Source organism: Mirounga angustirostris, unplaced genomic scaffold (genome assembly GCF_029215605.1).
Source record: "Mirounga angustirostris isolate CCGP_5_RB_7025 unplaced genomic scaffold, mMirAng1.0.hap1 SCAF_16, whole genome shotgun sequence".
NCBI lineage: Eukaryota > Metazoa > Chordata > Mammalia > Carnivora > Phocidae > Mirounga > Mirounga angustirostris.
The window spans coordinates 51,613,637-51,891,672 of record NW_026991724.1 but is presented as its reverse complement, the minus strand read 5'-3'; the positions used below and the strand labels follow the sequence as shown (position 1 = coordinate 51,891,672).

General features: G+C 52.8%; 10 protein-coding genes and 1 long non-coding RNA gene across 40 annotated transcripts; 5 read left to right on the top strand and 6 right to left on the bottom strand.

The window, feature by feature from the left end:
* Positions 1-40,242: 40,242 nt before the first annotated feature.
* Positions 40,243-73,941, top strand: ZNF541 (zinc finger protein 541). Its single transcript, XM_045890413.3, has 15 exons — positions 40,243-40,549; positions 44,148-44,391; positions 45,999-47,838; positions 49,567-49,625; positions 49,914-50,073; positions 50,322-50,489; positions 51,405-51,729; positions 60,502-60,565; positions 61,205-61,347; positions 61,746-61,849; positions 63,462-63,537; positions 64,112-64,200; positions 72,619-72,759; positions 72,923-73,104; positions 73,218-73,941. Exons 1-15 carry the CDS (start codon positions 40,243-40,245, stop codon positions 73,384-73,386), a joined length of 4,071 nt encoding a protein of 1,356 aa, XP_045746369.1. The 3' UTR covers positions 73,387-73,941.
* A 3,995-nt stretch (positions 73,942-77,936) lies between these two features.
* NAPA (NSF attachment protein alpha) lies at positions 77,937-100,449 on the top strand. Of its 2 annotated transcripts, XM_045891843.2 has the most exons (11): positions 77,939-78,178; positions 86,892-86,971; positions 89,481-89,597; positions 94,270-94,316; positions 95,400-95,477; positions 95,717-95,772; positions 95,868-95,952; positions 96,779-96,883; positions 97,963-98,031; positions 98,686-98,736; positions 99,671-100,449. In XM_045891843.2, the coding sequence occupies exons 1-11, from the start codon at positions 78,081-78,083 to the stop codon at positions 99,770-99,772; spliced, it is 888 nt and encodes a 295-aa protein (XP_045747799.1). In that variant the 5' UTR covers positions 77,939-78,080; the 3' UTR covers positions 99,773-100,449. The 2 variants fall into 2 exon arrangements, with proteins under 2 accessions (XP_064437354.1, XP_045747799.1); XM_064581284.1 differs by lacking the exons at positions 95,717-95,772; positions 95,868-95,952 and having other exon boundaries at positions 77,937-78,178.
* Positions 100,042-103,283, bottom strand: LOC129046311 (uncharacterized). Its single transcript, XR_008507354.2, has 3 exons — positions 102,973-103,283; positions 102,268-102,324; positions 100,042-101,874 (listed from the first exon to the last, which is right to left on the bottom strand). It is a non-coding gene; the product is annotated as an uncharacterized LOC129046311 (long non-coding RNA).
* Positions 103,284-103,288: 5 nt separating this feature from the next.
* KPTN (kaptin, actin binding protein) lies at positions 103,289-109,097 on the top strand. Of its 3 annotated transcripts, none has more exons than XM_064581282.1 (12): positions 103,292-103,591; positions 103,939-104,021; positions 104,140-104,224; positions 104,318-104,372; positions 105,393-105,468; positions 105,563-105,636; positions 105,995-106,104; positions 106,176-106,253; positions 106,831-106,999; positions 107,697-107,832; positions 107,939-108,121; positions 108,657-109,096. In XM_064581282.1, exons 1-12 carry the CDS (start codon positions 103,369-103,371, stop codon positions 108,783-108,785), a joined length of 1,401 nt encoding a protein of 466 aa, XP_064437352.1. In that variant the 5' UTR covers positions 103,292-103,368; the 3' UTR covers positions 108,786-109,096. The 3 variants fall into 3 exon arrangements, with proteins under 3 accessions (XP_064437353.1, XP_064437352.1, XP_045747797.1); XM_045891841.3 differs by having other exon boundaries at positions 103,295-103,591; positions 106,924-106,999; positions 108,657-109,094; XM_064581283.1 differs by lacking the exons at positions 105,393-105,468; positions 105,563-105,636 and having other exon boundaries at positions 103,289-103,591; positions 108,657-109,097.
* Positions 109,098-109,274: 177 nt separating this feature from the next.
* SLC8A2 (solute carrier family 8 member A2) lies at positions 109,275-141,419 on the top strand. 5 transcript variants are annotated; one of them, XM_045891839.3, is made up of 10 exons: positions 109,275-111,492; positions 115,985-116,674; positions 120,898-121,562; positions 127,985-128,407; positions 132,624-132,727; positions 132,878-132,895; positions 134,346-134,470; positions 134,768-134,867; positions 138,568-138,846; positions 140,269-141,418. In XM_045891839.3, exons 2-10 carry the CDS (start codon positions 116,000-116,002, stop codon positions 140,643-140,645), a joined length of 2,766 nt encoding a protein of 921 aa, XP_045747795.1. In that variant the 5' UTR covers positions 109,275-111,492; positions 115,985-115,999; the 3' UTR covers positions 140,646-141,418. The 5 variants fall into 5 exon arrangements, with proteins under 5 accessions (XP_045747795.1, XP_064437350.1, XP_064437349.1 ...); XM_064581279.1 differs by lacking the exon at positions 109,275-111,492 and adding an exon at positions 111,529-115,310; XM_064581278.1 differs by lacking the exon at positions 109,275-111,492 and having other exon boundaries at positions 111,529-116,674.
* Positions 141,420-156,752: 15,333 nt separating this feature from the next.
* MEIS3 (Meis homeobox 3) lies at positions 156,753-169,171 on the top strand. 6 transcript variants are annotated; one of them, XM_064582033.1, is made up of 13 exons: positions 156,753-157,363; positions 159,078-159,259; positions 159,450-159,609; positions 159,705-159,755; positions 160,741-160,791; positions 161,023-161,121; positions 163,368-163,479; positions 163,666-163,814; positions 164,570-164,703; positions 164,921-164,979; positions 165,087-165,170; positions 165,776-165,838; positions 167,673-169,169. In XM_064582033.1, the coding sequence occupies exons 1-12, from the start codon at positions 157,352-157,354 to the stop codon at positions 165,823-165,825; spliced, it is 1,143 nt and encodes a 380-aa protein (XP_064438103.1). In that variant the 5' UTR covers positions 156,753-157,351; the 3' UTR covers positions 165,826-165,838; positions 167,673-169,169. The 6 variants fall into 6 exon arrangements, with proteins under 6 accessions (XP_064438103.1, XP_064438105.1, XP_064438104.1 ...); XM_064582032.1 differs by having other exon boundaries at positions 156,754-157,363; positions 160,972-161,121; positions 167,673-169,168; XM_045891838.3 differs by having other exon boundaries at positions 156,757-157,363; positions 164,627-164,703; positions 167,673-168,161.
* Positions 169,172-176,659: 7,488 nt separating this feature from the next.
* Positions 176,660-204,465, bottom strand: DHX34 (DExH-box helicase 34). 9 transcript variants are annotated; one of them, XR_010408208.1, is made up of 18 exons: positions 204,308-204,465; positions 199,221-200,157; positions 196,337-196,648; positions 194,274-194,528; positions 191,855-191,957; positions 190,534-190,751; positions 188,013-188,187; positions 185,959-186,152; positions 184,796-184,897; positions 183,805-184,029; positions 183,467-183,640; positions 182,848-182,965; positions 181,637-181,743; positions 179,412-179,696; positions 178,528-178,704; positions 178,207-178,345; positions 177,467-177,710; positions 176,660-177,257 (listed from the first exon to the last, which is right to left on the bottom strand). XR_010408208.1 is itself a non-coding variant. In XM_045891831.2 (17 exons), exons 2-17 carry the CDS (start codon positions 199,920-199,922, stop codon positions 177,577-177,579), a joined length of 3,420 nt encoding a protein of 1,139 aa, XP_045747787.1. In that variant the 5' UTR covers positions 199,923-200,157; positions 204,308-204,465; the 3' UTR covers positions 176,660-177,576. The 9 variants fall into 9 exon arrangements, 7 of the variants coding, with proteins under 7 accessions (XP_045747787.1, XP_045747789.1, XP_054367456.1 ...); XR_010408209.1 differs by having other exon boundaries at positions 176,660-177,117; XM_045891831.2 differs by having other exon boundaries at positions 176,660-177,710.
* Positions 204,466-207,230: 2,765 nt separating this feature from the next.
* Positions 207,231-218,932, bottom strand: C5AR2 (complement C5a receptor 2). Its single transcript, XM_045891829.3, has 2 exons — positions 217,854-218,932; positions 207,231-212,457 (listed from the first exon to the last, which is right to left on the bottom strand). Exons 1-2 carry the CDS (start codon positions 217,875-217,877, stop codon positions 211,429-211,431), a joined length of 1,053 nt encoding a protein of 350 aa, XP_045747785.1. The 5' UTR covers positions 217,878-218,932; the 3' UTR covers positions 207,231-211,428.
* A 6,776-nt stretch (positions 218,933-225,708) lies between these two features.
* C5AR1 (complement C5a receptor 1) lies at positions 225,709-262,060 on the bottom strand. Of its 3 annotated transcripts, XM_064580850.1 has the most exons (5): positions 260,959-262,060; positions 255,533-255,745; positions 252,287-252,379; positions 244,079-244,224; positions 225,709-228,111 (listed from the first exon to the last, which is right to left on the bottom strand). In XM_064580850.1, exon 5 carries the CDS (start codon positions 228,046-228,048, stop codon positions 227,056-227,058), a length of 993 nt encoding a protein of 330 aa, XP_064436920.1. In that variant the 5' UTR covers positions 228,049-228,111; positions 244,079-244,224; positions 252,287-252,379; positions 255,533-255,745; positions 260,959-262,060; the 3' UTR covers positions 225,709-227,055. The 3 variants fall into 3 exon arrangements, with proteins under 3 accessions (XP_064436920.1, XP_054367453.1, XP_045747784.1); XM_054511478.2 differs by lacking the exon at positions 252,287-252,379; XM_045891828.3 differs by lacking the exons at positions 244,079-244,224; positions 252,287-252,379; positions 255,533-255,745; positions 260,959-262,060 and adding an exon at positions 238,007-238,530.
* A 145-nt stretch (positions 262,061-262,205) lies between these two features.
* Positions 262,206-263,270, bottom strand: INAFM1 (InaF motif containing 1). Its single transcript, XM_064580853.1, has one exon. It carries the CDS (start codon positions 262,971-262,973, stop codon positions 262,545-262,547), a length of 429 nt encoding a protein of 142 aa, XP_064436923.1. The 5' UTR covers positions 262,974-263,270; the 3' UTR covers positions 262,206-262,544.
* Positions 263,271-263,463: 193 nt separating this feature from the next.
* Positions 263,464-277,462, bottom strand: CCDC9 (coiled-coil domain containing 9). Of its 8 annotated transcripts, none has more exons than XM_064580846.1 (15): positions 277,314-277,462; positions 275,563-275,636; positions 275,314-275,418; positions 273,592-273,693; positions 273,148-273,396; positions 271,400-271,483; positions 271,129-271,302; positions 270,102-270,283; positions 267,346-267,392; positions 267,096-267,228; positions 266,552-266,642; positions 266,225-266,465; positions 265,604-265,696; positions 264,612-264,661; positions 263,464-264,043 (listed from the first exon to the last, which is right to left on the bottom strand). In XM_064580846.1, exons 2-15 carry the CDS (start codon positions 275,563-275,565, stop codon positions 264,026-264,028), a joined length of 1,572 nt encoding a protein of 523 aa, XP_064436916.1. In that variant the 5' UTR covers positions 275,566-275,636; positions 277,314-277,462; the 3' UTR covers positions 263,464-264,025. The 8 variants fall into 8 exon arrangements, with proteins under 8 accessions (XP_064436916.1, XP_064436915.1, XP_064436918.1 ...); XM_064580845.1 differs by having other exon boundaries at positions 263,519-264,043; positions 265,621-265,696; XM_064580848.1 differs by lacking the exon at positions 265,604-265,696 and having other exon boundaries at positions 263,519-264,043.
* Positions 277,463-278,036: the final 574 nt, after the last annotated feature.

Sequence of the window (278,036 nt, the reverse complement as noted above, 5' to 3'; positions counted from 1 at the left end):
GGTGAAAAAAAAATACAAGCTTTTGCTTGTTAAATGCACAGAATATCTTCGAAAGCAGAAACAAACTGGTAGCAGCATTTGCCTGTGGAGTGGAAGACAGGGTGGGTGGAGGGTGGATCTTTCTGTACTTTTGTAAGGTTCGATCTTTGTATCACCCATTCAAAGAAATACATAAAGTAAACAAAAATACTGGGTTCTGAGAACTCTCCCTTTGCACCCTCCCATCTTTCCCTTTGTACCCTCCCATCTTGCCCCTACTGCCCCTAGGAAAACTCTTGACTTGGCTATAGAGGCCATGGATCCCCGACCTGTGCCCCCTGTACCCCCAACCTTGGGGGTTGGGGAGAGCCTGGCTCAGAATGAGTGTCCTCAATGACTCCTGTACCACGGGATAGCCAGACCCAAGGAAGAGAGTGGCTTTGTTGCTTTTAGTGATTTGGTGATAACCAGGGATTTAACATCCTAAGGGGCTGCCTTAACCATTCTTGGGGGAGGCTGAGGAGAAACAAGCCTAACCAAGCCCTTTTAGGAAAGAAGCGTAAGACAAAACTAGGTCAGGCCCCTTTAAGAAGGGAAGTTGGCCTCGTTGATAAACCTTGTGAAGTTGTGAGGTCCACGGAGTGCATGGGCAGAGGGAGAGTTGTCCCGGGTTTGGATTTACATTAATACTCATGTGTTCTGGGAGATGGATTTTTTTTTTTCAAGTATTTTATTTATTTGTCAGAGAGAGATAGAGAGCGAGAGAGAGAGCAGAAGCAGGAGAAAGGGCAGGCAGAGGGAGAAGCAGGCTCCCCACTGAGCAAGGAGCCCGATGCGGGACTCCATCCCAGGACCCTGGGATCATGACCAGAGTTGAAGGCAGACGCCCAACCGACTGAGCCACCCAGGCGTCCCTGTTCTGGGAGATCTAGAGAAGAGGATGAGAACAGCTGCCTGCAACTAATGAGTTTGGGACTGTTGGGGTTCTTACTTGCAAAGATTTCCTCTGTATAAATTCGATGATCCGGGGTTTGTGAAACATTTAGTTTGCCATGAAAGTCACCCAAGCCTAGAGTGAAAATTGCCCCCCTACAAGATGTAGTTGTAAGTAAAGCTTGAGTGGCTCCGCCAGCCCTGGTATATAAAGTCAATGAATGCCCAATCAATTCCTAGCAGATCGGACGTTCTAATATCATCCCTGGTTTACAGATGTGGAAACTGAGTCACAGAGAGGTTACAGAATTGCCAAGATCAGGCCTCGCGGGGACTTGAACCCAGGCAGCCCTGCTCCAAAGCTCATACTTTTTTTTTTTTAAGATTTTATTTATTTATTTGAGACAGAGAGAATGAGAGAGACAGAGAGCACATGAGAGGGGGGAGGGTCAGAGGGAGAAGCAGGCTCCCTGCCGAGCAGGGAGCCCAATGCGGGACTCGATCCCGGGACTCCAGGATCATGACCTGAGCCGAAGGCAGTCGCTTAACCAACTGAGCCACCCAGGCGCCCAAAGCTCATACTTTTAACTGCTTTATTACACTTGCCCCTAAAAACTGTTCTGTCCTCATGGAGGTGAACTATTTTGCATCCACCTTCTGCAGTAGAGAGTTTTTTGGGTTTTGTTTTTAAAGGTTTATTTATTTGAGAGAGAGAGAGAGAGCACGGGGGGAGGGACAGAGGGAGAGGGAGAAAGAATCTCAAGAAGACTCCTTGCTGAGTGCTGGGCCCATCATCGCCATCATGGGGGCCCAGTCCCATGACCGTGAAATCATGACCTGAGCCAAAATCAAGAGTTGGATGCTTAACCGACTGAGCCACCCAGGCACTTCTGTTTTGTTTTTAATAAAAGAATTTCAGGTGGTTCTTTCTAAAATTCTACACAGGGCAAACTTTTAAATTTAAAAAAAAAATTTTTTTTTTAAGATTTTATTTATTTATTTGACAGAGAGACACAGCGAGAGAGGGAACACAAGCAGGGGGAGTGGGAGAGGGAGAAGCAGGCTCCCCGCAGAGCAGGGAGCCTGATGTGGGACTCGATCCCAGGACCCTGGGATCATGACCTGAGCCGAAGGCAGTTGCTTAACCAACTGAGCCACCCAGGCGCCCTAAACTTTTAAATTTTTTTAAGTACCATTCACAGAGGAAACGTTTTGCCCTTGGCCCTTTTACCCCTCGCTCCATTAAACATTTATCTGATGCTTACTGTGTGCCAGGCACACTTCTAAGCCTTTCCTATACATCAGCTCATTGAAGCATTGCAACAACCCAGAAGTCAAAACTGTTACCATTCTCATTTCATAGATGAAGAAATTGAGGTACAGAGAAGTTAAATAAACTGGCCCACAGTCCCGCATCTCCCTCCAGAAAAAAGAAAAGGAAGAGCAAGAAGAATGCGCAGGACGTGGCTGGAGAGAGGAAGGTGTCCAAAGTTGCTAGGAGAGAGGAAAGAATGGGAGCTGACAGGTCGTGATCTCACAGGTCCTGGGATTGAGCCCCACGTTGGGCTCCATGCTCAGCAGGGTGTCTGCTTTGAGATTCTCTCCCTCTGCCCCTCCCCCTCTCAAATCAATAAATAAATCTTAGAAAAAAAGAGTGCGAGCTGAGATAAACCTTTGGATTGGTGAACGTGGAGAAAATGGCTTTTAGGGAGGTTGGTGGGGGCTGTGGGTAGTTCGCAAAAGGTGCCCAAAGTCAGCAGTCACCAGGGAGATGCAAATGAAAACCGCAGTGAGGCACTCATTCACGCTCACTAGAATGACCATAATAAAAAAAAGGGGACAAGAACAAGTGTTGGCAAGGATATGGTGAAATCAGAACCGTCATGCACCACTGGTCGGTAAAATGGTGTAGCCAACCTGGAAACCAGTTTGCTGTTTCCTCAGTAATTTGCACACAGAATCACCATAGACCCACTTTCAGGTATACACCCCCAAATAATTGAAAACACGTGTTCAAACAATAACTTGTGCAAGAATGTTCATAGCAGCACTATTCACCATAGCCGAAAGGTGAAAATAACCCATACATCCATCAACTGATAAATGAATAAACAACATGGGGTGTATCCATACAACGGAGTAGTATTCGGCCCCCAGAAAGGAACCAAGTACTGACATGGCTGCAACGTGAATGAACGTTGAAAATATCGTGCTGGGTGCCTGGGAGGCTCAGTCGGTTAAGCATCTGACTTAGGCTTGGGTCATGATCTCAGGGTCCTGGGATGGAGCCCTGCATCAGGCTCCTTTTTCAACGAGGAGTCTGCTTCTCCCTCTCCCTCTGCCTCTCCACCTCTTGTTCTCTCACTCGCTGTCTCTCTCACAAATAAATAAAGTTTTTAAAAACAACAACAACAAAAGAAAACATCATGCTAAGTGTAAGAAGCCAGACACGGAAGGCCACCTATTGTAGGATTCTATTTGTGTGAAATGTTCAGAATAGTCAAATCCATAGAGACAGAAGGTAGATCAGTGGTTGCCAGGGGCTGGGGGAGGGGGGTAGGAGGGAGGAAGGGAGAGTGATTGCTAAGTGGGTATGGGTTTTCCTCTTTGGGGTGATGAAAATGTTCTGGAATTAGTTGTGAAAGCTGTACAAAATTGTGAATGTACATCATTGTCCCGCAGCGTACACTTTCAAATGGTTAAAATGGTAAATTTCAGGATGGAAATTGTTTAAAATTAAAAGGTTAAAAATTGTAAGATGCAGGTAAGAAGGAAAGCAGTGGTGTTGAACACAGGCAACTTTAAAAGTAATGCACATGGGGCGCCTGGGTGGCTCAGTGGTTAAGCATCTGCCTTCAGCTCAGGTCATGATCCCAGGGTCCTGGGACCGAGCCCCGCATCGGGCTCCCTGCTCAGCGGGAAGCCTGCTTCTCCCTCTCCCACTCCCCCTGCTTGTGTTCCCTCTCTCGCTGTGTCTCTCTCTGTCAATAAATAAATAAATAAATAAAAATCTTTAAAAAATAATACAATAAAAAATAATAAAAGTAATGCACATGAAAGTGTATACAAGGAGAGGAGCCAGATATAGCTGGAGAGGGGCCAGGTGGAGGGAAAGAAGGGGGACATCGGGGGAGGTGGTAGGGGAGTGAGATTCAGTCAGTGCACCTGCTCTGGAGGGATTACAGAGAGCCCAGGGCAGACCTCATGAAGCTCTCCCAGGTCTATGGAGGATACAGACCTATCCCTAAGGTCGTCAGGGCTGGGATGGGAGATGGCAGGGGGCTATGGGAGCCCGGAGCAGCTGGCTGCCCCAGCCTGGGGTTCAGAAAGTCTCCCTGGCAGAGGAGAATTGATAAAGAGGTGTTTGATAGGAAAAGGTAGTGCGGGGAGGAGTGTTGATTTTCTGGGGCCAGAGTAGAGAGAGAGCCCAGTGTTCCTAAAACACAGATGAACCTTGACATTCCTGATTGAAACCGTGCTAGGGCTCCCTAGTGCCCTTGGTGGAAAGGCCACACACCCTGAGGCAGCTTGGCGTCTGTTCTTTCAACACACATTCCCTGAACGCCTACTCTGTGCCCCACCCTGTGCAAGGTGATGCTGGGGACCCTGGTGACAGGGACAGCCCAGCCCTGCCCCACCCCAGTGGGAGGAGACAGACATAAAGCAAGTCGTTCCCCAAGTGACCACTATTAGCCTGGTGGCTGCTATGGGAGGTCAGGCAGAGTTAACCCAGCCCCCAGGGGCTTCTCAACTTCTGGGATTCCCAAAGGACCATTTCACAATTTGTGCAGAGTACTGCGTTTACTGTTTATCTTTTTAATTTGTTCTTTCAACCAACTTGGTTTTTTTCTTCATTACATGGGTTCCCATGGGGCTACCTTAGGCTCATCCTAAGCACCAATAGTCATGAAATCACAGGTGTGATGGGCTGGTTCCTTTTTTTCTCCCCACAGCATGCATTAAAATAAATGCATGATCATGAAAATAAGTCACCTGGAAATGATCTCAGATTCTACTTTGGGAGCCTAGGACCTGGTCTCTGGGGATTAGGGGTGACCTTCCTGCAGGAAGTCAGTTGTAAGCTAAAACTCCAAGGTGAATAGAGCTTGTCCAACAAGGGCAGAAGGGAAGAGCAGGTGCAAAGGCCCAGAGAGAGAAGTGGCCGGGCAAGAAGGCAGGCCAGGCTGCTGGAGTGTCAGGAGCTTGGCTGAGAGAGGCCGAGGGACTGGACAGCTTTGTGGGTATACCATGGATTTGGGATCTGATCCCAAAGATGATACACAGTCATTGAAAGACTTGCTGTCAGCATCGTCACTTTTAGTCACTATGCAATTCACATACCATAAAACTCACTCGTTTTTAGGTGTACATACAATTCAGTTGTTTTCCGTACATTCCCGAGGCTGGGCAACCATCACCCTTATCTAGTTCCAGAACATTCCATCACCCAACAAGAAACCCTATACTCAGTAGCAGTCACTCCCCATTTCCCTTCCCCACCAATCTTAGGCAACCACCAATCTGCTTTCTGTCTCTATGGATCTGTCTGTCGTAGACATTCCACATAAATAGAATCATACGAAGGTGGCCTCGTGTGTCTGGCTTCTGTTACTTAGCATAATGTTTTCCAAGTTTACCCATGTAGCAGGGATCAGTACTTCATTCCTTTTTATGGCTAAGTAATATTCCGCTGACTTGGATACACCACATCTGGTTCACCCGTTCAGGTGATGGACATCTGGGCTGTTTCCACTTTTTGGGTATTGGGAATAATGCTGCTTTGAACATCCATGTACCAGTTTTTGTGAAAAGATAGGTTTTCATTTCTCTTGGGTATCGACCAAGGAGCGGGATGAACGGTTTGTTTTTGTTGTCTTGTTTTTTGTTTTTATTTATTTACTTATGTGTTGTTGTTGGCTTTTCTTAGATTTTATTTATTTATCTGAGAGACAGAGAGAGCACGAGCAGGAGGGGAGGAGCAGAAGGAGAGGGAGAAAAAGACTCCCTGCTGAGTGCGGAGCCCAACCTGGGGCTCAATCCCAGCCCTGAGATCATGACCTGAGCCAAAGTCAGACACTTAACTGACTGAGCCACCCAGGCTCCCCTATATGGTGTTTTGTTTTGTTTTGTTTTGTTTTGTTTTGTTTTGTTTTGTTTTGTTTTGTTTTGTTTTAAGTAGGCTCCATGCTGGGCTCGGGGCTCAAACTCACAACCCTGAGATCAAGACCTGAGCTGAGACCAGGAGTCCGGCACTTAATCAACTGAGCAACCCAGGTGCCCCTGTTGTCTTGTTTTTCACCTGAAAGAAGATCAAATTACAGAAAACTAGCAGGAAGGATAAAGAGAACCCCCCTTCCCTCGATTCATTAGTCAATCACATTTTGCCGCAGTTGTTTTATGTCATGCCTTTCTGAACATTTGAGGTGATATTGTGTCCCTCGATCCCCATAAACACTTTGGCATGGAGCTACAGAACAAAGAGATTCTCTTCAGAAACCCCAGGACCATTATCGACATCAGGAAGTATAACATTGCTGCACTAATACCACTGTTTAATCCACAAATTCACATCTTTCCATTCTCCTCCACAAGGTCCCATACAGCAATGTGCTCCCCGGTGCAGGATCTCGCCCCGGATCACGCACTGTCCTGAGTCGCATCTCTGAAGGGTCTTAGGAAAGGGGGAGCTTTGATCAGCTTTACCCCTTCAGTGCATCCCTTTGTCATGGGGAGAGGAGAGGAAGCAGGGAGACCAGTGAGAAGGTGGTGCTCTCAGTCAGAAAGAGAAATTTGGGAACCAGATGGATCTCTGTTCAAATTGCGGCCCAGTGATTCAGTAACTGTGACCTTGGCCAGGTGATGGAAACTCAGGTGTCTCATCAGAAAAATGGGACCAACCCCTAGCCTCGCTGTGAGAGCAGAGCCCCGGCACCTTGGAGGGAACCAGTCCCCCACACATCCTGTCATCCCCACTTATTCCCACCAATTCCCGGGGCCCAGAACAGTCCCAGGTGCTCCCGATCTTCAGAAGTCCTTTTTTGGCTCCTCACAAAAAAAACCACGTTAGAAGCAGGTGTTACCATCATCCCTGCTTTATAGAGGAGACGTGTTTGTTCTTTCTGGCCGCTCTAAGAGAACACCCCAAACTGGGTGGCTTCTACCCAACAGGAGTCTCTTCCTCATGGTTCTGGAGGCTGGTGAGTCCAAGATTGAGGCACAGGCAGATTCAGCGTCCGGTGAGGACCCACTTCCTGCTTCATAGACAGCCAGCTTCTTCCTGTGTCCTCCCTTGGAGGAAGTGGTGTGGGGGCCTCTCTGGGGTCTCTTGTATAGGGGCACTAATTTCATTCAGCAGAGCTCCACCCTTATGACCTAACTGCCCCCCAAAGGCCCGGCCTGCAAATACCATCATATGGGGGGTAGGTTTCACCATATGGAGTTTGGGGGGGACACACACAAACATTCGGTCTACAGCAAGATGAAACTGAGGCACAGAGAGACCACCCAACTAGTCAGCAGCAGAACCAGGATTAACACGCAAACCCTGGCCCGCCACCCATATGTATGGTTGTTGCCGGTCTAGGCAAGAGATGATGGGGGCCTGGCCCAGGGCGGAGACGTGGGGATGGAAACAGAGGACTGGCCCCCAGGAAGGGAAAACAGTGACTGACTGGGGAGGGGGCTGAGAAAGCAGAAGTCCAGGCCAAACTCCTCCAGAGCACTTGAGGAGAAATACTTTCTTGCAGATGGAAGGAATAAGAACAGCCTGGAAAACCGGAAGAAGCCCAATGCTGAAGTATGTCGGGGTGGTGGGGGGTGGTCTTCAGCCTCCCGGGATGGGTGGAGGTGAGGTTGGAGGCTTGGGGAGTGAGGAATGAGATAGAGAGTCCCCAAAGGATACCCAAGGGACTCACAGGACAAATTGGAGAACAGAGTGAAGCCAGAAAATGAGGAGCGCTGGGCAGACAAAGCAACTGTGGCAAATGGGACTCGGGCCTTGGCCAGCTCAGGAGAAAGGAAGCCGAAGTCTGAAAGAGCAAGCATCCCTCTCCTCTGCCGGCAGGCCACCCTTATCCGCCCTTCCCAGAGTACAAGCCCTTTGCTATGGGACTTTGTGGCTCCTCCCACAAGAGGTGGGGTCTATCTCTCCATCCCCTGACTTGGAACCCGCACCTTGCTCTGGCCCGCAGAATGTCCGTGGACTCAAGATGTCTGAGTGCTTCTCTTCTCTCTCTTTCTCCTCTGCCTTTGCCCCGAGAGCGTGCCTGGGCTAGCTAGCATGCTGGACGGTTGTGAGGGAGAGGGAGAGAAGAACTGAGTCATCCCAGCTGAAGTCATTCCAAACCAGCCAGCCTCTAGCTCACCTGCCAGAGGATGGCAGAGTCAGGAGTGAGCCCCGCCCAGCTCAGCCGAGCCTGGACCAGATTAGCAGCACTGTCCAGATGACCCAAATACACGTGAGAAAAAAAATAATAAACGGTCGTTGTTTTAAGCCACTCCGTTTCGAGATGGCTCGTTAGGCAGCGGTAGCTGACTGAAGCAAGGGAACAGACTAAGAGCTAAGATAAAGGTGTGGGCATCCCCCATACCCAGTACTTTACGATTTATTGAATGCCAAAGGAAATCCAAAATCCTCTCTTTCCTTCAAACTTCCCCTTCAAACTCTTATTCCAAAATGCAGATTCCTCTTGCTGCTAAAAATACAATACATCCCCCTTGTAGGAATGCTGGATTAACACTTTAAGAAAGAGACCGTGGTCAGAGCATGATGGCTTGGGAGCTTGTGCTGTTTATGAGCTGGGAGCGATCACGACCACTTAAGTAAAGGAACAATGGTCTTAATTTCAAAGGGACGGGTGATCTTGCTGAATTTCGGGAAATGAACTGATAGGTCCAGATGGAAGGCAGAGCAGCACCAAACTCAGTTACCGTGTCACCGGTTCGAAGATGGCTTCGACCCACGTCTCCTTGGAGGCGTCCTTTCTTCTTTTCTGGATCGCTCACAAGGAAACCACGAGGACTTGGGTAAGGAAGGGAGGGTATCTGTGAACCTGGATCCTTCTGTTAGGAAAAGGAATGTTCTCGGTGTCCTCAGAGACAGGATTCGCTCCGATTTTGTGCTCCCCAAGGAAGGAGCTGTACTTTGGAATCATTGAGCGTGTGCCTTAAACAGACATAATGTATCAGAGCATGGGCCCATCTGCCAGGTCTGGGCTGGTGCTGCTTGTACTTAGAAAAGGTCATTCTGGGGGCGCCTGGGTGGCTCAGTCGGTTAAGCATCTACCTTAGGCTCAGGTCGTGATCCTGGAGTCCTGGGATGGAGCCCCGCGTGGCGCTCCCTGCTCAGTGGGGAGTCTGCTTCTCCCTCTCCCTCTCAAATAAATAAAATCTTTAAAAAAAAAAAAAGTCATTCTGCAAGGAATCCGATGACATTGACCATCACTGAACGAAACAGAAAACAGAGCGGAAGGAGAGAGAGCGGAAATGACCCACAACACGTCAACACATCCCCCCCACCTCCCGACACACACACCATTAATCAAAGATATTTATGGTGGCTTCTTTCTGAGGCCAGTCTTGTGTGAAGAGGGCAGGCTCTGGAAGGAGGCCTCTGGCTTTGTTTCCCACCTCCGCCACCTACTGGCTATGTGCCTTGGGTAAGTCACCCACCGCTCTGTGCCTCAGTCTCCCCATCTGTAACAATCCTCCTCTCAGGACGGAGCGGATGTGAAGGGCTTGGGACAGTACCTGGAGCTTTGTTGTCATTATTATACTGAAAGCCCCATCAGGTAGGGGACACAGGGACCAAGACAAGCCTGGGTCCTGTCCTCACGGAACAAGCAGAGGAGACACATGTTTAGTACGTTGTTACACGGTGAGTGATTTAATTACAGTTAAAACTGGAATCTGAGCACCTCTCCCCATCACTGTCCCTACTAACTGAGTGCAGGCTGCTGATACTTCCGACATGGCCAATTGCCATGTTGTTCCAGCAGAGGCTCATTCAGCAGCTGATGCTAAAATCACTGGGGAGAGGTTGGTGGGGAGCAGGGTGCTCACATAGTCTCAAAGCCTCCCCTCCCGACGGCCGGCCGGCTGCAGAGAAGAGGCTCCTTCACACTGGAGACCGCTAGCGGTTACCGCCTGTGGTAGCTGAACTCTGTCCTCGATTTTCCTGGCCCCTCTTCTGAGCAGGATGGAGAGGTTCCCGTTTGCTTTTCAGAAAGGACTGCAGCAGGTGGAGGTGGGGCCAGACTGTCCAGGGAGGTGAGGGTGAGGGAGAAAGACAAGGAGAAGATGGAGAAGCTGAAGTCATAAAGGGAGAGAGGTGGGGGTGCCTGGGGGGCTCAGTCGGTTAAGCGGCTGCCTTCAGCTCAGATCATGATCCTGGAGTCCGGGGATCCAGCCCCAAATTGGGCTCCCTGCTTTGCGGGAGGCCTGCTTCTCCCTCTGCCACTCTCCCTGCTTGTGTTCCCTCTCTTGCTGTGTCTCTCTGTGTCAAATAAATAAATAAAAATCTTAAAAAAAAAAAAAAGAGAGAGAGAGGTGGAAGGAAAGGGAAGGGAAGAGGAGGGGAGGAAGAATGGGGATAACCTTGATCCCAAGAAAGGGGAGGGAAGCCAGGGGTTGGTGGGTTGAAAGGGAGGGGGCATAGAAGGGGCAGAAGAAAAGGGGCTTGTGCCCTGGGGATGGGCAACAAGGGGATCTGGTCTGGTGACTTCAGTTTGCGCAGGGAAGTGTGGGACTGGGTCCTCAGCTGGACGGCAGGTGGGGGGCGGTGGGGGTGGCCTGCAAGGACACCTTTCTTCTTTTGAGCAAGCAGGTACCAGAGCCTATGGAGAGAATGCCCTGTGCCTGTGTGAGGTCTGTGATTTCTCTGGTTCAGGTAAAACCCGTTGGGCTGGCTGGCTGGTTTCTTCCTGCTGCGTTCAGCTGGGGGAGAAAACAGATGGCTGGGGTTTGGCCAGGTGTGTACCTCCGAGAATGAGGGGGCGAGGAGTGTGGAGGTGCTCGAAGGAAGTGAGTCAAAAATGAAACAAGGAGAGAAGAGCTGAGCCAAGCAAAGAGGTGAAGAAAGGGTGGTATAGAGGAGAAACTAGTGGTCAGGGTGGACCCCTCAATCCTTCTGGAGAGCATCTTCTTCCTCGGCTTCCCTGGGGCTTCCTTTTGCATGGGTTTCCTTCTACTTCTCTGCTTCCCCCTTTTCAGGGTCCTCACTGATTGACTCCTTGAATGCTTACACTTTTCCAAGTTCAGATTGGCCACCCACCACTCGCCTCCCCTTTACTGTGCCTTCCAAGGGCTCGGTGACCACAGATAACATTGATCCCAGTGTGAGAAGCACTGTCCCAACCTGTTGCAAAGAGGAGGTGGTCTGCAGGCAGGTGGGGAGTGGTGGGAGGCAAAAGGACCATGGGGGCAGGCCTGTCCACTAATACCCCAGAGAGAGTGTGGGGAGGGTCTGACTCCTGAGACGGGCAGGTTTCCTGTGGTCATTGCAGTGACTCCCAAACCTGCTACACACCAGGGTTACCTGGAGAGCTTTAAAACAAAAAATGCTGGGACGCCTGGGTGGCTCAGTCGGTTAAGCGTCTGCCTTCGGCTCGGGTCATGATCTTGGGGTCCTAGGATTGAGTCCCGGATCGGGCTCCCTGCTCAGCGGGGAGTCTGCTTCTCCCTCTGCCTGCCGTTCCCCCTGATTGAGCTCTCTCTCTCTTGCGTGCGTGTGCATGTTCTGTCTCTCAAATAAACAAGAAATCTTAAAAAACAAGACAAAACAATGCCCAGGTCCACGCCTGCTCAATTCATTCACCATCTCCAGGCCTGAGACTGGGCTGGCCCTCAGTGCACTTGCCTCCTTCGCCGTTCCGTTTGGGGTTGGTTGTGCAAAATTTGGTCACACCAGGAGAGAAGCTATTGGAAGATGGTGATTTTACCTCCCCTCCCACTTTCTCCTCTGCAATTATGTATAATCAACCTTGGGACAGCTCTCATCATCACCCAGCATGTTATTAATATTTATTAAAAATTATTTATTTACTTATTTTAGTGGGGGCAGAGGGAGAGGGAGAGAGAGAATTCCAATCAGACTCTGTGCTGAGCGCGGAACCCAACGTGGGGCTTGATCCCACGACCCCGAGACCATGACCTGAGCCGAAATCAAGAGTCGGACATCCAACCGACTGAGCCACCCAGGGTCCCTTAATATTAATATTTTTAAGGTGAGATATTTGGAGGACAATTGAGGCAATCTGAATGTGGACAATATGTTAGATAAAAATCACCGAGTGAGTCTTCATGTGCACATTTCTCTTCTGGCCAAGCCTAACCCAGAACCACACATGGAAGGAAATTCTGAGAAACGTGGTTCCATGGGCGCCTGGGTGGCTCAGATGGTTGGGCGTCTGCCTTCGGCTCAGGTCATGATCCCAGGGTCCTGGGATCGAGTCCTGCATCGGGCTCTCTGCTCCTTGGGAGCCTGCTTCTCCCTCTGCCTCTCTCTCTCTCTCTGTCTCTCATGAATAAATAAATAAAATTAAAAAAAAAAAAAAGAAACGTGGTTCCAACAGAGCTAAGTTGTCACAGTATGAACCCACAGCAGACCCAGAGGGACATTTTTGTAAATGTCAATCAGATCGTGCCCCACCCCCCATGTGGCCCTTCCATGGATGGCATAAGCTATCCAAATCCCTTCCCAGGGCCCACCAGGGGCTGTCACCTGCCTCCCTAACCTCAGCCAGTACCCCTGACCTGCTTGCCCGAACCGCCCCAGTCCCCATGGAACTCCTCAGACCTCTACCTGGTGCCATGACCTTTGGACTTGAAGTTCCCTTTGCTTGGAATTTGTGCTCTGCGCGCTGCATGACTCTTTCAATCTTTAGGTCTCAATTCACATGCCACCTCCTCTGAGAAGCCTTCATGGGCCATGCTATCTAAGGCAGTGTTTCTCAACCTTCAAGGTGCACACGAATCCCATGGGAATCTTTCTAAAATAAAATGCAAGGCCTCCTAATTCAGGAGGTCTGGGATAGGGCCTGAACTTGTGTCTTTCTAGCAAGCGGCCAGTGCTGCTGGTCTGTGGACCACGGTTTGAGTAGCAAAGGGTCTAAAGCACCCAGGGCTGGTCTGTTACACATCACCATCATGTTTCTTCCTTTTATAGCTCTCATCGCACTTTGGAGTTAACTTGCTACTTTTCTTGTTGATTTATGCCTATGACACAAGAACTTAAACCCAGGAGGCCAGGGACATTGTCTGCTTGTTCACGGCGGCATCTTGGCACAGAGCAGGTGCTCTGTATTTGTTAAATGCCTGACTGCAGGGGACTCAGTGGTAAAAAGAGAAGGTCCTGGACCAGAGGATACTGAAGGGCAAACTCACACTTATAATGAGATAATGGAGGTGTCGCAGAGTATGGTGAAGGCTTAGCTAGACTTAGTTATTTTTTTTCTTAATTTTTTTTTTTAAGTAAATCTCTACACCCAACATGGGGCTTGAACTCAGGACCCCGAGATCAAGAGTCACGTGTTCCACCGACTGAGCCAGCCAGGCACCCCGAGGTGGGTTATTTTTAAAGAAGGCTAATCCTAACCTTAATACTTATTATTTATTATTTTATGTGTCCCTCTCTCTTTTTTAAAGATTTTATTTATTTATTTATTTGAGAGAGAGAGAGAGCATGAGCAGGGGGAGGGGCAGAGGGAGAGGGAGAAGCAGACTCCCTGCTGAGCGGGGAGCCTGATGCAGGGCTCAATCCCAGGACCCTGGGATCATGACCCGAGCTGAAGGCAGATGCCCAACCGACTGAGCCACCCAGGCGCCCCTGTGTGTCTCTCTTTCTGTCTACAGTCTCTCAATCCTAAAGTCGGTAAGGGTGTGTCTTAGTCCGTTTGGGCTGCCATAGCAAAAAATATCATAAACCAGGTAGCTTACAAACCAGAAACATGTATTTCTCATAGTTCTGGAGGCTGGGAAGTCCAAGGTCATGGTGCAGGCAGATTTGGTAGTTTTTCCACTATTACCTCACGTGGCAGAAAGGGTAAGGAACTCTCTGGTGTCTCTTAAAAGGGCCCTAATCTCATTGGTGAAGGCTCCACCCTCCTGATCTAATCATGTCCCAAGGTCCCACCTCCTAATGCCAGCAACTGGGGTAGGTTTCAACATAGGAATTTGAGGGAGGACACAAACACTCAGACCATAGCAGGATGGGTCTTTTTCTCTCATCTCCTATGGTGCTAAACACATTACACTTAGTAAATATGTGCTTGAATCATGTTTATTCATTACAATGGCTGAATGTCAAACTTGAAAAAAATTTAATAGCGCAGTGGTGGTTGAGCATCGTCAAGGCGAATACCGCCTAATCCTCCTTTAGTGCAACATGGCTGGTAGCCCCCTCTCCCCTGCCCTCAACCGTCCAGTTCGTACAAACTCCCAGATGCCCCCATACACAAATCCCGGGGGGAGAGGGAAAAGCATTAGGTCCAGAAGTCAGGATAGCTGCATCTGGCTCTGTTTCTGCACGGACTTGCTGTGTGACTTGGGGCAAGTCCCTTGCCCTCTCTGGGCCTCAGCTTCCAGATCTGTGCACATTGAAAGGGTTGGACCAGATGGCCGCTCTGCTCCTTTCCAGTTCTGTGTCCTGTTCCATTTTCCTAAACTGAGGTAAGTTTTCTCTGGCAGTTTTAGGGGAATTCTGAGGCTGTGCCTGGGATAACAGGACATGTCCTCAGGGTGGGAAGCCCTGACCCAAAGAGCTGACCCCCCAGAGTCATGCTGCCAGCCAGAGGAGTGCCTTGCTCTATGGCCCCCAAGCTGTGGTACATTCACTAAGCACCAGAAGGAAAAGGCTGTTCCAGGAGGCATCCAGGATTTAGGGCACAGACACACCTCACTTTCCATCTCCTAGGCAACTTCCAGCACAGTGATACTGGCTTGACCTCCACAGTGAGGCCTCAGTGCCTTTGCTCATGCCTTTCTCCCGGCCGGGACTGCCAGCCTCCCTCCCCGCTGCCTGATCATTGACATACGTTCAACTGTTCATGATTCACTGAGGGCTTTCTACACAGTCTTCCCGTTTTCCCTGAGCCCTCCCACTCGGATGGGTCACTGTCCTCAATCTCTGGGGCAGAAACTGAGCTTTGCCTGAGGCCATTTAACCTGTGGGTTGGGGCCTGGGTTCAAATCCAGATCTTTGGATCCTGACTCCTCCATTTACTAAGTTAATCTTTCTGGGCCTCAGTTTACTCATCTGGGAAATGGGGGTAATATTAGTAACTGCTTCAGCAGACATTTATAAGGATTCAATGAGTTAATATACGAAAAGCACTTCAGGGCGCCTGGGTGGCTCAGTTGGCTAAGCGACTGCCTTTGGCTCAGGTCATGATCCTGGAGTCCCAGGATCGAGTCCTGCATCGGGCTCCCTGCTCGGCAGGGAGTCTGCTTCTCCCTCTCCTGCTCCCCCCTCTTGTGCTCTTTCTCTCTCTCACTCTCTCAAATAAATAAATAAAATCTTTAAAAATATATATATACGTAAAGCACTTCAAAAACACAGCATGGGTGACCCCAGATCTCACGCTCCTTCCACCAAGCATTCAGTCTCTGGTGGGAGGTTGCTCTTCCCCTACCCTCTGAGCCTGAGCTCAGTCCTACCTCCTAACTCACCCATCTGAGCACCCCCTGTGCACCAGGCACTGCGTTTGGTATCTCCCCATACATGCTGCAAGAATTCTTTCGATTATAGGATGGTAATTGTGGAAGACAATCACTGGAAGATGTTATTTCCTTTAATACTTTAAAATTTCATTTGAACTTAACTTTTTAATTTTTGTATTTACTACATTTTAATTTAAATATCAATAAGGTTTAATCCAATTGCTAAATGTTAAGTTCAATTTCGTGAGCACATTTTAATTTAATTACAATCAATAATTCCAATTTAATTTTAATCAATGCACTTAAATTAATATGCTTTAATTTAATTTTGAGAGTACAATTTAATGTAATTGTAATTAATAACTTTTCATTTATTCGTAGGTTTTTGCTTAATTAATAAGTGTTAATGTAATTTTAGTATGTTTTAATCATAATTCATATATTTTAGTGTAATTAATACATTTTAGTTTCATTAGTACATTTTATTTAAAATTTTAAAATTTTGTAGAAAATTGAAATCCTTACTGATTATGCTGACGTTCTCCTCGGTCCGTCTCCCATCCCAGTCCCCTTGCCAGAAGGAACCACCATCATTTCTGGGTCCTCTGACAGCCTTGTATACATTCGCGTGCATCTAGCCCCCCCCCACCCTCTACCAGAGCAAAAACAGTATCTTCAGTTGTAGTGGGGACAGATACTGCTGGCTGCCCACCCCGGGCCATACCCCCCTTGTCTTTGCTTACAGAACCTCAGTTTTGTTTGGGGCAGTAATCCCAGGGCATTGATCATGATTGGCCCAAGCCAATCAGCTCCATCCCATTCCTCTTGCTTTCTCAGACTCCATGCAGTTGTGTTTGGATATGTGACCCCTCTCCCATCCCCCCGCACCCTCTCACCCCCCACCACCTCCCTGCCCTGTCCAAGATCGCTTGGAGGATTTCTGAAAAACGTGATCAGTTATCTACTGCCACCATAATACTGCGTGAAAAACCACCACCAAACCTCAATGGAATATAATACTAAGCATTGATTGCTTATGCATCTGGAGTCAGCTGGGAATAAGCTAGGTGGTTCTACTGATCATGGCGGGGCCCATGCGCATGTGGTCAGTGGCTGTTGAGTGATGGAGGCTGGCTCAGGCAACTAGAGCAACATGCCTCTCCCTCTCATCTTCTAGCAAGCTAGCCTGGGCATGTTCTCAGGGTGATGGCAGACGCTCCGGAGTGAGTGAGCCCAATCTCACACGCCCAATTCAAACTTCTGTTGGTGTCACATCTGCTAATATCCCATTGGCCAGGGCAAGTTCCATGGTGAAGGCCAGAGTGGGAGGGCACACCAAAGTCCAAGGCAAGCACACAGGAAGAGGAGAATAGGGCAGCTGTTGCAATCTGCCACAGCAAATCTGTCCAGATAAAAATATTGAGTGTCTTAAGAAGACAGCCTTTTGCTATTGCTCTTTGTCCTTCCTACTTGAGATGATGGAGTGAATATGTGACATGCAGTGCTACAGCAGCCACCTTGTGACCATGAGGCAACAACAAGGAGGATCAAAAATAACAGTACTCTGAGGACAGCCCACAGCAGAAAGATACACAAATCTGTGATGATGTGCCCAAGCTGTGGAACCAGCCCCAGGTCACCTACATCCAGTCACTGGTAATTGAATATTCTTTCTTCTTACAGATGAACTCATCCTAATGGATATAGTTTGATTCCAGAGCTGCTAAGCATACCTCTTATCAAGAAAAGCCTACCTCTACCCCAGCCTCTACCTCAACACTTGACATTTGTGTTTTCCAAATATAACCGCAACACCGTCTACCATCCCACATGCTCTTACAATGTGACTTTGGCTTGTCTCCTATTAAGAGTTGGGTTTGTATGTTCCTTCCCTTTGAATCTGGGCAGGTTTGAGACTATAACAGAAGTGATTTGTTATTCGTTGAATTGCGTCCCCTCCCAAATTTCTGCATTGAAGTCCCAACCCCCAACACCTCAGAACGTAACCGTACTTGGAAATAGGGTTGTTGTGGTTGTTAGTTAGGATGAGGTTATACTGGAGGAGGGTGCGCCTCTAATCCAACATGACTGGTGTCCTTATAAAGAGGAGATATTTGGACACAGACACACACAAAGGGAGGATACTATGTGAAGGTGAAGGCAGAGGTCAGGGTGATGAAGTAGAAGCAAGGAACACCAAGGATGTCAGCAAACTCCCAGAAGCTGGGAGACAGCCAGGAACAGGTTTTCCCTTCCTCCTGAGGGTTACTCTACCAACACCTTGGTCTATCCTATCAACACTTTGATCTTGGACTTCGAGCCTCCAGAATTTATAAGTAAGACAATAAATACAGTTTTGTGGCTTAGGCCACACTGTTTGTAGTACTTCCTTACACCAGCCCTAGCAAACGAATACGGGGCTCTGTGGGACTTTTGGGGAATGGTCATAAAAAGGCAGTATATTTGTTTAGCTCTCTTAGGATGTGGTCTTTGCAGCCCTGAGCTGCCATGTAAGAGGTCCCAGTGCCCTGGGGCCGCCATGTTGGGAAGACGCCAGACCACATGGAGAGGAGATGTTGGTGTTCTAGGCCAACAGCCCCAGCTGAGGTTCTGTTCAACGCCAGCGTCGAACACCAGATAGCGAATGAATAAGCCTCGGAGACAACTCCAGCCCACCCAGATGTGACTGTAACTGCATGAGAGGCCCCAAGCCTGAATCCAGCCAACCCGCACCCTTCGCCCCAGACTTGTGAACAAAATAAATGATCGTCATTATTTAAGCCACTGTTTTAGGGCAGTTTTGTTATGCAATAATAGATAATCAGGAAGAAAAAAAAAATCAGAACGTTAGTTAACTCCTATTCATCCTTTAAATGTCAACTCAAATACCCCTGGCTAAGCAACCCTTTCCTGACCCTCCAGGCCTGACCAGATTCTCAAAGCACACCCTCTCCCTCTCATGGGCCCCCAGTTTCTCCTTCATAGTGCTTGTCACCATCGTGATAGCTGCATGATTATTTGTTTAATGTCCGTCGTGTCTCCCCTGTGGGCTGCATGGGCAGAGTCTGACAGACTCAGTTATATACCACTCCAGGACCTGGCTCATGGGGTCCAAACATGTCCAAAACTGAGCTCATGGCTGTCCCCCACTCTGCCATCTGTCCCCCACCTCCTGCTAGTGTTCCCATCTTTGTGGCTGGCACTGCCACTCAGTCACCCAATTGCTTGGCTCGAAAATTCTGGAATCAGCTTTGCCTCATCTCATTCTCTCTCCTCAGCAAATCCTCTACCTTCGAAACTAATTCTCCCCTAGAAGTTAAACACAGAACTAACTGCCATACGACCCGGCAATTCCACTCCTAGGTGTATGCCCGAGAGAATGAATACAGGTGTTCAAACAAAAAACTTGTACATGAATGTTCACAGGAGGAGATGATGGATCTTGAAAGAATTTCCGGTGGTGGGCACCATAGCTGGTCATCTTTGAAATTCCAGGTCCTGGCACCGCGGTGACTAGGGGGACTCCGTGTATGATGGTGGAGAGCACTGAAGTCCAGAGAGGGGTGCGTGAGCCTGTAAATGACTTCAGAACCTTAGAATATTCACGTATCAGAACTCCTTCTGGGAGCCGAGCATCTCACAGGCTGCCCCGGGAGCACTGAGCTAATCTGGTACCACCACAGCTGTCGAGGCTGGTGGACAAGGAATGGAGGTTTGCGTTGCTGCTGTGGGTTCAAATGCTACTTTGGAAATTACTTCTATTCACACAGGCAGGGGACCGGAGAGGGTCTTAGAAGACCGGAAAACTGGGCTCCGAACCTTGTTCTGTTCTTGTACGGCATAGACTTAACTCAGTAGGCCTGGGGCATCTGCACCCTGTACATCGCAAAGGGAGATTTAGCCCTTGTCCCTGGCTCCTAGGAGGTAAAACCTTTAAGCCCTTGGTCTGTCTGGCCTCAACAAGAGTGTTTTTGTTTACCTAGGGTCTTGGCCCACCCAGTGGCAGCTTGACCTCTGGAGGGGCTGGAGACTAAGGTCAGGCACACGATAACGCTGGACGCTGAATCTCAGGTGAGCTTTCCTGGTTGGCAACAGCTCATGCATGTTGTCCCACATCGTGCCTGGGAGAAATAAGCCCTTTCTTACTTGGAAGCTTGTGCCTGGTGTCACTTGGACTCTGCCCCGTGCACCTTTTACCTTTTATCTCTTCCTTTTTTTTTTTTTTTTTTAAGATTTTATTTATTTATTTGACAGAGAGAGACACAGCGAGAGAGGGAACACAAGCAGGGGGAGTGGGGGAGGGAGAAGCAGGCTTCCCACCGAGCAGGGAGCCCGATGCGGGGCTCGATCCCAGGACCCTGGGAGCATGACAGGAGACGAAGGTAGATGCTTAACCGACTGAGCCACCCAGGCGCCCCTTACCTCTTCCTTCTACTGTAACATGGTAACCATGGGTACAACAACCTTGCTGGGTTCTGGGCATCCTTCCAGCCAATCATTAAGCCTGAGGGTAGTCTTGGGGACCCCTAGAGTTCAGTCCAGTCCTTAACAAGCTGTGTCATCCCTTCCCAGTCATGCCTGCCCACCCCACCACCTCCCTATCCCCAAGCCCTGTGAGAAAGCCCAGTGCCCTCGGACATCTCATCTCTCCTTCTCCCCCAGGTAGAAGGAAAAAAAAAATACAAAAATACAAAAATGCATTGCTGCTCAGGATTCAACTCTGATTCTCATTTTAAAAGCTTGGAGCTGGTATGGCAGAAAGCTGGAGTATTGAGCAAGTGACAAATGAAGGGTGGGCCGTAGAGCCTGCAATCCCAGTATCTAGGCCCATGTTTCAGACTTGTCATTCTGGGATCTCAGAGAAATCATTCCAGACCCAGCTAGGTATCCCTCCACTGTTCAAAAAACCACCAGTGCAATGGCTCTCAGCCGGGAGTGATTTTTTTCCCCCTTGGAGGACACTTGGCAAGGTCTGGAGGCATTTTGCTTGTCATGCTGTGGGGAGAAGGTGTTCCTGGCCTCTAGCAGGTGAAGGCTGGGGATGCGGCCAAACATGCTACCATGCACAGGACAGCCCCCCAAAACCAAGAAGGACCTGACCCCCCAAATGATTGAGATTGAACATTCTGCTCAGGGGACTCCCTGTGGCCCACGGAACACAGTCTGCAACTCCTCCCCCTATCGCTTTCCATTCAAAGTCTCCCCTTCCATGAAATGAGGTGAGTCATAGTACCTACATCGTGGGCTTGTTGGGAGGATGAAGTGAGATTTGCATATAGAATGTTGAGAGGAAGGCTTGGTACATGATAGTCACTGTTGAAATGTTTCCTCTTGTTATTGCTGCTATTATTACTATTTATTATTATTATTATTATTATTATTATTATTATTATTATTATTCCATTGGTCTTGGAGTTTGCTGCCACCAGATCGAAGTCTGGCCAGTCTTTGAATTTCCCAGCCTCACTTTCCCTTTTATACCCTTTGTGCAGGGAGATTCTCCCTCCTCCCCCAACCACACATCCTTCGTGGATACGTTTCAGCCAAGTGTCGGGTACATGGGAAGCCACTGATCGCTACTGGGCCCACTGATGCCATAATCCACTGGTCCTTTAAGATGCAGATTAGGCCTGAGACCTTTTTTCAATCGGCTTCAGTCCTCATAACCTTTTCCTTCCTCCTACAGCCCGTGGAAGCTAAGCTCCTCTGTTAGCAGTTAAGCAAACCCTGCTGGTGTTCTTTGAACATCCTGAGCTGTGCGATTTCACATTGGTTTACGACAGATGGACAGACGTGCCCAGCCCTGCAAGGTTACAGAGATACAAAGATGAGTAAGAGTGTCTGACCTCTTCAGCTAGATTTTATGGTCAAATACGAAGGTCCTAAGGATTCTCGATTTACTCATTCAATTGACAGATATTTACTAAACACCCGTGGTGGTAAAAAGGATGGGTTTATTCCTGAGTCTGCCTCTTCCTGGCTGTGTACACTCGAGAAAATTAATTAACCTCTCTGAGCCCATTTCCTCATCTGGAAAATAGGGATGATACTAATATTCCCATGTTGTGAGGAGTGAGTTAATACAAGTAGAGCTTGATAAATGCTTTCTATTTATATCATTCATTATAATTAGGGGGACCAACAGTCAAGCAAATTCCAATTTGCTTGGAATTAAGGAGTTTCCAGGGACATGGGGTTTTCAGGGCTAAAATCAGGAAAGTTCTGGGCACACTGGGATGAGTTGGTCATCCTGATATAATTCTATATTATTAATAATAGTATTATTATAGACGATAGTATCTGCTGAGTGAGGCCAGACCACACTTTCTTTTATTTATTTATTTATTTATTTATTTATTTATTTATTTTAAGATTTTATTTATTTATTCATGAGAGACAGAGAGAGAGACAGGCAGAGGGAGAAGCAGGCTCCCCGCGGAGCAGGGAGCCCGATGTGGGACTCGATCCCAGGACCCTGGGATCATGACCTGAGTCGAAGGCAGACGCTTAACCGACTGAGCCACCCAGGCGTCCCAGACCACACTTTCAAGGAGCATATATAGTCTGGTAGGAGAAGCAGAAGAATTACAAAAATAACAAAAAATATTTAGCAACACATGAAATAGTTAGAAAGATTATTCCAATATAAATACCTACCCTAGGAGGCGCCCCAAAGAGTGTTTTGCTTGAGCAGACAGTCGAAAGGCATTCATTCGTTGAATGACTTGCAAGATGATCTAGCACAAATGGAATAATGCTGCAGGAGGGCTCAATATTTATCCGGGCAGGGAAGCTGTTCTATTTCCTTTTTTTTTTTTAAGCCAGAGGAATGGTGTTCTACTTCCGTAGACTCGGATTTCCATGGCTAAATATTAAGAAGCAGGGCTGCTTGCTTGCTTGCTTGCTCCCCCCCCCCCCCTTGGCATTAGGGTTGTTCAAGTCCTCATTTCAACCAGAAACATCTCACCAGTGTCCCCAGATACTGGGTTTCAGGGTAGGGGAAAGCCAGTCATTTTGATCCTGCCACAGTCACCCCGCTGATTCATTCGTCCCACAAAGGTGAACGTGTGCTGTGTTCAGAGCATGGCGCTGAGTCGGTGGGGGGACTGCCACCCTACCCGTGAAAGTGTCTAATGGAGCACCCCCCAACGTTAGTAGATTCTTGGTGCAAAATAGTAATTCTCCAAGTGTGGCCTCCCACCCAGTAGCAGCCACATCACCACCGGAGAAATGCACATTCTTTGGTCCCACCCACACCAGACCTGAGTCAGCCCTCCAGGCTCACTTTTGAGAAACACTGAGCTAGACAGAGGAAGCCCAAGGAAATCTCCCGTAAAAGAGATGTAGGGGTGCTTTTTTACTTTCAAAAGCTTAAAGATACTGAGAGGGGTTTTTTTAAAGGACTTTTTTGTTGAAATGAAACTCACATCACATGAGGTTTACCATTTTAAAGTATACGACTCAGTGGTGCTTCATATGTTCGTGATGCTGAGCTGCCGCCTTCTCTATGGAGGTCCAGAACATTCTCAGCATCTCAAAAGGAAACCCTGTAGTCGCTAAATAGTCACTCCCCATTCCCTGATCCCCCACTGCTGGGCACCCACCAGTCTGCTTTCCGTCTCTATGGATTTGCCTCCTCTGGATATTTTGGCGTCCTGTTTTCAGGGTTTACCTATGTAATAGCACATAGCAGGGCTCCAGTCTTCTTCTTCTTCTTCTTTTTTAAGTCACCACATTTAATTAAATTCAGTTAAACAAAAATTCAGAGTGCCAGGCCCTGAAGACACATGTCATTGTATCGTAAGAGAGTGGTTAGTACCAATGGGCTTGGACACCATCCGGTACTGGTTAGAGTCCTGCTTCTACCACAGCCGGGTCCACCTGTTTCGGGGTTTTTATTTGTTTGTTTGTTTAAAGATTTTATTTCTTTATTTTAGAGAGAGCGCGCTCGAGAGAGAGCATGAGCAGGGGAGAGGGGCAGAGGGAGAGGGAGAAGCAGGGAGCCCGATGTGGGACTCGATCCCAGGACTCTAGGATCATGACCTGAGCCAAAGGCAGACGCTTAACTGACTGAGCCACCGAGGCGCCCCAGTGTGTTTACCTGTTTTGATGCTGAACCTATTTCTGATGAACGAAATAAGTCATGGGGATATAACGTTAAGTGCTTCACTTCCTTTATGGCTGGATAATATTCCAGTGTCTGGATCTACCACGTTTAGTTTATCCATTCATCGGTAGATGGACATTTGGTCGTTTCCACCTTTTGGCTATCTTGATGAGTGCCGAGGGGCTTTTTAAGGCATTTTTATCTGGAAGGGCCATCTTGTTGGGAAATGCCCTTCCACACACAAACCTTAAACATAAGTCTCCACTTGAAAGTGGGGGCAAAAGGTCATTTGCACAGATGCCAGCCTCTCTTCCAGACAGAGACAAGACACCCATTCTGAGGCCGGCTCTAATGACCTTCCTCCTGCAGGTATCCTCAGAGATTGGCGATGCCGGGCCCTCGTGAGGCTGTAAGCTCTCCCTTAGCCTACTCTGGGCCCACAGCAAGCTCTTAGTCAACCAGTATGTGATCGTGAAGCAAGGACCCGAATCCTTCTCTGTGACTTCTCAGCTTTTACTAGGCTCCTTGCATTTTCTTCTTCCTTGCCAGCATAGACTCTGAGCAGAAGACAGACAGGCTCTCAGTATTTCTTAACGTCTATTAATTAAAGGCAAGAATCCTTGTGATTTCACTCCTCGAGTTTCAGTCCCCTCTGGCTAAGTGGACTGTCATCTCCCTCGTCCAGGGCCCCCTCCTTCCTGAGTCTCTTGGCCTCCTATGAGTCCCTTCATAGAAAAGCTGATCACTGAGTAGAGCATAAAGCAGACGCTCAAAAGTGCTGCTTAAGGGAAGAAGGAATGGCTTGTTCTTGGATCATTTCAGCAGTTAAGTGCTACTTCCTGTAAGTAGATTCTCAACTGCCAGGACCCCGTGTCCTTATCTGCTTGACTGCCCGGCTCAGGTGTCGTGCAAGTGACACAGCCTTGGTATTTCTTCATGTTTACTAAATGATGAAAAGAACAATGCTTTAAAAACTGTTCCTGCCTAACTGGACCCCCATTGCCTGTGACCAGTGGACCCTCTTCATTTTGTATCCTCCTCAGAGAACAGCACTCAGAAGGCTCTCAATGTTTGAGAAGAGATAGAAGGAAGTACTTGAATTGTTTCAAGTCCATGGTCTTGCTTCTCCAGCTTAACTCTTATTTCTTTTAAAATTTCTTTTTGTTTTTAACTTAAGTATGGAGTAGGTGCTTAAAGATCAAATACACACATATATAATGTAAATATATAATATAAACATATATGCATGCATAAAATATAAAGAATAAGAACGAAATGAGCAGCCATGGTCCCACCACCCAATTTAAGAAAGAAAACATTCCATTTCCTCTGAAGTTTCCTTGTGGGCCCTCCTCCTTCTCATTCCCTTCTGTCACCCCTCAGAGGTAACTACTTTGCTAAACTTTGTGTTTATCTTATCTTTGTGTTATCTTATCGTTAAAAAAATAATCCACAGGGGTGCCTGGGTGGCTCAGTTAGTTAAGCGTCTGACTCTTGATCTCAGCTCAGGTCTTGATCTCAGGGTCATGAGTTTAAGCCCCACATTGGGCTCCTTGCTGGGCATGGAGCCTACATAAAAAAATAATCATCATCTGCAGGGACATCTTTGTGTCCCTAACTCTATATTGTTTGGTTCTGCCTCTTTTGAAACTTTGTAAGTAAATGAAAACACAGCTGTACTGTTGTGACTGAAATTGACTAATTTTCACAGCTGTATAATATTCCATTGAGTAAATGCATCATAATTTTTCCAGTATCCTATAGATAAAAATCTTAGATTTATAGGAAAGTTGGAAAGATGTACACCTCCATATACCCTTCACCCGGTTTCCTCTGATGTCAGCCTCTTACATCATCATAGTATAATTTTCAAAACCAGGAAATCAACATTGATACATTACTGACTTCCAGTCTTTGTTGAGATTCCAGTAGTTTTTCCACTAACGTCCTTTTTCTGTTCTAGGATCATCCAATCCAGGCTTATGGGGGGCTGTGAAAGCATTGCTGCTTATGATTACTCCTGTACACATCTCCTAATGTATATGAGTCAAGTTTCTCTACAATGAACCCCTGGGCTTGCTGGGGCATGGGATACATTACATCTTTAATTGTATTCAATAAGTCGAATTTGTTCTCCAATGTGACTGTCCCAATTTTACCCATTATGAGTACTGTATGAGTTCTCCTTGCTCTACCTGATAGAAAAATTTAAAAATTTGCCATGCTGGTGGACATGACATGATACCTCCTGTTTTAACTTGCATTTCTTGTTACTGTGGTTCGGCCGCTTTTCATAGGTTTCCTCTGGGATGAAGCGTCTCTTCATATCTTTTTTTTTTTTTTTTAGATTTTTTATTTATTTATTTGAGAGAGAGAGAATGAGAGAGAGCACATGAGAGGGGGGAGGGTCAGAGGGAGAAGCAGACTCCCTGCTGAGCAGGGAGCCCGATGCGGGACTCGATCCAGGGACTCCAGGATCATGACCCGAGCCGAAGGCAGTCGCTCAACCAACTGAGCCACCCAGGCGCCCATATCTTTTTTTTTTCTTTCTTTAATTTGGCTGTTGCTTTAATTTGCAGTCTTTTAAAATAATTTCTGAATGCTAATTCTTTGTGTTACATGTTGCAAGTGTCTTCTTTGTCCATAAAGTGTTCAGTGTTTGTCAGAGGACGGGAAGATATCAATTTATTTCAGGAGTTTAAGTCCTGTTCTTTAAACTCTCATGCACCTTGTGACCAGGGTTCCTATTTCCATTAAGGGGATAGATCACACTGCTGAAACTCTATTTTTAAATGTTTGCTAAATAAATGAAACATCTCTCCTCAATTGAAAGCAGGTGTTTAATTCCCATCTTTGCGTAACTTATGGAGGCCTATATGATCTGTCCCTAGTGTACTCTTTACTCACATAGATCTAGTCAAACTGGTCTCTGCTGTTCTTTAAATGGATCCACATCCTCCTGTCTCAGGGCCTTTGCACTTGCTCTTCCCCCAGATATTTTATAGATTCCTTTCCTCATTTCCTTCAGGTCTTTGCTCAGTGTAACTTCACCAGAAAGACCTTCACTGACCTGTATCAAACAGTATCCTCGGGCGCCTGGGTGGCTCAGTTGGTTAAGCGACTGCCTTCGGCTCAGGTCATGATCCCAGGGTCCTGGGATCGAGCCCCGCATCGGGCTCCCTGCTCAGCGGGGGGCCTGCTTCTCCCTCTCCCACTCCCCCTGCTTGTGTTCCCCCTCTCGCTGTGTCTCTCTCTGTCAAATAAATAGATAAAATCTTTAAAAAAAAACCAGTATCCTCTGACGAGCTCCATCCTCTTTCCTTATTTTTTCTTTCCACATTGCATTCTAAATGTATTTGCCTGTCCCCACTAGAGGTATGCTGTTCCGTACCAGAGCCAGTAGCTACCTACCTGTGACTACCCTTGAAATGTGACAGGTCTGGATTGAGATGTCCAGACTTCCAAAAAAAAAAAAAGTTAACATTAAAAATTTTGTTTTGGTTACATCTTGAAATAACATTTTGGGTTAAGTTGTATTATTAAAGTTAATTTCACGTTTTTGTATTGTTTCATGCGACAGCGCTACCCCAGAACATAAGCTAGAGCAGGGATGTTGGTCTGACTCAGACGCTGCTCTATCTCAGAAAGAAGCTCAATAAATACTTGCTCAACAAAGGAATCCAAAAGTAGAACGCCGGTCTTTTTCTTCTCCTCTCTGTTCTGTCTACCCCAGCGATCCATTTCTGAAATCAACTAAACTTTACTGCGGTATAATTTACATAAAAGTCACCCGCTTTAAGTGTACAATCCAAGGATTTCTGGTAAACCCACCACGTTGCACACCATCGCCGTAACTCACTTCTAGAATCTTTCCATCGCCCCAGTGAGACCCCCTCGTGCTCAGGTATGGATCCCCATTCCCACCCTCAGGCAACCGCAAAGCTACTTCGTGTCCAGAGCTGTTCGCGTTCCCTTTCTAGGGAATGAACTCCCCGTCTCAGCTGTGCCAGGGTTCAAACTCCTTGACCAGCCAGCGCCCTCCGTCCACTGCGCACCCCGTTTCCACCCCTCCCTCAACACGGCTCAGCACGGAGCTGGACCCACAGACGGCTTGGCGCCGGCACAGCAAAGCGGGGCAGCCCCGCCTCTTCCCAACCCACTCCAGGGCAGGACTCCGTGGCGCCCGCTCGCGCCGCGGCTGCCTCGGGAACACGCGGGGCCGCCTCGCTGGGCCCCACGACCCGGCCAGGGCGGCCCCCGCCCTCGCAGCCCCCAGCGCGGGCCACCGCAGCTCTGAGCAGCCGCACGGAGCCCGAGTGCCCCGCCGCTGCGTTCTAACGCCGCCCTCCAGGAACAATGGCCAGGGCCGCCGGACTCTCGGCCTCCGTGTGCGAGCGGGTGTTGGGGGGCCGGCCCCTCCCCGCCGCCCCCGCAGCCCCTTCCCGGGCCCCGCCTTGACACTCTCCCGCCCTCAACGGCCCTCCCCGCAAAATGGCCACCAACCGCCTCCTTTCCCGCCCGCCGCTGGTCACCTGATCGCGTCAAAGCCCCGCCCCTCGCGTGGCCCCGCCCCTCGGCGGAGGCCCAATAGCTGCGGAGACTTCGCCGCCGGGCGGCACGCGCCGGGAGCCCGGGCGGCGCGAGGGGCGCGCGAGGCCGTCCTGGGCGTCGTGGAGCGACCCTCGGCCATGCACGCGCGCCCACGCCGCGGGTGAGCGGGCCGCTCCGGGGGCGGGCCGGGCTGCGCGTGCGCGCCCGGCCGGCGGGCGGCGCGAGGGAGGCAGGGGGCCGCTGGGAGGCCCGCCGGGCGCGAGGCTCAAGGCCGGCGCGCGAGCCCCCGGGGCGGGTAAAACCCGGTTGCTGCTGCCCCTGCCCCCTCCCTTTCCTCCCTACCCCCCCTTCCCCGCCCCTCCTCACTTTTCAACCCCTCCCCCCCTTAAAATCTAATTCGTCTATATATTTGTTTTTTAGGGGGCCCATCTCCTTTTCGAGGAGCGCAGCAGGCGCGGCGGGCGCCCCTCACCCCGCGTCACGCACGCACCTTCTGCACCCCAACAGCTCCGGGTCCTGCTGCACCCCCGCAGCCCTTCCCCGCTTGGAGAAGACTCTCCTCAGGGGCCCCTGGTCCGCTGCATCCCCTTTATCTTTCCTCCCCCCACCCCGCAGGCCCCAACTGCCCCCTCACAGCACCCCAGCTCGCGCCTCGGGGCCCTACCGACCTCCGCGCTTTCTGCACCGCGGCCTTGCATTCGCCCTAGCTTCCAGGCCTTCTGCTAAAAATCCCCTTTCTTCTGAATAGGGGACCCAGATTTGTTTCTTTTTAGGATCTTCCAGCAAAAACAAAAATCTCTCCTCTCTTCTTTGATTATACCCCTCGCCCTCCTTTTAGGAACTTACTCTAGCAAAAAAAAAATATATATATATATACATATAGAAATATATATATTTTTTCTTTTCCAGATTCTTTCTCCATTCAGGATCACTTTCCAGCAAAAATTGTTTCTTCTCACCAAGAGTCCCCGTTTTTGTAGTATCTTTCCACTGATAACAGACCAACTCAGTTCTTCCAGTTTCTCATGTAGTATTTGTTTTTCCAACCCTCTTCCCTGCCTCTTCAGCAAAAATTCCTTTTCATCACCAGTCCCACCCCAGTTAGGCTTTCCCCAGCAAAACCCTCCAGGTCCCTTCCCAAGGAAGGAAAAAAAAGAAGAAAAAAATAACTTTCCCGTAACAACAAAACCCCTTTTCCCATCTAGATCTCCCCAATTTAGTATTGCTTTCTTCCTTCTTCCAAAAATTGCCCCTTTCCCAGTTTCACACCTGTGTGCTTGCTTCTTTGGGGACCCAAGTTCTGAATGCCTCTTCCTTTCCACCACCTGCTTTCAGGGCAAAAGAAGTTGGATGAGTGTCCTGAATTTACTACCCAGAGTTCCAGGAGGAAATAGCCAGTGGTCTGACGATCACCTGAATCCCCTCCCTGTGGGGCCTAACCTGGGCCCTCCAGTTCCCCGGAGATACACTCATTTGCTCTTCTCCTGGTGAGTTTTCTCCCTTTGCCCGTGTCCAAAGATACCTTTTTTTGTCCGATGGATTCCTTTCTTTCTCAAAAGGGTTTCTAATTGATCTAAGAGTCTCTGTACGAATGGTGAAACCATTACCAGTTGCTGCTTTGGGGAAGTCAGATAAGGGAAAGGTTATTTATAGAGCATGTTGACTTCTCTGGAAGAATGCAGACATTTATTAAATTGATGTATGTTTCATCGTTGGTTGCAAAAATGCTTCCCCACCCCACCCCTCTGGCTTAGGGTAGCAACTTAGATACCTCCAGGTACAGGCAGTTAAAGGCCTGCAGTGTGGTGAACCAAAGATCGTGTTTCCCATCTAAGTGGTACCTACCAGTCTGTGGAAATGGCCGAGTGGAAATGCCAGGACAGTGTTGCCAGAACTTAATTTTTTTTTTTTTTTTTGAGAAGGGACCAGAACACTGTCTTTATGTGAAACCTTTTGATCTTTAAATGGTGACAATGACTTTAAAAGGCATTTAAAGACTGTGAAGCCCTTACAAAAACATGTCGGCTGGCCACCACTTTGGAATATTTGGTTTAGGGTTTCTTCCAGTGTGTGTACATGCAGGACTTTTCCTCTTGGGAGCCGCAGTTCTCAAACTTTTGATCTTAGGACCCCCTTATACTTAAAAATCATTGAAGACCCCAGAGAGTTTGTGCATGCGAACTATATATGCTGATATTTGGTGTATTGGAAGTTTAATAAGTTTTAAAACTATTTATTCATATAAAAATAACAGTAACAAACATATATTAACAAAATTGACTAATTTTTAAATTTTTTTAAAAAGACTATTTCAGAACACAAAAAATTTAGTGAGAATAGTGGCCTTGTCTTACGCTTTTATAGTCCTCTGGACTCTCATTTCTGCTTTTGCATTCAGCCTTTTGAGGTATTCCCTGTAGCTTCTGGAAAGTTTCACTGAGAGTAAAAAAGGCAGATAATGTCTGAATATTATTATGAAAATAGTTTTGACCTTGAAGACTCCCCTGAAAGACTCTTGAGGACCCCAGGGTTCTCCACCCCCATCCACCTCCCTTTGAAAACTGCTGTTCTAGATTTTAATGCTTATTTGCATTTTATGCTAGGATCAGCTTTTGGAATGAGAAGCTTTAAGGTCTCTTTTCCTCCCTTAGTTAATTCTGTGTAAAAAATTTTCCTGGAAAGCATAGTCCTAGCCATCTGATTCCCCCATATCTTCTTTCTCTTTCCTGATGTAAGGTATAAATCTCCTCTTTATCAGAGGAGATGAGTTAACCTTCTGGTTAAAGTTATATTGGTTCCATGGCTGGGGGAGGGAGTGTCCTTTGGTTGTTCAGCTTAAGAAAGTAGGTGCAGAGTGTGGGGCAGGAGTCCCAGGCTCAGGTGCGGAATCCTAGCATAGAGAGTGGTTACATGTGAGGGCTTTGACGTCAGACTACCCGGGGTTGAATCCTAACCTTGATTTTGGGCAAGTTACTTACCTTCTCTGGACTTTATTTACCTCATCTGTAAAATAGGGTTAAGAACAGAGGATGTGCCTCGGGCGCCTGGGTGGCTCAGATGGTTGGGCGTCTGCCTTCGGCTCAGGTCATGATCCCAGGGTCCTGGGATCGAGTCCCGCATCAGGCTCTCTGCTCCTTGGGAGCCTGCTTCTCCCTCTGCCTCTCTCTCTCTCTGTCTCTCATGAATAAATAAATAAAAATCTTTAAAAAAAAAAAAAAAGAACAGAGGATGTGCCTCAAAGGGATGTTGTGGGAATCTGATGATCCATAAGTGATTCTAGGAGTGCCTGGCACATGACAAAGCCTTGAGAAGTATTTGCTGCTATTGTTGATATTTATAACGATGATGATTATAGGGGTCAGGGAGGAAGAAAGTGAGGACTGTGGGAACATCTCTTCGGAGATGGCAATTGTCCCTCACCTCTCTCCTACTGATAACTATCAGGAAATGCAAAATCTAACAATTTTCAAGAGAAGCCAGAAATTAATACATTTAGTTGAAATCTTCCCGTTAAAAAAAAATGTTGGTGACGAACGCAATCGCAGAAAGACACCGCATAGGCCAAACAAAACAGGCCTATAGTTGCAATAATGTTTGGAGTGGGAAAACAAGGAAAGAATTTGCATAGTTGGGGTAGAAGCTGCAAGTCTCTCTTATTTCCCAGCTTCCAGCAGTCTGATCTTACTCGGACGTGATCACTTTCTCCCTGGTAACACTGACGCAGAGAGGGAAAGGAGAAGATGGTGCTTGGAGAAAAGAAAAAAAAAAAAGAAAGAAAAGCAGACAGAAGAGTAGGTTGGGGCTTTTCAAAGAGGAAAGGAGGTGGCACAGTGGGATTTTGTCACACATCTGCAAAAGGAATGCAGAAAGCTTTCTTTGATCGGAGTTAGTTCTGTGCCAGACAAGAGGCTGTGAGGAATATGGACACGTAGGCAGAGGCACAGGCATCCTAGAGCTTGTAGTCTGGGGAAAACCAGAAGAACTTGAGAGATCATGAGATTCCAAAACCATTTGGGGTAAGTGTGACGTGGCCTGCCTGACAGGTGCTTATGGAGTTCCGAAGGAGGGAGAGGTAGTCTCAGACTTGGTATGTTGGGAGGGGCCCCTTAGGCCTGCAGTTGAAGGGTTTCATTCAGTAAATCTAAGTAGAGAGAGGTTGGTCAAGGGAAACTGCACAAATCAGGGTCCTAAGGGAAGAGGTCTCCGGGGGGGCCTGGCAGGGCATATAAATGAGTGAGGCGGGAGGGGGTGAGAGATTAGGCGTTGGTGGGGGCTCTGGCAAACCGGAGAGTGCCTGCTCTGTCCAAAGCACCTGCACTTCTCAGCTCCAGCCCATGACTTCCCTTGTGATCGCAAGGCTTCTCTTGAAAATTGTTATTGCGGGCACCTGGGTGGCTCAGTTGGTTAAGCGACTGCCTTCGGCTCAGGTCATGATCCTGGAGTCCCGGGATCGAGTCCCGCATCGGGCTCCCTGCTCGGCGGGGAGTCTGCTTCTCCCTCTGCCCCTCCCCCTCTCATGTGCTCTCTCTCATTCTCGCTCTCTCAAATAAATAAATAAATCTTAAAAAAAAAATTGTTATTGCAGTTGATAGAGCCTCAGATTTTTTTTTTTAATATTAGGACTTATTTATTTATAGTAGACTCTATGCCCAACATGGGGCTTAAAACTGGTGGCCAGGAGATCAAGAGTCACATCCTCCACAAACTGAGCCAGCCAGGCACCCCTTTTCCAAGATTTTGAAATAGAAGTTGGAAAGCCTTACTTCAGTGAGAAATCTCTAGGTCTGCCGTGAGTGTCCAGTGTGGGAACTGCCAGACACTTGTAGTTAGGTACATTTACATTCAGTGAAACTTCAGTAAAATACATAGTGTAGCTGCTCAGTTGTATCTCCTGCATTTCTAAGCGCTCATCAGCTGCTCATGGCTGGCGGCTATCCTCGGACTGTGCAGACTTAGACCGTTTCCATCAGCACACAAAGTTCTTTTGGACAGCGTTGCTCTGTCCAAAAGAAGTCGGACAGATTTTTCGACTTGATAACCAATAGAAAAATATTCAGATTAACTGTGGTGAAATAAAACCTCTTTATGGAGGCGGTAAGTGTTTAGATTGTTGCCTCCTTTCCATCCAAACAACGGCTCGGTAAGTGTTATTTACCGGATTGTGTGCCTATTGTTGCAGGCTAGAACGTATGGAAGACTAATTTCCCAAGAGGCCATGGCATTTCACAGGAGAATCCCTGCCTACCTCCTGCTCCCACCAGTCATAGAATGGCAGACCTTTAAAAAAAAAAAAAAAAAAACACATTAAAATTGCTTCGAATCCCTAGCGTTGGCTGAAATTGTTTTTTAAACTATTAAACAAGACATAAATGATGATAAAACAAGGCATATGTTCCTAAAGTTTACAGTTCTTGTGGCCCCATAAAGCCAAAATCAATTTGCAAATTAAATGTAAAACAAAGCAACCAAACCAATGTAATTCAAATTATAAACATCAGTTTAGTGGGAAGGGCGCTATTTTGCTGAGTTTAGTGGGAGGGGTGCTATTTTGCTGAGACTGAACAGCTTTCTTGAAACAAACATCTTGCCCAAGGCCGACCCTGTGATGTCCTCCCGTCTCCTGTCCTTTTTCCTCAGTTCCAACCGCAGCAAGACCTCCATTTGTACCATGATGTCTGTTGGCTTTAGGTGACCCCGAAGGCATTATTATGAACTAAATCCACCTCTGTCCTCTTCTCATTAGCCTGTGGCAATTAAAATCATCCTTTTTGGCATTTGTGCAATTAAAACATACCCCAGGCACTGAAACCAAATGGTAGTACTGGGTTATAAGGTAGTAAATCAATAATCTGCATAGACTGATTTTCTTCTCTTAGGTGGTTCTCCAAGTGAAAGCACAAAATTATAAAATTCTTGGAAAGAATTGGGAATGTCTGCAAGGTTCCAGGGGACCCCAAACCCCGCCCCACAGGGATTAGTGGGGAGCCCTGTACATAGAAGGTGCTAAAACTTGTTGAATTGAATTTATCTGTTGACAGAACAAGAACAAGTTCAATATTGGCTGAAGAGGGGGTTTGCTTTACTAACTGAAAAAGGATGTAAATATCAAAACATGGTCTTTGGACTTTGGGCGTGCCTGCCCCAAGTGGTAATGAGACCAGTTTGTTCTGTGGACTATGGGAGTATGCTGGAAAGCAGGTGATTTGGCCTGTGGGGAATTCTGCCCCTATCCAGAACCTTTTGTGCTTTCTAGATTAATTGGTGTAGCGCAGTGTAAATTTTTTTTTTTTTTTTTTGAGAGAGAGCACAAGAGGGGGGAGCGGGAGAGGGAGAAGCAGACCCCCGCTGAACAGGTAGCCCGATGCAGGACTCGATCCTGGGACTCCAGGATCATGACCTGAGCCGAAGGCAGTTGCCCAACCAACTGAGCCACCCAGGCGCCCAGCACAGTGTAAATTTATTTATGGTGAATTAGTATTGTGTAGTGGGTAAGAACACAAGCTGTAAAGTCAGAATATCTAGGTTTAAGGTCTGGCTCCACTCCTTGTTAGACAAGTGACTTTGGACAAATTACTTATCATCTCAGAGTCAGTCAGTCCCTTTCCTTCTCTGTAAAACAGAAGTAATACAGCACCGACCTCTGGGTTGTAGAGAGAAGGGAGTGAATCCATGCATGGAAAGCTCTTAGTGCGATGCCTGAGAAGGAGAAAATGCTTCATATTTTATTTTATTAAATATTGCTTCATGTTTATTTTGAACAATGCTTTCTATTTTATTTTATTAGCTTGTTTTTATTATTGGAATATGAAGAAAGAGATGGCTTCTTTCCTCTTTGGAGTGCTAAAGAGAGCTTATTGCAACACTGTGCAAGGAACTTCAGAATTGGCAGAGAAATTCTTTTTGCCTCAATATAAATTTCAATGGTCCCCACTCCCTTTTCTGCAATTTAAAAACCCAAAAAACTCGGACAATGCCATGGTGTCACAGACCTCATTTGGTGGGCAAACCAGAACTCACATGTTATTCTTTATAGTATTTATTCCATTTACTCTGAGTCGTCACAAGTCTCGATGCAGAAATAGTGATTTGGTTGCCAGACCCACTGAAGGTTACTTAAAATACAGTGTTTTTCATTGATTTACCCCATATTCTGAATTCTAGAACTCACTTGGGTCTCAGAGTTGTACTGTTGTGGGCCTGTATTCACCTTCTGAGTTTCCCCCAATAGGCTCCACACAGACATGCAGGTAGATGCATGACGTGAAATGCAGATGTTGTGGGCACAGCTTTTCTATTACATTTCAACATGGAAAGTTTAAAAACAGTAGAAACCAATAGCCTAGGAATCTAGACCCAAACTTCAGTTACTCTAGGATCCACCAGATTTGTTACCAGTGAGTCATCAGGCGTTTACTAAATGTTTAGGTGAGGACAGAATTATCCATAATAGCCTAAAATGGAAACAGCCCAAATACCCATCAACAGATGAATGGTTGAAGGAAATGTGCTATCTGCAGATGGTGGAGTATTGTCCGTTGATAAAAAGTAATGAAGTAGTGATGCATGCCGCAATGTGGATTAACCTTGAAAATGCTATTCTTCATGAAAGCAGCCAGACATAAAAGGCTGATATTGTTTGAGTCTATCATTTGTATGACATGGTGGGCCCTCTCATTGAGCCATACTTTGTGTGCCTGCCTTGTAATTATTTTTGTTGAGAAAGTGGGCATTTGGGATATTATAATGTGGTGGTGACTCTTGGAATCAGATTCTCCTTTCCCCTACCCCAGGGTTTGTTGCTACTGCTGCTTATGGATTGTAATGTTAGGTTAGTAACTTTTGCAGACTCTTTTTGCAGACTGTATTCTTTGTCGTGTGTGGTGAGCAAAGTCTCTGCTCTGTTAGTCTGTGCCCAGCTATGATTTGGCAGAGATTTCCTTAAGTGCCTGGAGTCCAATAAAGTCCCGGTCTTTGTGGTTGTGCTCTGTGTGAGTGTTGGGACACACCTTCAGCGCTCAGCGGGAGTTTGCACCTCTGCCTTCACCTTCACTTCCTGCTTACACAAACCGACGAGCAGCCAGAAGTGAGAGCTTAGAGCCTTCACAAGTGTTTTCTGAGCATGTGCCTGCCCTGGGCACATGGCATTCTTGAGTCGTTGAAATACGTGGACGGTTTTTATTTTTAAAATTTATTTTATTCTTAGTTAACTAGAGTCCATTGTTTACATTAGGATTCACTCTGTGTGTTGTGTAGTTCTGTGGGTTTTGGCTAATGTATAATGTCATGTACCTACTATTACATGAATCACACAGAGTAGTTTCACTCCCCTCAAAGTCCCTCCTGTGCTTTACCTCTTTATCCCTCCTCCCTCCCCTCGAACCCTGGCAACCACCAGTCTTTTAGTGTCTCCATAGTTTTGCCTTTTTCAGAATGCCATATGGTTAGAATCATATAATATGTAGTCTTTTCAGATCAGCTTTTTTCACTTAGCCACATGCATTTAAGGTTCCTCCATGTCTTTTTGTGGCTTGATAGCTCCTTGCCTTTTTTTTTTTTTTTTTTTAAGATTTTATTTATTTGAGACAGAGAGCAAGCACAAGCTGGGGGGAGGAGGAGGAGAAGGACAGAGGGAGAGAAGCAGGCTCCCCACCAAGCAGGGAGCCCAATGCTGGGCTCAATCCCAGGACCCCAGAATCATGACCCAAGCCAAAGGCAGATGTTTAACCAACTGAGCCACCCAGAAGCTGCTAGCTCCTTGCTTTTTATTGCTGAATAACATTCCATTGTACATATGTGCCATTCAGGATCACTTTTGTTTGGTTATCCATTCTCCTATTGAGAGACATCTTGGTTGCTTCTAGTTGTTTGCAGTTATGAATAAAGCTCCTGTAAACATTTGTGTGCAGGTTTTGTGTTGACATACGTTTCCGGCTCACTGGGGTAGATACCAAGGAGTGTGATGGCTGGATTGTATGGTGAGACCGTGTTTAGCTTTGTAAGAAACTGCCAGCATGGAAGCTTTTCAAAGCCCTTAGGCTTCAAAGTCTCTCACTGTTCACTCTTCCTCCTGGCTTTCAGTGGCATATCTGCTGTTGGCCCTGCTTCATTGCTTTTATTTTTTAATTTTTGAGCGTTTTTAGTTGAAGTATAATTCATATACGCTTATATTAATTTTGGGTGTACAATATTGCCTTTAATGTTTTCAACAAGTGCCATCCCCGTGACTGTTCTCTGCTGAGAAAGTTCCAAGTTAGGCAAAATCAAGGCAAGACCTCCATGTTAGCCCCTCAGGAACCCTCTGACAGGTCAGGACAGACAAGCTCAGCTGTGTGAGAACAAGATCGTCTCTGCTCCCTTCTGCACTAGGAGCCCACACCAGAACGTGGCTTCTGCCTTCAAAACCACTGCTGGGGGGGTGGGGGGGGATTGGGGGATGAGATAGGAGTAAGTTAAAATGCCACAGGACCATGTTTCATCCACCTTTGTCTTGCTAAGGGTCGTTTGTTTGCAGTAAACCTTTGACTATTTTCCAGAGTTCCAATAAAGTTGATTTTTTCATTGTTTCTGTGGTGGCATGGGTGGGAAGTTTTAAAGTTACTAACTCAGTCTTTTTCCTTCTCACAGGGCTATGTAGATAGTCTGTTTCCTCTTGAGTCAGTTTGGTAATTGGTCTCTTTTTACGAATTTGTCCATTTTTCTCAAAGTTAACCTAATTTGTTAGCATGCAGTTGTTTATAGTCATCTTTTATAATCCTTTCTGGTTTTGTTTCTGCTTTAATTTCTAATTTGAGTCATTTGAGTCTTTTTTCTCTTTTTGGGGGCGGGATAAATTCTACTAGTTCAGATGTTACATAGTTTATTCCTTTTCTTCCGGTAGTTACCCCTGGATTCTTTTAGCATAGGTAAAGTACAAAGTTAATCATTGTCTTTTCTTTTCCAAATGGTTCAAAACCTATATTAGCCTTTGAGCCAAGGTTTATGGGCAACCTCTTATGCCTTGTCTGAAAAAGTCTTTGTTGCACCCTCTTGATACTAGTTTCCCTGCACATTGAGTTCTGTGCCGGCTCTTGCCCTTCTGCTGGCGGTGTTATTCCTTGTCTCCTAGCCTCCGCTCTTCTGAGATGTTTGCCATCAAGCTAGTCCTCATCCCTTTGTAGACTGTTTGCCTCTTCTTTCTGGTCTTTTGTAGGGTTTTCTGTCTGTCTTTCATGGTCAGCAGTTCTACTATTGTGTGTTGAGGAATGAATTCATTTTTACTCATCCTGCTCTGCCTTGCAGTGCTTGGTCATTAACCATGTACCTTCAGGAATTATGAGCTTTAAGCCTGGTGTCCCTGCAATTCTGGAAATTCCTCCACCAATATCTCTTGAAGATGTTGTGTCTCCTGGAGTGCCTGGCTGGCTCAGTCAGTGGAGCCTGCAACTCTCGATCTTGGAGTCGTGAGTTCGAGCCCCACCCTGGGTGCAGAGATTACTTAAATATAAAATCTTAAAAAAAAGATGTGTCTTCTGTATTCTCTCCTCTTTTAGGGGGAAACCCCTATTGGACGGTGTTAGTCTTTTGCATTTACTTCTCCATTTGTACTGTCTCAGCTTCATATTTTCCATTCCTTTCTCTCTCTCTCTGCTGAATTCTGGGGAGATTTCCTCAGATTGCTCTGCCAGTTCATTATTTCTCTCTTCAGCACTGTTTCTTCTGCTGCTTAGCCCTTCCACGTGAGCTTTTAATTTAAATGTCTTCATGCAAGTTTCACTTGTTTGTTTGTTCTTGCCCTGAGCTGACTTACTCTTTTTTCATGCTAGGTTTTGTTGTCTCTCATTGCCCTGTTTTCTTCCTAACTCTTGGGGTACTTCTTGTGCGCAGAGTTTTTCCTCTTTTCTTTTTTAAGATTTTATTTATTTGAGAGGGAGAAACAGACTCCACGCTGAGCAGAGTGCCTGATACAGAGCTCGATCCCAGGACCCTGGGATCATGACCTGAGCTGAAAGCAGACACTTAACCCGCTGAGCCACCTGGGCACCCCGTGTGCAGTTTTTTCTTTTTGATTGTTTAGTTTTCCCATGGATGGCCTGGCTCTTCCAAGGTCCCAGATCTCCACTTCCTGCAAGCTCAGGGCCCTGTTTCCTTTTCTCCCAGGTCTGTTATGACCTTGGGTCCCAGCCTCCAGGGTAATGCTCTTTAATAGGAATATAATATGAACCATATATACATAATTTAAAGTTTTTTAGGAGCCACCTTGAAAAACTAAAAAGAGGAAGATGAAATTCATTTTAATCACATATTTCACCCACTGTATCCAAAATATTATCATTTCAACATGTAATAATATAAAAACATACTAAAGTTACTCTTTTTTTTTTTTTTTGGTACTAAGTCTTCCAAAATCAGTGTGCAGGTTAGACTTATGGCATGTCTCAGTTTGGGCCGGTCATGTGTCAAGTGCTTCACAGGCCCGTATGGCTAGTTGCCACCGTGTTGGACAACAGGCTCAGTATCTGAGTCTGACTTTCCCCTCTGGCCGACTTGAGCCAATGCCTTGCAGTTGCCTTTGTGTTTTCGCATTGTTGCTGGCACATGGGGTTTTGCCTGTCTCCTGAGCTCGGCTGTGTATTAAAAATTATCTTTTGTCATATTTCTCTGTGTTTATAGCTGGAGAAAGAGGTCAGTTCTGTCCACCACGTTGCCGGAATTCCTTTCATTTATTCCTTACAACAACCTTATGATGGAGGTACTTTTATGCCCAGTTTACAGATGAGGAAACTGGGGCTCGTGGAGCTTAAGTGACTTGCCCAAGTTCACATGGCTGTTAAGTGGCAGAGAACAGACCCAAACACAGGTCTGTTTGAATTCCAAGTCCACGCTACATCCATCACGCCATATTGCCATCTCATAATTTTGATTCCTCCTCATTCATTTTCAGGAATTAGACAGCACCAAGAGCTTTTCCTCCCTGACTCCTTACACGGCCTTGCTTGTCTGGAGAGTAGCTCTTGGCCAAGACCTGGCAGTGGAGAGCCATGGACCAGTACAGCCTCGGGGATGAGGGTGCCCTCCCTCCAGAGATGCATCTCCCTTCATTTTCCGAGAGCCAGGGACTCAATTGCAGCGACACCCTCAACCGGGATCTGGGTCCCAGCACACGAGACCTGCTCTACGCTGGCCTGAGTGGTTTGGACCTAGACCCCAGCCTCCCAACGCCCGACATGGCCAGCGAGGCACTGGAGGACAACTTAGACACACTGTCCCTGTACTCAGGGAAGGACAGTGACTCCGTGAAGCTGCTGGAGGAGTACGTAGACCCGGAATCCCAGGCTTCCTTACAAGGTGAGGCTGTCCACCTGGGTCCGAGGGCCCAGAGGGCTGTGTGAAGCTCCTGTGGCCGGCTTGGGGATTGGATAGGAAAATTTTTATCTTCCACAGGTGAATAGGGAACAGGGGACACTTTCTTTTTTAACTTGGGAATTGTTTCCAACTTCCTAGTCAAGGAAACAGAACACTGGTCCTAAGGAATAATGTTGAGAAACTGGGCCATTTGTGGATGTCCTGATCTTGTGTGTGGTGTGGGCAGACCTTTGAGTTCACAGGAGATTTTCCTACTGATTACATCTCAGAGGCCCTTTTCATGTTTGCAGAGTGACCTGGGACCCTGTCTGTCACTTGGTTGGCTAACTTTCCCCAGCCTCGCTGTCTTTATCCGTGAAGTGGGGGGATGAGAGTGCTCACTCTGCTTCCCCCCAGAGTAACAGCAGTAAGAAGCAAGAGAAGAGAGGAATGTAAAAGCATCACATGGACTGCAGAGCACAGGACAGATAGTGCTTATTTCCATCAGAATCGGTGGGGTTCATCCCAGACCGTCCATCAATTCAGTTCTAAGTCTCTCTCTCCAACAGTGGAGGAGCAAAAGGAGGACTGATGGGATAGTTAAAGGCCTTGGTGCAATTTTCATTTGGTTTGCTTTCAGGCTTCCCCTACAAGATAAATCCCGATTTTTAAAATTGTTTAAAAGATTTATTTATTTATTTGAGGGGGGGAGGGGCAGAGGGAGAGAGAGAATCTCAAGCAGACTCCCCACTGGGGCACAGAGCCCAACTCAGGGCTCGATTTCAGGACCCCAAGATCATGACCCGAGTGCAAATCAAGAGTTGGACGCTCAACCGACTGAGCCACCCAGGCGCCCCAAATTCAATTTTTGCTAACTCTTTTCATGGATAAGTTGTTTAGTTGGGTTAACTGAGCTAGAGCTCTTTGATAGTTATGTTCACACCACCTGCACGGAAGGCCACGTCCACGATGGCTCTGCAGAGCAGGTGTTAATGTCAGTTGGGATAAGCAGCTCAGGAAATGTCCTGAAGACTTGCTACAATGAGAAACTCCTGAAGCCCTCTCTCCATACAAGATGCAGTAGACAAGGGCTCAGCCTTGTTACCGTGTTGGAACGATGGCTGATATGAAATCTTAGAATCGTGGGACATGTGCAGTGTTGTAGGCATGGGGCCAGGCCTGTGGGAGGTACAAGAATTAGGGTCCTCAACCCCGGCCACAGAAACCACCTGAAGAATGCTGGTAGTGCAAATATGTGCGCATTTTGCTGGGCAAAGAAACTGTAGCTTTTGCCAGGTTTTCATGGGGGTCTGTGTCCCTCCCTGCAAAATGTGTTACAGTTCAGCTTTCCCTGGTGTGTTTTAAACTTGAATTCTTTTTTTACCTTATAAAGAGTCCACTGTACGTTATCAAGTTCTAACTCCTTATACTTCTCCGACTTAAGTTCAGGTTGATATAAATGCATACACTTGTATTCATTTTAATTAGGAAAGTAATACACGGTTATTAAAGAAAACTTAGCAAACAGAGAAAAGTCACATTAGGAAAACTCCCCAGCCTGACTCCTGCACGTAGATTTTGGAAAACACGAGTTAAGACACTCAGAAAAACAGGTGCATTAAGTGTGTGATGTGGTTTGAGGTTTTTCAAATGAGCATATTTGCTTTCTTATGTGAGGTATTCCCTTGTCATCATAAACTACTCCATCCTCCATCATGCTGTTTGACCATATTCCTGCTCGTTAGAGTGTTCGTGTTTCTGTGAACAACTTTTTACATGTCGAGCTTCCTTTCAGATGAGTTCTTTGAACGTATGCCTCCAAGTAGGTTTGCCTGGGGCGCCTGGGTGGCTCAGTCGTTAAGCGTCTGCCTTCGGCTCAGGTCATGATCCCAGGGTCCTGGGATCGAGCCCCACATCTGGCTCCCAGCTCATCGGGGAGCCTGCTTCTCCCTCTCCCACTCCCCCTGCTTATGTTCCCTCTCTCGCTGACTCTCTCTCTGTCAAATAAATAAATAAAATCTTAAGGAAAAAAAAAACAAAACAAGTAGGTTTGCCTGTCAGAGAACGTACACCGTTTTATAACACTCTCCTAACACTGCGTTCTGTGAAGATCCGGCAGCTTCCTTGGCCGGTGACCCTGCCTGATTTTCAGTGTCCTTGCCAATTTTTTGGAACAACGTTTTGTTTTCCGGTTTAATAGTTGCTTTAATGAGCATTTTTAAAGTAGCTTAGCAGGACTGAGGACTTCTCCGACGGGAGTCCTCTTATTCCGCATTTAAACTGTTGGGGTCAGTCGATCACTTGTCACAGTAATTTCGTACATGAAGAGGAGAGCAGGCACATTGAGAGACAGACGGCCCACGGCCGGACAGAGTTGGGAGACTCCAGTCCAGGCTCCTTCCTGCAGTGTCTCTCACGCTGCACCTGCTGTGCTCACTCCTGCCTCCCCACCCCCCGCCCCCCCCGCAGCACCCAAGAGAAGTGGCAGTTTCTAAACTTGCCATCTCATGAGGTGGTCCCAACCATCTTGAAGACCAATCTAAAGAGCAGGAATATTTCCACAGTTGGTCTGTCCACCAGACGATTGTGGAGTGACCACGAGTGCCCGGAGGGAATTCCAGGCGCTGGGGACAGCAGGAGCCCGCAGCGTCCTTGCATCCATGGGCCCTATGTGTCCAGTGATTTGAAATCTGCTTCTCTTTAGTCGGATGAAACCAAACCTAATCTCTGTCCCTTGGAGCAAGACAGAAGCGGGCGGTATCCTCCCCACACACTGGCCCTTGAGATGCTTGATGACCCTGCTCCTCTCCCGCCTGAGCATTCCCTGTCCCTTCCCCGGGTCCCCAGGTGAATGGTTTGTAACATACCTTTTATCATTTTACCCCAAGGGATACAGAAAACACGGAAACACATTCAAATACACGAGAAGAGGAAAATAGAAGTGGCCCATAATCCTCCCAGTCTATGCCATTTTCTCAGCTTGTTTTCTATTCAAATTGTTTTGTCTTTTTCTGTTTTGTAACAGATTGTTGTTTTCTCACTGAGTAGCGTGGCGTGAATATCCGTTCATGTCGTCAGATATTTTCCCACAGTTTTATCTTAAATGCTGTGCCCTAGACCATTGAAAGCGTCCTGTGGTCCCCCGCGTGCCCTTTTGTCAGATGCTAGGTTGTTTCTAACAGGAAACACAGTGCTACTGTTAACTGCTTTACCGGCTACCTCTTTGTACAAATCTATATTTATTCCTTTAACAACCCAGAAGTGGAGTTGGCTGCAAGGAAGGATTTGTACTTTGCTAAGGTCTTGGATTCTATTTTTCTGGCTTGGCCTTCTGAGAGCGCCATGGATGGTCTAACCATAAAGCCTGGCCCACAGTGGTCACCTTGTCCCAGACCGTCCCTCCAAGGGCCATCCCAGGGGGCTGGCCTGACTGGGGTCCCTTCTCCCCCTCCCCCTTTGTGCGCAAAGCTGCTGGAGTTGGAGGGCGTGGACCTGGCCCCTCTGCCCCAGCGGGCTGTAGCCCTGAGACCCTCTGAGTGCTTCGGCCATGCCCTCTGATGTCCCCACATGGCCCTAACCTGTGCTCTCTCCCTCTGTTTAGACCTGGGGCTCGGCGCCCTCAAGGTACCTAAGGAGGCTGACGAAGGAGGCAGGGCCACCTGTGGGAGTGCCAGGAAAGGAAAGCGGCAGCATGCTTCCCCCCAGAACCCACTTCTGGACTGCAGCCTCTGTGGGAAGGTGTTCAGCAGCGCCAGCTCCCTTAGCAAGCACTACCTGACACACAGCCAGGAGAGGAAGCACGTCTGCAAGATCTGCAGCAAGGCCTTCAAGCGCCAGGACCACCTGTATGTAGGAGTGTGGTTAGGGGGCTGGTGGGGAATGGGCGCGCTGCTCCTGGATCTCCCTCACACCCCTGCCAGGCCACCAGGCCCGCCCTCGGCAGGGGTCCCCTCCTCCCCAGATGGCTGTGAGCTATGCGCGGAAGCCCCCTCCGTTCTTCTCACAGTGCCAGCCCTCCGAGCCGTGGGGCTCGCTCTGCCGGGGACAGGTCCCCTCTGCCCGGCCCCCACGTTCACACCAGGGAGGAAACCGCTGCTTCGATTGCAGGCAGGACCCTTGAGGGTTTCAAGACACACAAGGGCTCACTCCCAAGGCAATTTTGTCATGCAGGGAATTGGGCTAACTTTATAGAGAAATGTTCGGAGTCCCCGGCAGGTGTCCGAGGAGGACGGATCTGCATCTCATGAGGAGTGTGTGTGGGAATAACTCAGGGGGCCTGAGAGATTCTGAAATGCCTGGCATTGGAGCATTAACGTATTTTTTAAACTCCTTTTTTTAAAAACAAAACAAAACTCTTGATTTAAAAAAATAAAGCCTATTGTAAGAGTTAGGAGCCAGAATTCCCTTTGTTCTCAGTATCTTGGAAATGATGAGCTTTTCTTGCTAGTGAGGCTGGAAAGGCAGACTTTTTTTCAAACCCAGACTCTTGCCAGTGGGAGATGGCAAGACCTTGCATTTTTATGATGCTCCTAACTAGAAACTGGGTCTCCCGACTCGTCCTCTGCAGCTCCCCTCAGAAGGGCTTTGGGGGGAGGGCTGTATTATTTACTGGAGATAACCCCATGTGCCATGGGGATTAGACTGGCCAGGGTAGGACTGTTGGGAACCTTAGAGCGGGATTTACTCATTTGTTTATGCCTACGATATGTTAACATAGCTGGAAGTATGACGTAAGCGTAGTACATATTCGTATTCGTTTATAATTGCAGAAATTACAGGAGGCACATTTGGCTGTTTGCTAGAAAGTTTTTACTGATGGGGCATCTGTAAATTTTTTTTCCCCAGGGGTAGGTTCCAGGTAGGTGTGTCCTTAGAGGAGTGCTATGGGAAGGCAAAGACTCTTTGGCTAAGGGAAGGGTCGTGCTCCATCCAGTAAGTATCTCCTCGAGTGTATCCTGCAGAACGTTGGTCCTCAGGGATGCTAAAAAGGGCTATTTGAATAGATGGTTCTGCGGGCAAGTAAGTTTGAGAGACATGGGAGGTGAGAGAGACGTCTGTGTCCTGTGTGGCTCTTAAATTTGCTACTCTGAACCTCCAAGGAGCAAAGAGTGTTTTTTTCAAAACTTCCTTGCCAGCTGAGCCCATGTCCTCAGGGAGCAACTCTGGAGGACTGGTGTTCCTTGGGAACTCACTTTGGGGAACGCCAGTCTGCCTTTCTTTGATTTTTTTCCCCCCCCTCCAATAAGGGGTTTGCTGAAAGGTTGGGGAGAGGAGAACCCTTTGTGTTGCCCTGGCCATCGGAGGGGCCGCTTGGGTCTTTGCTCATGGGGGGGCGAGTGTAGCTTCTGACTGGTGACATGGATGCACCACTGCCCCTTGGGGACCCACTTGGGGTCCCGCGGCGAGCAGCGGCCCAGGTACCTGCTGACTTGCTCCTCCCGTGTGGCTCCAGGACCGGGCACATGCTCACCCACCAGAAGACCAAGCCGTTCGTGTGCATCGAACAGGGCTGCAGCAAGAGCTACTGCGACTACCGCTCCCTGCGCCGCCACTACGAGGTGCAGCACGGCCTGTGCATCCTGAAGGAGGCCCCCCCGGACGAGGAGGCCTGCGGGGACTCCCCTCACGCTCACGAGGCGGCCGGCCAGCCCACAGCCGCTGGCCCGCGATCCCTGGCGCCCCCGGAAGCCAGGTCCCCGGGCTCCCTCTTGCCCAACCGAGACCTCCTGCGCTGCATCGTGAGCAGCATCGTCCACCAGAAGATTCCTTCCCCCGTCCCAGCAGCCACAGGGCCCTCAGACGGCGGGGAGGGGAGGAACGCGGCCTGTCCCTGCGCACCCTCTTCCGGGCCCTCCTCCTGCACCCCGGCAGGCATCCCGACGGCCCCCGGAAACCTGGGCACGGACGTTCCCGAGGAGCCTCGTCCCCCCAGGAAGGAGCCTGCCGCTGCCATGTTCACAGCCGTCCACTCGAGAGCTGTGGAGAACGGCAGCACCGACTCAGCCGAGTCCGAGCCCCCTGTGCTCCCGCTGCCGCCCACCCTGGAGGGCTGGCCTGAGGGTGGCCCCCTGCCTGCCTGCCTGCCTCTGTTCCGAGGCCAGACAGTGCCTGCCAGTTCCCAGCCAGCCAGCCACAACTTCCAGTGGCTCCGGAACCTGCCCAGCTGCCCCAAGAGCAAAGGGAACAACATGTTCATGGTCCACAAGGCCCCGTCAGTGCCGTCCCAGGAGGGCTGCGAGTCAGGCCCGGGGCCCAGCAGCACGTCCCCCGCAGGAGAGCCCCCGCCCAGCTCGGGTACCACCAGTCTGGAGGACACGTTGCCCTTCCCTGCCACGCTCCTGAAGGCACCTGGGGAGGCCTCCGGTGACTCCCGATATGCCGGCGGGGAAGACGTCTCCTGGGTTTCCAAGAAAAGCAAGTTTGACTGCGACTCTTTCTCATGGCAAAACCCTGGGGAGCCGGGCCTCCAGGATGCCCAAAAGCCGAGCGGGCTCCCGTCGGATGCCACGCCGCTCTTCCGGCAGCTCTTCCTGAAGTCCCAGGAGTCTCTGGTGAGCCATGAGCAGATGCAGGTGTTCCAGATGATCGCCAAGTCCCAGCGGATCTTCTCCCAGCTCCCCGGGCCTGAGGGCAAGCAGGCCGCCCTGAAGCCACTGCCGGGGCCATGGCCACAGCAGCCCCCGCCGCCGGCACCCCCTGTCGACTCGCTCCATGCTGGCCCCAGAAACCTGGAGCCAGAGGGGTCCCCAGCCCGCAGGAGGAAAATCACGCCCGCTTTCCCCCGGGAGGCCTCCCCAGCCAGCACCAGACGGGACTCGAAGGGAGGACCCAAAGTGGCCACTGCTCCGCCGTCCCTCACGGCCTCATCGTTGGACCCTCCCGGCAATCCAGACATCTCCTCTCTGGCCAAGCAGCTGAGATCCACAAAAGGGACCTTGGACCTGGGGGACATCTTCTCCCCCGGGGGCCCACGGCAGACCCAGTTAGGTGGGGAGGAGCCCCTCGGAGCCCAGCTCCCAGGGAAGCAGGCCCAGGCAGAGAATGACACAGCATTGGGGGCCACAAAAGGTGAAAAGAGCCAGGCCTGCGCCCGGGGCGGAGGCTACAGGCTCTTCTCAGGCAACCTCAGGTCCCAGCGCTTCTCGGGCTTCCGGAAGGAGAAGGTGAAAATGGATATGTGCTGCACGGCCTCCCCAAGCCAGGTAGCCATGGCCTCCTTCTCGTCGGCCGGGCCTCCGGCAGAGCCTCCCCAGGACTCCAAGTCCAAGCTGACCATATTCAACAGAATCCAGGTACCTGGGCTCTCCCTCACAAGACCCGACACCTGCTGGTGCTCTGGGCCGGAGTCTCATTCGTGACTTGCTCCTGCCTTTATTGGTTGGGCAGGCATTGTGTTTCATCTTAGGGGCTCCTCTGGGACAGGTTTAGATAGGCCGAAAGGAAGGTTCGTAGAGATTGTGGTTCCTCCTGTCACCCCCACCCCCCGAAAGAGCTGAGAATGAGGTCTTTAGAGTTGTCAGAGACGTTTTCTCCCCGAAGCTTTTCCAGCTTGCTTGCTTTTTGCCTTTCACTTCCTTTTGGATTGGCCTCCTTAAATTCTTCAGAGGATATAAAGGTAGAGATCTCGCCTCGGAAATATTTCTGCGTGTGATGCTGTCTCTCACCTGGTGGGAGTCACGGTCCCTTCGCCGGCCGGCACCTGCCGAGTGGTAGTAGCTCAGTCCTTGCGGTTGGCACCGGGTCTGGGCGCTCTTCCTTACCACGGCCCGAGGTCCAGCATCCTTCCCCTCACCCCACAGCTGCCTCTTTTTTTTTCTTAACAGCACGTATCATTTAATTCACCATTTTAAAGTGTACCCTCCAGTGGCGTTCAGTATATTCACAAGGTTGTGCATCTGTTACCACTCTTTGCCAGAACATTTTCATCACCCCAAAAAAGAAGTCCCACACCCTTAGTTGTCGGCCCCAATCTCTCCAGCCCTCCCGGCCCCCGGCAACCATGAATCTACCTTCTGTGTCGATGGATTTGCCCTTTCTGGACATTCCATATAATTGAAATCATACACCACGTGGCGTTCTGTAGTCTGGCTTCTTACACTTAGTGTGGTGTTTTCAAGGTTTGTCCACATTGTGGCGCCTGTCAGTGCTTTGTTCCTTTTTATGGCTGAGCAATGTTCCACTGTATGGTAGTGTCACATTTTGTTAATCTGTTCATGAGTTGATGGGCATTTGAGTTGTTCTCACTTCTCAGCCAGTGTGAATAGTACTGCTGTGAATGTTCGTGTACAAGGTTCTGTGTGGACATAGGTTTCCATTTCTCTTGGGAAATACCGGAGTGGGGCATTCCTGGGTCATATGGCAACTCTATGTTTAACCATCTGAGGGACTGTGAGACTTTTCCAAAGCAGCCACACCATTTAACGTCCCCACCCACAATACAGGAGGGCTCCAGCTTCTCCAAATCCTCACCAACACTGCTTGCTCTCTAGGCTTGTTATCCCAGCCACCTTCATGGGTGTGATGTGGTATCACATCGCTGTGCTTTGATTTGCATTACATCACCGTGCTTTGATTTGCATTGCCCTGGTGGCTGATGGTGCTGAGCATCTTTTCATGTGCTTAGTGGTCATTTGTAAATCCTCTTGAGTTAAGTGCCTTTCAGATCCTTTGCCCGTTTTTAAATTGGCTGATTGGACTTTTTATTACTGAGCTGTATAGGAGTTCTTTATGTATTATGAATACAACTCCCTTGTCAGGTATGTGACTTGTAGTGATTTTCTCCCATTCCGGGGGTCATCTTCTCACTTTCTTGATGGTGTCCTTTAAAGCACAGCAGTTCTGAGTTTTAATGAAGTCAAATTTGTCAGTTCTGTCTTTTCGTTTCAGTGTCATCCAAGGCCCCAGTGCCTCCTCCAAGGTCACGAAGAATTACACCTATGCTTTCTTCTCAGAGTCTTACAGTTGTAGCTCTTGCATGCCTCCTTTCCAATATGTTGGCTCAGATGTATTTTCATCTTCAGGGTGGAAATATCTACCGGCTCCCCCATCCGCTGAAGGAGGAGAACGTGGCAGGTGGATGGTAAGTTCAGAAGCCATACCCTGCCCAGCCCGGGGACGCTCAGCCCCTCTGATTCCTCTGGTGGCTTTCATGTGCTGGGCCTGGGTCACCGAGTTCTGGATGCTTCAGTCCTGAAGAGGTATGCACCCGGCCATGAAGAATTGGGGTATTCTCTCTCCACTTCTTAGGGTTCATCAAGAGTTGTCAGTGGATCAGACTTAAAAACAAACAAACAAAAACAAAGAGAAATTAGTGATGGGGACAAAGTTCCATTCTCCCGTTCTTCCCTCCTGCCATGTTTCCCCACAGTAACCAGCAAAATGGGGGCCCTGCAGACTGGGCAGAGCCAAGGAGCACTTATGTCTGCAAGAATTGCAGCCAGATGTTTTATACAGAGAAAGGGCTGAGCAGTCACATGTGTTTCCACAGTGACCAGTGGCCGTCACCTCGAGGGAAGCAGGAGCAGCAGGTGAAGGGGCGCGTGCAGTCGGCTCTGTGCTTGCAGGGTTTCTGGCAGGCTTTCAGGGATTAGGTGACGGGATGTCATTTATCTCAGGACGGAGATGTCCCGCTGGGGGAAGTGTGGGCAAGGGGCCAGGAGTCAGGGCTATGCTGCTCCCGGGGGTGGGGGCGGGGGGCCGGTACTGCAGGCTGGAGCAGCTCTTCCCCTCTGGCCCGCCCGTTAGTCTTAAAAAGCCATCGATTCTCTGCATTTAGGTGTTTGGCACGGAGTTTTGCAAGCCATTGAGACAGGTGTTGAGGCCAGAGGGGGACGGGCAGAGTCCCCCAGGAGCTAAGAAGTCCTTGGACAACCCGGCTGCAGCCTCTTTGGGGATCCCTGTGCCTGTAGTTCCAGGGAACCGACCCGCTGGGAGCTCCGCCAAGGTGGGTGCGGGTCAGGCTGCTTCCTTCCTGCTGCTTCCCCCACCTGCTGGCGGAAGCTGCGGGGGGCGGGGGGAGCCCAGACCAAACGTCAGAAAAATAGCTGAGTCTCGGGGAGCGCGCTCATTCAGTCGTTAACACGCTCGGAGCGTCCTCGGAGCCTGTCTGTGGTGGCGGCGCTGCGGACCCTGGTGACTGCGCCCCCGCGCCTGCCGGTCCAGTGGTCAGTAGACTTGTCCCCAGACAGTGGTGCCCCAGTGTGCGCCGGGCTGTGAGGGGGAGCAGAGAGAGCTGAGGGCATTCTGAGGGGCACCAGGGACTCCGCCTGAAGAGATCAGGGGTGTCTTCCTGGAGGAGACGGTGTGGGAGCTGAGACCTGGAGGAGAGGAGGAGAGACTGGCAGAGAGGAGGGGCGATTGCATGGAGGTGAGAGAGTTGCAAGTTCAAGTGACCAGTCCCTTCAGGCCGTACCAGAGGATCTCGCTGGACAAGCCTGTGCTGGACTCGGGGACGAGGTGCATGGATGCCTTTGCTCGTCTCAGGACCTGTCGCTGGTTCTCCTTTGGTCGTGCTGTGGTGGTGTCTGGCCCCCACTCTCTCGGGACCAGGCAGTTTAACAGCTGAAACTGGCCTCACCTGTTCCCACCTTTCCCTGAGTCAAGGCCTCTCCTTGAGGGCACGGGTGCATGGGAGGGCTCCAGCGGTTTACTTAGGATCTGGGGTCCAGCTCGGGCACGGGGGCCCTGCTCAGCTCCCTCTTCTGAGGGCCCCAGGCACGGATGTGCCGGGTTGCAGTCGTGTGTCCCTCTGTCTCCGGAGTCCGTCCTCTTTTCCCACTCTCCTGCTATCCTGAAGACTGAGCTGTGTGGTGGGTGGCCTCAGGTGATCCCCTGAGTCCTGAACTCTTTTCTTTCCCAGGGACAAGAGAAAGACGGGGAAGAGAGAGATAGCAAGGAGAGCAGCCAGCATAGGAAGCGGAAGAAGCGCCCCCAGCCCAAGGCATTGCTCGCCCCTCCTCCACCCTCTTCATCTGGGGAGCCGGGCCTGGGAGGATGCCACCAGAGCTGTCTGCGGTCTCCAGTGTTCCTCGTGGACCGCCTCCTCAAGGGATTGTTCCAGTGCTCTCCTTATACGCCGCCCCCGATGCTCAGCCCCATCCGGGAGGGCTCGGGACTGTACTTCAACACGCTCTGTTCCACCTCTGCTCATGCCGGTCCCGACAGACTCATCAGCAACATGCTCGGTGAGTGACGCTGGGCATCATTATGGTCTCTGCTCCGCGTGTGGCAGGCCTGCTGGGGGCCAGATCCACTCTCTCCTGCCGCACGGGGGCCAGACAGGCTCTCTGGCCCGTGGCTGTGCCTGGGGTGTGAGTCCTGCTGCTGTTGGGAGGTATCCCAGCACCCTCTGGGACCGGCAGCCGGCCAGGTGCTTGGAGTTTTACAGCCAGAAAGAAAATGCAGAGACCGTCCAGCCTGCCCACCCTTCTGCCTGCCTTTTGAGTAATTTTTAACAGTTTCGCCGGAATAGAATTCATAAACCACATGAATCACCCATTTAAAGTACACGGTATTTCTTTAGTATATTCACAGGGTTGCGCGCCCATCACACCATCTAATTTTAGGCCTTTTTTTTTTTTTTAAAGATTTTATTGATTTATTTGACAGAGAGAGACACAGCGAGAGAGGGAACACAAGCAGGGGAGTGGGAGAGGGAGAAGCAGGCTTCCCACCGAGCAGGGAGCCCAACGCAGGGCTCGATCCCAGGACCCTGGGATCACGACCCGAGCCGAAGGCAGACGCTTAACGACCGAGCCACCCAGGCACCCCTAATTTTAGGCCATTTTTGTCACCCCCGGAGGAAGCACTGTATCCATGCAGTTACGCACACCCCATTGCCCCCATCTCCCCAGCCCTGAGCAACCGCTAATCTGCTTTTTCTTTTTTCTTTTTTTTTTTTTTAAGATTTTATTTATTTATTTGCGAGAGAGAGGATGAGAGACAGAGAGCACGAGAGGGAAGAGGGCAGAGGGAGAAACAGACCCCCTGCTGAGCAGGGAGCCCGATGTGGGACTCGATCCCGGGACTCCAGGATCATGACCTGAGCCGAAGGCAGTCGCTCAACCAACTGAGCCACCCAGGCGCCCTAATCTGCTTTTTCTATGGATCTGCCCATTCCTAGTCATTTTGTATAATTGGAATCCTACAGTGGGTGACGTTTTGTGTTTAGTTTATTCACTTAGCATCCATGTTCACCACGTGATAGTATATGCCACGGCTTCATGCCTCTTTATGGCCCAATAATATCTCATGGTCTGGACATAGCACATTTTATCTGTCCATGCATCAGTTGGTGAGCATTTGGGTCATTTCTGTCTTTTGGCTACTGTGAATAATGCTGCTCATGAACATCCGTGTACGGATTTTTGTTGGACATATGTTTTCATTTCTCTCGCGTATATTCCCAGGAGGGCAATTGCTGGGTCATAGGGTAGCTCTATGTTTAACCACTTAAAGAGCTACCGGACCATTTCCAAAGTGATGGACCCATTTTAAATTCCCACCGGTGTCGTATGAAAGTTTCAGCTTCTCCACATCCCTGTCAACACTTGTGATCTTTCTTCTCACATAACCATCCTAGTATGTGTACAGTGGTTTCAATCTGCATTTCCCTGATGGCTGTTGAGACTGAGCATCTTTCTGTGTACTTACTGTCCATTTGTAATCTTTTCAGATCCTTCTCCCATTTTTTTAATTGAGTTGTTATCTTTTTATTACTCAGTTGTAAAAGTTTCTTATATATTCTGGAATTAAGCCCTTTATCAGATACACAGTTTGCAAATTCTCTCCCGTTTTGGGCAGGGTCTTTTCATTTTATTTGTGGTCTTGTTTGCAGGACTAAAGTTTTTAATTTCGATGAAATCCAATTCATTTTTTGTCACTTGTGCTTTTGGTGTTGTATCTAAGGTTTTGCCTGGGCGGAAGTCATGAAGATGTACGTCTGTGTTTTCTTGTAAGAGTTGTATCACTTTAAGTCTTAAATTCATGTCTGATCCATTTTAACGTTTATATATTGTGTAGGGTGGGAGTCCAAATTCATTCTTTTGCATGTGGATATCCACTGTTCCCGCACCATTTATTGAAAATACTGTTCCTTTCCTTTTGAATTGGCCTGGCACCCTGTGGAAAGCCAATTGACCATAAATGATTTGAGATTTTTCTTCCTTTTTTTTTTAAGATTTTATTTATTTGACAGGGACACAGCAAGAAAGGGAACACAAGCAGGGGGAGTGGGAGAGGGAGAAGCAGGATTCCCGCGGAGCAGGGAGCCCGATGCGGGGCTCGATCCCAGGACCCTGGGATCATGACCTGAGCCGAAGGCAGACGCTCAACGACTGAGCCACCCAGGCGCCCTTTCTTCTTTTTTAATACAGACGTTTACAGCTATAGATTTCTCTCAGGGCACCCCTTTAGCTGCATTTTACAAGTTTCAATATGTTATATTCTTATTTTCATTTATCTCAGAGTATGTTCTGATTTCTTTGTTCTTTTTTTTTTTTTTTTTTTTTAAAGATTTTATTTATTTATTTGACAGAGAGAGACACAGCGAGAGCAGGAACACAAGCAGGGGGAGTGGGAGAGGGAGAAGCAGGCCTCCCGCCAGGCAGGGAGCCCGATGCAGGGCTCGGTCCCAGGACCCTGGGACCATGACCCGAGCCGAAGGCAGACGCTTAACGACGGAGCCACCCGGGCGCCCCTGTTCTTTCTTTTTTTTAAAGATTTTATTTATTTGAGAGAGAGTGAGCGAGCACGAGTGGGGGTGGGGAGGGGCAGAGGGAGAGGGAGAAGCAGTCTCACTGCTGAGCAGGGAGCCCGATTCGGGGTTCGATCCCACATCACTGAGATAATGACCTGAGCCGAAGGCAGACGCTTAATCAACTGACCCAGCTAGGTGCCCTGATTTCTTTTTTGATACAGTGATTATTAAGGAGTGTGTCGTTTAATTTCCACATATTTGTGAATTTTCCAAATTGCCTTTTTTAAAATGATTTTTAATTTAATTCTATTTTAGCCAGAGAACATACTTTTTATTAGTTCCGTGCTTTTACATTTTTTGAAGCATATTTATGGGCTAGAATATGTTCTGTCCTGGAGAATGTTCCATGTGTAATTGAGAAGAATGTATTCTCCTGATGGTGGATGGACTATACTGTAGATATCTGCTATGTGTAGTTAGTTCAAGTATTATACTTCCTGTTGATCTTCTGCCTAGTTGTCCTATGCATTATTGAAAGTATTTAAATTTCCAAGTATTTTTTTTTTAAAGATTTGTTTATTTGAGAGAGAGAGTGCGCACATGCATGCATGGAGGGGGCAGAAGGAGAGGGAGAGTCCCAAGCACACTCCACATCGAGCATGGAGGCCAACTCAGGGCTTGACCCCACAGCCCCAAGATCACCACCTGAGCCAAAACCAAGAGTCATTCGCTCAATGGACTGTGCCACCCAAGCGCCCCTCCAACTATTATTTCTTAATTGTTCATTTTATCCTTCTGTCATTTGTTGCTTTATGTATTTAGGGACTCTGTTTTAGGTGCATTATGTTTATATAATTGCCATATTTTCTTGATGGCTTGACCTTTTACCATTATGGTATGATATCATTTATCATTATTACAATAATTTTGTCATTTTCTTGAGTAATATTTTTTGTTTTAAAGCCTAATTTGCAGGGGCACCTGGGTGGCTCAGTCAGTTAAGCATCCAACTCTTGATTTCAGCTCAGGTCATGATCTCAGGGTCACGAGATCTCCCGGCGTTGGGCTCCACACTCAGATGTCTGCTGGAGATTCTCTCTCTCCCTCTCCCCCTCCTCCCACTCTCTTTCTCTCTCTCTCTCTCTAGAATAAATAAATCTTTTTAAAAAAATGGTCTAATTTGCCTGACATTAGTATAGCTATTTCATGTCTTTTATGGTTGTTGTTTGCTTGGTGTGGTTTTTCCTGTTCTTTTACCTTCACCCTGTTTGTATCTTTGAAAATAAAGCAGGTCTCCTACAGGCAGCGTCAATTGGGTCATATTTTTTTATCCAGTCTGACAAACTGCCTTTTGATTGGTTTGTTTAAGCATTCTCTTTTAATGTTCCAGTGACACAGTTGCATTTGTATCTGCCATTTTGCTTTTTATTTTCTATATGTCTCATGGCATTTTCTCCTTCTGTTCCTCCTTTTCTGCTTTCTTTTGTATTAAGTGAGTATTTTCTTGTACAACACATCCCTTCCTTTAATTTTTCACTTTCTCTTAGTCATTTCTTAGGAGTTGCTCTAGGACTTAAAACATACATCTTCATTTATCAGAGTGTACTCAGTTGTGTATTAACTTAATAAAATATAGGAACATTGCTATCTAATTCCGTTTCTTCTAATCCTTTTGCTATTACTGTTACATATATGTATATAACAATGTTATATATGTATGTAGATAGTAGAAACCCGGAAGTACACTGTCATAATTATTACTTTATATAATTTTATGTTATATGAAAAAAGAGAATAAAGGAAAACAGGCATTATTTATAGAGTTTGTTGTATTACCCTTCTCATTAACCATTACTGATAACTTCATTTATTCCTGTGGATTCAAGTTACTGTCTGGGCTATTATTTCTTTACTCTAATGCAACCCCTTTGTGCTATTATTGCCACATATAGTGTATTTCTATATTTTATAGGCCCGCAATACATACTGTTTTATACAATTGTTTTTTAAGTCAATAAGAGAAGAAATATATGATTATAATTTTATAACTACCCATATAGTTACCTTTACCAGCACCCTTTGTTTTTTTGTTTTGATTCCCATTACTGTCTCGTGTCATTTGCTTTCAGTCTAAAGAACTTTCTTAGTTGTCTGTTACCGGTATGGAGATATAATTTACATAAAACTTATCCCTTTAAAGCATGTAATACAGTGGGTTTTATTACATTCACAGAACTGGGCAACCATTGCTCCCATCAAGTTTCAGACATTGTCATCACCCCCAAAAGAAGCCCCACCCTCATTCGCAGCCACTCCTGTCCCTGTCCCCCAACCCCAGCCATAGGTAACCTCTAGTTTACTCTCTGTCTCTATAGATTTGGCTAATCTGGACATTCCATATACATGTATTCCTGCAATATGTGGTCTTTTGTGACTGTCTCCTAGCATGATGTTTTTAGGTTTCACCTATGTTGCAGGATGTGTCCATATTCCATTCCTTTTTATGACTGACTGATATTCCACCTTTACTTTTTCTTTTTTTTTAAAGATTTATTTATTTTAAAGAGAGAGAGTGGGGGGGAGGGGCAAAAGGAGAGGGAGAGAGAATCTCAAGCAGACTCCCCACTGAATATGGAGCCTGACGCGGGGCTCGATACCACGACCCTGAGATCATGACCTGAGCTGAAACCAAGAATCAGACACTCAACTGACTGAGCCACCCGGGTGCCTTTCCACCTTTACTGTTTCTTATAAGACAGATCTAATAGCAACAAATCTCAATTTTTATTTATCTGAGAATGACTTTATTTCACAGGTTTTTTTTTAAAGATTTTATTTATTTATTTGAGAGAGAGAGAATGAGAGAGAGCACATGAGAGGGGGGAGGGTCAGAGGGAGAAGCAGACTCCCTGCCGTGCAGGGAGCCCGATGCAGGACTTGATCCAGGGACTCCAGGATCACGACCTGAGCCGAAGGCAGTCGCTTAACCAACTGAGCTACCCAGGCGCCCTCACAGTTATTTTTGAAAAGTAATTTGCTGGATATGATTCCTGGTTGACAGTTTTTTACTTTCAACAACTTGAATATGTTATCCTTCTGCCTTGTGACCTCCATTGTTTCCGACAAGAAGTCGGCTGTTAATCTTACTGGGGCACTCTTGCATGAAACAAGTTGTTTTTCTCTTTTTACTTACAAGATCTTCATCTTTGCCTTTCAACATTTTGCCTGTGATGGATGTGCCTAGATGTAGAGCTCTTCGTGTTTGTTCTCTTTGGAGTTTATAGAGTTTCCTGGATTATATCTTTTTTGTTTGTTTTACCAAATTTGGGAGGATTTCAGCTGTTGTATCAATGCCATGATACTTTACATGTTTTTTCGTCCCTTTCTTCTCTCTTTCTGGTACTCCATTGATCTATCTTCAGATTTGCTGATCATTTCTCCTGCCAACTGAAATCTGCTGTTGAGCCTCATCTCGGTTATTGTGATATATATTTTTTTTATTTGACAGAGAGAGACACAGCAAGAGAGGGAACACAAGCAGGGGGAGTGGGAGAGGGAGAAGCAGGCTTCCCGCTGAGCAGGGAGCCCGATGCGGGCCTCCATCCCAGGACCCTGGGATCATGACCTGAGCCGAAGGCAGACACATAACAACTTAGCCACCCAGGGGCCCCTATTGTGATTTTTTTGAAGATTTATTTCTTTTGTGGGGGGAGGGTCAGAGGGAGAGAGACAGTCTCAAGCAGACTCCCCACTGAGCACAGAGCCCCATGCAGGGCTCAATCTCATGACCTTGAGATCATGATCTGAGCTGAAATCAAGAGTCGGACTCTTAACTGACTGAACCACCCAGGTGCCCTGGTTATTGTACTTTCTTTTAACCCCAGAATTTCCATTTGGTTCTTTTTAAAAATCTTCTGTCTCTTACTGGTATTCTGTCTTTGATGAGAAATCATCATACCTCCCTTTAATTCTTTAAACATGGATACTACAGGGAGAGGGGGTCCATCTCCTTGGATGCACCTGCCTAGAGTAGGGCACTCCAGGTAGAGCTTCTGTTACATGGAGCTGGGGGTTGGGTGGCAGACAGATGCCACAGACTCTCACTGTTCTTACCAATATTTGGTCATTTTCTTAAATGATTATTTCCTTTTTTTTTAAGATTTTTTATTTATTTATTAGACAGAGATACAGCAAGAGAGGGAACACAAGCCGGGGGAGTGGGAGAGGGAGAAGCAGGCTTCCCGCTGAGCAGGGAGCCCGATGCGGGGCTCGATCCCAGGACCCTGGGACCATGACCTGAGCTGAAGGCAGACGCTTAACAACTGAGCCACCCAGGCATCCCTTAAATAGTATTTTCTAAAATGCTGTATGCCTTTAGGACAACTTCCAGAGACTTTAACTTTCTGTTTTTAAAAATAATTTTTATCAGTTAATTTGTTGTCTTGCTGAGTTCCTTATTCTGCTTTTTAGAAGTTCAATCCCTCCATGAAATCTTTTTTTTTTTTAAAGATTTTATTTATTTATTTGAGAGAGAGAATGAGAGAGAGCACGTGAGAGGGGGGAGGGCCAGAGGGAGGAGCAGACTCCCTGCCGAGCAGGGAGCCCGATGCGGGACTCGATCCCGGGACCCCAGGATCATGACCTGAGCCGAAGGCAGTCGCTTAACCAACTGAGCCACCCAGGCGCCCTCTTTTTTTTTTTTTTAATTGTGTGTTATCAGGGCACCTGGGTGGTACGGTCAGTTGAGTGACCACCTCTTGGTTTCAGCTCAGGTCATGATTTCAGGGTTGTGAGATCAGGCCCCACATGAGGCTCCATGCTCAGCACCAAGTCTGCTTAGGTTACTCTCTCTCCATCTCCCTCTGCCCCTCTCCCCTGCCTCTCTCTCTCAAATAAATCTTTTTAAATAAAATTGTGTTTTATCATGATAAGTTAACATGAGTCCCCCTTAAATGAGTAAGTATGCAGTACATCATTGTTGATTACAGGTACCACATTGTACAGTGGAGCTCTAGAGCTTATTCATCTGGCTTAACTGACACTTTATGCTCATTAATTAGTAAATACACGGGGCGCCTGGGTAGCTCAGAATGTTAAGCGTCTGCCTTCGGCTCAGGTCATGATCCCAGGGTCCTGGGATCAAGCCCCACGTCGGGCTCCTGGCTCAGCAGGGAGCCTGCTTCTCCCTCTCCCTCTGTCTCCCCTCCTGCTCATGCTCTCTCTCTCTGTGTCTCAAATGAATAAATAAAATCTTAAAAAAAAGAAAAAAGAAAAAAAATTAGTAAATACGCACGTCCCACTACCCCAGCCCTTGGCAACCACCATTCCACTTTTGATTATGTGAATTGGACTATTAAGATTTTTATTTATTTTGAGAGCGAGAGAGGGAGCATGCATGCAGGTGGGGGGAAGGGGCAGAGAGAGAAGGAGAGGGAGAGAATCTCCAGCAGGCCCCGTGCCGAGTGCAGAACCTGATGTGGGGCTTGATCCCAGGACCCCAAGATCATGACCCAAGCCAAAACCAAGAGTCGGACACAAACAACTGAGCCACACACGCGCCCCTGGAGTGGACTATTCTAGATACTTACATAAGCGGAGTCACGTAGTATTTCCTTCTCTGTGACTGGCTTGTTCCACTTGGCGTGATGTTCTCAAGGTTTATTCATGTTGTTGCATATTGAAGGTTCCTTTAAAAAAAAAAAAAGGTTAGCTAGTATTCCATTGTATGTAAATACCATTTTCCTTACCCACTCCTCTGCTGATGGACATTAGGTTGTTTCCACTTGGCTGTTGTGAATAATGCTCAGTAAATATGGAAGTGTAGATATCCCTGAGAGATTGATTTCAGTTCTTTTGTATAAATACCCAGAAGTGGGGGGGCACCTGGGTGGCTCAGTTGGTTAAGCGTCTGCCTTTGACTCAGGTCATGACCCCAGGGTCCTGGGATCGAGCCCCACTTGGGGCTCCCTGCTCAGTGGGGAACCTGCTTCTCCCTCTCCCTCTGCTATTCCCCCTGCTTTTGCTATCTGGCTCTATCTCTCTGTCAAAAGAAACAAATAAAATCTTTAAAAAAAAAAATACCCAGAAGTGGGATTGCTGGATCTTATGGTAGTTCTACTTCTAATTTTTTGAGTAATCTCCCTACCATGTGGTTTTAAAGAACCTGCTTTTAGCTGCTCTGCAAAGGCAGGCAGAAGGGGCCCCCCAGATCACTTACGGTCAGTCTTCTTGAGACTTTTTGTTGTTGTATGTTTTTTAGATCAAGTGGATGGCTCTTTCGGCATTTGCATGGTAAAGGATGACACCAAGATCAGCATCGAACCGTGAGTTGGAACAGATTTAGCACCTGAGGGTGGGTCCTTCCAAAGTGGGGGTGCTTTTACCCTCCCTGTGGGCCAGTGTCCGTTTTTCCCAGGGGCACCTTCATCATAGGGGATCTGGTCTAGCTACGGAGCCTCCCTAAGAGAGAAGTGGCGCACTTCTACGTGTGTATGTGGGAAACTCCCTCAGTATTCTTTCTGTCCAGAGATACCATAGCTGGGTCCAGGGGGACAGAATGCCCAGGACCCTGGGGTCCTAGGTAGAAGTGGTGGTGGTACCACCATGTGAGACTTTTGAGTGTCTGTGGAATGTGGCTAGATCGGTATGGCCGTGGGTGTAGAAGCATGCCGGCTGTAAGCGTATACCTCCCCTGCCCTAGACCCAAAGCGACTCCTGAGGCCAGAGGTACGGCAATAAGGAAAATGAGAGGAAGTAAGGAAATCCCCCCCTTGAGAGGTTTCTGGAATGCCTGCACATATCTCTCAGGGATGATGGACGCTGAACACGTCTGGCAGTGGCAGAGGGTTTGCACTGGGCAGGGCTGCAGCCGGAGAGCAGGGCACACCACCCGTCTCTGTTCCATTTCCCGTCTTGGTCACATGTGTATGTCTCACGTGTCTGTGTGTGTGGCCTTGTTTCAGACACATCAACATAGGAAGCCGGTTCCAGGCTGAGATCCCAGAGCTCCAGGAGAGATCGCTGACTGGAGTTGATGAGCACATAGCTTCTCTGGTCTGGAAGCCATGGGGAGATGTGATGACCAACCAAGAAACGCAGGACAGAGGTGGCTGAGACTTTGGGGCCAAATTCCCGAGGGCCCTGCCGCCACCCCCCACCCCCCACCCCGTACTCCCCTCGGCTGAGAAGCAGTACCCTGGGGTGAGGGGGTGGGGAAGGCTCGCCCTTGGTGCTGTGTGGCTTCTCTTGAGCTGCACTCCCCTACCCCCAGCTGCCTTCTCACACAAGCCCGGCCACGCTGTTCAGAGCAAGTGCCAGGAGCAGGGTTTGCGCCCTTTCTCCTTGTCTCTCCCTTCTCTCATCCCGCTTTCAGCTGAGACGTGAGAAGGCCGGTGACAAGGAGCCCCCTCTCAGTGCTGTCAGGGAAGTCTCCTCCCTGGAGCTCGCTGACTCCTTGTGTCTCCTCTCTCCCCCTGTGCTGGGACGTCTTGCTGCCGGAAACAGTGACTGAGCTCTGCAACGTGGCCTGCTCCAGCGTGATACCGGGAGGGGGCACCAACCTGGAGCTCGCGCTGCACTGCCTGCACGAAGCCCAGGGCAACGTTCAGGTGAAGTGGAGGCAGGGTTAGGGCAAGGGGGCATCTGCGGAAGCCCCCTCCCCTCCTGGGGCCGGGACCGGCAGGTGCATGCCGTGTGCAGTCTGCTTGGGGGTTTGCGGCTCACGAAAAGTGAAGGCGGGCCACTGTCCTTCGACCCAGTGGCTTTGGGATTGGTGTGGTCCTTGTGAGCCGCAGCTGTGGGCTCAGTGAGTCAGCTGTCTGGGTGGTGCAACAATACCCTGGGGTCCTCGGAGACATCTCGGGGGCACTGGCCAGTCAGCGCCCCAGAGACCCATCAGCTTGGGTCCTGTGCTAATTGGGTTTACTTATTGAGCTTTCTCTCTTCGATTAAAAACCCGTGTATGGGGCGCCTGGGTGGCTCAGTTGGTTAAGCGACTGCCTTCGGCTCAGATCATGATCCTGGAGTCCCTGGATCGAGTCCCGCATCGGGCTCCCTGCTCAGCGGGGAGTCAGCTTCTCCCTCTGACTCTCCCCCCTCTCATGCTCTCTGTCTCTCATTCTCTCTGTCTCAAATAAATAAATAAAATCTTTAAAAAAAATAAAAATAAAAACCCATGTATGAAAACCTCTGATGCAGTAGAATGGCCTCTGCCTCCTCCAGGGACCCTCTTCACAGTCTTGAGTAGTGGGAGAGGAAAAGTCCCATCACCTGAGGTTGGTCCCCAAGAATCAGTGCCACGGTCATGCTTTTTCTTGAGCCGAGAGGCAGCGGCCGGCACGTAGTAGGTGCTCAGCAGAGTGATCAACACATCTTTATGGGGTTCAACTGAGTGCTTGGTAATGTGGTGGCGCTGGGGCCAGGGCCGGCTTGGGGGCCCCAGCCTTGGTTTCGTGCTCTGCTGCTGCCATCTTGAAATTCTTAATAAGTTTTGAACAAGGGCCCACGTTTTCATTTTGTGCTGGGTCCCACAGATCCCCTGGCGGGACCTGACTGTGGTTCCTCAGGGGAGCAGGACAAAATCCCTCTCTTTGTGGGCTTACATTTTAGAAGAGTCAAAACAGGGGGCGCCTGGGTGACTCAGTTGGTTAAGCGACTGCCTTCCGCTCAGGTCATGATCCTGGAGTCCCGGGATCGAGTCCCGCGTCGGGCTCCCTGCTCAGCGGGGGGTCTGCTTCTCCCTCTGACCCTCCTCCCTCTCGTGCTCTCTGTCTCTCATTCTCTCTCTCTCTCAAATAAATAAAATCTTTAAAAAAAAAAAAAAGTCAAAACAGGAAGTACGTTTTAGAAGATTGCTGGATAGTGGTTAGTGCTATGAAGGAAATAAAGGAGGGCAGTGGGCAAGGGCAGTGCTATTCCAAATGCTGGTCCTTGATGGTAAGGAGTGTGCACCAGAATAAATCCATACACTGTCTCCTGCATCAGGAGCACCTTGCCGTGAGAAACCTACGTCAGCTGCACTCAGCAGTCTGCTTAGTGGTGTGGTCCGCGGGGCCACAAGTGGTTTACAGGTGGTGGCTGGTCCGTGGACCAACCACACACCGGGTAGTAGGGCTAGGGAAGGCCTTAGGGAGAGCTAGAAGTGTCTTTGGAAGGAAGGAATGGAGGGAGACTCTTCATTCCCTCCCTGTGTAAAGTAGCCCACAACTCCTCTTGTTCCAGATTGCCCTGGAGACCCTCTTACTCCGAGGACCCCAGAAGCCGCAGACTCACCCGCTGGCCGACTACCGCTACACAGGTGACTGGACGAGGCTGTGGGTGTGGTTTTTGCCAGGCAAGACCTGTGAACAGTCAGTCCCAACAGCAAGCTTTGCCTGTGCCTTTTGGGAGTTCTCTTGGGGTCTTCATCTGTCTTTCCAGAAAGGCCTCTCCTCTCCCAGGGGGGTGGGGGTGGGGTGGGGTACTCTGGCATGTTTCCTTCTAGTTGCGTCCTACCATCCCCTTTCCGGTGGTTCCCTCGTGGGCTGTGCCCAACCTGGAAGGGGATGCCCCTGACCAGGGAGAGGCGTAGGCAGGCTGAGCTTCAGCAGTGGGGCGCGCCAGCCCTGGAGTCAGGCAGTCTGGGGCCCTCCCCCAGCCTCAGCAAGTCTCTCAACCAGTGCAAGCCGTGGCTGCCTCCGTAAAGGGCAGATCTTAACGGGCCCTACCTGCTAAGGTTTTTGTCAGGATTGTAGGAGATAAAGGAACTAAGGGGCTTAGCAGAATGTTTGACACATAACTGTGCTTAGTGATGGCAGCTTTAAAAGGAGGGTGGTCTGCACGTCAGCCCTGTCCTCCCCTCCCCGCCCCCCGTGCTTGGCTTTCTCTAATAGGTTCAGACATCTGGACCCCCATGGAGAAGAGGCTTTTTAAGAAGGCATTCTGTGCCCACAAGAAGGACTTCTACTTGATACACAAGACGGTAAGGTGAATGTGGGTGCGCTGGTGTAGACAGGGCCTCGCCTCACACAGCTGAGCCGAACTAGAGCAGAAGGGCCTGTCGGGGGTGATGCTCTGCTTGTCTCAGAAACGGTTCATAATTTTAAAACGCCATTGTTGTGAACACCTCCAAACAGCCCAGAAATGCATCAAGGCTCAGTGCTCAAATAAATGAACGCTCCCATCCTCAGCTTGAGAAGTGCTCCGGTAAAGGCCTCCTTCTGGTGGCTAACGTCGGCCTGTTTGCTCGTGCGCCTCAGCTTTGCGCTCCCCGTGCACGTCTCACACGCATACGTGCGCGTGCTTATGAAAGGCTGAGATCCTACCACACTGGATATCCTGCTGGGTTTTTGTTCTTTTGTTAATCTGATGTACACAAAACCGCACATAATCAAAGTGTAACATTTGATGTTTTTGTGTATTTACACACCTACAAGGCCATTCACACGGTCAAGATCACAGATACATCCGTCACCCCCACACATTTCCGCCTGCCCCTCGGTCCTCTTTCCTGCCACCTCTGTCCCTAGTCCACTCCTTGCCTCCTTTCTGTCACTGTAAATTAGTTTGCGTTTTCCAGAGTTTTCTATGAATGGAATCGTCATACGACATGTGCTCTGCTTACACCTAGCATCAGTGAGATCCATCCGTGTTGCTGAGTACCAGTCGTTCACCCCTTTTCATTGCCGGGGAATGTTTCATTGCGTGGGTGTACCACCATCTATTTAATCTTTCACCTGTTGCCATCTGGGTGGTTTCCAGATATCAGCAATTATAGATACAGCTGCCGTGAACACTCATTCACATACAGGGCTCTCAAGGACCAGCACTGTTTTTCTTCGGGGTAAATACCTAGCCGGGGGAATGAGTACATCATATGGTGAGTGTCATGTTTCACTTTGAAGAAACCGCCAAATGGTTATCCAAGGCGGTAGGTCGTAGCACTTGACGTGCCCACGGGCAGCGCTCACAAGAGTTCCCGGTGCTGCGCGCCCTCCCCAGCACGCCCCGCGGTCAGGCTTCTTTTTGCCATTCTGATGAGCACACAGCGTTCTCTCACTGCGCTTCCCGAAAGACAAACGATGCTGAGCATCTTTCCACCTGCTTGTTCGCTTTCGTTGTGCCTCGTGGTAAGGTGTCTGCTCCCAATCCTTTGCCTATGTTTTTTGGGGGGGTGTTTGTGTTTTTATTAAACTGTGGGGGTTCTTTATTCGTTCCGAACACAAACTCTTCATCCAGATACCTGCTTTGCAGATATTTGTTCCCGGTCTCTGACTTCACAGTTTCGGTTCAACAGTGTCTTTTGAGGAAAAATTTTAGACTTTGAGTAAGCTCAATTTATTAATTTTTCTCTTATGGATCATGCTTCTGGTGGCGTCTCTAAGAAACCTTTGCCTACCCAAAGTCATCAAGATTTTCCCCTATGTTTTCTTCTAGAAGTGTTATGGTTTTCAGTTTTAGGTTTAGATTTATGACCTGTTCTGGATTGATATGCAAGGTATGGATTGGAGTTCATTTTTTGCATATGAATATTTAATTGTTCCAATACCTTTTGTTGAAGAAACTACGTTTTCTCCACTCAACGGTCTTTGTGCCTCAGCCAAATATCAGTTGGCCATATACGTATGTGTTTATTTCTGGGCTATCCGTTTTGTTCAGTTGATCTATTTGTCTACTTTTTTTTTTTTTAAAGATTTTATTTATTTATTTGACAGAGAGACACAGTGAGAGAGGGAACACAAGCAGGGGGAGCGGGGGAGGGAGAAGCAGGCTTCCCGCAGAGCAGGGAGCCCGATGCGGGACTTGATTCCAGGACCCTGGGACCATGACCTGAGCCGAAGGCAGATGCTTAACGACTGAGCCACCCAGGCGCCCCCTGTTGGCCTACTATTAAGCTGTTAGCATGCTCTTTATTACTGTTGATTTATATAATAAGTCATGAAATCAGAAAACGTTAGTTCTTCAACTCTGTTACTCTTTTTCAAAGTGTTTTCTATCCTAGGTCCTTTGCATTTCCATGTGAATTATAGAATTAGCTTGTCAATTTCTTTAAAAAAACTGACAGGATCTTGTTTGGTACATTGACTCTCTAGGTCAATTGCAGAGAATCGATACCTTAGTAGTATCTGATCTTCTGACCAGTGAACGAAGTATATTTATTTACTTAAGTCTTTAATTTCCGTCCATGGTGTTTTGAGGGAAGTTTTACTGTGTAGGTGTTGCACATCTGACCTCCAGCTTATTCCTAAGTAGTTCTACTTTTTCTGCTGTTATGGAAGGTTCTTTTTAATTCTGATTTCAGTGGCTTCTTGTTAAATACATAGAAATAAGATTGAAATAATATTGATCTTGTGTTCTACAGTCTTGCTAAGCTCATTTATTAGTTTTTATAGCTTTTTTGCAGATTCTGTTGGGTTCTCTACATAGGCCATCATATCATCTGCAGATAAAGACAGTTTCATTTCTTCCTTTCCAGTCTGGATGCCTTTGATTTTTTTCTTGCCTCACTGCACTGTAGAACGTCCAGTACCTTGTTAGTAGAAATGGTGAGAGTGGACCTTCTGGACTTGTTCATGATCTTAGAGGGAAGCCAGCCCCTATTTTCCCTCTTAAGTATGACATTAGCTGTGGGGTCTTTGTAGATGTTGCTGATCAGGTTGAAGAAATTCCTCTTATTCCCAGTTTGCTGAGAGTTTGTTCAGTAAAGGATATGGGGTTGTATTGATAGTGCTTTTTCTGCATCTGTTGAGATGCTCATATGGTTATTCTTTTTTATTTTAGTATGGCCAATTATATTGATTTTTTATTGTTAAATCAACCTCACATTTCTGGGATGAGCTCCACTTGGTCCCGAAGTCTTGTCCTTTGTATATATATTGTTGGATTCTATTTATTAACACTTGGTTTAGAAGTTTTCATCTGTGTTTGTGAGGGATATTAGTCTGTAGCTTTCTTTTCCTTGTAATATCTTTGTCTGTCTTTCATATCAGGGTAATGCTGACCTTATTGAATGAGCTGGGAAGTATTCCCTCCTCTTCAATTTTTTGGAAGAATTTGTTTAGAATCAGCTTTATTTATTACTTAAATATTTGGTGGTGAAGCCACCTCAGCCTGGAGTTTTCTTTGTGGGAAGGTTTTGAAGTGCAGATTCAGGTTATTTCATAGATGTAGGGCGATTCACATTATCATGTCTTCTTGGTGGTTTTTCTTTCGAGAAATTTGTTCGTTTCTTCTAAGTTGTCTGATATATTAGCTAAAATTGTTCATAATAGTCTCATATTGTGCTTTTTATATTCATTGACTATAGGGATGTCACCTCTCTCATTCTTGATATCAGTAACTGGTCTTTTTTTTCCTGACCAGTCTGGCTAGAGATTTATCAATTTTACTGATTTTCTCAAAAAAACCAGCTTTGGCTTGTTGATTTTTTTTTCTATTTAATTGATTTCTGCTCTGCTGTTTATTATTTCTTTTTTTTTAAGATTTTATTTTATTTATTTGATAGAGAGATGGAGAGCAGGAACACAAGCAGGGGGGGTGGGAGAGGGAGAAGCAGGCTTGCCGCAGAGCAGAGAGCCCGATGCGGGGCTCGATCCCAGGACCTTGGGATAATGACCTGAGCTGAAGGCAGACACTTAACGACTGAGCCACCCAGGCACCCCTGCTGTTTATTATTTCATTTCTTCTGCTTGCTTTGAGTTTAATTTGTTGTTCTTTTTCTAGCTTTTGAAGGTAGAGACTGAGATCATTGATATGAAACCTTTCTTCTTCCCTAATATAGGTATTTAGTGCTACAAATTTTCCTCAAAGTACTGCTTTGATACATATGTTGGGTTTTCATTTTTATTGAGTTCAAAATACATTTTCACTTCCCTTTTGATTTCTTTTTTGACCTATGAGTTGTTTAGAAGTGTGTTATTTAGTCTCCAGATATTTTAGGATTTTCCAGAGTTCTTCTGTTACTGACTTTTAATTTAATGTCACTGTGGTCAGAGAAATACTTCATATGACTCAAATCCTTTTAAATTTTTTGATCATTGATTATGGCCCAGAATATGGTCTACATCTTAGTAGATGTCCTGAGCACACTTGAAGAAGCTGTATTCTGCTGCTGTTGACTGGAGCTCTAGAAATATCAGTTCAAGATGGTTGATAATGTGGTTTGGGTCTTCCATCCCTTTACTGTTTCCTTGTCCTAGCAATTATTGGGAATGGGTTATTAAAATATTTGGCTGTAACTATGGATCTGTTTTTCCCTGTAGTTCTTTTTTTTTTAAATATTTTATTTATTTATTTGAGAGAGAGAGAGCACATGAGAGGAGGGAGGGTCAGAGGGAGAAGCAGACTCCCCGCCAAGCAGGGAGCCAGATGCGGGACTCGATCCAGGGACTCCAGGATCATGACCTGAGCCGAAGGCAGTCGCTTAACCACCTGAGCCACCCAGGCGCCCCTTCCTTGTAGTTCTATCAGGTTTTGCTTCGTGTATTTTGAAGCTCTGACTTAGATGCGTGAACATTTAGGATTCTTATGTCTTCTTGATTAATTGACCTTTTTATCATAATGAAATGATTTCCTTTATGCCTGGTATTATTCTTTGCTCTGAAATCTATTTTTCTGCTATTATATAGCCAACTACTCCAACTTTCTTATAATGGGTGTTTGTATGGTATAATCTCTTACTTTTAACCTATTTGTGTTTTTATATTTAAAGTGTATTTTTATAAGTAGCATGTATTAGATGGTGCTTTTTTATTTGTTGTAATCGAAGTATAATTAACATAGAGTGTTATATTAGTTTCAGGTGCACAATATAATAATTCAGCACTTCTGAGCTCATCAAAATAAGTGTGCTATTGATCCCCATCACCTATTTCCCCCTCCCCCCACCCACCTCCCATCTGAGAACCACCAGCTTGTTCTCTGTGTTTAAGAATCTGTCTTAACTGTCTTTTTTCTTTTTTTGTTTCTTAAATTCCACACATGAGTGAGATCATATGGTATTTGTCTTTCTCTGACTTATTTCACTTGGCGTTATACTCTCCAGATCCAACCATGTTGTCACAAATGGCAAGATTTCATTCCTTTTTATAGTTGAGTAATATTCTGTTATATGCTTTTTTAAAAAAATATCCAGCCTTTTAATTAGGGTGTTTAGACCATTCACATTTAACGTGATTATTGAGATGGTTAGGTTTAAGTCCATCACCTTGCTGTGTGTATTCTGTTTGACTCATCTGTTCTTTGTTTCTCCTTTTTGCAATTTTTCTGCGTTCTTTTGGATTAATGTAGTAAATTTTAGGATTCCATTTTATCTCCTTTGTTGGCTTATTGGCTATAACTCTTTTGTTATTTTGGTGGTTGCTTTAGGGTTTATACTATGCATCATTAACTTATCACTGTTGAGCCTTCAAGTGATTTGATAGCACTTCATGTGCAGAATGAAAACCACAGAGCAGCAGGCTTCCATCTCTCCTCCTGGCCTTTATACTGTGATTGTTATGCCTTTTATATATGTTACGAACCCCTCAATACCTTGTTACTGTTTTTGTTTGAACAGCCAACTATGTTTAGAGAGATTTAAAATACAAAGTCTTGGGGCGCCTGGGTGGCTCAGTCATTAAGCGTCTGCCTTCAGCTCAGGTCATGATCCCAGGGTCCTGGGATCGAGCCCCGCATCGGGTTCCCTGCTCCATGGGAAGCCTGCTTCTCCCTCTCCCACCCCCCCTGCTTGTGTTCCCTCTCTGGCTGTCTTTCTGTCAAATAAATAAAACCTTTAAATAAAAATAAATAAGTAAATAAATAAATAAAAGTAAAATACAAAGTCTTATTTTTTACCCACATAGTTAGCATTTTTACTGCACTTGCATCCCTTTGTACACATCCGTGTTTTCATCTGGCATCATTTTCCAGAAAGAAATAGATGTGAATCCTTTACCACTTCTTGTGGTTCAGGTTTGCAGTCATGGATTTTTTCCAGCTTCTGTGTATTGAAAAAAGTCTTTATTTTGCCTCCATTTTTGAAAGCTATCTTTGCTAGGTATGGAATTCTAGTTTGACAGTTTTTTTTTTTTTTAATTCTTGAAGTCATTTAAAGATGTTGCTCTATTTTCTTCTTGATTTTGTTTCCACCAAGAAATCTACAGATTTCCTTGTCTCTGTTCCTCTTTATAAAACATGTATTTTGTTTGTTTGTTTGTTTGTGTGGTGGCTGTTTATATGAATTTCTCTTCATCCCTGGTTTTGAGCAGTTTTATTATGATGTGCTTCAGTATGGTTTTCTTCATTTTTTTTCTTGTGGTTGGGGTTGGTTGAGCTTCTTAGACCTGTGGGTTTGTAGTTCTCATTAAATTTGGGGAAATTTGGCCTTCTTTCTTCAGATATTTGTGTCCCTCCCTTCTCCTTCAAGGACTCCATCGACGTGGGGGGGGGGGAGGCTTCCTGCCCTTGCCCCATGGCTCACTCATGCTCTTTTTCATTTTTCCCATCTGTTTTCCTCTGTGTGTTTCATTTCGGATGGTTTCTATTGCTGTATCTTCAAGTTCAGTCATCTTTCTTCCTGCAGTGCCAAGTCTGCCATTAATCCCATGCTGTGCAGTTTTCCTCTCGGACATTATGGTTTTTGTCCCTAAAAGTTTTCTTTGGGTCTCTTTCATATCTTCCATGTCGTTACTTAAATTTTTGATCAAATATTATGCAGATATAATAAATTTAATGTCCTTCCCTGCTAATTCAAACATCTGCAAGTATTCTGACTTGATTCTGACAGGTTGATTTTTCTCATTATATGTCATATTTTCCTGCTTCTTTGTATGCCTGGTGATTTTTCACTGGATTCCAGGCATTGTGAATTTTAGCTTGTTGGGTGCTGGATATTTTTGCATCTTATAAATATTCTTTTTTTTTTTTTTAAAGATTTTATTTATTTGACAGAGAGAGAGGGAACACAAGCAGGGGGAGCGGGAGAGGGAGAAGCAGGCTTCCCGCCGAGCAGGGAGCCCGATGTGGGGCTCGATCCCAGGACCCTGGGATCATGACCTGAGCCGAAGGCAGACGTTTAACAACTGAGCCACCCAGGTGCCCCTGCATCTTATAAATATTCTTGACCTTTGTTCTGGCACAGTTACTTGAAAACAACTTGTTCCTTTTGGGTATTGCTTTGGGTTTCTTAAGGCGGTACCAGAACAGTTTTTTGTCTAGGGTTAATTATTTCTCATTTCTGAGGTGAAACCCTTCTCATTACTCTACCAGTGTCCCGTGAATTAGGTTTTCCACCCCCAGCTGGTGGGGACAGGCACCGTTCCTGGCCCCTGAGAGCCACAGGCGCCTTTCCCTCTGATCCTTTCAGATGGATCTTTACTTAGCATTGGCTTGTCTCTTCACACCCACTTCACTGAATCCTTGAGGGGAACTCTGTCTAGATCTCTGGCATTTTTCTCCGTGCTGCTGTCTGCTCTGCTGTCCTCTGTCCTGTGGACTCTTGCCACCTTGGTCTCCCTAGGCACTAGGCTCCTCTCAGCTAAGGAGTCTGCTGGTCCCTACCCCTGCGCCGTGGTCTGGAAACTCTCCCAAGGTGGTAGTGTATTTTCTACCTCTCAGAAAGGTGTTTTTTGACTGATGCCTAGGGTTTTACCAACCACTGTTTCCTATATTTTGCCTGTGTCTTTTCATTGTTTGGGATGGGAGGGAGATCTAGCTCTTAGTTTGTGACAACACACAAAGCTGAAAAAATTCACACAGAGAAGGTATTTTCTGAAGTGAGCTCCAGATACTAAATGGCCAATTGAATTTACCTGAGAAATGTTCCTTCTGGAGCAATTAATAAACTTTTCCATCCTGTTTTGTTTTTACAGATTTTATTGTTAACGGAATCACTTCTTAGTGGAGGGAGGAGCAAACAGTGGGGTCTAAATGGCCGGGATCAAATTGTGCCCTCAGAACCTCTTCCTCCTCTCATGGGCCACTTCCCTCTGGACTTCACGGCCCTGCCTCACTGTCCAAAGGCTATGTGGCCCCCACTGCCTCAGGGCATTCTGCTTTCATGAGTCCCAGTTGGCAGACACGTGGCTCCTAGGCATGATGGCGCCATGAGCATCCTTGTAACATGCCTCCCAGTGCACCTTCCCATAGGGCAGGATCTCTGGGATGGACCTGCCCCCTGGGGTGTGCAGGGCTTAGCCAGTGTCAGCTGTGGGGGCTTCACCCTGAACCCCTCGTCACCTGTGAGGACTTTGCGATTCTCTGCCCCTTGCAGTGAAGGGGCACACCAGGCCAACGCAGAGAGACATTTCAGGAAGGCTTTCAGAAAGTGGCCCCATGGGGAGGGGATTTTAGGGTGTCATGGCGACACTTGAGGCTGCTCATGAGGTAGTGCCCATAGCCGCCTTCTGTTTTCCTTCACTAGATTCAGACAAAGACTGTAGCCCAGTGTGTTGAGTATTATTACATCTGGAAAAAAATGATCAAGTTTGACTGTGGCCGAGCCCCAGGACTGGAAAAGAGGGTCAAGAGAGAGCCAGATGAGGCAGACAGGACAGAAGCAAAGGTAGAAGGTCCGGGGGAAGGTGGGGCTGGAGTTTGGCGCAGATCGGGATGGCACTGCCCATCCAAGTCAGGGAAGGGGGACGGGCTTCCCTGCCCAGCCTAGAGGCTCCCTGAGAAGGGTGGAGGGTTGGCACCCTTCCATCGTCGTTTCTGTCCCTCTGCAGGTCATTTGCAGCCCTCGGGAGAGACCCAGCCACCGTCCCACTCCTGAGTTCAAGATAAAGACCAAGAGTTACAGGAGGGAGTCCATTCTCAACTCCAGCCCAAATGCCGGCCCCAAGCGGACCCCTGAGCCACCGGGGAGTGTGGAGGGCCAGGGTGTCTTTCCCTGCAGAGAGTGTGAGAGGTATCATTCCTGTCCCTGGATGTGCCCACACCACCTCCCCTCGGCCCCCCTGGCGGCCCTTGGGCGACCCGCCTTCCCCCTGCTCTGACTTGTGTCCTTTGGTGACTTCTCAGGGTGTTCGACAAAATCAAGAGTCGAAATGCCCACATGAAGCGCCACCGGCTTCAGGACCATGTGGAGCCCATCGTCAGGGTGAAGTGGCCTGTGAAGCCCTTCCAGCTGAAGGAGGAAGAAGAGGAGGAGGAGGAGATAGGGGCTGACATCGGCCCCCTGCAGTGGTGATTGGGGTGGGGTGAGGGGAACTGGGGCAAGGCAGCCAGTCTGGATGGGGGCCTCCAGCCTCATCACCTTTCCCCTCGGCCTCTCCAGTGGGTTTGGGGTACCCCTCTGCCTCCTCCCCACCCTTACGTTCCCTCACTTGCCAGCCTGGCGTGGAAACATGGTGGGCATTCAGCCATAAATAGGCAGGAGGAGCCCCCAGTCGCCAGACCACTGTTGGCTGGTGCCAGAGGCTCCAGTCTCCTTAGGTTTTAATTAGTCTCTCCCCTTCTTTCAGTTCCACTCCTCCTAGAGCAGGGAGGCTTGGGCGGGGGGGATGAGGTAGATCTGGGTAGCGCTAAAATCTTCACCTCAGTTTTGGGGTTTGGTTACATTTGTTAGATAAGGCCAAGACGTAGAGAATCAGTGGGAAGATACCTTCAGATCTCCAACATGTTGGGGCGCCCTCACCAGGGGAGTCTCTCTGCATTCCAGATTCAGTCCCTAGTCTTGCGATGACTTGTACATTGTTAGGTTTTTTTGTACGTGTCGACTTGTAAATCTTATTAAATTGGGTTCTTGAGCAGCTGTCTTCTGGCTTCCCTGGCCTGTTGATCTGACAAAGGCTTTTGAGCCCCTGCTACTTGATGGAGCCACAGAGATGAGTAAGCTGAGTCCCGGCCCCGGAGGACAGGAACCGGGGGCTCGTACGCTCACCCAGCCAGCATTTAGTAAGCACCTACCTTAGAGCATAAGCCCAACTGACGGCCCCCAGTCTGTGCAATGGGGCTACAGTGATGCAGGAGGAAAAAGGCCCCTCTCCTTGTGGGGCTTCCGTTGTCGGAGTGAGAGAGTCGCGGTGATGAATGAGTGAAAAGGTGATTTGAGATATTGATCGTGGCGATGCTCGCGGCCACGGGAGCAGGGGAGGCAGCACAGGCTGCAGGGGTCGGGATGCGTGGTGGCTCCCGTGGCTCAGCTGTGAGGTCAGGTGCACCCACAGGGGCCAGCCTCAGCCTCTCGGCTGCCGCAGCAGCAAAAATCACCTCTTCCTCTGCCAACACCCGGACCTTCGGAGGCTGCGGGGAAGAGAAAGCGTCCCTCCCTCTTGTCCCTTTGGAAGAGCCAGGAGAGCTTGTAGCAGCCCCTCACAGGACGCCCCTCCTGTCCCACTGGCAAAACCCATGCTCTTTCTCCACTGATCCCCGACAGCTGGAAGGAAAATGGCCACGGTTTTCCTGGACACTCAGGCTGTGTCTCCAGGAACCGGGGGAAACCAGTGTGATCCCTCAAGTTTGTTGCCACTGGCTCAAAACTGGAATTCTGTTTGCCAGGAAAAGGAGAGGACACGGAGAGGGCTACCGGGCAGGGAGACGGTGTGTCCACCACAGGGTGACATAAAATAAAGCAGGGGGCCAAGTCCTGGGCAGTGTCCGGGGCATGGCACACGGTGGCCCGCCAGGGAAGGCCCTACCGAGGAGGCTGCTGGGGCCAAGGTCTGGATGGCTAGTGGAGGGTGGTCCAAGAGCCTCCACCTGCTCTGTGGAGCTTGTAGGAGGCAAGATGGCAAACACAGTAGGCATGGTGGTAAGAAGGTGAGACGGTGGCCTGGTCTGAGGAGGGACAGAAACTCGGGGAGTAGGGAAGCATCTTAGGGGTAGACTCAGCCTTGCTGGTGGGTCCCCTCCCAGGGAGAGGTGGTAAGGGAAAGGACAGGTCAGGGCCGGCATGACAGCTTTGGGGCTCGGCACCTGAGTAGATGTCAGTGAATCAGAGGGGGAAGAGCGGGGATACCTCAGAAGACTGATCGCCTCGAGGTGCGATTGTGTCTGTCATAGTGGGTGCTGCATTCTGAGGGACTGTGGGGTGGGGGGGAGCAGGGCAGAGCGTGGTGTCAGGAGCCATCCCAGGGGGGCCGTGTTGTGGCTAAATAAATCTTAAAGCCGGGGCAGGAGGGGGAGCAGAGGAGCAAGTTGAGTTTGAAGGACTTAGGACCCTTGTGGTTAAGGGAAAGGGCTCAGGCTCAGGTCTCCTAGGAGCCGGAATTTACAGCCCAACTCTTCTTTCTTTGTGATCTTGGGCAAGTCACCTTCCCTGTTTCAGCCTCTGTGTTCTCAGTCTGTGAAACGGGATGGGAAGTGCCTTCTCCCACGTCCAGGTTCAATGAAAAGACATAAATGACCGTTTGGCAGGGTGCACCGCAGGAACAGAGCCATTGCCATTAAATGGGTCCTCCTGCTCTTGTTTGGGTCCCGCCCTGAATGACAAGCTCAGCTGCTGGAAATGAAAGACCTTGACCTAATGGGCGGGTGGTATGTTAGTTCTATAGTGCTGCATAACAAATCGTCCTGAAATTTAACAGCGTTAAACAAACTGGAGCTTTTATAAATAGCACCACTCGGCTGGACAGGGAACCGAAACTGCTTGTGGTAATCCAGACTCTCCCCAACACCCCCACCTGATCTGCGGTCAGAATACAGTGGCCACCACAAGAAGAAGTTGGTCCAAGAGAGTCTCTGAATGTCACCGCAAACGTTTCTTGTGAATTACTCCCCCTCAGCTAAGCCCCATCCTCACCCCCAAATAACAGCTTTTTCTCACCCAGTGGTCCCTGGGTTATCTGCATCTGAATCATCTGGGAGTCCTGTAAGAAAATGTATATTCCTGTATCCTGCCACCGACTTTCATAATTGGAATCATTGGGGGTAGGGCCCTGGAACTTGAATTTTTTTAAAGAAGATTTCATAGTAGAATCGTTTTTAGATTTTTCAGAAAGATTGTGAAAATGGTACTGAGAATTCCCATATACCCCACACCCGGTTCCCCCTAATACTTCTTTTAAAGATTTATTTATTTGAGAGAGAGAGAACTCGAGTGCGGGGAGGGACAGAGGGAGAGAGAGAACTCTTCATGAAGACTCCCCACTGAGTGCTGAGCCCAACTGAGATCATGACCTGAGCTGAAATCAAAAGTCAAGACGCTTAACCAACTGAGCCACCCAGGCTCCCCGTATTAATATCTTAGATGAGTATGGTACATCTGTTACGATTACCGAACCAATATTGACACATTATTATTGACTAAAGTCCATACTTTATTCACATTTCCTTAGTTTTTACCTAACATTCATCTGTTTCAGGATCCCACCCAGGACACCAAATTACATTTAGTGGGCATGTCTCCATAGGCTCCTCTGGGCTGGGACAGTGTCTCCAGCTTTCCTTGTTTTTAATGATTTGACAGCGTTGAGACCTGGTTAAGTGTTTCGGAGAATATGCCTCAACTGGGGTTTGTCTGATGTTTGTGATTAGATGGGGAGAGCCATCCTTCACAGAAGTGACGTGCCATTCACATCACATTATTGAGAGCACTTTCTATCAATGTGATTCACCACTGTTGATGTTAACCTGTCACCTGGCTGAGACTGTCAGGTTTCTCCACTGGAAGCAGTTTCCCCGTCCCTTTCCCACACCACACTCTGGAGGGAAGTCTCTGGGTGGTCCACACTGAGGAGTGAGGAGTTACGCTCCACCTTCTGGAGGGAGGAGTCTACATGAACTATTCAGAACTCTTCTGCATGAAGTATTTGTCTATCTTCCCCGTTTGTTTGTTCAGTCATTCCCTTAACACCAGCATGGGCTCAGGGATATTTTGTACACCGGATTATAATCCAGTACTAGTTTATTGTGTTGCTCAAAATGTTCCAGCTTTGGCTATTGGGAGCTCTTTCAGTTGGCTCCTGTGTCTCTTTGACGTACCCTACCATTTGATACAAACACACACTACACTCACTCTCCACCCCCCCCCTTTCTGGCACTACAAGATCCTTCAGGCTCATCCTGTGTAATTTCCTGCCCGAGCCTCCAAGCAGCCATTTATCAAGGAGTCCTGGTTCCTTTTATTGGAGAATGGCATTAAAAACAAAGATCTGGGCTCTGAGTGAATTTTTGACACGCTCTCTCCAGCTTTTGTTTTTGTTTTTATTAATGAATCCAGAGAGAGCCCTCAGTTTTCTTTCCCCGTCTACGGACTTTACGGGCCGTCCCAAACCAGTTCCAGTATCCGTCAGCAGAGGGCGCAAGAAAAGGCAGAACGCTTTCCTCACCGCTTACGGCTCTCCTAGCGAAGAACGCGCGAGTTACGGAGCGGAGGCGGGGACTGAGCTGTGCGCAGGACACCTGTCAAACCCGGAGGAGGGCGGGGCGTATCTTCCGGCCGGGGCCGGGAGCTGTCATGTGAGGGTCAATGGTCAGCTGACTGGGGCGCAAGTTCCGCGGGGAGGTCCGGGCTGAGACGGGGGATCCTGCTGACTGGTGGAGCAGAAGCCCCACCTCGGGACGGGTCTTTGATGGTGGGGACTACGATTGGCTTATGCGAATCACGTGGAGTGCCGTAGAGCGCACCAGGAAGAGTGGAGTGTCCTACGCGGAAGTATGCGCAAGCGTTGAAACATCGCGTCGCCGATTGGCGGCCGTGAGTCACGGGGCGGGGTCGGCGGCTGGCGGGGGCGTGGCCGGCAGGGCGCGCACCTCCCTACCAGATCGCTGGTTGGCCGGCGCACATCACATGGTGCCGGGCAGCGGGGTGGGGGGGGTGCGTGCCGGTGCGACGTCAACGCAGCCCTGTAAGCTCCCCCGGCCTGTCTACCGCGGCCGGGCCTCTGCCGAGTCCCCCGCGGGCCCGGGTCGGGCGGTTTGCTGAGCACCTTTGCGGCCGCCATGGACAACTCCGGGAAAGAAGCGGAGGCGATGGCACTGCTGGCCGAGGCGGAGCGCAAAGTGAAGAACTCGCAGTCCTTCTTCTCGGGCCTCTTTGGGTGAGAACCACGCCGAGGGGTGGGCTGGGACCTCCACTGAGGGGACGAAGGAGTCATGGCCTGAAGCGGCGGGGCGGAGTCGCACGGCTCGAGCCTAGAGAACGGAGGGGATACCGGGAGGAGGTGCCGGGGTCTAAAGTAGCGGAGGGGGACCCAGGCTAAGGGCAGGGGGCCCAGGCAGTGGCAACACGGTTGGAGGGGAGATGGTCTGAGGTGTTGGGAGGGCCCTGGGCTGAGGGCACCCAAACCGAGGCCGCACCGTCTTGAGGCGGTAGGGGACCCAAGCTGAAGATGGGCCAAGAGGCCGGAGGAGAACCTGGGCCTTGGCAGCACGGTCTGAGGCCCCGAAGGGGACTGGAGTGGGAGGGCAGCCAGGTCAGAGTCTTTGGGAGTTCTAAGAGAACCTGTCTGAAGGATCCCTGATGGGCACGGCGGGGCCTGGGACCGAGGACACCTGCCCAGCGGATTGACCTTTCCAAGGCGAACCGCAGTGGATTTGCATGAGCTCTGGGCGATGGGGCTGAGGGAGTCAGGGCTAAGGTGATCCTGGGAGTGATGAGCCCAGGTCTGAGGTGTGTGAGGGTGCCTGAGAGAAGGCTGCATGAACTGGAGAAAGAACCTTGGACTTGAGGTGCTGGAGAGCATTGAGGATTTTAAATGGGGGCCGTCTTAGTTTGTCTGGGTCGCTATGACAAAGTACCCTAGAACGGGTGGCTTACAAACATCAGAAATTTATTTCTAACAGTTTGGAGGCTGGAAGTCCCAAGATCTGGGTGTTGGCAGATTTCGTGTCTGATGAGGGCCTGCGTTCTCCTAGGGGACTTGTCACTGTGTCCTCACATTGTGGAAGCAGGGGATGGAAGGGGAGAACTAGCGCTCTGGAGTCTCTTTTGTAAAGGCACTTATCCCAGTCAGGAGGGCTCTGCCTCGCAACCTAATTTCTTCCCAAAGGCCCCCATCTCCGCGTACTGTCATCTTGGAGGTTAGGATCTCGACACATGAATCTTGAGAGGACACATTCAGTGCATAACAGGGCCGTTCTTGGAGAGTTCCCATTGGCCTTTTGGAAAGGACTGCAGCAGCTGGTGTGGGGGAGAGTGAAGGCAGTCATGGTAGTAATACCAGATAATATTTATTAAGTGCTCTGGTTCTGAGTCAGACCTGGCTCAGGCACCTTACCTGTGTCCTTGCATTGAATCCTCACAACATCCCTGTGGAGGTGGACAGACTTGCTTGCCTGATTCCTCAGTAAGTGGGAGACCTGGGCCTGTCTGATCCCAGAGCTGTCTTTGCTGCCACACTCATTTCTCCCCGAGGCTCGTGCCCATTTCTGGACACGACACTTAGGAAGGATGTTGGCAGACTTCGGTGTCTCAGGGGGCTCCTACCCTATAACTCCTCCTCCCTCCCTGCCCCACATGGCAGTTTTCTCCAAACATTTAAGTGAAAGAGCCGGTGTATTCATCCCAGTCCCTTCCAGCTCCAAAAGCAGTTGAGATGGTGCTGAGAGGGGAGTGGGCAAGGCGAGAGCAGAGGGCAGAGGTACTGACGGGAACCTGTCCGTCTGAGAGCAGGGAGTGTAGCAACAGGTCAGCCCAGAGGACTCCTCTTGGCCAGCAGCCACTCCGGGCACCTCCTCCCCTCTGGAGCTGGGGTTTCATGTGTTCAGCATCTCACAGCTGCCTTTTCTTACAGACCCCAGTGGCTTCAGGGACCGGAGAAGGGAGTGTTGGGGCTCAGCTTGTCCCTCGTGCTTTTCCCTCCCCTTTCAGAAACCTCAGCAGTAACCTTGCAAACTGAGAGGTCTCTGGTCATGTCAGAGGGCCAAGTAGGATAGCGCCCACCTGGGATCTGGGGCAAGCCCGAATCCTTGGATGTTAGGGCCTTCTTTGTTCTTCACTGTTTCTGGGCTCCCAGACACTAGAGGACTTTTGGGCACCAGCGGCCCGCGGGGGAGGCAGTACCAGCCAGTTAGTAGATCCGAGCTCCTTGTGTACCTTCCCTCTGGCTCCCTCCTCCTCCCTCAAGTCCCCAGCCAGAGCACATGCCCCTGCGGCAGGGAGCTGTAGGGAATGGGGGGTGGGCAGCCCAGACTTCTCTCTGGAAGCAAAAAGATGGAGAGTTCCTGAGTAAAGCACAGTGAAACCGCAGGAAAGGGGAGGGGAGGTATGCCTTCTTCTTCCTGCCCTGAGGCTTCAGATGGATCCACAGACTTCCCCGCTGTGCTCCCTCTGGAATGGTACGAGTTCTAAACAGTGGTTGTGTTCCCTGGGGCTTGTCCTCATCCCTGACACCTCCACCTTCACCCCCCAACCCCCGCCTACCGACATCCAAGACAAAAACTTTTCCACTTGGATACCAACGTTGATAGGAAGTTTCTGCATGTGTGAAATGAAAATCATAGTAATACCTACTTCATGGGGTGGTCCTAAAGAGAAACGGAGAACGTGCTTGTGAAGTGGTGAGCACACAGCGCCCGGCCCTGGTAAGCATTTAAGTGCTCACTGTTATCATTAAGTGCTGTTACTGGAAGTTGGGTGGGAGGCGCCAGAGAAATAGGGATGATAGGGTGTTCCGTAGACCGAGAGCCTGTTCCTAAAGATGGAATCAGGTCCTGACCAATCAGGTCCTGTTTAAACTGCCTGCAGGCACCTGCAACCCCCAGGAGCGCTGGAGGCTGGCTTTTGTAGGGGAAGAATGGCTGCCTGGGTAGGGTGGGTGGGCCCTTAGCCAAGCCCCGTGTGGGAACCGTAGCTTCCAGCTGTGCTTTGGACCACCTTCCACTGCAGAGCCTGCAAGAGCCCAACCTGACCGGCCGCCTGTTTCCGGCGATCACTGTGGCCACTCAGAGCGCCCTGCCCCTGCCAGGCTCCATGGCTGAAAACTCGGGCGTCCCTCGCCTAGTGTCAGAGTGGAGCCCTTCCTGAGGGGATGCAAGGTTTGGGGGTACCCTGGCCATCATTTTGCTGCAGTCCCAGGGTTCTGCCTTTCTCGATGGAGGGGACTTTGCCGCCTGGTTGTACAGAGCTTCCAGTGCTCCTGTTTGGGACAGGACAGCTGAGAGACCGAGGTCTTTCGGAAACATCTATTAAGGAAAGGAAACGCGTTCAGTTCTTGAGCTGCAGTGAAGTCATCTTGTTGGGGTGCGGAGGGGCATCAGTAGGAGAACTAGAGGAGTACCCACCCCACCGTGCGCAGGCGTGTCCCCCCCCCCCCATTGAGCTTACTGTCAGGAAGGCAGTGGCCCAGAAATAAGCACTGTCCGCGGGATGTAGTAAGGGCGGTGGGGAGGCTGGAGGCCCAGGGCTCTGTGGAAATCAGAGGAGGGTGCCACCTCGCCAGCCTGGGGGCAGGGGAGATAAAGCTCATGCTGAGAGTGGAAATAGGTAAACAGTTCTAGAACATGCCCTCTCTGCCAGCCTGATAAGAGCCAAGCTGAGCGCCTGCCATGGGGCAGACACTCTCCTAGGTGCTACCTGCAAGATTGCGAGGGCCGCCAGCAGTGCCGCCAGGGACGGCGTCTCCCCCTGGGTCACAGAGGGACCCGGGACGTGCAAGCCACGAGCCTGCATTCGAGCCCAGGCCTAACTGCAGTCCTCGATTTTCCACCAAGCCCTTGTGACTCTAGAATTCCCCTTGCCAGGTGGCCGGCAGCCCTCAGAGCATGTTTCTCCTCCTTCACATAATAGCAGCCGTTTGAGCACCTGTTCTGCTCTGCCCTTCGTGCTGGGTACGGCGCATACGTCTTCTCTAATCCCCACAGCCTGCTTCCCGGATTGGCTCCTGTCTCCCATTTTACAGATAAAGCAACTGAGGCTCTGCTGATCACCAGCCGGAAGTCACGCCGTTATCAAAGTGCCCGAAACTGGCCTCAGCCCCTCCCTTGGCCCCCAGGTCTGTTCTGTAGAAACCCGTTACAGACGTGTTACGAGAGTGTCACAAGAGTGACCTGAGGTGGTTGCAGAACCCAGCCGTTAGGGGCGCCTGGGTGGCTCAGTCGTTAAGCGTCTGCCTTCGGCTCAGGTCATGATCCCAGGGTCCTCGGATCGAGCCCTGTGTCGGACTCCCTGCTCAGCGGGAAGCCTGCTTCTCCCTCTCCCATTCCCCCTGCTTGTGCTCCCTCTCTCACTGTGTCTCTCTCTGTCAAATAAATAAAATCTTTAAAAAAAAAAAAAAGAACCCAGCCGTTAGCGCATAACAACTTTAGCCTTCAGTTGTTCCTGGGGCCTGTGTGCGCACTGCGGGGGGAGGGGGGGCCCAGGCCCTGCCCCACAGGAGGCCATACCCATCAGGCCGGGGTGAGGGGGTGCACTACTGAGCAGGGGGGGCGGTGAAGGGCTTAGCCTTGCAGGGGGTGCGGGAGGAGATGCTAGGGGATCCCGCAGCTCTCTGACAGCTCAGTGCAGTCAGCAGAGGAAGAGGGCTGGTGGCCGCCTGCTCCCTGGGCCAGGTGGACCTTCATGTTCTCTAATGTTCCTTCCGCCTGCAGCATGGACAGGGGCCTCTGTGGGGGGCTGGTTTAACTCCCTCCCTTGCCTAGGGCGTGCTCAGCGCAGCTCCAGCAGAGAGCAGCGTCTGCTCATCAGGGGAGGGAAATCTGCACAGCGTTGGCTGTTTAATCTAGAACAGAGGCGAGAGCAGGCAGGGACCTTGTCCACCTTCTCGTTTTCCAGAAGACCCTTGGACGTGGGGAAGGAAGCTTCCCAGGTCACTGAGTGAGTGAGACGCAAGGCAGCACTTGATCTCCAGGCCTGAGTCCTGTTTCTGGGCCCTGCCACTTTCTGGCAGCATAAGTGTGGGCAGGCCCCTTAACCCCTCTGAGCCCCAGCTTCCTCCTCGGTGGAGCAGGGGTAATACCCAGAGCGTTACTGTGAAGAACTCTGCGCTCCTACCAGGCCATTCTAATCACGTGAAGGAGGTGGGTAGAATGTTGAGACACGGTAAGGGTGGGACAGGCCCTGGGGTCCCTTCTTGCCCACCCGGGACACTGGAGAAGCAGAGAAACAGGACAGGACTGAGGGGCAGTGGCTGCGGCCTTCGGGAGGCACAGGAGGGCCAGGGAGGGTCGAGGACCTACAATAGGAATCACTCCATCCGCCCTGCCCTTTGCAGCCCTTAGGAGAGTGCCGGTGGGCCGGGTGGCATGTTTCCGGGAGCCAGGAGGTGCCCAGGGGGTGGAGGAGGGAGGGAGGGAGGCTGAGACTCTGCCCTGCAGACCCCCCTGGCCCGGGGCCCACCGGGCCGTCTGTGCGTCGCTGGCACCGCGCGCGCCTCTCCATATGGCAGTCGCTGGAGGTTGGTGGCTGTGCCTGGGAGCCCTGAGACTGCTTCCTCCGCCTGGGGAGGGGGCAGAAAGCAGAGCCGAGTGGGTAATTATAGACAGCCCTGCACCAGGCTGGCCCAAACCAGTTCCCTCTATTCCCGGCCTGACTCGGAGCTGGAGCCGCTAAGCAGAGGCAGCTCGGGGGAGGTCAGTGGGGGAGGGACCGTCAGCTGTCGCCTGTGCTGCCACTGGGCTCTTCGTGAGAGGCAGGCCCAACTAGCTTTTCTGGATCTCCTGCAGGAGGCATTGGAGGAGGCCTGGTTTCTTCCTCGAAGGGAGTTTGCCACTGTCCGATGAGTGCTCTGAGAGCCGCCTTGACCTCAGGGAGAAGTCCTGTGGTAAACTGCAGATTTATCCTGCGGGGAGGCAGCTTGGTAGAGCACTGGAGCTGGGGACTTCCTCCTTCTGGTCGCTGGCCCTGCCAGAAACCTGCCTGTTATGGTATAATAGGGCCTCACCCCTTCCCCTGGCCTCCAGTATGGGGGTCCCCCACCTGCCTCTCTGGCCTCATTTCCTACCCTTCCCTGCACCGGAGCCAGCCGGGGCGCTGCTGTTCTGAACTGGCCACGCCTGTTGGTGTCCTAGGGCCTTTGCACATGCTGTGACTGCCCTCTGGAGTGCTCCTCCCTCTTTCTGTCGGTGGCTCCTTAGTTGTCTTTGAGGACCGAGCTTGACTGTCACATCCTCACAGCGGCGGCCTGGATCTGCCCATCCAGAGAGGCCCCTCCTCCCCCAGGGCCTCTAGTGCTTACTCACTCAGAAATCACCTTGCTGATTTCCTGTTTACTGAGAGCCAGGTCTTTCTCCATGGTTTACTGCTAGTATCTGCAGCGTCTGGCACGTAATAAATGCTCACATTTGTTCCCCAGGTGAATGAGTGGCTGTGGGAAGGGCTTCTGTCTCAAGATCTGCCAGTGACCCAGGACGAGTCACCTGTCCCCCTCTGGGAACTCCACTCCCATCTCTTAAAGGAGACAATGGAACTCCAGAGATTCCCCGATCATCATCTGGCATGGAAATGGCCAGGACCCAAGTCCGGAGAGGAGGGAGGAGGCAGGCCTGAGCAGACATTAATCCCTCTGGTTTTCCCACTCTGCAGTTAGAATCACTGACCCAGCGCAGGGCTGGCCTGGGATCACAGAATTGCAGCCCGGCAGCTGACAGCCTTTGTGTGCTGTGTTCACACTGGCCCACCGAGCTGAAACAAACCAGCTGGGGCTGACTTTGTTCATTGTCGATCACCCCGCTTTGGGCCTCTCGGTGGGACAAGCCAAGCCGTTTCTGCTCATCCAGGAGCCTGAGGTTTTTCAGAGACTGGCTCAATCTGGATAGGACTTCGTTGTTCCCACAAGGAAGGGAAGGATGAGCTAGGGGATCCAAGGAGCGGGGAGACATGACTTCGGTCTGTGAACATATCCATCCCCTTTAAGTCAGAGAACGTTCTAGAGAACGTCCCCCCCTACTGCCTGTGAAGTTCCTCACCTCTCCAAGGCCAGGGGTGGGTTCTAAAGAGGTCACTCCAAGCAGGGGCCCCGAGCCCAAGGTGTGTTGGGCCAGCTGGGGTGAGGCTGGCCAGGGAAGACCCTGCGACCCAGCAGAGTGAGCATAGGAGTGCATTCCCCAGGGGGCCACTTCCTGTGGAACAGCGGAGGGTAGGGGAGACCACATCAGCACAGCCCCAGAAGGCAGAGACTTTTCAGCTAAGAAGAAACTTAGCTCCTGTGATGTGGATTCATGAGGCTGAGATTCCAGTCCTAGCCAGCCAGCTGGCCTGCCCTGGGGTATATTTACAAACGGAAACAGCCTGAAGGGGTCGCTGGGGTGGGTCTACATCAGCTTTTTCCTCCCAAACTCACCTGAGCTTTCTGATTCATCTGGGCCCATTGTTTGAAAAGCCTTATTCCAGGCCCCACCCAGACCTACTGAGTGAAATCTTCCAGGAGGGTGCCTGGGGGGCCTGGTGTGATCACTGTAACTAGCAGCTTCAGTGATTCAAAGGAATGGACTGAAGGAAGGAACGCTGTGAACACGACTCCCAAAATTACCCCGGAGGCTCTCCACAGCTGCAGCGGGGGCTGGCCGATTTCCAGGGCCAGTGGACATGGGTCGGGGGGACAGGAACGATGATTTGTTTGGCTTTCTATTGGAAAATGCCTCCCTTTTCTCCTCGTTCGACACAAAACACTGATTGATGTCAGCGAAGAGAGGATCCGAAATCCATTTGGTAGAACTCAGCATGTAGGGTTTTTTCCTACTGGTTTATGTGGGCCATGGGTGTTTGAACAGTTGCAGAGACCACAGAGCTCATGAGCTGAGGCGGGTTGCATTCTTGGAGGTGGAAGGACAGAGACATGGTGGGGACTCACAGACAAGGTACTCATGAAGGGGCCCCCCAGTTCCGGAAGAGCTTCCGATGCACCGCTTGGAGATCTCAGGAGGGCAGAGTAAAGCTGCCTAAGCAGAATGCTCTTTGATTTTTTTTTAAGTACTGCTGCGTATCTCTCAGGCCCCTACTCTGGCACAGTAAGTTCTTTGAAGGTAGTTTTGCCATTTTAAATAATCCTGCACTGAACATCCTTATACCGCTTCTGCTTAGTTTCTTGCGGTAGATGGCTAGACATGTAACTCACTGCTGGACCATAGAACCAAATGTAAATCCTGATATTTAAAAAGACAAATATATCTTATCTGTGTTCTATATAAATACACTTTAGCAGATAAAATAGGCGGAAGATAAAGTTCAGACAGTACAAAGGAGGAGTGTAGGGTGAGGAAATCTTGTCTCTTGCACCTGGCCCCACAGTTCTGTAGACCCCACCTTAGAGAAGAAAGTCTAGTTGTTTGTGTATATCCGCTCCGTCCTGGATTAGTAATGGCATACTCCTACGGTGGAGAGGTCTTCCCTGAACACCTGCGGCGTGTAAGGCACGGGCTTCAGGCATTGGGGAATGGACAAGTCATCCAGAGCTGGGCTCCTCCCCCAGAATGCTTTGCAATCTCTTGGCGGGGCGGTGGGGGAATTTGCATAGAGCCTGGGAACCAGCATTCACTGAGCAGAAATGGAAGAGGCCGTCAGAGGCCGGGCTCACTGGGAGGTTGGGAAGTCTTCCCCCTCCCCCACCCCATCCCCGTGGAGTGGGGGTGACCCAGGCCTCCCCAGGGAGGGCCCAGCCAGCCTGCGTTGAGTGTGCCTTTGTGCCGGGGGTGGGGGGAGCAGGGGCCGCAGGTTTGGTCTCCCCTGAACCCTCAGCAGAGGCCTGGGCTGCAGTGGGCTTCACAGAGGCCTTATGGGGGGTAGGGGCACATCTCCACTGTCACCAGGACAGAACGCTGGCTTGCTCCTCACTACCAGACTAGTGCATCTCATCTCCTTTTCCCTTCTTTCCCCAGAGGCTCATCTAAAATAGAGGAAGCATGTGAGATCTACACCAGAGCAGCAAACATGTTCAAAATGGCCAAAAACTGGAGTGGTATGTGATCTCTGCTAGAACCCCTTCGTGCTCCTTTCTCCTCTTCTCCCTTGACTTCCAGTCCTGAAGGCCTGGCTCTGGGGCTCGCCGTGCCATCTCTGCCACCGGAAGCCCGTCGGCCTGCCATTGGCTCGCTTCGAGCCCACTGGGTTATTTTACTTGGGCCACAGGGCCTTGGCGAGAGGACTCTAAGGATAAATAGATTAGTGAATCCAGATAGCTCTTGGAGGGGTTTCTCCTTAAACTCCGAGTGTCCGGTTTCCCCAGAAACTCCTCCCTACTGCTTTTATCAGGTCTGAATGCTGGACGTAGCGGACCATTCCCGTGGTTCCAGCAGTCACCTTAACCATTTATCAAGCGCGCCCCTAAGTGCCAAGCATGCGCATTGAATGGAATCGTCGGGGCACTACCGTTAACATGCCCGTTGTTGGAGACCGAGGCTTGGCTCAGCCCCGGGCCTGAGGTGCCACCGTGGTGAGGGACAGAACCAGAACTCAGAAGGCAGAGCTCCGAGTCCGGAGCGGCCTCTGTGTGGCTGCAGGGCCTTTGCTGCCGGAGTGACAGAGGTTCGTGGCACGGCTCAGGCTGGCCGTGGGACCCCGGGCAGGTTACTTCCCAATCCAACTCCTGCTGAGTCCGACAGCGGGGACAGCGGCAGTCCCACCCCCGTGGGGCCGCGGTGGGCATTCATGGAGATCAGGCATCCCCACTGGGGGCAGCCAGCACTCAGTAAACATGGTGGCCGCGAGCTCCGTGTTCGTCATGCCTGCGAGCCCACCTCCCCGCGTCGGGGTGCAAGGAGAGCTCTCCCGGGACCCTGGTGGGCAGATTAGCAAACTTCAGGAGTGGCTGTGAGGTGCCCGCCGGAGCCTTCTGTGCTCTCGCACACTGTCACAACCTGCTGCAAGGGCCTCCCCCCGGAACAGGGCATCCCCATCCCAGGTCATGCGCCTCCGGAGACCCTCAGAACCTATGTCGGTGGGCGGAGTGAGACCAGAGTCGCCGTTCCTCTGACTTGGCTTCGAGGTTGTGGTCAGACTGGCGCTGGGCCGGCTCCACCGAGGCAGGGAGGGGCTCCTAGAGGCCCGAGAGGCCGGAAGAGCTGGTCGGGAGCTGCCTGAGGGCCTGGAGGAGAGCTTTGAAAATCTAGCGCGTTGAGCTGCTCAGGGCTGATTGCAGGACTCGGCCTCAAGCCTCAGTGAGATTGGATCAAGGAAATGGAGCAAAGACGGGTTTGGGACCCTGGGAGGGACTTTCTGACCAGAAGGAGACACAGCCTGGAATGGGACCCTGGAGGCAGAGGGTGGAGGCCCCGGTGAGACGGAGTCTCCTCATTTTCTGAGAACACTTTTAGTTTCCTGGAAACTAAAAGGGTTTTTCCTGAGCTTTCACCAAATAGATAGGGCACACAGCCACGTGCCCTGTATAATTCCGTGCTCCCAAACTAAGAAGGCGCCATCAGAGAAAGAGTAATTCTCAATCACGTAGATGTCGCTTTGCCCCTAAAGTGTGTTACTTCCTTCCCACCCCCACCCCCAACTATTCAAACAAGAATCCAGGGCCGTGTTTCATTTTTCTCCCAACAATACTGCTTTTCTGGAAATTTTGCACTCACGTTTGAGCCCTTAAAAGTAATAAATCATACATGATGGAAACTGGGCTGCTTTGTCTTTCCTGCTGCTCTGAAGTTCCAGGAGGGGGCCAGACCCTCTGGTCTCCTTCCAGCTCCGGAACTCTGTGATTCTGACGCGGCTGGAGGAGGACGGAGGCCAGTGGAGCCTCAGGTGGGGGTTGGCTGAGCTGGCGGTGGGCGTTGGAGCTTCCGATCAGGACCGTCCCACCCCTGCTCTCCAGCCACAGAGCAGGAGCCAGGTCATTGTCTTCTGCAAGCTGCCAGGCAACTTAGGAGACGGACAGGTGACCACCGTGGCTTGGGAGCAGTGCAGGATGACCGCCTGCAGCCAAGTACTGGTCAAACTGGGCTTCCCATGTGGTCTGCACCGCCCTTTGCCCAGTGGCACTTGTCCCCGTGCGCTCAAGTTCCTGCTGTCCCATGGGGCCACTGCGGGGGTCAACTGGGGATAGTTTCTGTATCCTGCATAGTTCTCGGCCCCGTCTGCCTTCTCCTTGGATCTTTAGAAGTGGGTGGCCCTGGAAATACTGGCAGAGGCTGAGATTAGGGCCATGGGATCTTAGCTGGCCCCCACCTGGCTCTCTCTTTGTATACCCAGGGCTCAGGGGCCTCTCCCTGAGGCAGCTTCCTCCTCCCTCCGTGTCCACCTCGTGGACCTTCAGGAGCCTCAGCCCAGGAGTCAGGAGGCCTCAGGTGGACAGGGCGAGGCCTTCACGTCAGCACCCCCCCCCCTCCCCCCCGAGCCAGGCCAGTCCCTTCCTCTCTCCAGCCCCCTCTGCACTCTCAGGAGAGGAGAGGCCCCTCCCGGGCCAGCGTCGGGGTGGCTTCTGACAAGCGGAGCCCCACTAAGGCTGAGCTCGCTCTTCTCTGTTCCAGCTGCCGGAAACGCTTTCTGTCAGGCAGCCCGGCTGCACCTGCAGCTCCAGAGCAAACACGACGCGGCCACCTGCTTTGTGGACGCCGGCAACGCTTTCAAGAAAGCTGACCCGCAAGGTGAGCGTCCACGGGTCTCGGGGGCCGGCTGAGCACTTTCCACAGAAGTCCTCAGGTTTCCGTGAGGCGCCGGTTCTCCCCAGGGACACACGCGCCACAGGCTGGCAGGGAGACACTTGCGCTTGAACTTCGAAATTGGCTCCCTTCCGGTTGGCATTTGCATCCCGCTCCAAGCCTCCGCCTCCCCCTGCTACTTTGTGTGCGCAGCTGATCGCTTCCTTCCCAGAGCCGGGGAGCATTTGGGAGTGGGAGTTACATTGCAGACCCACCGCATGCCAAGGAGAGAGGAAAATCTGTTCTGTTGTCAGAATTAACATGCAGAGGGGGGTGGGAGGGGGTTCTGAGACCAGCCAGGTAGGAGTTGCTGCCGAAAAAGGAGCGGAAATTATCCTAACCTGGCTTCCCTACACCCTGGGGGGGAAATCAGAACACAGCCCAAGATGGGAGTTGCCAGAGAACAAGTTACTTAAAATGAGGCAGCGCTGGGGAGAAAAGCCCGGTTTGGGACTGACTCATGGTGAGAAAACCATTTGTCCCACCGGGCTTATCCCGAAGCAGAAGCGCAGCCCGGTGGGTACCAGAATTTTGGGTCTCAGGGAGCTGGAATTTTAATTTCTGTTTTCCATCTCGCTGCCAGACACAGGTTGCTGATTTTTTAATTTTAGCAAGCAAAGATACTTTTTTTAGGTAACCATTTATTGTTACTATTCTCTCATGAGAGAATAGGGAATACATGAATGTTTTAAGAAAAAAAAAAGGGGGGAGATGCCTCATCTTGGAACAAAGACCTGCCCTTCCCAAGAGAGGACAGTTTGCAGCTGGGCACCGAGGTGTTTGCGAGGCTTGGTAAGCACCGGTTCCCGTCCTGGTGCTGGCGAGTTGTTGGCGGATCCGTTACCACCACTGGGGACCGACCTGTCGTTCCTGGGCAGGGATTAGGTCTCTGTAGACCAAGTAGCTTCTCTGTGTCCCCAGACTTGACCAGTCGCTGCCTGTGTAGCTGGGTGTCCCACGGAGGTTGGCTTGAGGGGTCACGCGGTGGGCCCAGGCTCGGCGAGAACCAGAGGGGAGGCCTTGTGGCGGGGTGGGCCGCAGCAGGCCGTGTCGGCCATGTGAGGAGGACCCAGGGCCACCGCGAATCACCCAGGGACGTCTGTGTCCCGTTTCCCCACCACCAGCCTTCCCTCTGCTCCCTGGGGAACTGGGCTTCCTGGATTGCCGCCCTAGTGTCTGTGCTGCTCTGGGGTGACCGGAAGGACTCGTTTCTGGGGCAGAAGTCGAGTGCCAGCCTTCATGGCTCTTCAAACAAACCCGAGCACGTCCCTCGGATGGGCCCCCAACCGGCTCCTCGATGTTGCGTCTGGGATGTTGCGTGCGTCCTTAATCCTTCGGTGGCTTTTGACCTGAGTTTTTCCAGCTCAAGGCAGGGTTCTGCAGGGGGTGTGTTGGGTGCTGGGGCCCTGTGCTCCGCCTCAGGAAGTGCGGAGGGTGAGGGGTGTCTCACGTTGGGTCTGCTGACGTGGCCATCATGGGGCCCCAGAGGCCGGCTTGGTGTCTCCAGGGATCAGCAAGCACGGCTTGCTGCCCCGGGAGCTGAGGCAGGGAGGGAGGGGTGGGCCTGGGGTGGGAAGGACCTTTCAGGCAGCAAGAGGAGCAGTGACCCGGAGAGGAGCCTGTTTTGGGCACAGCCCGGAGTGGGTGCGTTGGGTGGAGCACCAGGCTCTTGGTGCTGAGGGGGGCGGGCGGGGGGGCACCGGGGCAGTGACCCAGCACCGTCGCCTCACGGACTCCTCGCCCAGGTAATGGTTCATGTAGCATGTGGCTCCGTGTGGTCTCCTGAGTCTAGACCGAGCCTCTTCCCCTGTGACCTCGGGCAATCACTTCATCTTTTGGGCCTCAGTTTCCTGGTCTGGTAAAGGCAGAGACCACGTGTGAGAAGAAGCACAGGCTTGGCCAGCGCAGCACCTGGCGTGCGATAGATCTCTAATGAGGGGTGGCCCGTGGCCCCCATCAGAGGCCCGGCCTCCTCCCCTTGGCCACTCGGCTTGTAAAACAGAGCTGGAGGGCCCACTCGGAACCCCACCGGGCTTCCCCAAGCAGGTGGCCAGCTCCCTGGGGCCTTGCTGGTCCCCTCGGCCGCCTGGAAGGCCTCTGTCCTGGGTCAGCACCACCTCCTCCAGGAGTCCTGGAGGGCCCTCCCCGCGAGAGGCAGCTGGTGCCCAGCCCGCACAGAAGGCCTGCCAGAGCCGGCCAGGGTAGAAGGAAAGGATTTGGCACCTGTCAGCGTGCTCTGTCTGCGAGTCTGCCTGGAATGGTGGACTGGGGGCGGTGGGGGGGGGGGGTATGTGATGCCTCTAGCTGTCGGTGGTTCCCGGCTTTCCCAGCCTTTCCCAGCCTTTCCCAGCCTCCACCGGCTGCTCTGGAGGGACTCAGGCCAGGGAGGCCTCTAACCCCAGCCACCTGAGCCGGGCCCTGGGCTGCATGCGCGCGTTCCTGGGCGCCTCCTGCGAACCACACGCGGCAGTAGCGTTCTCTAACCCAGTCCGCTTCCTTGTGGGACTCTGCCTTGTGCCCCCGTTGCACCCAGGAGGGCTGAGTCCTGGGATTGATGTGGGAAACGGCAGCCAGACCCGTTGGCCGCTGGAGCCCAGCAGGTGGGGCGAGGGCCCTGGGTTGCACGGCTCCCAGTGTGCCTAAGCCAGCACCCTCCCCACTCTGGACCGCAGAGAGCTGGATCTCATCCAGGGGTGCTCTGGCCGCTCATCCCCGGGGGCCTGGTGACTGGAGATAAGCCTGCCGTGTCCCGTGTGTCAGCGGCTGGTCTACCAGCACTTGCTGGGCTGTCCCCGAGCCAGGAGCCCACGTGAGGGGGACTCAACCCTGTGAATCCGCGATGCTGCCTGGGAGTGATCTCCTGCCCCCTCTGCCTCCCCCAAGGGCCATGCCGTGCTAACAGCGCTCCGGCGCCAGGGGGGCCCCGCAGGCCTGGGGCGGCCGCTGTGGGAGAGCGCGTCCTGCCAGAGAGGAACTCGCAGCCTGTCCCCCTCCTGGCCCTGCTCATCTCCCTGAGAGCCGCCTGGGCCACCTCAGCGCGCAGGTGCCGGGTGGGGCTCCCCGGCGTCCCAGAAGAGGGAGCCGGTGAGTCTCCCTGCTGGCCACAGGGCGCCCCCCCACCCCCCACCGGCATGGAGGCTGGAGCAGGGCTAGATGTGCAGAGGCGCCTCCCTGCAGCCCAGCCCCCGAGCTCCTTACCAGCCTTATCGTCCTCTTGCAACCAGCCCGTTGCTGGTTCATCAGTTCAGAAATGCTCTGTTTCAAAATATGTGCTTGTGTTCAAGCGGACTGTCTTCCGGCTATAATTTGTTGTGTGCGTTCTTTCCCTCTGCCTCCTCTTTACCTTGTTTTCTTCTCTGGTGCCCCGGGCTTCCAGCTGTCAGCCTCAAAACCCTGACCGAATGGTGTACATTCTTTAAATCTTTCTGGCATCCCCGGAGGCCTTTCAGAATTGGAGCAAACCTATAGGCCCTCCCTCCCTCAGAGGAGGGCTCACAGACACCCACCTTTCGCATGTAAATTTAGGGGGGCTTGTGGACTCCCTGAAGGCCCAGCCACAGGTCCGAGGCTGAGAGCCTCTGTTCACATGTCCGTTCCCCCCCCACCCCAGGTAGTGAGACCTTCAGCCCCATAAGAGCAGGTACCAGCTGCGGCCCTTCTCCGTGGCCTCTCCACCCAGCGGGCCTGGCTGACTGTGGGGACCCCGGGGGGCAGACCAGGAGCCTGCTGGATGCCCTGGACGGCAGGATGAACTGGCAGCCCCGCCCCAGCTCAGAGCCCAAGTCCTGGCTCTGTCCGGGCTCTCTGTCCTCCCCTCCCGCACCTCCCCCAACACCTTTTCCTCGGAGATGCATTTTAAAAATCCACCCTGAGAGCTCATCTCTGTCTGCTAGAAAATGCCTCCCACTCGTGCTGCTCTCTCTCCTCCAAATAACGTGTCAAAAAAAAAAAAGCCATACCCAAATTTCAGGTCTTGGAAGAGGTAGTACCACAAAGGTAGCCGAATTTCTTCTCTCGTGGGCCTTCCTGGTGTTTGCTGTGTTGGGGGGACCTGTGGTTTGAGGAGCTGACCGGTGGCAGGGGAAGGGACAAGAACAGAGGGCTCTGCTGAACGCAGACACGTGGGCAGGAGACCGTGATGGAGATTCCAGCCCAGGGGACCTGGGTGTCCCGGCGTCCAGCCCCCTCCTGCTGTAGACGGAGGCCAGACAGGTGCAGGGGACGTGGGGCAGTGCCGAGGTGCCAGAGCCCCGGTGAAACCTGGGCGTCCCTCACATGTCAGGCCCGGCCCCCTCTGGTCCCCCCTGTCCCCTTGCCAGCCCCTCTTGTCGTGGAGGGTAGGGCCCTCGCTGGCCTGGCTCCGAACGCCCATGGGAGGCTGGCTATCGGCCTGTGTTCCGTCCCTGGGGCCGCCGGGAAGGCGGTGGCGCTGTGACAGCCCTCAGCAAGTCACGGCCTGCAATCCACCGCTCTGAGCACGTGTTACCTGCGGCTCAAGGACCCCTTCAGCTCCCCGCCCAGCCACGGGAGCACAGCCCTGCCTCCCCCTCTCCTGACTTCTGCCCAGGTGACTTCTCATTCTCATTTCTCCTCCACACCTCCCTTTTTCTCTCCCCAGAGGCCATTAACTGTTTGATGAGAGCAATCGAGATCTACACAGACATGGTAAGGGTGGCTGCCCGTCCTGTCCCCGCTCCTGCCCCACCATGTTGCCCCAGCCTGCCGTCCCAGCTTCGGCACCAAGAGCAGGCGTGAGGGGGAGTGGGAGCTGCGGGAGTCTGGTCACCTGGGCCAGCCCCTGCCCCGCCCCAGGGAGCACCCCCATAATAGGGGAGGCCCAGGGGCAGCTCCGCCAGGGAGCCAGGACCAGACTCCTGTCCACTCTGCCACTTGCCCTTCACTCTCTGCCTCTGTCTCGTCGGACCCCTTCCCCTGCCAGGTCCCGGGCCATGCTGGAGTATCCTAGATGGAACAGTGCTAGCGGTTTAATCCTCCCTGCCATTCGCCCATGTGACAGGAAAGGGGGGCCCAGACAAGTGACGTGACTTGCCCAGGGACACATGGCCACAAACAGGAGTAGCTGAGCCCAGAGCTTCGCCCTTTCCTGATGTCCCTCGGCAGGGCCAGGCGCCTGGACACCCACTGCGGGGAGGCTGGTGGCCTGTGCTCAGCCCTTCTGGGAGCTCCAGGCCTCCTTCGGGAGAACTGTGCATGTCTATGGGGGAAGCTGGGGGTTGGCCTGGGTCGGGGGCGGCTTCCATGGCCACACTGGGGGCCGGGGGGAGGCCAAGAAAGGCTGTCCCCTCTGCAGTAGGGATGCCCACCCGTCAGCCTGGTTTCTCCAGAGCTTTTACCAGGCAATTCTAGGCTGGTCTTTCCACCTCTGTGGGCCATCTGTCAAATGCTTCCCCAGGCCGGGCCCTTCACCAGGTACCCGTGCCCCCATGACCTTGGCATTGCCTTGTTTGCCCGTGTCCCTGTGGACAGGATGGACACGGAGGCTGAATGGGGAGGCAAGTGCCTAGGGTCAACCCGTCAGGGCGGCACTTGGACCCAGGCCTCTCAGTCGAGCCTCCTGTTAAAGGCCTATGCCCCCCTGGCTCTCGGTACCCTCTGTGCACACCTCACTGGTGCGGCTAAGGGGCAGGGACCCACCAGCTTTGGGGACCCAGAAGGGCAAGAGCAGGCTGGGGTGGGGCGCTGGGGACATCACTTGTCACAGAGGGCCCCTCCCTGTGTCCCACCCAGGGCCGATTCACGATCGCGGCCAAGCACCACATCTCCATCGCCGAGATCTATGAGACAGAGCTGGTGGATATCGAGAAGGTGAGTGGCCGTCGGCCCTGCCTGGCCAACGGTGGGGGAGGACCACAGTGGCCGGTCCCCTCGGACTGGGGTTCATCTCTCTGCTCTGTCTACTTGGGAGGTTTCTGGTGTCTGAGTACTGGAAGAGGGGCGTGGGGCATTGGCAGAACTTGCGTGAAGGCCCCAGGGTCGGGCCCGTGGTGGACAGCGGTCACCTTGCCACCTCCTTGCCCTCTGCCCCTTCCCCGCGTCTCCCCCAGGCAATCGCCCACTACGAGCAGTCTGCAGACTACTACAAAGGGGAAGAATCCAACAGGTACGGGCCGCAGGCTCCTCTCTCCCTGTCCTCCCCAGGCCCCAGTAAGCCCCAGGCCACCACCGACCTCTGTCTTCTCCGCCCACCCCACACAGCTCAGCCAACAAGTGTCTGCTGAAGGTGGCTGGTTATGCCGCTCAGCTGGAGCAGTATCAGAAGGCTGTTGACATCTATGAACAGGTGGGGACAGGTGGGGCTCAGAGCCCTGCTCTCTGGGAGGGCGCCACGCCCAACGTCTGCACCATGCTCCCTCCCCCTGCCTTCTGTCACATGCCTCCCTCCATCACCTCCCTGGCGCTCATCCTGTCCTTGCTGGCTAAACCTTTATCCACCCACGACCCCACACGGTCTCACCGCCCCCTCCCTATACGCTTCTCACAGGGAGCTTCTGGGGAGGCCCAGGGTCCTGGAGGGAAGGAATCAGTGAGGCCTGGGGTGGCCGGAGGTAGCTGAGGAGCCTGCAGGAAGGGGGCCAGGAAGCATGGTCCCGAACGTGGTGGGTGGGACAGGGAGGGAACGTCACGTGGGTGCGCAGGCTCCCCTGGGCTGTGTGGGGAGGGCTGGGCGGGCCAGGCTGTCCTGGTGGGTTCAGTTTGGCCAAGAGAAAGGCAGGCAGCTGGCCTTGGAGGAGAGGGGGGCGGGCGCCACCTCTCATGTTCCCGCAGCCTGCCGTCCCTCTGCCCACCGCGTGCCAGCCTCCCATGGGGCCTGACAGCGGGGCCGCCTCTTCCCCAGCGTCGTGGGTGCTTCGGGGCCTACGGACACCTGGCTTCAGCCCTGTGGCAACACCCATCTCCTGTCATACCCTGGGCCTTGGCTGCCCACACACCACCAGCTGACTTCCCTGGGGCTGGTCCTTGGCCTCCCTGCCCTTGGGGTTCCGGGTTAGCAGGGCCCCCCCCGGGACACACATGTGGCTCCCAGCTGGCCCCCAGGTGCCTGGCAGTGACCCTGGCCCTCTGGCTGCCTGCCCCAAGCTTATGGTGCCGCCTCCACATGGTCACAGGTGGGGACCAACGCCATGGACAGCCCCCTCCTCAAGTACAGCGCCAAGGACTACTTCTTCAAGGCGGCCCTCTGCCACTTCTGCATCGATATGCTCAATGCCAAGGTGAGCTGGGGCCCCGTGGGCCCGCCCAGAGCTTCCCCCACCTCCCAGGGACCACCTCGGAGCGTGGTGTCCATCACTAGGCCAAGTCACCTTCTAACTCCTTAATAGGGGTGAGCCCCTCCCTCACGTCCGACACCCGACAGCTGCAGACAGGAAATGCGTGCTCTCACTGGTGTGTTCCTGGCCCTGGTGTCACCTGCCCAGTCTCTGCCGCTTTTGAGTTTATCCAGCTCCGGGCTCACTCAGTGCCAGGCCTTGTCTTCAGTGAGAGCATGTTTTGAATCCTTATTTGCATTCCTTGAGGTCAGCGTCACTGTCCCCTGTCCTACGGATGAGGACGCTGAGGCTGAGACCAGAGACCCTTATTCAAGGCCCCATGGCTGGATTCCAGGTCTTTGACTCCCAGTGTCATGATCAGAACCATAGCATGCACGCCCACACCACCCATATTCAGGGCTGCTTGGCAAGAGAGGGGTCCGTGCTGGGCGAGGGGGTGGGGAACAGCCCAGGGGGGAGCTGGACTTTTCCTGGGGGCAGCGTTGCCGGGGCCCCAGCTGCACTGCCCTCCACCACCCCTGCTCCCGTTGTGGGTAAGAGCTTGGGCTCTGGCGTCGGGCCGGTTCGCGTCCCCGCCCCCATGTACCCTGTGCCCTGAGCAGGTCGTTGTGCGCTTCCCCACTTCCAGAATAGGGGTCACCGTCATTCGACCCTCCCTGGGTCCACGTGATGGTTAAATGTGGGAAGCGCCCAGCACCAGCCCTGGCACGTAGGATGGGCTCGTACGAGGCAGTTGTCATCTGCCCCCTACCGTGGGCACTGGCCTGGGAGACACCCCCCCCCCCCCCAGCTGCTTCGTCCCCACAAGCTGTCTCTGCAGCAGGCTTGGCTGGGCACAGCCCCACAGAGGTGCCCTCCAGGCACAAAGCCAGGTGACACTGGAGGCTGGGGGAGGGGCGCAGGGTGCTGACCGGGGCCAGATGTCTCATGTCTCAGATCCCCTTGGCTGCCAGGCCGGTGGCTCCAGTGGCCCATCTTCATTAGCTTGTCCCCTTCCCTCCTTCCACCCTGGCGATGTCCAGCTTGCTGTCCAGAAGTATGAGGAGCTGTTCCCCGCGTTCTCTGGGTCCCGGGAGTGCACGCTGATGAAAGTGAGTGCTGGGCGCTCTGCAGCCCTCTCCCCGCCCTTTCCCTGCCTCTGGGCCTGGAGGGCTCAGCCAGGACTGGGGTGTTGGAGGTGGGGGGGCACCTGGAGGCTTGGGCTCTGGTTACTATAATCATCAGGGTTTGTACAGCAGTTCTTTTTTTTTTTTTTAAAGATTTTATTTATTTATTTGAGAGAGAGAATGAAATAGAGCATGAGAGGAGGGAGGGTCAGAGGGAGAAACAGGCTCCTCGCTGAGCAGGGAGCCCGATGCGGGACTCGATCCCGGGACTCCAGGATCATGACCTGAGCCGAAGGCAGTCGCTTAACCAACTGAGCCACCCAGGCGCCCTGTACAGCAGTTCTTAAAGGTCTTTTGGTTTTGTTTTGTTTTCCCTCATTTGGGCCTCTGTTTTCTTGATGAGAGAAGTAAGGCTCAGGTGGTGATGGAGGTAGGGGCAGTGTGATTTCTCACATGAGCATGCACACGCGCGTGCACACACACACACACACCGGGCAGGGGTGGAACCAGCCCCTTCCTCCCTCCCAGCACGGGAGCCCCCTGACCTGCCCCCCGCAGGATGGTGTATGTGTGGGTCTAATCCAGGTCAGGCCTCAGGCCAGCCTTGGTCCCTGACCCCTGCCTGCCATCTTCTTGCAGAAATTGTTAGATGCCCATGAGGAGCAGAACATTGACAGCTACACCGAGGCGGTGAGTGGCCGGGGCTGGGGGCAGGGGTGGGGGGCGCCCTGTACAGACATACTCTCCCATGAATCCCACCCTTTCTCTGACCCCCGTCCTGGCTGTGAATCCCTTTCTCCAGTCACCCCAGGATCCTCACGGGGAGCCCCGGAGGTACGGGAGGTGTCCTCCCCCTATTAGAGATGATGGCACTGGGGGGAGGTGAGGAGACTCATCCTCCATCCCTTAGGGGCAGAGCTGGGAGGCAGACCTGATGTCTGTCTGTCCCTGGAGGCCAAGGTCTTTGCACCAGTGAGTGTCCTTGGTGAGCAGTTGGGAGGAGCAGGGAGGGAGAGAGACGAGTTGTGGAAGGGGGGGGCCCCTTCCGGCACCAGCTTCCTTGGTAGAACCGCCCCACAGAGGTGTGTCTCCCTTTCCTTACTCTCTTTTGAACAATCCGGAACTTGGTTGGGCCCAGCTCCAGTCCTAATCCAGTCGTCTAGACTGCATCTGTCAAGTGTTGTCTCCTGGGTGCCCCTCGGGAATCCTACACCACCAACAATGACAGAGACCAAAGTTCCTCCAGTCCATCCTGCCCCGGACGGTGGCAGGACGTCAGGAAGCTCAGCCACAGAGAAGGGAGGAGCGGGGCCGGGGCAGGGTGACAGGGCTCGGTTCTCCCTCTGGCCCCGTCCCCGTGGCGCTTGGAATAGGCCTTCACATCTCCAGGCCTGTTTCCCACCCATGAAACAGGAAGCTGGACCGTTTTATGCTGCAGCATCCTTTCTTTTTCTCAAGGCAGCCTTAGAGGGAGCCCCCTCCCTTTGCTCCTCCTCAGGGAGGCGGGCTGGGACACATGTAGAGGATTTGGGGACCAGAGACTCTGGGCTTGGGGACAAGGAGGGAGCCAGGACCAGGTACGGGACTGGCCCCACTGTCACCTTCCCCTCCCCATGTGTCCCAGGTGAAGGAGTACGATGCCATCTCCCGGCTGGACCAGTGGCTCACCACCATGCTGCTTCGCATCAAGAAGACGATCCAGGGGGATGAGGAGGACCTGCGCTAAGCCCCACCCAGCCCCCTGGCACCTGTCTTCCTGCCCCGTCTTCTCTACCCCCGCGCCCCTCTAGCGCGTGAGCCCAGAGAGAGAGGTGGGGCTGAGACCTTGGCTGTGAGACCTCCCTTCCCTTCCCGCAGAGGAGTCTCCCCAAGCCACAGTGCGGGCTCAGCCCTGCTTTGGGTCCCTGAGGCCAGGCCTGCTGGCCAGACAGTCCCCCTCTGTTCTTGCTGCATCCCTCGCCTCCTACCCATTTATTTAAGCCCCTCAAAGGTGCCCCTTCTCTGCCCCAAAACATAGACTCTTTGACACAGACTTATTTGCTGTGGGTGCTGCCAGGGGTGGGGGTCAGCATCTGGTCCCCCATATCCTGACCAGCTGAGGCACGGGGCTGGTTTCTGTCGTTCCCACTTGTCCTCCAGCCGAGCTCTGAGCACATGTAGCTGCTGAGATTTGCTCTCTCCACGGGGGTGGGCTCCTTCCCCTCCAGTGCTGGGACCCCGCCCCACCCCCCAACCCCCACCCAGCCTCCTGCAGCCCTGACCTCTCAGGATAGACCGCAGGCCCTGGAGCTCAGAGGGTCATCCCTGCACCCACCCCTACATCTGCTCCTTCTGTAGTGCTTTGAGGTTTTGTGGTCGGAAGCTGCAGTTGGCCTAAGAAAGAAAATAAAAAAGAACACTTTGCATGAGTCTCTCTTTTTCCTCCTCAACTCTGCTGCCCCCTTCTCCCTTCAGGGCTGGTGTCCTGTCTTCCTGCCCCTCCTGGTACCTGCCTTGGGCTCTGGGCACACTTGGTGGGAAAGAAGAGGGCGAGCATAACTGAAGATGGGGCTGGGGTCAGAGGTCCTGGGGGAGGCCTGGGGATGGGTGGGCTCGGGAGTCTGGGAGCGCCTGGCTTGATCCTATGGCCTCTGGGTTCTGCGGGCCTCAGTTTCCTCCGCTGGGACGGTGGGTGGCAGTACCAGCCCTCAGCTGGCTGGAGAAGGGAGGGTACGGACGGTGGTAAGGAGGGTGGAAGAGGCCCCTCATGGAAGGAGGGTTGAAAGCCCTGGTGGTATTTGTTCCAGGTGCCCAGGATGAGGGGGGACACGACTTCGGTGGGCAGGGCACGAAGACCAAGCGGGTGTGGCAAGTGGAAGGGGGGACGACAGGAGCCCTTGCCTGGGAAAGGTGGGCAAGAACCACCTGCCTCCGCCACATGCCACAATGGAGGCTTGCGTGGAGGTGAGCAGTCTGACACACGTGGGCTGTGGCAGGGACAGAACTGGAGGAGGCTCAGAGTCGCCATGGGAGGGGGTGTCTGGAAGTGAAGGGGGGCGCAGGACGAGAGGAGGGGCCGCCTGGGAGACCAAGGCTCCTCGAAGAGGTGCTCCAGGCTAGAGCCTGGAACAAGTCCCAGAGAGGTTCAGGTTCACCGTGTCAAGAGAGAACGGACTGCAGCACCGTGCCCTGCTCCTGTCCCCTTGAGCTCCTCCCACAGCTCAGATGGATTGGTTGATGATGGCTGCCTAGGGCGCAGTTAAGACTCCTGAGACCTGAGATCAATTACTGATGTCTGCCACGGGCACCGGCTGGAGACTAAGCGCCAGAATCTCTTTCTGCCACCAGTGACCTCAATAATGAGTCTCAACCCTGGGCTGGGCTTGAAATCACTTGAAGTACACAAGCCTGGGTCAGAAGGTGATAAACTGTGATTCGGATGAAGCTCCCCCCTCTTTTGGGAGGTTCTGGTTTTGGTTTTTTTTCCTGAAAATTCCACAGCCGAGTCACATGTGCTGTAAGGGGTGGAAATCACTGAGCAGGACAATTCTTTCCTTCCCAACCTATAACTTCATTTATTCATTTGACAGATGTTAAGTGAATGTAGCTTAGAGGTTACCACGTGAGGGAGAAGCAGCCTGAAGAAAACATTCTTCAGAAGCAGAATTAGGGCGCCTGGGTGGCTCAGTTGGTTAAGCGACTGCCTTCGGCTCAGGTCATGATCCTGGAGTCCCGGGATCGAGTCCCGCGTCGGGCTCCCTGCTCGGCGGGGAGTCTGCTTCTCCCTCTGACCCTCCCCACTCTCATGTGCTCTCTCTCATTCTCGCTCTCTCAAATAAATAAATAAATCTTAAAAAGAAAAAAAAAGAAGAAGCAGAATTAGACCCCACATTTCATCGACTCAGCGAGTATCCACTAAGCACCTACTGTATACCATGCCTGGTCTAGGCCCTGGGAATATAGTATGAAACCACATAGCTAGACCCTGCCCTCCAGGAGGATTTGGTCACCAAATCCCGAAGTCGGGAATGGACACAGACTCCCCTTAACCACCCTCCAGATCCCATGTGCCTTTGAGAACTTTCCCCTTATGTCTTATGTAACAATGTCCCTGGTGCTTGGCAAAGGGGCTGGCACGGAATCTGTGGATTTCTAACACATTTACTGAATGCTTGCTTTTGTCAGACCTTGTGGTCCAGGAGCTGGGGATCTGACTGTGACCAAGGGAGATCCAGTCCCTACCTTCACGGATCCTGCAGTCCTCGTTCACATGTGTGTGCACCCGCATGTACACTCGTACTTCCCGCAGTGTGTGTGTGTGTGAGAGAGACAGAGAGACAGAGACAGAGACAGAAGATTAACTCAACGTGGCCAGACAGTTGGCCAACTCTTATCTTCTGGAAATGATGTACAGATGTATACAGAGTCCCTCAAACTCCTGATGCCTTTCTAGAGTCCAACAAAAAAAAGCACATATATGAACCCCTGAAGACCCCAGAGCCTCCCCCACTTTCCAGTCATATCAGAGCCACCATTTATTTCATCCTCTACAAATTGGGACAATAAACTCCTTTGCCGAGTTGGAAGGGTTCATCGAGATTGATGTGTAAGGGATGACCTGGCACACGGTTAAGTGCTCAGTAAATGCTCAGTAAATGAAAGCAGGGTAATAACAGCTGGGTGGCTGTCAGGATTCAGAGAAAATCGGAGCCAACATGACCGGCGCGAAGTAGGTATTCATTCAGTGAAGGAGGTGGTTCTTTGCTAGGACGGACAGCCAGATCCTTTTTCCTTGGGTACGAATGCATTTCACCACTTTAAAGGTAACGTGATTAAAATAACAGACTATGGGCTATCTCGTACGGATTCCACTACCGCTTACTAGCTGTGCGATCATAGACAAATTACCTCCTGTGCCTCGATTCCTTCGTAAAACATAGTACCTACCTCAGCCTGCTTGTGAGTTTGAAATAAATAGAGGGAAAGCGCTTAGAACAGTTCCTGGCACGTAAGGACTATACTGAGTTTTAGGATTATTATTCTACCTTCCACAGAGCCCACAGCGAGGCCCACCCCCTCCCCAGTTCAGGCGGTGGCAGCCCCCTCCTTGACTCCGAAGAGGAGCGGCGAGGAGCGCGCACGCGCGGTGGGGCAGTCTTATAGGAAGCCCCGGCGGCCCGGCGGGTGGCCATCTTGGTAAAGGGCAGCGACGGCAGCTTCTTTACGTCATCAGCCTGCGCGACGTGCGGCCACCCGGCGGTTCAGGTCGCTTCGGGAGCGGTGGGTGGGGTAGGGCAGGGCGGGCGGCGGGCGCGGCCGGGGGGTGAGTGGTTGAGGGGCGTGATGGGCGAGGCGGCCGTGGCCGCAGGGCCTTGCCCGCTGCGCGAGGACAGCTTCACGCGCTTCTCGTCGCAGAGCAATGTGTACGGGCTGGCGGGCGGCGCTGGCGGGCGCGGGGAGCTGCTGGCCGCCACCCTTAAAGGCAAGGTGCTGGGCTTCCGCTACCAAGACCTCCGACAGAAAATCCGGCCCGTGGCCAAGGAGCTGCAGTTCAACTACATTCCCGGTGCGTGGCGCCGTGGGGTTGGGGGAGCGGTCCTCGAACTTGGTGTTGAGAAGGCTTCTGAAGCTCTGAGCTGGGTCACCGTGATGAGAGAATGGGATCAGGGTGACTGAAAGGGATCAAGGCTGATAATGAGGAGGCATCGGTGTCAGTGGTTAGGGTTCAGGATTCCTCAGACCCAGAGGTTAGGATCCCTCCTACCACAGTTATGATGATCGGGATTCACATGGAGCCAGAGATGATGGTAATTGCCATGGTCAGAGATTAGTGAGTCCTAGAGGTCAGGGGTCACTGTGATTGGGGATATAGGGGTCAGGAGTCTGCCTGACGTGAACTTTGTCCCCTGCCAGTGGACGCGGAGATTGTCTCCATCGACACCTTCAACAAGTCACCCCCAAAGCGGGGCCTGGTGGTGGGGATCACGTTCATCAAGGTATCCAGGCCCGCTCCACCTACCCATTCCCTCCTCCTCACGATCCCGCTGCGCCTGACCCAAATCCCTCTCCCTCTCGCTGCCCCTATTCTCCCCTGAGGCCAGTTTCCTACCTCAGGATTCAGGGGACAAGGGCAGCCCCTTCCTGAACATTTACTGCGACTACGAGCCTGGCTCTGAGTACAACCTTGACTCCATAGCCCGTAAGTGTGGCCTCGAGGGAAGGAGGGATGGGGAAGATGGGAGGGGGCACCTGTCAGGTCCCCGGTGCCCATCTGCATGTGCTCCCCTTACAGAGAGCTGCCTGAACCTGGAGCTTCAGTTCACTCCTTTCCAGCTGTGCCATGCAGAGTATGTAAGCTGCAGGTGTAATACTGTAGAGAGAGAGAGAGTGTGTGTGTGTGTGTGTGTGCACGCGCCCTTAGTGGGGAGGCTCTAGCAAACGAGGCAGCAAACCTGCCCATAGACAGTCAGACTCTAGTTTTGTTTTTTAGAGCATTGTGCTTTTAAAGTGGCTGTGGACTAGCCTCGGCCCTGAACTAGATAATCTGAGAGCTGATTGAGCACTTGCGTTCTAGACATCTAGAACTCTGAGGTTCTGATGTTCTAGATTTGGATCCTGCAAGATCCAGAGATGCTAAGTTTTCTAGAGCTGTAAGCTCTGAGATTCCAAGATTTAAAAATTCTGCAGTTTGGTAGTTCTGAGATTCTATAGTGATAAAGTCCTTCTCCTATCTCGTATTCTCATATTTCAAGGAGACAGAATACAGACCATCTAGAATGGGAGGTTCCTAGAATCCCAAAGTGTGAAAATTCCACTCTAGAGCTCTGAGTTCCATTCTAGAACACCAGTGGTCGAGCACAGTGATTGGCCAAGTTTTTCTGTTAGAACTACTTGGCTGCCAGACAAGTAGCAAGAAGACGGCCATTGACACTCTGTAAATAATTGGTGTAACTGTTTCAATAGAACTTTATTTACAGCAACAGGGGGGAAGTTGGATTTGGTCTGTAGGTCATAGTTTGCCAGCCTCTGGTCTAGCAGGTGAGAATTCTAGAAGCTGATGTTCTGGATTCTAGGATTTGGATGTTCTGCTATTTTATGAGTCCACATATCCATGGTGGCCATTTCTAGAAGTTCGAGTATTTCAAAGGAGATGGAAAGCAGAACTTCTGGAATACCGCAGTTCTAGATTAAAGAGGTCCTAGTGTTCTAGAACACTAGAGCCCCATGTTCCGTGCCTGCATCCACACCCAGAATGAGGATTCTAGCAGGTGAGGGCTCCAGAAACAGAAGGTTTCTGCGATTCTGAGGTTGGACAGTTCTACACATGGACTCTGCCACACTGGGGCTCTAGATTTGTCTGCTTTCAGGGTCCAGGTCGGGAATCAACTGGAGACAGTGTTTCTCCTGAGTGGGAATGACCCGGCCATTCATCTGTACAAGGAGGTGAGGCAGAGGGAGGCGCGGTGGGCAGGGCCCTGCCCCGGTCGCCATGGGCTGGTGCTGGGTGTGAGGCTGGCCTCGGTCTTGGTTCCCCCAGAACGAGGGGCTGCATCAGTTTGAAGAACAGCCTGTGGAAAACCTCTTCCCAGAACTCACGAACCTGACCAGTAGGTAAGAGAGTTCCTGGAAAGAGGCCCTTGGGGACTGGAGCAGGCGGCCTCAGAGAAATCAGGTAGTGGGAAAACGCTTAGGAACAGTGAGGATGGAGATGACCTCAGAGAAACTGGGCAGGGGAGGGGAGTTCAGCAAACTCGGGCCACGGATGTGACTTCGGAGAAGCTGGTCAACAGTGGTGATCACAGAGAAAACACAAAACAGACTCAGGGAAATCAGAGAACCTCAGAGAAATCAGACTCCCCAGTGGGTTCCCAGGGCTACGGGAAGGGGGTGGATGCTCCTGGGGGGGCAGAACATGGGACCAGTACCTGGTGACACCCTCAGCCCCGCTGTCCACCCGCCCGCCCACCAGCGTCCTCTGGCTTGACGTCCACAACCTCCCTGGCACGTCCCGGCGACTCTCCGCCCTCGGCTGTCAGAGTGGTTATGTCCGAGTTGCCCACGTGGACCAGCGAAGCCAAGGTGAGGTCCCAGGATGGGGGCCGGGAGCCAGGGGCTGGGGCCAGGGCCCTGAGTCCTCCCCCTCCCCACAGAGATCCTGCAGACATGGACGATCCTGCAGGATGGCCCCATCTCCCGAGTGATCGTGTTCAGCCTCTCGGCCCCTGAGGGTGAGCTCTGGTCCTGGGGTGGGGGGCAACTTCTGCACGCTCGGCTCCCCACACCCAGATTCATGCCCCTCTCCCAAAGTGTCCAACCCCCTGGCACCCGCCCCCTATCGCTCCCGGGCCCCCTCCCTCCCCTCTGTGCTCTCAGATTTCACTTCAGCGACTTGCCCCAGTGGTCTAACCTTAGACCCTCTCTGGAGTTGGACTTCTGTCTTTCCCTTGGCGGTCTAACCGTCAGCCGGCACACTGTGACTTCCTCTCATCCCCACTCTGGCCTCTTCACTCTGTCTCTTGTTGCGATCTAACCCTGAGGTCCCCCCCCACACCCCCCGACCCCAGGAACTCTGTGCACCCTCCTACTCGGGCTCCCCTCTTGCCCCACGTGTTGCTCTGTTCCTCTTCCCTGGCCTTCCCTGGTGGGTTCCCTTCGCCTGACCTCTGCAGGCTGCCTTCTGCCCCTCGGCTTGGTCTTCACTCCTCTCCCTCCCACTCTGGCCTCACACCTGCTCCTCCTCCCGGCGTCTCCCCTCACTCCGCGTTCTCTTGTGGTCTAACCTCAAAGCATCCCTCCCTGGCACAGCTTCGGGTCTTCGTCCTGTCGCGGAGCGGGGGTGTGAGGAGGAGCCTGGAGCCTGTCGCCTCAGGCCCTGCCCCCCTCGTGTCCCTTCTGCAGAGACCGTGGACAGGCCACAGCAGGAAGAGTACGGCGTGCTTGTAGCCAGCATGTTGGAGCCCGCAGTGGTGTATCGGTGAGGGGCCTCGGCAGGAAGTCCCCTTGGGGGAGGTCGTTCGGGCTGGGCAGCTCAAGGTGGTCGTGCCCCAGGGAGGGGAGTGTGAATGTCTGGAGCTTGTCGGGGCTACCTCAGTGCCTTGGGGTGGGAACCGAGATGCCCACTCCCCCTGGACAAGCGAGTTGGCAAATGCTTACCACCTGGCTCGGCGTGTGGCCGATCGATTTCTGGAGTGTCCCTACTCCCACCGCGGTAGATTTTGAGCCACCAATATGATGCCAGCCAGCTGGCAGAATTTCTGAAAACGTCCCAGTCTGCTCTCGGGAGCCAGAGCAAGCAGATGTGGCTCCCCTGCTGGGCAGCGCAGGTGTCCAAGCTGGGACCGAGCCCCCCCCACCCCCCGGCCCCACGGAGGCCGTGTGCGCGTCCAGACTGGAGGCAAAGTGGGGCCTCCATGTGAGCGTGAGATGGTCCCGCCTCCAGGGGACAGCGTGGGTGTCCCTACTGGGGAATAGCGGGTTGCCAGTCTGGGAGTGAGCGATTTGGGTTCCCCTTGGTGGATGTGGAGATGTCCAGGTTGGAGACGAGGGGGTCCGGGCGTCAGGAGGAACAGCATGGCTCAGACCTGGGAAGGGGAGCAGCATGGACACCCAGACCAGGCCTGCAGGCACTGTGGTATGACCTCGGTCTCCCCACCGTGTTCGGGGACCCTCAGGGACCTGCTGAGCCGGGGCCTCGAGGACCAGCTTCTCCTGCCCGGCAGTGACCAGTTTGACAGCGTCCTCTGTGGCCTGGTCACCGATGTGGACCTGGATGGGTGGCCCGAAGTCCTGGTGGCCACCTATGGGCAGGTGGGACCTGGGGAATGGGACCACCGCCGCCTGTCCCCTCCCACTGCCCCGCATCCCCATGTGACCCTTGCCCCCCCGCCCCCCCGCCCCCCCCCACCCCCCGCAGGAGCTGCTCTGTTACAAGTACTTCGGCCCGGAGTCCGGGCTCCCGGAGGCCGAGCGCGGATTCCGCCTGCTGTGGCGGCGAGGCTTCTCCAGCCCGCTGCTGGCCATGGCACACGTGGACCTGACTGGGGATGGGCTGCAGGAGCTCGCCGTGGTCTCCCTGAAGGGCGTGCACATCCTGCAGGTAGCCGGGCTTCCCGGGTTCGGTTCCCCTCGAGGCAGAGCCTGGGCTGGGGGCTTTGGCACACCTGTTCTGTTGAGGGCATGCTCTCCCCAGAAACACGGAAGGGGACAGGGAGAAGCCCCACGAGGACGTGCATTCAGGCACCACCCAGGCGCCCCCCTCCTCTGCCTTATTAGCCTATCCTTTGTTGTCAAGGTCTCACCTTTGTCCCCCCCGCCCCCCGTGCCCCCCGCCGCAGTGGTCTAACCTCAGCCTCACTCCCATACAATGTAGTGTCTCTGCCATGTTTCGGTCCTTCCCTGTCCCTTCTGAGTTCTAACCTCACACCCATACATTTGGGCCTAGGCTCTGTTCCTCCCACTGGAAATTCAATGAAGGGCATCCTCTTGGGTCTAACTTCACCCCATCACAGAGATCCATTCCCACCCCACATGCTGGTCTGCTCTCCAACCTCCTGCCGCAGCCGAGCTCCCGCGTGGTCCAACCTGCGCCCCTCCTGCCCTGTCTCAGCTGGGCCTCCTCTTGTTTCCCACAGCACAGCCTGGTCCAGGCGTCGGAGCTGGTCCTGACCCGGCTTCGGCATCAAGTACAGCAGAGGAGACATCAGTCGCAGAGGCCTGGGGACAGGGCTGGTTTGGGGCCCACTGAGACCTCGGCCTCCTGAGCTCCCACCCACTGCCCGCCCCGGGCCCAGGGGCAGTTCACTGGAGTAATCGCCTCTAGCCATTCATGGTGGGGAAGCCTCCTGAAGGAGGGGATGGTCTCCCCAGGCCCCCCAGGATGGTGGAGCTGGGAGTTCCTGCTCAGGCTCTGCCCCATTGTGCCCTGCAACTCTGGCTGACGCACCCCTGTCTCGTACCTCAGTGTCCCCGTTTGAAAATGGGATGATCTCACCCGACCCCCCCCTTCCACCCCCAGTGAGAATTGGTCAGCCAATGATTATTTATATGTCCAGAGGAAGCAGACTTTGACTTGTCTTCATTCTTTCATTCTGGGAAGTGTTTGCACCTGCTGTGTGCCAGGCTCGGTGTTGGGTGCTGGAATCGCCCAGAAGAATAGGAGAGAGGGGCATATGAGGAGAGAAAATCCAAGGTTAGACCTAGAAGCGGGACTGAGGTGAGATCATAGTGTAGACCTCAGAGAATAGAAATGAGGCCCTGCTATAAAGGCTGAAGTGAAACCAACGTGGAAGAGATTGTAGAAGCCAAGGAAAAGGACTGAGGTTAGACCCCAGTGGAGCGCTCTGGATCTGAGGTTAGACCCCAGTGGGGCGCCCTGGATCTGAGGTTGGACTCCAGTGTGGTGCCCTGGATCTGAGGTTAGACCCCAATGGGAAAAATACAGAAATTAAGCCTCAAAAGAAAGGATACAGGTGGGAAGGACTGCTGTGGGAAGCTGTAGTCAAATTGCCGCAGAGGGTGTGAAGCTAGCCCCGCCCCCCATATGAATAATGCTGAGGTTGGACCCCCGACAGAAATTACTGTGGTTAGACTTTGTGCCGAGGGCCAAGGTTAGACCCCAACAGAAAGCAACTGACTTTAGATCCCAGTGGGGCATACCGCGATGAGACCCAGGAGGGAGAGACCCAGGGTGTGCCATGCTGGAAAGGACCAAGGTTAGACCTGATTGAAAAGCCCAGGGGATCCAGTGACCAGGGAGTTTGAGACAGGGCTGGTTTCCCTGGCCCAAGGCTGGGCTGGCTGTAGGATTTGCTCCCTCTGGCAGCCCCGGCTAGGGCAAGGGAGAAGGAAGCAGAGGCCTGTATCTCCGGGACCAGTGGAGGGCAGGAACAGGGAGAACTGTCGCCCTCCCCCACCGCAGGCCAGAAATAGCGTCTCGGGCAGGGGGTTGGGGACTAATTCCCGAGCAGGATCCCCAGACTGTTGGGGAGGGTGGGCTTTTTCCTCCTTGGGGCAGGGTTTGGGTGGTACTCCTGCTTCCCAGCACAGAGGGGCAGACACCACAGTCATTCTGGCCATCCATCTACCTCCTACCAAGGAAGTCCACCCAACAGTCTGACCACCCACACTGACCGTGAAGACCAAGCCACCTGGTGGGTTTTTAGGAGGCAGGAGCCCACCAATCCTTGGCCACCCTTGTCAGCTCCTAGAATCCTGGGCCCAGGCGTGGGAAATTGCAGGGAGTTGAATCGCCTCCCTCCTCCTGGCAGCCTGCCCAAGGGTGTCCAGCCTGGACTGGCGATGGGCATGGACCATTGGCGCGGGTGGGGTCTCCTCCCTCCTGCTGCCCGCCTGCTGAGGCGGAGAGCTGCATCACCTGCCATCCTGGGTGGGAGTGGGACCCCGGCATGGGATTAGGTGAGTTTCGTCAGCAGTGGTGTGAGTCTGTGAAGCGTGTGCTCACGGGCGTGTATGTGCACCTGTGTGTCCACTTCAGGGCTCAGGATTTTGTATCTTTAGGACTCAGCTCCCCGCCTGGCCGTTTGCGGGTTCGCTGCCTGACTTCTCACTTGCTCCTCGGTCTGGGACAGCGCACAGTGGAGTGGTTAAGGCTGTGGAGCCCGAAGCCCCACTTGGCCACTCTGTGCCTCGATTTCCCCATCTGTAAAATGAGGCTAATAGCATTATCTCACAGGGTTATTAGAAGGGCTAGTTGTGTCAGCACCTGTCAGTCACTTACCAAAAAAAATTTCTAACATCGCCTGGCAGGTGGTAAGGGTGGTATGAATGGCAACTGTTGTTACTATTATTAATGGGTGCCTTTGTGGTTGTTTCTGGCTTGCTTGGCGAGGTTATGTCTGCAGGCACAGCATGTGAATTTGGATCTGACTGGTTAAACATTTTTGCCCTCCCTCTGGTTCTGTGAGCCTGTAACTATTTGTAGCTGTTCGTGCCTCTCTGGCCCTTGTATGGATCAGAGTGTGTGTGTGTTGGGGAGGGGGAAGGATGCCTCTGAATGACCCCCAAGCCCCCCCCAAAACACACACACACACACACACACACAAGCACCCTCCGCCTCTGTCCCTTGTCTGTGGTGCTGAACCTGAAAGGGTGGGTGGGAGGCTTGGGCTCCCCCCAACCTCCTCTCTCCAGGCCCCTCCCCAAGCCTCCCCCCGCCTCGCCGCAGCCTCCCCTCTCCCCGCCTCCTCCTCCTCCCCTCTGTCTCTGGCTCCTCCTCCTCCCTCCCAGCACTCTCCCCCGTCCCTCCTCCTCCCTCTCTCCTGACTCCCCCTCCCCCGGGTCCCTCCCCCCTCTTCCTCTCCTCCCTCTATCCCCTCTCCCTCCCCTCCTCCCTGGCTCTCCCTCTCAGTCTCCAGCTTCTCTCTCTCTCTCTCTCTCTCTCTGTCGGGTGGAGTCACCCACCATTGCCAGCCCAGTGCTAGGGGGACCTGCTCCAAGCTACAGCTGCAGGTAAGAGACCCTCCGTTGGGGGGGGAGGGGCGTGGAGGAAGGATGGTGTTGTCCCAGGCGGGTGGAGGGGGACATTTGAGGAGCCAGGAGCTGCTTTTCCCTGAGCTCGTTTATGGGGGTTGGGGGGCTGCATATCCCCGGTGGGGATACCCAGTCCCTTCTGTGGGTTGGGGGCACCACCAGCAGCCAACATCCTCAGCCCCTCCTGTGTTCCAGGGAGCATGGTGGGCTGAGGAGGGGGTGCCTCCTGGGCACTGACGGGGCGAGAACACCCCAGCCTGTCTGGGGCAGCCACCCTTCGCCTTCTCTCCCTCCGCCCCCGCCTTCCTGCGTCTGGGTCTCATCTTTCCGTCTCTCCACATCTCTCGGGGGTCCTGTCCTGCAGAGTCTGGCTGCCTCTCTTGAGTCCCTTTCCCTGTGTCCCTGTTTCTCAGTCCCTTACTCGCACCTCTGTCCCTCTGGTTTCCTCTGTGCATGGGTCTGTTCTGTGTCTTTTGGGGATTCTGTCTCTAAGTCCTTGGTTTCTTTCTCTCTGCCTTCCTCTTTCACCATCTGTGTGTGTGTGTGTCTCTGTCTCTCTCTCCCGTCTCTGCTCTCCTGTGTTTTTGTCTCTGTGGGTGTCTCCCTCTCTCTTCTCTGCCCCTCTCCCTCCTTCTCTCCATCTCTGTAGGTATGTGGTCTCTGTTTCTCTGTCTCTCTCTTCCCTGGTAGTGGGTTAACTCTCCTCCTACACACCTTCGTCCCGCCCCTGGCAAGGGGGAGACCTGGAGGAAGAAGATTACCCCCACTCCACAGAGTGGGCTCCCCCAGAAGGTGCGGAGTCCCCCAAACTCCTCTCCCTTCTTCAGCTGAGCTCCCGCCCATCCTCCCGGCCGGCTTGTGCCCCATCCCTCCCCACCCCCCCCCCCCAGGACAGAGCTCCTCTCCTCTCCCCTGCCTTGTATCTGGCATTCTGAAGCCAGTCCTTCTTGCAGTCTAGCCTATATACCCTTTGTGGTGGACACTGCACCAGTCCCCCGATCTTGCCTCCCCATTCCTCTTCATACAGACTGGGCCGGTCCTTCCTGCAGTCTGACTTCTGTACCTCTTTTGCCATTTGTGCATTGCTTGCTTCACTCGTCCGTTCCTTTGACAGTTACTGAGCACCTTTCCTACTCCAGGCACAGCACTAAGGTACTGGGTGAGTCAGGCCAGTCCTTTCTGCAGCCTCACCTCCATCCCTCTCATGGCATACCAGCCTCAGAACTGTCTCTCAGTGGAGGTGACTCTCCAAAGCTACTTCCCCATCCCTTGGGGGCTCTGAGAGGGCCCCTCTGAGTCTGGAGGTCCCTGGCCAGTGCATCTTCTTCTTTCCTGGGGGAAGGGGGCCCCAGAGAAGCTGGGCGAGAGTGAGTGACCAGGGGAGAGGTGTGGGCCTAGCCTGTAGCCCAGGCTGTGATGGGGTGAGGTCCTCAAGTATCCATGTGGGGCCCAGCTGGATTTGGAAGAGCACCAGCTTAGCAGTCCTATGCCTTGAGTTTCCATCCTCCCCTGCCCCTGATTTGAAGCTACTTGACCTGGCCATGCTCTTTTCCCCTCCAGACCTCAATTTACCCATCAGGGTGTCATAGCCCTGAGCACTGAGACTACGTGTGACCCCCAGGCTGGGACGTGGTGCTGGGAGAGCCTGGCTCACCCCTGGAGCAGTAAGTGGGTGTGTTTAGAAGCCTGTGTCCCCACCTCAGAATCCCTCCGAGGGGTGGCGGGCAACCCTTGCCCCCACCAGAGCACAACCAGGAACCACCACCTCCCTTGCCAATGTGAGGGACGTGAGGGAGGGAGGAGGTCCCACCTGGCATACCGGACTGGACCCCCCCCCCCCCTTATGCTTGCAGTCTCACTCTAGGAAGGAGGTCTCCGAGCCCCTGGGAGGCGCGGGAGGCGGACCCGGGGTGCTCACCACTGACCAGCTGGTCACCTGCCCACGAGGGTGGGGAGAGATGCAGAGATGCCACCATCTGCCCTCCAGACTCCTACCCTGGCCTCAACCTGATCCTTTTGCCCCTGGATTCTAAATCCAGCTTAGGTTTCAGGGCTGCTGGTGAATGGAGAAGGCATAGGCAGGCGCCTCCAGCAGAGGAAGCCCAGCTGGCCCGGCGGCAGGGCTCAGAGCTCTTGGTCCTTCGTTTCACAAATATTTATCTAGTGCTTTCTCTCCCTGATCCCTCCTCCCCTTAAGGCCTCAGTGAGAGAAAACCAGGTTTTTCAGGAAAAGAGATTGAGCCAGGCTGCTTTGCCCAGCCCCTGGGCAAGGAGGGCAGGCGTGAGAACACCCATTGGCAGACTCTGGTCTCCCTTGAGGACCGCAGCAGGAGGGACAGGTGGTTAGACTTGCAGGGCAATTTCCAGGCCATGGCCCTCCCATGACAGAGGGAGTTTGATGCTTGAGATGAATTCTTGACTCCCAGGTGGCCCTTGTTACTCCAGAAAGCCTGGGAGAAGGGAGGGAGAAGAGAGCATGAGTCTTTGCTTTGGATCCTGGTGGGTTTGTAATTATGCCTAAGTTGTTGCTAATTAGGGGGCTGCTAATTAGATGTATCATTAGGGGCCTTGCTAAGGGGGCTAATTGTGCAGTGGCCCTTTAAGAATCCCCCTCTCCCCGCCCACACACACACACTCACACACACACTCCTCAGGGAAGTTCTGCCAACATTCTGCCTCCCTCCCCCAGAGGAGCCAGCTCCCTGCCCGTGAGTACGTGGGCGTGTTTTGGGGGCAGGCTGTGGGTTAGACTCAGAGAAGAACTTTCGGACAGAAATGCAAGTTACCGGGAGAACTGAGGCAAGACAGCGATCAGGGAGGTGCAGGCTCAGAGGGCCCCTCCTTCTTCTGTCAGTCCCCCCCCTTTTTTTTTATAGGCTACTGGGTTACCAAGGCAATGCAAGAGTCGGGCAGGGGAACTGGGAGTTTGGGCCACTCTTGGAGAGAGAAATGGAGCCAGAGTTGGTGCTGGAAGCTTTGAACGAGTTTTTGACCTCTGAGCCTTGGCCCTCTCCATCAAGGAACGGGTTAGGGACTCCCCATAGTGGGGTGGCGTCGTTTTGAATGGAGAGCTCAGGAAGGTGATGTCTGAGTGGAGAACTGGAGAAGAGAGGGTGAATCAGTGGGGATGAGTGACCCAGGAAGGGGGAACAACAGGGGCAAAGGCCCTGAGGCAAGAACTTGTCTAGTATGTGAGGAACCTCGAGGTGGCTGGGGCCAAGCAAGCAAGGGGGAGGAGATGAAGCCAGAGAGGGAACGAGGGGGGCAGATCATGTGAGACCTTATGAGCCAGGGCGAGGGCTGTGGTACTCTGGCTGAGACTGAGTCGGGAGCCATGGAGGGTTCTGAGCAGAGGAAGGATGTGAACTGACTTGGGTTTTGGGTTTTTTTTTTTTTAAGATTTCATTTATTTATTTGAGAGAGGGAGAGCATGAGCTGGGGGGAAGGGCAGTGGGAGAGGGAGAAGCAGACTCCTCGCTGACCACAGAGCCTGACACGGGGCTCAATCCCAGGACCCCGAGATCGTGACCTGAGCTGAAGGCAGACACCCCACCAACTGAGCCACCCAGGCGCCCCTGGTTTGCATTTTTAAAGGGAACTGAGGCAAGACACAGAGATAGCCTCTCAAACCCAGAATCAGAGGCTGGAGAAGTATTGAAACCGTAGAGACCCCAGAACCCACAAATGAGACCAAAAGCCCAACACGGGGCCTCGTCATAGCTGCTGAAGACCCGGGCACCTCACAGAGACATAGTGGGTACTGGAGAGAGACACCTGCCGCCATTGCAGGGAAAGATGTGAGTGGGAGACCCTACAGCAGCCCCTTCCCAGCCCCGCTCAGACAGACATCCCAGACCCCAAGCAGGAGCCCTCTGAGGGTCAATTTGGAAACCATTAGACTTACCTAATGAATTGATGGCTTCCAGCCCCTCGCCTCACCCGCTAAATTATTCAGTCCGTGTTCTTTGGGGCCTGGCTTCATTCCTCCCTCGTCTGTGGGATTCGTCTGTGTGGCTGGGTGGGTCAGCAGCCCGTTCCCTTTCCAGGGCCCTATAACATTCCTCAGTGTGAGTGCTCCGTGCTGGGCTTCTCCATTTACTGCTGAGAGGCATCTGGGTTGTTTCAAGACGGGAGCTGTTAGACATCCTCGGATGTGTCTTTTGGCAGACACACGACCAATGGCTCCCGGGTGCACGTGTACCTGGGAGGGGGACGGCTGAGTCCTAGGACACGGGATGTTCATCTCTAGTTCCCCAAGGTGGTGAGGGCAACGTGTACTCTCCTCTGTCTTTATCTTTCTCTCTTAGTCTCTGTCTGGCCCTCTCTGTCTCTCTGCATCTCCCTCTGCCCCCATCCTCCTCCTATCAGCCCTCTGCTTGTCCCCCATGCTCTACCCCCAAGAAGCCTCGGCTCCTGGGCGAATGGGAGGGGTCCGTGCCCCTCACCCACACTTCTTCCTCCTCCCCCACAGGACCCGACATCCTCCATGGCTCCCCTGGCCTTAGTGGGGTTTGCACTCCTCCTGGGGACGCCCCCATGCTCAGGGGCAGCTACCCCAACCCCCTCCCTGCCGCCTCCCCCCGCCAATGACAGTGATACCAGCTCAGGGGGCTGCCAGGGCTCAAACCGCTGTCAGCCGGGGGTCCTGCTGCCCGTTTGGGAGCCCGATGACCCGTCGCTGGGTGACAAGGCGGCGCGAGCTGTGGTCTACTTCGTGGCCATGGTTTACATGTTCCTGGGCGTGTCCATCATTGCCGACCGCTTCATGGCGTCCATCGAGGTCATCACGTCAAAGGAGAAGGAGATCACCATCACCAAGGCCAACGGTGAGACCAGCGTGGGCACCGTCCGCATCTGGAACGAGACGGTGTCCAACCTCACACTCATGGCCCTGGGCTCCTCAGCCCCTGAGATCCTGCTGTCTGTCATCGAGGTCTGCGGTCACAACTTCCAGGCGGGCGAGCTGGGCCCGGGCACCATCGTGGGCAGTGCTGCCTTCAACATGTTTGTGGTCATTGCTGTGTGCATCTACGTCATCCCAGCCGGTGAGAGCCGCAAGATCAAGCACTTGAGAGTCTTCTTCGTCACTGCGTCTTGGAGTATCTTCGCCTACGTCTGGCTTTATCTCATCCTTGCCGTCTTTTCCCCGGGTGTGGTCCAGGTGAGCAAGGACCCGTGGACACCTCCTTGGTGCATGTATGTCTGCAAAATCCAGAGGGGTAACGCCCTGGGCTTGGAGACTCGATTCATGTATTTGCAGAAATGCATGCTTACATCTGGGAGGGCCAGGTATGGTTGTGCAGGTCACACACTGCACAAGGGCATTGGGCTGGAGAAGGCAATTTGGGGCTGGAGTCCATTTGAGTGTGCCCAAGCCATGTCTGGATGGCTCTGCAGGTCCTGGAAAGGGCTCATCCGCCCAGAGGGGGGTGACATTTTGCAATATATCCATCCAGAAGGGGCCCCTTTTAGCTCTCACAATGGTGCCGTATGTATTAACAGAGTCCTTGTGATCTGTGTAATGCATACCACATGCAGTTCATGGTCTAGCCAGGTATTTGCCAGGTATGTTCACATGTTTTCTTCCACTCCCTGTCTTGCATAATTTATTCCCACTTTTATAATAAGACCGCCTTCATTTGCATAATTCATGCCACAGTTGCATAATCCAACCTTGTGTTTTCTGACAGGGCTAATCAACTTGGGTAACTTGGCACAATTTGCATAATGTATCCATGGGCCTGCATAGACGTAGGCCCACATCTGGTAAACTCTGTATTTGCCAGATATGCAATTGTGATTTGCATAATTCATTATTCATAATTGATTTCTGAGGGTAGGATAATTTATCACTGTACTGTAATTGATATGCAATCCAATCCAATGTAGGTATAAGCCCAAGTCCACTGCAAAGGCCACTTTGCATAATTTATTCCAACAGCGAGACAAAATTTAGCCCCACTGCTCCATAATTTACACCCACGTCCCCATAATCATTTGCCTCTCATTTGTCCAGTGTCTTAACCACATTCTGCTTAGTCTTCCTTTAAAACATATGCCTAATTCATTTCCCACAACCCCATGACTGCCATCTACTTTTGCATAATTTATTTATGGGCCTGGCCTAATTTGTTCACACACATGCATAATTTATTTGAGGCTACCCAGAATTCCTTCACACATGTGTATAATCTCTCCGTGCGTATCTGTCAGGTCCTGCCAATTTTAGTCTCTTTCCAGGAAGGAGCTGAAGTTAGAAGTATAAAAATTCTTTGCAGGTGATATAAAAGCAGACGGGAGGGACCAGAAACTGCAGGTGAGCTAAGGGAGAGATGGTAGCACCAGGAGACAGGGATGAGAGAGGGAGAGAGATCTTTACCGCAACTGACTAACGACTATAATGCCGAGTCTCCTGGCTGCCATGGTGAAAAATACAGAAGAAACTGTCACACGGTTCTCACGCGCTATTAAAAAGGATGGTACACTGACTTAGGTTTTCAAAGTGCTCTTTGATGAGGATTTATAGCAAAACTATGAAGAGAATTTTAGACACCATGAGTGACAGGTGGGTAAGGATGGGGGTGGAGGAGAGAGATTCCCCCTGAGAAGGAGCCAGGCTCAGACTCAGAAAACAGGGTAGAAAATGTCACAGTTCTGGGTGGAGAAGTCACCATGGGGTATCCATTCGGGAGTAATGTGGAAGCCAGAATTATGAGACACTTTCATGAAGTAAGGGAGGGAACTGGCATGAGACCAAGATGGCGCCACTTCCTCCTCAACACAGCGAACTGGGGCAGTGAGATGGGTCTGGCTCTGGATTTTCTCCCGGAGGTGCTGTGTGACCTCAGACAAAGCCCAGACCCTCTCTGGGCCTCAGTTTTCATATCTGAACCATGGAAGGGGTTAGACCGGGCCCTTGGTTCTTGACCCTTCATACCCATGCTCCCTTTTTCTAGCAAATGCTTTGTTACATCCCTTTACTCTGATGTGAAATTCTTAGATGATAGGAGAGAGGCCTTCTACCCCAGTAGTCTGGTGGGTGGATCCTGGACCCAGGCACGCTGGGTTCAGACCCCACTTCTGCTGCTTCCTAGCTCTTCTTTGGACAAGTTCCTCACCTTGTCAGTGCCTCAGTTTCCTCACCTGTCACCTGGACATCGTCATAGCACTGACTCCAGAGGGCGGTGTGAGGATCAAATAAATTACACATGGAAGGGCTCAGAACAGCAAGCCTGGAACAGAGTAAATGTGAGCGATTCCTCCCATTAATGAACTTGCCTGTGCTGTTGGCTTTCCGAAAGTCCGTATAGTGGCTGAACTGTGATATAAAAGAAAGTAATCTCTGATAGAACAATGTGCATTTCCACATGTAAATGCTTCAGCATGGCTACATTAAAAGTCATGGTGTGGGAACCAGATACCAGCACCATCTTTTACTGAACAAGTTTGGGTTTAAGAGAAAGAAAAAGATCAGAAAACATTCCATGCACGGAGTTGAGCAGAGGAGTGGGTAGCTACAAGATTAAAAATAAGCGTATTCAGCATATATTAAAGCATCAGGAAAATACTTCATATACATGTAACAGAGCTGAGTTCCAGACCGCAATTATTAGAAAAGCAGGTGTTTCGCCACCGCGAGTGTCCAGAGGGAGGTTCTGAGCTCAGGCAGGACATGGGACAATTCTGTATTGTGTGGGACTGCCCCATGAGTCGCTGGACCAGATCTCGCACCCCAATCATGGTGGCAGCCCATAAAGGACCCTAATTTGGAGACACCCCCCCCCTTGGGGGTGTTCCTGTCCACTGAAGCTGTCTTACTTCCCTCCCAGGGTGAGCAAGTCCATCCATATGCCCATTCGCAGTGGGTGCCCTGGAAGGAAGATGTGAGTCTCCTAGAATCGCCTTTTATTTACCTGCGGGAGAAAACCAAATCTTAGGGGTTCGAGGCTGTCTTCTGATTACAGGAGAATCCCCTGCAATATACACAGTGGCCAGCGCAATGAACACAAGGCCAAGAGTTCATTTTACAGCTCGTGTAGAAAATTCGGCTTCTTTTGACAGACCTGCCTGGTGGCTTTGTGAGGCTCTGTTTCCAAGTCCTGCCCTTCTCTCTGAGCTGTCAGTAAACACAGCGACAAGGGGTTGTGGGGATTGGATCTGAAAAGATATTGTCCCTTCCGGGCCCATTTTAAAGACACCTCTGGGGGCCATCTGGTGGTAAATAATCTTTCATCGTTTCTTCCTTATCTTTAATAAGAAAGGTAACTGCTTGCAGACCGAGTCCTGGGCCTCAATGAGTGCTAATGTTAATTTCACATTTTGAGTATTTTCCATGTGTCAGGAACTGACAGTGCTAAGTGTTAGGGGTACATAAGCTCATTCAGTCTTGGGGACACCCCCATTTTACAGGCAAGAGGCTGAGCCAGACCTCCCTCTTCTAGAACCAGGATCTGAACTCAGCCTTGCCTTGTCTCTCTGGGGAGGTAGCATGTAAACATGGGAACTTGCTGCGAGAGGCTGTGACAGGAGCCAAAGTTGTGCCTCTTGTAGAGTCAAAGTCTCTTCCCTAAGGGCCAAACAGATTCTAAGGAAGGAGAGTCTGGCAAAGGCTGTAGTCACTGGTCAGGGGGAGGGAGGTGGGGGAGGGGAGGGCGGAGGGAGGGGGGGTGGGGAATCAGGGAGCTTTAGGAAGAGGTTGAGCAGAGAGCGGGCCCTGGGTGATGGGTGGGGTTTGGGCAAGTCGCCGCGTCCCAGGTGAGGAGGGGTGGAGGGGAAAAGGAGCAGGGAGAAAAAGATGGAGGGAGAGGCAGGAAGGGACACAGGCTCTGCCCCTTGAGGGGGGCTGAGACCACGGGGTGGGGACCTGTCTGTCCCCTAGTGGCGGCTGAGGGTGTTTGGGTTCCTGGCACTGGGTTAGGTGAGCATGGTTCTCAGCGTGATGAAAGGTGGATGGATGCATGCATGCATGCATCAGGAGACCGGGAAAGAGGCGGAGGGAGAGAAACTGCGAAGAATCTCACAAGGGAGAGAGATGGGCATCTACAAAAGATACACAAGGAGAACAAGGAGACAGAGGTAACAAGACAGGAAGAAAGATTCAAAAACCGACCGACACCAAATGGGACGGAGGCGGGGAGACAGACAACGACCTAGACAGAGAGATGGGGAGAGGCAGAGACAAGCCGACACCAGAGGGAAGTAGAGAGGGCACGAGGCGGGGCAGGGACCGAGATGCGGGGAGATGCGGGACGGGGGGCGGAGGGGGCGCGCGGCCACCGCGGGACCCCAGCGCCGGGCGGGAGAGACGCGGGGGCGGCCGGACGGCGGGGCGGCGAGCGCGCCCCCTGGCGGCGCGGCGGTCCTGACCCGCGCGGCCGCCCGCAGGTGTGGGAGGCGCTGCTGACCCTCGTCTTCTTCCCGGTGTGCGTGGTGTTCGCCTGGATGGCCGACAAGCGGCTGCTCTTCTACAAGTACGTGTACAAGCGCTACCGCACCGACCCGCGCAGCGGCATCATCATCGGCGCCGAGGGCGACCCCCCCAAGAGCATCGAGCTGGACGGCACGTTCGTGGGCTCCGAGGTGCCGGGCGAGGTGGGCGGCCTGGGCCCGAGCCCCGCCGAGGCCCGCGAGCTGGACGCCAGCCGCCGCGAGGTCATCCAGATCCTCAAGGACCTCAAGCAGAAGCACCCGGACAAGGACCTGGAGCAGCTGGTGGGCATCGCCAACTACTACGCGCTGCTGCACCAGCAGAAGAGCCGCGCCTTCTACCGCATCCAGGCCACGCGGCTGATGACGGGCGCGGGCAACGTGCTGCGGCGACACGCGGTGGACGCGTCGCGCAGGGCCTCCCCCGCCGAGGGCCCCGGCGAGGACGAGGACGACGGCGCCAGCCGCATCTTCTTCGAGCCCAGCCTCTACCACTGCCTGGAGAACTGTGGCTCGGTGCTGCTGTCGGTCACCTGCCAGGGCGGGGAGGGCAACAGCACCTTCTACGTGGACTACCGCACCGAGGACGGCTCCGCCAAGGCCGGCTCCGACTATGAGTACAGGTGGGTTGGCCGTTCGCAGCGCGGAGGCGCCGCGGTCCCGCGGCCTCCGCGGCCTCCGCGGCCTCCACGCTCGGGGGGCTGCCTCCAGCGGCCGGCCGGCCTTACCTTGCCGTGCGCGGACCTGCGGCATTCATTCATTGTCCACTCATTCATTCACCGTCCAGAGCCTTCTTTGTACCGCACACTCTTCTAGCATTTGCAGGTGGAACCCGAGCGAAGCGCAGTCACCAACACTCTCTCCCGTCCTCTGCTTTAATTTCTTCACAGCTGACATTTTTCTGTCTATTGCCAGATAGCACGGCTGTCCCGGCTCCCATGTGTATGATCTACCTGTGGGTTTTAGTGCTTCACACCACCCTGTGTTAATTATTACAGCTGCATTATGTGTATGTAGCTTTACCTGCTAGGACGAGTACCCTCCCCCCCCCACCCCCACACACACCATTACTAAAGTAAAAGTGTTTGTTGAGCACCTACTGTATACCTGGGAGTATATCATGGTGAACAAGACAGCTAAGGTCCCTACCCTCAAGTTGCAATAAGGTTATGAACTATTAAATAGATAAAAATGTCAGGTGATGGTAAGTGCTATGTGAGAAAATTAAATGGGATAAGAGGGGAGAGGCAGTACCCAAATTATCCCCAGGTCTTCGGTGGCACCATAAAGAAGCCTCCCTCCCACCTTTGCACCCTCCTGTGTCTCCCTGCCCCCTGTCTCTCTCCTTCCCCCTTTTTTTTTTAAAGATTTTATTTATTTATTTGAGAGAGCGAGAATGAGAGAGAGTACATGAGAGCGGGGAGGGTCAGAGGGAGAAGCAGGCTCCTCGCCGAGCAGGGAGCCCGATGTGGGACTCGATCCCGGGACTCCAGGATCATGACCTGAGCCAAAGGCAGTCGCTTAACCGACTGAGCCACCCAGGCGCCCCTCTCCTTCCCCCTTTTTGAGCAGACCTGTGATCTTCCCTCCTTCAGCAATTCCTACTGAGCACCTACTATGTGTTGGGTACTATCTTTAGAACACAGAACAGTAGGGGCGCCTGGGTGGCTCAGTGGGTTAAGCCTGGGACTCTTGATTTTGGCTCAGGTCATGATTTCAGGGTCGTGAGATCGAGCCCCATCCGGCTGGGCACTGGATGTGGAGCCTGCTTAAGATTCTCCCTCTCCCTCTCCTTCTGCTCCCCTAAAAAAAAGGAACACAGAACAGTAAACAAGATAACTTTATCCTCGTGTGACCCACAAAATTCTTCATCTGTTTGTAGTTCTTCTGTCCATACCACACTCTTTCAAGAATGATAGCTTTACAGTGTAGTTTGTTGACTGATGTGTAGTCTGTCATAGTTCCCTATAATAATACCAACATTTCTCACTGGTTTGCTGTGTGCCAGAAACAGATCTGGGCCACGAAGACAGGCAGTGAACGAAATACATCAAGTCTCTGCCCAAATGCAGCTGACATTCTCATGGGAAAGATGGGCCACTGGGGAGTAGACACTGAAGACAGAAAAATGTCAGCTGTGAAGAAATTAAAGCAGAGGACGGGAGAGAGTGTTGGTGACTGAGCTTCTCTCGGGTTCCACCTGCCAAGCAGTCTGCCATGCCTCCCTTTCATCCTCCTTCCAGAGTAAAGCTGAGGTGGACCTGGTCGCAGATCTTTGGTTCTGCTCCTGCAGCAGCCAGTCTCTTGTCCCTTTAACTCTTCTCTTTCTGGGTCTGAGTTTCTGGGTTTCACAGATCTTCAGCTCCACCACTGTGCCCCAGCAAAGACCATCAATAGCCCAGCCTCCCCTGCCTCTGTCGATCACATCTTCCTATCTTTCTACTGCTTTGGGCATTTGTAGGTCATTCTCTCCATCTCGGGTCCATCCAAGATCCTTTGATCTGCCCATCTCCATTCATTTCTCCTACCCTCCCACCCACACCCTCCCTGCACTCTGCTTCTCCTGAGTGGGGCTCAGGATCTTTGTTCTGTCATCCTGTAGTGTGGGATCTCTTTGGTCATCCATGACCAACCCCCTCCCTCCTCTCCCTACCATCCCACATCTCCCAGCCTCCTTCAACTGAAGAAAAGGCATTCACCATACTGGGGCCTGTTGTCACTCAACCTCTTCACCCTTCCTCTCCTACCCACACCCCTAGTCTGCAACTTCCCCCACCAAAGGTTTTGCAAAAGGAAGTGAGGACGGGTGTCACCTGCTGGGATCAGAGGCGCCTTTCTCACCTGCAAATGACCTCAGTACTGAGATGTCTGAAGTGCAGGAGTATATGCTGCTCAGTGATGGAACCAAAGAGCTAGGGAAAGTTGACACCTTCCTCCTGTCCCTGCTCTCCTATCCCAGGTGACAGTCACAGGCCTGGCATCACTTATCAATGCAGCTTAGGTCCAGAACTGGGAGGGAGGACACCTGGGTTCCAGTCCAAGTTTAGCCCCGGACCCTGCAAGTTCTTAAGCAAGTTCCTGCTTCAGTGTGGGCAATCAGGGATGTCACGTACAGTTATCGAGGTTGTGCACTGCATGAGAGCACCACATCTAAGAAAGCTCTGTTCACATAGTAGACATTGTAGATTTGTATGTCTATTATGACAGTGTCCTGATTCATGGAAATAGTGTCTTGAAGAAGGGAAGCCATTTTCTGATTTGCCCACAGGTATCATATGGATTAGGGTGATCCATGGGCCTCAGTTTCCCCAAATTAAATATGACCTCCAAAGCACTGAAAGAGCACAGCTGTTCCAAGATTCTGAGTTTTAACCTCTGGAATCCTAACATGCTAAGGGTCTAAAGTTCCAGGATTCCTACATTTGGGTATTCTAATCCGCACCCCAACCAGTCTCCAATTTGCTGGTTCTAAGATTTTCATCTTCTCAGAGTTTGTGCATCCAGTGCTGAAACACAAGTCCATCTTCTATATTTCTATCATACCTGGTTTCTAAAATCCCCACGTTCTTTTTCTTCCCAACGTTTTCTTTTGAAAAAATTCACGCCCACAGAAGGGCGGCAGAAATGGTTTGGTGAACCCTCATGTAACCTTTGCCCAGAGTTACCGATTGTTCATTTTCTGTCCTGTTTGCATTCACTCACTCTCCCTAATATATACTAGTATTAATCATTGTGGCGCAAGATGGGAGCGAGTTGCGGACAGCATGACCACTCACCCATAAATACTTGAGTGTGCATCTGCTAAGATTTATGACACCCCCCTCCTACGGTCACAATCCAACTGCCACACTCAGGAAATGTAATACTGAATCAATATTATAACCCAGTCTGCCGTCCCTGTTTGCATTTTCCCCCGGTCATCCCTGTAACATCCTTGTGACTGTGTTTTCACCACCCCCCCTTTTCCAATCCAGTCCAGACCCAAATGTTGCATATGGTTGTGATGTCTCTTTAGAGTTCTTTGGTCTGGATCAATCCCTCCACTTCTCTATGGCTTTTGTGACCCTGACACTTTTGAAGATAGGGCAGTTAGTAGAACAATCCTCAATTTGGGTTTATCAGATGTGTCCTCATGATTAGATTCAGGTGATGCACTTTTGGCCAGAACTCGTGCAAGTGATGCAGTCCTCCTCGGTGCATATTATACCAGGAGGCCCATGACACCTACCTTTTCTACTACTAGTGATGCCCACTTTAACCATTTGGTAAAGATGGTGCTAAAATCCCCACTTAAGCTTACATTTCTAACATCCCATGACTTTAGGATTCTAAGATTCTAATCTTTTTTTTAAAAGATTTTATTCATTTATTTGAGAAAGAGAGAGAGCGGTGGGAGGAGCAGAGGGAGGGGACAAGCAGACTCTGCGCTGAGCGAGGACCCCGACGTGGGACTCGATCTCACGGCCCTGAGATCGTGACCTGAGCTGAAACCAAGAGTCAGACACTTAACCCACTGAGCCACACAGGCATCCCTAAGATTCTAATCTTAATATACAAATATCACTAGCTAAATTTTGTTGAGTGCTTCCCTTGCCTTATAACTCGATCCTTATAATGAGGTAGACATTGTTATTAGCTCCACTTTACAGATGAGGAACCTGAGGTTCAGAGGGCTGCAAATCCTACCACCCCAGATCAGAAAGCCAGCACATCGGCCCGACCAGGCTCGGAGCAGGTGGGCTCCCTGGGCTGGGTGCCTCAGCCACCATGGACAGCGTCTCCTGAGCAGAAGGCTGCAGCCACAGGGAGCCCCTTACCTGTCTACTCCAGGCTTGTCATCTGGTTCTACCTCTTTGCCAGAACCTCGGGGTCCCTCTGCCTCCCCCCATCCCCCAGAGCTGGACTTCTTTCAGAGAAGTGAAGCCCAGGACCTCTTTCTTATGAAAATGATCGCAGTAATGATAGAGAACACTCATGGATCATATAGCACCTTTCAGAAATGGTGCCAGCGGTGCATGCTGGGATGGGTTGGGAGGGGCAATTATAGATTTTCAAGGTGCATTTACATCCCAGAGTCATTCTGATGCCTACAGGCCTGCCAGGAACCCACTAATTCCCTGTCCCCTCAAAGTTTCTGATTACTCTGATGTCATCATCTCATTTCTTCCCCTGCCCCATTATAGAGCATCTCACATATGTTCAGAGACTTACACAACTGATGCTCATTTAGACCTAAGCCAGCTTATATCCTTCCCCTCCTCAGAGGCCTCCCATGCTTCCCACCCCACTTGGGAGTAAGCACCAATGTCCCTTCTCGGGTCCCTGACTTCTGCCCTGTTCCGTCTGTGATGTCATCTCCCTCATCGCCCTCCCCCCCCCTTGCTCCCTCCACTGGAGCCACACTAGCCTCCTCAAATACTCCAAGCTGGTCCTGCCTCAGGACATTTGCACTGGCTGTTCCCTTTGCCAGGGATACTTTTCCTCAGATATTCTCTACATGGTTCCCTCCCTCACCTCCCTCAAGTCTCTGCTCAAATATCACCTCAGGAAAAATTTCCCTGACATCCTAACACAACACCTTCTCACTCCCTAACCGCCTTCCTCTGTTTTCCTCTATTTTTTCTTTAAAGATTTTATTTATTTGACAGAGAGACAGCCAGAGAGGGAACACAAGCAGGGAGAGTGGGAGAGGGAGAAGCAGACTTCCCGCCGAGCAGGGAGCCCGACGCGGGGCTTAATCCCAGAACACGGGGCTCGATCCCAGAACCCTGGATCACAACCCAAGCCAAAGGCAGATGCTTAACGACTGAGCCACCCAGGCACCCCTTCTCTATTTTTCTCCATAGCACCATCACCACCTGACATTTTATTATGTTTGTTGTTTATCCATCTCTTGCACTAGAACAGAAGCTCCACCAGGGTAGGGATTTTTCTCTGATCTGTTGGTTGTTTTTTTTTTTTAAGATTTTATTTATTTGAGAGACAGAGCATGAGCAGAGGGGGAGGAGCAGAGGAAGAGGGAGAAGCAGACTCCCCGATAAGCAGGGAGCCCGATGCGGGACTCGATCCCAGGACCCTGAAATCATGACCTGAGCCAAAGGCAGACGCTTAACAACTGAGCCACCCAAGTGCCCCTCTGATCTGGTTTTGCTGCCATTTCCCCAACACTAAGAACAGTGCCTGGCACACAGCAGGTGCTCAGTAAATATTTGTTGAATGAATGAACAGTAATTATTAAATGTGTAATTGTCACCACGATATGGCTCTCCCACGGGGCTGTGAGTGCGGTGAGCCCTGTGAAGACAAGGCCTCTTCACTGCTCTTTTCCCAGCACCACCCAGAACAGGGCACAGAGAAGGTGCTCAGGGAGGATTTGTTGAATGAATGAATGAATGACACCAAGTTAAGGAGTGTGGATGTTCTCTTGTGGGTACCCAGGAAGACTCAAGGGTTTTCATCAGAAGTGTGAAAAGGTCAGCTCTGGGCCCCACATCCCTGCTACTCCCACGTGTGGTCCCTGTACCCTATGGGAGAATCCACATCCTGTGGGAGCAACTTAGAAATGCAGTCTTGAAACCCGGAGCCACTGAACCAGAATCTGCATTTTAGCAAGATCTCCCAGGTGATTCGTGTGCACATTAAGGTTTGAGAGGTGTGGCTGTGGAACACTGCAGGCTGTCTCCACCCTGGGATTTTGCATGCGCTGTTCCCTCTGCCTGGAGCACTCCTGTCCACTAGAAACTCCCCCAGGAAGCCGGCGCTGATCTCATCTTCATCATTATCTATTTAATGCTGGCGCTCCTAATCCTCATGGGCTCCACGAAGGAGGGACTACCTCGGTCTTGTTCCCCTTTTGCATCCCCTACCCTCCCCCCTAGGAAGCCCACCCTAATCCATCCTCAGTATTATTTGTTTAATGCCTGCCCACCCTCATACTTGGGAGTTTTCGGTGGCGCCTTTCCCTCCTCCAGGAAGCCTGCCCTGACTCCCCTCCTTCCCAGAGCCGCTGACCCACCTTCACCGCTTTCTTCCCCTCCCGCCACAGCGAGGGCACGCTGGTGTTCAAGCCGGGCGAGACACAGAAGGAGCTGCGCATCGGCATCATAGACGATGACATCTTTGAGGAGGATGAACACTTCTTCGTGCGGCTGCTGAACCTGCGCGTGGGCGACGCGCAGGGCATGTTCGAGCCCGACGGCGGCGGGCGGCCCAAGGGACGGCTGGTGGCGCCACTGCTGGCCACCGTCACCATCCTGGACGACGACCACGCGGGCATATTCTCCTTCCAGGACCGCCTGCTGCACGTGAGCGAGTGCATGGGCACCGTGGACGTGCGCGTCGTGCGCAGCTCGGGCGCGCGGGGCACCGTGCGCCTCCCGTACCGCACGGTGGACGGCACGGCGCGTGGCGGCGGCGTGCACTACGAGGACGCGTGCGGCGAGCTGGAGTTCGGCGACGACGAGACCATGTGAGCACGCCGGAGCGGGGAGGGGGAATGGGGCTCGGCGGGCATATGGGGCGGGGCCGGAGGCGTGGGCGCGGCCGACCGGTGGGCGGGCCGCGAGAGGGGGCGGGGTCGCGGGGCCAGGGCCGGCCCTGGGCAGTGGGGGGCGTGTCGGGTAGTGGGCGGGACCTGATTGGGGAGGGCTGGGGAGGCGGGGCACGGCCCAGAGAGGGGGCGGGCCAGGGACGAGGAGGGAGGAGACAGGAGTGACGGGGCGGGGCCAAGAGGAAGGGACTGGACGTGGGAAGGGCGTGGGAGAAAGAGGCTGGTTTGAGGAGAACAGGGTGGACCCGAGAAAGAAGGGCCAGGTGAGGAGAGAGAGGAGAAGAGGTAGGATAGAGGCCTGGGAAGAGGAGTGTAGAGGATTTAACTGGTAACTAGTAGGAGATGGAATGTGGCCTGAGGAGAGAGGCCTCGTGGACAAGAGGGGAGGGTCCGATCGAGGTGGGACGGTGCCTGTGGAAATGGAGAAGCAGCAAGGCCTAAGGCGATGGATGGGGTCTCGGTAGGGACCCAAGGAACTGGACGAGGACGGCGGGAGAAGGCGGGGCCTAAGGGGATAGGGCGGAGCTTGGAGCGGGACTAGGGAAAGGGTGGAGCTTGTGGGTAGGAGGAAGAACCTGGAGAAATGGCAGGACACTTCAGGGGAATGTGGGCTAGGCTTTGGGAAAAGACCGAGTCGGAATATGGGGGCCTGGCAAGGTAAGGGCAGGGCTTGGAGAGACACTGAAGAAACTGGAAGACACTGGATTTGCGGAAGGTGGCGTGGGGTCTGGGGAAGTGGGCTGGATACACCGACACAACCAACACACACACTGGCACATACAGAATCACCAAGCCACAGACACGCTCGCTAAAACACGGCGTCAGGGCTGGTCTCACGCCCAGACACCCGGCCACCCCCTTACCCAGATGCCCGAGTCTCCCCGCTGTGTGCCTGCAGCCTCCCATCCCCCGCCACCTGCCTGGGATGCAGACGGCGCCTCCCCCCTTTGCCTGCGCCCTTCCGCCCCCGCACGCCCGTCTGTCTCCCTCCTCCGGCCGCCCACGCTCCTCCCACCGAGCAGAGCCCCCACCGCGCTCCCTTCCCCCTCCTCCTCCCTGCCTCTGTGCCTTGGCCTCCGCTCAGCTTCTCACTGCTCTCCCCGCCTCTCCATCCCTCCCTTCGCGTCTTCGCGTCTCTCGCTCCTGGCAGTCTCTCTTTGGGTCTCTGTTAATCTCTAAATCTCGGCCCTCATTGTCTAGCTCTCTGACTCGGGTTATATTTCAGTTATGGACTCTCCGTACCTTTCCATCGCTCTCTGTCTGGCTTGAGCTGAGAACTTGGGCTGAGGGCTGTGGCACCACCCCAGGCCCCCTTCTCACATTCAAGAGGCAGGGGGAATGGGGGAAAGTTGTCTTTCTGCTCATTCTGGTCCTTCCTGTAGTCTAACCCGCTTCCCTCCTGCTGCTGCGACCCCACAGGCCCTCTCCTCCCCCACAGGGCTTCCCCAGGCTGGGACGCCCTCTGCCCCCGCCCCCACCCTCGCCCCCGCCCAAGCTTCCAGCTGTGGCTTCAGATGACAGAGAACAGGAGGCTAATTAGCTAAGTTTAGGGAAACACATCCTTCCTCTCCCGGGCAGGCGCTAATTAGAGGTGCTTGGAAGCAGCCCGGCTGGAGGGGCGGCCCCAGGCAGGATCAACACAGAGGTGGAGGAGAGATGCCCAGAGATGGGGTGGTGGGGAGAGAATGAGAGAGGGAGAGAGACGGAGAGACAGAGGCGCGGAGTTAGAGAAAGACAGAAACTTTGATACAAAAGGAGAAGGAAACTGAGAAATATGTGGAGAGAGGGAGCCAGAGAGATTGAGAAGCTACGATCCAGGAAGCCTGAAGGGAAGCGAGATTCAGGGAAGAAAGAGAGAGACCTTCTTACTGAGAGAAACTCAGTGGGACTCAGGGAAGGAGAGGTCCTCTTGATGAGACAGAGAGAAAAGAGTTTGGGTCAGAGAGAGGCACAAGAGACAGGATGCAAAGGAGACTGGTTCGAGATCAGAGGGAGATCAGAGGCTGCGGAGGGCGGGAGAGTGGGGTTTCCAGGAAACAGGGAGGGCAGGCATGAGGGAGTCAGACTGGGGAGAAAGGCTGCTTCCTTTGATCTCAGGAAGTCCTGCCTTTGTCTAGCTCGAATCCCTCTTGCTGTCCCCTGCCAGTTGGGTTTCTCCTCCCTGGGTCCCCTGAGGGCACGCCTGTCAGGGTGCCAGTTGGCACGCGTGTCACTGCGTGTCAGCCACCGCATGCCGGCGGATCACTGCGTGTCTGGGAGAGAGTGAGTGTTGGAGGTGTGTGCGTATCACCTTGTCAGCGTGTCACCAGGTCGGCAGCTGTCTGCGTGTCAGGGTGTGTGAGAAGAATGTCTCCAGAGACCCTGCTTCTTGCCACGGTGTTCCAGCACCGTGGACAGCTCCTAGCCCACAACTGAGGTTGGGGGCGGCGATTTCTTTTCACCCACAGAAAATTTAAAATATCCTGAGACCGGGACGGGGTGAGGGTGGAGGTGGGCATATGTCCCCACATGACTGTCTTGTGTGCATCTGTCTTTGTATGGGTGTCGCTGTGTCCTTTGCGTTTGTGTGTTGAGATGGGTCCATTGAGAGACTGTATGATTGAGAGCCTCTTGACTGAGTTGCGCTGACTTCGGTTATTCCATCCTATGGACACCGAGAGACTGAGATGGGGAGAGAAGAACACAGATGAAGAAAGGCAGAGAGCTGGGGAAGAGCCTGAGACAGAGAGGGTCGGAGATGGAGAGAGAAAGAGAGAGACTGAAGGGAATAAAAATAAACAGACAGCAAGAAGCTTAATGAGGGAGATATAAGGAAAGAGAGTCTACATGGTACCACAATGGGGCTCTGCAGGTTGGCGAAGTCGCGAGGCTGTGGTGGGGGTGTTGTGCTAACAGGCATCTGGTCTGTGTGATTTTGCCACTGCATAGGGAATGGCTATGGGGTGCGATGGTGTGTGGGTGTGGGCGGTGTGATTGGCTGAGCTTCCTCTGCTGGGTGACTGTGTGGGCTGGGTGTTTGTGTTTCTGGGTTCTGGGGCCAGGCTGCGAGGTTCCTACCACTGAGAGAGCTGCTAGTGGCAGGGCTGTGGTCTTTCTGGGGTTGTGGGTCTTTGTGAGTGAGGGGGGTGGGTTGTGTGCCTGGAGGGCAAAAATAATGTTTGGCTGTTCCTCCCTAGTCACCCCCCTCCCTGTTACCATAGCAGTGGGGATGCTGACAAAATCAATTAGCACTCAGCTAACCCTCAGAACGTGGTCAGGACAGAGAGCAGGAAGCAGAGCATCTCCTGAGCTGAAGGCTTAGAGTTAACAAATGTTTCTAGAAGGCATACTATGTGCCAGGCACTGTTCTAGGCGTTGGGGATACAGCAAAGAATGTAAATGAACAAAGGTCACCGCCCTGGTGGAACTTATGTCTTAATGTGAAGAGGCAAATGGCAAACCATAAACCAAATAAACACGTTAAGTGGTATGTTAGAAGGTGATATGGAACAAAGAAGATATAGAGCAGAGTAAGGGGGCCAGGCATGCTGGGGTCCAGGCAGGGGTGGATTTCAAAATTAAGAAAGTGGTGGGAGTGAGCTTCAATGAGAAATTAATTTGAACAGAGATCCAGAGAAACTGGGGGAATGAGCCTGGGGAAGAGTGTTCTAGGTAGACAGAACAGCCAGTGCAAAGGCCCTGAGGCACAAGCAGGCCTAGCATGTTCAAGGAACAGTGAGGAGGCCAGTGTAGCTGGAGTGTGTGAGTAAGGGGGCGTGGGGCAGGGGGCCAGAAAGGGAAAAAGGGCCACATGGCATGGGGCCTTGTTGGCCATTGTAAGGACTTTGGTTTTTATTTTGGCTGAGACAGGAGCCATATGAACATTTTGAGCAGAAGAAGGACCTACCCTAACTCTGGTTTTGTCAGGACACTTCAGGTTGCTATTTAATAAACCTCAGCTTCCTTAGCTGTTTCTGGGCATGTTTCTGTCAAGCAGGGATGATAGAGAGCCTTCCTGTGGGGGCAGTTGTGAGGATTAACTGAGATTAGGGAGCCTGGGATGGAGGGGTGCTAAAAAAAATGGGCTAATGGGTGAGTTGTCTGGCAATTTAGGGAGGGGGCTTATGCTGGGTGCTCTTCCTCCCCCCCCCCTCAGGAAAACTCTTCAGGTAAAGATAGTTGATGACGAGGAATATGAGAAAAAAGATAATTTCTTCATCGAGCTGGGCCAGCCGCAGTGGCTTAAGCGAGGGATTTCAGGTGAGGGGTGATGGGTGGGCTGTGGGAGAGGTAAGGGGTTCAGGGTGGGAGGACCCTTGGAGGCTCCATTAGTGGGTGCTTCTTCGGGCTCATGGATCTGAGCTTCCCAGGGAAGCAATCTCACCTTCTCTCTATTCTCTCTCTCCCCAGCTCTGCTGCTCAATCAAGGTGAGTGGAGTTACCACTGGGCTTGACCGGACAGCGACATGGGAGGGAGGTCTTAGGGGAGGGTCGTGGCCTCAAGCTACCCTTCCAGATCACGTTTGAGGCAAGTTAGAAGTGAGATAAAGGCAGATTCGGGGCCGGGTGAGGGTTGGAACTGACGTCAGAGTTGGTAGGGCCCATTGAGTTTGGAGTTACAGTTGGGGGTTTGGAGGCCAAGATCACGTTTTTGTTTTGTTTTTGAGTGAGAGGAGGGAGAGAGAGCACATGATTGGTGGGAAGGGGCAGAGAGAGAGGGAGAGAATCTTAGGCAGGCTCCATGCCCAGCGCAGAGCTCAGGGTGGGATTTCAATCTCACGACCCTGAGATCATGACCTAAGCTGAAATCAAAAGTCAGATACTCAACCAATTGAGCCACCCAGGTGCCCCAAGATCATGTTTTGTTTGTAAAGATTGAGGGAATGGTAAGTCAGGATCCCATCTGGGTTTATGGTGGGGTCAGATTAGAATTGGGGTCAGATTTAGGTCAAAACCTAGGTGGGGGGTTAAGGTGAGTTTGGGGGACTTACCGTTCAAATTGGGGCCAGGGTCAGAGATTGGGGGTGGGGGTGGGGGTAGTGGCTCGAAGATAAGGGACAGAGTAGTTTTGGAGCTGAGATCAGAATTGGGGTTTGGGGTTAGGATTAGGGTCAGATGGAAGATCGTATTAGGGTAAGTAATAGGAGCTTCTGTAACAAATAGGCCCCCTAATCCCAACAGCTTAACACAATAAAAATCATTGCTGGCAGAGTTTTCTGAGTGTTCCTGGTGGGGGTGGCTTTCCACTGAGAGTTAGGGTTAAGTTGATGCTGGGCTTGGACCCAAGGACCAACACGCTTCGGGGAGATAAGTGAGCTAGGGGTGGGTCTGTACTGAAATTGGGAATCCCCTCTTTCCTTACCACCTCAGACACACTCCAGGATGTTTTTCAGAGCTTGGATGTAGAGACAAGGCCTCTTCCCACAAGGGTGGTGATGATAATGATGAGGGTGGTACTTTTAACAAAGGAAATACCATTTTGGATTATTTATTGTGCACCAGGCACTGTGCTAAGCACTGCACATGAATTAACTTCTTTAACCCTCACAACCACCCATGAGGTAGCTACTGTCGTTGTGCCTGTTTTACAGATATGAACACTGAGGCAGAGAGAGTCCAAGGCATTGCCCCAGGTCACACAGCTCCTTCCATATGAAGCCCAGAGCCCACCAGCTGAACCTCATGGACCAGCTGGGTCTTTGGGTGGGGAAGATGGTGGTCAGATAGGACCCTGGGGCGGGCTGGGAGCATGCCACCAAGGAGGCTTCCCAGAGGACAGCAGACAGTTTTCTTTCTCAGTGGGAACGGGTAGCAAGGGCATCATGGGCCCAGTGAGGCGGGCCTCCCTGGAGTCTAACTCTCATCCTTCATGCTGCAGGGGATGGGGACAGGAAGCTGACAGCCGAGGAGGAGGAGGCTCGGAGGATAGCGGAGATGGGCAAGCCAGTTCTTGGGGAAAACTGCAGGCTGGAGGTCATCATCGAGGAGTCATATGATTTTAAGGTGACTTTCTGAGACCCCAGCTTCCTGGAGTCATTTCCTTGGGGAGGGTCCAGGAGGAATCCGCTATGAAGGTCACAAGGGAGGGGTGGTCAAATGTGCGAGACCATCCTCCCATCCCTCTGCTAGCACCATGGACAGCAGCACTCCCTTTTCCCTTCTTGCTGTGAACCTGGCTGTGGGGGGTTGGGGACCCCTGAGCATGAGCTGTGAGCCCCAACCCCAGTGTTCTGCAGGGAGCCTCGGGGTGCCCTGAGGTGGTCACGGGCAATGATCTCCCCCGGACTCTTTTATCCTCAGAACACGGTGGATAAACTCATCAAGAAAACCAACTTGGCTCTGGTGATTGGGACCCATTCCTGGAGAGAACAGTTTTTAGAGGCCGTTACAGTGAGCGCAGGTAAGTGGGGAGGGAGGAGAAAGGAGAGAGAGAGAGAGAGGGATGGAGAGACAGGGGAATGGTGAGGAAGAGAGAGAAAGAGGGACGAGAAGAGAAGGACAGCACGATAGAGAAGAGAAAGAGAACAAGAAAGACACAAAGAAACGGGAAAGACAGAGGAAAAGATAAGGAACGGATACAAACAGGAGAGACAGATACACAAAGAGAGATGCACAGAGAATCATGGAGAAAGACAGAGATGTGGAGAGAGCATGAGAAATGTAGAGGGTGAAGTCCCTAAATGGCAGAAGGCCAGAGTGAGAGACAGGGAGACAGAGAGAGACGGCCCAGGGGGCCGGTGGGGGAGCGGTCGGGCGGGGCTTTCTCATCAGACAGCCACAGGGTGGGACGAGGTTAAAAGTCTTGGCCTCCCCAGACAGCCTGGGCTCCTCTGTTGCCATGGAGACAGTCACCAGGGCACCCAGCTCTCCCACCTGTGCGGTTCATCCTCCTTAGGTCTCAGGCAGGCCCACACTGCCCCCCTGTGGCCAGAGGCACCATGACACTTGGATTCACAGGCTCAATCCTGGAGATCAACATTGATCGGCACTTTGTGATACGGATTGGGGAAACTGAGGCCCAGAGGCAGAGGAGGGACTGGCTTGAAGTCCCACAGGGAATTCAGAAAGAGCTGAGGTGGAGCTCAAGGCTTCTGTCCTTTATACATCAGGTTTCCTTCTAGGAGGCCTACCTGGTAGGAACTGAAAATACACCAGGAATTGTGGTTGCTCAGTGGGATGGAAAGAAACCAGGCTTCGGAGATGGAAAAATACCAGGTAGCAGAGCTGCGGACACCAGCTCAGAGGTCTAATAGAAACGAAGTGGTGTCTCCCTCTGAAGCCACATCCTTTCAATATCTATTTCTGAGGGATTCTCTTGACTCAGCCCTGTGTAGGACAGTGCTGGGGACAAAGAGATAACCATGACCGATTGGTCCTTGTTCTCACAGAGCTCACAGTCCAGCTGGGAAGACAGACCTGTCACAAGACAGTGACAACCCAAAGCAGGCAGCACTGGGACAGGGGACCCGATGTTGCTGCAGGAGCCCAGATAGGGTGTTGACCCAGCTCAAAGGTCATGGAGGACTCCCTGGAGGAGGAGGCTTCTGAGCTGAGTCTTCAAATTGGAATAGGAGTTAGCCAGGGGGAGGGAGAAGACAGGGAGGTGTTCCAGGCAGAGGGAAAACCAAGTCCAGAGTCTGGAAGTCTGCTGGGTCATGGCACATTTGGGGGGGTGTGGTGGTGACTAGTTTCGGGCATGAAGAAGCAGCATGGGATGAAGCTGGAGGTGGGCAGAGTCCAGACCATGCAGGTCCTCATAGGCTCCAACAGGGAGCTTGGGTGTCATTTGGTGCATGGGGGCCCGTGGAGCATTCTCAATGGGGGAAGCTCCAGGTGCCAGAGGGAGCCCGTGGGAGGAAGAAGGAGAGGCTGGGGTGGGGCGTGACGATGTGATGAGGAATTGGAGCTTCTGTCCAAGAATGCTGGGGAGCCACGGCCCTCCCTCTGGGCTTAGGGAAGAGGAGAGGGTGTGAGACGGTGGTTACAGAGGGCCAACGTGAGTCAGCGGTGGGTCTGTAGAGAGCAACTGATTAGATCGGAGGAAGGAGTGAGGGGGGGTGGGGGGACCATACCAGTGGTAAGTAATCATCCTGATGGTGACAGTGATGATGGGGACAGTGGAGTGCCAGGGAGCTTGGAAGTCCATTTCCTGTATGACCTCACCTAACAGATGTTTCCCAAGTATCTTGTTCAGTGCTTGATCATTTTGCACTTTGTTCAACAAATGCCTTTCCATCCTTGCTGTGAGCCCAAAGCTGCTTGAGGCGCTGCCGGAAAAGGGCAGTTCTCAGCCCCTTGGAGGGTGAATCATGTCCCGTCTGGCATGTAGAGGTGCTCTTGTATTATATCCTTTACCTCCCTGCCTCAACTGTAAGCTCTTTGCAGGGTGGCCTTGGTTTGGAGCTTCAGTGAATCTCCCCAGGCCCTAGAAGGGGCCTTCGAACAATAACCGTCACACTGGAGGTGGGCCAGGCTGCACGGAGAGTACTTTCTGTGGCCTCACTCATGTAGTCATCACGGCCTTCTCTTGAGGCTGGTCCAGTTCCTCCTCCCATTTCTCAGATAGGCAGCTGGAAGCTCAGAGAGGTTAGGACACTGATTCAAGATCACACAGCAGATCCAAGGTTTGACACCAGAGAGGTAGCCCCAGAGCCACAGACATAAGCATGAGGCTCCCTCCATGGGAAAGGCTGAAGAAGAGCCTCCCCTGATGGGAAAGGCCAGAGAAGTAAGCAAAGGCCAGAGCCTGCGGGTTCTCAAATGCCAAGCGCAGGAGTGTGGGCCTGGGTCTAAGGGCAGTAGGAAACCAAGGCAGGATTTGAAGCAGAGCAGGGAAAGCCCCCAAGAGATGCAATGAGAGCAGCCCCTTCCCTCCCAAGAGTGTGTTCTCCCCACTCTGACTTTGGCCATGTCTCACTGTGGCCAATTAGGAATGCATTCAGCAGCAAACACCAGAAAACTCAACCACAGTGGTTTAAGCACACTAGAGTTTCTTTTTCTCACAGAACCAAGAAATCCATAGGAGGCGACAAAGAGTTGGCAGCTCAGTAACATCCTTAAATGCCCAGGCTCCTTCTTCATTTCTCTTTCCCACTTTCAGCTGTTTGCCCTCATGGTTGCAAGATGGCTGCCGCACCTCCAGGTGTCAAGTTCGCGTTCCAGGCAGGCAGAAAGAGGAAGCAGGGAAGCAAGGAGGGTTACACTGTTTCTTATCAGCATCCTTCCAGATGTAGTGCTTGGTCACTGGAGTCGTTCACTACTTCTCATTCATCACTTTATGCTTCTCAGTTTAGGGCAAGGTAGACAAAACATTTCATCTGTGCTTTCCTGTTACAAGTCGAAAGCAGGTCAAATTCCGTCACAAAACGTGGCACAGACAACGTGAATGGTGAGTGAGGCATCCCTGAAAGGTTCAGAAAAACAGATCGGTAACACCGTGCTTGTGTCAGGAAAGCCGGAGCCTTCCAGAAACCCTCTGTTTAGGTCTCATTGCCAGACTGGGTCACATGGCCACTGCTGCAAGGGAGTGTGGGAAAGCAAGTATTTAGCTGAGGACAGGACTGCCACTAGCTGCAAGGAATTCCAGGAAAGTGAATATTTTATCTGAGGACATGGCTGTTGCTCGCCCGAAGGGATTCTGGGAACGTGAATAATGTTAGCTAGGTATCTGGCTGGCGCTCTAGCTGCAAAGGATTCTGGGACAGTAAGCACCATTAGCTGACTATGTGGCTACGGTTAGCTGCAGTGAATCAGAGCAAGTCAATATTTCTAGCTACAGAAATGGCTGTATGTAGATGGTAGTTGTAAGGGCTTCTGAGAAGAAGACTATGTTTTTAGCTAAGGAGATGGCCACCCCTAGCAGCAAGGGATCCTAGCAAGCCAGATATTTTTAGCTGGGCACGTAGCCTCTATCTTCAAGGAATTCTGGGAAAGCGAGTATTTTTATCTGGGCCCATATATTCTCCTAGCTGCAAGGGATTCTGGGAAAGCAATTTGCTTTAGGGAACTCACTGCCTGGAAATTGCACAAAATGGGAGGGATCTGTAGGTGAGGAAGAAGGAGGCATGGGTGTGTGCCCCAGCTGGGTCGTGTGCCCACAGGGGACGAGGAGGAGGAGGAGGACGGGTCCCGGGAGGAACGGCTGCCTTCCTGCTTTGACTACGTCATGCACTTCCTGACGGTGTTCTGGAAGGTGCTATTCGCCTGTGTGCCCCCCACTGAGTACTGCCACGGCTGGGCCTGCTTCGGCGTCTGCATCCTGGTCATCGGCCTGCTCACCGCGCTCATTGGGGACCTGGCCTCCCACTTTGGCTGCACCGTTGGGCTCAAAGACTCTGTCAACGCTGTAGTCTTCGTGGCCCTGGGCACCTCCATCCCCGGTAACCCCCTGGGAGACTGCTTGTCCGGGTAGAGTCTCAGAGAAGTCCAACAGTAGAGCCTAAAAGAAAGGTTCTGCAGATATCAGGTGGTGGAGTCATACAGAATCCATATGGTGGGTCCCCTAGAGATATGATGATGGAACATAACAGAAACTAGGCGGCGGGGGTCTGTAGATTCAATATACAGACTGAATCCTCCCCAAAAGCAACCGGGCGTAATGTCCCATAGAACTAAGGTGGTGGGAGATGTAAAAACCAGACGATGGATTCCATAGAAAGAAGGTGGGGCACTGAAGAGAAAGGAGAGGGGTCCCATAGAAATAAGGTGGGGACTTCATAGGTACCAATCAGTGGGTGCCAGAGAAACAAGATTAATTACCTTCCCCTCGAGAAACCACGTGGAAGATTCCATCGAACCATGTTGGTGGCCATGACAGGGACGAGGCCAGTGAGTCTCAAAGCTTTAACTAAGATGAGCAGGCAGAGTCGAAACTAGATGTTGGAGGCGGGGGTGCCACAGAAATAAGATAGCGGGGCCTCGAAGCCTGTAGTGTATGTCCCATGGAAACGCAATGTCCATGATCCCCCTCTTCCCAAATAAACCTGAGAGAGGGTCCCTTAGAGACCAGGGGGCCCAGACAGAAATTCTTACAGGAGTGGGAAGACCAGATGTGGGGAGCCTGACACCTTTTTTCCCCCACATGGATGTGTTCACCAGTCGGGTGGTGGCGCTGTAGACCTAGAAAGCAGGCGGCGGTCCCCTAGACTACTGTGAATGGTTCCCTGATGCCCGCGCTCCGTACCAGCGATCTGAGTTATTAGCAAGATGTTCAAAAGTGGGCAGAGGCCATAGAAACCAGGCTGTATGCTTGACAGAAACCACGGGGGAGAATTGACAGGCACAGGATCACGTGCGCATGGGACCTAACACATATTTTGTCCAGCCAGGTGGCAATGGGAGGATTGGGCCAATACAAAAGCAGGCGGTGGGCTCATGCGATGCGGAGAGTGATTCCTATGGAGAGCAGTGAGTCCCAGAGAAAGTAGGCGGCAGGCCCCATAGAAGGCAGAGACTGGGCCCCCCTCTCCCCCCCAAATCAGGCAGCGGGTCCACAGGAAGCAGGCAGCGGCTGCCACGCCAAGTAGGTAGTGGATACCACTGAATGCAGACCTAGAAAGCAGGCAGCGAGTTCCACAGAAAGCAGGCAGCCGGTTCTGTAGAGAGCAGGCGTAGGGACGGTGAGCCGCTTGGCCCCTCGGGTGGGGTCAAGGCCGCCGGTGCAGAGCGGCAGCAGGGGAGGCGGGGAGGGCCCACGGCGCGGTCTGGCTCGTCGGACGCATGGGGGTGGCGTCGGGCCTCACGGAGAGCAGGCGGCGGGGACCCGCGGGGGCCCTCTGACCGCCGTGTCTCTGCCCACGCAGACACGTTCGCCAGCAAGGTGGCGGCGCTGCAGGATCAGTGCGCGGACGCGTCCATCGGCAACGTGACGGGCTCCAACGCCGTGAACGTGTTCCTGGGCCTGGGCGTGGCCTGGTCGGTGGCCGCCGTGTACTGGGCGGTGCAGGGCCGCCCGTTCGAGGTGCGCACCGGCACGCTGGCCTTCTCCGTCACGCTCTTCACCGTCTTCGCCTTCGTGGGCATCGCCGTGCTGCTCTACCGGCGCCGGCCGCACATCGGGGGCGAGCTGGGCGGCCCGCGCGGCCCCAAGCTCGCCACCACCGCGCTCTTCCTGGGCCTCTGGTTCCTCTACATCCTCTTCGCCAGCCTCGAGGCTTACTGCCACATCCGGGGCTTCTAGCCCCGCCCCCCGCCCCGCCCCCGCCCCGCCCCCGAGGCTCGGCGGCCCCTGCTCTGGACCCGCGTCTCCTCTGTCCTCCAGAGATTCGGCCTCCTCTCCTGGGACTCAGCCTCCCTTCCTCCCGGGAACTGGTAGCCCCGCCCTCTGTCCCCACTGACACCCTCCTCCCTTCCCCTCGGGAGTCTCCCCGAGGTGCCCGCAACTGCAGCCCATCCCTGTTAGTCACTGCCCACACCCCTGGGGACATTTGCACCTCGAGGCCCCTCCCTAGAGGACCGCCCCCTACCCAGTGACCTTCTAGAGAATCTACCATCGGTCTCTCTAGACACCCAGCCTTTCCCTATCCTTTACGATCCCCTTCCTCGAGAGGATCCCCCCACCACCACCACCACCAGGGACCTGTGCCCCAGGGCCTCAGAACCTAGCCCTCCCTGGGGGACCTTTGAAGGAGGCTGATCCATCCCAGGATGTCTCCGCTCTCAGCCCTTCTCCCCAACCCTCAGGGAGCTCTGTTCAGCCCCCGGGGGTGGGGCGGAGGAACAGGTAGGTGCGTGCATAACGGGGCCACACCTTCCCTGATTTCTCCACTCAGGCCCTTGGGAGGATACTAATTCTCGAGGCTTGGAGAAGGGAGGGGAGAAGTTTGGGGTTTCAGAGCTGGAGGAGGCACATTTGAACCTGCAACTTCTCACATTCCAGTGCCCCCACTTGCCTCCACTACCTCTGAGAGCCCAGCCACGCCTTGAAAGGGGGAGGGGGCTGTGTGTATATATAGTGTGTTTGGGGGAGGGGGGACGCGGGAGGGTGCATGTCTTGGGGAAAGGGGGTGACAGACTTTCCTTTTGTGAGGGCAGCAGACTCCCCCCAGCCATGAGAATTGGCTTTGGGAAGGAGGCCAGGAATCAAAGGGAGTCCAGCCATCTCCCCTGACAATCTAGAAGGCTCATTTTGCCCTCAGTGCCAGCCAATCCGGGCAGGGCCCTCGAAGAGGAGACCGAGGGTCCCAGAGGACCAAGGCTACAAGCCAGCAAATGCTGCCACATCTCTGCCTGATGGGGAGCAGGGGTGGGTGGGAGGGTGGGACTGGGGCCAGGGGGTCTGAGTGGGCATTTTTAACTTTGGAGGCCACCCATCTGTTGGTAGGCCATCTGCATTTTCTTACTGTTGTTTCCTGCCCAAAGGACACACTTGGGGTGTGCGGAGTGCTGCCCTCTGCTTGGGACCCTGAGGATCGCCCTGCAACCCCCATAACACCCTGCTTCCCACAGGTTTTTAGCGTTCTATCGTCCTGTTGTGCATCACCCCAACATCCCAGACCTGTTACCCACTCCCCTTTCTCTACTCCTAGCTCATCAGCACCAGTCGCTGTGTCTTCTCTGTGATTTCTGTAAAAGTTGCCATAAAAATTTGAAATTCTGCCTGAAAAACAGCCTTCCCGTCAGCAGTTGGGATTCTAGAGGAGGGAGCTAATGAAGTCTCTGACTGAGACTTGGGCAACTGTGGAACAGACCAGGTACTCTGGGTTTTTCCATGCCCCCAGTCCTCTGCAGGACACCCACATGCACCAGCCACACTTGCTTCCCGTAGCCACGCCCCCATTCACCACCCAATTTTCCCTGGCTACGACCCTACGCCGCGCCCAGGAGCTTTCCCTAGCCACGCCCCCAACGGCCAGCCAGTTTTCCCTAGCCACGCCCCCACGCCTCACCCGGGAGCTTTCCTAGCCACGCCCCCATTCCACCAGCTACAAACTCTTCCTTTTCACTGGGCATCCTGGGAACACAAAAGAGGAGGACCCAGATTTGCCTATCAGAGGAGCTGGGGTTGATGGGAGTTTCCTGAATAAAGCTAGTGATTTTCTCAGAATCCTGAAATAGGAGAAGCTAGTGTGTGTGTGTGTGTGTGTGTGTGTGCGCGCGTGCGCTTGCTTCACCAAGAAAAGGGCACAGCCTATGTAAAGGTGTGCAGACTTGTGATTTACTGGCTTTTTCATACTCCTGCCAGTGGTTAGCATGAATGGGGTATGGAGTGCCTGGGGATGGGGAGTGGAGCGAGCTCAAGAGACCTTATCAGCCCCTCTAAGGAGCTGAGAATTTATCCCAAAACCAAAGGGGAGCTTTGGAAGGGCTTTAAAGAGGGGGCAGGCAGTTGATGTCTGATTTACATTTTCAAACTTTCCTTTTGGCTGCCTGTGAGGCTGGAGGCTGCGAGATCAGGGAGGAGGCTGGGGCAGCAGAGGGGTCCTGGAGTAAGGAGATGGAGGTGGAAGGGGGACGGCACGAAGGGGATGGTTTAGAAGATAATGGATCAGGCTGGATGAGGGTGTTCAGGGAGAGCGTGCAGGCAGGGCCCTAGCAGGAAAGAAGTGGCGCACGCAAAGGGAGTCGCCAGGGAAAGTTTAAAGAAGGGGCTATTAAGGGATTAAGGGGTGGGCAAGGTCAAGGAAGACAACCCCGGAGAAGTCGCAGTACCTCGGGGCCGGCAGTAGAGGGACCAGTTACCACCCCCGGTCTGAAGGTGTGAGCTGACAGTTACCTGAAGCTGTTGAGATTTGAAGCTGTAGGTATAGTGAAGGCCATGAGTATGGGCATCGACGACCCACACTGAAGAGAGAAGGGGGCTGGACAGTGAACAGTGAACACCCCAACCTGACTCTCCTCCCACCCACCAGGCTCCTGCTGGTGCCTCCCATTGGCTGAATTCAACCGGAAGCCAGAGGTTAATAGTTGGTGCATATAGGTCACCCTCCTAGGACGCAGAGCTGGAGGGAGAAGGGTGGAGAGTGGATCCGGTAATTGGGGGTGGGGGACGGGGAGTCAAGTGTGGAGAATGTCTGGCAGAAGCAGTGAGGTCTCTCCTGGGTTTGGGGAATGAAGGTGGGGATAAGTAGGGAGAACAGGTTTGGAGAACATGCTGGATTCAGGTGAGTACATGCTGAGGGTGCAGCCTATGGGACATCCAGAGGAGATGTCAGGGAGGGGAGACATCCAGGGGACACCTGGAACTCAGGAGAGGGGGATGTGCTTGACAGAGATTTGGCATCTGTTGGCAATGCGGTGTTACCAAGCCACGGAGGGGGTGGGGCACAAGGAACGTGGGAGACCTGCCGATGGAGAAGGACACGCTGGAAAGGTAGGTGGGAAACCAGGAGACTGGGACACCTGAAGCCCAGAGAAGAGAGTTTCCAGAATGAGGGTGCGGTTGACAGGATTGAAAGGTGGAGGGAGATGAGCAGCTGGAAGCAACCTTGGGATTTAGGACTTGACAAGAGCAGTTTGGTGGAGGGTGTGGGGGAGGGGTCAGGCTGATCTAGACGGAGGAGGGAGTGGAAGTCCGGAAAACTGAGGCAGAGCATATAGTCCCTCCTAAGGATCGCCCCCCTTCTACAGGTGTGGAAACAGGCTCAGAGAGGGAAAGCAACTCGCCCAAAGTCTCATGGCTAGGAAGGGCAGGGATGGAAGAGGATGAGGTCCAGAGTGCCCAGTGGAACAAGGACAACTCTGTCTTACCAGGTTGAAGAAGGACAGTGGGGTAGAGGCAAGGAAATGGGTGAGCCTGGCCTCAGGAAGATAAGTAAGATCTCAGCTTCAAAGAGAGAGCATATCCAGAGCTTGGGACGTGGATGAGATGAGGACCGTCCCACACCAAAGTCACGATTCTTCCCTGGATGCTAGGAGTTCCAAGGGAGTCAGCTTGGGAGTGATTTCAATTACTTGTCATGGCAGGAAGCAATAGCACAATGATTTCCTTTCTTCGTGCCTCAGTTCCCTCATCTGGAAAATGGGGACAAGAACAATAATAATGGGGACTAATGGTGCAGGGTTCTATGGAATGATATATATTTTTAGAATAATACCTAGCGCATAGTAAGAGCTCAATAGATGGAAGAGTTATACTTTCTAGATATTTCCAGCTTGCTTACTTTTATAGTTCATATTCTCTCTCTCTCCCCCTCCTCTCTCCCTCCCCTCCCCATTCACATGCACGCGCACACACGTACACGCACGCACGCACGCACCACAATGGCCGTCCTAGAACAGCCCCAGAAGGACAGAGAAATGCAGACTCCCTATACACCTGCTTTGCCACCTGAGTCTCGGTTCCTAAAACCCAAACCCGGGGGAGAAGAAATGGGGAATATCCCTTCCACTCGCTCTAGACCCCACGTTCTTTAATTCCCTTTATCCAGTACGTGCCTGATCTGTGCCTGGCACTATGCTGGGGCCACTGTGGTGACCAAAATCTCCCTTGGCCCTGCTCTCGCCCGGCTCTCAGGGCAGTGGGGGACACATTGCAAACAGAGTGCAAGAGGTGGCGGTCAGCTTGGGACCTGTGAGTGGAAAGACTCTGTAGCAGGACACAGGTGGCAGGGAACTGGGGCAATGGGGCTGGTCTAAGCAAGCAGGGTGAAGGGAAACGGACAAGGGATGGTGCAGGACTCTGGGGCTGGCAGAGCTGAGAGCTAGTAATGCCCCCAGCCTGGGGGATGGGGCGGGGGGGGCGGGGGGCAGTGACTTCCAGAAGCTGGAAAGTATGGCCACATGGAGAGGGTCACCCCACAAAAGCTGTGGCTCTGGTATAGACATGCAAACTGACCCACACCCATGGGGTGGGGGCCGGGCCAGTGGGAGGTGTGGGGCGGTGAATGCCCTGACCTCACTCTAGGGCTCTACAGGAGTCCCTAGGACAGACAACCCTTGGATGCCCATTAAGCCGCGCTGCGGTAAGCTGACTAATGGCCCCCCAGCAGGTCCCCTTGCTAATCCTCAGAACCTGTGGATATGTTCCTTTCTGTGGCCAGAGGGACGTCACCAATGTGATTAAGCTCGTCTTACGAGGGGACATTACACTAGATTATCTGCGTGGGCCCTAAGTGCAACCACAAGGGTCTTCAGAAAGGGGGAGGGGGTGAACGCAGCAGGACGTGTGACAGGGGAAGCAGAGGTTGGAGTTACCCGGGAAGGGCCACAAGCTGAGGAGCTCAGGCACTTCTGGAAACTGAAGAAGGCAAGGGACCGGCTTCTCCCCTAGAGCCCCTGGAATGAGCGGCCATCACCTTGATGTTGGATTTCTGGCCTCCTGAACTGTAGGGAAAGAAGTGTGTGTTGTTGGAAGCCCCTAAGCTGGTGGTAATGTGTTACAAGAGCAACAGGGAATGAATGCAGAGGCTTGCCGAAGCCTCCTAGTGCCAATTCCCATCTCTCCCTGGACCTCAGTAATGTGAGCACATAGTGGAAACTTCTCGTATTTCTGGCCACTAAATGCGCTATGCGTGGGGACGTTTCCAGCCTTGAAAGTTTGTATCCTCCAGAAAAGAGCCATGGAACTGACCTTCCCAGCCTTCTTTACAGTTAGGGCACAGTCGCGTGACTTAGATCCCCCCAAACAGACTCACCAGCAGGAGTCCTCAATTCCAAAGGAGCGCCTTGCAAAAGCAGGCACCGTAGGGGATCCGTGTAGCTGGTGAGGATGGTGTCACACCGGCACCCACTGACTTTGGGACGGCTCGCTGGTTGCAAGAAGGGGCACAGACACAGAGGTAGCATCAGTGTTGGGGGAGGGGGGGCAGGCGAGGTTATGTCCCGGTCCCAGCAGCGGTGCAAACTGGGACATCCAAGACTCAGATCCGGATCGCCCATGGCTATGGAGGTGGCTTCCTTGTTGGGTCCATTCTGGCCGAGGTTTGGGGCTCTCTTTCTGGAACCTTAGCCTCATGCCTGGTTCTCCAGGCCACTCAGTGCTTCCGTGGGCCCCTCATACCTTTTTCCTTAAGTTCCATATAGTGAATTGTATTAACATTCGCTAAATTCTATTCGCCTTCCCTGTGGGAACATTGTGCATTCCCAGCCCTTTCAATTCAGTAGTGATTTGCCTCAGCTAAAGAAAGAGGGCAGAAGTGATGTGTGGCCCTTCTGGGTAGAAGCTTTCAACGCCAGTGCACGCTTTACCATGTCTCGTCTTCTTTGGCCATGATGAGCTATAATGTACATAGTGACCACTCTTAACAGCCTGGGGTCCTAGGGTGAAGGTGTTATGCAGCCAACTTGCCATGGGCTTGTAGCTTGATCAAGAAATAAATCTGGGGTACCTGGCTGGCTCAATCAGTAGGGCATGTTGACTCTTGATTTTGGGGTCATGATTTGAGCTGTACGTTGGACATAGAGATTATGAATGAATGAATGAAAGGAAGGGAGAGAGAAAGAAAGAAAGAAAGAGAAAGAAATAAAAAGAAAGAAAGATCTTTATTTCATTCAACTGATATTTGGGGGATGTTTGTTACTGAGACATCACCCAGCCTAAGCTGACACATACACTCTGCTTCTGTGGAATCAGTCAGTCACCTTCTGCTGTGTGCAACCAAGGCCACAGACAGGTGCCGAGGGAATAGACTGCATGAGGATTCTCAAGCTGGAATCTACATGTACTGAGATCAGTGGACAGGTTTTGGGAAATTTCTGAGCTTGTGCGCAAACCGCACATGCAGGAGCATTTTCCCAGGAGAGGGCCTGTAACATCCACTGGACTTTCAGATCAGTTAAAGACTTAAAAGACTCAAATATGTTGGTCCTCAAGTAAGAGGACCTGGGTTCCAATCCCAGCTCTACCACTAACTGGCTGTGCCACCTTGAGCAGGTTACTTAACCTCTCTGGGCTTGTTTCTTCACCTGTAAAATAGAGATGATAATTGGTTAAAGAAGGAAGTACTTGTACTGGTAATATTTTTACTGATAGTAGTTAGATGTAGGTTTAGACGTGAATAACGGGGATCCAAACTAATAATGGCTTAAGTAAGGTAAGAGTTTATTTCTCTCTCTCGTGTGACAGTCCGCATCTGGTATGGCAAATCTACTTCACTGGGGCAATAAAAACTCAGGTTTCTTCTATCTTGTTGCTCCAGCATAGCCAGAGTATAGCCCTCCTCGTTTGAGCTCAGGATGGCTCACGTCCATGGCCTCATTCCAACCAGAAGGATGGGGCAGGAAGGAGAGGTCTGAGATCCACCGCGGCCTGTAAGGCTGTGACCCAAGAAGGCCACATATCACTTCCTTCCGCATCTCGGTGGCCAGACCTGACTCACATGGCCACGTCTTGCTGTGAGTGGTGCTGGGGGGGGGGGGGGGAATGTAGTTTTTATCCTGAGTCATGATGCTTAAAATCTCCAAGGATGTTTCAGGACAAGTGAGGTGAATGGATGTAGAGGGTCAATGAACAATCTCTTCTGCAGAAACGTTTGAGGGACCGTGTGGAGTGGATGCTGAGAAACTCTAAGCAATCAGAATAGGGGTGCGGGGTGAAACTGACATCAACACCAGAGGGTCCCGGACCCTTTGCGTCACCTGCTCCAAGATCAAGGTCCCCAGCCAGACCTGGTCCCAACCCCCCAAACCTCCCCAAACTCAAAACCCACATTTCCTCAGCCTCATCTTCCCAAACCGCTCCCCAAGTCCTTAGCCTGTTTCCCCCAAATAAATATGCTGCCTAAGACCCCGCCCCTCAACTGCCCCGGGTCCCACTCCTCACCCACACCTGTCCCTGACCCTCCAAGCTCCCCGTCCAGGATGTCTGTTCCTACGGAGCAAACCACCCCAAGACTTAGGGGCTGAAATGACGAGTTCATATCCTCTTCCACGGTTCCGTGGGTGGCTTGGTTCCCATGGGCTCTATGTGTTGACCTGGATCGTCTTTGCTTGGGGTCTGTCCCATGACTGCAGTCAGATGTCAGCTGAGGCTCCAGCGATCTGAAGGCTCAGCCAGGCTGGGGGTGCAGGTAAGGCACCATGTGGCTGATGGCTGGTGCTGGCTGGGGGCTGAAAGCCTAGTGGGGGCTCCAAGCCCCTGAATTTCCTGACAATTTCTTTGCCTCTTGTCTCTCCACTGCTCTCTCTCCCCCTCTCTCTGTTTCCAAAGTTCTCTTTTAAGCCTTGTCTTCTCCTCCTCTCTCTCCGTCTCTGTCTCTCTGCTTTGCTTCCTTGATCTGTATCTTCACTCCCTGTTTACCTGTTTCCAAATGTCAGTCCCCTACCCCTCTGTGTGTGTGTGTCTTCATCAATTACCTATCGCAGAGGAACAAGCCACCTGAAATTTGGTGGCTTGAAACAACGCTGTATTATTTCTCACATTTCTGTGTGTTGACATTGGTTCTTCGGGTCCATGTCGTGTTGGCTGAGGTCATCGTGTGGCTGCACTCATTTGGGAGCTCGGCGTGGCTGGAATGTGCAAGATGCTCTCCCTTGTGGATTGCAGTGGGCGCTGCCTGTGGGCTGGGCCGCTTTACTTCTCCATCTGGCCGCCCTCCTCCCCTAGTCGGTTAGACCAACTTCTCTACCAGGTTGCAAGGTGCCCTGGGTCACGTCTGCCACAAGCAATTCACAGGATTTCAGCGGGCAGGGAAGTAGAAGCCGCCTCTTGATGGGTGAAGCACGTGCCTAGAGGGAGGAGGGGACTTGTTGGCAGCCATTCGTGGTAGGCTGAATACTAGCCGCCCCCCCCCCCCAAAGATAATCCATGTCCTCATCCCCAGGACCTGTTGAATGTTACCTTGTAGGACAGGGAAGGATTTTGCAGGTAGGATTAAATAAAGGGTCTTGAGATGGGCCAATCACTCTGGAGGACCCGGGTCAGCCCTAAATGCAGTCACAGGCATCCTGAAGAGGGAGAGGATACTACACACACAGGAGGGGGCGCATGTGAGCACGAGGCAGAGAGACCTGACGACACTGGCCCGTCAAGACTGGAGTCACGTGGCCACAAGCCCCCGGAAGCCAGAAGAGGCAAGGAACGGATTCTCCCCTCGAGCCTCCAGAGGGAGCGCAGCCCTGCTGACACCCTGATTTTGGCTCAGACGCTGACTTTGGAATGTTGACCTCCAGAACTGTGAGAGGATAAATCGGTGTTGTTTTCAGCCCCTGAGCTGGTGCTAATTTGTAACAGCAACTGCGCGGAGTTAAAGGTAATGAATCCTCTACCTTTAGAGCTAACTCATCACTGCCTCTTGTCTCTCAGTTTCTGGGTATCTCTACATCTTGAACCCCTTTCTTTCTTTTAATTACGGGGGGGAGGGGCAGAGGGAGAGAGAGAGAGGGAATCCCAAGCAGGCTCCACACCCAGCGCAGAGCCCAACTCTGGGCTCGATTTCACGACCCCGAGATCAGGACCCGAGCTGAAATCAAGAGTCGGACACCCAGCCGACTGAGCCACGCAGGCGGCCCCTTGAACGTCTTTCTTTTTGATTGTGATAAAATACACATAACGTAAAATTCACCGTTTCAACCATTTTCAAGTGCACGGTTCAGTGCCATTTTAGTGCATCCACAATGCTGTGTAACCATCAGCACTATCTGGTTCCAGAACTTTTCCATCGCCCCAAAGGAGACCCCATACCCATTAGCAGTCACTCCCCACTTCCCCTCCCCCAGCCCTGGCAGCGACTAATCAGAGCCCTGTGTCTATGGATTTGCCTATTCTGGACATTTCATATACACGGAATCCTACAATATGTGGCCTGTTATGTCTGGCTTCTTTCACTTAGCCATCGTCCATCCATGCGGTAGCAGGTATCTGTACTTTATTCCTTTTTATGGATAAATAATAGTCCAGTGCATGAATATACCCCACGTCTTGAACCCTTATGTTCTTTTTCATTTCTTTGCTGTGTCTCACATGCTCACAGCATCGTAGGCTTGGGAGGTATCTTAGTGAGGCCTCTCCAGAGAAATGGAACCAATAGGATGGATAGATGGATCCATAGATAGATTTATTTTAAAGAATTGGCTCATGTGACTGTGAGGGCTGGTGAATTCAAAGTCTGCAGGGCAGGCCAGTAGGCTGGAGACCCAGGGAAGCGGTGATGTTGCTTCTTAAGCTGAAAGGCAGCCTGGAAGTAGATTTCCTGTCTTCTCATGGGACGCCGGTCTTTTTCTCTAAAGGCCTTCAACTGATTGGGCGAGGCCCACCCACTTTTTGGAGGATTATCTGCTTTACTTAGAGTCAACTGATTTAAATATTAATCTCATCTGAAAAACACCTTCACAAGTAACATCTAAGCTGGGCGCCACCATAGCCTAGCGACATGGACAGATAAGATTCACAGGGGATCTCTCCTCCCCTTGCCCACTCTCTGTGCCTATCCACTGAGTCCCTGCTTGGCCACCGTCTGAGGCTGGGCTCCACAGAAGCCAGCCCAAGGCAAGGATGGAAGGCAAGTGGCTTATTTGGGAGGTGATTCCAGGAGACACTGAAGGGAAGGAAAGCATTAAGGATGTGTTGATCAGCAGGTCACCCCCTGCGGGCAACAGAGTCTCAACCCCGCTGGGACCACTCAGGGATGGTGCAGAATCCTCTTTGGGGTGCCCAACCTCAGGGTGAGGAAATTGGGGTGTTTATCCACTAACTCTGGGCTGCTGATGAGGAGGCCTTCTTCCAGGGCTTGGCTCCTATCACTTCCTGCCTCAGCCAGAGTAGTGCATCCATTGGGGGGTGCAGGTGCCAATGTGGGAGCTGCTGTTGGGTCACAGGGACATAAGTGGGACACCCACAGCCCACACAGCCCTACCGTCTCCCTCGTCCAGTGGGAAAATGCATGGGCACCAAGAAGGGAGGCCCGGCTGTCCTTCCAGGGAACAAGGAAGGGCTGGCTCCTGGCCCCTCCTGGGCTTCCAGCTGTCCCCTTGAGGATTGAAGTCATGGAGACCTTCCCAGCACTCAAGGCTGGGGGAGAGAAGGGATGGGCTTCCCAGGTCTCAGTGTCTCTCCAGGCCCTGGCTCTCTTGCCCCCTCCCACCCTCTCATAGTTGGCCTCTCTGCTCCCCTGCCCTCTGCCTGCAATTTTCTCCCCAGGAGGTGGAGAGAAGGAAATGTCAAGGATGATGGATTGAAAGGGGCAGTTGGGGTCAGGAGAGGAGGGACCACAGGGCTGGAGGGGAAGAGGAACAGAAGAGAGGAGGGAGCGCGGAACAAAGCAGAGACAAAGACCAAAGGAGACAGAAAATTAGATGGGGAGAGGGGGCCCGGAGACTTGAAAATGTGGTGCCGAGGCAGATGGGAAAGAGAGGGAGAGATGGGGCAGAGATGGTTCCAGAGGGTCAAAGCGGTCCTCCAGTCCCTTAATGCGGTGCCAGGGAGCTGTGGACCAGAGAGCAGACAGAGCCCCCCCCCAACCCAGCAGGGCCAGGTGGGGGTGAGGGAGATGCGGGGAGATGCAAAGACAGGGGAGAGTGAGGATGAGAGACAGAGAGATCATCCAGACGAGAGACAGAGATAGGAAGGAAAAGATAGAGAGACACAAGAGACAGACAAATGGACAGACAGACACACTCAAGACAGGGAGGGAGGCGTGTGGTAAGAGAGGGATCGAGAGGGAGAGTAGGAGGGGGGAGGAGGCGAGGAGGGAGAGGGAGGGGAAGTGGGGGGGAGCAGGGAGAGAGGTGGGGGGGAGGGAGGAGGGGAAGAGCAGAGTAGAGATGAGACCCAGAAAGCAGACATTAAGGCATGGAGCGAGGCTGGCAGAGGAAAGCCGATTGGAAGAAAAAGGAGGGAAGGGACAGGAAGACAGGAGTGGGGCTGGGGGTGGGAGTCGTGGCCAGCGCCCCTCCCCCACCTGGGTCAGGCTGGTCCTCCCAGTGGCCTCTGCTGAGCCATGGCTAATGGTATGATTGCTTGGTGGGGCGGCAGGCGGCGGTGACAAATGAGCCGCCCGAGTTGCCGGCTCTGGTGATGGATGGGCCCAGGAGGCAGGCGGAGGGGGGGCGTGGGGAGGGGGGCTCCCCCCCACCAAGATAAATGTTTTCCTCTCCTGGAGCCAGGCAGGGGAGGCACTGGGGATTCGGGCGATGCATCTGTGAAGGGCCTGGGTGGGGTGGGGGGTGAGGGAGAGACACAGAAGGCGGAAACCCAGGGCCATGGGGTGGGGGGGCTCAGAAGGAGAGGAAAAAGGGGGGAACACAAAGACCAAGAGACAGCAGTCTCCAGAGACAGATGAGCTAGGGGGAGGGGGAGACAGAGAGACCATCCAGAGAAAAGGAGACACAGAGACAGATGAAAAGATGGAGGGAGAGACAGGTGAGACAGACAGATGGACACACACCCAAGACAGAAACAGAGACACAGGGGACCCTCGTTTAGGGTCCCTTCATCCCCACCCCTGAGCAAAGATACAGATCCTTGCGGAGAGCCGAGGATGAGGAAGGAGGAAGAGAGATGGAGAGACAAACCCCGAGCTGTTGACAGAGGGGAAACTGAGGCAGAGAGCTTGTAGGACCATGACAGAAGACAGCCCCCCCTCCCAGCAGCTCCTTGCTCGCTCCATCCATTGAGAGCTGATGGTGGGGATGGCTGGGGGTCTCTGGGGAATCACAGCCACCTGGTGGGCAAAGCCCCAGAGAGGACTGAACTGAGGGAGAAGGTCCTCCCAGGCCACCGAGAGGTTGGCGGCCAAGTGGGGGGAACCTGTGTTGGGGGACCTCCAGGTCCCCCAGGTCTACTCATGGATGACTTGATGGCACAGAGCTAGAGGATGAGACCCCCTCCCGGGCTCGGGGCCCACCTGGGGGGTCTGTGTCCATGCTGAGCCGCACATACCCAGAGAGAAAGGCAGACGCGCATACTCCCCAGTACCTGTGCCCAGGGGTCCAAACAGGTCCCCAGTATCTGTGCTAAGGGGTCCTTAGAGATGCGACCCCACCAGAGTCAGCAAGTGTGGGCCCCCACCCCACCCCAGCCCCGCCTGCCGGGATCCAGGCCTGGACCCCACCTGCTCCCTCCCCTGGGACACAAGGGTCCAGAGGTCCAAGGACCACATAAGGGAGGCAGCTCGGCAGAGGAGGCCTGAGGTCGGAGAGAAAGATGGGAGACTGGGGTGCGCGTGCGGGCATGTGCGTGTGCGTGTGTGAGATACAGACAGACAGGCTGGGGGGGCGGGGCAGTGAGAAAATTGCAGACCTCCTCCCTTCCCCTCCCTCCATCAGTTTTCCAGACACTCCTATTTTCCCCTTGCCAACATCTCCCTCCTCTCTTTAATTAAAAAGATTTATGCCTAAGAGTCAGAGGCCCTCCTCCTTGTTTGGGGGGCTGGAGCGTCCTCTGAACTCAGAGCAATGGCAGAGATGACTCTTGTCTCTGTCTCTGTCTCCCTCTCCCCCCATCTGTAACTCAGCCTGTCCCCCCACTTTCCTGTCTCTTTCCAGCGCTGTTTTTGCCTGGTTCCCACTCACACCCCTTCACTGGCCTCACTGGGATCCCCCACCCCAGTGAAGACAGGGTCGCCTCTCTCCCTCTGCCCACGCACCCCCCACACTTCTTGTTTTCAGAGTGAGCTTGGGGAGGGGACCTCAGCATACCCCCCAAGATGTAAGGCGAGCCTGGGTGCCCACACCCCTGGCCCTCCCACCCTGAACCTCAGCTGAAGGGAGTGGACGTGGGGGGGGGGCGGGCAGACAGAAGAGCTTTGCATCTTTAATTAAAAAGTGATTTAAATTAATTTTCTGCTCCAAAACCCCTATCTGGGGGGCGGGGTGTGTGGCAGTGATTAAAGGCTCTCCGGGCCCCCTTCCCTTCCCTTCTGCCTTCCTTAAAGGGCCAGCATCATCCGTCATCCGAGGGACAGTTGCTCCTGTCCCTCCGGAGAGCCTCAGGGGCAGTGCCCACTAACACAGGGGTCCCCAGGGTCCTGGCACTCTCCGCTTTAACCATTTTCCCTCCTCCTCCCCCTCAAGCCCATTGCCCATCCAGCCCATGGGGAGACAGAGGCTGAGAGAAGGGGGGCCGAGGGGCCGGGTTCTTGGAGGACACCCAGAGATGGCCAGGCTGGAGGGCTGGTGGTTGAGGCAGGGACGGAGAGACAGGGTCAGAGGTCCCGTGTGAGACAGAGAGAGTGAGGGCGTGGGAGAGAGTGACAGAGCCAGAGCCGGAGGTGGGAGGCTTCTGGGATGAAGCTGAGCCTGGGGCGGGGGAGGAGGGAACCTACCCAGGAGTGAGGGGCACCAGGGCCATCCCATCGTCCTGTCCTTGCCCTCCTCACGGCCCCCTGCTCACTAGCCCTCTCTCACCGGGAAGTCCTGCTGCTGTCCTGACCCCAGTCCCTCCTGCTTTAGCTCCAGCTGTCTCACCCCTGCCCTGGGTGGTTTTGTTTAGCTTCCACAAGATGGGAGGATGGAGAAGCAGATTGCCGCGGAGCAGAGCTGTTTATGAGGGCCATACAAATATCCTTAGCAAGCCCAGCAGGGGTGGGCGTCCTGCCTCCGCCCCTCTCTCAGTGCCCCACCCCGCCTGGGTCTCTGTCCCTTTCTTTCTGGATCTCTGTCCCTCCCCCTCTGGATCTCTGCCCCTCGTCTCTGTCTCCCTCTTTCTGGATCTCTGTCCCTCCCCCTCTGGATCTCTGCCCCTCGTCTCTGTCTCCCTCTTTCTGGATCTCTGTCCCTGCCCCCCTTCTGTCTGGATCTCTGTCTCGTTTCTCTTTGGCACAGTCTCTCAGGAGTGATGGTTGGGTAACTTTTGGGGGTCCAGTATCCCTTTATGACAATAGGACTAAATCAAGGGCCCATTTCCTGGGAAAGGAGCACACAGGCACCAAGCCCACCATTTGCAATTTCAGAGAGTTCACGGGCCTCCTGACACGCATTAGCATATCCCCTCAGGAATTTGAGGACACCAGAGGATAAAGACCCCCAATGTAGAAAAAGCCAGTGAGATGATGAATCCCAGGTGTCTCTCTCTCTCCTCCTACCTGCCCTCTCCTGCCCTCTCCCGCCGTTGCCCTCCTGACCTCCTCACTGTTCCTCCAACACACCAGGGACATTCCTGCCCCAGGGCCTTTGCACCTGCTGTTCTGCTTCCGGTGATCTTCGCTCAGGAGTCCACATGGCTCCCTCCCTTGCTTTCTTCAGGTCTCTGCTCAGATGTCACCTCCTCTGAGGGCCTTCCCTGTCTAGCTTATATCAACTCCTCTGTCCTTGTTCTGCTTTGCTTCAGAGCACTTGTCGTCTCCAGGCATTATTTTATACTTACACACTTACTTACTGGTCTGCTCTCTCCCCAACCATCCCCAGTAGAACGTGAGTGCCAGGAGGCCAGGAAGTTTGTCTTTTCTCCCTGATATGTCTCCAGGACACCGCCCCGCACACAGTCAGAGCTCAATATTAACTTTTGTTGCAGAACCCTCCTACGTCTCATTGGAACACCAGTTGCAAAGGCTGTCTGGGTCCCAGATCCTCCAGGAACCAGATAAAAACCGCGGACCGGCTCCCAGACAGATATGCGAGCAGGTGGGTACATGATTTACCCTCAACCTTGCAGATTCCAGAAACTGCCCAAACTGAGGGCAGGGGAGACCCTTGTGAAAGGCAGGGGTCAAAACGGGGCAGAGGGACAGAGGGACACCTCCAGGCCTGCACACCTGTGCAACCCCCCATGCGCATGCACACACGGCCCTCCCACACACACCGTGCATGGGCTGACGCTCTGACGACTGAGGTCCGGATTTTGTGTGTACGAACTCAGGCAGACACACAGCCCCAGGAGTCACCATATGCAGAGACAGCTACAGCCCTGCAAACACACGCACATCCCCAGGCATTGCCCCAGACCAGACACACACACACACACACACACACACACACACACACACACACACAGATGGCTTCAGACACAGGCACATGAGCATCCTTGGCTCCCAGGGGAGGGAAGTTAGGGGGCCCAGAGCAAGAACAGAAACTAAAATATGGGGTTTGGTTACTTCCAGCCTTCAGTTCTCTCCTCTGTCTGCACGTTTGTCTCCTAGAGACAGACAGACAGACAGAGACAAAGAGAGAGAGAGACAAAGAGACAGAGAGACAAAGAGGGAAGGACATGGAGAGCAAGGGAGCGGGAGGCTCCGCGGCTGGGGAGCGGGGGCGGGCGGGCGGACAGAGACCTGTGGCGGCCGGCGGGCGGGAGGCAGAGGAGGCCCGGGCCGGGTGCGGGGAGAGGGCGGCGTGGACAGGGGCAGCCGGGGTGGGGACCCGGGGAGACCCCGACACAAAGGCCGCCCCTAGGGCGGCGGCGGGGGGGAGGGGGGGAGAAGGGAGGAGGGGAGAGGAGGGAGGGGCCGCCCGCCCCGCCCGCCCCGCCCGCGGCCCAGCCACCGGCGGACAGTGGGTTAAGCATCTCGATGTGGAACTTCCGGATGTGACCACAGAGAGAGGGAGAGACCGGGAGAGACCGGGAGAGACGGGGAGGCGGGGAGACACCAAGCCATCCAGCCGCCGGCAGCCGTCCGGCCTGCCGCCGCCGGGACCCCGCGCGGGGAGCCCCCGCCACCCCCGCCCGTGCCCCGCGCCCCCCGGCCCCACGCCCGCGCCCCCTCCCAGTCTCCCTCCACCCCCGGTCTCCCCAGTCTCCCGGTCCATCGTCCTCGGGCCGCCCCGATCCTCCCGGGACCCCGGGGGGGGAGAAAGGACCGGGGGCCCGACCCCCCGCTCACCCCCGCCCCCGCCGGCATGAGCCCCTCGTCCTGACCCCCGCGGGGGGAGGGTGCCGGGGGTCCATGCACGCAACCTCCGCGCTGCCCGGCGCCAGCCACTGACGGCGGCGGGGGTGGGGGGGCCGGTCCCCCGGTCTCCTGCCCCACCCCCTGGCGTCCGCACCGCGGCCCGTCGGGGGCCGCTGCCCCGGGCTGCGCCCGCCCCGCCGGCCAGGCCCTGGAGGGACCCGGGAGCTGCCGCCGGCATCAGCCCATGGCCCGGAGGGTAGGTCTGAGGGCGGGCACCCCGTGCCCCAGCCCGGCCGCGCACCCCGTCCCTCCGTCGCCCGCCCCCCGCCCCCCGCCCCACTCCGGCGCCCCGGCCCCCGTCAGCCCGTCCCGCCCTCTCCTCCATCTCTTTCTCTGCCTCCCCTCTCTGCCCCCGGTCTCCCCTGTCTCTGCTCCGGGTCTCCCCCTCTCTCCACCCCTGGGTCTCCTCCTCTCTCTATCCCCGGGTCTCCCCTGTCTCTGCTCCGGGTCTCCCCCTCCCTCCACCCCTGGGTCTCCTGCTCCATCTCAGGTCCTTTCTCCTACCCCCTCCTTCCTCTTCTGCCCTCCCCAGTCCTCCTCCCCGGTCTACTTTTGTTCCAAGTCCTCCTGAGGGTTAGGGGTGGGGACAGTACTGGGAGGGGAGGGAGGGTCTCACCAGGCTGGGCCGAGGGATTCTCTCTTCTATGGTCCTGGGGATGGGGAGATCAGAGTTCAGGTGAGGAGGTGAGTATGCACCTTTGGGGGTGCAGGGGTGTGGGAACATGGCAGGCTGTGAGGACCCCATTGTACATCCTCGCAGGGAACAGTTGGATTCAACTTCGGGGCTCGGGAGAAGTTAGGAGAGGAGGAAGAGAAAGAGACGGAGAGAGGGACATACACACACAGAGCCATCGGCGCGCACCCGTCAGGGGCAGGGGCCAGCGACCCATGGCAGGAATGCCTGCATCCTTCTGTTTGAGTCTCGTGGCTTCTTTGAGCCTGTTTCCTCAAGCCCAAGGAGATGGTTTAGCCTGGGTGGTTTAAGGCCCCTCTGGCCTCCCCAGCGTGCCTGCTTTTGTGATGACAGTGGTTCGCTTTGGGGCTGATCACACAAGTGGGTTGTGCGGTTGTGCGGGGTTCCACTTGGGTTCAACAAGTGTTTATGGAATGTGTGCCAGGCGCTGTGCTACCTGCCTCATTCATTCATTCATTCATTCATTCATTCACACATGCGCTAAATGCCTCATTCATTCATTCAACGACTCATTCCTGCATTGCTGTGTCTGGTGTTTGGCTCTGTGTGTGTATGTGTGTGTGGAGGGGTGGATTCACATGGTGAGTGGGGTGTGACAAGTTGTTAAATATGTACAGTCAGATGGACATATTTGACAACTGTGGGATGAAATTGAAGGGGGAGTGACAGTGTAGACTTACATTTATGCATAAATGATGCGCTGCTTTTGTGGGAAGTGTCCATGAGTGAGCATCTCTCTCTCTCTCGCTCCTGTATCTTCTCTTCTCCATCCCTCTCTTTCCTACCCTCTGTCTCTCTCTTGTATCTTGCTCCTAGTCTCTATCTGAATCTCTCCATGGCTCTCTCCCCTCTCCCCCTCCCCTCCTCACTCTGGGAGGAGTTGGGAGTTACCATCAGCTGATCCTTGACCCCCACCTTGATCCTCAGACCTGAGACCTGGGTCAGTCTGTCTCCTCTGGACCCTTCTGCCCACACATCAAGAATCTCTGATGGAACATTTTTCACAGGCCAGGGGTATAAGAGAAGACCGTGGGACAGGGCTTTCAGACCCACCCAGAGAGCTCCATATGATGTCTGCGGTCTAAAGGTGGCAGGGTTCAGACACGGGGAACGAAAGGGCTGGTTCTGGGGGGCAGGGAGGGGCATCTCCTGGATGCCAGGGTAGGGAGGTTTCCTGATGCCTCCCTGGGGCTCTCCCCCTCTTGCCTCCCCCCAGTATGATGAGCTGCCCCACTACCGAGGCATCGTGGACAGCACCGCAGCCCTGGCTGGCTTCTCGGAGGCAGTGCCCTCGACACCGAGAGCCCCCGGGCCCTATGGCCCCCACCGGCCTCCCCAGCCCCAGCCCCCGGGCTTGGACAGTGATGGCCTGAGGAGGGAGAAGGATGAGATCTACGGGTGAGTGGGGACAGGACTGAAGGTTCCATGGGGTCTTGGGATTTGGGCCCCTTTCTCTGTCTCTCTGACACGCTTGCTCTGTCTTCATCTCTCCATCTCTTCCCTTGGGTCTTCTGTCCCTCTCCCAGGTGCTCCATACTCCACATGTCCCCTGCTTTCCCTCATGAACCTTCTCTCCTGCTTCCCCCAGACACCCGCTCTTCCCACTGCTGGCCCTGGTCTTTGAGAAATGTGAATTGGCCACGTGCTCGCCCCGGGATGGGGCCGGGGCTGGGCTGGGCACACCTCCAGGTGGTGATGTATGCTCCTCTGATTCCTTCAACGAGGACATCGCTGCCTTTGCCAAGCAGGTGGGCACCCCCATCTGCTGTGTGCCAGGACAGCCAGAGAGGAGGGGTGGGCTGAAGACAGGGCGCCCCCTCCCTGGTCTCTCTCTTCCTCCCAGGTCCGCTCTGAGAGGCCCCTCTTCTCCTCCAACCCGGAGCTGGACAATCTGGTGAGACCTGCGCCCTCCCCAGTGCTCCTTCCTCCGCAGGGGTCTCCTGTCCCACCCTCCATAGCCCCGGGGTTGGTTGTGGGAGCAGAGAAGAGATCACCTGACCCACTTGATCAAACAGTGATAATTGTGGCCCATTTGCAATGAGTATAGCCTAGAGTTTGAGAATGGGGACTGATGGCCTGAGTTCAAATCCAAGCTCTGCCACTCACTAGTTCTGTGAACCAGGACAAGTAGCTGAATCTCCCTGTGCCTCGGTTTCCTCATCTGTAGCTAGGAACAATTCCTATCTCATAGGGCTATTGTGAGGATATAATGAGCTAACAAGAGTCAAGCACTTAGAACAATGCCTGGCACAGAAGAGGGACTCAGTAGACGCTAGCTGTTCTATCAGCCAGGACAACAGAGCCCATGCCAAGATGAGTGCAGGGACAAAGCGCAAAGGAGAGAAGAGAGGGAGAGGGAAGGAGAAATACCCTGGCTTCTCCCTTATTTTTGTTTTCCAGCTCCCGCCAGGGCTTCCTATTGGCTGACCTTTTTGACAAAGGACTCTGGGAAATGTAGTTTACAGTCAGAGGGTGGGAAATGGAGCAAGGGGCAAGCAGGCAAAGGATGGAATATTTTTATTATAGCAGACTTCATTCACTCCTCTTGCGATGGATCCTTTCCTGTCTCTTCCACCTCTTGCTTCTCTTTCTCTGTCTCTGACTCTCTGACATTCCATCTTCCCTTAATTCTGGGTCTCTGTGTCTGTTCCCTGTTGCTCTCTGCCCCTGTGGTTCTGTCCCTCTCTGCCTGTCCTCTGTCTTTGCCATTCTATCTCACTCTTTCTGTTCCTCTCTCTCCTTTTTTCTCCTTTCTCTTCCTCCTCCTCCTCTTGTCCTTCTCCCTCTTTCTCCCTCTTTCCCTCTCTTTCCCTCCCTCCTCCTCTCCCTCCATCCCTCCCTCTCTCCCCTGCTCTGTCTCTTCCTGTCTTCATTTTCAGATGATACAGGCCATTCAGGTGCTCCGCTTCCACCTGCTGGAGCTGGAGAAGGTGAGTGCTTCTCACTTCCCCTCACACCCTTGCTTGCCCTCCACCCCTCCCCTTCTCCCCACTTCCACCCCTCCTTCAGGCCCTCTGCCCACTGGAGTTGGAGCAGAATGCTGCCCCCATCCTTCTACACCCCAGCCCTGGCCCCCGGGTGGCCCCCCCAGTACCCCGGTGCCCCCTCAGGTCCACGACCTGTGCGACAACTTCTGTCACCGCTACATCACCTGCCTCAAGGGAAAGATGCCCATCGACCTGGTCATCGAGGATCGGGATGGCGGCTGCAGGGAGGACCTCGAGGACTACCCGGCCTCCTGCCCCAGCCTCCCGGATCAGGTGGGCCGGGGAAGGGGCACCAGGCATCACCCCGCAACCAAATCCGCGAGCAGACACGGCCGGGCTGCAGCGGGAGGGCGCGCACACACACCCCGCAGCCTCAGCCAGACACGCCTGACCACTGGGCATGCGCCAACGACGCAACAGTTGCGCAGACCGGGACTCAGCTGGATGGCAGCGCATGCGCACACACGCACACACGTAGGCGCAGCCGCACGCACAGAGCCTCAGACACAGCCACGCACGCTCAGTTACAGCCGCTCGCCCTCGCAGCTGGATGAGAGCGAATACCCCCTACTCAAGCACACACATCCCAGCCGCAGAGCAGCGTCCTGCGTCGCACAGCCTGACCGAGACCCGCACTTCTAGAGCACGCCCAGCCACACAACAGTCACACCGGTGGAGACGGAGCCAAACGGCTCAGATCCTGCCGCACAGACTTGGACAGCGCCGCACTTAGACCCAGAGCTGCACGAGCACAGGGCCTGTGCTCACTCAGACGTGAGCCACCCTCACCGCGTGACAGCCCCTGGCCCCAGGTGCAGATGGACTCGTTTTGTTGGCAGCCCCATAACAGCCGCGCGGAGCCTGACCCGGGCCACCCCTGCCCCAGATACAGGCACATGGCCGTACCCCGACACAGACTCGGGTCGGCTGCGCACAGCAGTCGCAGACGGGCCTCGGGGACCCTCGGCCCCACAGCGCACAATCTGCACATGCGCAGCAAGAGCCCCACTCAGAGGCATCGCCGTATTCCGCATTTTCAGGCAGCCTCCGATACACACCATGGCAATCCTCCAGCCCAGTGTAGACACAAAGCCACTGGCGTGGTAACCACACACACCGTCTCACAAAGAAGACAACCCAGCCCTGGAACACCAGACACAGACTTAGAACACTGTGGCCTCGTGATGGTCACATACAGCCACCTGGCCATCTCAGAGAGGGACACAGGCATGGGCACACTGACACTTGCCACACAATAATCCCAAGACAGCTTCGGGCACACTGCTGTGGACGCTCACCCACAGCGTCCCATCAGAGCCAGCGCTAGAAGAGCCGGAGGCGACCCTTGCAGCCAAGCCCAAAAGCCTTCGGACTGATGGTTCCGCAGTTCGCTCGCCCGTCCATCATGCAATCAAACACACAATTCCACACAGACATACCACACCTGGAGAAACCTTCTCAGCTGTGGCATCTCCAGCCCGGCCCCTGCAGGATAGATGATGCACCCGCAATGGGCCATGTTGGGGGGGGTGGGGAGGGCTGCTTACAAAGCAACAGGCAGGGTTGAGGGTAATCAATAGGGCAGGTGGGGCACCCTGGGGTTCAACAAGAGCTGAACCCACCCAGTCTGCCTCCCAACAATTGAGCTGAACCTGAAACTGAATGACAAAGGGCGTTGATGAAGTGTATACAGGTAGGTCAGCCTCCAGGACACGGAACTGGGGCCGAGGGCAGATCCAATGCATTGTCCAGTTCTTCAAAGTGTGTCGGAGTCTGCATAAAGAAAGCACAGCCTGAACTCCCCCGATCTGCAATTCAGAGACACCTCCCTCCCTGTCGCTGAAAACTGAAAGTTGTTTTTTATCCCCCGTAAGTTTAGTGCAAACTCATTTGGCAGCAAAGTCTGACCTGAACTAATGAGAGGCTATTTATAGACTTTATTTATTCCACTTAGTTAAATATTCATCCATCTTGCTGCAGAAATGTTAATGAGTTTGATGAGGAGGTTAAGCCCCAGACCCTGCTGGGGGTGTTATGAAATACACAGTGTGTGCACGAATTTACTGTCTACACATGCGAAGAGTTCTAGGGGCGCCCGGCTGGCTCAGGCGGTAGAGCATGCAACTCTTGATCTTGGGGTCGTGAGTTGGAGATTACTTTAAAAAATAAATTAAAAAAAAATGTGGAAAGTTCTGAATTCTGAAACACTGCTGGTCCCCAAGGATTTCAGATAAGCTGTCATGGATCTGTATAAGCTCATTTTTATGGGGCGATTGCTATGTGTCTTTATGTGAATGAACTCACTGAGTCCTTTCCACGCTCTGTGAGGTAGGGAGAGTTGTCCTGTTTTCCAGTTGAGGAAACGAAGGCACAGAGAATTGAAGCAACTTGCCCAAGGTCACACAGCCAGGAAAGGCAGGGACAGGCTTTACACTCAGGTGTCCCAGAGCCCATGGTCTCCGCCACTACGCTATAGAGCACCCAAGCCTTGGCACTGACCTCTAGCTCTTGTTTTCCAGAATAATACATGGATTAGAGACCATGAGGACAGCGGGTCTGTACATTTGGGGACCCCGGGTCCATCCAGTGGGGGCCTAGCCTCCCAGAGTGGGGACAACTCCAGTGACCAAGGTAAGACGCCTGGGAGGTGGAGGGGAAATGTGGGAGTTGGTCTGAGAATTGAAGTTAGACAGCAAGTAGGACTTCCAGAGGCGCAAGGATGACAGAGGTGTGGAGCAGTCTCTTGGGTGAGGGTTCTGGGTCCCTCTGGTCCCCCCGCTCACTGCCCACAAGCACAGCATGCCTGTCCTCCCTCAGGAGACGGACTAGACACAAGCGTGGCCTCTCCCAGTTCCGGGGGAGAGGACGAGGAGCTGGACCAGGAGCGACGGCGGAATAAGAAGAGGGGGATCTTCCCCAAGGTGGCTACCAATATCATGAGAGCCTGGCTGTTCCAGCACCTCTCGGTGAGAGCCCTGGAGCCCGGGTGCAGGGTAGGCATAGAGAGAGAAGGAGAAGGATGGTCACACAGAGACTGAGGCCGTGAGAGAGACCCAGTGATGGGAGACTGAGGCATGGGGGAGATACTGAGGGCGAATCTCAAGGGGAGGCGGTTAACAAGAGCAAGCATCCATGAGCACTAGCTGCGTGCCAGGTGCTGCTAGGGCTCTGAACTCACTCAGTCCTGCCCCCAACCCACCACCCATTCACATCCCGCCCCCTCCACAATCATCACCAAACAGAGCCTATGAGGATGGGGCTGTGAGGAGCTCCATTTTGCAGGTGAGGAGCCCAGAGGTCTCCTAGCCAGAAGTGTGTTCAGATGCAGGCAGTTTGGCCTTATCCAGTGCAGCATGCTGCCTCGTGGAGGGAGCCGGGAAAATACAGGAAGAGAGTCAGGGAGAGACTGAGTCACAGAGGGACAGAGACCGGGACAGAGAGAGACATGCACCAGGACCCTGACAGAGACTCAGACAGGGCCCCATGCTGGGCTTTGCCTCCTTTCTGGTGTTGGAGACCCCACCCCGAGCTTCGGTCTCCCTAATGAGAGCTGGCCAATTAGCCTCTAATGGCTGGAAGAGGCAGGGGCGCCCACAGGCATAATTGCCCGAAGCTTGGCTCCGCTTCCCTCCACTGGGCTCTGGGGGAGCCTAGAGCAGCTCCGAAGAGCTGGCTCTCCCGGCCCTGCCCCAGCCTGGGCTCACCATCCTCATGGGGCCAGGCCTTGGGGACCAGATGGCTGCTGGGCAGGCAGGGTGACTCTTGCTGGTGGCCACAGCACCCATACCCCTCGGAGGAGCAGAAGAAACAGCTGGCGCAGGACACAGGGCTCACCATCTTGCAAGTCAACAACTGGTGAGTGGCCCAGGAGGTTTGTGCGGGTCCGTGGGCCAGCCCGGGGTGGGAGGCCGGGCGCTGTCCGCGGTGCTGAAGGAGGCCCCGCAGCCCCTGGGAGCCTCTCCTCTCCCCTCCCCATCCCCGTCCTCTCTTTCCAGCTGTCTCCGTGTGTTCATTTCTGCCTCTCTCCTACTCCCTCTTTACACCCTGCTCGGTTTCCATAACCCCCTCCCAGGTTCATTAACGCCCGGAGACGCATCGTGCAACCAATGATCGATCAATCCAACCGCACAGGTACGGGGAGAAGGTGGGGAGAGAGGGCCTAATGTTCCCTGGGGAGTATCCAAGCTGGGACCCGCATATCCTGGGGCTCAGCCTGCACCCCTCGACCTCCCTCCCAGGTCAGAGTGCAGTCTTCAGCCCAGAGGGCCAGCCAATGGGGGGCTACTCGGAAGCTCAGCCGCACATGACTGTCAGACCTCCAGGTAAGTCCCCGCCCCTTAACTAAGCCATGCCCCCAACACACCAGGCCCCTCCTCTTAATGGAGATGTCCCACCTTCTGGGATTAAGTTTATGAATAATGCAGTACTTCATTTGCATAACAGCTGAGCGGGAGAGGCAATTGCAGATTTCCTGGTGCTTCTTTCCAGGCCCTGCCCATCCATTGGAAGGTTCTACTTTTCCTTAAAGGAGTAGTACCTTTTTTTTTTTTAAGATTTTATTTACTTATTTATTTTATTTGAGAGAGAACGCAACACACACACACACACACACACACACACACGAGCTGGGTGGAGGTGGGGTAGGGGTGGAGCAGCAGAGGGAGAGGGACAAACAGACCCTGTGCTGAGCGTAGAGCACAACGCGGGGCTCAGTCTCAGGACCCTGAGATCAGGACCTGAGCTGAAACCAAGAATCAGAGGCTCAACCGACTGAGCCACCCGGGCATCCCAGGACTAGTACTTTCTTAAATGATGACTCAGTCTGTCCTGATAGAGGGATCCCCTGGGGAAGGAGCAGGTGGGAGAGATTTAGGGGCATATGGGGATGTCTGGTGAAGACTCACAATCTTCCTCTTTTGTCTTCCAGGGTCGATGGGAATGAGTTTGAACTTAGAAGGAGAGTGGCATTATCTATAGATTCAGGACAAGTGTGAGTGTCCAATGTCTAGGGGTTCTGGGTTGGGGTTGTATGGCTCTCAAACCTTGGTAAGACCTCCAGGTTCCAATATTGGGCTCACCCAGAGCAGGGTCAGCATGGGTCCCTGAACTGAGGGTTCTCCAAGGCTTACTGGGGAGATGATTCATCCATCCATCCATCTGCTCATTTGTCTGTCTATATATTTATCCATCCATCAGTCATCAACCTACCTACTATCCATCCAGACAAATGTCCACTCCCTATCCATTCATCTATCCACCCACCTACCCACTCATCCATCCACCTCCACCCTGATCCACCCACCCACACATCCACCCACTTATCCACGCATTCACTCACCTACCTACCTACCCATGATCCATTCATGCATGCATTTACTACCTGTCATCTATCAGAAAATACATCAGCCCACTCATATGTCCACCTCCATACATTCACCCACCCACCTACAAACCCATTCATCCACACACCTACCCATTCATACATCTCCAGCATATTGAGCAGCCTCACATAGGGTCCTGCTCTTGAGAAGATTTGGGCTTTTGAGGAAGTGGACATCAGGAAAGAATGACAGAGCAACAGCTGAAACAATAAAACACAGTTTGCTCAGGGGAGAGAGACATCACCTATCTCTGAGATATCAGGAAAGACTTCATAGAGGAAGTGACTTCGGAGTAGGACACTGAAGGATGAATAGGAATTCACTGGGTAGAAGTGGGGGGCAGAGGAGTAGGGTACATTCTTTTACTCTCCCATGTCTTAAGGCTTTAGAGCATCTTCTCACTTAGTCTTAATAAAAACCCCAAGAGGGAGAAAATATTATTTTCATGTTACAGTTGAGAAAATTGATGCTCAGAAAGAAGAGTTCACTTGTGCAGGTTCACTCAGCTCAGAAAAGCAGAAGGAATAGCATGTGCAAAGACCCAGGGTTGAGAGGCTGCCTGGAAATTCTACAACACAAATCAGATCTTGACTCTCTCTGGATTAAAACTCTTCTGTGCCTTCCTAGTGCCCTCTAGATGCAGTCCAGACTCTTTAGTTTAGCACCTCTTCATTCCTTCATTCATTTAATGCACATTCCCTGAGCACTTCTGTGCCTGGCCCTGGCCTGGCTGGTACTTGGGACATAGCAGTGACCATGACAGCCCAGCCTTGCCCTCACGGGGCCCACTGTCCAGCAGGGGAGACAGACCTGTCTTCAGACAGTGATGACCCAAAGTGAGCAGGGCTGGGATGAGGGAACCCAGGAACTGGAGGAGCCCAGAGGGGGCATCAGACCCAGGCTGGGGGCATTCAGGGAAGACTTCCTGGAAGAGGGAACTTGGGAGCTGAGACCAGGAGAATGGAAGGAGTGAGGCAGGAAAGGAGGGAAATAGCATATGCAAAGGCCCAGTGCACTTAGCAGACTCATGGCTATGAGACAGCAGCCCGCCCCCATCACCACTGCCTACACACCAATGAGGGGGAAGGAGGACTGGGCTGGGCTGGCGCCAGCAGGATGGGTGGGTGAGTAATGAACTTGGGGCCAACAGAAAGGCTGGGAGATGGGAGTGGAGACCTAGGAGGGCTTAGGCATGGAGCCTGGGAAGGAGAGATGGACATGTTTGTCCGGAGCCTGGCAGGTCGGTGGGGGTCTCAGCTCTGGCCTGACCAACCGAGGACAGGTGTGGCCTGGTCTGAGTGTCAGAGGACCTCATCTCTCTCTCTGCCACCTCTGTTTCTATTCTGCTTCCCTCCCTCCCTCTGCATTCCTCTCACTATGGGGCTGATGTGGGGCCAGACCCCTCTCCACTTCCTGACGTGGCCTCTCGTCCCCTCTCCACAGACTCCAGCCTCTGGACTGTGACCACCAGGCTCACACCTGGTTCTGGTCCCCACCTGGCCCTCTGACTTCAGGACCCCACCTCCTAAGGCCCCCAATGCAATGCCTACCTCCCTGGGGCCCCACTGGGACATGGGGGCGTGAGCGCCCGCTCGAGGGTCTCTCAAGGACAAAGACAAGGCCCCCATACCCTGTGCCCCGCTTCTGCCCTCACCTCTGCCTGGAACCCAAGCTGAGATCCCGGGCCTGGGTCTTCAGAAGATGGTGGCTGGGGGTCCCCCGCCTCCAGGCCAGAGAAGGGACTGGCGGTGGGCTGGGGAGGTCAGGGAAGGAGGGTCAGCCGGATCCGACATTTGGAAGAGGTCCCCTTGTCCTCCCAGCCCACTCCCCACCCCTTCTCTCCCCTACCTCCCTTCATGGAAGTCTTCTACCTTTTTTTTTTAATGATAAAGTCTTAAAAACAAAAAGGCACCAATCTGAGTTCTTGTGTCTCTTTCGAGATTCAAATTCTCATCAATTTGAAGCTCATGAATCACCAATTATAATAATAATTGATACTCTTTTTTTTTTTTAAAGATTTCACTTATTTATTTGTCAGAGAGAGAGAGAAACAGAGAGCAAGAGCACAAGCAGGGGAAATGGGCAGAGGGAGAAGCAGACTTCCCGCTGAGCAGGGAGCCTGATGCGGGATTCGAACTCAGGACCCAGGCAGGGATCATGACCTGAGCTGAAGGCGGCCGCTTTACCGACTGAGCCACCCAGCCGTCCCAATCATTGGTACTCTTAATCCTCACTGTCCTCAGGCACTCTTTATCAATTAGCTATTGCTGTGTAACAAGCCACTCCAAAGCTCTGTGGTTCAAATGCCAACTATTTTTTAGCTCATTATTCTATGGGCTAAAATACTAGGGCTAATAATTCTACGGGCTAAAATTCTATGGGCTAATCTACTAGGCTCTGCTGGGCAGTTCTTGTAACTTCAACAGGGTTCTGCTGTGTATCTGTGGCCTCTTGAGGCCCCAGCTCAGGTCTGACCTGGTTATCTCAGCTGCATTATCTTGGCCACAAATCTCAAGGCCAGCCCAGATTCAAGGGAGGAGACATAGACTCCACCCCTTACAGGCTGGGGATGGGGGGCTGCAAACTCACAGCACAAGAGATGGGGACATGGGGAGGGATGAAGAAAAATGGCCACTTTTGCATTAATCTCCCACACTGTGGCTCGCAGTCCCAAGGGACACAAACACAGTTACCCAGGGCTGTCCTTGGAAACATTCATGTGTGGCCAACAGACCAGCAGACTGCCCAGCAGAGAGGTCATGAACCCAGACTCCAGCCCAACATGCCCGGGGTTCAAATCCCCGCTTTGCTCCCTACCAGCTCCGTGATCCTCACTTGGACTGAGCAGACCCGCGCTTGGACGCACGAGACCCTCAGAGCCCACCTCCAAACACCACTCACTGACCTACTCATCTTCGTTTTTTTTAAGATTTTATTATAGAGAGAAAGAGAGCATGCGCGTGAGGGTGGGGTTAGGGGAGGGGCAGGGGCGGGGCAGAGGGAGAGGGAGAGGCATAAGCAGACTGCACCCACTCTGGGTGCTGGATCCGACGACCCTGAGATCCTGACCTGAGCCAAATCAAGAGTCTGAGGCTCCACCGACCGCGCCACCTAGGCACCCCTCACATACACACCTTCTAAGATACAGCAGCCTCTGGACCCTCATAATGCAAACACGGAAACTGAGGCCCTGTTAGGCCTGTGACCCACAGAGGCCTTTACCCTCCCCAACGAAGTGCACGTGGATCTAACCTCCCTCGTGGGAGCCTCAGTTGCTGCCAACTCCAGGGTCTGCCGATTCGGCTGTTTTGTTCCCAAGACGCCGTGGAGCTCAGTGCAAACTGTAAGTTGCTTGGGTTTGGACCCTTGTTTGTGGCAAATAGCTCAGTCTTCCTTCTGCGCCTCCGTCCTGGCGGCTCCCTTTGCCCTGGATCACCTTCCCCAGCTCAGAATCCCCTCGGCAAAGATGCAGGAGCAGCCCAATCAAAGCACCCCTCTTCTGTCTGCCGCTCCTTTATTGCCCCATCCCTTTTCCTCCTAACGTCCCCTCCCTGGAATTCTCTCTGTCACTAATTCGCCTGTTTCCGTATTGGCTTGAACCTCAGCCCTGCCAGCGCGCGGCGCGCAGCAGGTGCGCAGGGGACAACTGGTGGAGGGCAGAGGAAACGGGGCAGCTGAGCCTCATTCACTCAGGCCACAGGTGTCTCCAGGGTCCGCACTCTGCTCTCCGGGCTCATCCGTGAGCAAGGCGAAGACCCCTGTCCTCGGGAGCTGGCGTCCTAGTGTGGGGGACCCCCACAAAGGGCTGAGCAAACGAGCACATGGTTTATACTGCGAGGTGACAGGAGGTTGTAAATAATAGAGCGGCGTGGGGGTGGGAGTTACCTGCTGCGTTCTAGGAGCTCCGTACCTACCCACCTGGTACGCCCTTACCACTAAGGAAGTGCGATGGCTGTCCCCATTTCCCAGATGAGGAAACCGAGGGCCAGAGAGGTGAACTTGAGCCCACCCAGGGCCACACAGCTGGAGAGTTTGGATCTCCATTCAAACCGGCAGCCTGGCACCTCTGAAGCCCGCGTGCTAAGCACTCCGCCCGCGCGCCCTTTTATTTAAAAAAATAGAATTCTAAGAGTCTGATTTTGAAAGGGCCTAACATGAACTATTATTCTCTGTGTTAGCTATGATTTTGGTGACGAGGATTCGTGTTTATTTCCCGCCAAACTCCGCAGGACTGAAGTGGCATGGATGAATGATAGAGAGCAGGAAGGACTTCCCGGCCCTCCTGCGAGCGCAGGTCGGGGAGGGCCCTGGGGAGGGGGCGGGGCCGGGCCGAGGTCGGCGGCGGGGGGTTGAGAGGGGTAGGCCGGCGCATTCCTGAGGCGCTGCCTGTTGGGGGGATGGGGGAACCCGGGACACGGGCGAGGGGGGAGAGGCAGCTCCCCTCCCGCTTCCCCCTCCACCTGCTCGGTGACCGTAAATGCCTCTCGCTGAGTCCTCTCTAATTAAACCAATTGGATGTGCCACCGGGGAGGAGGGAAATTGGGCGGGAGGTTAATTGTAACTAAAAATACCTCCCCCGTTTCCTGGGGTGAGGAAGCAGCGGCCGCCGCGGGTTCGGGCCCTGGGAGGTGGGGACCCCTCCGGGTCTGCGGGGCCGGGGGGCGGGGCCTGGCGGGCTGGGGCGGGGGGCGGTCGGCGCGGAGCGTGTTCGCGGCTGAGCTTGTCCCCGCCCAGCGCCCGCGTGTCCCCGACAAATGCCCGGGTCCCCGGCTGCGTCTGTCACGTCGTGCCTCCGTCCAGCTCGTGTGTTTGCGACTATGAGATTCTGGCCGTCGCTACCTGAGTCTGGGGGGGATTGTGTGGCAAAGCGGGTCATCTTTATAACTGGGGGCCTCCTTGAACGAGTCCACGGCGGTGTCTCTCTGCGTGTAGCTTTGTAGGCTCTTGGGAGCTCTGTTTCCAGGACAGCGAGACTCTGGGTCATTTCAGCTCGGGTGCCGGTGAATGTGGGGCAGGCAGTGAGCCCGGGCTCCCTCCAGAGGGCGCTGGGGAGCCATGCAAGGCGGGTTTGTTTGTAACCGCGTTATTGAGATGTAATTCACTACCTTAAAACCCTCCCATTTAAAGTGTGCAGTTCGATGGCTCTAGTCTATTCAGAGTTGTGCTGCCATCACCATAATCAACTGTAGAACATTTTCTTTTTTTTTTTAAAGATTTTATTTATTCATTTGACAGAGATAGACACAGCGAGAGAGGGAACACAAGCAGGGGGAGTGGGAGAGGGAGAAGCAGGCCTCCCGTAGAGCGAGGAGCCCGATGCGGGGCTCGATCCCAGGACTCTGAGATCATGACCTGAGCCGAAGGCAGACGCTTAACGACTGAGCCACCCAGGCGCCCCAACTGTAGAACATTTTCATTACCCCAAGAAAGAAACCTTCTACCCCTCAACAGCCACTCCCCCGCCACCCCAACTCCCAACCTCGGGCAGCTATGATCCACTTTCTGGGTCTATGGATTTGCCTGCTCTGGGCATTTCATAGAAATGAAATCATACACTATATGGGTTTTTTTTTTTTTTTTTTTAAGATTTATTTATTTTAGAAAGAGGGAAGGGGCAGAGGGAGAGAGTTTCAAGCCGACTCCATGCTGAGTGCTGATCCCGATGCAGATTGACCTCACAACTCTTGAGATCAGGGCCTGAGCTGAAGCGCACCCCCACTATATGGTCTTTTGTGTCTGGCTTCTTTCACTCAGCATAGAATTTTTAAGGTTCCTTCATGTTGTAGTGTGTCTCGATGCTTCGTTCCTTTTTATGGCGGGATATTATTCCATTGTCTCGGAAGGATTTTGAGCAGAGAAAGGACAGAGTCTTCTGTGTGCTTTGTGCTGAGCGGCCATGCAGAGGGTGGATTACGGGGGAGGGGGATGATAGGATTTAGATTGTGTCCCGCAAAAAGATATACTCAAGTCCTAATTCCAGGACCTATGAATGTGACTTTATTTGGTGATAGGATCTTGGCAGATGAGCCAGTTAAAATGAGGTCATAGGGTGAAAGAAATTAAAAAATCAAGCATTGACTTGGGGGAAATACTCACTACACACATGACAAATTTATATATATGTGTGTATATATATATACACACATATATATAAAGGACTATATATATTATATAAATATATAAACTGTATATATATATATATATATATTTTTTAAAGATTTTATTTTTTGACAGAGACACAGCAAGAGAGGGAACACAGCAGGGAGAGTGGGAGAGGGAGAAGCAGGCTTCCTGCCCAGCAGAGAACCCGATGCGGGGCTCGATCCCAGGACCCTGGGATCATGACCCGAGCCGAAGGCAGACGCTTAATGACTGAGCCACCCAGGCGCCCCTCAACCGTATATATATTTTTAAAAAATTTATTATTACGTAAACTCTACACCCAACCTGGGGCTCGAACTTCCGACCCCAAGATCAAGAACTACATGCTCTACCAACTGAGCCAGCAGGCTCCCTGTAAACTATATACGTAATATAAAGAACTCTTTCAAATCAGGAAGACAACTCCTTTATAAGAGTCAAAATAAATTAAGAAAAGTAGATAAACAGGGGCGCCTGGGTGGCTCAGTCGTTAAGTGTCTGCCTTTGGCTCGGGTCGTGATCCCAGAGTCCTGGGATTGAGCCCCGCGACGGGCTTCCTGCTCTGCGTGGAGCCTGCTTCTCCCTCTCCCACTCCCCCTGCTTGTGTTCCCTCTCTCGCTGTGTCTCTGTCAAATAAATAAATAAAGTCTTTAAAAAAAGAAAAGTAGATAAACAAATGGCTAATAAGCCCATGAAAAGATACTCGACATCATTAGGCATCGTGGAAATGCAAGTACAATTGCAATAAATATTACAGTATCATTAGCATGGCTAATCAAAGGTCTTATGCATGGCATACATTAGTAAAACGACTCTGGAAGGCCATTGCAAAGAATCTGCTAACACTGAACCCCTGTGTGTCCCGTGAGCCAGCAGCTCCAGCCCTGGGCACGTACTCCACAGAAAGGCACAGATGGGTTCACCCAAAGCCACACGGACTGTGTGTCCATAGCGGCATTATTATTGTAGCTGGAACCCAGCCAACTGCCCATCAACAAAAGAACAGATTAAAGTGTGATGAATTCATTCAACAGAATGAATAAACCACAGCTCCACGCAACAGGATAGCAAAAGAAGCCAGGCATAGGAGAGCACGTTCTTATGAGGTTCTAGAACGGGCAACGCTAGGCGATGGTGTGAGGGGTCAGAGTGCTGGTCGCCCTGGGGGCCCGGGCTGGCCATGGTTTGTTTCTGTCTGCATGCTGGTGGCCAGGCGTGTTTTGTGTCCTGGGGAAATTCACCAGGCCCTTACGCTTCAAGAGAAAGTTTTACAAGGTTGTTGAGTGAGTGCACACACACTTTGCATCTTGAAAGATGCTGCGAAATTGAAGTGCGAATTCCCCTCAGGGTGGCTGGAGGTGCCCCTCTCCTCACATCCTCGCCAGCAGGGAGCATCCTCCATCTTTTTAATTTGGGCCAATCTGTTGGGTGAAAAGGGAGGTGTCCGGGAGCTTTATTTCATGCAGTTGTGAGAATGGCCAGACTACAGCCCCACCTGGAGTTTTTGTGCACGTTTCAGAGCAGACCTATTTCCCCAGGGGGCTGACGGGTAATATGAACTTCTCAATTCGGACGAATGCCCTGGTGGCCATATCTGCGCGTTAAGAGTTTTCTCCCTTCTTCTGGCAGTTTCCTTCAGACTCACGCCCTAGCATGGTTTTATTGGGCCTGAACCCAGGGGATGCTTGAGTCTTTTTGGCAGATACTGGAGAGCTTCCATTTTTAGCACCTCCCTACCCGTGTGCATGGGCACACACACAAATAAAAAGAACTCTGTTTCGTGCCAGTGGGACATTAATTTATGTTTTAACCTGAAAAAGGGGGAAAGCAGGAACAGTCCGATAAGCTGTAATGTTCTTAGGAGACTTGGCTGGACAGTGGGTGGGAGAAGCTCTGAGGTTAGTTTCTCCCATAAGCCATTTATTTCTCTATTTTTAATGCCATGGGTCAGGGAAGGCATTTTCAGAGGTCATAACGGGAGAGAGATTTGACTACTAAAAAACTTAAAAATGTTGAGTGAAGTCACCATAAAGCCAAAAGACAAGCAGCAAACTGAGAGAAATGTTTATAACATCTATGATGCTTAAGATCCAGAATATATAAAGAGCTACTACAGACCAATAACAAAATGACAAAGAGTCTAGGATTTGAGCCAACAGAAGAGGAAATACAAATGGCCCAGGATATGCAAAGATGCTTGGGCTTGCTGGCGATCAGGGAAAATAAAAATAATGTAAGTCACCACAGCCTGTACAGAGGACAGGTAGGCTAATCCATCAAATGACCTATTAAAATGTACCTTCCTTTGAACCAGTGATTCTACCTCCAGAGATTTATCCTACAGATACATATCTGGAAATGATCCACGTGTAAGGATTTTCATGCCAGCTATATTCGTAGGAGCAAAAGATTTGAAACTGCTTAAGCGTCTCTCCAAACGGGCCTGGTTAGATAAATGTTCGGCCCATCCAGGTAATGGGCCACTATACAGCCAGGCACAACGAGGAGCCAGCTCTGTATCAATACAAGACGATCTCCCAGAACAGTGCCCGGCACACAGTAGGCCGCACTGAGTGTTTGCTACTGTACCAAAATGCACGCAGTGTCCCTTGTAAGTTGGACAGAAATGCAGGTGGTTAAAGAGGGGAAACTTGCAGTCTGTGCCAAAGACTCATCAGAAATGCTCTGTGGGTGTGTGCGTCTAAGTGTAACGTGTTACTTTTTTTTTTCCCACGGGTGTTTTATTAGTTTTGGGTATACAGTGTAATGATGCCACCATTCTGTACATCACCCAGTGCTCATCAGGACAAGTGTGCTCCTTCATCCCTGTCACCCATATACAAAGGAATATTACTCAGCCATAAAAAGGAATGAAATCTTGCCATTTGCAAGGACATGTCTGGAGCTAGAGGGTATAATGCTTAGTGAAATAAGCCGGTCAGAGAAAGACAAATACCATATGATCTCACTCATGTGTGGACTTTAAGAAACAAAATAAACGAGCAAAGGCAGAAAAAGAGAGGAACCAAGAAACAGATTCTTCTAGAGAACACACTGAGGGTTGCAGGGGTGGTGGTTGGTGAAACGGGGTGGGGATGAAGGAGACACTCATAGATGCTCTCACCTTTTGCCCGACTAATTGCACTCTTGGGAACGTGCCCTAAGGAAACGGCCGGAAGTTTGGGGAGAGGCATCGTGCAGAGGCGGGGGGACCAGACCAGAATGGAAGGAAGCGGTCGTGGCCCCGGGCAGGCCCGGCCACTAACCGAGGGGACAGGCGCGCGGGTAGTAACCGGGCCGTGTTTATGTGCAGATGCCTTGTGGACGGAAGCAAACAGGACCCGCCGCCGTCCGTGCGGCGCTCATCAAACACACGGGCGCCCAGAGCCTCTCGGGTGCGGGGAATTCCGGGGGATTCTTTTCCCTTCTTACTATTTCCAGCTTCTCCGAATTTCCCATCATGGAGAAAGTCTTTTCAAAAACGGCAATTCAGAAGCGGAGACCCCTCGATGCACCCAAAGGCGTCCGCTGTCGCGCTGTTTGGAAAATTAAGAGAGACCGAAGCAGCCCAAAGACGCAGGAGCAGGACGCGGGCATTTACAAGTGGGGTGTCTCCACTTGGGCCGTTTCACCGCCATTTGTAAAGAGTCCGCTTTCGGACGAATGTGTAGCGAGCTGGGGAAACACTTGGGATCTGTCTCCGGGAACTGCTCCACCGGCCAAGGGCGCCACACGACCTTGACCAGTGCGTGCGAGTCGGGAGACGCATGCGCAGAGAAAGGCGCTGGGGGCTGCGCCCGGGAAGGCGGATCGCGGTGGATTCTTCTCCTTCCATCGCGTTTCTGCACCTTCTCCGTTTCCGCCCGTGTTGCTCAGGGCAGGGGGACCCCCCTCACCTCTGGCGGCGGAGGCTGGAGGCGGCGCCCCCCGCAGCCGGACTCTGGCCGCGGAGCAGGTTCCGGCAGGCGGACCCCTCCAGAGACGGGGGGGGGCGGGGGGTGCAGAAGACACCCCAGGGTCCCGGCCGGGGCCGGGCGTTCTTGCACCCAGCGGTCCCGGCGTTGGCCTCCGAGGGTTCTGTGCTGTCGTCCTGGGGGTCGCTCCTGAGGGCCCGGCCCGGAGCCTGCCGCTCCAGCCTCCCGGGCTGTCGTCAGCCCCCCATCCCCGTGGTAACCCCCTTCCTGGTTAAAACCCCTGCCGTGGCTTCTATTTAGGCTCTGATCCCTGCCCCCACACAACCATGCATTGCTCTCCGACTCGGGGGGAAAAATATGACGGCTTTCCAAGAGTTCCATTTGAAAAGAGTGGGGCTGTGTTTATTGGTCAGAGAGAAAAACGGTAGAGCAGAGAGGTCGAGGGGTTTACCCGAGGCCCCAGGGTGTTGAAATTTGTCCGATATGCTTTGTTTTTAATATGGTGAATCCCACTGACTGGTCTTCAAATGTTAAACCAACACAGTTCCTAGAACAAACCCCACTTGGCCATGATGGACTTACTGCCGTTTTTACAGACCCGGGAATAGGCCTGGCTAAACTTTTGGTGAGGACTTTGCGTCTGTGTTCACACAGGATACTGCAGTGGGCTCTTGTCTGGGCCTTAGTGCCCAGACATAGTTCTCTCTCCCTTCTGGAGCCAGCTTTGGGAACCTGCATCCTTCGCTTTTCTCTTTCAGTGGAGCCGTGGGATTTGCCAGCATCCAGGGTTCAGGGGGTTTCCCCGCGGTTCTCATGTGTGCGGCAGGGTCGGGCTGGGGGGTCGGAGGGGACAAGTGAGAACTGCCAAGGACCCGGCAGCAGGAACGGCCCCGGGGACCGTGTCAGATGTGCCCCCCCCCCCCCCCAGTCCTCGAAGCGACTCATGCAGACGGACAACGCAGGTCTCCCTAGTCTGAGGAAAAGCAGGGCCCGTGAGGACAGACTCGGGAGAGAGCAGCGGCGGGGGAAGGGTCCTCTGCCTGGGATCTGAAGTCCCTGCTGGCCCCCCCGCCCCCATCTGCCCCGCAGCGCCCCGGATGCCGGGAGTCGGACCGCGGGGAGGGCCGGCGTGCGGCGGCGGCAGGCTCCCGGGGCCCAGGCCGCGTCGGAGACTTTACTCACACTCTCCTACCCCCTCCTTGCGGGGCTGGGCCCGGGCTGCGGGCTCGGGCGGGAGTCCTGGGCCTGGCCCCGGTGCCCGGCGGGGGCGATAGGCGGGGCGACAGGCGGGCTCACAGGTGCCGCCCCCGGTGCCGCAGCACGTCCGTGGGCGTGAACAGGAAGTCCTCCCCGCAGACCTCGCAGTGGTAGGGCCGCTGCAGGGCAGACACCTTCGGGAGGGGCTCGGGGGTGGCTTTCTCAGCCCCTAGGAGAGAGGAGACGCGAGGCTGGGGGTGGGGGGGCGGGTGGCTCCACCGCGTGTTCCCACCCCTGCCCAAGTCCCGGGGGCGGGGGGGGCTCAGGCTTTCTCCTGGCCCCGGGCTCTCCCTCCTCTGGGAAGCCTTCCTGGATTAACACATGCACACAGGCAAGTCTTTACTCTGTGTCTCTTGTGTCTCTGTCACCCCCTGGGACACCCACTGCTGCCTCCCGGACCAGCCCTGGCGGGAGGTGTGCGGTGCATGCCCCGGGGTGACAATGGGGGTGTGTGGCCGAGACAGAGAAAAGAACGACAGACACAGCGAAATGAGAAAGAGGGGACGTTCTGGGCCCTCGCATCCCCGGCTCCTGGTCTCTGATGTGGCTCCAGCCGGGGTTGTCCTCAGTCCCCAGGTGGCGAGCGGATGAACGCCCAGACTCGCAGGAAACCACCGTGGGAGGGGCGGGCGGCCACAGTGCCCTAGCCTGCCCCACATTCTTACCTGGGGGGCTGTCCTGCGGGGCCTCAGGGCACGTGTTCTCATGGGCCATGCGCTCCAAGGGCGTCAGGGGCATGTGCAGGCCACAGTGGGGGCAGGTCCAGAAGGTGCGGAGACAGTCGCTGTACAGGTCCGTGTCGCTCTGGGGCAGGAAGGCTGCATCAGGACGTGGCCCCGTCCCAGAACCCCTCGGGGTTGGGAGGCCCCATGCTGAAACCACGTCTTTGCACTAAGATGAGACGTGGCTGGTGGGGAGGCCGGGACTCCCTCAGATCCCATCTTCAGGGGCAGGGGGCTGATGGGTCAAGTGGGGTCCATGCTTACCGCGAGGCAGTTGTAGGTGAGGAAGTCAGTGACTGCGTAGCCCCCTTTAGTGGGGTGGGGGGAGAGGGGAGAACTGCCAAAGAGGCCGGGGAGACTGGGGGCAGTGGTGATGGTCTGGGGTCCCACATATAGGTTCTGGACTTCAAGCCCTGTGAGCCGCCGGAGGCTGTAGGGAACCTGGGGAAGGAAGGACAGGAAAGGAGAGATGGACTCAGGGAGACACTGTTGGGGCACCTGGATGGTTCAGTAAGAGGGCCAACTGCTTAAGTCAATCACAGTCTCAGACACTGGCTACCACAGGCTTGTCTAACACACGCCCTGGTGCCCCTTCTCTGCTCCCTGTCACCTGGGGGACCACAACCAGACCTGCCACCGGGCCACCTTGCCCATCCTCACCCAGCACGTTGGTCCGATCCCCCTGCCCTGGCTCCCTGGACCCACCGCTCCAGGAAATCACTCTGGTGCACACCCTTCTCTGCGCCCCATCCACACGCAGTAGAATCAGGAGCAATTCCCAACTCCCCGCTGACGAGGTGGGGAACTGATCTTCCCCTGTGCCCTCCGTGAACGGATGGCTACTTACAGCTTCCTTCTCCAGCCTGCACGCCCTTAACTCTTACTGAGGGTAGCTCACACAGCGCATGTGGTGGGTGCTCAATAAATGCATGTTGAACTGGTGGGGAGGGGCCCGCAGGGGCTAATGGCTCGGTCTATGGAGCTGGGCTCCCGGGGTCAAATCCTTGCTCTGCCCCTCCCCTGCTGTGTGACCTTGGGCTTGTCCTCGGCCTGTCCGGTTTGCAAACCCCCACAAGGAGCTGGAAGCCAGGCCTTCTGGACTCTGAAGCCCCGTGGCGGGCGGTCCCTCTGGCCCAGGCAGCACATACCTTGGACGCCGCAAACTGCAGCAGGTCCCTGCTCAGGTCTGCCACCTCCTTGTGGTCCACCGGAGCCGCCGCCTCCTCTTGATCCACCTCTGGCCACCGCCGCTGGGCCTCACGGGCCAGCTGCCGGTCCAGGGCGCTTTCCCAGTGGGCCCGGAGCCGCACGGAAGCTGCCAGAAGGCGGACAGCGCTCTCACTCTCCGCAAGCTGGAGCTCCAGCCAGCCGTCGGCCACCAGGCGCGAGCAGTCCCCATTGGTGTCCAGGGACCGGCTGAAGAGCAGGAGGGACTGGAAGAGAGGGGACAGGAGGTCGACGGTGGGTGTGCGGGGCAGGAGGCCAGCTCAGACCCCTGCCCACCCTTCATTCCTCTCCCCACTTGTCCGTGGACCCCATGTGTCCACCTCCCATTAAACACCTACTGCACCCCCACCCCGTGTGCCAGGCCCCCTTCCAGCCTCGGCTGCAAACGAGGGTCCCTGCCCCCACAGAACAAACTTGGTACTTGGAGAGAGAGACCAACCAAGGTTAAAGTGTAAACTGTACTAGGTTCTAAGAAGACAGGGTCATCCTCCCGTGTCACCACAGGGCTGAGCTAACACACACAGATGCTCTGTCAACACCTCCTCGTTCGGCATCCCTCCCGTTTGTACATGTCACTACCTACGCTTTACCCTCAAAATGTACAAACAAGAACTGAACACTAGTTGACGGACAGATGCTGAGGGCCCTGACTCCAGCCCGTTTACTTTAAAATGTGTCAGGAAATGGAAAAAACCCCGGCTATTGTAGCGGACTGATGGGGGGACACGGACGGATCTGCTCCGCCTGCTGTTCTTTTGTGTGTGTGAGAAACGCCCTGTCAGACCCCAAGCATGCGGCAGAGAATCTCCGCTCTGAATCTTTGCTTCCTCGCCGAAGTCCTACCCGGCGCCACCACGCTGCCCCGCAACCCCGCTCTGCTCCTTTCTAGCGCTGCTGGGGGAACCTGGCATTCTCGCCCCTATTTCTTGGTGTTTCTGTCTACTCTCTGCCTCCCCCACGCCTCTGGGAGCCCCAGGGATGCGGGCCGTGTTGGGATTCTGGTCACGACCGCATCCCCAACACCTAGATCAGGAAGCAGTGCCTAGTGCCAGGCAGCTGCTCGATCGTGTTTGAGTGAAGACGAACCAAGCAGGTTCGAGTCAGCATTCCGGGCGCAGGCGGAGAGCAAGGCGCCGGCAAAATCTCCGGAGGCTCAGGGAGCCCGTGGGCTTTCTCCCTTCCCTCTGCATTCCCCGGGGTTGAAGTGAGGGGGCCTGGTTACGGGGACCCCAGCTGACAGGCAGAGGAGCCATGAGGTGTGGCGTGGGGCCCCGGAGCTCTGGCTGGGTCCCCTGCTCACTGTGCGGCTCAGACAAGCGACATGCCCCCCGAGTCTCATGGCGGCGTGCGGAACTCATGGGGTAGGGCAGCTAATGCCTGCAGGACTCTCCCTTCCTGGCTCCAGACACATACCCCGATCTACCCGCAACCCAAGCGTGTCCTCGGCCTCCACCCGGGGCCAGCCACCACCCTCTCCTCCCCAGATGACTGCAGTCGCCTCCTTGCTGGGCTCCTGCTACTGCCCCACATCGGACCCTGTTCCAGCTCTGCTCAAACCCTCCGGGGGGTGGGGGTTCCAGTCTCTCCGACCTCATCTCTCTGACGCCACTCATCCCTTCACCACCTCTGGTCCAACTGTTCCCTGGTCACGGTGGGCATGTGTGTGCCTCAGGGCCTTTACACTTGCTGTTCCAAGACACTCTTCTCCCTACGTATTCTGTGGTTCCTTCCCTCCCTTCTTCCCTTGTTCCACTGCACCTTCTCGATGAGGCCCAAACTCTGATCACTTCATACTACAGCCTGTTCCCTACCCTCACCCCCCCCCAACCCCCTTACCCTATTCATTTTCCTCAAATATTCCTCATCTGCTAACATATCACAGGGCACTGCTTTACTGTCCTTATTACCATCCTCCCCAGCTGGACGTGAGCTCTGGGACAGCGGGAACCAGGTCTGGTCTTATTCACTGCCTGCAACAGGTCTGGGGCACACAGCAGGTGCTCAGCAAGTGCTTACGGAATGCAGACACAAATGCAGAGCCAGCAGCCAGCTGGGGGAGGGCAGTTCTTTGGGCCCACCCCGGCCTCCTGCCCCGGGGAGACAGTTGTCAGACCTGCGAGTCGGGCTGCGCGGGGCTGGGACCCACCTGCAAAGCGGGGACGCGGACGCAGTTCACCAGGTAGGGTTTGTTGGTCTCCAGCAGGGAGACGAAGGCGAGGAGCTGGTGCTTGCTGCTCATCTTGTCCTTGTCATCTGAAACAGTCCACAGGGCAGCTCAGGGCACCCTGCCACCCGATCTCCTACCCTCAGCAGCCCCTGCGCTGGTCTGTCCCCCCAAGGGTGCCAGTCCCCCCAGGGCCATTTACACACGTTAAGAAATACTGCTACTTTTGTTAGGTGCGATAGCGTTCTTGTAGTGCAAAAAAGTCCTTATTTTTACACTTCTAAATGATAGGACAGCGTTGGGCTCCCTGCTTCTCCCTCTACCTGCTGTTCCCCCTGCTTGTGCTTTGTCTCTCTCTGACAAATAAAAAAATCTTTAAAAAAAAAAAAAAAAAGGATGATCAGATACACAAAACTAAATGATAGGACATCTGGGACCTGATCCCAGCAAAAAGGAGAAAAACGTGAGGTGACGGAAGACACGGGGTGGCAGGAAGCTGGGTGAGGGTACCAAGGGCTCATCCCATTCTCTACTTGGATGGGGTCTGGGATTTTTCAAAATGAAAAAATAAAGGGAAAAACAATGTAAAAGGAAGAGGATGAACTGTCTGGGAATTTACAACAGTTAAAGATCTGAGAGCAAAGTTTAAATTCTATCTTTGATGTTTAAAATCATAAACCTTAGCTTTTGGGGTTAACGCGGTTACTTTGTTTACAAACAAGGACAGAGAGGAGTTGCGTCCCAGAGCTCGTGCCTGTGCCTTGGGGAGGGCGCCCGGCTGAGACCCCGCCTGGCCTGTTGCGGCCTCAGCCGGCTGCTCCCTCCGGCCAAGCGCCTGGACGCTGCCTTCCGTGCCCCCACGGCCAGGACTAAGCCGGGGTGTTCACAGGGCCCACGGGACAGGTCCCCTCTACTTGCGAAAAGCTCCGGCCTCTGGGGGTGTGGCCAGAGTGCCCCATCAGCCGCCACCGCCCCGGGGCGGGGCTCCGCCTGGGAGCGACTCCCCGAGAGGTCTGGCTTTGGGACCCCGAAGGCCCCACACCTGCCGCTCCCCTGTCGGCAGCCCCAGTGGAGGCAGAGTGTGGGTGGGAGCCAGGGGGTAACCCCAGAGGGTGAGGGACAACCCGAGGTCCCTGTCCCTCTGCCCCTCCCCTCCCGAAGGGTTCTGCTCTCCCCGCCTGCACTCACAGTACCTCGGCTGGCCTGGCCGGCCCCGGCCTTCCGCTCCTGCGGGTGCAGAGCCTCGGGGCTGCTGGCAAAGATGCATGTGGGGTGCAGCACGGTGCCCTGCTGGGACTGCGTGTGGAACATCTGCAGAGGCCAAAGGCGGATGCCAGGTGACAGAGGCCCTGGGACCTACTCCTCCACTGCCCAGAACCCTTCTCCTCCACTCTCTCAGCCAGATTCCCCCGTCCATGTCTCCACTCAGAAGTCCCCTCTTCCGGGGGCCTGGGTGGCTCAGTCGGTTAAGTGACTGCCTTCGGCTCAGGTCATGATCCTGGAGTCCCTGGATCGAGTCCCGCATCGGGCTCCCTGCTCGGCGGGGAGTCTGCTTCTCCCTCTGACCCTCCCCCCTCTCATGTGCTCTGTCTCATTCTCGCTCTCTCAAATAAATAAATAAAATCTTTAAAAAAAAAAAAAGTCCCCTCTTCCAGGAAGCCTTCCCTGACACCCCCACACTGCACCGGAGCCCCGTGAGGGCAGGGCCAGGACTGTTCCCATAGCCGCCAAGTCCCCAGCACCGAGCAGGGCTGGGAAGGCGTGCTGAGTGACAACGCGCACGCGGGTCCAGGGCGCAAGGAGGAGGCCCACCTGGTCCGAGTCCTTGCGACTGCTGTTGAACGGATCCGGGACGGCGAGCTGCGGGTAGAGGCCCCGGCCCAGCACCAGCTTGAGCAGGGCCATCTGGTCCCGCGTCAGGTCCTGGGCTGAGCTGGTGGCCGCCTGCAGCTGATCCAGGCTGTGACGCAGCTGAAACTTCACGTCCTGGGGGGAAATGCGGGGTGGGGGGTGGGGATGGTGGGTTCCCGGGGGGCCCAGCCCGGTACCCAAGGGGCTGGCGCTAGGACACGTGGACCCCAGGGTGCTGCGGAGTGCGGGGACCAGGTCCTGTCCACGGAGCCGGGTCTCCTGAGCGGAGCGCAGCCCACCTGGATGTCCACGCTGTCGCCGGGCCCCCGGTCCTCGTCGCTGGAGCCGCCGTCCAGGTCCCCCTGCAGCCGCAGCACCTTGCGCCGGCGCCCCCCGCCCTCCTCGTGCTGCCGCTTCAGGTGGTACAGGGCCCTGCGCTCACGGCGCTCCTGCAGCCGACGGTAGCTGTCGCCTGGTGTCGCGGCCTGCGCCCGGGCCAGCAGCCCGTGATCCTCCAACAGCTCCTGGGGGGGGGGGGGGGGGGGGGGGGGCGCCAGGTGAGGGACACAGGGCCTGCCACCCGCCAGCCCCTCTGTTTTAGAGGACACGGGACGTCATGTCTGTGTGACACAGAGAAAGGGGCCCCTGCCTTTCACCACCCTCTCAGGTCTGCAGGCCAACACAAAGTGAGATGCCGAGAACGGCCTGAACATCCGCGGTCCCCGATCGGGGGGAGGCTCCTAAAATTGCATGGTAGGCCGCGGTCGGGTGACCACCCCCTCCGGGCCTCAGTGTGGCCATCCGCAGTCACGGGCAGTGATGACGCCAGGGACTCGCCCTGTCCTAAAGGCTCTTCGTGTATTAACTCATTTAATCCTCAGAGGACGGCACGGAGGCTGAGGCCCAGGGCCGTGCAGGAACTTGCCCAGGATCGCACTGCTAGTGAATGATGGAGCTGGGACTTGCCACTGGGACGTCCGCTCCGGATCTGATGTGCCAGCCATCGCCCCCTGCTGCCTCCCAGAGCTCAGCACCCCTGCTCCAGGCGGCCAGGTTCTTCGTGAGGATGTAGCATGTGACCGCTGACCCTGGCCTCTTCTCCAGGAAGCCCTCCTGGATTTCCACCCCCTTTGACTCACCCAGGCCACCCCACGTCTGAGTGTCTGAGGGTTGCAGGAGGTGGGTGTAGGGTGGGACTCCGATTGCGCCATCAGAGAAGGAAAGGGGTGGTGTACCCACACTCACTACCCCTCCCCCTCCCAGCCTCCCAGCTTTGGTCCCGAGCCTCACCTTGAACTGGCGCCGCAGGTTGGCCATCTCGTACAGCCGGTGCTCCTCTATGCCCCGCTGGCGGCACCACTTGCGTGAGTTTCTGCTCCGTTCGGATTTCACCTGGGTGGAAAACCGGACACCAGGGGGTCAGGGCCTAGCTGGATGGGGAAGGGTGCAAGGGCTGACCCAGCGCCCGGACGCCCCCAGCACAGGCCCAAACACCAGCCCCTGAAGAATAAGAGGCAGGGACACATGTGTTCTCCTTCTTCTTCCAGGTCTCAGTGCCACTGCCCCCTCCTACAGGAAGCCCTTGCAGACCACACTGGGTCAGACATCCCCTCTGGGCTCTCCCAGCCCCCTGGACTGCCTATCACAGCCCATTCTCGGTGATCACAGTCCGGGGACAGGTCTGCCTCTCTGCACGGGACTGTGCAACCCAGGAGGGCAGGGCCACGTGCTTTTAGTCACCACCAGTCCCCAGCACTGCCCGGCACAGGGCCAGGCCCAGAGCACGTGCTGGATATACACGTGCCACCCTAGGAGTGTGTGGCCCTCCCCTGGGTGGCAGGGCTTTTATTCAGCGCTTTAAAAACTCCAGCCTCGGGGGCGCCTGGGTGGCTCAGATGATTAAGCGTCTGCCTTCGGCTCAGGTCGTGATCCTAGGGTCCTGGGATCGAGCCCCACGTCAGGCTCCTGACTCAGCGGGGAGCCTGCTTCTCCCTCTCCCTCTTCCTCCCCCGCCCACCCCGCTCATGCTCTCTCTCTCTCTCTCTCTGTGTCACAAATGAATAAATAAAATCTTTAAAAATAAATAAAAATAAAAACCCCAGCCTCGGGTGCCTGGGTGGCTCAGCCGGTTAAGCGTCTGCCTTCGGCTCAGGTCATGATCCCGGGATCCTGGGATCAAGCCCTGCATCAGGCTCCCTGCTAAGTGGGGAGTCTGCTTCTCCCTCTGCTGCTCCCCCACATTTGTACATGCACACTCTCTCTCTGAAATAAAAATCTTTAAAAAAATACAAAACCACCACCAGCCTCCCCTTGAGGCTGGGCCCTGGGAATGAATGGTGGAGACGGGGCCCTTCCAGTTTGCAGAGGGCTCAGGGGTCCTCGGCAGGGCAGCGGGCCTCCCCTGGCCGCACGCAGAATGTCACAGACAGCGGTGGCCCCGCCGCCGGCCTCACCTGCAGCCAGGCGTTGAAGACATTGAAGAGCGTGAAGGGGTCCCCCTGGTCACTCTCCAGGGGCCGCCGTGCCACCGCACACTCCGGGTGGCTCTGGGCACTGCGGGTGAAGGGCGACTGGACGCTGAGGGCAGCCGCGATGGTGAGCACGGGCTCCGCCAGGTGGAACATGGAGCCCAGGATCAGCATCTTCCCTGGCGGGGGCGGGAAGAGGTGCGCGGACACCGAGCTGAGCCTCCTGGGCTCCGGGACGGCCACCCCCCACCCCCCACCCCCGGCCAGCTTCAAACCCCCTCCGCCTGGCCCGCAAAGGCCTCGGGAGCCACAGGGACAGAATCAAGCCCATGCTGCTTCCCAGTCACGTGAGTCTGGGCAAGGCCTCAGTTTCCCCATCTGTAGGCCGGAGGTCACCTCAGTCTCACTGCCTCGGGCCCCAGGTGGGCACCGTCTGAGAGCTGGCTGCTGTCGGCAGCACTGCCCCCACCCACCTGGCTCTCCTCTCCACAACTGACGCCCCCACAACCCCCTCCTGGCTTCGTGTTCCTTCCGGCACTCGCTCTGACCCCCCACGGTCTCTCCCTCCTCCCTCCAGAACGGGACTCCCCATGAGCCCCAACAGCCAGCCAGGCACACCGTGGGCACTGACTTCTGCGCCTGCCTCCGCTGGATCCTCTCCTGCCATCTTTGTTTAATTCAAGGTGGAGGTGGGGGGAGAGGGGAAGGGGGGGGAGTGGGAGCAGGGAAGACAGGGCAAGACGGAAGCAGCAGGCCCCTGGTCCGCACCACCAGGCCCTCGCCTACCTGCCCCGTGCTCAGCGGCCTGCGTAACACGCGTCTGACTCATCCTCTCTGGTCCCCTTGGCTGCCTTTCTGGAAAGTTCCTGTTACACATCTAGCCTCGTAAAATAAAGCTGGGCAAGAAAACGAGGCTGTCCCAGAACCCTCTAGCTCTGTCCCTTGGGCAAGTCCCTCCGTTTCTCTGCGCCTCTGTCTTCCCGTCGTTGAAATGGGCTAACAGCGGCGTCTGGCTGCCATGAGAACGGACCGTGCCACGCCGGGAAGCACTCGGCGCCCCACCTGGCGCAGACGAAGCACGGTGACTGAGCCATCCGGGCCCGGAGGCTCCCGGCACTGAGTCCCCGCAGGGCTTGGGGACCAACAGTGTCCGCCTGGCTGGGGTGCCTCCCAGCTCTGCCCACAGCATGACCCTGAGCAAGTGAGTGACAACCTATCTCTGAGGCTGGATTGAGTTACTCCCACGTCACGCGGATCCAATCCAGGCCCTGTTGCCTGCTTGCTCCAGGCCCTTGGGTGCAGATCTTTGTCCCTGGCCAGTCTTCAACTTCCTCGTCTGTACAGAAGGGGTGACCAAAGGCCCTCCCCTCCCCAGGTGAGGGTGAAATGACAGAAGGCCCACAGAGCCTTTCACTGACACACGGCCGATGCTCACAGAACGTTCTTTTTCTTCTCAGATCGGATTCCCCTTGCTCTAGCCCTGTGTCCTCAAACAAACAGAACCACCTTCATAACCACGAGAGGCCCTCAGGGTCGGTGGTCCCCAGGCTCCTGCCCCCCTGAAGCTCCAGGATGGTGCACTGAAGGGGACGTTAATGATGTTAACATGGGCAGAAGGTTCTGTGGAGCATCATGCCCAGCCAATAGTGCCACAAGGAGTCCTGCTCGCCTGGGAATACTCTGTGTGCCACGGAGCCTCTAGAACGTCTCGAGTCAGGACAATCAGACCAGAACACAGTCAGCGAGTTTCTCAGAAGGGGCAGGGATGACTCAGAGATGAGCAGGAAGAGGCAGGCCATGTTGACATCCTTACGACACCAAGAGAGGGGACACCAGGGTGGAGCTGGGAACAGGGTGTGTGGGGAAGAGAGGGGCCTGTTTGTTTACTGCTGTAACCCAGCGCCCGGAACAGGGAACTCGTGACCGAACCGACGGGGCCCAGAGAAGGAACAGGCTGGCCCTACGAGTCGCTCAGAGCATGAACGGTCCCCGCAGCCACTCCCAGCGCCCTGGGTGACCACTCTGAAGGAAGTCCTCACCAATCACAACATCCACCGGCAGCTGGGCCAGTAGGGACCCGATGGGGGTGAGGGCCTCAGAGCTGTCCAGGGCCCCCTGGTCCCGGAGGTAGAGGATGGCCGTTTCCAGGCTGGCTGGTGGTGGGGGCTCGATGAAAGGGAAGGTTCGTGGGTCCCCCACGTTCATGCTCTTCATCTGGAATGACAGTTGAGCCCCCCAGGAATGGGGGACACAGGACCTACTATGGAGCACTGGCTGGGGGCTCACAGATCATAAACTCATGCTACCTTAAAACTCCCAATGCCAAGGCCCTCTGCACGGGGCAGGGGAGAAGGGCCACTGTCTGTCTGTCTGTCCAGCACCTCTTCTCCCGGACCGTGGCCGCAGAGCAAGCCACAGGACCTAAGCTGGACCAATCTTGGTTTCTCAGCCCCTCAACACAGCAACCGAGCAAGGAATGAGTATGGGACCTGAGCTGAGCCAATCAGGATCTTCCCAGGGACGTTTGCAAACGGACAGTGGGAGAGAGAAGTTCTGGCTTCCTCTCTGGTTGTGAGGGGCCAGCGTGGAAGCCCAGAGCTGCTGGGATTATTTTTCCCTTGCCTGGAGATTAGCCCAAGCACAGCAGATGAAGAAGTCCTCAGTCATTCCTAAGCCAGACCACCCCCCACGATGGATGCACAACCTCGTGAAATCCTCTTTTCTGCTCACGGTAGTTTGAGTTGGGTTTCTCTCACCGTGGACCAAAGTGAATCCTCATTAATTCAGAGGTCCAGAGGGGCAGCAGGGTGTGGGGGAATCAAGTAAAGCATGCACCCATCACCGGGCCTGGCAAGGCAGAAGCAACCATCCCCTCTCTGGACCGAATGGAGGAAAGGTGGGCGTGGCAGCTCATGGGGCCGGGAGAGAGCAGGAAGGGCCCAGGGGCTCTAGCCAACCTTGCCGCGAGGTCATCTGCTGACTTGGGCCTCATCTGGCGGGCACCACAGCTTGGGCTGGCCACCCAGCAAGCAGCCGGTCCACCTCCCTCCCTGCTGCCTGGACAAACATCCAGGGCCCATGAAAACAAAACAAAACAAAAAACCCTTTACGTTAGAAGCTCTGGGTGAGGGGTAAGGCCAGATTTTTTAAATTTAAGCTCTCTACGTGATTCTACTGTGTAGCCGGGGCCAGCAATCCCCGCTCTGAGCTACTCAGCCAAGGCCACGGCCCTGGGCATTTCCAGGTCAACCAGGAGACACCCATGACCCAGTGCTGCCGACGAGACAGGGATGGGAGAGCGGCCAGGGGCCTTCAGGGAAAGGTGCCCAGGGTCTTAAAAATGAGACCCACGTGGAGGGGCAGTTGTTGCCTCTGCCTCTGGATGGTCGAGGTGGTGGTGATGTCATGGCTGCCACAGCCAGGTGGCACGCCTGAGGCCAGCTCGGAGCCCGACAGCCCCAGATGGAACCCGGGCTCTGACCGCCTGGGACACACCTGGGGCAACTTAAATCACGTCTCTGTGCGACTGGTTCCTCGTGCAGAAACTGGGATGATAAGACAACCTCCCGTCTAGTTTTTGCGGGGATCCAAACAGTTCTACACAGACAACACCGAGGACGGCGCCTGGCCCACAGCAAGTGCGAGGCAAGCGCTCTCTATCCAGCGTCACCTTTGCCATCACTGTGCTTGGAAGAGCCGCTGACGGACGGAAGATGGAAAAGGCTGGAACGAGCCCGAGCCCTGTAGGACATCACTGACCCACTTAAACAACCGAGCCTGCCGCCTCCCCATCTGGGGACTGCTCCGCTGTGAAACGGTCCATCGTCCATATCGGTCAGGCCCCATGGGTCAGGAACTCACACGGTGGGCCCCAAGCAGCATTTTTGAAAAATGAAATCAAACAAAACAGGAACTACGAGGGTGCATCACCCACAGGGAGGGGGCTGGTTGGTGCTCCCGGCCGCTGCCCCCCGGGGGAGCCTGCTGTGGAAGCCGTCGGCCCTTCTTCTTCTGCCCGAGCCCAGAGCCCAGAGCCCAGAGCCCAGAGCCCACACCGGCCAGGCTCCCCAGCAGCCGCGGGTGTGAGCGCTAACCAGGGCAAGGCAAGTGGAGGGGCCTGGCCCTCCAACCCTCCCAAGCTCCTCTCCCACGCTCCCTCCCCTCCACCAGAGCCACACGGGGAAGGGGCCTGGGTCCCCAGAGAAAAGAAACCGCCCGCCACCCCGAGGACCGAGATTCTGTGTGCCGGCCGCTCGGCGAGCGGGCCCATTTGGTACAGCTCCCTGATCGAAGCAAAGCTGACTAACGAGCTAAGAGCCAGGACGTAAAATGTACGGAGAAGCCCCGGTTTCAAGAGCCACTTCCGGGCGGATTTTCTGTCCCAGCTGACGGCATTGACGGAGTCACGAGGTTCTTCCCACGAGCCTGTGGACCCCGGGACAATCCTCTCCTTGCCAGGGGGCCCGGACGGTTGGAAGCCATGAGCTCCCGTGCCCTTCCCGGCCCTGAAACCCCAGGGTGGGTCCCGGCTGAGGGGCCCCCTCCCCACCCAGGCCTCACCTGCAGCACCAGCGCGTCGAGCGCCACCCTCCGAATCTCCGGGACGGGGTAGGGGGCGAAGGCGTCGTAGTCGGACTCAGCATAGAGGCGGAAGCAGACCCCGGGGCCCGTGCGGCCGGCCCGGCCCTTCCGCTGCTCGGCGCTGGCCTGACTGATCCAGAACTCCTGCAGCCGCTGCAGCTTGGCCTGTGGGTCGTAGCCCATCTCCTTCACCTTCCCTGCACGGGGATGGGAGACTCGGTGCGGCAGCCACGGGGGGCGGGGGGCGCACCTCCGCTCGGTCCCTGACGCCCTCGCCTCCTTCATTCCACTGACGCAGACAGAGAGCTTGTTTAGCCTCGACCCTGACACCCTGACGCTTCGTTGATTTAGCCTTTTGTTTCCTCATTCCCCCATCTCTTGCTTGTGTATTCAGCAGCCTGGTCATCCAACTGTTATTATTAGGCGCCTGCTGTGTGCCAGGCAGCGTGCGAGGCGCCGCTGTGATCGCTGTCCCTGCTCTCCCGGGGCTGAACAGAACAGAGTTCATCAACTCTAAGACCAACTCTGTCCACTTTCACAGTCTCTGAAAACGGGGCGCACCTTGAGAGCAAAGCCACGTCCACATTTAATGGCCGGCATTTTTAAATTTTGATGGTACATAAAGTGACAATGTTTTACCGCTCCCAGGTTCGGTACGATAAGCTCACTGCTAACACAGAGTGCTCACTCAGCACCAGGCACCATCCATAGTACCCAGGGGAAGAATTCGCTCGCTGAATCCTCAAAACCGAGGGAGGCTCTGCTATTCTTGTCATTTTACAAATGAGCAAATACACATGGTCTCAGCGACACAACCTTGGTCACATAGCCAGGCTGGCCCCAGCGTCTCCCAACCGCTACGCTACGCTACGTTGACTTCCCAGACAACGGTCCAGTTGGGAAGACAGAAAAGAAATAGGTCAACAGATATGAAATATAAGGCCCATATTCTGGGGAACAACAGGTCTCATAAGGAAAGCAACAGTGGCAGGAGGAGGGGGAATCACAAAAGTGGACAAGGTAGGCCTCTCTTATGGCGGCACATTTATGCAGGCCCTGAAATGAGGGCGTGAGCCCTGTGGATATCTGGAGAAAGACTGCTCTCGGCAGGGACAACAGTAAGTGCAAAGGCCCTGAGGCAGGAGCAAGCTTGGAATGTCTGAGAAGATGCTGCCGCTGCCCCACAGCCCTAAGGCCCCCTACTCCCTGCTTTGGTCCAGAGTTCCCTCACTGCACTTGCACATCTCCAGACCCCACACTTCTCTCTAGGGCCTGAGGGGTGGCGGGGAGCAGCTCTTACCAGAATCGACTACAAAGCGGATCCCATCAATGGTGACAGAAGTCTCGGCGATGTTGGTGGAGAGGATGCATTTCCGAACTCCAGGGGGGGCCACGTCAAATACCTGAAGGGGGGGCAGAGGAGGAGGTGACATCTGAGACTAGCTGACCCTTGCTGACCCGTGTCTGGTGGCCTCCCTGACGACTCCTGGATGGCCCACGGGCACGTCACACCCACTTACAGTTATCTCGAATAGCCTCAGCGCCTCCCACTGAACACTTTTCTCCTCCTCGGGTCCCCATCTCAGAGACAGCTCGTCATCCACCACTCCACGTGGGCCAGGAATCTGGGCTGTCCTGGCTCCCCTGCCCCTCCCTGCTCCAGCCACACCTGCACGTCTTGGACGTTTCCGAAATTCATTCCGTTCTCCCCAACCCACAGTCTTGCCCTGGTCCAGGCCCTCGCTTCCCACCCAGGTCCTGCCCCAGCCTCCTCCCTGGTCTCTGGTCTCCCATCCATGATCACACACAGCAAAGGGATCTGCTAAAGCACAAACTGGCACTGCTCCCCACCTTGCTCAGAACCCTCCCATGGCTCCCAGGAGCACTCAGGACAAAGCCCAAGCACCACACTGGGTCTTCAAGGCCCTGCGGCCTAGGCCTGCCCACCTCTCAGTACCACCCGGCCTGCCTTCCCCATCACAGTCTGGACCCCAGACACCCTGCAGGTGGTCTCCCAGGGGCCCCACCTTTCTCTCACCGCAGGCCCTTTGCACAAGCCCTTCTCTTAGGCCCAAGAGACAAACACAGTGGTCAAGAGTGGGGGATCTGCGACTAGGCCTGGGGGCCAGAGCCAGCCTTCTGTTTTTTGTGTATCAAGTTTTAACACAGCACAGCCTCACCTGGGTCAGTCTGCGGCTGCCTTCCTGCTGTAATGATAGAGAGGAGTAGAGCCAGAGACGAAATGGCTCACAAAACCTATGACTTTGGGGGCACCTGGGTAGCCCAGTTGGTTAAGCGGCTGCCTTCAGCTCAGGTCATGATCTCGGGGTCCTGGGATGGAGCCCTGCGTCAGGCTCCCCGCTCAGCAGGGAGTCTGCTTCTCCCTCTCTCTCTGCCCCTCCCCCTTCTCATGCTCTCTCTCAAATAAACAAACCTACAACTCTGTACTCCCTGGCCCTTTACAGGAAGTTGGCAACCCCTGGTTAAGAGCGTGGGCTCTGGTGCCAAACTACCACGTTCCAAAGCCTGGTTCCACCACTTACGTGACTTTGCACGAGTGCCTCGGCCCCAGTGTCTGTGTCTGTCCTGGGTAACAGCGGCCCCTGGCAGACGGGGCTGCCGGAAGGTCTCAATGAGGCCAGGCGTGCACACAGCTGCCCACTCCGGCCGGCACCCAGCAATGCTCCACACACCTTAGCCAGGGCACTCTTCTCCCTGCCCCCTTCCTAGGCTGGGGCTTTCTCGGGTCTCAGTTTTGAACGTTTCTTCCTCCAGGAAGCCTTCCCTGAATCCACCACAACTGTGCTCTCACAGAGCTGTGCCCGTTTCCAGAACTTTCCTTTTCCATTTGTAAATTATCCTTGCTTGCCAGCTCCCTCCACAGACCGGCAGCTACTCGAGGGGAAGGGCCATATCTTGGCTCCCAGCGTGTCCCAAAGAGCCCCCTCGGCGCAAGGGGAGGCACTAAGGAGGTGCTCAAAGGTGGTTTCTTCAATCAACCAATGACTAACTGTGAAGTGAAGGGCCTCCCCCTTCCCCCCGCAGAGAACCGTGGTAGTCAGCCTCCACAAAGGCCCCAATGTGGCTCGCCTCCCGGGATCCACACCCTCATCCAGTACCTTCCCCCTGACCAGAGCAGCCCAGGTCAACTAACGGGACACTGCAGACATGACGGGCCGTGATGCCCAAGGCCAGGCCATAAGGGACGTTGTGGCTTCTGCTTGGGTCTCTTGGGGAGAGCCAGCCACCATGCTGGGAGGACACTCAAGCAGCCCACGTGGAGGGAAACTGAGGCCCCCACCCAACAGCCCGCCATGTGAGTGAGCCCTCTTAGAGGAGGGCCCTCCAGCCCCGGGCAAGCCTTCCGATGGCAGCCCACACCTCAGCTGCACCCTCCGGAGAGAGCCTGGGCCGGAGGCACCCACCGAAGCCTCTCGCGACCTCCTGACCTGCGGGAGTGATGTGAGATGGTGAACACTTACTCCTCTAAGCTGCTAGGTTTGGGGGGACTCTGTTATACGGCAACAAATAACTACCAGGGTGACCCGACGGCCTCTCTGACGGCCCCCTCCCAACCCTTCCCCACACCCAGCTCGCAGACTCCCACCTCCACACCTGTGCTCGAATCGGGCCTCCCCTCCCCTCCCATACAGCCAGACGCGCCCCGCCCCCCGCCCCCATCCACCCCCCCACCCCCCCGGCCTGGCCACACGTGGTACCTTGTCCTGGTCGGCCACGGAGAGGGTGCTATGCAGGGGCAGCACCACCCAGCGCTGGGTGCGGCCGGCGTAGGTCTGGGCAGCCTCGAGGACCGAGCTGATCTCTGCCATGCCACTGAGGAAGACGAGGACGTCGCCCCGCTCCTCGGGGGGGTACTTGCTGTCGATGGCTTCCAGTACCCTGAGGAAAGGCCGAGGGTCCAGCCTCCCGGACTTGGACGCTGCTGGCTCCGTCTCCTGTGGCTGGTACACGACCTGCAGGGAGACGGCCCCGGGCAGGGGCGCACCTGTCACCCGAGCACAGGGCCACAGGGCAGGGAGACCCCAGGCTGCGGGAGACGGCGGGGACCCCTGGCGCCCTTGAGCGAGTTAGTTAGAGGAGGACGTCCCAAAAGGACAGCGTATGGGGGTAACCAGGCTTCTGGGGCGCTGGGGACGTCCGAGGTTCTGCAGTCCGGGTGCCGGCTGCACGCAAGTATTTGAAGTGTGAAAGTTAGCTGAGCTCCACGCGCGACACGCACGTTCCGTCGGGTTTGACAGGTAACTTCAACAACAACAGAATTTTTAAGGGCGGAGTCAGGATCAAAAGCCTAGAGAAATCACTTCTCAGACAGCATGCTCCCCCCCTTTTTTTTACAGCTGCTCGGAAGACAGACGGATGGGTATTTAGAACCCACAACCACAAGGAGCAGTGCGGTTTCCTGGTGCTGGGAACTCCGGGACTCCTACCAACTCCCCCTGTGAGGGAAGGGAGTGGCTTTCAAACACAAAGAGAGCAGGCATAGACCGACTCGCAGGGCCACCGGGAAGCCAGGCGGGAGGGGTCCACGAGTGCCACCCATGGGGGGGGGGCGGGGAGACAGACAGGTGGGGAGGGGAAAGGGGATCCGAAAGAGCGAAGAGAAGCTGCCTGGCCCGGGGCCACATCTGGGATTCCAGCAGGATTCCAGTCCCGGCTCTGCCGCTCCGCATCTCTGAACCTCCGTCTTACCCCAAAGGGGCAGAAATCCCTGGCGCAGGCCCCCCAGGGCTGTGGCGAGGGCCGCCCTCGTGGGCTCCCCCACGCTAGCGGCTTCACTCTGATCCCCGACAAGACCACTATGCGAGCCACAGCAAACAGGCTGGAGCAAAAGGGGGCAAAGGTCAGGGTAGAAGTTTCCGGAGAAACCAAAGACCTGGGGTGGGAGATTAAGGACGTGTGTGGAGTCAGGCCTGCCCAGGACCGCTGTGGGGACGGGGTGAGGTCGGGGGTGTCAAGTGGTGTGCAAGACCCACAGTGGCCCCAGAGACTCTGCTCTTTTCTTCCTGGGCACGTCGTCCCCTAGCGAGAGAGCGAGCACCTTCCAGCCCTCCCCACCTTGCACCAGATGGGCACGGAGATGAGAACAAGACAACTGCAAGGTCACGTCCAACTTAAAGACAAACTGGCCTTCCCCTGGACTAGGGCTCCTTCCCTCTTCCTGCAAGCTTTGACCAGACAGACCTGGACAGCTCCCTAGAACAGTGGTGCTTGGTGCGGGGGCGGGGGGGGAGGGGGGGTGGGGGCTGCCCCCAGAGGACATTTGGTAACATCTGGAGACATTCTGGGCCATCACCCCTGAGGGGGAAGAATGGCGCTGGCAGCTAGTGGGAAGAGGCCAGGAAGGCTGCTAAACATCCTACAACACGCAGGGCAGCCCCCACAATGGAAGAATTATCCAGCCCAAAATGTCAACAGTGCGGAGACTGAGCAGCTCCACCCTGTGCAATGGCAGAGCAGGAGAAAAGAGGAGCCCGGGTCCCTGAATGACCACATGCAACAGAGCTGCCCAGCAGCCTGGACCAGCAGGACTGTTATATAAGAGGAACGAACTCATAGCTTTACTTCACTGGGTCTCTTCCAACAAGCACCAAGCACCTGCCCAGCCCATTGCAAATGCTCAGGAGATGACAGCTTTAGAAGAGAGAGCACGAGCAAGAATGTCCTTCACAGAAAGATGGGACTCTGAGCAGGAGAGAAGGGACAGGTCCAGGCCGGCCAGAGACCGGGTGGGAGGACTGGGGGACACGGGAGCAGCACTGACCGTGATGGGGAACAGCCTCCCAGGCACCTGCACCACGGGAGCACCACCGAAGTAGCTGGAGAAGAGCGAGATGTTGATGGTGGCCGACATGAGGATGACCCTGAGGTCCGGCCGCTTGGGCAGCAGGCGCCGGAGGACGCCCAGGAGGAAGTCGTTGTGGAGGTGCCGTTCGTGGACTTCGTCCACTATCAGGACCTGGTACTGGGGCAGGCTGGGCTCCCGCTGGATCTGCCTCAGGAGCAGCCCCACCGTCAGGAACACGATCTTGGTGGCTGCCGTCCGCGTGCTCTCAAAGCGGATCTGGTAGCCAACCTGAGTTGGGGGAGAGGGGGATGGTCAGGATAGGAGCCCGCGCCTGAACACCAGCCCGCACCCGCCCAAACTGAAAATCTGAGCAAATGCCCCTGCTCCCCGGCCCCCATCAGACTCTGGAGTCCAGCACGCTTGGGGCTGGACGTCACCTCTGCCGCTTAGTGCTGCTGACTTGGGGCGAGCAGTTCCGTGCCTCAGAGACATTTCCCCCCTGCCCCGATGCTGGGAGAATGGTACGTGCTCATGCACATAAAGTGTCGGCACAGAGCCTTGCGTATATACTAATTAATGATCATGGGGATAGTTCACCTTTGAGTCCCTACTCTGCTGGGAACTACTGTAAACACTGAATGGGCACCCCCTACTCATTTCATCCTCACAGCCAACGTGAGAAGCAAAAACCACCATTCTCACCTCACTGATGGGGAAACTGAGGTCACTCATCCAAGGCAAAACACAGTTAAAGGCAGTATTGAGAGGAAATGATCTTTTTTAAAAATTTTATTTGAGAGAGAGAGGAAAAAAGCACAGTGGGGAGGGGCAGAGGGAGAAGGAGAGAGAGAATCCCAAGCAGACTCCACGCTGAGCGCAGAGCCCCACATGGGGCTCGATCCCACGACCCTGAGATCGTGACCTGAGCCGAAACCAAGAGTCGGACACTCAACCAACTGCGCCACCCAGGCGCCCCGTGAGGAAATGATCTTAACCCTACCTTGTATCACATACACATCAATTTCTGATAAATTATAGTTTTAAAGGTAAAAATCCTTAGGAAAAAACGTAGGATGTCCTTATGTCCTTAAAGTAGGGGGATAATCCTTAAACAGAACCCAGAGAGTGCCAACCACAGGAAGAAAATGACAGACTGAACAGTATTTAAATAAAAAGACACCGTCATCAAAAGACAGCATTCAGAAAATGAAAGACAACTCACAGAGTAGGAGACAAGATCTGCAATACACAAATCCTACAAAGGACTCGTTTCCCTCCTCTTTAAAACCCCATAAATCGAGAACAAAAAGACAACACTAAAGACAAACAGGGAGAAAGACTTGAACAGACACTTCAGAAAAGAGGATCTCCAAATGGCCAATACACACGTTCAACCCTTAGTTGTCAGAGAAATGCAAATTAAAATGTGCTACTACGATCCACCCACCCAGAAAAGCTAGAACGAGAAAGATTAACTGTAACAAGTGTAGAACACAGCACCAGTTGGGAATGTGGATGGGTACGACCACTTCGCAAAGCGGCTCGGCAGCATCCACTAAAGCTAGACGTTCTTGCAGATCTGACGCGTCGGCGGTCACACTCCTAGCTATATCCCTGACGGAAATATGTACCGACAGACAGCAAATGGCATGTTCTAGAATGTTGATGGCAGCGCCTTTCCACAAGAGCCTCAAGCTGGAGATGCCCCAAGTTCCAGTCAACAGCAGAAGGGACAAATGCCTTGTGGTGTCTGCACCAGGGGATACCAAACAGCAGCGAGAAAGAACAGGAGGACAGTGTGCACCCACACACTCGACCACAGACAAGTCCCACAAAACTAATACCGGGCGACAGGGGACAGGCACCAAAGAGAACACACTTTTTGATTCCATTTATAAAAAGTAAATAAAAGAGGCAAAATTGATCTGTGGTGTTTCCTCTTTAACTCAACTGTCATCATCTAAGAGATAATCTATCACTCAGGATAGTGACAACTCTTGGGGCCTCAGGGCAGTAACGGGGGGGACGTGGGGGACAGAGGGTTTCTGGGGTGCTGGTTACATAAATGAATTCAATTTGTGAAAATTCACTGAGCTACATAGGACACGTACTCTTCTGCTTAGAGTATTAGAATTTCAGTAACGATTCTTAAGGGGCAGAACCTGGATTAGAACCCTAGAAATCATTATAAAAAAGTAGCCTCACTCTTTTTTTTTATGGCTGCTAAAAAACGAATGATTTAGGACATTTCCAATTTTTTGCTGTTAAAAGTGTCATACTGGGAGGGGGGCGCCTGGGTGGCTCAATCAGTTAAGCATCTGACTCTTTTTTTTTTTTTTTAAGATTTTATTTATTTATTTGACAGAGAGAATGAGAGAGAGAGCACATGAGAGGAGGGAGGGTCAGAGGGAGAAGCAGACCCCCTGCCGAGCAGGGAGCCCGAGGCGGGACTCGATCCCGGGACTCCAGGATCATGACCTGAGCCGAAGGGAGTCGCTCAACCAACTGAGCCACCCAGGCGCCCAGCATCTGACTCTTGATTTCGGCTCAGGTCATGATCTTGGGATCAAGCCCCACATTGGTCCCTGCACTGGGTGTGGAGCCTGCTTGAGATTCTCTTTCTCTCCCTCGGCCGCTCCCCACACTCGCACTCTCTCAAAAATAAAATAAAAATTTAAGAAAGTGTTATGGGTAATGCTAGTGCCTTTCTCGTTTGGACCATATTCAGGTCAATCTGTAGATCAGTCTCTCGAAGAACCGGAAGTGCTCCGCTAACTTTCATCGATACGACCACAGGGGCAACAGCCTACGCCTCGAGGTCGCGCTGGAAACACCGGAGAGCTGGCTAAGGCCCACTCACCTGGGAGCCATACTGACTGAGGCTCTCGAAGCTGACACGCTTGGCCAGGGAGATGCAGGCGATCCGCCGGGGCTGGGTGCATGCCACGTGACTGAAGCCGGCGGCCAGCAGGTACTGGGGCACCTGAGTGGACTTGCCACAGCCCGTGTCCCCGGCCACCACCACCACCTGGTGCGCCTTCAGCGTCTGCAGGATGCGGTTCCCGTACTGGGCGATGGGAAGCCCCGCCCGCCCCTGCTGCAGTTTGGCCAGCCGCCCGAACGCCTGCTTCTGGCCGAAGTCCAGGTAGTGCAGCAGGGCTCGGCGGAACTCGGCAACTCTCTCCGGGGGCTGCCTGCCCAGCCCCCGGGAGCCGCGGGTGTCGGGGCCCAGGACCGAGAGGTTGATGCGGTAGCGTGGGTCGTAAGTGCGAGGCAGGTCAGCCAGGGCTGGGACGCTGTGCTTGCGACACACGGGGTCTTTCTCCCGCTTGCTGGTGGCCTTGAGACTCTGGAATCTCTGCAAGCGTTCAAAGAAGGCCCAGAACTTCTGGCACTCCTCAGAACCCTGGCGTATATAATCCTCATCGCGGAAAAAGGCATCCTCGAAGAGGCGACGTGTCTCTGGACAATTCCAGTCCCATTTCTCGGGGGCCTCCTCCTCACCGGGATCCCAGTGTCGGCCTCGGGGATCCCCGCCCTCCTTCGTTCTGGGAGGAGGCATGCTACTGGTGCTATCTCCAAGTCACAGTAAGAAGCCAGTGTCTGGAATAAGGAACCACGCTCTCTTCAAAGAGACACTCTCCCTCCTCGTTGATGGTCCAGGATGACCACAGGCAGTGACAGAGCAAGTGCCCAGGAACCTGGCTCAAGCTGGCGACACCCAGGGCCCCTCACAACTCCTGCAGTGATCTCTGGGACAGACACTAGTCCATCCTGGGTTTTCAGGTCCAGAATGCCTGGAGGAGAGAATAGAAGACATTCATTTTTAGAAACATTTCCTGAGGGGCGCCTGGGTGGCTCAGTTGGTTCAGCGACTGCCTTCGGCTCAGGTCATGATCCTGGAGTCCAGGGATCGAGTCCCACATCGGGTTCCCTGCTGAGCAGGGAGTCTGCTTCTCCTTCTGACCCTCCTCCCTCTCATGCTCTCTGTCTCTCATTCTCTCTCTCGCAAATAAATAAAAAATAAAATAAAAAAAATTAGAAACATTTCCTGAAAGCCTGCTGTTCTGGAAGCACTGGACTAGGACGGATAATATGAGTAAGGCCATCCTGAGCCCTCACATGTGGTCGTGGTCACAGGCGAGAGACAGACAATCCAGTGACTGGGCCGTGGGAGCCCACAGGAGCTGCCTGACCATACTTGGGAGTCAGGGAAGGATGCCCAGAGATGTTTGAGCTGAAACCTGAAGGAGGGTGGGTCACGGGGCCAATCGACAACAGAACCCTGTCACGAGCGGCAATGACACAAGAGGGGTGTGGTATAATGAAGAGTAAGGCAAGTGTTCTTCATCTGAGGTCCCTGAGCTTCAGGACATCTAGGAACGCTTTGAAATCAAGTGCACAATTTTGCAAGTGTTAGGTTAGACGCGGTCTTTGCTTGCCTGGCACATCCCTTCCTCCCTTCCTTCCTTCCTTTTCTGGTAACAGCACCCACCACCCCCCCTCTCCCCACCTTTGAAAAGCAGTCCTTCCTGGATTCCACACGGTTCTGACGGCTCCAAGTCAGAGAACCCCTACTGCTTGGGCAAGCGACAAAGGCCTGGCCCATCACGGCACCCGACTCCTCCTCCTTCAACCGTTCATTGGTGCGAGAGGCGGACACATGACCCACAGGGAGCCAATCACGGCCTTTCTCTGGCATTTACACTAGGACGACGTATCAACCCGCAGCTGTCTGTAGTAGTAGCTCTTGAACCCCCGAGTCCTTCCTAGAAACCCATCCTAGAGAAAAGCCTGCACATGCGCACAATGAAGGACGCGCCAGGATGGCCACTGAGGAACTAGGAGGAGAAGTGGGAGAGAGAGGAGCTTGGCTTAGTCCACTCCAACCCCCACTTCTCAGCTACACAAGAAAATGTCTTTTGGGCAAAGTTGGTTTTCTCTCAGCTGCCTAAGTCCTAACGTATGTACAATTTTATGGAGTGAAGCCCATCACCCAGATTCTTTAAGTTTATGACCTTAAGAGCATTCAAACCTTCCTTGGTATAGGTTTTGGAGTCAGGCAGATCTGGGTTTGAATCTCTGAATCTCCGAATCTTCATCATTTATTAGATGTGTGGCCACCTGCAAATTAACTATTTTGAGGCTGTATTCTTCACCCATAAAATGGGGATAATACCTACTTCCAAACACTGCAATGCTTATCGCCTACCCTGGGACAGAGGAGCTAAACAGTAACTAGAATTCAAGTCCACTCTTTCTCGCAGTGATGACTAACATGGAAAATCAGTGACAGGAACCAGGGCATACAGCCTGGAAAACTACACTCAAAAGGCCACAATTTGAGGCTCCTGGGTAGCTAATTTGGTTAAGTGTCTGACTCTTAGTTTCAGCTCAGGTCATGATCTGAGTCATGGAATCGAGCCCCGCACCAGGCTCTATGCTCAGCAGGGAGTCTGCTTGAGATTCTCTCTCCCTCTGCCCCTCCCCCACCCCTCTCTAGAATTAAAAAAAAAAAGGCCACAATTCGCCTTCATCTGGAATTAGCAATGCTTTCACCCACTCTCCCTGCAGTCTCTCAGGGCCATCACGGAACACAGTTCAGAGATTCGATCTCTGCAGTCTCAGGGGGGAACTCAGGCCATCCCTGGGAGTAATTAGAGCCAGAAGGGGGGTTTCTACTGATGAAGCATCTGTGAGCTGGCAGAGTGGTTTCCCATGGGAGCACATTTTCTGGTAAACACCTGGGTTAGGTGATGCTAGAGTGGCTTCATAGGTAACTCCTGCTGGAAGGGAGGCAGTAAGAGGAAAAGGCCTTAGAAGGCTATGGATACTGAGCCCGGGATCCCGAGAAAAGGATCCGGAATGAAATGAGCATTCCTCCCAGCTGCAAGCTGCCTATGCGCACGTGGGCCCAACTGAGTACCATGGCTCTGGAGTCTCAACCTTGTAGATTTCCTGGGTCCCCTCGATTCTCTGCCACAGTGTCTCTGTCCATCTCTGGGTCTCTTGGTGATGGCTTGCAGAGTTTCTCTGCTTCTGAGCTCTCCCCTCTCTGGCTGGCCATCCTCATGTCTCAGCCTGTTTTTTTCAGCTCACCATGCTCACCCCTCTTCCCTCTCATAGTCTGGTCGCGTCTCTCGTCGTTTCTCTTATCTTCAGGTCTGATATTCTCTCCAACCAGCCCTCTCCATTTGACCCTTTCCATTCCTCGTCACTTCTCCAACTGACTTTCTCACTTGCTTGTTCAGTCGTGTTTTTTTTTTTTCCTGACGCTCCATTTTTCTCTCTCTCCAGTTCCCAGTCTCTATTACTGCCTCTCCCTCCATCATGACTATTCATCTGCATTTCCCCACCTAACCTTTTGTCTCCCAGTTCTGACGCTTTACTAGCTAACAGCGCTCCTCACTTATCAGGTACTATTCTAAATCACCTATGTATATTTATATGCACAACTACATACATACACACAGCTACACTTTCCTCGTGTTAAAAAGGTGCTATTTGGGGTACCTGGGTGGTAGAGCTGGTTAAGTGTCTCTTGGTTTCAACTCAAGTCATGATCTCAGGGTCATGAGATCAAGCTCCACATCGCTGGACTCGCTCTCCCTCTGCCCCTCCCTCCTCCTTTAAAATAAATCTTAAAAAAAAAAAAAAGGTGCTATTATCACTCCCTATTGTACTGAGCCAACGACAGGTTAAGTACACAGTGAGACAAGGAATTCAAATCCAGGGAGTCAGGCTCCCATTTATTCCTCTTCATCTTCTCAGTGTGATTCTCCGTGGTCTGGCTTTTAAACTTGACACTGTCTTTTCAGTTCTCTTTGCTCTCCAAGTTTACCAAATGCACGCTCTCTCCATCGAGCCCCATTTCTCCACACTCCAGATGGCTCTCTTCACTGGTCTGCCCTAATCACCCAGTTCCCATCTATCTCACTCACTTCCCACCTCCGGCTTTCTCTCCAAGTCTCTTTCCCTTGGCTGCTCTTCCCCTTTCTCAGTCCCTCCATTCAGCTTTTGCCAGGTTCTCCCTATGCCACTGCCTCCATCTCTATCTATCAGTCTCTCACCATTAATGAAGAAAAGTCTAAGATGGAGCTGCGAGGCCAGAAGGATGGGGGAAGCTCTCCTGCGATACCACCTGAAGTTAGTACTGGAAGAACTGTCAATTATAGGCTCCAACAGAATTGCCGACAGGAAAGAATCATCAATTACAGGTGCCAACAGGGAAGGAGGTACAGCTGCATCTCCCACAAGAAAGCGACCACCCCAGCAACTCAGCCAATGAGAAACCACCAACACCCCGAACTCTTGCTCTTCTCCAACCTACTTTCCATTCAAAACAACCCCTCCCAACTTCCTCCTCCTTCTCCATAAAATTATCTTCTCTTTGGTTGGACTAGCCAATGGTTTTTGCTGTAGCTGGCTTGTCCCAAGTTGCAACTCGCAGTTATCCCCAAGTAAACCCATTTTGGCTGGTAAAATAACTTTTAAGGTCAACGAGTGTTTTGTTCCTCCGTTTGAACCGCCCTCTTCCTCAGTCTCTTTCTGTTCGCTAGTTTCCCACCTCCCCAAGTTCACGGTGCGACCACATTTCTCTGCAGCCTCTGGGAGGCGCTCTGGGGGGGACCCCATCAGCTCCTTGGCCCCAGTTTGCGGCTTCCGTCCTCTCTCCGCCTCCCCGTCTCTCGGTCCCTCAGCTTCTCCGAGCTTCTTTTCGTGGCTCCCATTTCTTCCAGTTTCGAGTCTCTGTGTCGCCCAGGTGCTGTCGGGGCGCTCAGGCTCCATCTCCGTCCGCTTCTCCCGGGCCCCATGTCTCCTCCAACACATGTTCCCATGTTGGAACTTCCCTCCCCACCCCTCGGCTCGCTCCCCAACTACCCAAGCCGGTCGGACACCCACCGCCTCCGCCGCCACGGCCCCGCACAGCAGCCCCGCCACCCTCACCTCACTAACAGCCGGAATCGCTCCAACTTCCGGTCCCCAGCGCCCCTCACGCGCCCGAAGCCGCTTCTGCGCCTGCGCGCGCCGCCTTCACTGCCAGGCCCCACCCCGCCGCAGGCAGAGGAGCCAGTGTGCAACTGGGAGCGGCCAAAACGCACTCTGCGCCTGCGCACAACACGCTCCAGCTCCGCCTCTCTTCGAGGGGTGCCAGGGGTGACGCTGCGCCGTCTAGAGGTCGGCGGTAGCGCTGCAGCGGAGACTTGCAAGCGCCTCCGCCCGGGCGCGCGCTCTACCCTTCCCGTGAATCGTCTTTGCAACGGATCGCCCGACGCCAGAGAGAAAGCTGGCGGGAGCCCAGACACTATTAAACTGCTTCTGTTGGGGCGCCTGGGTGGCTCAGTCGTTAGGCGTCTGCCTTCGGCTCAGGTCATGATCCCAGGGTCCTGGGATCGAGCCCCGCATCGGGCTCCCTGCTCAGTGGGAGGCCTGCTTCTCCCTCTCCCACTCCCCCTGCTTGTGTTCCCTCTCTCGCTGTGTCTCTCTCTGTGAAATAAGTAAATAAAATCTTAAAAAATAATAAAAATAAAAAACTGCTCCGGTGATTTATTCACTGTAATTCATAATTATTAATGCATAATTCTATTAACGTATAATTCACTAACAAATAATTCAACTCCCCAAATAGAAGGCAGGGGCCATTCTTGTCTTGGAGGTCCTGTGTTGTCCAGCGTCCACCACAAGTATCAGAGAGTCGGTAAATGTTGTTGAATGAATGACTAAATGAATGAGAAAATAGAGCCCTCTCTCGTCCTAGGTGCCCCAGTCATTGTGGGTCTCAGCCTCAGTTTCCCTATTTATAACAGGATAATATCTGCTTTTCAAGATTGTTGGGGAAAGTAAGTGAAAATATATACATAAGGTACATAAATTGCTTTTTCATTAATGTACATAGTAGGCACTCAATAAATGTTAGATCTTTCATTCATAGTATATCCTCCCAACATTCTCCTTTTTCCTTAAGAGAATGTTGCCGCTGAGAAGGTACAGCCTTCAGTTCCGGAGCCAGTTCTAGGTACTGAGAACATAGCAGTGAACAAAACGGATCAAGTCCCTGCTCCCGTGGAGCTCAGGTTTTAGTAGGAGAAACAGACATTTAAATATCTTTACTTAGGGCGCCTGGGTGGCTCAGTTGGTTAAGCGACTGCCTTCGGCTCAGGTCATGGTCCTGGAGTCCCTGGATCGAGTCCCGCATCGGGCTCCCTGTTCGGCAGGGAGTCTGCTTCTCCCTCTGACCCTCCCCCGTCTCATGTGCTTGCTCTCTCTCATTCTCTCTCTCTCAAATAAATAAATAAAATCTTAAAAAAAAAAAATTTTAAATATCTTTACTTAAATAAAAATAAAAAGAATGTCAAGCAGTACCACCACGCTCTATGGAGAAAAACAAAGCAGGAAAGGGGCAAGGAGTCGTGTTATTTTAAGTAGTGTGGTCAGAGGACAGCCCCAAGGAAGCAGTATTTGAGCAGAAATAAGTGAGGCAGCAAGCCATGGAGATCCCTGGAGGTGAAGGAAATCGCAAATGCAGATTGCCATGGCAACATGGTTGGTGGGTTCAGAGGTCAGCAAGCTGGCTTGTGTGGAGGGAGTGAAGGAGGGGGGCATAGCAGGAAATGAGGTGAGGAAAGGAGGAGAGTAGATCAGGCACACCACGGTGAGGACTTTGGCTTCTCATCTGAGTGAGGTGGGAGCCATGGGAGGAGTTTAGCAGAGGAAGGACCTGAGACACGATCTGAGTTAGATTTTTTTTTAAAGATTTTATTTATTTGACAGACAGTGGGAGAGGGAAGACAAGCAGGGGGAGCGGGAGGGGGAGAAGCAGGCTTCCCACCAAGCAGGGAGCCCGATGTGGGGCTCGATCCCAGGACTCTGGAATCATGACCCGAGCCGAAGGCAGACGCTTAATGACTGAGCCACCCAGGCGCCCCAAAGATCTGAGTTAGATTTTAACAGAATCTTGGGCTCGTGTGTGGGGGAACAGACTGTAGGGAACCAAGATGAGGAAAGAGGACCAGGGAGGCAGCCGGTGCAGTAAGTGAGAGATGGTGGATCAGGATGATGGCAGAGAAGGTGGTGAGAAGTGGTCGGATTCTGTGGATACTTTAAAGTAGTGCCCAGAGGGGTTGGCTGACAGATTGGCCATTGAATGTGAGAGAAAGAGAGGCGTCAAGGATGACCCCAAAGTTTTTGGTCTCAGTGCCTGGAAATAGAGAGTTGCCATCAACTGAGATCAGGAAAATAGGGAAGGAGGGCTGAGAGAGAAAATCCAGAGTTCCATTTTGAGCGTATTCGAGTTTGAGTTATGTGTTGGACATTGATTTGGGTTGTCAAGGGGGAAGTTGGATGCAATTATCAAACCTTTGGAAAACAATTTGAACGTAGAGAAGGCAATTCGTAAGTCATCAAAAGAAGAAGGGGAAGAGGGACGCCTGGGTGGCTCAGTCGGTTAAGCGTCTGCCTTCAGCTCAGGTCATGATCCCAGGGTCCTGGGATCAAGTCCCGCATCAGGCTCCCTGCTCCGTGGGGAGCCTGCTTCTCCCTCTGCCTCTGCCTCTCTCTCTCTTTCTCTATCTCTCGTGAATAAATAAATAAAATCTTTAAAAAAAAAAAAAAAAGAAGAAGGGGAAGAAACTGACTAAGCACTGTTTGAACTTTCCAAAAGAGAACTACAACTTCTTTTTAAAGAAAAATGGGAGGAAGTAAACAACAAATATGACTTCAAGATATGTGTCACAAACTACCAAACCTAGGATTGAGTAGCAAACTTGAAATTCGTTCTTAGAAAAATATTCAGACCTGGTGCTTTGGAAACAATGCTTTGGAAATCAATGTGTTCAAAGAACAAACAAAATTAAGAACAGAAAAGGGGAAATTACAACAAACAAAAAGCAAGATTATTTTTAATGACCAAATTCCACAGAAATACATTTAAGGGGCACATGGGTGGTCAGTCGATTGAGAGTCTGACTCTTGATTTCTGCTCGGGTCATGATCTCTGGGTCCTGGGATCGGGCCTGCATCGTGCTCCATGCTCAGTGGGGAGTCTGCCTGAAGATTCTTCTCCTCCCTCTGTCCCTCCCCCCGCTCTTGTGCACTCTCTCTAAAATAAATAAATTTAGGGCGCCTGGGTGGCTCAGTTGGTTAAGCGACTGCCTTTGGCTCAGGTCATGATCCTGGAGTCCCGGGATCGAGTCCCGCATCAGGCTCCCTGCTCAGCAGGGACTCTGCTTCTCCCTCTGACCCTCCCCCCTCTCATGTGCTCTCTCTCTCTCAAATAAATAAATAAAATCTTTAAAAAAAATAAAATAAAATAAATTTTTAAAAAAGCGTTACATTTGAAAGCTTCTGTGAAATTGATTTCTTCTTTAAAAAAAAAAAGTAAGGCTGATGCAATAATAAATGAAAATAAATTTTAAAAAAACCACAAAAGACTTTTTATAAATGTATTGAAGAAGAGCTCTCTTAAATGGCACCTGGCCCCAGTGGATTAACAACAGGATTTCCCCCAGCTGTTCATAAAGCTCTGTAAATTGTCCCAGGACATAATTCATTCTACAAGGGAGATTGGTCTTCATAACTCATGCATGTCAATTCTGAATAAAACCCCAGGACTAAAATATGTATTGGTGAGGACCTACTATGTGTACCTATACCAGAAATAGAAAGAAGAGATATCGGGGCGCCTGGGTAGCTCAGTCAGTTAAGTGTCTGCCTTCGGCTCAGGTCATGATCCCAGGGGTCCTGGGATTGAGCCCTGTGTTGGGCTCCTTGCTCAGCGGGGAGCCTGCTTCTCCCTCTCTCTCTCCCTGCCACTCCCCCTGCTCCTGTTCATGCTTTCTCTCTCTCTCTGTCAAATAAATAAACAAAATCTTTTTTTTTTAAAAGAAGAGATAGCAAGAAAGAGAGCTTCATCACTGGGGAGCTCACAGTCTAGTTGGAAAACTGGATGTAGACAAATAAAGATAGTTTTGTTATTTCTAAGGCCTGGGAATGGGTGGAGAAGAAATAAAAATAAAAATGGCTCAGATATTGCCCATGGGGAATTTACAGCGTACCTGGGAACTTGTGTTCCAGAAACTTAACCCAGAGAAGAGAACACTACTCTCTCCCTCGGAGGGGAATGAATCAGAGAGGACTCCCTGGAGAAAGTGTCATTTGAGCAAAATAAGGACGGAAGATTTCAGAGATAAGAGCATGGGCACTAGAGTCAAGTGAACATGGGATCAAATCTCAGTTCTATAATTTCTTTGCTGGGTGATCTTGGGCAAATGACCTCCCTTCTCTGGGCCTCGTCTTATAAAAGGAAGCATCTCCCCTTACTTCCCTGTGTTGGGGTAGGACTTATCTTAAAGGGGAAATTCTATGGAAGATGCAGTCCTGTAGTAATGACCCTACATTCAGGTGCCACTACAATGACTTCAAGATGTGAGCGGGTGAGATCCTCGAGAAGCCCTGTCTCGTAAAACGTCCGGAAGTGATGAAAAGGTTCTGTATCTGCACCACCCCGTATGGCAGCCGCGAGCGACACTGGGCTATTGAGCTTCGAACTAGCAGCTGGTGCAACTGAGGAACTCAATTTTTTACTTGAATTCATTTGCATCCAAAGAGGAACCGACAGCTGGTGATTACCAGATAGGGCAGCACCGATCCGAAGGGCACGCTAGGCAGTGGCACCAGCTTGAGAAAAGGCCTAGAGGCATGAAAATGATACAGCCCAGAGGATCTGTCCTGGTCTCCTGTGACAGCTGTAACAAGGTGACCACAGACTTAGCGACTCAAGAACAGTACAGATTTACTCCATTAAAGTTTTGGAGGTCAGGCATCTACAATCAAAGTGTCGGCAGGCCCCTTCTGGGGCTGCATTCCTTGGCCGGTGGCCCCTTCCTCCCATCACTCTGATATCTGCTTCCACTGTCAAATCTCCTGCTCCTGACTCTGACCCTCCCGCCTCCCTCTTATAAGGACCCTTGTGATTACCTTGGGCCCCCCCAGATAATCTAGGATCCTCTTCCCACCTCAAGACCCTTAATCACAACTGCGAAGTTCCCTTTGCCATGTATGGTCACATATTCCCAGGTGCAGGGGATTCGGATGTGGACCTCATTAGGGGGCCGTTATTCCGTCCGCCACAATGGTCTGCACAGCTAGAACGTAACTGTGTTCAGTGGCAGAGAGAAGCCTCGACTACCAAGCTAAGGAGCTAGGACATAGCCTTTCCTTCAAAACAGAGCCATAATCTGTCACCTTCTCACCTGCCTCTGCTAGTACCCTGACCCAAGTGAACATCACTTCTTGCTCGGACCATGGCAGTAGTCTCTCTGCTAAAGCAGAAGATCCTCATGTCCCTCCCCCACACCCCCATAGTCTAGTCCCCACCAGCAACTAGAGGGATCCTATTAAAATCTAAGTCAGATCAAGACACTTCTCTGGGGTGCCTGGGTGGCTCAGTCATTAGGCATCTGCCTTTGGCTCAGGTCATGATCCCAGGGTCCTGGGATGGAGCCCCGTGTTGGGCTCCTTGCTCAGCAGGAAGCCTGCTTCTCCCTCTCCCACTCCCCCTGCTTGTGTTCCCTCTTTCACTGTGTCTCTCTCTGTCAAATAAATAAATAAAATCTTTAAAAAAAAAAAAAAAAGACATTTCTCTGCTCAGAATAGGGTTGCCTGATTTAGGAAAAAAAAAATTTACAGAATGCTCTCTTGAATTTGAATTTGAATTTCAGATAAACAAATAATTTTTATTTCTTAATTTATTTTATTTTATTTTATTTTTTTTAAGATTTTATTTATTTGCGAGAGAGAGAATGAGAGACAGAGAACATGAGAGGGAGGAGGGTCGGAGGGAGAAGCAGACTCCCTGCTGAGCAGGGAGTCTGATGTGGGACTCGATCCTGGGACTCCAGGATCATGACCTGAGCCGAAGGCAGTCGCTTAACCAACTGAGCCACCCAGGCGCCCCTTGGATTTTATTTTTTTAAGATGTTTATTATTTATTTGAGAGAGAGAGCGAGCCGTGGGGAGGGGCAAAGGGAGGGGAGAGAGAGTCTTAAGCAGACTCCATGCTGAGCATAGAGCCTGGCTCGGGGCTTGATCCCATGACCCTGAGATCATGACCTGAGTGGAAACCAAGAGTTGGACGCTTAACCGACTATGCCACCCAGACACCAGTAAAGATTTTATTTTGAAGTCATCTCTATACCCAATGTGGGGCTCAAACTCACAACCCTAAGACCAAGAGTCACAAGCTCTACAGACTGAGCAGCCAGGCACCCCCAACAACATATAATTTTTTGAAGTATGTTTCAAATATTGCATGGGACATACTCATGCTAAAAAAACAAAACAAAACAAACAAACAAACAAAAAACCCCGTTTTCTTGTTGTTTATCTGAAACCCAAAACCCAAATTTAATTTGGTGTTGTATATTTTATCTGTTAACAGTAGCTCAGAACACTGCCATGGATCTCCAAACACTTGCTATGGCCTGGAAGGCTTTCAAACCCAGCCCCCCACCACCTCTCTCCCTTCGTCTCACTCCACTTTCCCTCTTGCTCCCTCTGCTTCATTCACATTGGCCTCTTCACTCTTCCTGAAATGTGCCAAGCATATTGTGCCTCAGGGCCTTTGTACTTGCTGCTCCCTGTGCTTGACATGCTTTTCTGCCAGATTTAAGCATGACTCCTTCCTCCCTTCCTCAGGTCTTGGCTCAAATATCACCTTACCCAATGGGCCTTGCCTAGCTTACCTAAATCCCTGCCCCACTCAGTCCCCTTTGTCCCCTTTAGGTTGGCACTTGTCACCACTTGATATATTCCATATTTCTTTTTCCTTTGCTTATTGCCTGTCTTCCTCCAATAGAATGTCCGTTTCCTGAGGGCAGGGATTTGTGTCTGTTTTAGTCACTGCTACTTCCCCAGTGCCTATAATAGGGCCTTACACATAGGAGGTGCGTAATGAATGCTTGTTGAATGAATAAATAAAGAAATGATATCATTGAGCTGCTGGATCCAGCTATGCCTGAAGCCAGCCTTGCGAAATCGGATGGACTCACACAAACCAGTTTCCTTCTAGCCTACACGCCCATCTCCGAGACTAGATCATGGCTGGTGGATTTCTGGCTGACCGCATTTTCATCCTTGCTCTGTGACTCCTTCAGGGCCCGGCGACAGGCGGCTGGCAGTGACCTTTGCAGTTGAGTCCTCCCGAAGTACAAGAAGAGCATGGGGTTGAGGCAGCTGTGAGCCAGAGCGAGGCCGTTGACCAGCGCTTCAGCCCGCAGGGCCCCGGCCAGGAGCGCGGAGTGCGGGGCAGCCGCGGTGATTACCAGCCCCAGCAGGTGGTAGGGGGTCCAGCAGACAAAAAACCCCACCACTACGGCCATGCCCAGTGGCCAGCGGTGTCGGGCCACGCGGCACAGAAGGGCCCCGTGGCAGCTGGCCACGACCACCAGCGGCCCCAGGAAGCCAAAAACAAAGCGGGTGGCGGTCACCGCGTTCTCCACCACGGCGGAGCCTCCGTAGTCCACCACACACGCCAGCCGGCGAGGGAAGTGCTCCTGGTGCAGCCGGCGGTAGATGGCCGAGGGCACGGTGAGCAGCGAGGCCACGGTCCAGGCGACCCCGCAGGCTACCTGCACCCCGCGCGCCCGCCCCGCCGCCGCCCCCCAGCTGGGCCTGAGGGCCCGCAGGCAGAGGTCGGCGCTGAGAGCGGCCAGAAGGAGCACGCTGGCGTACATGGACAGCAGGATGCCCGAGGGCAGGACCCGACAGCCCGCCGCCCCGTACGGCCAGTGCCCCCCGCGCGCGATGGCCACCGCCAGGAGGGGCAGAGACGCACAGCAGAGCAGATCCGCCGCGGCCAAGTGGAGGAACCAGGCGGCGCCGACCCTCTGGCGGGCCTCTTTCCAGGTCACCCAGGCCACCATCGCGTTGCCGGGCACGCCCACCAGGAAGACCGCGGCGTACAGCAGGAACGGGGCGGTGCGCAGCGGGTCGGTGGAGACGCAGAGGCCGTCCGCGCAGTCCACGGGCAGATCCGGAACCCCGTCGTAGTCCGCGTACTCGTAGCTGAGAGAAGTGTTCTCCATCCAGGCCCCGGACACCTGAACCGGAGAGAAATCGTGGGAGCTCCTTGACGAAACCCTCAGGCGCCTGGAATCCCCGGGTGTGGGAACCCCCACTAGCCGCTCGGACGCGGACTGCGGCAGCTGCCGATCTCCAGTGCATCCTAATACCGGAATTCTAGAAGACTACCCTCTTAGAACTCGCTGCGGGAATAGTGCCACGTCGGAACCCCCGCAGGTTAGAATACCGGAATTCTAGAATGCCAGAGTGTGAGAACACTAGCTCATGAGCATCCTGGAATTCTGGAATATTACAATGTTAGAACCCAAGCTTACTCGCATCTCGGAATTCTGGAGTATTGCAATGCAGAAAATGATCGTGATTTAAAAAGATATATTTTAGGGGCGCCTGGGCGTCTGCCTTCGGCTCAGGTCATGATCCCAGGTCCTGGGATCGAGCCCCAAATCGGGCTCCCGGCTCACCGGGAAGCCTGTTTCTCCCTCTCCCACTCCCCCTGCTTGTGTTCCCTCTCTTGCTGTCTGTCTCTCTGTCATATAAATAAATAAATAAAATATTTTTAAAATATATTTTGGAATCCCAAAATATTATACTATTAGAACCCCAGCCAATTATTATTTGGAACTGTAGGGCCGCGCTGTGATCCAACATTCAGCGTTGATGGAAATGTTCTTAAAAAAAAAAAAAAAGATTTTATTTATTTATTTGAGAGAGAGAGCACGCGAGAGAGCACAAGCAGGGTGAGGGGCAGAAGGAGAAGCAGACTCCCCACCGAACAGGGAGCCTGATGGGGGGCTGGATCCTGAGACTCTGGATCATGACCTGAGCTGAAGGCAGACGCTTAACCAACTGAGCCACCCAGGCGCCCCTAGAATTTAAAATATTGGAATCCGAATATCCATCAAGAGGGGGAAAGGTTAATATGTATTGACAGCAGGGGAGCCTGGGTGGCTCAGCCGTTAAGCGTCTGCCTTCGGCTCAGGTCAGGATCCCAGGGTCCTGGGATCGAGTCCCACATCGGGCTCCCTGCTCTGCAGGAAGTCTGCTTCTCCCTCTCCCACTCCCCCTGCTTGTGTTCCTCTCTCACTGTGTCTCTCTCTGTCAAATAAATAAATACAATCTTTAAAAAAATATATATATATGTATTGACAGCAAAGGCCCTGAGGTGAGAACATGGTGGTCATGTTCAAGGAACAGCGAGGATGCCAGTGTGGCTGGGGTGGAGTAGGGAGGCAGAGAAGGGGAAGGTAAGAACAGAAAGATATCGTGGACCATGGGGCACACTGTGAGGACATTATCTTTTATTCCACATGAGATAGGGGCCACAGGAGGGTGCTGAGCTGTGAAGCGACATGATCTATCATAACAATAGCAATAATAATAATTATATATATTATATTATTACTATGATAATAATATAATATATAGTAATATATAGTAATATTACTACTATAATAATATATAGTAATATTATTATTAATATAATATTAATATAATAATATAATAGTAATAAACTAATATATCATATATTAGTATTATATATTAAATATATTAAACAAATATTATATATTAAACATATTAAACAAATGCATTAATATATATTTTTAGGGCGCCTGGGTGGCTCAGTCGTTAAGCGTCTGCCTTCGGCTCAGGTCATGATCCTGGAGTCCCGGGATCGAGTCCCACATCGGGCTCCCTGCTCGGTGAGAAGCCTGCTTCTCCCTCTCCCACTCCCCCTGCTTGTGTTCCTGCTCTCGCTATCTCCCTCTCTGTCAAATAAATAAAATATTAAAATATATATATTTTTTATATTATGGATAATTTACTATATATTAACTATATATAATAATATACTATATTATATATAAATATATAATAATATACATATACTATATATAATATATAAATATATAATATAACATATAAATATATAATAATAAGTAAATATATAATATACTATATACTATATTATATATAAATATATAATAATATACATATACTATATAATATATAAATATACAATATAATATGTAAATATATAATAATAAGTAATATAGATTAATACATTAATACATTATATAGTGATATAATAGTTATTTTTACTTTTATAATATAGTAATATTAATATATAATTATATATTATTATTACTTACTATTATTATATTAGTAGTATTAGTATTAGAAGCCACCATCCACTGAGCACTTTGTGTTATGTGTTGGGCATTGCTCCGGGTGCCTTTAAATCTTATATCATTTGATCCTTATAACAACCCTCTGATTTTAATACTATCCTTTTACCCGTACTATCATTGTACCCATTCGGCAGACAAGAAGACTGAGGCCCAGGGACGTAACTTACCGAAGATCATTCAGCTAAGCAAGTAACAGAGCTGAGTTTTGAACTGTGTCATCCCCACTCTGGAACTGCGGGCCCTAGAGCGCATTCACCCAAAAACCTTAGATTCAGGAGACAGACGGCAGCACAGCCGGTGGCCCTAAGCAGACCCGGGCTCCGTAACTCAGTTTCAGTTGGCTCTCTCTTGGTTTCCTCATCTGAGCAATGAGTCACCGAGGTGAACCTACCTCACTGGTTTAGGGGAGGCTTTGTGGAGTTGACGTGTGATAAAGCAGTAAAGGGCTCGGGTGGATGGTAGACCCTAGCCCCCCAACGTCAGCATGACCTGCCCCTGAGGCTCTCTGCTGGCTCTCATGGGCGCTCCCCAGAGCTCTAGCTGGCACTGACCCAACAGGAAAAGCGGAGGGGAAGTTGGAGTGTTGCCCTCTGCCCTCTCCTCCCTGCCAAGTAGTTGCCAAGAGGCCCAGCCACTTGTGTGTGTGTGTGTGTGTGTGTGTGTGTGTTTGGAGTTTGGCCTGCTGCTTTCATATTATTTTCGTCACTAGAGTAAAAGGTGTGCAGCTTTTAAAAATTCAAACCCTCACCAGCTGTGTGACCTTGGGCAAGTCACTTAACCTCTCTGTTCTTCAGCTTCCTCGCCTGTAAAATGAGAATAATACTCTTCCTACCTTAGAGGTGTCACGAGCGTTCAGGAAGCGAATCAGAGTGGAGAGCTGAACGCAGTGCCTGGTCCACAGCGAGCATTAGCTGTGAGGTAGCAGCTGGTACCTGCTGGTACACACGCCCTCTCTCCCACCCTCAAACCCCACCCTGCCCAGCTTCTACTGGTCAAAATCCAGGAAATCTTCTGCATGTTGGCAGCTCAACCAACTGTGGTATTTCCCTTTGAATATACCAAACAGAAATGCAACATCCAAAACCCACTGTGTCATCTCTTTATCTTTTCCACATAATGAATGTGTTTTCGATCTGTTTCCCTATCTGCACACACATCAGCCCTTTCCTACAGCAGCTTGAGTATCAGCCCGCTGGCTGGATGGGCCATGCTCACCAACCAGCCTCGGACTGTAAATAAAGGACATTTAATGATAATCACGAATAGCCTTATTATTTTATCCTCATTTTGTACAGTAAATTTGATTCATATAAAAAACAATGAATTGGGCGCCTGGGTGGCTCAGTTGGTTGAGCAACTGCCTTCGGCTCAGGTCATGATCCTGGAGTCCCGGGATCGAGTCCCGCATCGGGCTCCCTGCTCGGCGGGGAGTCTGCTTCTCCCTCTGACCCTCCTCCCTCTCATGCTCTCTGTCTCTCATTCTCTCTCTCTCAAACAAATAAATAAATAAAATCTTTAAAAAAAACAAAACAATGAATTGTATTCATATAGTTATATATATACAAAACATAATTACCATCATCATCACTATTATTTTATAGCAATTAAGATAGCAGATGACATTTATCCAGCATCTATTATGCACCAGGCATAATCCTTATAACAACTGTATGAAGTAAGAACTATTGTTATGCCCCATTTCCCAAACCGTCAGCTACTTTGGGCTCCACCGTCTCCCCAGCATCTAGAACGGCATCTGGCAAAAATCAGGCACTTCGTTGGTATTTGGTGAGTAAAAGAATAAAGAGCGAAACTGAGGCACAAAGCAGCAAAGGGAACACTTAGGTTTCTTTCGGTTCCTTAAGCTCACAGGCGCCCGTGTGCACGCTCTTGGCACGTGTGTGTTTGTAAATCAGCTAGTCTTGTCAGAACTTCTGCTCTGGGGACCCGTGGGGCTGAATTGACTTAAACCGAACATAGGATACTTCGCCCCTCCCCCCAGAGAAGCATACATATGCTCATCAAAAGACGTGTGCCAGGAAAGACATGTTCACGGCAGTCCCTGATGGGAAACCACCCAAAAAGTCACCCCAAGGAGAATGAATAAACATACCATGGTATGGGGCACCTGGGAGGCTCAGTCGTTAAGCATCTGCCTTTGGCTCAGGTCATGATCCCGGGGTCCTGGGATCGAGCCCCGCATCGGGCTCCCTGCTCCGCAGGAAGCCTGCTTCTCCCTCTCCCTCTGCTGCTCCCCCTGCTTGTGCTCTCTCCTCTCTCTCAAATAAATAAATAAAATATTTAAAAAACATAGCATGATATATTCATGCAGTGGAATACTCTATAGCAGTGAGGATGAACAAACCACACACACAAATGTGGATGGATTTCATACATATACTGCTGGGGAAAGAGGCAAACAGACACGCAGGGGAGGTGACTGAGTGATACCATTCACATCAAGTTCAAAAACGAGCAGAAGAGTTCTGTGGGGGGTGGGTAGCGACTGGGGGAACAGGAGGGCACGTCGGCACTAGGCTTGTGTTATTCCTTGACCCGGGTGCTCAGTACCTGTGTACATTTGGCTCGTGGAGATACACAGAGCTTCCCAGCTCTGACGTGCGTGTGTCTGTTATCTGTGAAAATAAAGTTAAAGCTTCTTTCTTAAGAAGTGGAATTGGAGGGGCGCCTGGGTGGCTCAGTTGGTTAAGCGTCTGTCTTGTGCTCGGGTCATGATCGCAGGGTCCTGGGTTCAAGCCCCACATCGGGCTCCCTGCTCAGTGGGGAGTCTGCTTCTCCCTCTGCCTCTGCCTCTGCCTCCTCCCCCCTGCTCATGCTCTGTTTCTGTCTCTCTCTCTCTCTCAAATAAAGAAATAAAATCTTTAAAAAAAAAAAAGTGAAGTTGGTGAATCGAAGGGCTAGTTCACCGGACAAGTGGCCATTGGGTGGATTATCCAGAAACTGCTGGGGTTCCTGGAGTTTGGAGAATCGTCCTTTGCTGTCACCTGAGTGCACCAGATATGTGGACCCTTTGACCAAAAGCTTTTCTGTTGGGCCGCCGAAGTGAATTCCAAGAGCCTGGAATTCCAATGTAATGGTGATAAGATCCCACCTCTCAAATTGCCGTTTCTGATTCCCAGATTCTGAAAAGAATTAGCCTACAAAGCCGAGATGGCCAAATGCCACCCTCCTGTCCTTGCCTCCCTCTTTCCCTCCATCCTTACCGGCTCTTGTAAGAGGATCCTCATCTTGACCAGATGCCACTCAGAAGCCTGATCCGGGCTCACAGCCAGGACCCGGGAGGTCTGGGGGTCTCTCCCGGCGTCTGGCAGCTGGTGGATTCCTGGAAGTTCGTCCCCCTTGCCGAGGCTCCTAAGGGATGCCTCTCAGCACTGCCACCTCACGGGCCCCAGCCAATCTTAATAACCAGGGGAAAACAGGAGTGGCCTTTTCGTACTCTAAGGGTGTGTTTGTCCTGTATTCTTCCCATGACTCACACATCCCAAAATTACTGGGCAGCAAAGGAAGGTGGGTGGAGAGTTGACCCAGTGTCACCAACCCCAGTTTATCAATGCCATCTGTTCCTGGAAGCTAGACCTGCATGCAGTTTGACCTTGAAGGCCTGGAGGTCTTCACTCTCACTTCCCCGGGGGGCCCTCTGGGGTCATCCTCAGGGAGCACCCACTGCCTGCTACCCGCCTCCCAGCCTCCAAATGTATACCAGCCCCCTCTCTCTGCTCTCTGCAAAGCCTTGAAGACAGATAAATATTCCTCCCGCCTTCCGTGTACTTAGAGAAACAGCTCAGGGTCACATTCCCCACAAAAGGGCCGAGGTCGTCAACCACAGGGCAGACAAAAACACAAACAAATCATATCCCTCCTGTTCCCCCAGTTTCCCGTCTTTGAAGTGGGAGGATGTTGACCGTCGTGGTCCCTAACCTCACTCCCACCACAGGCGCCAGGCCGAGAACGTGAACTTGAGGGCCAGAATGACGAGACTCATAGTCCAGGTCCGCGGTGGGTGAGATCCAGGGCCTCGGCCTCCCTGGGCCTCAACTTCCTCATCTGTGCAGTGGATGTTTTGCCTTGAGCAATACATGGGTGAAGAGATTTCAAGCACATCCGTGGGTGCCCGGCTCACCGGCCCATCGGCTGTGCCTCCCTACGTGTTAAATTAACAATGACGAAAAGAATACAATAGAAATTGTTAAAATGTACATTTTAAGGGCACCTGGGTGGCTCAGTTGGTTGAGTGACTGCCTTCGGCTCGGGTCATGATCCTGGAGTCCCTGGATCGAGTCCTGCATCGGGCTCCCTGCTTGGCGGGGAGTCTGCTTCTCCCTCTGACCCTCCCCCCTCTCATGTGCTCTCTCTCATTCTCTCTGTCTCAAATAAATAAATAAAATCTTTAAAAAAAATAAAATAAAAAATAAAATGTACATTTTAAGAAGGCTTAGCAAGAGGAAGTGGTTCTCCAATTTCAGAACTCTTATTCAGCAGTTCTTTTGTGGCTGTATACTTCTCTCTGTGCATGCTTTGGGTGGAGGGGATATATTTACACATTTCTTTTGATGTCCTTTAGGGAATAAAACCGTGTTGTTAGAGGAAGTTGTTCTGGGCGCCTGGTGGCTCAGTTGGTTAAGCGACTGCCTTCGGCTCAGGTCATGATCCTGGAGTCCCGGTATCGAGTCCCACGTCCGGCTCCCTGCTCAGCGGGGAGTCTGCTTTTCCCTCTCCCGCTCCCCCCCTTCTTATGCGCTCTCTCTCTCTCTCTCTCTCTCAAATAAATAAAATCTTTTAAAAAAAAATAGAGGAAGTTGGTCTGAGTCAACAAACTGGAGCTCACTGCGTGACCTGTGACATCTCCCGGCCCCTCCCCAGGTGACCATGTCTTGGCTGAGCCTTGTCGTGGCCCCAGACCCTCCCGATGAGACAAACGCCCCTTCTATCCCCTCCTGCCATGCTCTGGGAGGCCTCCTCATCTCCCACATCCTATGGGAACCCACCCTGGTCAGAGAAGAGACGAGCATGGCAGAAGCTCAGGGTGGGGACTGTCCTTGATCAGCCCAAACTTCCACTGATCTCAGATTTACAGGAGTGTGTCTCTCAGATCAGTAGAGCTTCCTAAATGCCGTGGTCACTGATCCTGAAGTGCACGTTTCTCAGATTCTGGGGGCCTGAGGTTTTCTGGTGTCCCTAGCGCTGGGGGCTCTTCCCTGAGGGCTGGGGGATGCTGGGGGCAGAGGCCAGGGTCTCCATAGCCTGCAGATGGCTGGGGGTGGAGAGCGGGCATGGGGGGAGGGAGACACAGCTTTTATAGAAAGGGAGGGCTGCTCTGGGTGTGGGATTCCTTTTTACAGCCACTCCGAAAGACGCCAAGTACCAGCCCCTCAACACGGGGGGAGCTAGAAGAAGAAGGACCTTAGACGGTTACATTGACATAGGAAATTGCCATGTTGTGGGTCAAAATAGGTTGGGTGGCACCTGGGTGGCTCAGTGGGTTAAGCGTCTGCCTTCGGCTCAGGTCATGAGATGGGATCAGCCCACATCGGGCTCCCTGCTCGGCGGGAGCCTGCTTCTCCCTCTACCTCTGTGGTTCCCCCAGCTTGTGCTCTCTCTCTCACACACACAAATAAATAAATTAAATCTTTAAAAAAAAAAAAAAGTTTGCATTCCGGCAAATCTGTAACGAGAAAGCAGATTAGTGGTTGCCAGGGGCTGGGGGCCAGGATGGGGTTTCTTTGGGGTGATGAAAATGTTCCAGAACTAGGGAATGGTGACCGTTGCACCCCACTGGGAATGTACTAAATGCCATTAATGGTGAATTTTATGTCGCTCATATTTTATAATTTTTTAAGTAATAAATAATGAGCCGTTACACCCCCTCACCCCAAAATGAGATGAAGTGTGGCAACTTCATGGAGCTCAACCTAACATAATTTTTTAATTAATTAATTTTTTTAAGAGATTTTCTTTTTAAGTAATCTCCACCCCCAATGTGGGCTCGAACCCACAACCTCGAGATCAAGAGTCACACGCTCCACCGACTGAGCCAGCCAGGCGCCCCCAACCTAACACAATTATAGAAACCTGAAAGGGTAAATGAATGCCCAAGATGGGGAAACAAGTCCCTTTTGGACAATGTATATTATTATGTGATATCTGATGCACGGGAAAGAGTGTAGGTAACATCAGTGTAAGCTGATCAGTAAAAGAACAAGGACTAAATATTTTAGTTTTTGCTGGCCAAGAGGTCACTCGAGGTTTCTGTCACAGCTACTCAGTCTGCCTTGGTGGAATGAAAGTAGGCACAGACTGAATGGCCACAGCTGTGTTCCAATAAAACTTTATTTACAAAAACAAGCAGTGGGCCGGATTTAGCCCCAGGCTGGAGTTTGCCGACCCCCGATCTAGATCAAGGACTCTGAAGCGTTGAAATTACAGACTCGTAGAACATTGGAATCACAAGCTATTAGGTCCAAGGGATCCGACAGTGGGAGTCACAGACTATTTGAATCATAGGATTCTAGAACCTGGGAGTGTTAGACATATGGAGCTCCCGCTGTTGGATGTTATAGAAAGGGAAATTTGTAGATGGTCTGGACATTAGTGAAGGAGTCCTAGCCCTCTGCTGTCCAGTATGGTAGCCGCTGGCCCCAGGAGGCTCCTGGGCATTTGGAATGTGGTGCATCTGAGATGCTGTGAGTGGAAAATACACTCCAGATTTCAAAAATGGGTAGGAAAAAGCAATGTGAGATCTCTTGATAACTTTTTATATTGATCACCTAATGAAATGAAAATATTTTAAATATATTTGGTTCAGGGGCGCCTGGGTGGCTCAGTTGGTTAAGCGACTGCTTTTGGCTCAGGTCATGATCCTGGAGTCCCGGGATCGAGTCCCGCATCGGGCTCCCTGCTCAGCAGGGAGTCTGCTTCTCCCTCTGACCCTCCCCCCTCTCATGTACTCGCTCGCTCTCATTCTCTCTCTCTCAAATAAATAAATAAAATCTTTAAAAAAAAAAATTAGGGCGCCTGGGTGGCTCAGTTGGTTAGGCGACTGCCTTCGGCTCAGGTCATGATCCTGGAGTCCCGGGATCGAGTCCCGCATCGGGCTCCCTGCTCGGCAGGGAGCCTGCTTCTCCCTCTGACCCTCCTCCCTCTCATGCTCTCTGTCTCTCATTCTCTCTCTCTCAAATAAATAAATAAAATCTAAAATAAAATAAAATAAAATAAAATAAAATAATTAAAAAAAAATAAATATACTTGGTTCAATAAAATATATCACCCAAATTTGTGTTATCTGATTCTTTTGGTTGCTCTTTGCTTGTCCCTTGCTTAGCTGCTGGAAAATGTAAGCTCCCGTATGTGGCTCCCATCGTATTCCTATCAGACAAGGCGAAATCTGGAGTAATACGCTCCTGGAGGCCAGAAGTGTGGTGCCCGGGGAAGGTCACGTGACATGGATGCGGGGGAGGAGGCTCTGACCCAAGCCCTGGGGAGCCTGGTCTGAGGCATAGGTGGGTGTGTGGGTGACAGGGGACTTCGTGGTGGGGAGTGGGGTGGGACAGGGAATGGACACGGGCAACTCAGCCAAACCCAGTCATCCACTTCCTTTTCCCACCACTTCCTCTTCAGGACTTGTTGACCCAGCAGATCCCCCAAGCCCCAAGATTTGGCAACGGCCTGGCCCTTCAGCCCACTTCCTTCCCAGGCAGGGCTACTCAACACCTCAGAGAGGCCACCTGGATCCCCACTCGCCGGCCTCCAAGTGTTTCTAGAAGACCAGGGGGGCCCAGCTCTTGGTTTTTTTTGTTTTGTTTTGTTTTTTAAAGATTTTATTCATTTCATTTGACAGAGAAAGACCCAACGAGAGAGGGAACACAAACGGGGAGTGGGAGAGGGAGAAGCAGACTCCCTGCCTAGCAGGGAGCCCGATGCGGGACTCGATCCCGGGACTCCAGGATCATGACCTGAGCCGAAGGCAGTCGCTTAACCAACTGAGCCACCCAGGCGCCCACGGGGCTCAGCTCTTGGAACAGCATCTCCTTCCCAAACCAGAGCAAGGGAAAGACCTCACTGCCTGCAGCCCACTCCCCAAACCAGGAAAGCTAGCATCTGACCAGGAACAGAGATAGAGAGAGGGGGGTGGGGGGAGGGGGGATAGAGGAGGAAGTCAAGAAGGACTTTCTGGAGGAGGCTGCACCCTGAAAGAAGGTATAATAGGGACAGGGATGATCGGGGCACCTGGGATGATCGGGGTACCTGGGTGGCTCAGTCAGTTAAGCATCTGCCTTCAGCTCAGGTCATGATTCCAGGATCCTGGGATGGAGTTCCGCATCAGGCTCCCTGCTCAGCGGAGAGCCTGCTTCTCCCTCTCCCTCTGCCTGACACTCCCCCTGCTTGTGTTCTGTCAAATAAATAAATAAAATCTTAAAAAAAAAAAAAAAGGATAAGGACAGGGATGATCTTTTAAAAACAGGTCTGCAGGGGCACCTGGGTGGCTCAGTTGGTTAAGCAACTGCCTTCAACTCAGGTCATGATCCTGGAGTCCCGGGATCGAGTCCCACATCAGGCTCCCTGCTCGGCGGGGAGTCTGCTTCTCCCTCTGATCCTCCCCCCTCTCATGCTCTCTATCTCATTCTCTCTCTCAGATAAATAAATAAAATCTTTAAATAAAAAATAAAAAATAAATAAAAATAAAAACAGGTCGGCAGCCAGAAGACCAGACAGGAAGCAAGGTAGAGACCCAAGTCTGGGAAGAGGGGGGAGCTTCTACTTGGAAGGGTGTCAGGTGGGAAGAGGGTGGCCTCCAGCCTGGGTCCCAGGCACAGGCTTGGTGACTTCGTGGACAGTAGGGCTTCCCTGGGATGGGGATTTGAGGGGAGGGGAAGGCTTGGGAGAACATGACAAGGTCAGTTTGAGTGAGGTCAGTGGGTGCTGAGGCCACATCCTCCAGAGAGCTGTGAAGGTATCGGGTGAAGCTGTAAATGTGGGCAGCATGCTGGAGAGAGAGAACTCCAGAAAGCCAACATTTAAGGGCCGAGGAAGAAACTCTACTGATTGGAGGTGGTAGGAAAGGGTCGTAGAGAGAGGACGCCCAGCTGTGGGAAGAGGGTGGGGAGGGATGTTGGCTGTCTAGCTAGAAAGGACATCCAAGATCCCAAGGGGCTTCCGGGGTGGTACCAGGCGCCTCCCCCCACCAACCTGAGGCTTAGGTCTCCCCAAAGACTGTGGTGCCTGAGGATCTATCCAGGTATCAACATTTACTACCAAAACCACACACAGCCCCTTCTAGAAGCCCAGCAGAGCACCTGTCCTCTGTGCTCAGACAGTGTCTTTATTTTTTTTAACTTATTTATTTACTTGAGAGAGAGAGAGAGAGCACACACACACACACACACACACACACACGAGTGGGGGGGAGGGGCAGAGGGAGAAGGAGAGAGAGAATCTCAAGCACACTCCGTGCTGAGCGGGGAGCCCGACATGGGGCTCGATCCAAGGACCCCGGGATCATGACCCAAGCCAAAATCAAGAGTCTGATGCTCAACCAACTGAGCCACCCAGGCACCCCCAGACCGTGTCTAAATAAAAGTTGTACCCAGGCAGACGCAACCATACTGTAGTAACAGGATCCAACGACATTGGCCACAATCGTGCAAGATCCCAGCCCAGCGCTGCAGGCTGTTCCCTGGGCTCAGCCTGCTCTTGCAAAGATGGAGGACAAGGCTATATCCACGTTGTCCACTTTGGAGGCCACCAGCCCTGCATGGCTCCTGAGCACTTGAAATGGGCCAGTCTGAATTGAGACGTGCTGTGTGTAACATACACACAAGATTTTGAAGACTTGGGGGCGCCTGGGTGGCTCAGTCAGGTAAGCAGCTGACTCTTGATTTCAGCTCAGGTCACGATCTCAGGGTTGAGATTGAGCCCTGAGTCGGGCTCCCTGCTGAGAATGAAGCCTGCTTAAGATTCTCTCCCTCTCTCTCTTCCTCTGCCCCCCTCCCCCCACTCACCTGCACTCTCTCTCTAAAATAAATAAATAGATCTTTAAAAAAAAGATGGGCATCTGGGTGGCTCAGTCGGTTAAGCGTCAGACTTGATTTTGGCTCAGGTCATGATCTCAGGGTTGTGAGATCGAGCCCCATGACGGGCTCTGTGCTCAGTGAGGAGTCCGTTTGAGATTCTCTCCCTCTCTCCCTGCCTTTCCCCCTGCTCGCACTCTCTCTCTCTAAAATAAATAAATAAAATCATTAAAAATATATTTTGGTTATATTAAGTTAGGGAAAATATAGTATTGACTATATTAATATTTTATATATTAAATATTGTTATATAATAATATAATAAAATATATTAATAGCATTATACTATATTATATAGTATTAATATTTTAATATAAATTTTTTATATTATGTAAGTTATGTTTTATATTATCTAATTGTAAATATAATTTTAAATAACATAATTATGTAACTGTTATTCATACAATATATAACTGTATAGTATATAATACTCATATGATATATCATTCATATAATTGTTTTTTTTTTTTAAAGATTTTATTTATTTGACAGAGAGAGATACAGCGAGAGAGGGAACACAAGCAGGGGGAGTGGGAGAGGGAGAAGCAGGCTTCCCGCTGAGCAGGGAGCCCGATGCGGGGCCCGATCCCAGGACCCTGGGACCATGACCCGAGCCGAAGGCAGACGCTTAACGACTGAGCCACCCAGGCGCCCCTATCATTCATATAATTGTTAACATAACATATTTTATCGTAAAATACATCACTATTATTTCATCTGTTTCTTTTAAATTTTTAAAGTTCATTAATTTATTTAAGTTATCTCCACACCCAACGTAGGGCTAGAACTCACAAGCCCGAGATCAAAGAGTCTCACGTTCCACCAACTGAGTCAGCCAGGTGCCCCTGGTTCTCCTTAATTTTTTAGTGTGACAACTAGTAAATTGAAAACTACCACGCGGCTCACATCATATTTCTGTTGGACGGTGCTGGTCTGTATAATATTTCTAGCCAATCCACACACAAGCACGCACACACAAAATACCAAACAGACATGTTTTAAAGTCATTTATAAATAACACAACGTTACAATGCTTATTTTTTTTAATTTTCATTATTCAAGTGCTGCAGACTAGTTTTCTCTTCTTTAAGATTTATTTATTTATTTTAGAGAGAGCATGCATGAGCAGGGGAAAGAGCAGTGGGGGAGGGAGAGAGAATCTTAAGCAGACTCCACGATGTGTTCAGACAGCCCCTCCTCCCAAAGCAGGGCTCAATCCCAGGACCCTGAGATCATGACCTGAGCCGAAATCAAGTCGGCTGCTTAACCGACTGAGCCACCCAGGGCCCTCAGACTAGTTTTTTGTTTTTTGGGTTTTTTTTAAGTCAAAAGGTTACATGATTGATAGAGCATTCCTTGAAAGGGCAAATTTGGAGAGTGGAATCATGGTTGCCAGGGGTCCAGGACAGGGCTGGGAGCGTGGAGGGACGTGAGGGTGACTGACAAAGGGCATCATCAGGGATCCTAGTGGGGATGAAAATGTCCTGCCCCTCGAGTGTATCAATGTCAACATCCTAGTCGTGATCTTATAACGTCATTTTGCAAGAGGTTCCCATAGTGAAGCAGATCAAGGGCATACAAGATCCCTCTGTATCATTACTTACAACTGCATGTGAATCTACAGTGATAGCAAAATTAAAAGTTCTTTTTTTTTTTTTTTGAGAAGTGCACACAAAAAAGCAGTTTGTAACAAAGTAAAAAGTCAAATTTCCCTGTGACCATCTTCCCCCCACCAGGTGCCCAACCAATGTTTTCCAACCCCTCCCAGCACGCCTTCCTCAACACCTGCTTTTCACCAGAACCCTGTAACATCTTTTTACCTCATGCATTTTCTCAAAACCCAATTAAGTAACACTTTAACTCTCTGCTTGTCTTTAAATCAGCTCACTTAGAAAAGCTTAGCCAGTGAATTTTGCTTTGTCCTTGACAAGAATACCTTTTGAGAGGCTCCTTTCCCCAGCTCTCTGTAAAATAAATACATCACTATTGTTTAAAGGTTAGACTGTTTCCATTTGTCTGTTTTCTCTGTATCCAATGTGTTCTATTCACCGACTCCCCCTGCACCCAGCAGACAGACAGGGCGCCCTTTGGGGGTGCTCCAGGGTAATACCAGTTTCTGCTTGTTTTCCAAAGCCCTTGGACAGAAAGAAAAGTTGAGGCTCCCTAGAGGGACCCGTTCATCCTGAAAGCGAGGGAGGACCAGTCTGGAAAAGATGGAAAGGAATGGAGGAGGGTTCACTCAAACATCAGCACCCAAGGGCTGGGGTCAGAGAGGCCAAGAGCAAAGGGACAGGTGGGAAAGGGGGAGCACTGAGCAGACGGTGGCCGGAAGACCCTCCCCTCACACCACATGGTTCTTCACGGCTGGGGTGTCCACCGTGGAGAGGGTGAAGGACCTGCTCTCCCTGCCCACAGACTCCTCGGTCAGCACCTGCCGGAGCGTGGCCGGGAGGGACTTGAGGAAGCGGGTGTGGAATCCCTGGGCTGCCACCACGTAGATGATGGGGTTTATACAGCAGTTGATGTAAGCGAAGGCCACACACAGGGAGTCCAAACTGGACACGGAGGTGAAGATTTCCGAGTTCCTGTGGAACAAGGCCAGCATCATCCCCGTCACCTGGTAGGGCAGCCAGAAGACGAAGAAGCTCGTCACCACCGCCACCACCACCTTGAGCGTCTTGGTGGAGCGGGTGGCGCTGCGGCTCCAGGTCCGGATCAGGAGGAAGGTGTAACAGATGCTGAGCGTCACCAGCGGCCACAGGAAGCCTATGACCAGCCGCAGGATGGCCACGCCCCTCTCCACCGGGAACCCACTGGGGCCGTAGTCCAGGCCGCAGATCAGCCTGAAGGGAAAGTGCTCCGTGCGCACCCGGCGGAAAAGGAAGGAGGGGATGGTCAGCAGCAGGGCCACGCCCCAGGCCACGCTGCAGGCCACCCAGGCCACCCACGCCCCTCGGTAGTTCTGGCACCAGATGGGGTTAAACACCAGCAGAAAGCGGTCGGCGCTGATGACGGCCAGGAGCAAGATGCTGGCGTACATGTTGAGCAGGATGAGAGAGGGCAGGATGCAGCAGGCAGCATTGCCGAAGGGCCAGTGGCCATACTGAACGATGGAGGCAAACAAGATGGGCAGTGCCAGGCAGGACAGGAGATCGGCCACTGCCAGGTTGAGAAACCAGATGGCATTGATGGTCCGCCGCACCTCGTAGCCCGTCACCCAGACCACCAGGGTGTTGCCTGGCACTCCCACCAGGAAGACGATGGTGAAGATTACCAGGGCAATCGTGTTGGAAACAGACAGCTGGGGGGCGCTGGGAGACTCATCCACAGGCATGTTGGGGTCCAGGGTGGCAGTCCCATAGTCCGGGTACTCCAGGGTGCTGTAATACGCGGAGGCCTGGGTGGAATCAGAGAGGCAAGAGGAGGATGAGTCTGCAGACAGGTGCCAGGGGCCCGTCGGAGCTCCGTGGCTGGAAGCCCCAGGTTCCTCCCCAGGAAAAGGGGGGTGTTAAGGACTGAGAGGCAGCTAGGGTGTCATACCACTTATAAGAGTGGAGTCTCCGGGCCACCCTGTCGCCTCCCCGTGAAGTCCCTGGACATCCCTATGATCCAGCAACCAAATGGTTAAAATGCAGTCCTGCTGCAACGTTGTAGTCACTGTCCATTGTGACTGGCCGGTACACAGGACACACTGCTTCTTAGCTATTTTTAATGTCATCGACAAACTGAGATGATATTACTGGGTAGTTTCCCCACGGCCACCCACCACCACCATCACCCGCTTTTGCTGCCTCCCACCCACTGAGGCAGCTCCGTGCTCCGTCTGGCAGGGGCTCCCCAGAGAAGGCAGTGGCTCAGCAGGGCCTCACATACTGGGGCACAACATTTAAGTGAGGGGAAAGGGGGAACCAAAGAAACTCAGGGGCGCCTGGGTGGCTCAGTCGTTAAGCGTCTGCCTTCGGCTCAGGTCATGATCCCGGGGTCCTGGGATCGAGCCCCGCATCGGGATCCCTGCTCTGCGGGGAGTCCGCTTCTCCCTCTCACTCTCCCTCTGTGCTCTCTCTCTCAAATAAATCAATAAAATCTTGGGAAACAAAAAGAATGATGGGGACATGTCAAAAGGACACGAGAGCCTGGGAGGGACCCCTAGTCAAAATTGAGCCAATTTGAGTATATAATGATGATGATGATGATGATGATGATGATGTTATGGAATGAAACACATTAATATATAAAGATTTATGAGTTCAAAATGATAATAAAAACAAGCAAACCCATTGGTCACTTTTTTCCAGAAAGGGAACAAATCAAGCATTTATCCTGCCATTTCGCACAGGGTACATTTCAGGGAAAGCAAGAGTCAATGTGGGAAAGTCTTCCTTTAAAGAAAAATGTAAGAATAATACCTGCAGCTGGAATTACAGAATTCAGGAAATAATGGGTCTGGATGGTGGCCATCAACATCTGATAAAACCCTCGGGTGAAAGACCGCTGGGAACTTTACAATAAACAGGCTGGGCTCATACCCCAAACCGGCTAATCAACCTCAGCATCCGGAGAAGAGAGACAATCGGACATTCTGTTCTATGTGATGTGATGCTTTAGAAAGGACACAGCCCCACCTATGAGTAATTCTTGCAAATGAACAAATGTGAGTCTAATCAAGGTTCTAGATCAAAAACTACCAGTCTTGGTGCACCTGGGTGACTCAGTCGGTTGAGTCTCGGTTTTGGCTCGGGTGGTGATCCCAGGGTCATGGGATTGAGCCCCATGTTGGGCTCTGTGCTGGGCGTGGAGCCTGCTTGGGATTCTCTCTCTCCCTCTGCCCCTCCCCCCACTCTCGTGTGCTCACTCTCTCTCTCAAAACGAAACAAAACAGAACTACCAGTCCACAGGAAAAGCAGGGGAGAGAGGAACATGATAAAAAACACCACAGGGACAAAATCAGATCACAGGAAACTCTACAGGACGAATGGTCTGTTTATTACCACAAATAAATGGCATTGTTAAAAAAAAAAAAAAAGAAGGAAAGGAAATTGTCATTGATTAAAAGAGACTTAGGGGGGGCACCTGGGTGGCTCAGTCGATGAGCATCTGCTTTCGGCTCGGGTCATGATCCCAGGGTCCTGGGATCGAGCCCTGCATCAGGCTCCCTGCTCCACGGGAAGCCTGCTTCTCCCTCTCCCATTCCCCCTGCTTGTGTTCCCTCTCTCACTGTCTCTCTCTCTGTGTCAAATAAATAAATAAAATCTTAAAAAAAAAAAAATAAAAGAGATTTAGGGGCATATCAAGCAAAGGTAATACAGAGACCTCATTTGGATCCTGATTGGAAGAATCAACTGCAAAATCAGACATTTTTGAGACAACCTGGGACACTCAAAAATGGAGTGGGTATTTGGGGTGCCTGGGTGGCTCAGTCGGTTAAGCGCCTGCCTTCGGCTCAGGTCATGATCCTGGAGTCCCGGGATCGAGTCCCGCATCGGGCTCCCTGCTCGGCGGGAAGTCTGCTTCTCCCTCTGACCCTCCCCCCTCTCATGTGCTTTCTCTCTCTCATTCTCTCTCTCTCAAATAAATAAATAAAATCTTTAAAAAAAAATGGAGTGGGTATTTGACAACAATAAGGAATCGGTGCTAATTTTATTAAGGATGATGTGGTTTTGTGTTTATGTTTTTAAAAAAGGATAAAGATACATAGCCAGTAAAATAGGATGTCTTGGATTTGCTTTAAAACACTCCAGCAATGAAGCGTGCCTGGCTGGCTGGCTCAGTCAGTACAGCATGCAACGCTTGATCTCAGGGTTGTAAGCTTGAGCCCCACGATGGGTGTGGAGATTACTTTAAAAAATTTTTTAAAGCCTTTTTTTTCTTTTTTAGAGAAAGAGTGTGCACGCATGCATGCATGTGAGCAGGAGGTGGGGGGGGAGGGGCAGAGAGAGAGAGAGAGAAGCCCAAGCAGGCTGCACACCCAGCCCGGAGCCCTACATGGGGCTCGATCTCACGACCCTGTGATTATGACCTGAGCCGAAATCAAGAGTCTGACGCTTAACTGACTGAGCCACCCAGGCATGCCACCCCCCCAAATTTAAAGATCTTTAAAAAAAAATTTTTTTTTCAAAAAAACACTCCAGCAAAAGAAATCGCTGGGAGGCAGGAGACAGGAAGGGAGGGGAGGACTGTGGGTGACTAAGAACAGCAAAACATGGATAACTGTTGAAGCAGGGTCATGGGTACACTAGGGTTCACAGTATCATTCTCTCTACTTCTGTGTGTTTGAAATTTTCCATAATAAGACAAAATAAAGAGTAGAGGGGTCCTGAGCACTTCTTCCCAAGCTGAGCTGCTGAGAATACCATGCCCCCCTAAGAAAGAAAGTGTCTGTGAGTCGCAGTTGAGCTGGAGAAAGCATTATAGGCAAATCCGTGCCCCAGAGGCACCAGACACAGCAGGAAAATCCCCCTGGAATGATTGTACAGAAGCATCCAGGATTTAGACAGCACTTATCATGTGCCAGACATAGCATTAGCTCTTCCAGTCCTGGCCACGCCCCCTAAAAGTTGGTGCCATTAATGTGCCCATTTTCTTGATGAGGACACGGAGGCACAGGAAAGTAAAGTAGCCTGTTCTAGGTCATGTGGTTAGGAATTCAAACCTATATAGGCTAGCACGCAAACCCCGGGCAGGCTGCCCCTGACCATTTCCAAGAGGGGCTGTGGACAGAGGAAGAAACTTCGGTGGTGAGCTCCGTGGCCCTTGGAGCTAGCCCATCCCTGAAGGCCACTTTGTCACCAACCCAGGGAAAGGAGACAGAGAGGAAGAGACATGGCTGCTACAGAAATCTCCAGAGCTGGACATTTAGCACACCTGGATTTGCAGGCTTTGGTTCATACCCACCGAAAACACCCACCTTGTGGATTATATAAGATGACCAGTGTTCGGGCCCCCAGCCAGCCGAGTGCCTGGCACTCAGTATGGGGACAAGAAAGGGCAGCCAATATGACCATTATTTCTTGGTGTTATGATGATTGAAGAGCTCAGATCTTTCCCTGAACCACTCTTTATTTCTCAGTCCCTTTATGTTGCCAGAAGGCGGGCCAGGCTGGTGGCCCTGGGGTCCTTGCTGGGGGACCTATATCAGGGATTACATCATTATTCAAAGGGAAAGTGTCAATGTCAGCTGAGATGGGGATGAGCAGGGTGTGGTAGGTCCACGCCATAAAATAGGATTCAGCCCCAAAAGAACGAGGTGGGCCACAGTGTAGGTATCTTCTGGGGGTGATGATGATGTTCTGGAAACAGAGCTCAGGGCTGCATGACAGAGCGAATGTACTACAAACACCACTGCGTTGTACAGTTTAAAATGGTGAATTAATTATCTGTTATGTGAATTTTACTTAATTAAAAAAAAAAAACACACGCCAGCTTCATGAAGCCAAGGGAAGGGTGAGGGATTGTTCCTCGCGAACGGGGACCACACAGGCAGGACAACCAAATGCCATGTGACATGCTGGGCTGGAGTCCAGAGCAGGAAAAACCCATTTGCCGCAAAGGGCATATTCGAACAACTGAGCAAGTTTGCTCAATCTGTAGCCCAGACAATAATATTGCACCAAATGTTACATTTCCCAACAATGATAATTGTGCTCTGCTCATGTCGGTGATGGTTAATTGGTCTTGAGAAATGAACACTAAGGTATTTGAGGGCCAAAGGGCATGACGCCTACCACTTACTCTCAAATTGTTCAGAAAAAAAGATGATAGATATATAGATCGATAGATTGATGATAGATAGGCAAATGATTGACTGATAAAGCAAATTTGGAGAATCTGGGTAAAAACTATACTATATGGGAGTTCTTTGTATTATTCTTGTAATTTTTCTGTAAGTGTGAAATTTTTTCAAAAGAGAAAGTTCAAATTGTTGAAATATTTCTATTGGTAAATAGCCCCTGCTGGGAGCCTTACCCCTACCATCCCCCACCCCCACCCCCCCTGCCTCCAGCACCCTGGCTTCTTCCCATTTTCTTCTGGGACCCACCCACCCCAATCCCCATGCTCCAGTTACTAAAGGGTTAATGCCAGGCACAGCAGGAGGCCCCAGGCCCCCCCCTTTCCCGCCCCCCCACCCCCTTAGGCACCTTAGGGTCTGCTCAGTATTGTGTGTCTGCCCTGGACCCCTAACATGAAGCTTTTGCCCGAGTGACTCAGACTCCAAAGGGGAGCATCGGTCCCCACACCCTGTTCTCATGCTCCCTACTCCTCTCATCAGCTGACAAAGCTCCTTCCTGGCATGAGCTCATGGGGCCCTTTTCCCTTCCCTGACTTCATGAGGGCAGGGAAAAAAAAAAAATGCTGATTCTAACACCCTGCCGCTTTCAGGATCCTCCCAGTGCAAGTGGCTTAAAAAGTTTCACCCTTGGGCGCCTGGGTGGCTCAGTTGGTTAAGCGACTGCCTTCGGCTCAGGTCATGATCCTGGAGTCCCGGGATCGAGTCCTGCATCGGGCTCCCTGCTCGGCAGGGAGTCTGCTTCTCCCTCTGACCCTCCTCCCTCCCATGTGCTCTCTCTCTCATTCTCTCTCTGAGATAAATAAAATCTTTAAAGGGCGCCTGGGTGGCTCAGTCGGTTAAGCGACTGCCTTCGGCTCAGGTCATGATCCTGGAGTCCCGGGATCGAGTCCCGCATCGGGCTCCCTGCTCAGCAGGGAGTCTGCTTCTCCCTCTGACCCTCCTCCCTCCCATACTCTCTCTATCTCAGTCTCTCTCTCAAATAAATAAATAAAATCTTAAAAAAAAAAAAGTTTCACCCTTGCAGCGTCCCTACAAAGATGGGAAATAACCAGAGTGTCCAGCACGAGGTGACTAGCCGGCTAAATGACGGATGACACATCCAGAACAACAAAACGCTACGCAACTATCTGAAAGAATGAGGTGTTGATGCACTGATGTGGAAGGAGCTCCGAGATCTAGGGGGGCAGCTAGAAAGCAAGGACCAGGGGCGCCTGGCTGGCTTAGTGGGTGCAGCGTGCAACTCTTGATCTTGGGGGTTGTGGGTCCGAGCCCCACTTTGGGTGTAGAGCTTACTTAAGAACAAAAATATATATTTTTTAAATAAAATAAAATAAAATAAAATCTTAAAAAAATAATAAGAAAAAGCAAGGACCAAATGGTGCATAAAGCAGGCTACCGGCAAAAGACTCTCTTCCTCTCCCTCTTCCTCCTCCCCTCCTGTGTATCTCTGTCTCTGCTTCTAGCCTGTACCTGTCTCTCTCTCTCTCTCTCTCCAGAGCAGCTCTAGAGGCAGAGAGAGGAAGCTCGTACCAGTGGTTGGCCCTGGGGAGGGGGAAGGGAGGGAGGGAGGAGGAGGGGCTGGGCAGTCGGGGGGGTGGGGGGCAGGCACTGGAAGGAAGCATTTCACCGTATGTATTTTTGTTCCTCTTGTATGAGAAAACCACACCAGTGAGTGCACTGTCCATTCCAAGAAACAGACATTATACAGCAAATACAAAAGAATTTGTGGTTCCACAGTTCTAGGCAGAATTCTTCACGGCACTAATGTTAATCAACTGGGGACCCTGACACACCTGGCACTTGCCCGTGGGGGTGCTGCGGTCTACGAGGAGGGACGAATGAACCCCCAAGTGGTGAGGACTGAGTGTTTGATGGAGGGCACAGCCCGGTGCGGGGTGTGGACGGGCTGCAGCCCCATCCGATAGAGCGTTCTGCGCCTGTCCTTGGTGGTGGCCACCAGCCACATGTGGTTGCTGGGTGAGGGAAAGGTGGCCGACGTGTCTGAGGACCTGCATTTTTAATTTGGGCGGTTTAATTAAATTTCAATAACCACACGCGGCTGGTGGCTGCCCAGTCGGACAAGGCAGGTCTGGGGCTATGAAGGGACCAGACACTGTTCTAAGCCCTTCCCAGGTGTTAGTTCATTAATTAACCAATAACAGTATTTAAGTCCCCAACAACCAGAAGCGTGGGATACTATTGCTCCTAACTTCACAGGCCCAGGTTTTTTTTCCCCAAGATTTTATTTTTAAGTAACCTCTACCCCCAACGTGGGGCTCGAACCCATGACCCCGCGATCAAGAGCCACACACTCTACCAACTGAGCCACCCAGGCGCCCGTGATGGGCCCATTTTAAGAGCCCTTGTCTATTGTGGACAGGAAGAGCTCCAGAGCAGAATCTGGGAAGAAGAGGAGAGTGGAACTGTTCAGGTGACGTGAGTGACAGGGTGGTGGCCCTGAGGAGACATGCACGGATCAGAGAACGGGGTGAAGGAGAGGACACAGTACTTACAAGAATAGCAATCACCTTCGTCAAGCTCTGTTCTCAGCCCTTTGCCTGCATTAGCTCATTGAATCCAAGAACAACCCTCTGAGAGTTGTTCCTATTGCAACCTCCATTTCACAGATGGGAAAACTGAGGCTCCTCTTAGAGTTTAAGGGAGCTTCCCGAGTCCTCCCTGCAGGTAGCAAGTGGCAGAGGTAGGAGAGAATTTCTGAGAGCTCGAGCCCTCTCTGAGTGGCTACCAGGTCTACGGTACTGTGGGGGGTGGGGGGAGAATGCGTTCAAAGACAAAGCCACAGGTGAGAGCCAGGGAATGTGCTACCCACCAGAAAATGAAAGGAGGTCAGCGTGGCCGGCAGGTGGCCAAGACGAGGTTGGAAGATCCACCCATGCCATGTTCATGCTCAAGAATTTGTATCTTGGGCGCCTGGGTGGCTCAGTTGGTTGAGCGACTGCCTTCGGCTCAGGTCATGATCCTGGAGTCCCGGGGTCGAGACCCGCATCGGGCTCCCTGCTCAGTGGGGGGTCTGCTTCTCCCTCTGACCCTTCCCCTCTCATGCTCTCTGTCTCTCATTCTCTCTCTCGCAAATAAAAAAAAAATAAAAATAAAAATAAAAAAGAATTTGTATCTTATCCTTGGGTCATGGGGAGCCATGGGCGGTGCTTGAGCTGCAGAGGGGCTAGGTTAGTTTCAGTTTAGAAAGATCCCTCTGGTCGCTGAAAGAAGGTGAGATGAGAGGCAGCAGGAACAGAGAGCAGCTGAGGAGGAGCTCCAGGCCACTGAAGATGGGAGCACAGATGGGGCGTTGGGGGGTCATGGCCGAGAGAAGGAAGCCAAGTAGAAGGATTTGAAAGCACCGAGGAGAGGCATGATAAGGACACAGTCATGCAGCTGGTGCGCCGTAAACTCTGCCCCAGGCCCTAGCCTCCCTTGCCTGGCTTCCGGTAGGGGACCCTTCCATCCCTCCTGATCCTTCCAGTAAGGGAAGTCCTGCCAACCATGCCCCCCTTAAAGTGGAAAAAACAGGTTCCCTTAGGGACGCTGTCAGAGCCAGTAAATACACAGGAGGCAAGGTGGGCTTCCCCCTGCCCCGAACATCCCCCTCTCCATTCTTACAAGCACACAACATCTTTAAATAATCCACCCACAGAACCACATGGAGCCACAGAGGTTACATCCTCGGAGAAATGGGATATGAGAGTGAGGGTGGGCATCTCAACTCCCATTGATTTTCTTGAATTGCACGACGTCTGTGACCCCACGACACGCACAGTTTTTAAACCCCGCGAAAAACACAAGCCTCCAGGTCCTTGGAGGATGCAGTGAACTGCCTCGCAGTTTGGCAAAAAAAAAAAAAGAGTTTGATGGGCAGGTGAGGGTGCGGGCGGACACTCTCTGTAGGTGGGAATTATAAGCTGGTATAACTTGTGGCAAGATCCGTTAAAAGAAAAATGCCCGTGGACTCAGCCTTTGCAGTTCTGGAAACCCAGACTTGGGCCAAAGATGTAACTTTGGTTTTAAAGGCAAAATATGGGAAACAACTAAGATTCGCCATTGAGAGTGGATGGACCAGCCCAGTAGACTATAAAGAAAGAAGGAATTCCCTTGAAATACTCAGGGATGATAACAGTATCTTCCTCATAGATGTAAATGCAAAGAGCATAGCACAGGGCCTGGCATGCAGTAAGCGCTCAATAAATACTGGTTAATGATACTCTACATTAGTCATGAAAAAAAAAAAGCAAGATGCAGGCTAATGTGTAGAATGTACTTCTATTTGCAGGGGGGAGAAAGGATAGACAAGTCACATGCATTGAGCACCAACTGTATCCCCGTAAGAGCTTTCTGTATATTATTTAGTTCTCTCAATGAGCCTATGATGTAGGTTCTAATTCTGTAGGATTGTTATCCCCATCCTCAAGGTAAAGAGAAGGAAGCCCAGATAAGATGAGTCCTTTTCTAGGCTTCCTGTGACACACGAGAAGCAGAATTTGAAGCTTATTTCAATTTGACCCCCTTGCCAAACTACCCCCTACTTCATTCCCTGCACCTCTGTCCTTGAGTACCTGTAGACTGATTCCGGAAGGATCCAACACACACTGGTGCCTACAGTTGCCTCTGAGGGCCGTAGCAAGGAGTCCAAGGCGCTGGGCTGGGCAAGGGAGAGTGACTATTCACTGAATACCCTTTGGTATTTGGGACCATTTTATGGAAAGGAAAAGAAGGCGAAGCCAATAGTTGGTTTCTCAAAGTCCAGCTGGTCCTCGTCAGGTCTCAAAAGTGGGATGAGGCAATGTCAAGCCCCTCCCTGGTCAGCTAATGTGTCCTCCATTTCCCCTTTCACCCAGATGAAGCAAGATGAGAACGTCTAGCGCGGCAGGTACCAAATCACAGCCCTGCCTCTCTCTAACCCAGCCCTGGGGGCACAGGTGTGCATGAGGTGGGGAAGCGGGGCCCTCCCTGGGCCTGGAGACAGTCTCCCTCTGACACCCACAGAATCCATGAGACAGGCTGGGTCAACCACGAACCGCTGAAGGACCCGGGCCATTTCTGCTCCTGCCTGGGCCTCGGTTTCCCTGTCTCTACAATACAGAACATCTGAAAGTCCGGGTGGATCGCTATCTTTCTTCCAAGCTGGCTCTTTGCAGCCTCCCAGCCTTCGCTCCTGCTGTTCCCACTGCTGAAAGACCTCTCCTGGATCCCTCCACTTGAGGATGAGTGTCATCTAATCAGACCCAACACATGGGTTTCCTGCCCTGGCGACCTTTCGGATCCCAGCCTAGGGCATCGAGGCACCTATAATCCCATGACAATCTTCCTTCTTAGCTGCATCCCAGCCCCGGAGAGTCTGAGATGAGGGTCAGGGGAGCAGGGAGGAGATGGAGGACAGAGAGAGGAAGAAGGAAAGGGAGAAAGAGTACAAAGGGGAGAGGTGGAAGGGGGAGAGAGACCCAGCAAGGAAAGGAGGTGTCCGAGCCCACGATCCCTCTGGGGAACTCACCATGTTCAGGTCTCCCAAGATCCCCGCTGATCAAAGGTCCTTCCTGCCCACAGACTGTGTTTTTTAAGCCCCAAGGGAGGGTGCAGATCACAGGGAGGAAATGACCAGGCTTTCCCCTCTGGGGCTCTCATTGGTCTGCACACTGGGCACCCCGTCTGGGGCTGCTTCTGTGGGCCACTCACCCAGAGAGCTCTGGACACCTCCTTCCAGTCAGAGGAGGGAGGCTGGGCTTGCAAAACTGAGGAAGTCCCTCGCCTGACAAGGGTGCGATCCAGATAAAAGAGCCCCCTGCCCTGTTCTAGGCTCAGCCCCTCTCTTGGCCTCAGTTTGCCCATTTGGGACCTTCTAAAAGCTGCAGAAAAAGCTCAGAGGTCCAACTGCTCAAATTCCCCCTGGGGGTTCTGGGGCACAGGGATGGTGAGCTCCAGCCTCCCAGCCAGTTTGCTTGGAGGCCCAGAAAGGCCAAGCAGGTCTGTGGAGGTGGTCCAGGACTTGGGGACTGTTACATCCTCCTGCCTTGGGTTTGGAAGGTGGCAAACCAACCCAGGACGGAAGTCTGAAATCGAGATGACGCAGGGCTGCTCTCTCCACTCCCCAGAGGCGCTAGCAGGGAATCGGTTCCTGCTTCTTCTAGCTTCTGGTGACTGCTAACATTCCTTGGTTGGTGGCCGTCACTCCAATCTCTGCCTCTGTGGTCACACCTCCTTCTCTCCTACTGTGGATTGCAAACTCCCATCTGCCTCTCCCATATAAGCCCTTGTGATTACATTTAAGATCCCTCTGGATAATCCAGGATAACCTCCCATTTCTTTTTTTTTTTTTTTTAAGATTTTATTTATTTGACAGAGAGAGACACAGCGAGAGAGGGAACACAGCAGGGGGAGTGGGAGAGGGAGAAGCAGGCTTCCTGCAGAGCGGGGAGCCCGATGTGGGGCTCGATCCCAGGACCCTGGGATCATGACCTGAGCTGAAGACAGACGCTTAACGACTGAGCCACCCAGGTGCCCCGATAACCTCCCATTTCAAGATCCTTAAGTGCAAAGTCCCTTTTGCTAATATGAGGTCATGCCACGGGTTCTAGGAATTCGGATATGGACATCATTGGGAACCTTTCTGAGCCTACCTCGATGAGTGTGGTTGTGATGATGAGCACAGAGACAGGCTCACTTTCCCTATGTTCTTTTTTCTTAAAGATTTTATTTATTTATTTGACACAGAGAGAGAGAGAGAGAGAGAGAGAGAGAGAGAACACAAGCAGGGGGAGGGGCAGAGAGAGAGGGAGAAGCAGATTCCCCGTGGAGCCCGGAACCCGATGCAGGACTCAATCCCAGGACCCTGGGATCATGACCTGAGCTGAAGGCAGGCGCTTAACGACTGAGCCACCCAAGCGCCCCTTTCCTGTGCTCTTCGGCAGCTCTGGAATATAGCACCCAGGTCTTTCCTCCACAAATAACATTTTGCTAGAGCAGCCTTCAACCTTGTAAATATCTAGCTTTCTTTTCATGGCAAAGGTAATCCATGAGCACTGCAAACATTTGAACAATGCAGAAATGCACTGCTCCTACCAAAAAAAATTTTTTTCTTTAAGTGACAAGTCTCCACTCCATCCTTCTGAAACTCCTATGGAGTTTGGAGTGTGTTCAGCTATACTTTTACAAGCGTGGTATTTGTGTTTGGGGACGGACACGTGGGTGCACTATGTTTAGCAAGTTTTAGTTGCACTGAATTGAAGCCATGTGTGGGGTCTACAGGGACTGAGCAAGAATTTGGAAGGTCGGGGGCGCCTGGGTGGCTCAGATGGTTAAGCGTCTGCCTTCAGCTCAGGTCGTGATCCCAGAGTCCTGGGATCGAGTCCCGCATCGGGCTCCCTGCTCCGCGGGAAGTCTGCTTCTCCCTCTGCCTCTCTCTCTCTCTGTCTCTCATGAATAAATAAATAAAATCTTTAATAAAAAAAAAAAAGAATTTGGAAGGTTGGTTTATGAGGGTTTGGTGCTGGTTGGGAGGAGGTGTTGTTACACACTCTGACCTCAAGGGGGCGCGGGGGCTGAGGGAGGCTCAGGAAGCCAGGTCACACCTCCTTGATGTTTTTTAGGATTTTGGACCAAAGTTGTGTATTGCCTTAAATTACAGGTTCTTTTTTTTTTTTTTAAGACTTTATTTATTTATTTGAAAGAGAGAGTGAGCACGAGTTGGGGGGAGAGGCAGAGGCAGAGGGAGAAGCAGACTCCCTGCTGAGCAGGGAGAGTGACCAGGGGCTCAATCCCAGGACCCTGAGATCATGACCTGAGCGGAAGGCAGCCGCTTAACCCATTGAGCCACCCAGGTGCCCCAAATCACAGGTTCTTAACGTTTTCTATGCTTTAGACCCTTGGTGAAGTTATGAACTTCTCAGATTTTTTTTTTTTAAACTTATTTTGATGTAATTTCCAACTTAAATTGGAAGTGGCAAGGAGAGTAAAAGCAACTCCGGTATGCCCTTCACCCAGACTTACTCATTGTTGCATTTGCCCCTGGTGCTTCCTTTAGTATGCTCCCACTATATGCTTGGGGGGCAGGGGGGGCGACAGGTAATCAATCAGGTTCTCTAGAAGAACAGAACCAACAGGATAAAGAGGGATGCCTGGCTGCCTCAGCTGGTTAAGCACCGACTCTTGATTTCGGCTCAGGTCATGATATCAGGGTCATGGGATCGGGCCCTGCATCAGGGGGTCCGTGCTCAGCGAGGAATCTGCTGGAGATTCTCTCTCTCTGCTCCTCTCCTCTCTCTTTCAAATAAAAATAAATAAGTAAATAAAAATTTTTTTAAAAACTAAATAAATAAATAAAATTTAAAAACTAAGAGGCATGCCTGGGTGGCTCAGTCAGTTGAGCGGCTGACTCTTGATTTCCACTCAGGTCATGGTCCCAGGGTCATGAGACGGAGCCCTGCATCCAGCTCCTTGCTCAGTGGGGACTCTGCTGGAGACTTTCTCTCTCCCTCTCTCCTCCTCCCCCCTGCTTTTTCTCTCTAAAATAAATCAACCTCGGGGCACCTGGGTGGCTCAGTTGGTTAAGCGACTGCCTTCGGCTCAGGTCATGATCCTGGAGTCCCAGGATCGAGTCCCGCATCGGGCTCCCTGCTCGGCGGGGAGCCTGCTTCTCCCTCTGACCCTCCCCCCCTCTCATGTGCTCTCTGTCTCTCTCATTCTCTCTGTCTCAAATAAATAAATAAAATCTTTAAAAAAATAAAATAAAATAAATCAACCTCAAAAAAAAAAAAAGGATAAAGGAACGGGGTGGGGGGAGGGAGGAGGGGGAAGGATATTTGTCTTAAGAAACTGGCTCATGGGGGCTCCTGGGTGGCTCAGTCAGTGGGCGTCTGCTTTCGGCTCAGGTCATGATCCCAGGGTCCTGGGATCGAATCTCGCTTCAGGCTCCCTGCTCTGTGGGGAGCCTGCTTCTCCCTCTCCCCCTGCTTGTGTTCCCTCTCTCGCTGTGTCTCTCTCTGTCAAATAAATAAATAAAATCTTTAAAAAAAAAAAAAGGAAGGAAGAGAAAGAAAGAAAGAAAGAAAGAAAGAAAGAAAGAAAGAAAGAAAGAAAGAGAAAAAGAAACTGGCTCATGCAATTGTGGGGGCTGGGAAGCCTTGGGAAACTGACGCAGAAGGTCTACATTTATATCTATATATCTCTATTTTTGCATTTTCCTCCAGAATCACTTGAGAGTAAGCTGGAAACCCCGAGCCTCTTTAGCACAGGGCAAGCAGGAAATGTACTGTGGATACCATCCTCAGTCCTCGTCCAAATCTCACCAGTTGTTCCGATAAGTGCTCTTATCACTTTTGCTTTCCAAATCATGTTTTTGTAACTACACTGAAAAACACCTTTTGTCCATTTCAACAGCATAATAAATCTTAGCTAGAAACCTGTTTATTCAATCATGGCCCTATTGGTGGAATTAGGTGGTTTCCAGCACTTTTGTTCATACCAGTGACACACCATCATACACTACCTTGGTGCCTGTGTAAAAGCATTTTTTTAAAGATTTTACTTATTATTTATTTGCGAGCGAGCGAGAGAGAGAATGTGCAGGGGGGAGGGACAGAGGGAGGGGAGAAGCAGACCCTCGGCTGAGCAGGACCCTGGGATCATGACCTGACCGAAATCAAGAGAGGGATTCTTTTTTTTTTTAAGATTTTATTTATTTGACAGAGAGAGAGATAGCGAGAGAGGGAACACAAGCAGGGGGAGTGGGAGAGGGAGAAGCAGGCCTCCTGCGGAGCAGGGAGCCCGATGCAGGGCTCGATCCCAGGACCCTGGGATCATGACCTGAGCCGAAGGCAGTCACTTAACCAACTGAGCCACCCAGGAGCCCCTTAAAGATTTTATTTATTTATTTGACAGAGAGAGAGACAGCGAGAGAGGGAACACAAGCAGGGGGAGTGGGAGAGGGAGGAGCAGGTCTCCCGCCGAGCGGAGAGCCCGACGCGGGGCTTGATCCCAGGACCCTGGGATCATGACCTGAGCCGAAGGCAGTCACTTAACCAACTGAGCCACCCAGGAGCCCCTTAAAGATTTTATTTATTTATTTGACAGAGAGAGACACAGCGAGAGAGGGAACACAAGCAGGGGGAGTGGGAGAGGGAGAAGCAGGCCTCCCGCCGAGCAGGGAGCCCGATGCGGGACTCGATCCCAGGACTCGATCCCAGGATTCTGGGATCATGACCTGAGCTGAAGGCAGACGCTTAACAACTGAGCCACCCAGGCGCCCCCATACAAGCATTTCTCGCACATAACTCTCCACAAGTGGAACTGGGGCAGAGTGGGTGTACGTCATTCCCAATGTTGGTGTCTCTCCCTCCTCAAGACCCAGACCCATGCTGTTGGCTACACCAGACACATGTGCCTACTGAGTAACTGAAATGTGGTGCATACAAACTGGGATGTGCCTTGAGTGTAACCCACACCCCAGATTTCAGACTTACTGCAAAAAAAAAAAAAAAAAAAAAGACTGTAAAAGATCTCAGTAATTTTTATACTGTATTGTAACAATATAATATAAATATATAATATCAAGATCATTATGACTAGAATATAATAATATGTCATTAATATCATTGGCCTAATTCGAATATATAATAATTATATTATTGAGCATGTTACTATTATTATTTCATCTGTTTCTTTTTACTTTTCTTTTTTTCTTTTTTTAAGTAAGCTCTAGGGATGCCTGGGTGGGTCGGTTGGTTGAGCATCTGCCTTTGGCTCAGGTCATGATCCCAGGGTCCTGGGATCAAGTCCCACATCAGGCTCCCCGTGCAGCGGGAAGCCTGCAGAACCCTCTCCCTCTGCCTGCCACTTCCCCTGCTTGTGTGCTCTGTCAAATCAATAAATAAAAGTCTTAAAACAACAACAACAACAACAACAAGAAATCTAGCAGAGGAAAATATGTGAGAGAAGGATGGGCCAATGAATTTCTTCCATTATTAAATCAGACAACTGTGAGATGCAGGAACAGCCCACAAGGTTGCCCTGACTTCTGAGTCTAGAAACAGTTGTGCTCATAGTTACAGTTTATTACATGCAAAGGATAGAGACTATAATCAGCCAAGGGAAGAGACGCAGGGGGCAGAGACCAGGAGAGCTCTGTACTCAAGAGTTTCCACTTGTCCTCCCCCCACAGAGACGCGGACAGCTCTTTGTTGGCCACAGCGTGAGACGAAACAGATGGAGCATCGCCTACTAGGACGTTCACCCAGGCTTTGATGTCTAGTCTTTGCTGGGGCTTGGTCCGGTAGACCTGGTTGGTCACCACTGTGGCTGATCTCGGTCTTCAGACCCTCTGGTGGCCTAGTTGATTGATGCCACGTGACACAAAGCCCCCACCTTAAATCCCATTATTAGACTATCTGGAGTAGCCCAAGGCTCCAGGTAAACCAAGACACTGTTATCAGGCAGGACATTCATTCCAAGAGCTGCAGTTATCTCCCAGGAGCTGAGGAAAAGCCAGAACTCTCTTTGGACAAGGGTAAATTTTTTACTACATATCAACCAATCATAATGAGAGAGTTTTTAGGGGTTAAAAGTTACTTACATAGGGATGCCTGGGTGGCTCAGTCGGTGAAGCATCTGCCTTCAGCTCAGGTCATGATCCCAGATCAAGTCCCCCATCGGGCTTCTTGCTCAGCGAGGAGCCTGCTTCTCCCTCTTCCTCTGTTGCTCCCTCTGCTTGTGCTCTCTCTATGAAAAATAAATAAAAATTTTTTTTTAAGTTACTTACCTAGGACAAAACAAAATCTGAAGTTTAGGTGTCTTATAAGATTCCTTTGTTAGAAATAATATTTATAGGGGTATTTTTTTTTAAAGATTTTTATTTATTTATTTGAGAGAGAGACTGAGAGAGAGAGAGCATGAGAAGGGGGAGGGTCGGGAGGGTCAGAGGGAGAAGCAGGCTCCCCGCCGAGCAGGGAGCCCGATGTGGGACTCGATCCCTGGACTCCAGGATCATGACCTGAGCCGAAGGCAGTCGCTTAACCAACTGAGCCACCCAGGCGCCCTATAGGGGTATTTTTATGATGCAGAATCATATCTGCTTTCCTGAAATTATGGAGGAAGGAGAAAAGATTTTTTTTTCCTGCTCTTGCTGAGATTTGTTCTTACCAGTAGTTAGAAAGACCTACAGTTTCAAAATAAAGCGCTGGGATTCTTTCAGTTTGCCTTGAGAGGGGGAAAAAAAAATGGTAGTAGGCCTGACAACTCAGAGAGTGTAAGAAGATACATTACATATCTCCAGCAAAGGATTTGTATCTAGACTCTATAAAGAATTTGTACAGGGGCACCTGGTTGGCTCAGGCAGTTTAGCGTCTGACTCTTGATTTTTGGCTCAGGTCGTGATATCAGGGTTGTGGGATCGAGCCCCGCCTTGGGCTCCCCACTCAGCGTGGAGTCTGCTTGAGATTCTCCCTCTCCCTCTGCCTCTCCCCACCTCTAAAATAAATAAATCTTTAAAGAAAAAAGAAAGAAAGAAATTTGAGGACAAAAACTAGATTTTGGGGCACCTGGGTGGCTCAGTCGTTAAGCGTCTGCCTTCAGCTCAGGTCATGATCCCAGGGTCCTGGGATCGAGTCCCACATCGGGCTCCCTGCTCAGCGGGAAGCCTGCTTCTCCCTCTCCCACTCCCCCTGTTTGTGTTCCTGCTCTCGCTATCTCTCTCTCTGTCAAATAAATAAATAAAATCTTAAAAAAAAAAAAACAAACAAACTAGATTTTGGTGTCATAAGCCCGGGTAGAGGTTTCTCTTGGGGGCAGAAACTATAAGGGGCGCTGGGGCCGAGGGGGTCTGGGGACTGGAAACGTGCTTTTTCTTGATCTGAATGTCGTCGGTTCCACAGGGACGTTGACAATTCATTAAGCTGCACCTTCACGACTGCTGAACTTTCCTGCCTGGGTGTTACATGTCAGTTCAAAGCGTTTTTTTAAAGTAGGCCCGAGAGGCTTCAGATTTATAGGATGGGAAGAAAAGGAGCAGAAAGGGACCATGACCAGGTGGCATACAAAGCACACGTTATTTTTTTTCTAAGATTTTCTATAGGTGACAGAGAGAGAGAGAGCGCACACAAGCAGGGGGAATGGCAGACAGAGGCAGAGGGAGCAGCAGACTCCCCCGCTGAGCAGGGAGCCCCACGTGGGACTCGATCTGGGATCATGACCGGAGCTGAGGGCAGACGCGTCACCGACTGAGCCACCCAGGGGGCCCAAGCCACGTTACTTTGCGTCTGCATTTCCTAGTGTCTGAAGTTGTCTGGGCCAAGCATGTGCCTGCAGCCTCCATGCCCCAGAGAGGAGTGGCTGTGGCCAGCCACCACCCTGTCAGCTACCACAGGAAGCCCCAAGCCAGACACATGTTGGCCATTGTACCCTGAGGCTCTCCGCGGTGGCCACAGGGTCCCCTGAGGAAGGATGTGGTGGGCCCGTTGGAAGCAGTGGTAGAGCCCACACGATCTTCTGACCCTGGCCAGACTGACTCCCAGAAAACTTCCAGCCCTGGCTGAGCCCGGGAACCAGGCGGTGACAGGAGGCCCCAGGGGGAGCTGGGAGAAGGAAGCGGAGGCCACAGCGTCGGGCAGAGGGTCTCTGGAAGGCCGGCGGAAAACAGCACCATCAACAAGAAGAAGCGCACCACACGCTTCACAATAACCGAGACAGGTCACGATGAGAAGTGCCAGGCCTGACCCAACACAGAATGGGAGCTTACGTGATAATTAGTACTCTGAAATTTCTAGAAGTTTCTAATTCTAAAACAGTATGGATGTGAAGAGTGTGAGCATCTCTGATCCTAAAATGTCAATCCTAAGATTTTTTTTTTTTAAAGATTTTATTTATTTATTTGAGAGAGAGAGAAAGCACATGAGAGGGGGGAGGGTCAGAGGGAGAAGCAGACTCCCTGCCGAGCAGGGAGCCCGATGCGGGACTCGATCCCGGGACTCCAGGATCATGACCTGAGCCGAAGGCAGTCGCTTAACCAACTGAGCCACCCAGGCGCCCAAGATTTTTTTTTTTTAAGATTTTATTTATTTGAGAGAGAGATCAGAGAGAGAAAGAGAGCACAAGCAGAGGGGAGGGACAGAGGGAGAAGCAGACTCCCCGCCAAGCAGGGAGCCCGATGTGGGACTCGATTCCAGGACCCTGGGATCGTGACCTGAGCCAAAGGCAGGCACTTAACCAATTGAGCCACCCAGGCACCCCCTATTTTTTTTTAAGTTGTGTTCATTTATTTTGACGTTAATACAACACACCCCACTCTTTTGGGTGTGCAGTCCTACACGTCTTGACAAAAACCCTGAGGTGCGTTACCACCACCACAAACGAGACCCAGAAGGGTCTTATCACCCCCAGAAAATGCCTCTCTGTAGTCAACCCCTCCCCCACCCATAACCCCTGGCAACCGCTGAGCTCTTCTCCATCACCAGAGTTTTGCCTTTTCCAGAATGTCCTATAAATGGAATCATGCAGTATGCAGCTTTCTGAGCCTGACTTCTCTCACTTAGCATAATACGTTGAAAATTCATCCTTGTCACTGTGTGTAGCAAAAGTCCCTCGGAACCGTAAGCAGTATTCCACTGTACAGATGTGGGGCAGACAGTTTCTTCGTTCATCAGTCTGAAGGGTATTCTAGTCATTTCCAGTTTGGGACGGTTACTAAAAAAACTGCTATCAGCCCACTTCAGTTGGTGGAGTGTGCAACTCTCCATCTTGGGGTTGTGAGTTCGAGCCCCACATTGAGTGGAGAGATCACTTAAAAATAAAATCTTTAGGGACGCCTGGGTGGCTCAGTTGGTTAAGCGTCTGCCTTTGGCTCAGGTCATGATCCCGGGGGCCTGGATTCAGTCCCACTCAGCAGCGAGTCTGCTTCTCCCTCTCCCTCTGTCCCCCACCATCATGAGTGCTCTCTCTCAAATTAATATATTCTTAAAAATAAATAAATAAATAATAAAGTAAAGATCCTAAATCAAGTTTGGGGGGAATGAGGGGAAATGGGTCAGGTCAGGTGAGGTGGGGTGGTACCTCTTTAGGTTATCCATCTTTACCCCCAACTTTAAGCCCCTCATTCCCCAAAGTGCAGTCCCCAGTCCCCAGCACCTGCATCTTCTGGGTGTGCAAGAAATGCAGAATCTCAGGCTCTGCCCTGTTTAATTATAACCTGTATTTTTTTCAAGATTTATTTATTTATTTGAGAGAGAGAGAGAGCAAGAGAGTGTGGGGAGGGGCATAAGGAGAGAATCTCAAGCAGACTCTGCACTTAGTGTGGAGCCTGATGTGGGGCTCGATCTCAAGACCCTGAGATCATGACCTGGCTGAAACCAAGTCGGATGCTCAACCGACTGAGCCAACCAGGTGCCCCTATAACCTGTATTTTAACAAGAGGCCCGGGTGCTTCCTGGACAACTTAAAGACTAAGAAGCGCTGCACTAGAGCATCCCTGGGAGAAACTGGTCAAGTTTCCTATTCTGCCCTCACTACGTAGATGCTGTCCTCCTGTGGAGATGTTTTAAGACTTGTCCTTTTTAGGGTCTGTCTCTATTGTGTTTGGTCATGGGTGCATACATTATTTAAGTTTATTTATTTATTTTTAAGTAATTGCTACACCCAGCATGGGGCTCGAACTCACAACCCCAAGATCAAGAGTCATATGCTCTTGTGATTAAGGCAGCCAGGCACCCCATGGGTGCATACATTTGCAATCAGCTGAAAATCTGAAATGAAGGCAGAGACGTTTTCTTGGAAATAAACAATTTATATTATTCTCTAATTTTAAACTATTTAACATGCACCTCCTCCCCCCACCAAGAAGAAGAGCAAGTATGAAAAAGGGGCGGGGGAAGCACATGAGAAGAATGAAAATAGAACAAGATATGGAGAGGATTCACAGTTTTGCTTGCATTTCCCCAAAAGCAGAGAAAATGACTGAGACAATGATTTGGGTGGCGGTAGTTTATGTGGGGGTTGATCTCAGGCAGCAGGAGTGAAGAAGTAGAGAATGGAGCCCAAGGGAAGGGGGAAAGGCCAAAAATGGGTGTGTTAATCACCTGGGTAACAGTTGTGGGCACCTGGGGCTCAATCCTGCCGGGGACCCTATGAGGAACCAGGCAGAACATGCCCCAGGATCTTCCCACGGAAAGACGGGGAGGCTGGGCATTGATGGGCATTGATGCCCTCACTCCTATCCTGCTTTGGGTATGGGTTGCCCCAACTTGGGAGATTGTAAACTCCTCCCACTTTGGGGGCCGCACCTGAAGTCCAAATAAATTAAGTGATGGCAGAAAAAGCTGAGCTGAGAGGCTGCCCATGTGCTGGAAACCGTCAGCCCCTCAGTGGGGAGAGGCATCCACACTGTCTATCACACATGGATGACCCTTGATGATTTGTTTTTTTTACCAGAAAATTGTATCTGCTCTGGTCAGAAGCAGTAATTCACTTTCTATCCACATTTTTTTTTTGACGAATAGAAATCAGTTTCTCTGCTTCACCTCTAAATCAATGCTCAAAGAAAAGTAAGGTAAAACTATCAAGTTTAGGGGCGCCTGGGTGGCTCAGTTGGTTAAGCGACTGCCTTTGGCTCAGGTCATGATCCTGGAGTCCCGGGATTGAGTCCCGCATCGAGCTCCCTGCTCGGCAGGGAGTCTGCTTCTCCCTCTGACCCTCCCCCTCTCATGCTCTCTCTCTCTCTCATTCTCTCTCTCAAATAAATAAATAAAATCTTTAAAAAAAAAAAACTATCAAGTTTAAAGACAACTGAGGGGCGCCTGGGTGGCTGGGTTGGTTAAGCAACTGCCTTTGGCTCAGGTCATGATCCTGGAGTCCCTGGATCGAGTCCCACATCGGGCTCCCTGCTCGGCAGGGAGCCTGCTTCTCCCTCTGACCCTCGCCCTCTCATGTGCTCTCTCTCTCTCTCATTCTCTCTGTCTCAAATAAATAAATAAAATCTTTTTAAAAATAAATAAATAAAAAATAATAAATAAATAAGTAAGGGGTGCCTGGGTGGCTCAGTCGGTTAAGCATCTGCCTTCGGCTCAGGTCATGATCCCAGGGTCCTGGGATCGAGCCCCGCGTCAGGCTCCCTGTTCCACGGGAAGCCTGCTTCTCCCTCTCCCACTCCCCCTGCTTGTGTTCCCTCTCTCACGGTGTCTCTCGCTGTCAAATAAATAAAATCTTAAAAAAAAACTGATAAGAAAGAGGTAAGTATTAGTATTGCCCCTCAGTAAGTTAGGGGGATCATTAAAGGGATTATATTGAAACTTTCAAGGGGCACCCGGCAGACTCAGTTGGTGGAGCATGCGACTCTTGATCTCGGGGTTATAGGTTCAAGCACCACGTTAGGGGTAGAGATTATTTATTAAAAAAATAAAATCTTAAAGAAACTTTCAACATAATAGCCAAAAAATAATTGATATACTCAATAGAAGATGAGAGTAAAAAATTAAAACAGTAAGAGAGCATGGTAACAACACCAAAAGCAAGGGTAACAAAAGCAAAAATCAACAAGGGGGACTACATCAAACTAAAGAGCTTCTGCACAGCAAAAGAAGCCATCAACAAAATGAAACAGCAACCTACTGAATGGGAGAAAAAAAATTGCAAATCATATATCTGATAAGAGGTTAATATCCAAAATATATAAAGAACTCCTATAACTCAATAGCAAAACACAAACCACGATTAAGGCATGAACAGAGGTGCGGCGCCTGGGTGGCTCAGTCGTTAAGCGTCTGCCTTCGGCTCAGGTCATTGATCTCAGGGTCCTGGGATCGAGCCCCACATCCGGCTCCCAGCTCATCGGGGAGCCTGCTTCTCCCTCTCCCACTCCCCCTGCTTGTGCTCCCTCTTTCTCTGTCAAATAAATAATTTTTTAAAAAATTTGCCGATTCTAGGCTGGTAGTAGAATGCATATACTGTGTATTATATAAAACCTCCCGGCGCGCCTGGGTGGCTCAGTCCTTAAGCGTCTGCCTTCAGCTCAGGTCATGATCCCAGGGTACTGGGATCGAGCCCCGCATCGGGCTCCCTGCTCTGCGGGAAGCCTGCTTCTCCATCTCCCACTCCCCCTGCTTGTGTTCCCTCTCTTGCTCTCTCTCTCTCTGTTGAAAGAAAGAAAAGAAAGAAAGAAAAAGAAATGACATGAACAGAGGATCTGAATAGACGTGTCTCCCGCCGATGGCCAGCAGGTAGATGAAAAAGATGCTCCATCATTAATTATTAGAGAAATGCAAGTTAGAACCACAATGAGATCCCACCTCACACGTGTTAGAATGGCTAATAACAAAAAGACAAGAGATAACAAGAGTCGGCCAGGATGTGGAGAAAAGGGAACCCTCGTGCTATGTTGGCAGGAATGTAAACTGGTGCAGCCCCTATGGAAAACTGCTATGGAGTGTAAATTTGGGGGATGCCTGGGTGGCGGCTCAGTCAGTTAAGCATCTGCCTTCGGCTCAGGTCATGATCCCGGGGTCCTGGGGTCGAGCCCCGCATCGGGCTCCCTGCTCAGCGGGAAGCCTCTGTCTCCCTCTCACACTCCCCCTGCTTGTGTTCCGTCTCTTGCTATGTCTCTGTCAAATAAATAAATAAAAATATATTTTTAAAAAAAGGTACAGACTTCCAGTGATAAAATATGTAAGTCACGTGGATTCAATGTACAGCACTGTGAGTAAAATAGATAATAGTATATTGTAGGGGCTCCTGGCTGGCTCAGTCTGTAGAGCATGTGACTCTGGATCTCACAGTTGTGAGTTCAAGTCCCACATAGGGTGCAGAGATTACTCAAAAATAAAATCTTAAAATAATAACAATAATAATAGATTGTAGATTTGAAAGCTGCTAATGGAGTAGATCGTAACAGTCCTCATCACCAGAAAAAAAATTTTTTTTGTTAACTACATATGGTGACAGATGTTAACTAGACTTATTGTGGTGATCATTTTGCAGTATATACAAGTATTGAATCATTATGTTGCACGGCTGAAACTAACATGTGATAGGTCAATTTTACCTCAATTTTTAAAAAAAGAATTCCAAATTCACAGAGGTCTTTTCAGGCAGATAAACCCTCGTATGTGACTGGACATGTTTCTGACCCCTCTGCATCCATCCCACATCTATAAAATGAGGGAAAGAAGATATAGTGCTAAGGGTTGCTGTCAGAATGTCATGATCAAATGCAAAACACCTTACCATAATAAAGCTTTTTATCTATTTTTTTTTTAAGATTTATTCATTTGAGTGGGGGCAGAGGGAGAGAATCTTCAAGCAGACTCCCTGCTGAGCACAGAGCCAGACACAGGGCTTGATCTCAGGACCCTCAGATCATGACCTGAGCTGAAACCAAGAGTCCAATGCTCAGCTGACTGCGCCACCCCCCAGGCGCCCCCCATAATAAAGCTTTTTAAATGACTGGTGCTTGTGGCAAATGAGCAAAAGCTGAGGATGCAAAACTGAAGTAAGACACCTAATTAGTCTCTTGCTAAATCCGTCAGAGTATATAACAGAGTTACTATGTGCTATTTTTTACAACTTTATTAAAGCATAATTGACGTGCTATAAACAGCAAGTCTCGAGAATGAAATATGTATGTGAAACCATCACGGCAATCAAATTAACAAACATTTCCATAATGCCCAGAAGGTTCTTTGCACTTCTCTGTAATCAATACCTCCCTCCACCCTCTGCCCTCTGCAAAGCACCGCTCTGCCTTCCAGCCCAAGAGATTAGTTTGCATTTCCTAGAATTTCATACGTGTGCATAGACTCACCCAGGAGGGGCTTCTTTCATTCCATATGATGCTCTGGACCTCCATCATGGTGCACATATAGACCATTCCCTTTTCTGGCAAAGCTGTAGCCCACTGTAGGGGTGGTAGGCAGAAGCATGGTCCCCTAGGGCTCCATGCCTGGGTAACTGACCCCCCAACAAAAGCCCTGGACACCAAGGCTCAGGGGAGCTCCCTGGTTGGCAATACACCATGTGTGTGTGGTCACATAAGGTTGCCAGGAAAAGTGAGCGCTGTCCCTAAGACTCCATGGGGACAGACAAGCAGAAGCTCGTGCCTGCTCTCTCCCGGATGCTGCCCTGCACACACTTCCCCTCGGCTGACTCAAACCTCTCTCCTTGCCCTATGATAAGTCATGAACCTGATGATAACAGCTCTTCTGGGTTCTGTAAGTCACCAAACACAAAAGGGACGAGCAACAGACGCTCCTGTCTGGGCGTCTCTCAGCTTCTGCGCCTCTCAGAATTCTCGCGGCTTCATCTCCATTTGGTTCCATCTTTAGCTTTCTTTCCACCCCCAAACCCGGATATCAACCACCTCCCAGGTCTTCCCCTGCCTCAGTTTCCTTGTCTCCCTCTTTCTCTCTCTTCTCCACTTCCCTGCAGTGCCTGTTCTCTTCCCAGCCACCGGACGCTCTCCATTTCTTGGTTTGGCTCTCTCCAGGGCTAATTGCACACCACCTTCTTGTCTCTTTCTCAGAATTCTTGGTCCCTCTCTTCTTAGTGAGTTCCCCTCCTCTAAGTCAGCCCGGATTTCGGCATTTCCTTCTCTCGATCCCTCTCTCCTTGGCCTCTGTCCACCATCCAGCCTCCTGTTCCTCCTCCATCCATGTCTTCCTCCGGCCCCTGACCGCTTCCCTGCTCTGTGCCACTGTCTCTTGGTGTCCTTGCCTCTCCCTTGGTTCCCCCCACCTCCCCGTCTCTCCTTCACCCAGCCTCTGGGGGAGCTCTCCATACCCTCTGACCCTCACTCTCTTGGTGTCTCTGAGCCACTTCCAGGGAACTCAGGCCCTTCCAGCCTCATGCCCTCACAACCACCATCTGTCCTTCTTCCTTCTATCTTGGCATGTTCAGCCCCCTCTCTGTCTTCACTCCATCTCTTCCTCTTTCCCTTCCCCCACCTCTCCACTTCTCAGTCTCCCATCTTCCTCCTGAGCTTCTGTTCTCTGTTTCTCTCCTCCTCAGCCCCTCACGGCTTCTCTTTTCCATATCCCAGCCCTTCCTCTGCTCCTCCCTTCAGTCTCCCTCCTTCTTAACCCCGCAAGCGTTCTGTCTCTCTCGGGACCTCTGTCCCTCCACTTCTCTCCATCCATCTCTCCATCTCTTTTTTTAAAAAAAATTTTATTTATTTATTTGCGAGAGAGAGTGCACACATGAGCAGGGGGAGCAGCAGAGGGAGAGGGAGAAGCAGACTCCCCGCTGAGCAGGGAACCTGATGCAGGGCTCGAACCCAGGACCCTGAGATTATGACCTGAGCTGAAATCAGGAGTCAGACGTTCAACCAACTGAGCCACCCAGGCGACCCTCCATCTCTCCATCTCTTAACATCTCTTTGCACCTCCATTTCTCTTTCACATTTGGCCTCAGAGACTCCCCACTACCCAAGGTGCCACAGCCCCCCCCATATCTCAGTGCCCACTCAGCTCCCACCACCCTCCCACCTTCACTGTCCCCTCTGTTGCCTCCCTGCCCCTGTCTGACAATTTGCCTTAAGAGCTGCCAGGATTACAGCTGCCCCTTCTCTCTTGACAGAAACCACATTTGATTCTTCTTATCACAATGAATGTGGACATCAGAACACGGTCAAACAGAAAGCAGATAGCAAGAGATGCACCCCTTGTTCCTTATCAAATTCAGTGCAAGCACTTCCTAAGTGTTCATCTACGTTGCTTCTGTCTTCTGCCAGGAAGGAAATTTTTCAGTCACCCACAGTCCCGAGCCCCAGGCGTCCTGGGCAGCAAGGACAGACGACAAAGAGATTTCTCAGGCTCTGTGCATTGCTCTGAAGACCTTTACTGTCGCACTAAGAGGAGCTATGAAGAGCCCACAGTGTATCAGTTAACTATTGTTGTTATACACTGAATATTTGTGTCCCCCCAAAATTCGTATGGTAAAACCTTATACTCCAGTGTGACAGAATTAGGAAGCAGGGACTTGGGGTGATTAGATCATGAGAGTTGAACCCTCATGAATGGGATCAGTGCCTTTATTTTTTTTAAGATTCTATTTATTATTTGAAGATTTAATTTATTTGAGAGAGAGTGTGTGCACGGGCAAGGGGAGGAGCAGAGGGAGAGGGAGAGAATCCTCAAGCACACTCCCCGCTGAGAGCAGATTCCAATGCAGGGCTCCATCCCACGACCCTGAGATCATGACCTGAGCCAAAACAAAGAGTCAGACCTCAACCAACTAAACCACCGAGGTGCCCCCAAATTTTATTTTTTAGGTCATCCTCTCACCCAACATGGGGCTCGAACTCACAACCCTAAGATCAGGAGCTGCGTGCTCCACTGACTGAGCCAGTCAGGAGCCCCAGGGTCAGCGCCCTTACACACAGGACCTCGGGGGCTCTCACTCTTTCTGCCATGTGAGGACACCATGAGAAGTGGCCATCTGCAAACCAGGACGCGGGAATCTGCTGGCATCTTGTCCATGGACTTCTAGCCTCCAGAGCCATGAGAATAAATATTTGTTGTTTTAGCGGCTCAGTCTTTGGTAATTTGTTATAGCAGCCCTAATGGACTAAGAGAGCTATGTAATAAATATCCCCAAATATTAATGGCTTAAAAGAATACCTTTGGGGGCGCCTGGGTGGCTCAGTTAGTTAAGCGACTGCCTTCGGCTCAGGTCATGATCCTGGAGTCCCGGGATCGAGTCCCGCATCGGGCTCCCTGCTCGGCAGGGAGTGTGCTTCTCCCTCTGACCCTCCCCCCTCTCATGTGCTCTCTCTCATTCTCTCTCTCAAATAAATAAAAAATCTTTAAAAAAAAAAAAAAAAAAAGAATACCTTTGTTGGGGCACCTGGGTGGCTCAGTCGTTAAGCGTCTGCCTTCAGCTCAGGTCATGGTCCCGGGGTCCTGGGATCGAGCCCCACATAGGGCTCCCTGCTCCGCGGGAAGCCTGCTTCTCCCTCCCCCACTCCCCCCCTGCTTGTGTTCCCTCTCTCGCTGTGTCTCTCTCTCTGTCAAATAAATAAATAAAAATCTTTAAAAAAAAAAAGAAAGAATACCTTTGTTGTTGCTCACAGGTCTGTGGGTCAGCTGGATGGGTCTTTTGGTCTTGGATGAGCTCATCCATACATACACCATCAGCTGTGGTTGGGCAGGTGGCTCTGTCTCCAGGAGTTGGCGGGATATCAGCTGGGTAACTTAGATCTCCTTGGTGCAGTCTCTCATCCTCCAGCAGATAAACCTAAGCTGATTTCCATGACAGTGGACACTTTCTAAGAGAACAAACAGAAGACACAGACTCTTGAGACCTAGACTCGAGACTGACACCACATCCCTTCCGTCACATTCTATTGGTCAAGTCCAGCCCAAATTCAAGGGTTGGGGAAACTGACTTCCAAAATTGAGAGGAGCAACTACAAAATCACAGTGCAAAGGGCATATGTGGGGGGGGGGCTGGCCAATTTTTTTTGTTTTACTTGTGACACTGATGGACAACTGTGACCCTATCCTTTTACATAAATCTAAGGAGAAAGCAAGCCCAGGGCACCTGGGTGGCTCAGTCGGTTAAGCGTCTGCCTTCAGCTCAGGTCATGATCCCGGGGTCCTGGGATCGAGCCCTGTGTTGGGCTCCCTGCTCAGTGGGGAGTCTGCTTCTCCCTCTCCCATTGCAGCTCCCCTTGCTTACGCACTCTCTCTCTAATGCTCTCTGTCTCTCGAATAAACAAATAAAATCTTTTTTATTTTTTTAAAAGATTTTTTTATTTATTTGACAGAGAGAGACACAGCGAGAGAGGGAACACAAGCAGGGGGAGTGGAGAGGGAGAAGCAGGCCTTCCAAGCACAATCAGCTGACCCTCAGCCAACCCCCAGATGCATGTGCTAAATAAACATCAGTATGTGTACAGGTTTTCGTTCTTAATCACCTGATGAGGGAACGGATACATTACCAGCAGTGTATCCACGGACTCACCATCATTACATAGTTGCAGCATGACTATGTGACCACCAGATTATTTTATTTATGATCCTTAGGCCACATAGCAAGACAGTGCTGGGAACGTTGTAAGAAATTGTACCCAGCACCAGATGTTAAATGTACATGACCTGGATGACTAAAGGCAGTTTTACAACCACATAAGTTTCAGGACGTTGTGGTTGGAGGGTTAACAGGCTTGAAAAGCCCATGCTCGGGACTTCCCATGACTTGGCTGGACTTCACCCAGATTTTTCCAGAGGCTAGACGCCTGATAACATTGCAATACATCGAATGCAGAACAGCTTTGAGAATCCACTTGTCTTCTCTTGAGCTAGACATTAAATATTCTCAAAAATGTGAAACAAGGCCACTCTTCTCATTAAATTTTTTATTTTGGAAAACACAGCACTTTTTTTTTTAGATTTTATTTATTTATTTGACAGAGAGAAAGCACAAGCAGGGGGAGCGACAGGCAGAGAGAGAAGAAGAAGCAGGCTCCCCACAGAGCAGGGAGCCCAATGCGGGGCTCAATCCCCGGATCATGACCTGAGCTGAAGGCAGACACTTAACCAACTGAGCCACCCAGGTGCCCCAACATAGACTTTTCATTTAAAATGTTATTTACGTTAAAATGCAAGGAGTTTCCAAATGCCCATCGACAGATGAGTGGATTGGGGCACCTGGGTGGCTCAGTCAGTTAAGTGTCTGAGTCTTGATTTTGGCTCAGGGTCATGATCTTGAGGTCATGGGATCAAGCTCCGCGTCAGGCTCCATGCTGGGCGTGGAGTCTGCTTAGATTCTCTCTCTCCCTCTCCCCCCACCTTGCTCATGCTCTCTCTCAAAAACAAAACAAAAACCAAAACAAAACAAAAACAGATGAATATGGATAAGCCAAATGTGATAGATACATTCAATGGAATATTACTTGGCCTTAGAAAAGGAGGAAATTCTGACACATGATACAGCATGGATGAAACTCGACCACATGATGTTAAGTGGAACAAGACAGATACAAAAGGACAAATATTGGAAGATTCCGCTTACAGGAGGCACAAGAAACAGGGAAATTCTCAGAGGCAGAAAGTAGACTAGAGGTTACCTAGGGTTGAGGAAGGTGGGGGGGTGGGAATGGGGAGTATTGTTCGATAGGTACAGAGTTTCAGTTTGGGAAGATGGAAACATTCTGGAAAGGAATGGTAGTGATGCCTGCACAGCAAAGGAAATGTTCTTCATACCATTAACTGTACCCCTAAAATGTTTAAAATGGTAAATTTTATGTTACGTACATTTTACCACAATAAAATATTTACCAAAAATGCAATGAATTTATTATGGTTATTTTTAAATTACTCCATAAATAAATTTTTGAACTTCTCAGGGTTTTTTTTTTAAGATTTTATTTTTATGTAATCTCCATACCCAGCATGGGGCTCGAACCCACAACCCTGAGATCATGAGCCGCTGGCTCCACCGACTGAGCCAGCTAGGCACCCTTTGAACTTCTCAGTTTTAATTTAATACTAAATATTAATAGATACAACTCAAATACACAAGAGCTCTTTGGTGTCCTCAAATAATTTTTAAGGATGTAAAAAAAAATCCCGAGAGCAACAAATTTGAGAACCTCTGCTCTATGAGCAGCTGAGCTGAGCCTGAGCTAACTGTCCCTGACACATCTCTGCAAGAATCAACAATTTCCGGATTAAATGGCAAAAAATGTAGTTTTACATTTCTTCTGGCCAAAGCAGACAGGCGACCTCTAGTGGAAATACAAGGTATCGCTTGACGGCGCAAAATTTCTCGGTAATTTTGTAGAGAACACAACTAGACGCTCACACACACAGACATGATCAAACACGCCTTCACACACACAAACTCTTGCACAGACCCACATATGCACACACACACATGCACAGCAATACTGTAACACATACAAAGAGACACAGCCTCACATGGACACATACTCGGTCACATACGCATACACACACGACCCTAAAAATAGCATATGATTAACAAAAGGGACTTGGTAAATTACCCCCATTCTCTATTTTTTTATTGTAATGGAAAATGAGTTTCTTCCCCAAACCATTAAATAAATGTTGAACAAGTAATTAAGATGAATCTAGGTTTGGCAGCATGCCCAATTAGAGGTCCACAATCCCTTAGCTGAAAATCCGTGGGGACAGATGCATTTCAGAACTCAGAATTGTTCCAATTTTAGAAAGGTAATTCTGAGCTAATGCTATATTTTACGTAACACTCCCAGGGGCCTGAGACAGCCCCCTCACCATCAGACATGTTAATATATTTGCAGCAAAACGCGTGTGAAAATTCACACTAAAAGGAGATAAATAAAGAGTGTAAATAACTCATATCATTTGATCTGCCACCATGTGACACTGGGCCAAAATTACCCCCCAAAGAAATATTTTTCGGTTGTCACAGCTTTTTCGAATTCGGAATTGTGGATAAGAGACAAGGGATCCCAGTAGCAGGCCCCTCGCACATGCACGCACTTATATTCCTGCTCTGATTGTGAACCTCGGATTCCAGGCCAGGGGTAGGCGTCGGGGAGGACAGCGACTCTTCGGCGCCCCCTCCTGGCAGTCCCGCTCCTCGAAGCTCAGATGCAGACGCGATGTCTACAGGCTTGGGCCTGATCCAGCGATGGGTCCTGATTGGGCTAAACCTTCCGAGTAATCCCGCCTCCACTTGCCAGTGAGTGGTTGAACCCAAGCCTTAACCAACAGCACCTGACGGCGCCAGGCCCAGGCATTGGTTCCAGGCTTGTCATGTGACCTGCACTGACCCAATCAAGTTGAAGGAAAGCCCTTCAGCACACCAATACGGGCCAGGCCTCCCTCCCTCCGAGGGATGGGAATGAGTTCACAGGTGCCTCCATCTGTAGGCACCCTGCGAAGCCGCTTGGGGAGCAGGCTGACCCTATGCACAGAAAGAACTAGAAACAGTTGGCCGAGGGCCCAGCTGTCCGACAGCTCCACCGCATTGGTGCCAAGGCCGTGCTTCCCTGGGGCTCCTCCCAACGACGACAGCGGGTACTAGAGCCAGCCCATTACCACGCCACCCAGGACTCCTCTGATGGGCAGCCTTTGTTTAAGGACCCCCGGAAACACACCTCCGCCCCCCCCCCCCGACTTCCTGAAGGCTGTGTTACAGCCTGAGGCCCTCTGGCCCAGTCCCTCCTTCCCTCCCTCCTTTCATGACAACCAGATGGATGGAGGTGGTTATGGTTGCACACCACCATACTTAATGCCCTGTACTGTACACTTTAAAGTGGTTTAAATGGTAACGTTTATGCTACGTGTATTTACACACACACACACACACACAGAGATTTGGACCACCCGCTTTTCCTCCAGGCCACCATCTTGTTCTAGCCACCACTGTCCCTCACCTGAACGATGGCAGTGGCCTCCTCCCTGGGCTCCCGGCTTCCGCCCTTGCCCCGTACCGTTCCTTCCCACCCCGCAATGAGAGAGTCCTGTTGACACCTAGGTTGGCTCTGTCCCTCCTCAGCTCACAAACCTCCCATTGCTTCAGCTCTCTCCAAGCAAAAGCCAAAGTCCTCAGGGCAGCCCATGAGGCTCTGCACCATCTGCCCCCTTTCTCTCCCTTGGCTCACCTCCTCCTGCTCTTCCCATCACTCATTCTGCTCACTCACTGGTCTCTTGGTGGTTCCTTGGACAAGCCAAGCACCTGAGCCTCGGGGCCACTGCCCTTGCTGTTCCCACTTCTTGGCACATGCTTCCCTCAGAGATCGGCATGCCCTGCCCTCGCTTCTGCCCAGTGATCAACAACTCCATCCCTCCCCGTCACCTTGACCCTGATTATTTTCCTCCTTGGTGCTTCTTATGACTGGTCATAACATATATCTACATTACTAATCCTATCTTTTGTCTGTCTCGCCAGTAATATGTCAGCTCCCTCGAGAGCAGGACGTTTTGCCTGTTTTGTTCACGGCTGTGACCACGGTGCCTAAAATAAGGCCTGGCACATCGTAAAGGCTCAGTAAATGTTTGCTAAGTGCAAAATTAAGAGACAGCGGCCAAAAGAGAGACTGAGAGATCAGGAAGAGAGACCAACACAAGGAAGGCGATAGGGCAGAAGGGGCTAAACCAGAGAAGAAATGGGAAAGTAGGTGGGGCGGGGGGAGAGAGGGGAAGAGCAAGGTGGGGGTGTTGGGGCAAGATGGGGGAAGGAGAAGAAATGGAAAGAGAGCCAGCCACGTTGGAGGGCGACAGAGGTGGGAGAGTGAGTCAGAGAGCCGAGTGAGGGACAGAGGCAGAGACTACACTGAGAGAGGTCAGGGAGAGACAGAGAGGCAGAGACAGAACGAGAGGAGGGGGAGAGAGGAGGGTGGAGAGAGAGACACAGAGACAGGAAGAGAAACTGAGGGCCGGGGAGAAATGGAGCTGGGGAGAAGAGGGCGGGAAGCTAGAAAGAGAGCCCAGGGGAACAGAGATGCAGCAGTCCCCACCTCCAACTCACCACTTGCCGGTCTCCAGAAGCTCTGCGCTGACTTGATATCCCTTGGGATGCAGGCTGTGGTTTTTGAATCCCTGAGGGACAGAGGTGGGTAGAGAGAAAGAACATGTGATGCTGTTCAAAAAGCTGCAGATCACTAGCTTATTTATTCCTCACAGAAACTCTCAGTACTATTACCATCTTGGTTTTACAGGACCAGAAAGGTTGAGGAACCTGCCCAAGGTCACACAGCTAGTGAGAGGAAAAGTGGGAATTTGAACCTGGGCATTTGACCCCAAAGTCAGTGCCCTTCAACCATCACCTGTGCTCACTACAAAGGGGTGCTGGCTTCCAGGGTTGCCCTTCGGTCTGGAGAACCCCCTCTGTGAAGTGGTGCCAGAAGGGTAGAAGGGGGGGAGGGAGGTAACCAGAATGACTGACATTCTCAGCCCGGTCCTCATCCACAGATGTCCCAGCCTGAGGGAGGAGGCTCAGCTTCACTCTTTCTGGGAAAGCCTCCAGTTCAAGGGAGGAGGCTGGACAGGAAAACCACTTCCTGCCTATAGGGTCCGATGCCCTGCCCGGAGCCAGGCCTCAGTCTTCTTGGTGGGAAGATAGATTCAACTACCTTTGACTCTTTCAACAGGACCCAAGTTTCTCTGCCTCCTGCTACCAGGAGCATTGCAGACCAGAGAGGTTATACTTATCTTCAAAGGCAGCGCAGTGCTGATAACTTCCTCTGTGATTTCCAGGGAGGCAGAGAAGCTCCCCACCACCCCTGTTCACCCTGGTCTCTCAGACCCCAGGAAAAAGGCCTTATTCCCTCCCGGCAGCATCCTGACATCTCAGGGTGACTTAGCTTCTGTCCCTGACACTGTAATCATACTAGTCACAATCCCCCAAAGCCCCAATTAATCATCCCACCTCTCCCGTCTAATCTTGGGCTGTAACTGGAGGGCAGACCCCCTGCTTCTCTCCAGACACACTTGTCTTCTGCCTCAGGGATACAGAAAGCTGAAAAGTCCTTCACGCTGTCTGACCTTCAACTGCCCTGTTGCAGATAAGCCTCCTCTCCCAGCCCCCAAAACTACATGATGGCGATGGGAGAAGGACCCCCTAACACACCCCTCACCCCCACCCAGGTCAGGGGAGAATCCACCCAGCCCACCCAGGGCAAGAGAGACAAAGATCAGACGCCAGGAAGGCCTTCCCCTCACAAACTTGAAAGGGGAGACATCTTGCAAACAATACAACAAACACAGCACCAGGCAGTTGGGGCTGGAGTTTATTGCAGGGGGACATATGGACACGGAGATTCAGAGAAGAGGACGGTGGGCTGTGGGCTCTGTGCTCAGACTCCTACGGAGAGTGTCAGGAGGCAGAGGTCAGGACCGGGTCGGCCAGATGGTGGAGGACCCCGGCCTGACGGCAGAGGAGCGAGGCCCTGGGCCAGCTCCCCTTGCCCCCCCACCCATTCTTCTGGATGACGACTCCGGAGACGCTAGGCGATGTCATGAAGAGGGAGTCCGGGCCCAACCGGGTAACGGAGCATCCGCCGTGGGGGCGCGGGCTCTTGAGGGCCGGCGATCCAGCTTGGGTGGAAGGGAGGGTTACCCGGGTCCTCGCCCCCCCGCGGCCTCCGGCGTCTCTCTGGGTGTCTGGCGGTTCGGGCGGCTGCTGGGGTCGCTGTGGCGGCGGCGGCGGCTGCGCGGCAGCTCGAGCTGGGGTCGCGGCCCGCCGGGGGCTCCCAGGAGGCAGGAGACCGAGGCAGCGGCGGGCGCCGGGGCAGGCGGCGCGCCCGGACGGGCGGCGCACGGAGGGGACGGCGCGCTGGGCGGCGGGCCGGCGGGGCCCGCGGGGGGCCGCGTGGGAACCCAGATGAGCCCGTAGTAGACGGCGAGCAGCACGGCGGCCAACGAGACGCAGAGGAAGTAGGCGCAGACCGGGGCGAGGCGCAGCCAACGGCCCCGCGGGCCTTCGCTCAGCCCGGCGCCCCCCGGGCTCTCGCCGCCGCCGCCCACGCAGCTCGTGCCCCGCATCCCCGCAGCCCACTGGGCCCAGCACAGCGGCCCGTGCAGGCCCCGCCCCCGCGCCCTGGGCCCGCCCCCTGACCCACCCCCTCGGAGGACCGCCTCCGCGCTCTAAAGCTCCCTCGTCCAACCCCGCCCCCGCCAGCATGGTCACGCCCCCGAACGGGCGGGCCTCCTCCGGGCTCTGGGCCTGCCCCCTCCCCTGTCTCCAGCCAACCATTATCAAGCTATGGCTTAACTAGTATTTCGACCCCGCCCCAGGCCTGCAAAGATAGCTCTCTGCTCTTTCGACTACTGCCGGCCTTCGGGGTGATGCCCACGCCTCTTACCTGCGAGCCCGCCCAGCGCCTAGCCCCGCCCTCCCCTTTCTGGCCTCCTCCCCCAAGCCCTAACCGCGTCCCCTTCGCGACTCACACTTCTCCCAGGCATCTAGCCCCGCCTCCGAGCCCCCCCCGCCGCGCGAGGCTTGGGCCTCACAGACCCCCCCACACACACACTCCTTAGCCGCAGGCCCGCTCCGCTTCTAACGTGCCTCTGAATCAGACTCGACTCTTAGCATTCGAAGCCACCCTCTTCACTCCCTGGATTCACGCTCTCTAGTCCAGGCTCCACCCCTTTCCTCCGCCTCACTCCACTAGTTCTAGCACTGTACTGAACACGCCCTCGACCGAGGGCTGCACCCCACACCCGCATTAGGAACTCCCATCTAAACCGGCTCACGCGGCCCGATCCGACATCTAAGGCCGCCCTGTGTTCTAACTCCATCCACCAGAATTCTGGCCCCGCCCAGGCATCCTAACCACGCCCCTGGCGGGACCTCCTCGCTACTCAGTGTACTGAGGTCTAAACACTCCCCGAAGCCCCACCTCTGCCCACAACCCAATCACGCCCCTTCCCCAACTCCTCCCCACCACCCTCAATTTCTCCCTCTCCCTAAAGCCATGGGATCCAGAGCGGTCTCCGGGGAGGAGAGAGCGCAGCCTGGGAATCCAGACTAACCCCCTCCTGCCGCCCCCACCCCATCAAGGCGGGGAAGCTTCAGTCCCCTCCCAGCAGCGTCTTCAGGAATTCGGGGAGGCCTGCGGGGAGGGGGGGAGGGAAGACGTATCAGGGGAGTGGAGGAAGGAAGATCCCTTCCTCCCGCCTCTTCCGCCACGGAAAAGCCAGCCAAGCACAGCAACCCAGCCGGCCCTGCCAGAAATACAGTTCAAAGGTTAGCGGAAGCACTGCGTTTAATAAGAGACGGGGCCGGTGGCCGAGTAATTCCGAGTCCTGTGGAAGAGTCACCGGCTATCTGCCAGGCCCCAGATGTAAACTCCAGGAGGCGGCAATCTAGGCCTGGGGGCCGGCACCTAGCCCCCCATGGCTTCCATTAGGTGGGTAACTCGGGGGCGTCTCAGCCCTCCCGGTGCCACGGCGCCCCCGAAGCGGGAGACTGGACTATTGCCCTGGCCCCACCCCGTTCACTGTCCCTGGCTCCGCCCCCCTTACATTTAACCCTCTCCTGGCGGGAGTGTGACGGAAGCAGAGGACAGAGGAGCAAGGCGGCAGGAGGTTAGTGCAGAGAGCGGAGGCCACAGTCGGCGGGCGCGGTCAGCGGGCGGCCCCCGGTGGCGGGGCGGCCGCCACCACCTTGCAGAAACGCACCCTCTGGAAGTCGGTGATCTCCGCGGTCTCCTGGCCCTCGGTACCCGCCTCTGGGGAGAGAAGGGGCAGTCAGCGGAGGGAACAGTCTCCCCCTGCCCCCTCCCCCCCGTCCAGTTCCGTCTCTGATCCCAACTGAGCCCGGCTGCAGTCCCCCTGCGCTAGGTGGTTTATGGGCCTCAGACTCCTTTAATCTTCGCAGGGGACCCACAAGCTGCACGCACCCCAACAGAACCCTGTTTACAATCGAGGAAATCATCTGGGATAGCGAGATCACCCTAAACTCTGTCCTCTCGCCCCCCAGCCGCCCCCCTCAGGCTCCCACGGGCATAAACTAACTCCCATTCGCCCCCCGCCATCGGATCTGTCCCTCTCTGCCCTTGCCCACGAGAGTGCTGACCAGATCTTCCTTGGCTCTGCCCCAAACGCTAACCCCGCTCTTGGGGAGGTCCCTGGTTCGCAACCTGGCTTGCGCTGATGGAGCTGAAGACGGGGTTGGGCCCAGCATTCTAATGGGGCCTGCATTTCTATTCTAATTTACCCTACTTGGTTAGACCTCAAAACTCCAATCCTGCCCACAGCCAAATCCATGATTCTACCCCTCCCCCATTCTTACTTTTGACCTATTTAAATTCCTAATCCTGCCCTCAGCCCCGCCCCTTGAACCTAGCCCCACCCCGTTATTTTTAGATTACATCCCCAAACGCCTGGGGTCCGCCTCCAAATCCCAATCCCATCTTGGCTCCACCTCCTCACGGCCCCCCTTTCCCCCTCCACTCAATTCCCTAGCGCCCCAGAGATTCTCCACTTAGCTCCACCCCCTTGACCTTGGCTCCTCTCACAGTATCCTAGCACTGTAGCCTCACCCCCAGGTCCACTGCTACCCCACACACCCAGCTCCACTCTATCCTACTCTCCCCAAACCCTCCCCTCAGCCCCGGAGGGAGAAAAAGAGGAAGGAAGAAGGCCATCTCGGGCCCCATCCACTCCCCCACCTGGAGCTGCCTCAGACCTTTCCTCTTCAGCTTTCTGGGTTCCTGGGAGGCTGGACCCACTCTCAAGGGAGGCAGGGGCTGGCTGGTCACCTCCTGAGGAAGGGGGAGGCCCAGTCAAGCCCCTACCCCTCCAAATTTCCCCCCACCCTGAGAGAGAAGGCCCTGGGGAAGTGAGGGGTGTTCAAGGACACACTTGGGGAATATCATTTGAGGACGTGAACTCTTTATTGGGGAGGGGGCTCTGTGGCCCAGAGCAGGGGCAGGATGGGGGTGGGGGGGGCATTCCAAAGACAGACATGGACTGTCCTCCCTAGCCACCAGGGCGGTGGGGCACACACGGTCCCGGGGCCCAGCCCCTGACGGTCCCCCCTGCGAGTGTACCCCTCAAGCGCACACACACAAGCAGCCAGCTTCATGCATTTCCAAAAGGCCAGGCCTCACCCGGAGACAGGGCATTGGCCGGGTGGGCATCCCGGGGAGAATTCAGCTCCATCTCTTCACCCCAGTCAGACACGGGTTGGTGGTCTCCAGGGGGTGAAAAGGGGCTAGAAGGCGTGGCAGGGGCCTGGGGCAGTGGCGGGGGCTCCTCTGGCCTCGACCGCTCTCTGTCAGCCTGCTCACCGGTGGGACTTCCGGTGCGGCTTCGGGGAGGGCTTCCGGTGGGCTCAGCCTCTTGGGGTTCATGGCCTTGGGCTGGTTCTTCTTCCGCCTCATCAGCCTCTTCTTCTTCCTCGACCTCCTCTTCCTCCTCCTCACTCACATCTTCCCACTCCTCATCCTCCCCCTCATCCTCCTCCCTCACGTCCTCCTCCCCCTCATCCTCAGGGGGCCGGTGGGCAGGAGGAGCTGGGGTCTCGGGTGGCTGTGGGGAACATAAGGCAGGTTGGGGCGAGGGGGTGGGCCCTGAGCACCCCACGCCCCCTGCCCAGAGAGGACAGCCCGCCTTACCTGCGAGGGCGTCTCCTCAGGTGGAGCGGGCTGTGGGGCCTCAGGGGCTGGGGACACTGTGTCCTCAGTCTCCCAGCGGTCATCATGGTCACTGGAGGGGACAGAGGGAAGGGGTGAGGCCCGGGTGGATGAGAAGAAGGGGCCTCCCACCTCCAGGTCCTCCCCCAGAGAAAAGCTGCAAAATTCAACTCAGGGCAAGAGGGGCTGCAGCTTTCCAGGTGAGGGTCCACATGTTGGAGCTCTGAGGAGGGAATGGTGGGTGTGTGTCCCCAGGTGCCAGGGACAGACAGACGGAGGGGCGCCAGGTGGCAGAAAAGGAGTGAAAGGAGATGAAGGGAGAGATGGAGGTAAAGCATTTACCTAGAGAGCTAGGCCCCAACTCCCCCCAAACAAGAGCCTGACCCACAGAGAGACAGTAGCCAAGAACTGACGGACGAGACAGCACAGACATGCCCCCGCGGAGTCAGAACAACCAGGGATAGAGCCAAACAGCCCTGCTGGGGGCACGGGGGTGTGCACACACCAAGGGTCGGGGCGCCCCCACCTGTAGGCACGAGGGGCTGCCTTGGTCTGGGGTCGGCTACTCTTCCTCCTCCTGCGGCTGACCTCAGCTTTGTGCTGGGACAGGAACTCCCTGAAAGTGGGGGGCTTGGGGGGCCGAGTCCAGGCCTGGTCATCTGCAAGAGAACCCAGGAGGAGTGGGGGATGGAGGGCATGACACAAAGTTAACCCCCATGCCTGGCCCTGCCAGCTGCCGTTCCCGCCCCCCGCCCCCACCGAGAACGCCCACTCACCATAGCGGTGGGATGGTTCAAGGGCAGCAGCTGGCCCATCCTTGAACCTGGGGAAAAGAGAAAGGGGGTGAGCACGCAGCTGGGGGAACAGTGGGGGCAAGAGGGGTGGGGAGAGATAAGGGAGAGATGGGGGCCAGGGTCAAAATCAAGATCACAGAAGGAGAGACAGTCAAACAGAGGGGGTCCCTGATTAGAAGGCAGACAGGATCAGGTGATGGACAAGAGGCAAACATGACATGGTAGTGACAAATACAGAAAGAAAAAACTCAGTATTTGACACCCCAAAACAAAAATTTAGAACGTACATGATCCCCAGCCTCCAGTCTAGCCACAATTCCTATCACTGTCCCCCATCTCCTCGGCTAAGCAGAGTCACCTAGCACACAGAACTCCTGCCTCAGGGCCTTTGCACCTGCTGCTCTTGGGACACTTCCCCAGACCTTTCAGTGGCCTGCACCCTCACCTCCTCCAGGCCTCAGCTCAGACCCTCCTAAACACCTGTCTAAAATAATCACATATTGGGGCGCCTGGGTGGCTCAGTTGGTTAAGCAACTGCCTTCGGCTCAGGTCATGATCCTGGAGTCCCGGGATCGAGTCCCGCATCGGGCTCCCTGCTCGGCAGGGAGTCTGCTTCTCCTTCTGACCCTCCTCCCTCTCATGCTCTCTGTCTCTCATTCTGTCGGTCTCAAATAAATAAATAAAATCTTTAAAATAATAATAATAATAAATAAAATAAAATAAAATAATCACATATTGGGGCGCCTGGGTGGCTCAGTCATTAAGCATCTGCCTTCGGCTCAGGTCATGATCCCAGGGTCCTGGGATCGAGCCCTGCATCAGGGGAAGCCTGCTTCTCCCTCTCCCACTCCCCCTACTTGTGTTCTCTCTCTCGCTGTCTCTGTCAAATAAATAAATAAAATATTTTTAAAAAATAAAGTCATCACATATTATATATATCACCAAAATCTAAAACAAAAGCCTCCATCCCTCTCCATACTCTTCTCTGTTCTTCGTGACCTGCCACTGGATCTAGTCAGTGTCCACCTTTCCAACTCGAGTCTGGGTTCCCTGAAGGCAGAAGTGTTTTGTTCATTACTGTATCCCCATCACCTTTCATGACACAGAGGAGAGACTCAATAAATATTTCCTGACAGGGGTGCCTGGGTGGCTCAATCGGTTAAGGGTCTTGCCTTTGGCTCAGGTCATGATCCCAGGGTCCCAGGATCAAGTCCTGCATCTGGCTCCCTGCTCAGCACGGAGCCTGCTTCTTCCTCTCCCTCTGCCCCTCCCTCTCATAAATAAAACCTTTTTTTTTTTTTTAAGATTTTATTTATTTGACAGATAGCAACAGCAGGAACACAAGCAAGGGAAGTGGGAGAGGGAGAAGCAGGCTCCCCACTGAGCAGGGAGCCTGATGCGGGGCTCAACCCCAGCACCCTGGGATCATGACATGAGCCAAAGGCAGATGCTTAACAACTGAGCCACCCAGGCGCCCCTCAAATAAATAAAATCTTAAAGATTTGCTGACGAAATCAAAGCACATGTGCATTAATGAGACTTGCTGCAGGCTGCCTTTGGGACACAAGAGGACACCATTACTTACTCTCATTCTTAACCCTGAGAACGTCTCCCTAAAAGCCTTAAAAGGATCAGCTACAGTATCTGTGCAAAGTATTTTTCGCACTTGCACAAGCTTGGCTCACAATCCACAATGAATGCTCTGACCACTGGGCGCACAGACAACAGCCTCTCTCTCCAGCCAGCGCCAATAATAAACGTGACTGGCATGAAAACTTCCAAAGCAGCAAAGGGTGCAGGATGCCATAAAAACAACAACGGTACGGGCGCCCAGGTGGCTCAGTCGGTTGGGCATCGCTCCGGTCATGAACTTGGGGTCGTGGGATCGAGCCCCGAGTGGGGCTCTGCACTCCGCAGGGAGTCTGCTTGAGGATTCTCTCTCCCTCTCTCCCTTTGCCCCTCCCCCAGCTTACACTCTCACTCTAAAAAAAAATAATAAAATAAATGACTACAGCTGCAGATCTTAAGAGTGCTGTTGGCTGGCTCTCTGGTATGGAAGTTGGCCTTCCTGTCAATGACACAAGGGTAGAGCTTCCGTTTAAGTTGGACTAACTGGATGTTTCCTGGGACCCGAAAGGGGACCCAGTCAGATAAGGGTAAAAGTACCACCCGGATAAGGAGTTTGGGTTGGGGGCAGGGGTGCAGTTTGAAGGTCTAATCACCGTCACCCCTTCCTCACGCCTTCTCTAATTAGAATTTCCATCCATGCCCTTAGCTGGGGCGCCACCAGAGTACCCCTGATGAGAGCAGCTTAGTCTCCCGCCAGGTCTGTCGCCAACAGAACAGACAGCGTGTCCGCCTGCCTCCTGCCCATCCCCGATGCCGGAACGGGCACTCCTCCAGAGAGCGGCCTCCGCCTGAACCCCAGAATGAACCCCCGGGGAGCAGAACTGAGTTCTGCCTGCATGGGGAGCCAAGCCCAGCTGGACCCACAGCTTAGAGCCCAGCCTGAATCAGCCAAATCCGGCTGACCTGTGAACACGAGACAGAAATGGTTCTGATGGTTCTGAAAAGGAAAAAAGAAAGAAAAGAAATGGTTTTATCTGCCAGGGAGTTGGTGGTTCTGACGCAGCACGGCAACTGCTCCCTGATACACTAGGTGGGACGTCAGAGAGAGACAGAGGAGTAAGTCGGGGTCAAGGTCAAGGAACCAAACGGGCAAGCAGAGGGACACTCACATGCCATCAGTCTTCTCAGCATCCCACTCCCGCCGCCACTGGCCAGTGGGCTTGCGGTGTCTCTGCAGCCGCTCCTGGTCGATCTTCTCCCTCTCCTGCTTCCAGCGCAGATACTCCGACCGCTCGCGGCCCGTCATGGACAGCGTCATGTCACCAGCGCCACCCAGGCCGGCCCGGCGGCCCTGCCCACACACAGACAGGCAGTCAGGGCCCTGTTCCCCGAGCCGGCCCACGCTGGCCTCTCCCCCATGCCCGCGGGGCTGAGAGGCAGGGCCGTGCTCAAGGTCACAGGAGGAGGAGGTGACAGGGTGGAGGTTGGGACCAGGTCTGCTCACGTGGCACCTCCACAGAGGCCATCCCAGAGCTCTCTCTCAAGTAGCAACCCCCTCTAGTCCCTCTCCCTGCTGGATTTTTCTTCACAATGTCTGACACTCCCTGACACCTTACGGTATGTTCGTTTAGAGAGCCGCCCCCAGAATCAACTTCACCGGGGCAGGGGCTTGGCCTGAAGACTCCGTCCCAATGGGCGCCTGGGCGGCTCGGTCATTAAGCGTCTGCCTTCAGCTCAGGTCATGATCCCAGGGTCCTGGGATCGAGTCCCACATCGGGCTCCCTGCTCATTAGGGAGTCAGCGTCTCCCTCTCCCTCTACCCCTCCCCCCTGCTTGTGCTCTTTTTCTCTCTCCCTCAAATAAATAAAATCTTAAAAAAGAAAACAAAACTCAGCCCCAGGACCTAAGTCTGCTTCCAGCACTCAAAAGATCCCAGTAAACATTACTGCCATTAGCGAGAGAGAACATCACCCAAAGGCCCATAAAGCTGTAAGAGGAAAGTGGTATGCTGTCCCCACAAGAACGGACCATCAGCTTGGGGCTGAAAGATGGGGAGGGGAGGCTACCCCTCGCTGCTGTCCCGGCCACCGCTGGGCCCAGCGCTCCGGCACAGCCCCAATCAACGGAGGCTGCAGGAAGGACAGACCAGCTGCAGACTGGGGCCCGACCCAGGGAGCCCCGGCCGCCAGCACCCACCTGCCGCTCCTGCTCCAGGCCGCAGCGCACCCGCTCGAAGTCGGGCCCCCCCCAGTTGCGCCCATGACGGCGGCTGCCTTCCCGGCGGTCCCGCTCGGGCTCCTCCAGGGGTCCGCTGCGTCGCCGGGGGTCGTCCAGGAAGTTCCGCACTGGGTTGGGCTCCAGCACACCTTCCTGCGGGCACAGAGAATAGGGGGCGGGGGGGGGGGTTGGAGGACTCACCGGGGCCCAGGTGGCTCCACCCCGCCGCGGGGACACCCCCGGCACTGACCCGCTGGTTGCGCTCATACTCTGCTATCTTTTCCATCTCCTCGTTCATCTTCTCGATGTTCTGCCGGCGCCGCTCCTCCCACTCCTGGGGGCAGGTAGAACACAGAGACAGAGACGCTGGGGCATCAGGGGGAACTGCCCGACCCTGGCATGTTAGCATGTGCGCGGAAGAATGACCACAGCGGGGGCGCCTGGGGGGGCTCAGTCGGTGAAGTGTCTGCCTTCGGCTCAGGTCATGGTCCCAGGGTCCTGGGATCCAGCCCCACGTCGGGCTCCTTGATCCGCAGGGAGCCTGCTTCTCCCTCTCCCTCTCCCCCTGCTTGTGTTCCCTCTCTCGCTGTGTCTCTGTCAAATAAATAAATAAAATCTTCAAAGAAAAAAAAAAAAAAAAGGAATGACCACAGCAGGCCTGAGAATCTCTCCGTACATGGGCCTGCTCGCAAGGCCGGCTCGTGGCTGGCATCTGGGAATTTGGCTCCCGGCGTGCTCCTGGGCAACGGTTAGCTATAAAGGGGGCTCCAGGTGCCTCGGCTGGAGGTGCCAACGGTATGGTACGTGCTGAGCGCCTTTCCTTCTGGGGTCTGGAATTTGGGTTTGTAGGAGGCAGAGGAGACCTACATGACGAGTGCCCAATAAAAACCCCAGGTAGGGGGTCTCGAGGGAGTCCCTGGTAGACAGCCCTTCATGGGTGTCATCACCATTCAACGCTGGAGGAAGTAAGGGCACCATGAGGTGTGGCTACACTGGACGAGATCGCTCGGGAGCCTGCGCCTGATCCCCTCCAGACTTCGTCCCCTGCGCCTTCTCCCCTCAGCTTCGCGCTGTAATAAATCTCAGCCATCAATCTTGCTAGGGGAGTACTGAACCCGGAAAAGGAGCTGGGGACCCCGACACGCCACGGCTGCCACAGAAGTGATGCCAGTAATACGAGTAATAACATGGCAGATGGCAAGGTGACTACCCGCCCCCCCAATCCATTCTCCCCTTCTTCCACGGTAACAGAATTTTAGACGAGTACAAGGCCAAGTTGCTGGAGAGGACGTTTTCATTCCCGGGGCTCAGCACACAGGGGAGAAATAAACTTCCACTTGGGTTAAGCCATGGTATTTTGAGGTCTTTCGAGGACAGCAACTTAATGTGTACAAATCACAAACATCCATAAGTAACGTTCTTCAAGCGCTTCCTCTGAGGATTTCAATGCCTGATATCCCAAAATGCTCGCGATACCTTTGAGACCTGATTATTATTCCCCTGAGAACCCAGAACCTCCCAGAAGGAAGTGAGCTGCCCAACGACAGGGAACTAATTGAACCGAGTCGACCCCAAGTCCATGGTGGGCCCTGAGGCCCTCTGCTAGACAGCCTCCCAGCCCGCTGACCTGCGCATCAGGGCGGGAGAGCAGTTACAGTAAGAACATCACTGATCACCACGGATAAATCCAGGCTGCGAGACAGACAGAATAACAGAGCGAGCGAGCAAGCGCACACGTACTGGACAGAAACACTGCACCAGAATGAGCAAAACGAGGGGGGATAAAAAGACAGGGAGAGTGCATGAAGCCCTGGTCAGGGGGACGGAGGAAAGGAGGGAGGAGAGAGAGAAAGAGCCGATGGAGGGGCTGAAAAAGCTAATGGAGGGGCTGAGAAAAGATGGACAAACGGGACACCAGTTCCTCTGAGAGTAGAACCAAAGAGAAACGAGATAGTAAGAGCCTTGGCCAGACGACTCCAGCCTATCCCGGGCTTCTACCTTAGATTTGCGGTCGGCAGCTGAGGCATCTCCAGCTCCTGAGAGTTGAGGGGACCCCCTGCCCCGGCCCCTCCGGCCACGGCCCCCAGATCCTCCTCGAGACTGCTCCCCAGAACCGTCCTCCCAGCTGCGGGCCGCCCGGCCCATGCCTGCCCGGCCTCCCTGCTGGGGGTGCGTCCGGCCTCCCTTGCTGGCCCCTGGGGGTCGTGGGGTCCCAGGAGACCTCCGAGAGGGACCCAAGTTCTTCTCCTGGAGAAGAGAAGGGAGGAAAAGTACAGTCACTGGGATGAGGAGACTGGGCCACCCAAGCCCCGAAGGCAACTGGGAGACTTGGGGCCGCCCACAGGGCTGGGGCGGCAGGCAGGGGAGGGCTCTTGGGCCCCAGGTCTCAACTCTCACCCCCTCCTTGTCCTGACGAGTCCCCCACCCTGGTGTGGAGCTCACCGCCTCAACTGCCACGTTCTCCTTCTCCACCGAGCGGCCCTTCCGGGGAGCTGTCACGGCCACTCCCTCGAGTTCGGCTTTTTTCCGGTCCTCCTCAATCTCCTAGGGGCAAACATCAGCAGGAGGAGAGTGTCAGGGGTCCCGGCGCCAGCTGGATTCCCACAGCCCCCTAAACGTCCCCCAAGATTAGCCCCCACCTAGGCCTCTATCCTCAGCTCCAGGCAAGAAAGCTGGTCACTTCAGCATCTTCCCCCTCCTCCCCCAGCACCATGCTATTCCCCTGCTCAGAAGCCTCCTGTGGTACCCATCTCTGAGTACGAGCCAAAGGCTTCCTCACAGCCTACGGGGCCCTACAGGGTCTGGCCTCATGACTATCCTGACCTCATCCCCCATCCTCTCTCCTTCTTCTCCCCCTCACTCACTCTGCCCTTCTCACTGTTCCTAGAACATACCAGGCTCAGACCTGCCTCAGGGCCTTTGCACCTACTGTCCCCTCTGCTGGGAACACTCTTCCCCCAGAGAGCCTTCAGTCCCTCATCTCCTTCAGGTTTCTGTTCCCGAAACGTCCCCTTCTCAGAGAGGCCTTCCCTGACCAGCTTACAGAAACCACCTCCCCTACCATTCTCTTGTTCACTACCTGGCATTATATGTATTTTGCCTATTGTCTGCCTTGAAGCTTGCAACAGAAGCTGCCTGAGGACAGGAGTACCTGGCTGTTTTATTCACTAATGTATACCCCAAACCTAGAACAATCTGTGACACACACCAGAAACTCGATATTCTTTTTTTTTTCTTTTAAAATAAATGAATGAATGCATGAAAAATGAATAAATGAAACCCACTCTTTCTCTCAGATCCCTTCTCAGGAACAGCCCCGCCAACTACTCTGGCACTTCTGACAAGGACCTGGGCCGCATGCTGGCCCCTCCTCCCCACCTCCACCACTGCCACTGAGCCCTCTCAACAGCCCTGTCCCAGGTTGGGCACCTCCTCTCCTTCCTCCTTGGTCTCTGGGCTCCGGTATCACCTCCTCCCACTCAACACCACAGAGCAGCCAGGGGGCTCTTCCTAAAAGGCTATTCTGACCTGCTCCTGCTCCTGCTCAAAGCCCTCCAGGGTTCCCCAGTGCCCTCAAGAGAAAGTCCAAATTCTCAGCCTGGCTGCCAGGGTCAACATTCCTCCACTGACCTTCCAACTTTAAGCTCCTGGTTTCTGCACAAATTGTTCCCTCTGCTTGAAACACGTTTGGCTCTTCTTTTCAGCTGGCTAACTCACCCCCTTCAGGTGTCGGAATCTCCTCCTCCAGGAAGCCCTCCCTAATATCTGGGTGGGTGAAGAGCCCCTTCTGGGCGCCCCCCAGACCTCTGAACTCCTGCAGCCCAACCCAGCCCACTCTGGGACATCACTGCCTAAAGAACGGTCGGTGCTCCCACTGGACTGTGAACTCTGGACTGTAAAGTCTGGAATGACCTCAGGGCTGTCTCAGTCGTAGCTATATTCCCTGCCACACTCAGCCTAGAGCCTGGCAGTGAAGACCCTGGTGAGTATTCATGTATGAATGATGGAATGATGGAATGAAGGAAGGAATGGCAGGCTAAGGCCTTTGGCTTTTATCCTGAGAGTGATGGGGAGCCATGAAAAGGTTTGAAGGAAGGGAGAGGTGAGGGAAACTCACTGCGGGGAGGAGAGGGGATGGGGTCTCCCAGGGCGGGGCTAGGGCACCTGGTAGCGCCGGATGAGGGCCTCATTTTTTCGCCGAAGAGCCTCGATCCTCTTGTCCAACTCAGCATCCTTCTCCTCCTTCGATTTCAGATCCAGTGTGGCTGACTGAGAAGAGGAGACAGTTGAGAAACAGTAAGAAAAACCTATACCCAACCCAGCACCATTTGATCCAGGGTCTGAGTTTTGGGTCCCCTCCTCCCAAGCCCCCTGACCCAAAGCTCAGATTTGAGACCCCACTTTCCATCTCACCATTCCGCTGGCAAGGTGGTACCAGGGTCTCAGCAAACTTCCCCTCTAGAATGTGGACACAGCACTGGGGGTTCCTGAGGGCAGAGGGAAGAGAAGGACTAAGGCTAATGCCTCCCCAATCTGCTTCCATCTCACCCATACCAGGGACTCCTCTCAAACATACATGCACATAAACAACACCAGCTGCACCCCCAAGAGAATTCTAGCCCCGCGCTCCCACTCCCTCTTCTTGTGCGAGCCCAACACTTACCTGGAAAAATTTACATTCCACCACCTCCCAGACATTTGTGCCCACCCATTCCCTACTTAAACACTAGAGTCGCACCCACCTTGGGAAAGTTCTGGTCCTACCCTACAGCTTAAGGAAACATCCAACATTGCTCCCTTCCAAAGGAAGATTCTAGCCCAGCCTCCACACCCCAGTGCTGGGAGTTTCAATCCAGGCCTCCATCTCCAGAGAACTTTAGATACATCCTCTTGCCCCCCCCCATCTGATTCTAGGCCCACCTTTCTGTGCCCACTCTGGTGCCACTCCATCCCCGTGAAAACTCTAAACGCACCTCTTTCCCAGGAACGGTTCAAAATAACCCCACACAAAAACAAGCTCGAACCCTATGCCTACAAGTTGCCCCGACCCTGGGAGAAGACTTTAGACCCACGCCTCGCTCTGGGATGTCCCAGCCCCGCCTCCAACATCCCGAGAAAGGTACCACTGCTTCCCCAACAACCCCGCAAGGATTCCGAAAACAGGCCCGGTGCCCACTGGCGAGGCTTCCTGGGCCTGGCTCAACCTTCCCAAGGAATACTCTACCCGCCCCGGCGCGGACGAAACTTCCCGACCCACTCCTTTGCAGGGAAAACCTCCAGCCTCTACCGCGTCCGGAAGGCACGGCCCCGCCCCACGCCAGAACCAACTTTCTCGCCCCGCCTCTCCCGCTAGACCTCTGACCCCGCCCACATGCGCGTCGTTAATCTGAGCCCCCTTCTGACTTTCCCAGCCTATCCCCGGCCCCGCCCCCTGGGCCCCCAGGCAACAGCCTGAAGCCGCCCCCTATTCTCGCGTTATTACACCGGCCCCGCCTCCGATTTGCCCAGCCAAGCTCCCGGTCACGCCCCCTGCTTCCCAGCCACGCCTCGTCGCGTCAAACTATGGCCCCGCCCCCGGGAGCCCCAGCCGAGGTTCTGCCTCCGGCGCCAGCTTCCGTGCCAACGTTCTGACCGCGCCCCTGGCTCCGGCAAAACTTTCTGGCTCCACCCCCAGCATTCCCCGCCAGTACTCTGGTCCCGCCCCCTGCCACCCACAACTTTTTGGCCCCGCCCCCGCCCTCGCGTCTGCCTCGCAAGTCGGGGCGGACAATCTGGACCCACTTCAAGCTCAGGCAAAACTTTCTGGCCCCGCCCCCAGCACGTTCGGCCAAAGTCCCGGCCCCGCCCCTCGCTCCCCGGGCTATATTTTGGCTCCGCCCCCAGCCCGGACACAACTTTTTCAGCCCCACCCCCATCTGCCCACCCACGCCCCGGCCCCGCCCACAGCCTGACCCGCCCGGGTCCTGCCCACCCGCCGACGTCCCGCCCCACCAGGGCCCCTCTCACCTCCCATGTGGGCGTCCTGTCCCCGCCCCCCGCAGAGTACTCTGACCCCGCCCCCGCCGGCTGTTCGCTGCCCCGCCCGCACCCGCTCCCGCTCCCCCCACGTGGGGCGCCAGGCCCCGCCCTCTCCGGGCGCGCTCCCGGCCCCCTCCCCCGGTCACCTGTCCCGGAGACCCCGCGGCGTCCGCGACTCCGGCTCCGTCGGCCTCTGCGTCCGCAGCTCCCGGGCCGCGCGCGTCACTTCCCGCCCGCACCACGTGAAGAGGGGAACTAAAGAGGGTCACTTCCGGTCCTGCCGGCCCGTTTCCGGGAGCCTTAAAGGCGCCGCGCCCCCGCGGGTGCAGGCGGGAGTGTGTATAGGTGGTCCTCAAGGGTATTCTGGAGGCTTGCTCAACTTCGTTTGGCCTAGATTACTTCCTTCCAGGGAAAGGAGACACCGTTCTCTCTCTGGCAGGCCTTTACCTGCTTTACCTGCGTCCTCTTTCCTGGTTCCAATAAATAGGTACCAGGCACGCACGGGGCAATGACTCCTGGAAGCCTGACCTGCCAGGCTCATGTGGGGGATTGGTGGGGAATCCCTCACCCCCCTGCCAGTGAAACCTTAGAGTTAGTTGTAGAAGCTTAAAATTTTCAATCGATAGAATCTTTGATTCATTCTCTAAATCTGCATTGAGTGCCAGGCTGGGGGAGGTGGGGTGCATGGAGAGGAGGGGAGTCAAGGCGATGAACAAGGCAGACCCCATCCCTTCCCTGGTGAGGGAAGGCACAAGTAAATGCGAAATAACAGGAACAATTATAAGTGGGCAGACTAGATTCCCTGAGGTTGCTGGTAATTTTACCTTGTGACTTAAAACGGGAAAAAGTGGAAGTACCTGCTAATCCCT

Bases quoted from the DNA above. Each gene is read 5' to 3' on its own strand.
- C5AR2 (XM_045891829.3), bottom strand. From the start codon at position 217,877: ATGAGGATCCTCTTACAAGAGCCG. The intron at 212,458-217,853 runs GTAAGGATGGAG...TCTCCGGTTCAG, and splicing joins GGATCCTCTTACAAGAGCCG to GTGTCCGGGGCCTGGATGGA.
- MEIS3 (XM_064582032.1), top strand. The intron at 163,480-163,665 runs GTAAGACGCCTG...GTCCTCCCTCAG, and splicing joins GGACAACTCCAGTGACCAAG to GAGACGGACTAGACACAAGC. The intron at 164,980-165,086 runs GTACGGGGAGAA...CCTCCCTCCCAG, and splicing joins CGATCAATCCAACCGCACAG to GTCAGAGTGCAGTCTTCAGC.
- SLC8A2 (XM_045891839.3), top strand. From the start codon at position 116,000: ATGGCTCCCCTGGCCTTAGTGGGGTTTGCACTCCTCCTGGGGACGCCC. The intron at 121,563-127,984 runs GTGGGTTGGCCG...CTCCCGCCACAG, and splicing joins GGCTCCGACTATGAGTACAG to CGAGGGCACGCTGGTGTTCA. The intron at 128,408-132,623 runs GTGAGCACGCCG...CCCCCCCCTCAG, and splicing joins TTCGGCGACGACGAGACCAT to GAAAACTCTTCAGGTAAAGA.
- INAFM1 (XM_064580853.1), bottom strand. From the start codon at position 262,973: ATGCGGGGCACGAGCTGCGTGGGCGGCGGCGGCGAGAGCCCGGGGGGC.
- KPTN (XM_064581282.1), top strand. From the start codon at position 103,369: ATGGGCGAGGCGGCCGTGGCCGCAGGGCCTTGCCCGCTGCGCGAGGAC. The intron at 104,022-104,139 runs GTATCCAGGCCC...TTCCTACCTCAG, and splicing joins TGGGGATCACGTTCATCAAG to GATTCAGGGGACAAGGGCAG. The intron at 105,469-105,562 runs GTGAGGCAGAGG...TGGTTCCCCCAG, and splicing joins CCATTCATCTGTACAAGGAG to AACGAGGGGCTGCATCAGTT.
- DHX34 (XM_045891831.2), bottom strand. From the start codon at position 199,922: ATGCCTCCTCCCAGAACGAAGGAGGGCGGGGATCCCCGAGGCCGACAC. The intron at 194,529-196,336 runs GTCAGTGCTGCT...GTCTCCCTGCAG, and splicing joins GGAGGCTGTTCCCCATCACG to GTCGTGTACCAGCCACAGGA. The intron at 182,966-183,466 runs GTGGGCCTCCTC...TGGCCTCTGCAG, and splicing joins GTCGCAAGGACTCGGACCAG to ATGTTCCACACGCAGTCCCA.
- NAPA (XM_045891843.2), top strand. From the start codon at position 78,081: ATGGACAACTCCGGGAAAGAAGCGGAGGCGATGGCACTGCTGGCCGAG. The intron at 78,179-86,891 runs GTGAGAACCACG...TTCTTTCCCCAG, and splicing joins TTCTTCTCGGGCCTCTTTGG to AGGCTCATCTAAAATAGAGG. The intron at 95,773-95,867 runs GTACGGGCCGCA...CACCCCACACAG, and splicing joins AAAGGGGAAGAATCCAACAG to CTCAGCCAACAAGTGTCTGC.
- ZNF541 (XM_045890413.3), top strand. From the start codon at position 40,243: ATGGACCAGTACAGCCTCGGGGATGAGGGTGCCCTCCCTCCAGAGATG. The intron at 50,074-50,321 runs GTGAAGGGGCGC...CTCTGCATTTAG, and splicing joins GAGGGAAGCAGGAGCAGCAG to GTGTTTGGCACGGAGTTTTG. The intron at 63,538-64,111 runs GTGACTGGACGA...TTTCTCTAATAG, and splicing joins GGCCGACTACCGCTACACAG to GTTCAGACATCTGGACCCCC.
- CCDC9 (XM_045891822.3), bottom strand. The intron at 267,229-267,345 runs GTGAGTGGGCGT...GTTCTCTTGCAG, and splicing joins TGAACCATCCCACCGCTATG to ATGACCAGGCCTGGACTCGG. The intron at 266,466-266,551 runs GTAAGGCGGGCT...TGTTCCCCACAG, and splicing joins CTGAGGAGACGCCCTCGCAG to CCACCCGAGACCCCAGCTCC.